We start from the raw sequence: 223,748 nt of genomic DNA on the forward strand, positions 1-223,748 counted from the left end.
CAGCATGGACAACCATGTAAAATAGACTGTAGCAGCCATTCATTAGTGGGGGGAGGGGGGAGCCACCCAGAGCAGTCAATGCTTGTCGCATCTTTTGGTGGAACCAAAGTTGGAGTCTTTGTGTTTTTTAAAGGACAAGTGAACCCAGAGCGTGGGAAGTGCTGTCAGCCAACCGGGGTGGGAATCCATGGATGGTCCCAGGTGGTGTCAGTGCCACACACATGGAGAAAGCAGCTTCATCAGCTGTCTTTCACTCTTGAAGAAGCAATTCTTGGTAGAAAGAAAACACAAGATCTGGCCTGCGCGTGGGGATCGTGTATGGACAGCTGGTGAGGCATCCTGTACAAACCGGCTTTTCATAGCAAGCTAGACAGACACATGTGGCCCCTTCCTCGCTGGTACTTTGCCTGCTGTATGAATGAAGATTGTATTCCTCTGGAAATATTTTACAGTTTAATATTGAGTATAATTAAGAATATAATCATGTTATCAAAAATGGTATTTAACGCTGTTGTAGTTTCTTTAACATTCATGTGGATAAAAAAGTCTATAATAAAAAAAACTATGAAGTAAGAATTGTGTTCATGTAGTTATGTGTGCATTTGCTTGGAGGCAGCTAATGAAAACTATAGTTTTGGAGAATATTTGGGGGTAAAACATTTGAATAAGTTTTGTGAAAACAAAATTCCTTCCCCCAAGAAATGGTTATTAAAGACCAGATCAGCTTTGGGCCATTGTCAGCACCTGGAGATCTCCTCTTGTTAAGGTTGCTGTCTGGATAAAGGAGTGCTCTGAATCTCGCTAGATCTCCTGACAGCGCTGGTGATGAAGTAAACAGTGTGCTTTCTTCCTCACTCTGGTGATTTCAATCCAAGTCCATGAGATATTTTTGTGCCCAAAATTCTGGTTTCCCAATGAAAACAGATAGAAGGGCCACCGTGGGGAGCCATTCACAGGCAGATTCTAATGTACTGCTGGGGTGCATAGAGGCCCACACGGATGGCATCCCAACCTAAGGTTGCCAAAGACCATCCTAACTGAAGAGCCATCTCCCCATGGACACCTGCCAACAGATTTCAAAGGGATCTAAATTATATCACTATGGTATTTAATAATCCTCCCTAGCCAGATCCATTGTCATGAAATATTTTTAAAAAATCTTCATAACTTTACTTTTGAGATGGATAAAAGTTTTGATCGTGGTCACCACAGTAAGAAGCCAAAGGAGGGGCAGTCCTTTGTGATTTCTCTCCTTAGCTGGGGAAGGATGAGAAGCTTTGTCTGAGAAGGGACAGACACCAAGTCTGGAGTCGGCCGACCGGCTCCCAGTGAGCACTGCACAAAACTGATAGGGAGATGCTGCCACGAAGCGTGTTCTCCTTGAGCTGTTTTTCCAGGAGGGCTCTGGGTCTGGGCATGGGACTCACACAGGCTTTGGGACTTGGAGCCCATTTGTGATGCTGGCACCTGACTCGGGAGTCATCTGAGCAGTCAGGTTGGTTGGTGGAGCATTTTCCCTGATAAGAGCATTAAATTGCACATCAGGGTGGAAGCCCAGCATCCCTCGCTTTGACTTCAAGTCAAAGATAGCCAAGGTGAGGGAAAATGACCAGGGAGGTCACATACCTGGCTTCGTGACCAGCCACAAAGAGCCTCAGAAGTCATTTTGTGTAGACTCAACTGCAAACCCTGGGACTCGACAGCCCAAGAACAGCAAGAACAGCAGCTGGGCCGGAGAGGTCAGAAGGAGATTTGTGGATGAATTTAAAATTTTGTCGTGCAGTTGCATCAGTGGCAGTGTACACCAGCCCCAAATGTAATTCATTTCTTTCTAATTGTCTCTTTAAGTATCTCACCATTATGAGTGCTAAAATAGCAGCAAACAATTTTGAAGCAAAAGGGAAATTAGAGTCAAATAACTTGATAGGTATGTCTGCATAGCCCTGGAATTATTAACCAGGGTATAGCTCTGAATTAAGTCAAGGGTCAAGTTCAGTGCAGAAGTCATTGGCCTCTCCTCCTTCGAAGGCACCACTGAGCCTCTATTCCATGCAAGCACTGGAGTCTAACAATGAAACCATAAACTCACATGCCCCAAACCAACAGTTGCAGAGGAACATAGGCAAGGAAACCCAATGCATCCTGTGGAAACGTGTCGTTTACCCCCTGGATGTTCTCATTAAGGACAGTGAACACCTCGTCCATCCTCTAGCAGTGTTTCAAGTTAGAACAAAAAAGAATTTCTCCCCAGACCTGGATAGGATCGAGTTCTCTGAGCTGCCCCATGGAAACAGACAAGACATCCATCTCCAGCACCGCATGAGGCCAAAAATAAAACCTGTCTTCGGAAGGATGCGTACGAATTCTTGGCTCCATCAAATGGCAGCAGAAAATCACTGTGCTCTTCTCTTTGGCTGTTTTTTTCATATCAAAATCCCAAGGTCAACCCAGATACAAGCTAGTGAAGAATACAGGCAATGCAAATAACACTCTCGATTTTGATTCCAACTTAAATTATAACCTCAGAAAGGACCATTGCAAATCAAGACAAAAAATCCTGGCCCAACCAATGAAGTGTTTCCTGTTGGTGCAAACCAGACATTTCAGACTGATGCTTTCCCTTCTCGGAATGCTTGAGCAATTGCTCATCTCTTGGCCACAGGCAAGGAGAGGGAGACATAGGCATCACATCCCAATTTCCTTAGACGGAGCCGTGAGTGTGGCTTCAGTGCTGTGGAAAATAGAGGGAGAAGTCTCTTCTGGCTACAGGGGATAGGATCAGACCTCTAAGATCTCTTTCATTTAAGAGTCAGAGTTGAGAGAGTCTTGGTCAGCAGCAAGGAAGGTCACCTTGTCAGCGTGGTGAGGATGTGTGACCCTGTCACTTAACTAGCCATTTGCAACAGCCTCCAGACCAGAGGCAGACTACAGTCCTCTGTAGAGGGCACAAACTGACAATTGCATGAGGCTCCCCCTAGGACCCCAAACCATGCTTGTAATTACAACTACTTTTGTAGGAGAGACGTACTCTGGACACTCTGAGTGAAGGGGTGTTCACATCAACTCACTATCATCTCCCAGCAATTAACACAGTCTGTTGCATGGAACAGCCGCACAAAACGTTTTTGCTAAGTGAGTGAAAGGACCGCATGTGTTTTCTTTGATTTCAAATGACCATATATGGCAAAGTGCTGACTGCCATCCATTAGAATCCGCTCTGGGGTGGCGATACATCTAGACAGAAGACTACCTTTCCCAGGCTTGTTTGGATTAGATGTGGCCATGGGACTGTGGATGCAGGTGCAAATGTGAAACTTCAAAGAAGGTTGCTTCAAAGGGTGTGACTTAGTTAAGAATTATTTCGTTTCCCCCTCTCATTCCCCTCTTGCCTGAGTCTGTATGGTAGATGGTGCCCCACTAGCCACTTTAGGCCATCAGGCGATTTTGAAGGTGGAGGATGGCACAGAAAGATAACAGAAGCCTGGGTCCTTGATAACTAGTGAGTCAGCCATTGCCAAATTTCCTTTGTATTGGAAAGAAACAAGTTTCTATCTTACGCTGTCATTTTAGATTTTATGTTAACTCTGATTACAAAACCCTTTAGTCTATCTGGGGGCTTAATCAACCTTTTATCTGCATGACAATTTTCAAATGCATGTGTATGCTGTCTATTCCATTTTATGATCACATTGGCCCTTTGCTTTTGCTAAGAAAGGTTATTGGATGCGAAGGCTCTTCATCACAGAGTCAGTTCCAAATCCTGTTCCTCCTACTGTCATGAGAAGCTTTCCTTGCCAATTTCTTGGTCTCATAGTGAGCCAATCTATAGCATCTTTGATACTGCACATTGCTATATGAATAGGTGAACAGAAGGGAAAGGGCCAGACCTGAATTTGATCTGCTCCCTGGGGTAAGACAGGAGCTGGGTGACAAAGAAATGCTGATCTAAGGCACCCATAGGTTCTTCTGTGATATATGCAAAACTGTACGAGGACTCCACAAGGAAATAGTGTTCAGAGGCACAGGAAGGCTCAGGAGCAGCTGTCAGTCATCAATTTTTATGCTCTGCTATTCACCTGTCACTCACGGGTAGTCACCAGGCACCTCTGAGATCAGTTAGGGTAGCATGAAGCAAGACAGAGCAGACTGAGATGTGGTGAGCAGAGAGCTCTTTGGCTCAGGAACCCGCGTGAGTATCGGCTCTCCTAGACAGAAGGGCAGCCAGGTAAGCTTGAGAACTCAGGTGATAGCCCCAGACTCCCACACCTGAGCCAGGAACCACGGCACAGAATTGAGGGGGAAAGCTGAGACTTTCTAAATACCACTTGACTTCAGGCCTCCTTTGGGCTCTCACACGGTGTTGCCATTTTAGGAGGCGGGATGGGAAGAGAGCTGCCCTTGACCGGAGAAAGGTGTTGGAACACACTGAAAGCCAAGTTGCCTTCCTGCAGATGGCTGCTTATTTATATGCCAAGAAGAAGCTCCACACAGTTTAAAAGTAATAACTTCAGGTTTCCTAAGGTAAATAATCATTCAGAAAAGCCACAACTCTGTATGGAATCAAAAACATCCCTGAAAGCACTGTCAACATCTGGAGTTTTCAAATAATAAAATTCATCCTTCTCATCCAAGTTTTACATCATCTCACTATTAGGGACAGTGGCTTCCTGGATGACTGTTAATGATGGTTGTCTTTATTATATTTTAGACCATTTAGCAAAGTTTATTGATTTATACTTCCTTGTAATTAGTTGTAGTGATTAAAATAGCTTTTATAGTCCTCTAGAGATTGACTTTTAAAAGAATCAACATTTCCCCCAAATTACGTGCTTTAAAACATGGTTAAATACTGTTTGCATTCAGCACTGAACCATCAGTGGTGAAACTGTGATTTTATATGTAGTTGCTTTCTCATCCCTCTACTTACATGGTGCCATCAGCCAATTACTTGGCAGCCAATAATAATAACAGCAGCCAACTTTCACTGAGTGTTTACAGGAAACTGAATGTTGTGCTAAATGTCTTACTGCATTATTTCATTTAATCCTCTCAACAATGCTAGGAAGTAGGGACTATTTAACTGAAAATTGCAGGAGTTAAGCTACTCAGCTGGTAAATGGCAAAGCAGAAATCTGAACCTAGGGCTGTTGTCACTTCAAATTTTCTGCTTTAACCACTCACATCCACTGCTGACTGCCCAGTTAACCAGGGAGAACCATTCTAAACTTAGATGAGTTGGAAGTCCCAAGCTGATTTGAAGGGTGCTAGACTAGCCTACAAAGAAAAATATCTTCCCAAACCAACCTCACTTGAAACTGAAATTCCACTATTAGCATAATTCTTTTTGTTAGGTAGGAAGTCAGATATGAGCTTATGTGTGTGTGACAAAGGCCTAAGGAGACATCTATGTCCAGCATATGTATCTCAAAGTCATCCGGATAACCTTTCAGGAGCAGCCCAGTATTTGCATCCTGCCCTGCCCCTTCTATCCAATAACCTGCCAAGTGGGGGTCCCTGCCCCTTCTGCCTGATAATCTTCCAGGTGCAGCTCAGTATCTGCATTTCAAATATCCTGCTCCGGATCCTGATCCTCCAGGGGGTCCTGCCCATCCTTCGTCTAACCGGGGCAACACCAACCAGGCTTCCCCCTGCCTGATAACTTCATGGGGGAAACTCAGATACGAATTTTTCTATTTACATCCAAGAAGTCCTTCATTCCAGGAAGAGCAGAGGTGGGGAGGCAAGGCCCATCCCCTTAAAAACCCCCCGGGCTCAACCAGACTGCGCGCTCAGCCCTCTGCCTCTTTGCCGAGCCGCCTGCCTGCCTGCCCAGGTGTACTCTCTCCACTCAACCATGTAACCCCGCTCTCCCCCAGTCTGAGCAACTGGGCTCCCTCTCTCAGGTTCTGTCTGGAGAGGTGCCCATCCATTCTTACAGATGTCCCTGCTCTAATAAACCTTGCTATTTGCTTTCCACTTATTCTCTGTCTCACACCTGAATTCTTTCTTGTGCGAAGACAAGGACCCTGCCATTCTCTGGTAACATTTTGACCAAGGTATTAGAAGTTTCTGGACAGGGCTACTCCAAGTGTGGGCCACCAAAGAGCTAACATTATAAAAAGCCTTAGAATAAAGCATACAGGTATGTCTTCATGACCTCGGCTCAGGCAATGATTCTTTACATACAACACCAAAAGGCACTACTGACAAAAACAAATCAATAACTTAAGTTTCCTCAAAATTACAAACTTTAGCACTGGAAATAATGTTATATTCAGAACAGCAAGTTACAGAAGACACCGAAGTCTCAGGGCTGAATTATGGAGTCTTTACTTCTGAGAGCTGGGGGCTGCACGGGGTCGTGTGCTCTCCAAATCACGCAGCCCTGATTGAGCTCCTGGGTAAGCTTATAAAGGCAAAAACCACATCTTGGTGGAAGTTCATTACAAAGCCAAGCATTTGTTACAGAAGCTAAAACAAGCAAGGTTACACTTACCATGGGGAGCATCAACACATTTCCCAGCACTTAATGTAAACAAACCTTACAGATAACATTCTTACAAGATTAACTTTTTAGTACATAGTAGTTTGTGACTGTTTAGAAAAAAGTAGAGGACACTCAGGGACAAAATGGAGTGACTCTGGTCTGGACACAGCTCACTGGCATCTCAATAATACCATCAAGAAAAACGAAAAGACAGCTCACAGAATCAGAGAAAATATTGCACGGAATGGTTTTGTGTGTGTGTGTGTTTTTTTTTTTTTTTTTTTTTTTTGGACAGGCAGAGTGGACAGTGAGAGAGAGAGACAGAGAGAGGAAGGTCTTCCTTTGCCGTTGGTTCACCCTCCAATGGCCGCTGTGGCCGGCACACCGCGCTGATCCGAAGCCAGGAGCCAGATGCTTCTCCTGGTCTCCCATGGGGTGCAGGGCCCAAGCACTTGGGCCATCCTCCACTGCACTCCCGGGCCATAGCAGAGAGCTGGCCTGGAAGAGGGGCAACCGGGACAGAATCCAGCGCCCCGACTGGGACTAGAACCCAGTGTGCCGGCGCCGCAAGGCGGAGGATTAGCCTGTTGAGCCGCGGTGCCGGCCTAATAGTTAACACTTTACTATAAACATGGCTTTGTGCTGCGTGATTTTGCTTAGCTGTGGGCTAGTGTAAGTGTTCTGAGCGTGTTTCGTGTGGGCTGGGCTAAGCTATGATGTTCACCAGGTTATGTGTATGAGATGCATTTTCCACTGAACAATATTTTTTAACACATCGACAAGTTTGCTGGGACATAACCTGACTTCTAAGTTGAGAAGCATCTGTGGAGACCGGCACTGTGGCGTAGTAGGCTAAGTCAGCTCTGGCATCCCGTATGGGCTCTGGTTTGTATCCTAGCTGCTCCTCTTCCAATCCAGCTCCCTGCTAACAGCCTGGGAAAGCAATGGAAGATGGTTCAAGTGCTTGGGCCCCTGTACCCACGTGGGACACCAGGAGGAAGCCCCTGGCTCCCGGCTTTGGATCAGCCCAGCTCCAGCCATTGCAGCCATTTAGGGAGTGAACCAGCAAATGGAAGACTTTTCTCTTTTTCTCTCCCTCTCTCTGTCTATAACTCTACCTCTCAAATAAATAAACAAAAATGTTTAAAAAAGAAGAAGAAGAAGAGGGGCTGGCGCTGTGGCATAGTAGGTAAAGCCATGCCTGCTGTGCTGGCATCCCACATGGGCGCCGGTTTGAGTCTCAGCTGTGCCACTTCTGATCAAGTTCTCTGCTATGGTTTGGGAAAGCAGTAGAAGATGGCCCAAGTCCTTGGGTCCCTGCATTGATGTGGGAGACCCAGAAGAAGCTCCTGGATCTTGGCTTCAGATTGGCTCAGCTCTGGCCATTGCGGCCATCTTGGTAGTGAACCAGTGGAGGGAAGACCTCTCTCTCTCTCTCTTTCTCTCTCTCTCTCTCTCTCCCTCTGCCTCTCTGTAACTCTGGTCTTCAATTAAGTAACTCTTTTTATAGAGAGAGAGAAAGAAGCATCTGTGTATTCTTCAGTCAACTCCCATTGCTTGAAATACCTTGAATAGTTCTCTACAAATAAATGCTTAATACAGCATTGTGGTACTTTAATTTAGTCTCAACCTTCCTTAGATCTATGTTTAAAGACCTCAGAGAAAATTTACTTCCTGTGTTCCCTGCTTGGGGGGGAAAGTTTGTTATAATAAAACCATGAGGGATGGTGGCATTGTGGTGCAGTGGGTTAAGCTGCTGCCTGTGATGCCAGCATCCCATGTGAGAGGGGCTCCGAGTCTCAGTTGCTCCACTTCTGATCCAGCTCCCTGCTAATGACCTTGGGAAAACAGTGGAAAATGACCCATGTGGTTGAGCCCCTGCACCCGTGTGGGAGACTCAAATGGAATTCCAGGCTCCTGGTAGGCCATTTTGACTATTTAGGGAATGAACCAGCAGATGGAAGATCTCTCCTATCTCCCTCTTTCTCTCTGTAACTCTGCCTTTCAAATAAAAATAAATATTTTATTAAAAAAATCACAAGATTACTCTATGACTTAAAAAAAGGAAAGCTATTCCATAATACCGCAAATTTTCACAGCACCAACGGTCTCCCATTCTAACATCTGCAAGCTGCCTTCCTAATGTACTAGGGTTTCTCCCCACCCCCACATCACGGCTGTGTACACATGATTGATTCAACAAAGATTAATAAGGTCATGTTTATATAATAAGCTACATAAATAACCACATGCATAAGAAAGCCCTTGGGAGGTACTCATTAATTCTCAGAACTCCTACGAGGTTTCCTTTCTTTAACATTAAGTAACGAGAAAGGAAGAATCTTGGCACCGACAGATGGGTGCTCCATCTTCTGAAACAGAACTTTTTATTCTTAACTCTCAGGAAGCCAAGGCTAGCTGACTCTTGTAGCTGCTCCAGAATCAAACTGAATTAGAGCAGTTTTCTCAGATAAGCAGAGGTTTAAAAACCATCCCAGAAGAAGAACTATGGTCTAATTTATTTTTTTAAAGATTTATTTATTTATTTGAAAGTCAGAGTTACACAGAGAAAGGAGAGGCAGAGAGAGAGAGAAAAAGAGAGAGAGAGAGAGAGAGTCTTCCATCTGCTGGTTCAGTCCCCAAATGGCTGCAACAGCTGGAGCTGCGCCAATCCAAAGCCAGGAGCCAAGAGCTTCTTCCCGTTCTCCCATGTGGGTGCAGGGCCCCAAAGACTTGGGCCATCTTCTACTGCTTTCCCAGGCCATAGCAGAGAGCTGGATTGGAAGTGGAGCAGACGGGACTCGAACCAGCGCCTATATGGGATGAGGGCACTACAAGTGGCAGCTTTACCCCGCTACGCTACAGCGCCGGACCCCCAACTTTATTTTGATGTTACCAACTATTACCAAAGTCTTAGCTGCCACTCAAGGGTCCATGCAGCTTAGACCCCATCTGAATAAACCACCTCACATCTGGACCCTTCCCTGTGCTGGCCCCACTCCTCACCCTCTTGCTTTTGCTGACTCCGTTTCTCCACTGAGAAGGCCCTCCTTCCTTCCTCTCTTCTCGCCCAAGCTCTGCCCCACCCATCAAGAGTCCTCTCAGGTCCATCCCAAACCCTCAGATTTCCCTCGTTCTCAAAGCTGCAAGGTTACTTGATTTTCTTTACCTGTTGTTTGGCCCTTGTGCCCTGCTGCTTTGGGGTTTATTGTGCTGTGTGTCCGATGTGTGCCTAGTGAGATGGTAGCTTCTTTAGCACAGGAACAAAGTCCTTGTCTTCCATTGCACTCCTCTTGACTCCACAAATGGAGCTGTTCCCTAAGTGGTTTTGTTTTTCCTTAAACTGGAGAGGTAAAGTTACAGACAGTGAGAGGGAGAGACAAAGAGAATGGTCTTCCATCTGCTGGTTCACTCCCCAAATGACAGCAATGGCCCGAGCTGGGCCAATCCAAAGCCAGGAGCCAGGAGCTTTCTCCCATGTGGGTGCAGGGGCCCAAGGACTCGGGCCATCCTCCACTGCTTTCTCAGGCCATATTTTTGTCAGTCTTCACATCAGAGAGCTGGATGGGAAGAGGAGCAGCTGGGACTCAAACCTGGGGGAGGCTTAGTCCACTGCGCCCGCCCTCCTTACGTGTTTTCTAAAGCAGATGACTTAGATGCCTCAGGGGAGACTCAACCTATAGAAATGTGGTCAACCAAGCTGTTCTTTTTTTTTTTTTTTTTTTTGACAGGCAGCTCCAATGGCCACCGCGGCCAGCGCACCGCACTGATCCGAAGGCAGGAGCCAGGTGCTTCTCCTGGTCTCCCATGGGGTGCAGGGCCCAAGCACTTGGGCCATCCTCCACTGCACTCCCAGGCCACAGCAGAGAACTGGCCTGGAAGAAGATGGTCCAAGTGCTTGGGCTCCTGCCATCCACGTGGGAGACCAGGATGAAGCTCAGTGATCCCTGGCTTCAGCCTGGCCCAGCGCTGCCTGCTGTGGTCATCTGGGGAGTGAATCAGTAGATGGAAGATCTCTCTGTGTGTGTCTCTCCCACTCTCTCTGTAACTCTTTCAAGTTAGAGTTACAAGTTACAAGTCAGAGTTACACAGAGAGAGGAGAGGCAGAGAGAGAGAGAGAGAGAGAGGTCTTGCATCCACTGGTTCACTCCCAGATGGCCGCAATGGCCAGAGCTGAGCTGGTCCGAAGCCAGGAGCCAGGAGCTTCTTTTGGGTCTCCCACGTGGGTGTAGGGGCCCAGCGACTTGCACCATCTTCTACTGCTATCCCAGGCCACAGTAGAGAGCTGGATTGGAACAGGAGCAGCGGGACTAGAACCAGTGCCCATATGGGATGCCGGTGCTTCAGGCCAGGGTGTTAACCCACTGCACCACAGTGCCGGCCCAATAAATAAATCTTCTTAAAAATGTTTTTAATTTATTTGAAAGGAGAATAAGAAGAGAGAGAGATCTTCCATCTCCTGGTTCACTCCCCAAATGCCCCAACAAGAGCCTGAAACTCAATCTGGGTCTTCCACACAGGTATCAGGGACTCAAGCACTTTTTTTTTTTCTGGTATGTTTCTTTTTTTTTTTTTTAACTTTTATTTAATGAATATAGATTTCCAAAATACAGCTTATGGATGACATTGGCTTCCCCCCCTCCCCAACGACTTCCCTCCCACCCACAACCCTCCCCTTTCCCGCTCTCTCTCCCCTTCCATTCTTATCAAGATTCATTTTCAATTTTCTTTATATACAGAAGATCAGTTTAGTATACATTAAGTAAAGATTTCAACAGTTTGCAACCACATAGAAACACAAAGTGAAAATACTGTTTGAGTACTTGTTATAGCATTAAATCTCAATGTACAGCACATTAAGGACAGAGATCCTACATGAGGAGTAAGTGCACAGTGACTCCTGCTGTTAGTCATGAGTTTCCAAGGCTATGGAAACCTTTTGAGTTCACTGACTCTTATCTTATTTAGACAAGGTCATAGTCAAAGTGGAAGTTCTCTCCTCCCTTCAGAGAAAGGTACCTCCTTCTTTGAAGACCTGTTCTTTCCACTGGGATCTCACTCACAGAGATCTTTCATTTAGGTTTTGTGGTTTTTTTTTTTTTTTTTTTTTTTTTTTTGCCAGAGTGTCTTGGCTTTCCATGCCTGAAATACTCTCATGGGCTTTTCAGCCGGAGCCGAATGCCTTTAGGGCTGATTCTGAGGCCAGAGTGCTGTTTAGGACATCCGCCATTCTATGAGTCTGCTGAGTATCTCGCTTCCCATGTTGGATCACTCTCCCCTTTATTTATTCTATCGGTTAGTATTAGCAGGCACTAGACTTGTTTACGTGATCCCTTTGACTCTTAGTCCTTTCATTATGATCAATTGTGAACAGAAATTGATCACTTGGACTAGTGAGATGGCATTGGTGCATGCCACCTTGATGGGATTGAATTGGAATCCCCTGGTATGTTTCTAACTCTACCATTTGGGGCAAGTCAGCTTGAGCATGAGGGACTCAAGCACTTGAGCCATCACCTGCTGCCTCTGAGCACACGTTAGCAGGAAGCTGGGTCAGAAGCAGCGCACAGACTCAAAGCCAGGGACTCCAGGATGTGACATGGGCATCTCAAGCGGCGATTTCACCGCTGTGCCAAATGCTTTCTCCAGATCCTCTCAGTTTCAACTCCTTCTCTTTTTATCTCTGGAAACTTTTATTTTATTGCTATTATTTCCTGTTCTGCATTCTTGTTTTTATGAAACTCCCGTTTCTCCTATTTTCTGTTTCCATATCTTCTGGCACTACACTTCTTTCTATATTCTGGGAGATCGCCTCAATTTCATCATCAATAAACCTTTCTAGAAGTTTATCAAGTTTTTCATTTTAAGAATTCCCTCTTTTTGTGTGATTTTTCATTTTGTGTAAAAATTTTGGGGGAAAAACCCCTTTGTCTAAATTCCTCTCAAATCACTTTTCTTCTCATGAATTAAACTTCTTTTCTGAATCACCTCTAACCTCTCCTAAGGTCAATTTTAACTGATTTCTCATCTCAGCCTTTCTTCTTTTTTCATGTTGCTGCTTTTCTTCTCTCTCTTTTTTTTTTAGATTTATTTTATTTATTTGAAAGCGTTACAGAGAGAGGTAGAGACAGAGAGAGAGGTCTTCGTCTGCTGTTTCACTCCCCAGATAGCTGCAATGGCTGGAGCTGTGCTGATCCAAAGTCAGGAGCCAGAAGCTTCCTCCAGGTCCCCCACATGGGTGCAGAGCCCCCAAGGACTTGGGCCATCCTCCACTGCTATCCCAGGCCATAGCAGAGAGCTGGATTGGAAAGAGGAACAGCCAGGACTAGAACTGGCGCCCATATAGGATGCCAGCATTTTAGGCCATGACGTTAACCCGCTGCTCCACAGCGCCGGCCCCCATGTTGCTGTTTTCATCACGTGTATTGGCTACCTATTCATGTTTAATAACAATGACCTTGAGTGGACGTTCAAATAATTGAAATGGAGAGAAACATCTAAGCATGAAGTCTGTGTATGCACTTGCAGAAGCCATGAAACCAGCAGTTTAGCTGTGGGTTGAACAAGCAAGGAACCAGCAGTCCAGCTAACAGCCTCCCCCAGGCAGGAGTAAGGGACAGCTCTGCTGTGCTAGAGAAGCACTCACATTACAAACACCAGCTCTTCAGATGGGTCCATATCCTAAGAAGAAAGTCCTTTCAGACTTGCCCAGGGCAAATGTCAGACAGTTTGGTGTCTTTTCTAAGCAGGTTGGGAGTGTATTTGGAAAGACTGATCACTGGATACACAGGTCACCGACTGATGCACCTGTATTCAGCCCTGCTCCTCCTTCTCCATCTCTTCTGCCCCTGATGACCCTGAATCAGGGGATTTCATGAGATTCCTGAGGACAACTGCCACCTCCACTGTAACCCCTTCCTGGCTCCTGCTGGGCCACAGTCTATCCACAATGTGTCATCCATCAGTGTGCTTCATGCCATTTTTTCCCCTACTAGCAATTGTTAAAATTGCTTAAGTTCAGCCGGCGCCGCGGCTCAATAGGCTAATCCTCTGCCTGCGGCACCAGCACCCCGGGTTCTAGTCCCAGTTGGGGCGCTGGATTCTGTCCTGGTTGCCCCTCTTCCAGGCCAGCTCTCTGCTGTGGCCCGGGAGTGCAGTGGAGGATGGCCCAAGTGCTTGGGCCCTGCACCCGCATGGGAGACCAGGAGAAGCACCTGGCTCCTGGCTTTGGATCAGCGTGGTGCGACGGCCGCAGTGCACCGGCCACAGCAGCCATTGGAGGGTGAACCAACGGCAAAGGAAGACCTTTCTCTCTGTCTCTCTCACTGTCCACTCTGCCTGTCAAAAACAAAAATTGCTTATGTTGTTCCATGTCTACACCATTACACATGTATTTCCCTTTTTAAATCCCTTTATAGTTTAATAGAATCTCAAGAAGTATGGAAGTGAAATATAAAAACATCTTGAACTGGGAGACAATCATGTACATTCAAAAGCCCCTGTTGATCCTGATGATCAGCCGGATTGGGGAGACATGGCCTTAAACTATCTTCTTTTCACGTTTCCTTGTTTGAGCACCAAGTATTTACTGCTTTATAATTCTTTGCATTCCATGACTCATTTTTCTAACTTTTTGGTACTTTTGATGAGAGCAAGTGTATGTCTGGTTACTGCTTGTAGATTTGAATTGTTTGTGCCTATCCTATGGGACCTCATTCAACTCCTAGAATGATGGAACGCACATCTTAGAATTCAACACATTTCATTGAATAAAAGAATAAACAAGTGAATGAGTGAGTGAAGGAAGGATATGCATTCAAGTTAAGCAGTTTCTCTAATTTTTTAAATTGTGATTTTATTTATTCAGGTGACAGTTGTTGAAATAAAGCTAGTCAGCACTATAGGATTAATCCCTTCTTAAAACACAATGACTCAATTTTATTTTTTAAAGAAACTTTCCATTTCCAAGAACCCTATTTCCAGAAACACTTCATAATGCACAAGCTTTCAGCTTGCAAATGGTTTCACTTGAGTCTCAGATCAGAAATAGCTTGTATGAGTCCAGAGACATGAATGAGGCTCTTCTTGTGGGGTTTTCCTATTTTGGTCTAATGCTTACCACCTGAGTGGATTCTGCTGCCATAAATGCATTTGGATGCAAGGTTGCTATTATAAATAACAAAATTAAAAGCAAACATACCTCAGTCATCATTGATTCATATATCAGACATAGACAGTAAAATAAATATCCCTATTAAAATAATTATCAGGATAAAATGCTAAAAAACCATAATCCATTTTTGTCAGTCTTCAAATTGAGTCTAAATTTTTAATAAATAACATGCATCCTCCTTATCTTGAGCTATTTTTTTAATGAATACAGAAATAACAGCGCTGAGATTTAAAAATAGCAAGAGGAAAAGAGCAAAAACCACAGACTTATTGAACTTTTTTAGGCTCCAACTTGTGATAACTTTTTTGTTGCCACATACCTGATATTTTTATTGCATGATGAAAGATTTTAGTGAGTTTGGATAGTTACTGATTCCTCAATCAGCAAGTGTTTTCATTATTTACAGATCATTTGGATATTGTGAATATCATTTCAGTTAGCCAGGACCCTGGGGTTATAATGAGAAAGAATTCAGACTATGTGAAGTTCTACACGACAAATGACCCAGTTCTTTCAGTGAACAGATGGCTTTCATTATTTAGTTTTAAAAGAGGTACTTGTTGGATGGGCATTTGGCCTGGTGGTTCAAACCCCCATGCCCTGCACTGGAATGCCTGGGTTTGAGTCCTGGCTATGACTTCCAATTCCAGCTTCCTGCTAATGTAGACTGGGGGAGGCAGCCGTGATGGCTCAGCTCAAGTAGTTGGGTCCCTATGATCCATTTGGAAGATCCAGACTGAGTCCCAGGCTCCCAGCTTCAAACTGGCACAGCCCTGGTCACTGGGGACATTTGGGAAGAGAAACAAGCAGATGGGCGCTCTCTCTGTGTCTGTGTCTTTCTGTCTGTCTGTCTCTCTGTTTCTGTGACTCTTCAATCAATACATAAAAACTTAAAGAAAACAATTAAAAAAGAGGTGGGTGCTGTGGCACAGTTGGTTAGGTTGCAGCTTGGGATGCCAGCAGCCCATAGTGGAATGCTTGTGATCAGGTCCTGCCTCTGCTTTCAATTCAGCTTCCTGCTAACGCAGGAAGGGAGGCAGCAGATGGCGACTCAAATGCTTGCTTCCTGAATAACAGGGCCTGATAGGGTGACTAACGTCAATGCATGAAACCATATCAAGTGGCCAGGAGTTCCGCTCCAAGCAGCAAGCTCCAATTTTAAATTATTTTTATTTATTTGAAAGGCAGAGAGACAGACACACAGAGAACTACCATCTGGTTCACTCCCTAAATGCCCACAGTGGTCAGTGCTGGACCAGGGCCAAAGCTGAGAGCTGGGAAAATAATCCCAGGTTCCCACAGAGATGGCGAGAATCAAACAACTTGATTTCCAGGCTCTGCACTGGCAAGAAGCTAGTCAGCAGCTGAAGCCAGGAAGGGGGCCCAGGCATTCCGATATGAGATGCAAGCCTCCCAACCACCAGGCTTAATGCATGTTCCAAGTTCTAATTTTAAACAGATCACAGCCAGCAAAACTTTTCCAAGCTGCTAAAATGCAGAATATGCATTTTACCCAGTTTTCTGTTTGTTTAGAAACTGTGGGGAGCAACTGGGAGCAACTCGGACTAGACTAAGTTACTGGAATTAAGACTTATTCTATGCATCTGCTCTCCCACAATATGGCGCTGGGAGAGGAGGAAACAGCTTCTACACAGCTGCCTCCAGTTCAGCCAATAAACTGTAGGACCTGCTCCTGATTGGAGGAGAGCAGCGTACTCGGCGTATGGGTAGCAGAGTTGGGATTGGTGGAAGAGGACTATAAAGGAGGAGAGAGACAACATGCACCAGGAACATCTAAGGGGAACATCTATCTGAAGGAACACCTGTGCAGCCCCCGAGAGAGCCGGCCGGCGGTGTGCCGCTCCCCCGCGGAAGTGGGGAAAGTGGCAGGGGGAACCGCCCTTCCACGGAGGTGGAAGGGACGGTAGCCAACCCGGGAAGAACCAGCAGCAAACCCGGGAAGGGCCGAGCAGACAAAAGAACAGCGCAGGGTCCTGTGTCGTTCCTCCACGAAGACGGGGAGCGACAGAAACTATTTGTTGTTTGTCACTGTAACAAATACATTATAACAACATCTCTAGGCCACTGGATTTCTTTGGAAGTAAAGACATCAGACATCAGAACAGCAATGTTTTTAAAACACATCATCTACTGTTATCAGCTTAGGTTACAAGCCTGAATTTTTGCAAAGCAATGAACCCAATATCGTGGTCCTAGTACTTGTACACTGTCATATTTTAAGCTGCTTTTGCTAGATGTAGAGATTTTTGGAGCTCCAGGGGCCTCAGAGGTGATAATCACCTAATTTTATAGGGGAAGTAAGAGAGGCGCAGAGAGGTTAACCTGATTCTTTTGACAATAAAATAATTGGATCATGTACATTGTAACCCAGTGGCAGCACGAGGGGGCACCTGTGGGTCCCCACCTCCACTCCCACTATGCCATAATCTCCGGTTGTCCCCCCTTAATTCTCCTCCCCCAGAAAGCAATCTGTAAAAACTGTGATTCAAAAAAACCCTTCCGGCCAAGTTCCCCTTGGTGCCTTCTTCCCACCCAGCCCGGCACACAAATCTCTCCATGTGCAGGATTAACCTTCCTCCACTCATGTTGACCGAATGCTTGTAGAATTCCATATTTCATCTGCTGAGGCCTTGCCCCCCTAATCAGGAGGCACAGTCTTTGGAAGACAGTTAGGATTAGATGGAAGTCTTGAGAGTGAAACCCTCATGAATAAAATTGGTGACCTTATAAGGGTCCCAAGAGAGTTTGCTTCCCCTCTCTCCACCTCGGGAGGATACCACGAGAAGTCGGCGATCCACAGCCTGGAAAACAGCCCTTGCCAGAGCAGACTCTCTGATCTCAGATTTTCCGGCTCCAGAATGTAAAAATGAAGCTTCTGCTGTTGGGTTTAGTGTTGTTATTATTATTATTGGAGAGACAGAGAGACACACACACACACATACACACACACACACACACAGAGAGAGAGAGAGAGAGAGAGAGAGAGATTGAACTTCCATCCTCTGGTTCATTTCCTAAATGTCCATAACAGCCTGGGTTCAGCTGGAACCAGAACTAGGAGCCAGGAACTCAATCCAGGTGCTTGGCAAATTATCTGCTGTTTTCCAGGGTCTGCACTGGCAGGAAGCTAGAATTGGGTGCCAAAGCTGGGAATAAAACCCAAGCTTGAATTTGTACAGAGGTGACTGAGCATTTTAAAGGGAGAATGGAGGAGTAGGGACAGGGAAGAGCAAGGGCTCCTTAGAGCCAGGGAAGTGAAAAATGACAAGTGTAATTGCAATGAGGCCTGTGTCTTCTGGCAAGAAATTATCAAAGTCAAGATTCTATCCTCTCAGAGACAGAGGCCCTGGTTCCCCGATGCTTTTAAAGGAATGGTTTTCAGGTCTCTGGGAAAGATACCTGTGAATTGTAGGAGACACATTTACACTCAAAGGGACAGAGGAAGGATTCCCAATAGTAAGTCCTTGTGTCACTGGGCTTCTCATTTCTACAACGATCTACCTAAGACGAGCTACGTAGGAAGGAAGGAGATTTATTTTGTCCATGGTTTGGGAGGTTCATACTCTTGAGGTCGGATGGCCCCATCGGTGTGATGAGGCTGGAGAATGACAATGGCAGAGTTTGTGCAGAGGAAGTCACATGGCGAGCTGGGAGCAGGGGAGAACTCGGGCTTATCTAACCAGCCCTCTTGAGGGCATGGCCCCTATGATCTAAGGACCTCCTGCTAGGCCCATCTCCCAAACACCTTGCCTGGATTCAATTTCCACCCTCTTAGTATCATTAACTGATGACTTTGGAGATTAAATGTGTTCAGGAGTTTGGGAGGCAAATCTTCAAACCATACCAGCCCTTTGTAGTAAGCGCTCTAAGAAAGGGAGATGAAGGTCTAGCTTCAGGTCTTGGTTAAAACAAACAAACATTTTATTTTACTTCCTTGTGTTCGTTCTAATTCTTGAAAATACGGGGTATATTCCGAAGCTGAGGTCCTCTCCATACCCACCAGCTACTTTACAAGGGCTGAACTGGTGCTGCGTTAAGAAGCCAGGTGGACACGCCCTGCAGACGCGAGCGTGGGCGGTCCTTAGTCAGAGTGGGTGGAGCTGCCCAGAGAACGCGTTTTGGGCCCCGCCGGCTCCCGTAGGAGAGCGCACCGCAGAGCGCCGCCACGTCCGCTGTGGCTTCGGTAGGGAGTTAGCTGTGGGCAGCTCTGGGCACAATGGCCTTCACTTTGTACTCCCTGATGCAGGCGGCCCTGCTGTGCGTAAATGCCATTGCCGTGCTACACGAGGAGCGCTTCCTCAAAAACAGTGAGTGAGGCCGGGACGGGCCGAGGGGCAGCGGCGGCGCCATGGGCGCGCGACCGGAGCCGGGCCGCGTCAGGAGGCGACCGGGGCCGGGACGAATGAGTGGCCGGGGGCTCAGCCCGGGTGAGGGGGCGGCTCGTTGCGGGGCGAGCCGCGTCGCTTTGATCTCTCCGAGGTTTGCGCTCCGTTGGGCGGTGCGGGGTCCTGTGGCCGGGGTCGGGGTACGGACCTGAGCCGGGGATGCCCTGGCTGCTGTCAGTTTAGGTCGGTAGTTCAGCCGCATCTCCTTGCGATGGCTTTTAGCCGGCGAAAAGTTGGGGTCCGAGGCTGGAGTTAGAGTTGGGGTTGAGGAGGGGGCGTGGCTCATCTTAGAGCAGAGGGAGTTACCAGACGGGAGGGCGGTGGGCTGCGGGGCTCGAGGGAGAAGAGGCAGGGCAACGTGGTGGAGTTATGAGGACCTAGAGCCCCATGTTCCAAGAAAAGTGTGTTCATTACGGCTCTTGAGCGCGCGCAGTGTGCTAAGGACTGTGCTAGGATCTAGGAATGCGAAGATGAAGATACAGGTATGGCTGCCGGGACCTCACAGGGCAGCGGTCTGCACGCCACCCTGGGCCGGCGGCCGCTCCTTGTGGGAGGCAGACGTGAGACAGGCTAGTGAGTGCGAGCGTGATGGAACTCATTTGTCTTAGGAGCTGCAGTCGCAGTGGCTACCCTGCCCTTCGGGTGGAATGCAGTCTAAGTAAAAGCTGACCAGGGAAAAGGTATGCGGATACCGCATGATGAGATCCCTTCTTGTGAACTTGGAAGAAGTGTGTCTAAGCTGGAATTTGATGCGAGTATACATTAGCTGGTTGCAGGCTTGGGAGCGTGAGGAGAGTGCGTGAACTCGGAGGCAGGCGAAGACAGCTTCAGCAGGGCTTGGGTTATTTGGAAGATCCTTCCAGCATTAGTACGGAGGCAGCCTGGGAGGGAGAGAAGTTCCAACTAAGGCCCTTAGAGGCTGGTGGGTGTGTTAGTAACTGATAGTTGTGTGGTGATTGTCAGGCGCAGGGTCTGCATCCAGTGCTTTGTGTGTATGGGCTTGTGTAACTTTCACAGCACACCCGTGAGACAGTTTGTGTTTTCATGCCCACTTTTCAGATGAGGACCCTGAAGCACAAAAATGTAGGTAAATGTTCTAGGCCCACACAGGTAGAAAGTGGTGGGACTGGCACACCCATTTCAGGAAAATTAGTCGTGAGTTCATTGCTTGTAGTTAAGAAAGTGTTCCTTTCTACCATTTATAAGTGAAAATTCAATTTGTGAACAGACTTCCAAAGTACTTTATCTGAGGTTAAAAAAAAAAAACAACATCTTGAACTGTGCTTCTGTTGTTTTTCTAATGTAACAAAATAGAGTATATTTGATGAGCATGAAAAATGTTCTGTAAAATTGAAAAATAAGTCATTTTAAGTTTTCATGATGCTCAATTAACGAATCTTACAAATAACAAAGCTGAAGTGGTGGAGCTAGGTTTCAGACGAAGGCAGTTTGATTCCAGAGTCAGCTCTGTGGCACTGTGCTAAAAGGAAAAGCAGAAGTGATCATGTTATGGGTTGAATTGTGCTCCCGAAAAAGGCACGTTGAAATCTTAACCCTTGGTATGTTGAATGAGACCTCATTTGGAAGCAACACCTTTGCAGTTGTAATCAAGTTGTGATGGTGGATTGGGCTGGGTGCTAGATCCAATGAATGGTGTCATTGTTAGGAGAGATAGATACTGGGAAGGAGAGAGAGATACTGGGAAGCGGACCCTGTGACAACAGAGGTAGTGATGGAACCATAAGCCAAGGAACACCAAGAATTTCCAGCAACCACCAGATGTTAGTAGAGAGGCGTAAATAAGAGTATTCTTCAGAGCCCCCACCCTACTGACAGCTTGATGTTTTGGATTTCCGACTTTCAAAACCATGAGAAAGGAGATTTCTGTTGTGTTTGTGGTGCTTTTTATGGCAGCCCCAGGAAACTAACGCAAATCAGAAGATTTTAAAGGTAAAAAAGGCAAGAACTGGGGCTGGCGCTGTGGTGTAGTGGGCTAAGCCTCTCCACCTGTGGTGCTGGAATCCCATTTGGGTGCTGGTTAAAGTCCCAGCTGCTCTCTGCTATGGCCTAAGAAAGCAGTAGAAGATGGTCCAAGTCCCTGGGCCCCTGCAACCCACATGGGAGACCTAGAAGAAGCTTCTTTCTCCTGGCTTTGAAGCAGCTCAGCTCCAGCCATTGTGGCCATCTGGGGGGGTGCACCAACAGATGGAAGACCTCTCTGTCTCTTCTCTCTCTGTTGGACATTGGGAATGAGAAGGAGAAGACAAAAATTGAAGATCTCTTTTCAGTTCTATGGCTTAAACTACTAAGTCCTTTGGCTGCTTTGGAGACTATTGGAGGAAAATTGGGGTGATGTTAGTGAATAATGAGGAGATAGTGAAATAAGTTTGGAATATGTTGAGGCTGAGATTTCTGTGAGACATGCAAATGAACATGTAGTCTGATCAGTTGAATCCAAGTCCATAGCCCACAAACCAGGGTGGAAACTGAACTTTGAGTTTGTCAAACTCTGATAATAAACGAAGCCATTTGAGCAAATCAAATTGCTCAAAGAATGTGCCATGGAATATCTGAGAATCTACTTCATTATTTAATGTTTAGGTCAAGGTTGAAGAGCTGACAAAATTGATAGAATGAGCAAAACAGAAAGCTAAGAAAACTTAAGAGGTTTTGTTACCGGAGAAGCTAGGGTTCTTGTCTTTGTGCAAGAAAGAATTCAGGTGTGAGACAGAGAGTAGTGGAAAGCAAAATAGCAAGGTTCATTAGGGTAGGGACATCCGTAAGAACGGATGGGCATCTCTCCAGACAGGACCTGAGAGAGAGAGAGAGCCCAGGCGCTCAGACTGGGGGAGAGCGAGGTTACATGGTTGAGTGGAGAGAGTACACCTGGGCAGGCCGGCGGGCGGCTCAGCAGAGAGGCAGAGGGATGAGCGCGCAGCCCGGTTGAGGCTGGGGTTTTTAAGGGAGTCTGTTTACCTACCTCCCCCTCTCATGCAGGACAAAGGATGGGGAGTCCTGGCAGAAGGGTTTGTTGGATGAAAATTAGCAGATTCCTCCCCAGATTTGCTGGTGCCCTGGCAGAGTAGGGGGGCTTCCCTTAGGGCATGTCTGAGACGGTTTTAATTCCCCATGTTATCAGGTAACCCCTTTGGTGCTGAGGAGAGAGAATTCTCCTGGGAGCTTTCTTTGGGGGAAGGGCTGGGACCTGATAACCTCTGGGAGGTTATCAGGGTCTGGGCAGGACTTTGAAGTGCAGGATGATGGGCTTCTAGGGCTTCCCCAGTGGGTGCTGGTCTTCAGGCCTTTCTCATACACACATAGGCTCAATTTCTGACTTCCTACCTAACAGTTTCACTCAGGTCAAAGAGTGAAGAAGGGATAGTATAACAATGAAAGGTTGCAGAGAAGCCGGGCAAGTTAAGAACTGTAAGAGGTCCTAAGGAATCGGGATAATTAGATTCTCGGTGGTTTTACAAGAGCAGTGGGTAAAACCCAGGTTAGAATAGGTTTGAGGCCGGCGCCGCGGCTCACTAGGCTAATCCTCCGCCTTGCAGCGCCAGCACACCGGGTTCTAGTCCCGGTTGGGGTGTTGGATTCTGTCCCGGTTGCTCCTCTTCCAGGCCAGCTCTCTGCTGTGGCCCAGGAGTGCAGTGGAGGATGGCCCAAGTGCTTGGGCCCTGCACCCCATGGGAGACCAGGAGAAGCTCCTGACTTTGGATCAGCGCAGTGCGCCGGCTGCAGTGGCCGTTGTGGGGGTGAACAAATGGAAAAAAAAAAAAAGAAGACCTTTCTCTCTGTCTCTCTCTCTCGTTGTCCACTCTGCCTGTCAAAAAAAAAAAAAAAAAAAAAAAAAAAGTTTGAGAAGACAAAGGAAAAGAAGTCTATGTCATCCCAATAATATTTCAGGGGCAGCCTGGTATTTGGGTATTTGCATCTTGCCCTGCCCCCTTCTACCTCATAACCTGCCTGGTGCCCCCCTCCCTTCTGCCTGACAAATCTTCCACAGTCTCCCAGATGCAGCCCAGGATCTGCAGTTCAAACACCCTGCTCCTGATCCCTGTTCTCCAGGGGGTCCTGCTCCCCTTTAAACCCAGGATGGCGCCAGCTAGGCTTCCACCTGTCTGATACCTTCAAGGGAAAACTCAGATAGGAGCTTCTTAAGACTTACATCTGTAAAATCTTTTGTTTCAGGAGGAAATGTGTGAAGACAGAGACCCATATCCTTAAAACCACCCCTACCCCCCCCTCCCCCCCCCGCCTCAGCTGGACTGCGCGCTCAGCCCTCTGCCTCTTTGTGGAGCCACCTGCCTGCCTGCCCACCCAGGTGTACTCTCCACTCAACCATGTAACCTCCCCCCCAAGTCCGAGCGACTGGGCTCTCTCTCAGTTCCTGTCTGGAGAGGTGCCCATCCATTCTTACGGATGTCCCTACCCTAATGAACTTTGCTACTTTTTACTTCCCACTACTCTGTCTCACGCCTGAATTCTTTCTTGCATGAAGACAAGAACCCTGCCATTCACCGATAACAAAAAGAGAAGGAGAAGGTACAGGGATGTGTTTAGTGGTGATGGTTTTGCTGTTAGATAGGAAAGGCTTGAGATGTCTCAATGACAGTGAAACTAGCCAGGTCTCTTCAGTAAGTCAGGGCCATGAAGTAGAGGGGTCTGGTGCTGTGGTGTAGCAGGTAAAGCTACCACCTGCAGTGCCAGCATCTCATTTGGGTGCCAGTTCAAGTCCCAGCTGCTCAACTTCTGATCTAGCTCTCTGCTATGCCTGGGAAAGCAGAAGATGGCCAAGTCCTTGGGGCCCTTTTCCGACTTGGGAAACCCAGAAGAAGCTCCTGGCTCCTGGCTTTGGATCAGCACAGCTCTGGCCATTGTGTCCATCTGGAGAGTGAAGCAGCAGATGGAAGACCTTCCTCTGCCTCTGCGTCACTGTAACTCTGTCTTTCAAATAAATAAATAAATACGAAAAAAAAAAAAAGGTGAGCAAGGGGTAACCAGTGAGGCAGGCATGCAAAATATAAGAATGAATGAGAAAGAGAGAGAGAGAGAAAGAGAAGTGTGAAAGATATTTATATGCAGTGTATGGATTTTGATTGAATCCTGGCTCAAAAATATCGACCATAAAAAGCATTTTGGAACATTTGATGAAAATTGAACACGGACTAGGTAACTAGATGATATCAAGGACTCACTGTAAAATTTTTTTATTGTTATAATGGTATTATAGAGGGAAATATACTTAGTTTTCAAAGATGCATACTGAAATACTTAGTAGTGGAAATCATAGCATCAGTTTTTTAAAAATATCTAAGTAGGGAGAGGCCCACGGTGGCACAGCAGGTTAAGTTGCCTAGCCGTAATGCCAGCCTCCCATATGGGTGCTGGTTCAAGCCCTGGTTCTTCCACTTCTGATCCAGCTCCCTGCTAATGAGCCTGGGAAAGCAGCTGAAGATGGCCCAAGTCCTTTGGCCCCTTCGTGCATGGGAGACCCAGAAGAAACTCCTGGCTCCTGGCTTCAGCCTGACCCAGCCCTAGCTGTTGTGGCCATCTGGGTCGTGCAGCAGCAGATGGAAAATTCTCTGTCTCCTCTCTCCCTCTGTAACTCTGCCTTTCAAATAAATAAATCTTAAAAAAAAAAAAAATCTGAGTGGAAGAAAGATGAACTATATGTGTATAACAAAAAGTTAATAAATTCAATGATAGCTGTGTTTTAAAGACTTCTTAAAGGTAAAAAATAATTGCTAATGGAAAGAATCTAGAAGTGAGAGAAATAAAAGAGGCGAGTGAGAGGACTGGTTGTTTAAGGATTCTGCGGTAGGAAGGGATGGATGAAATCTGAGGCACAGATGGAAGAGGTGGCCTTAACTAAAAAGTGGGATGTTTTCTTCATTAAAAAAGAAAGGCTAGCTGGCAGGGGAGGAAGGCTCCTAAGGTTGGGTGGCAGAAAGCTGTTCTTCAGTGCTTACAACAAATGAGCTGATCACTGTGAACCAGGGGAAGGATACAGGAGGAACAGAGCACAAGGTCTCTATTCTCAGATAGCTTAGCAGTCTAACAGAAGAACACACGTTTACAGTAATCATACACATTGCTCATTGAGTCTGAGAGAAATGTTTTAAAGGAAAAGAACAAGCCAGGAGGAAGTAACCTGGGGAATAAGGGCAGTGTGATCTCTTTAGGAATAGAAGCAGAGTGAGTCCTGAAATTTGAGTAGGAATTTAAGGCTTAAGGTACCTTGAACACTTCCAAGTGGAGCTTTCAGTTAGGCACTTGAATAGACAGGTGTGGTGTCAGAAGGATGTCTAGAAGACACTTACGTGTGAAGATTTTCAGTACTGAATGGTAATTTTTTAAAAAAGATTTATTTATTTATTGGAAAGTCAGAGTTACACAGAGAGGAGAGGCAGAGGGAGAGAGAGGTCTTCCATCCGCTGGATCACTCCCCAGTTGGCCACAACCAGCAGAGCTGCACTGATCCAAAACCAGGAGCCAGGAGCTTCTTCTAGTTCTCCCACATGGGTGCAGGGACCCAGGTACTTGGGCCATCTTCTGCTGCTTTCCCAGGCCATAGCAGAGAGCTGGATAAGAAGTGGAGCAGCCAGGATTCAAACAAGCACCCATATGGGATGCCGGAACTGTAGGCGGCGGCCTTACCCGCTATGCCACAGCTCTGGCCCCGTGGCTGGTAACTTTTTTTTTTAAGATTTTATTTATTTATTTATTTGAGAGGTAGAGTTACAGACAGTGATAGAGACAGAGAGAAAGGTCTTTCATCCATTGGTTCACTCCCCAGATGGCCGCAATGACTGGAGTTGCGCTGATCCGAAGCCAGGAGCCAGGTGCCTCTTCCCAGTCTCCCACGTGGGTGCAGGGGCCCAAGGACTTGGGCCATCTTCCACTGCTTTCCCAGGCCATAGCAGAGAGCTGGATTGGAAGTGGGGCAGACGGGACTCAAACCAGCGCCCATATGAGATGCTGGCACTATAGGCGGAGGATTAACCTACTGCGTCATGGCACCGGCCCCTGGCTGATAATTTTTTTTTTTTTTGACAGGCAGAGTGGACAGTGAGAGAGAGAGAGAGACAGAGAGAAAGGTCTTCCTTTTGCCGTTGGTTCACCCCCCCAATGGCCGCTGTGGCCGGCGGACCGCGCTGATCCGAAGCCAGGAGCCAGGTGCTTATCCTGGTCTCCCATGCGGGTGCAGGGCCCAAGCACCTGGGCCATCCTCCACTGCACTCCCAGGCCACAGCAGAGAGCTGGCCTGGAAGAGGAGCAACCAGGACAGAATCCAGCGCCCCAACCCGGACTAGAACCCCGGGTGCTGGCGCCGCAGGCAGAGGATTAGCCTATTGAACCACGGCACTGGCCGATAATTGTTTTTAAATTGGAATCAAGGCTATCTCATAGAGAAGTTCAAGGGTAGTCCTGAAATTACTCATCCCTGCTGAGGTTCTTGATTCCAAGAAACAAAAATTGATTCTGACTAAATAGAATTACTCAAAGATTTCCTATTTGTTTGATTTTTGCAAGTAAATAATGGAACAGACTAAAGAATCTATGGATGCTTAATTTATGCTAACAGTGACACAGCAGAGAAGGCTAGAAAGGATAACCCTTGCCTAGGTATCACACTAAACACAAAAGCTGGTCCAAGAGCATTGCAGATCTAAATAGGAAAGGCAAAATAAAGCTTTTAGAAGAAAACAAACCTTTCCTTAAGGGCTACCTTAGAAATATTTTAAGTTTTGGGGGCCAAGAGGCAAAACCAAGGCTGTTAGGTAGTTACTTACATAACCATTTAAATATGTGGCTAAAGCATTCTTAATGGAGAGCACTTACCTAATGGGAGCACAAGGATCTCCATAGATCCCCTTCCAGTGGACAACTCTAATTTGTGATTGTTATTAAAATGCAGCATTTAAAGCTTCTGAGAACTCTAGTAAAAGTATATACAAATGGTTCTCCAGGCTCTTGACTTTGGCCTGACCTCACCCTGGCTGTTGTGACCATTTTGAGAGTGAACCAGCAGAGGGAAGAACTCTCTTTGTCAAATCACCCTGCTTTTCAAATATTTTATAAAACATAGTTACTAAAGAAAGCAAAAAAGAAAAAAACTCATAGTTACTATACAACTCAATGATTCTACTCCTACCTGCACCAGGAGGGATGAAAATAGATGTTCTCACAAAAGAACATGTTTGTAGCAGCTTTATTCAGAATAGCCAAAAATGGAAACAACCCAGATGTCCAATAACTGATGCATGTAAAACTGAAGCATAGTACTGTGCAATACTATTTGGCAATTAAAAGTAAGTACTGATACATGCTGCAGCTAGATGCGCCTTGAAATCATGGCGCTCAATGAAAGAAGCTAGTCATGAAGGAGCACAAATCATATGCTATTGTTTCTGTGAAATGTCTACGGCAGGTGATTCTATAGAGACAGAAAGTTGGTTAGTGATTGTGTGGTGCTGAGGATCTGATGGGATACGAAGTGGTTGCTAATGCGTATGGGCTTTCTGTGAGGTGATAAAAATATTCTAAAATTGAGTGTGGTGATAGTCGTACAACTCTGTGAATACACTTAAAACCCCTGGAACTATGTACTTTAAATGTATGAGCTGAATGGTAGGTGAATTAAATCTGAATAAAGCTGGTTTTCTTTTAAAATCACATTCTTATGTCATAGACCATTAAAGTTTTTTAATGCTGCTTCTGGTTTGGGACTGTGAGTTTTCTCCAGGAGTAATCACTTTGTTCAGTTTAGTATTTCAGAAATGGACACTTCAGTTGCTCAGTAAGCTGGTTCATAGCTTTGTTTCACCCCGTTTCCTGAGTTGTCTTCTTAACTTTAATACACTTCCAATTTCCAAGAAGAAGTACTGCGAGTCTTGTAGTAGAACAGAATCACCTTAAAGAATAAGTAGAAAGGCATAGTATTTAGTATTGAGCAGAAAACATTTGTACATTCAGTTATTTGAGTGACCTCCCCTGCATATTTAGGTACTCCCAGAGTAATTGCATTTTATATAGTGCTGTGGCGGGTGAGGGACAGAGAGAGAGACACACACACCCTGGCCAGCCTTATCCTTTATATCATCCATGGCCTAATTAGAGGAGTCCTAAAGTTTTATTGTCTATTTTTTTTTTTAAGATTTATGTATTTATTTGAAAGTCAGAGTTACACAGAGAGAGAAGGAGAGGCAGAGAGAGAGGTCTTCCATCCACTGGATCACTCTCCAGTTGGCCACAATGGCCGGAGCTGTGCCAATCTGAAGCCAGGAGCCAGGAGCTTCCTCCAGGTCTTCCATGCGGATGTAGGTGCTCAAGGACTTGGGCCATCTTCTACTGCTTTCCCAGGCCACAGCAGAGAGCTGGATCAGAAATGGAGCAGCCAAGATTTGAACCGGACCCGTATGGGATGCTGGCACTGCAGGCAGTGACTACCTGCTACACCACAGTGCTGGCTCCTTTTTCTTTTTAAGATGTATTTATTTTCATTGAAAGTCAGAGTTACAAAGAGAGAGAGGAGCTCTTTCATTGCTGGTTCACTCCCCAGATGGCTGCACCAGCTAGGACTGGGCCAGGCCAAAGCCAGGAGTTTCTGGGTCTCCCATGTGAGTGGCAGGGCCCAAACCCTTGGGCCATCCTCTGCTGTGTTTTTCAGACCATTAGCAGGGAGCTGGATCTGAAGTGGAGCAGCAGAGACAGAAACTGGTGCCCTTATGGGATCCTTGTGTTGCAGGCATTGGCTTTATTGGCTATGCCACAATACTGGCTTCTTTTGCTCTCTCTTTCTCTCTCTCTCTACTAAACAGGGTTTTGCAGTTACTCTTTGATTTTTTTGTTTGTTTGTTTCCATTTTTATTTATTTGAGCAGCAGAGAGAAAGAGAGATGGGGAGACCTCACCATGGTAGACTTCCTCACTGGGGAGGCTTTGCTGATGCTGTCTCTCTGCTTCAGTGGCCTTGACTTACCCTCTTGCTGGGGCTGACTCAGCTCATCCTTTAGAGCTGCCTCTGACATTTCCCTCTCCCCCAGACGTATCCATCTTCAAGGGTCATAGCACCACTGACAGTTCCTTTCTGCCTCTTCTAGTAAACTGAGGAAGAGTAGGATGTTCCTATCTTTACAGTTCTAGCAATCAAAAAATGTGTCTAACTGAATAACTTTACCATCATCATAGTTCTGAAATTCTTGATTTGAGGGCTATGTGTCTAGCTAGATGTTGATTAAGCCTGGATGGACTTGCAATTTTGTGATTTTTTGTTGTTGTTGTTGTTTAGTTCTTTTGAAACCTGGGAGCAGAGCATGCTTGGTGTTTGCAATTAGTAACTTTTTCTATTTAACTTCATTACTGAAAAGCCACTGCTGGCTAGTCTGGTAATTTTTCTCTGGTAGGTACTATAGCTGTGAAAGTGACAAAAAAGCTGCAGAATCAAATCTTTCTCTTAAAAAAAAAAAAAAGAAAGAAAATCCCCTTAAAACTCTGGCATGTTCCTAAGAAAAACAATGGAGACTCCCTCTGCAGCAATTGAAGGGGAAATGATTAGTTATCATAAAAGATAATCCTTGGCACCTGGTCTTTTACTTCTCATGTTGTATTTATCTAGAATATCTAGACAAATGATTTACTCCCTTCACCCAAAATTCTGTTCTCTTTTTCATTCTGCTGGCATAAGAAGAGAGATAGGCAACAATTAACTGAGAAATTACCATTTGTTTTAATTATTTCAATGCTGATGCTTAAATTACAGTAATTTCAATATTACAAGAGTTTTATCCCATTTGGGTGAAGAGCAGTTTAATGTTAAAAATGTATTTTTTCTGGGAGTCAACTCCTTTCATCATGTCAAAATATAGTTTTAAACATATTTTTGGAACTGGTTGGACAGAAAAGTTACTGAAAATTATGGCTTCTATTAAAAAAAAGAGAGAATTATGGTTTCTATTAAAATTGAATGTATGATCCATGTAGTACTTAAAACAGATTCTTTTTACCATCTGAGAAATTGTGGCTGTGTGTGGAAAAGATCAATAATTTTAGTAATGATAAATTTTTAAAAAGCAGGTAAAGAAAATGAAAACACCACTACCATTTAATGGTTGTTCTGAAACACAGTTTTAAATATTCCACACAACTTGTGTCAGAAGTTCATGATTTTAGCAGATCTGCCCCAACCTTCGGGATTTCCTGGCTCTCTGCCTAGGCCTCCTTTCTCCAGCGGATAAGCTTCTGGGCAGCCTTTCTTTTTCATTTTCATTTGTATCAAAATAGTATGTGTGTGTGGTTTTCAAAGGCAGAAGGAAAGACGGAAGCCTCTTATCCCGTTTCGTCTAACCCTGAGCCCCACTTCTCATACACAGCTATTTTTAACTCTTCCAAGTCTCGAGTCTGACTTACCTACTCTTTTTTTTTTTTTTTTTTTTTCAATTTCTTTGAGAGGTAGAGTTAGAGACAGAGAGGTCTTCCATCCGCTGGTTCACTCCCCAAATGTCCTCAATAGCCAGGAGCCAGAAGCTTCCTCCGGATCTCTCACAGGTGCAGGGGCCCAAGCAGTTGGGCCATCTTCTGCTGCTTTCCATAGCAGAGAGCTGGATCAGAAGCGGAGCAGCTGGGGCTAGAACCGGCACCCATGAGGGATCCCGGCACTGCAGGCAGAGGCTTAGCCTACTACACCACAGCACCAGGCCCTGATTTAACTACTCTTGAAGGTATAATAGTCTATTTTTTATTTTATTTATTTTTTTTTTTTGTTACTCTAACACAATACCTGAGGCAGGCTGCTTTATAAAGAAAAGTTTATTTTTGCTCATGGTTCAGGAAGTACAAGTTTGTGGGGCTGCATCACCTGATGGCCTTTTTTTGGTAGATTTCCAAGGCAGCTCAGGTGTCACAAGAGAAGGGGGTACACACGTGTGTTTGTGTGATCTCTCTTTATTACAACCAGGATTCAGTTAGGGTGAGGGTTTTATCCTAATGACTTTATCGAATCCTAATCATTTTCCGAAGACTCCACTTCTAAACATCATAGTTAGATTTAAGTTTTCACCTTCTTGATACAGAAAGGATTATATTAAACACATGAAGCCTTGGGGGAACTCAAACCACAGCAGAAGGGTTTAGCACAATTATCCCCCCAGTAGCACTCTCATACTTGTGACGCTTGCATGACCACACGTACACATGTGCCCTTCCTGCCCCACCTTTCTTCAGCTGGTTGAGTGTATCCGTTTTCCCTGTTTGCAGTCACTGTGAATATCACTCACTGCTGAACCATAGAAAAATGATGACTTTTATTCTTCTAGTTGAATTGTGGTTTAGGCACGGAGTTCTAGATTGGAACTAATTTTTCTTCAGAGTTTTGAAGGCATCATTCCATTTTTCATCTCTGATATTGCTATTAAGACACCTAATGCCATTTTGTTTTCTGGTTCTTTGTAGGTAAGCTAACTTGTCTGAACCTTCAGGGTTGTTTTTTTTATCTTGAAAGTTTCTAAAATTTTACAATAAGGTACCCAAAAGGAGGATCTTTTTTTATTTGTTGGGCTGTGTTCTGATTGGATTCTTTGGGCAAAAGGCTCATGTCCTTCAGTTATGAAATGTTTTCCCTTAATGTTTATTTGATATTTTCTTCTGATTTTTTTTCTTCTCTCTTTTTGAAACTTTGGCTATTTTGATACATTGATGCTTTGATTTTCTTGCTTTTTTCTTTAATTTTGCTTTGTCTGCTAAGCTTCCTCAACACTTTCAACGCTTGATTTTTAAAAATGTTTTATCCTAATAATGAGCTCCATCTTGGTCCTTGTAGGTTCCTTTTCTTGGTATCCTATTTTTGTTTCATAGCTACAGTAGCTCTTCCTATGGATTTTTAAAAAATATTTTATTTATTTATTTATTTGAAAAGCAGAGTTACAGAGAGGCAGAGGCAGAGAGAGAAAGAGAGAGAGAATCTTCCATCTGCTGGTTCACTCCCCAGATGGCTGCAATGGCCAGAGCTGCGCTGATCCCAAGTCAGGAGCTTGGAGCCTCCTCTGAATCTCCCTCGTGGGTGGAGGGGCCCAAGCATTTGGGCCATCTTCTACTGCTTTTTAGGCCATAGCAGAGAGCTAGATCAGAAGTGCAGCAGCCAGGGCTTGAACCGGTGCCCATATGGGATGCCGGCCCTGCAGGCAGCGGCTTTACCTGCTATGCCACAGCGCCGGCCCCCTTCCTGTGTATTTTTTAAAGAAATGCTTTCTTCTTCCATTGTGTCTTTTTCCAAGTCTTTCTGTTTTTTGAACCTACATTCCTTGTAAAAAATTGTTCCCTCTGCACTGTCAATTCATAGCGAAGCATAAGGCACTGAAAGGCTCCTAGGAAGCTCTGTGTGTGTGTTTGGGGCTTGTTTACTGGTGGCACTTACTGGAAGGTGAATAAAGTTGGCTGTGTCATTGAGGTGGACTCCCAGGAAGCTGGCTAAGTTGCAGCATAAAACATGGTAACTTCTGATGGGGAGAAAGAGAACCATCTTCCCATCAGTGTAGTCCAGACAAGGGGGAAGCTTTTTTTTTTTTTTTTTTTTTTTTTTTGACAGGCAGAGTGGACAGAGAGAGCAAGGTCTTCCTTTTGCCGTTCGTTGGTTCACCCTCCAATGGCCTGCCTGGAGCACTGCAGACGGCACATCACGCTGATCCGAAGCCAGGAGCCAGGTGCTTCTCCTGGTCTCCCATGCGGGTGCAGGGCCCAAGCACTTGGGCCATCCTCCACTGCCTTCCCGGGCCACAGCAGAGAGCTGGCCTGGAAGCGGGGCAACCAGGACAGAATCCGGCGCCCCAACCGGGACTAGAACCTGGTGTGCCGGCGCCGCAAGGCGGAGGATTAGCCTATTAAGCTGTGGCGCCAGCCAGGGGACGCTCTTACACCGAGTCGAGTCGTAGTTAGTCCTGATTGCCATCCCCATGGCTCACACTGGCTTTTTGAGGTTTCTCTCACCTTTCCCAGGATTCTCAATGATTCGCCTCAGTTTTTTAATTTTGTGCTCTCTATTGGGTTCACATTTCAGCTTTCTCTGCTAAATCAATTACTCTTCCATTTTGTTGTTTACTGTGCATATTTTGATTGGCTTCTTTGCCTGAAGACTTCTCTTATTTTTCCTTTATTGTCATTTTTAGTAGGTTTCCTGAGAAAGCAAAGAGAAAAGTTATATCCTTCATGGTTAATCAGAACAAGGCTGCTTTCTTATTGTGCGTAGCAGTCATATTAAGTTTATGTAAGTGATACTATAAACTAGTTAGAAGATTATTCCACTTGTGCTTTGCCATATAAATTTTCCTGTAGCAGTTTGGATGACACAACTGATGGTGGTCATTTTGTATGTTGTGGCCAGAAACTAACATGAAATCATTTTAACAGTGCTGTAAGTACTGTATCTTTGAACTTAGATTACAAAGAGGACTGTCATACAGTGGGAAATACTGACTGAGCTGCCTGGAAGAGTGAGACAGATGTGTGAAGGAAGGAAGTTAGATGAAGACTTGCGATACAGTAAAAGCAAATGTTGGAGAAGCAACATAAGTGTGTTTGCTTGCCAGAGAGAGGGGCCAGGAGAGCAGTGGATCCGTAAGTAGGAGAGCACTGTCGCTGAGGCAAGATGCAGCATGTGCTGTGCCCTTGATTCCGTGGTGCACATTACTTCACGTCTTAACATTTCTGAAATTGTCCTTAGTGTGAGTAGACGTATATACTTAATATAATTCATATGTTTTAAAAATGAAGACATAGTTTTTGGAAGTCTTATCTGTGATCCTACAATGTACCTTAGCTTACCTTATCCTAGATTAACTCAGTCTACTGTAATTCATTTTAATTCCACAAATATTTGCTAAGCTCTTGCCGTGGGGTGGGGAGTAGGCAAGAGTAGAAAGGTGAAGAATGATGAAAAAATTGAAGTCCTTGTCCTCTGGGATCTTATGATATGATAGACACACTTGGAAATAACTGACCCAGGAGAACAAAGTCACCATAATCTGTGGATTTTTCGAGGAGCAAAGAGATTTCTGCAGGATTATTATGACATGTAGGAGAGAATTAGGAAAGGCCTGATGTTGAAGTCAGATCTAGATTAGAAGCTGCCTTTAGGGCCAGCGCTGTGGCGTGGCGGGTAAAGCCGCTGCCTGCAGTGCCAGCATCCCATATGGGTGCTGGTTTGAGTTACAGCTGCTTTACTTCCTATCCAGCTCTCTGCTATTACCTAGGAAAGCAGTGGAAGATGGCCCAAGTCCTTGGGCCCCTGCACCCACATGGGAGACCCAGAAGAAGCACCTGGCTCCTGGTTTTAGATCGGCCCAGCTCCAGCCACTTAGGGAGTAAGCCATTCGATGGAAGACCTCTTTTGCTCTCTTTGCCTCTGCCCCTCTGTAACTCCGCCTTTCAAAAAAATGAATAAATCTTTTTTAAAAAAGAAGAGTAAGACACAGCTGCCTTTAACATGCCCAGCTGTTAATGACTGAGCTGCCAGGAATGCCAGCGTAGTTGTCCGTCTTTGTTCATGGGGGCCTGGTTCTAGGACTCTTGCAGATATCAAAATCCGTGGATGTGCAAGTTTCATACATAAAGTGACATACTATTTTCATATAGCCTCCCATGTACTTTATATCATCTCTGACCTGTAAAACATAATGCATTGTATGTAAATTGTTGTTATACTGTATTGTTTAGGGAGTAATGACAGGAATGAAAATCTGTACATCTTTTTCCCCTAATAGTCTCCATTTGTGATTGGTTGAATCCATGGATGCTGAACCCATGGATGTAGAGAGCCAACTGTACTTGTGGTTGGATATAAGGCAGGAATGTAAGGAGTTTGGAGTTTACTGGGAAAATCTCCCCAAAGACAGTAAGGGCTGTGGGAGTAACAGGTGTGATGGTGGGTGTACATAAGCTTACAAAAGAGTGACACTTCTGTGGTCTGCAGGGCTCTCAGCAGAACCTGAGCCAGGCCTTGCAGGAGTCATAAAACATCAGCTCTGTTGTGAACTTGACTTTTAACTTAGTTGTATTCCACAGCATATGTAAGTGACACAGAAACAAGCACCAGTATTTAGCCTTTATGTCAACCAAATAAAAGTTGACTAAGCAAAGTGAAATCTTATTTCCTGATATTTGGTTCTTTCTTGTGTAAAACAAAGACTTGTTCTTTGTCTTCAGGGTTAGCATTTCAGGAGTTAATTCAGCCCGTAGTCATATGAGATAGTGACAAGTGGACCTGAAATGAGGACAAGAGAAGGATAGACTGCAGAAGTGAGGACATGTAAGTCTTTAGAAGAATGTATAAGGCAATTTAAAAACACATAAAGATAAATAATGATTAATGATATGATAGGAAAATAACCTGAAAGGTCAAAGACACATTTACAGGGAATAAGGGAGGTGGCGGGCTGAATTCCTCACCTCGATGCTGAGACGAGATCCTGGTGAATGGGCAAAGGGCTGTGTCCTGCTGGCGGCTGGCGTGTGTCCTGAAGCCCTACCAAGCTGTGTGCGAGAATTTCTCCAAGTCATGCGGACAGCGATTCACACCACGGTTTCATACGTTGGGTTTTATGAATTCTTCACTGAGCTAATTCATTATTCAGCTTGACAGTATGCTTTGGTTTCCAACTCTGACCTGAGAAATTCTGTATTTGGTGCTTTAGGAAAGGAGTAAAAGCCGAAAGGGTTATCATAGCAGTCATCCACACTGAATTAAATGTGATGGAATAATTCAGACTGTAGTGTTTTGTTTTTTTTTTTTTTTTTTTTTTTTTTTTGTTAAACATCAAGGTGTAAATGAAATGAAATTAAGTTGTTCCTGGTATCATGTAAAAAAAATTAAAATACTTAATATCATTGAATTTTTCCTACACATATGACTATATTTTATGTCGTAACACAGGCTCAGACTAATCTTTTAAAAGATGATTAAAGAGGGAGCAGGGCAAGTACATAATAAATTTTAACGCAGCTAATCATCTTCATATTATTCAGTTGGCTGGGGAACAGACCAGGGAATTGGCGGATTCGGAGAGGAGCCAGGAATTAAATCTCAGCTAATGAACCTTGTTCGATCTGTAAGAACCGTGATGAGAGGTAAGAAGAAAACCTTGTAGAGCCCTCTTAAGTTTTAATTTTGTGGTTCAATCTAAGTAGCAAAGCTTCTGAGTGTTAATACCATCAACTGCCCTTTTTGTAGTGGGAATTTTTTTCTCTTTAACTTGGCTTTACTGCTTGGATATTGGTTTATTTCTGTTTGCCTCTTGTTTCTTGCTAAGCCATTGATGCAGTGGAGTGCTCAGTGGGGTGATCTGTTTGTTACCTGTCACAGCTGAAAGAGAATAAGAAGCCTTTTGGAAACTTTGTTGCTTCCAAGGTGCAAAGTCATCTTTCAACATAAAATAAATGTCCCATAGCTGTCATTATATTGGAAAATATTTTCAAGCAATTCAAGAAAGAAGAGTCCAAGAACCTTTCATTTAAACATTAAAATCAGGGCCTCTTCTGTTAGCTACTTTAATGAGAATTTTGGATATAGTGTTAAATGAATTCATTTTGCACTGTATTTCTAATCTCATGTGTCACTGGCAGCCCTGTGGGTCTCCCTCTACCTTAGCCAGTGTGCTTCTGTGTTCCCAGAGTTGCACCAATGCTCTCCACAGAAGTTTGACCTGCATCTAGATGGGCCAACATGATCTTATTCCCAGTCACACAAGCCCCTTTCAAAAAAAAAAAAAAAAAAAGACTATTTGAAAGAGTTACAAAGTAGGGGTGGAGATCTTCCATTATAGGTTCACTTTCCAGATGGCCACAACCTCCAAGGCTGGGTGGGCAAGGCCGAAGCCAGGAGCCAGGAGCCAGGAGCCAGGAGCTTCATCTGGGTCTCCTACATGGGTAGCAGAGACCCAAGCACTTGGGCCATCTTTTGCTGCTTTCCCCAGATCATTGGCAGGGAGTTGGATCTGAAGTAGAGCAGCAGGGATATGAACTGGTATCCATATGGGGTGCCAGCCTCGCAGGCGGTGGCTTTACTCACTACGCCACAATGCTGACCCCCAGCCCCTTTTTTTTTTTTTTAAAGATTAATTTATTTGTTGGGGCTGGCGCCGCGGCTCACTAGGCTAATCCTCCGCCTTGCGGCGCCGGCACACCAGGTTCTAGTCCCAGTCGGGGCGCCGGGTTCTGTCCCGGTTGCCCCTCTTCCAGGCCAGCTCTCTGCTGTGGCCCGGGAGTGCAGTGGAGGATGGCCCAAGTACTTGGGCCCTGCACCCCATGGGAGACCAGGATAAGTACCTGGCTCCTGCCATTGGATCAGCGTGGTGCGCCGGCTGCAGCGCGCCGGCTATGGTGGCCATTGGAGGGTGAACCAACAGCAAAGGAAGACCTTTCTCTCTGTCTCTCTCTCTCACTGTCCACTCTGCCTGTCAAAAAAAAAAAATAATAATAAGATTAATTTATTTGTTGGAAAGGTAGAGTTACAGAGACAGGCAGAAATCTTCCACCTGCTGGTTCACTCCCCAAATGGGCGCAATGGCTGGATCTGGACTGATCCAAAGCCAGGAGCCAGGAACTTCATTCAGGTCTTGCACATGGATACAGGGACCCAAGCACTTGGGCCATCTTCCGCTGCTTTCCCAGGTACAGTAGCAGGGAGCTGGATTGGCATTGGGACTCAAACTGGTACCATATGGGATGGCAGTGCTGCAGACAGTGGCTTTACCTGCTATGCCACAGCACTGGCTCCCGGCCCCCTAGCCCTTTTTAAAACAAGCTTTGGGCTTTATGATCCAGAGCATCTTTGAATAGTCCTCTGTTATCACTATTTGCAACATGAGTATATTGTTCACTATTTTCATCCTTCCTGAATGATAGGAACTACTGCTTAATGTTTTTGTCCTTCCTCACCATCACCTTCCACCCCAGAATTTTTCTTTATAGTAACAAACTTTTTCTTTTCTTTGCAGTGCCATTAATAATAGTAAACTCAATTGCAATTGTATTACTTCTGTTATTCGGGTGAACATCAGTGGGAGAAATGGAGACTCAGAAGAAGAGATGCCAGCAGAAGTTACTACTTCAGTCATTGGAATATTCATAGCTCCGCAGGCCGACCTTGCACTTGACAAAAATGTAAAGCTGACAATAAAACCAGAGTTTTATTTATCTGATTTTTTTTAATGTTGCATTTGTAGTTTCATTATAAAAAGATCAGATCATCAGAGGCTGTAATTCTACAGAATTGGAATACATTTGATTGCTGACTATTAATAGTTCATGCCATGGCAAAGATTGTTAAAAGGGTACAGAACTATCGCTTCTGTTTTTTTTAAATACTTTTCTATCTCTCACTTCTCAGGGATGAATTTTTTTCCAAAGTTTTGATCCTTATGAGTTAGCTATGATGTGAGAGTGATTATCTCCCTAGATAAAATTTAAAGGATTTTCTAAAAACTATTACATATAAAGTGGTAAACAGGTGACTTGGATAACTTTAAACTGTTTGGTTAAGTACTTTATCTGTATATGTCTGTTGTGAATAGTTCAGACTTATAGGCACTATGAAGAGCAATGCTCTCTGATTGTGTAAAGTCAGTCACATGATGCTGGTATTGTTCTTTTCTTGCATTTGTTATTTTATTAATTGGTCTCCATGATGAGTCCAGACCAATATCTGGATATTTTCATTGGTAGAAAAATCTTCGTAGAAAAGTCTGTGCCCTTTTTGCAATGATGATGTGTTTTTTAAAATATGCATAAATATCAGCCCATAAGAGCAATCCTACATTCTCATAATTGGACTATACTGTATAAGATTGTATTGTGATCCATTTCTATTTATTGTGAACCATTTATCTCCCCAAAATTATCATGTTTCCATTTCTTAGTAAAGTAGCTCATTAAAGGGTGTCACTGTTGTTTTTTCAGTCTGTGAGAACTAGATAAGTTGTTTATTTTTTTGTGTTTTTAGAGGTTTGTTCACCCCATAAGACAGTTTTGTATGTGGAAAGGTTAAACTATGTAAATGGTTTTTGTGAAAATTACCAGTTAATATTTTAAATGACTGGAATGGCATCTTTGTTTATAGAACATTTGTAAATAAAGTTGAATTTCCATGGCAATCATTTGTTTTTTGTACCTTAGTGTAAACCTGTTGATATTAACTGCATTCATTTCCATTTTGTGTGTAACACTCTTACATATGCTCTGAATGTAAAATTGCCAAGTACAGATTTAATGAAAGTAAACATTCACATTTTTTTCTCCAGTGAATTAACTAAATTGGTGACATAAGTCAAAAGGAATCATGGGTAACTTTTAAAAAAAAAACTTGAGAGATAAAAAGAGAGATGGAGCTCTGGAGTTCCCAAACACTGGTTGACACCCTAAATGCCTGCAATGTCTAGGACTGGGCCAGCCCAAAGCTGGGAGCCAGGAACTCAATCCAGCTGTCTCCCACACAGGTGGCAGAAGTTCCATTATTTGAGTTGTCACTGCTGCCTCCCAGGGTCTGCATTAGCAGGAACCCCGTCAGGAGCTGGAGCTGAGTATTGAAGCCAGGTAACTGGTAGGTGCTGACACCAGCTCCAGGCAGTCCAGGGGCCCCAAGGTGTGAGAGGTGTCGGCGCTTGAAGAAATGAGAGACACACTCACAGCAAGGCTGATGGCAGGGCTCTGGGCATGGCTCTGGCTCTTGAGCACCAGACTTTATTTTTATATCATAAGTTAAATAATGATTCTTTTTTTCTCATAACAAGTCTGTTGCCCATTTTTTTAAATTATAATTTCTTTGATTTTCAAGGGCATATTCAGAGCATGGGTTACAATCATAGACAGGTGTGAGATAATGGGCTGCCCACACAAGCCAAGGCCTGGAGTGCTGCTGAACTATGTAGAAACTGGCTACACAAGCTAGAATAGTACCTTCCTAATCTAATCTTTACTGGAAGCCCCACCAAGATCAAAGCAGACCCTTTTTAAAATGTATCCCCTCTTTGCAGTTCTTTCTGTAACTCTAATTTCTTTATTGTACTTATTTAAATGTTCATTAGATCTGTTCCAGTTTTGACATCCTAACCATTGTAGTATTTGTAGCATACATTGAATTAAAGCTTTAATAACATTTATCTTTATTCTAGTGGGAAGTATATAACAGGGAGCCTGTTACCTTTTAATTCTTTTCCACAAACAGCTCAACCTTGTATAAAGCATTAAACCCCTTCTCCTACACTAACATTCTGCTTGATTAAAATTTTACAAAGCGATGGACATTTTGGGGATAGTGAGACTAAGTGTTCTTCCCTAAAATTAGGAAGCCAGCAATCATTAGCAGGACCACCAGGAAGCTCCGGCTTTCTTATGCAGAGTGTAGTTCCCAACAAACCTAAAACCACCAAGAGGACCGCAGCTGTCCTTCTCATGCCTTGCTGAGACAGACCTTCTGCTGTGACCTTGTCAGCCAGCTGAAGTTGCCTTGGCCTCGTCAGGTAGGCCAAATAATGTATCCCATAAATAACTTTTAGTCCATACTTGTTATTTCTAAAACTGTGGAGCAGGTATTGAATACCTGTTGGCTGTGCCTGAGTTGCAGGTGGAAGATATTTGGACTGTGGGCTTGCAGGTGGACCAAGGAGATGCACTGTGAATTCTTAGTTGATTACTTGGCTCATTTGAATAACTGACACAGTTGGTACTTGGAAGCAGTGTTCTTTTGGTCTTTCGAGCAGTTGATGAATGATTCTGATTTTGAGCCACTGAACAGATTCAAAGTAGTTTAATTGAGGGCATTCCCATTTCTCCACATGCCATAAGTCTAATATAGAATTTTTAAAACAAAAGAGACCTGGGTCTGATGCTCTTTTTCATATAAGACATAACATACAGCTTCATGTTATTTAGTGTGGGATATGCCCAAGCCCTCACTCCACTGGGGAGCAGGCACTGGAGGGCAGGATCAGAGTATTCTGTAGCAAAGCAGTTGTGAGTAAACTGAAGCCCTGAACATCAGACTTCAATCTCTGGAGGCTACAATTCCAGTTTTAATGTGGGTAAAGCTAAGTCTTAAGCTTGCATGTGAATCCAAGTTTCTCCAGAACAGTTATGATTCATTAACTATAGTATCTCATTTTTAAAATTTTTATTTGAAAGGCAGTGAGATAGATCTCCCATCTGCTGGTTCATTCTCCAAATGTCTCCAATAGCTGAGGCTGGGCCAGGCCAAAGTCAGGAGCCTGGAACTCAATCTAGGTCTCTCACATGGGTGATAAAGACCCAACTACTTGAGCCATCACTGCTGTCTCCCAGAGTGCACATGAGCCAGAAACTAGAATTGGGAGTGGAACCCAGCACTCTGATATGGCATGCAGGCATCCCCAGTGGCATCTTAATTGCTGTACCAAGTGCCTACCCCAACAGTATCTTATTTGAGTAGACAGTAATTTTAAGTGCCTACTTGCCTGCCCACACCCTCTGTCATCCATCCTCAGGATTAACTGTAATCATTCGGGGCTACAATTATCCAAGATGTTTATATGGTCCCATGTATTTGGTCTTTCTGTATGCCTCTGAAATGCCATGAAGTTTTGAGTCTAGTTTGGATCCAACCAAATCCATACCCTAATCCTTAACCAAATATAGTGGTTTTCAAACTTTGTTGATAGAAGATCCAGATTTGCAAAGGAATTCCAGCAGAACTGAAATGCTCCAATGTATAAAATAGATGAGAACAGGTCTATTACTTATATTTTTAGTTGAAGCAGAGCTGAGGCCCAAAAGCCCACTCTTTAGCCTCCATCCCACTCTGGTCAAGCTTTCCAAGGCATTTCCACAAACCCCTAACTTTTCAAAAACATGACTAGAAGTCTTTTTTTCTGAAATCTCTGATTTAGATACAGTAAGAGTAGGCAGTGCTGTGCTGTGCTAAGCTGTGTTCAGGTACATGTAGTCACTTGTGTTGGTATGAAATGACTTGAAAGAAAACAATATAGTAAGAGTAGGAGGCAGGATATTTCTAATATACCAAGCAAAACCTTTACCATGTGATTTAGGGCAAATAAATTTCAGTGGTTTTTGGTTGCCTCATCTGTAAAGTTGGTCAATAACTTTCAAAGCAGGAAGTCTGGTCCAGATGGTTTTTATGTATGTGTATCTTTTTCAGATAACTAATCTTTGATTCTAGATGTAAGAGAAGTTTAGTACAATAAAACGTTTCTGAAATAAATCCCTTTCTCATTGACTTACTTCAAAGTTACTACCAAAAATTTTGGATACTAAGTAAAATGGAATTCTTTTTTCCCTAAAATTTTCCTTGGTCCCTGATTGGTCATTAGATGTCAGATATTGCGAAAAAACTTTGTGCAATGACCTAGCACACAGTGAGCCATGGCCAAGAGTATTAATGATCAAGATAAGTTTTGGAATCCTACTGGTTTTGTTTTAGTCCTGTTTCACCTCCAATTCTCCTTAAGGTTATTTTTTTACCCCATTTTTTTTTTTTTTTTCTGAATTCTGCCTTCCCTTTTGATGTCCCATCCCCCACCCCCCCAGGCAGAGTTACACAGTGTGAGAGAGAGAGAGAGAGAGAGAAAGGTCTTCCTTTTTCCATTGATTTACCCCCCAAGTGGTTGCTATGGCCAGCGCTGCGGCAATCCGAAGCCAGGAGCCAGGTGCTTCCTCCTGGTCTCCCATGCGGGTGCAGGGCCCAAGGACCTGGCCCATCCTCCACTGCACTCCCAGGCCACAGCAGAGAGCTGGGGTGTCCCATCCCTTCTAAACTCATCTTGCCCTGTGGCAAGCAGAGCCACTGGGCGAGTCTCTGGGTGAGGAAGAAGCCATTGGTGCTATACCATTGCACAACAGTGAATGACACCACCAGTTACCTCAATTGCCCAAGCCTGGAACCTACTAATTTAGTTATCTTTTTAAGAGGCCTTCCTCTCCCTTAATTTAATCTATTGCCAGTTTCTGACCACCTCCCAAAGGTCTCTTGAATGTGTCTTCTTTGCTTCTTTGGCACACATTTTAGCTAAAGCTTCTCTCCTAACCCTGCAATATCCTCTTTTCTGTTCTCATCCATTCTGGCCCCTCTTCTATCCATTTGCCATATTGCAGGTAGGGTAAGCATTTAGAAAACCACATATTACCCACTTGCTTAAAATCCTTTGGTGGGCCTTAATCTCAAAGATTCAAGTGGTTCAGAAAGAGGTTTTTTTCCTTCAACCAACTAGGCACCCACACAAAACATTTCCACTTAAATAGGAGTAGGACAAAAACCATCTCCTGACCCAGCGGTGAAGAAAAGCAAAGGCCTCTAGTGCGGCGGACAGAAGGGGTTCAGCTCCCAAACGGTGGACTGCAGCACTCAGCTTTCCCCAAGCATGGTTGACAGTGGCTCTGCATGACTTCCACCTCATTATAAGGTCATTATAAGATTATCATGGCTGACACTCCTACTCCCATCATGCACCACCTGATGCCATGACACTACCGAAGTTTCCAAAAAAGGGCAAGGAAACGGGCCATACTCCCACCCCAGCCCAAACCTACTCCCGTGAATATTCGATTAAATCTTGCCCCCGACATCACACTGCCTACAGATCATATAAAAGGATGCCCCCAAACCTGGAGCGTAGCTCTCTTGTCTATGCCTGAATCTCAGTCCTCAGCTAACTTCCACATCTCATCGAGAAATTCTTGCTCCTGCGGGAGACAAGAACTGCTCCAGAAAAGCTGTTCACATCGTCATCTTCATAGTGCATAAGGGTGATCAAGTCATGTACTTGGATCAAGAGGAGAGACGGAGGGACTCTGAACGTGCGGGGCCCCAGATCCCGCTCCCTAGCGCAGGTGGGCAAGGCCTGTGGTAGTTCTGGGGGGCGGGCTGGGAAGCGCCACACCCCAAGGTTTTGCAAAAGCCGAGGCGGGAAACCAGGGATGCCGCTCTAAGTGCCAGATGCCATTCCAGAAGCTGTGGAAGATTAAGGAGGCTGGGAGACTTCAAGGAGATGACCTCCGAGTTACCTCTCGAAAATGGACGAGAGGCAGAGAAAGTTAATGCTTGGTTCCCCAAGGGCACCGTGGGAGGGAAGACAGCGGCTCCGCAGAGGCTAACGCCTGTCCTCCCCGCACCTCGCGGGGCTCAGGCCACCGCTCCTCCCGCTTCTCAGCGGCCGCGCAGGCCGAGGACCAGCGCGCGGCGGGGCGGGACTTCCGGCGCGCCGGGGCGTCCGGCCGACAGCGGCTTGGCGGCTGCGCGGGCTCTTCCTGAGGACGGCGTGCGGCTTGGGGTGAGGAGCCGCTCTAGGACGGAAGAGGAGGCAGCGGGAGAGGCGGCGGGTGGTCGCACGCCCATTCAGGGGCTGCATTGCTTATGAGAGGGCTCAGGGAGCCTGCGGCGGCGCCCCTAGGCCGCCCCGCGCTGTGTCCCGGACGCGCCGCGCCGCCCTGACCTCCTCGTCCGCGGCCTACCGCGCGTGCGCAGAGCGGGGAGCCGGGCGCTGCGGCCGAGCGGCGCGGACCTAGGGGTGGGGCTCCCGGGCAGGCTGCGCCTCCAGCCCGGGGGTCGTCCCTGGAAATGTGTCCCTTCGGGTCCGCCTGGCGTGTGCCGCATAGAGACCTTCGGCCGCTCGGCTCCAGAGGCCAGGACTCGGGAGCTTGGGTCACGGACAGACCTTATTGAGCTCCCCCGCTTTGTGCCTGGCGCTCCGCGGTGAGGGGTCCGGAGCCATAAGTGTAAGGGGCGCGCGAGGCCGCAGGCCCAGCCCGGGGCGAGGCGGCCTGGAGCCGGGGAGGCCGCGCAGGGCTGGACGAACCTTATCTGAGGCCAGGCTTGGGAGGAGGATGGGGGCCACGTAGGCACTGACGGTGGGTTTCTGACGAGGGCGGGAGGTGAGGCCGTGAGACTTGTAAGCCCAGAGTGCAAACCAAGGGGTTGCAGAGGTCAGGCAGGGGTCTGTCCATCGTGGCGCTCTCCGGAGGACTGTGGAGAGTGACAGTGATATCATCTATTGAATACATTTAAGACTTCCAGAAAAGCCTGGAACCACGTAGGGAAGCATCTCTGGAGAGAACTATTCCTCGTTGGGCCTGGCCGGGCATGCTCTGAAGAGCCCCAACTTCCCAAGCAAAAATCTTTATTGAACTCTCTTGTTTTAAGTGTTTTTGTAATTTTGAATTATATTCCACAATATGTGTTTATTTTTATATGTTTTTCTCAAATCCCCAAGTTACACTGTTTTAGGACTTTGTGTCATATATATATATATATTTTTTTTTTTTTTTTGACAGGCAGAGTGGACAGTGAGAGAGAGAGACAGAGAGAAAGGTCTTCCTTTGCCGTTGGTTCACCCTCCAATGGCCGCCGCGGACGGCAGCCGGCGCACTGCACTGATCCGAAGGCAGGAGCCAGGTGCTTCTCCTGGTCTCCCATGGGGTGCAGGGCCCAAGCACTTGGGCCATCCTCCACTGCACTCCCTGGCCACAGCAGAGAGCTGGCCTGGAAGAGGGGCAACCAGGACAGAATCCGGCACCCTGACTGGGACTAGAACCCGGTGTGCCGGCGCCGCTAGGTGGAGGATTAGCCTGTTGAGCCGCGGAGCCGGCCTGTGTCATATATATATTTTTAAAGATTTTTTTTTTTTGAAAGGCAGACAGAGCGGGAGAAACAAGAGAGAAAGATCTTCCATCTGCTGGTTTACTTCCTAGATGACCTCAGTAGCCAGGGCTGGGCAAGGCAAGGTGGAAGCCAGGAGCTAGGAACTCCATCTGGGTCTCCCATGTGGGTAGCAGGAGCCCAATAGCTTGGGCCATTTGCTGCTGCTTTCCTAGGCCCATTGCAGGGAACTGGAGCCCTGGGACTCAAGAACCCGTGCTCACTTAGGATGCTGGCATCACAGGGAGCTCCAGGTTTATTTTCTTTAATCTTCCTGTCATCCATTAACAGTGTGTTATTCTTTCTGCTTTAGCAATGGAGAAACTGAGGATGAGCAGTTAGGACACTTGTGCAGTTTCACACAGCTTGTGAGGGCTGCAGGCCTACCCCAGGCACCTGCAGCTCCTTTGGTCTTGTTGGTGCATTCAGGACATAGATTTTGGGGTGGAAGTAAGATGCAAAGCAGAGAGGACATGTAGGAAGTGGTTCAGGCAGGCCAGATGAGGGATGATGGCTTCACAGCTGAGTTTTAGTAACAAAATGAGTGGATTGGCGACTGAAGAGGTGGAACTGACATGCTGTGGCATCTGGGTTGTTGCTGCTGCCCTTGGCTCATAAGGACCGCAGGGAAAAGAGTGGTTTTGAAGGTGAAGAGACTTGCCAGGTTGAGACTCCCTTCCATAATCAGGGGCGGATGTCCTCTGAAGTATTTGGAAGAGTTCTTCTTGGAATGAGAGAGAATCTGGTTTTCTTTGCATTGAATATGTACCACCGTCTATGGTTCTTTTCAAGGGATGTCCCATCTAATTCACTCAAGTTATGGGGCGTGGTGAGATGTGGACCCAAGAGAAACAGAGAACATGGGCCACCTTGGTAGCCTTTCTGATTCTTTTGAGGTTGACAGTGGTATTTTTTTTTTTTAAGATTCATTTTATTTATTTGAAAGAGTTACAGAGAGAGGTAGAGACAGAGAGAGAGGTCTTCCATCCGCTGGTTCACTCCCCAGATGGCTGCAACGGCCGGAGCTGTGCCAATCTGAAGCCAGGAACCAAGAGCTTCTTCCGGGTCTCCCATGTGGGTGCAGGGGCCGCAGGACTTGGGCTATCTTCTGCTGCTTTCCCAGGCCACACCAGAGAGCTGGATTGGAAGAGGAGCAGCCAGGACTAGAACTGGCGCCCATATGGAATGCTGGCGCTTCATGCCAGGAGTGGTATTTTATTTTTACAGTTGGCCTCCATGTCTGCTTGTGGTTCTGTATCCACAGAGCCAATGACTCTTTTAGTCATTCCCTCCACAATATAGAACAACTGTGCATATAGCATTAAGTTGTATTAGGTATTATAAGTAATCTAGATATGATTTAAAGTATATGGGAGGATGTATATAAATTGTATGATTGTATGCAAATAGTGCAACACTTTATATAGAGGACTTGGGAATTTGTGGGTGTCTGTCTGTGGAGTAGGGTACCATATCCTCTAGGGGTACCAAGGGGTAACTACATTTATCAAATAATAATTTGTGGTCCAGGTAACCTACATAATCGTAGATTCAGACAAGAGCAGAGATCATGGCAGAAGCGTTCAGAATAGACCCATGGAGGAAGTATGTTTTGAAGTTTGAGTGGGATACTTTAGCTTTGTTCTGGTTTGTTCAGTTTTTGTTTTAGGTGTTCCAGAAGGACACATTGAAATTAAAAGGTATGTCCTGTGGAGCTGATGGGAGCAAAGGATACAGGCTTTTTATCTGTTCTGGTAACATTAAGCCTTTGTGGATACTTCAGTGAGGATTCAGATTATCAGTATGCATATGAGAGTTCCCTGGTTCTACTTGGATGTTTGGTTTCAAACCATGCAGTTCTTACTGTTGTCATTTTTCTAGCCTTGTGTTAATTTTGTTGTTTAATCACCTTCAGAGGTAACATTTTTTATTGCATATTAAGTGTGTCTCCTCAGAGTTGGACTTTGAGAGAAGTAGTTTTAGGTTCCTCTGCATATAAAAACAAAATGCTTTGTCTCCATTTTGCCTGTCTTGTCTTGTGGTGCAATGAGTGTATCTTGAATTAAAGAATTTTTAAACTGCCACACATCGAATGGAGGCCCGAGGAACAGTCTGACTTCCCCGCCAGGCAGGAGATAGTTGATGTCTCTGCTGACAGCACTGTCAGTGGTGGTAACTGGATCGCTTGGTTAAGGTGGCTCACAGGTTTCTCCACTGTAAAGGAATCTTTTCTCCTTTGTAACGAGTGGTCATAATCTGGGTGATTCTTTGAGCCTGGTGAATATACTATTTCCCAGTAAATTTTCACTCATTGTTGAGCATTCAAGGATGATTGCTGCCTGACTCAGTTGTTAGTGTGGTGGTCATAAAATGTTGATTTTCCAGTTCTAGCGTTCCTCCTGCATTGACATTCTTCTATTAATGACTTGCCCCTTTCATCCTTTAAAATATTTTCAGTGTTAGCATGGAGTCATGGATTTTTTTTTTTTTAGCTTAGTGTGTTATTCATTCCTGCCATGTTTCATTTTGATGTGCAGATTGCCTCATATTTGGCCAGTGGCAGCCCCTTCGGATTGTCCCGTGTGTCTCCGTCTGTGGGCAGAACAGTGTGTACTTTCCCTGCCTGTGCCCTGGTTCTGTGTAGTGGGCTTTAGTGTGCTCAGAGCTCTTGGAGAGTTTTTACTTCTTGGTCCTTTTTGTGGTCAGAGCCACAGTGCCAGGTTCTTCTCTCTTATTCAATGTTTACACCTCTGTTCTCCCACTTGGGAACCCTGATTTATTTCCCCAACCCTACAATATACACAGAATCATTTCAGAATGAAACCACTACCATTACCAACAAAAGCCTACAAATTAAGCCCAAGGTTTCCTTGCAGGTCTTGCTGTTTGAATGTGACCTCTTGAAGGAACAAGAATCAGAACGCTGTGTGCAGAAGTTTTCTTGGCTAGGTTAATTTCTGCTTTTCTTCCATTTGGGGGCTGATTTCATTTAAATTGGAATATATAACAAGAGAACGTGCCTCGGAGTCAAAGTTGGTAACTTACCAGTGCTCTACTCCTCCTCTGGGATAGTGGAGTGTGGGGAGCAACTCGGACTAGACTGTTACTGGAATTAAGACTTATTCTATGCATCTGCTCTCCCACAATATGGCGCTGGGAGAGGAGGAAACAGCTTCTACACAGCTGCCTCCAGTTCAACCAATAAACTGTAGGACCTGCTCCTGATTGGAGGAGAGCAGCGTACTCGGCGTGTGGGTAGCAGAGTTGGGATTGGTGGAAGAGGACTATAAAGGAGGAGAGAGACAACATGCACCAGGAACATCTATCTGAAGGAACACCTGAGCAGCCCCCGAGAGAGCCGGCCGGCGGTGTGCCGCTCCCCCGCGGAAGTGGGGAAAGTGGCAGGGGGAACCGCCCTTCCACGGAGGTGGAAGGGTCGGTAGCCAACCCGGGAAGAACCAGTAGCAAACCCGGGGAGGGCCGAGCAGACAAAAGAACAGCGCAGGGTCTTGTGTTGTTCCTCCACGAAGAGGGGGAGCGACAGTGGAGAAGTTTAAATGAAGGGATCAAGGTAGTAGAGCATTTCACAGTGAAGAACACGCATGGCATCCAATAAATAAATGTTAGCTATTTCTGCTTCTTTCTCCACGGATTCCTCCCAGGTGCTTTTCTAGCAGCTGACTTGTCCTGGTCCGTGTCCCCTGGCCATCTGTGGTGGGAGGAGGGTACCTGTTGCACAGCAGTGAGTGGGAGGAGGAAGAAAGCTCCTATCTTTCAGGTTCCTACTGTATGCTTTTGACTGCTAGGCGTTCTTGTAACCCAGTGAACCCTCAACCCTGTTGGTATTTACTCTTACTCATCCCCTTTAACTGGTGAGGAAAATGAGCCTTAGGGTGATGAACACACTTGGCCAGGGTCACTTAGCTGACCCTGAGCCCTGGACCTGTCCAACCCTCACCACCTGGCACCACTTCCCCCACATCTGCATCACCCTTGCTTGGGCTTCTGGTTCCAGCTTGCTGAGGGGAATCCTCTGCTTAGATTTGGGGAGCATGTACAGGGAAAGGAGGCCTGGGGACCTTCTCGCTGCTGGGGTTCTTGGATCCAGCTGGAGTACAGCCCCACCCATACCACTATGCAGAAATGCAGTTCTCCAGAATGCCCAGGACATGTGGCATGTACTGGCCACTTGCAGATTCTGAAGCACTTGCTTCAGTTCCAGGCCTTGCTGTGGTTCCATTTATGTTTTGTATATATACCCTGTGTATGGAGGTGGCTGACTTGCAATGAGAGCAGGTTCTGGGGAAGACACTCAGCAGAAATGGTAGGAGAGATGGAGGTAAAAACCAGAAGCTGACAGAGAATTCAGGTGTCATCTTCACCATCCCTCTGCTGCCTGATAGGACCACACCTAAGGGAGAGTAACATTTGCAAGTATAACACTGGGCAGTCTAGAGGATTCCTGGCAGCTGTGGGAGATAGGCCTAGTGGGCATTAGCAAGTCCAGGTTGATAAGGAGAAGTTCAAGGCTCTGGAGGCTAATCTACCACAATGATTCTTGAAGCCTGGACTTCCTGACTGTAGGCAATAAGGATAGAGCCTCCATCTTGCCTCCTTGCTTCACATATTGAGGGCAAACATGGGCCCCAAAGTATACTTGGCTGCAGTCTCACAATGAACTTGAGGCAGCACCAGGACCAACTCCTGCACCTGTCTTGATCTATCTAAGTCACATCTCAGAACTAAGCAGGAAGGAGAGACCTGTTTCCTACTCACCATCTGTCCAAAAGTAAGATCTGTTGCCGCCCTGGAAGGTCCGCCCACAGTTCTCCGCAGGTGGTGGGAATGGCCTGTTTCTGTCTCCCAGGCTCCTCCCAGGGGCTTTGACCCTTTTCCCTCTGCCATTTCCTCAGGGCCTGGCACATAGTAAGTGCTCACTAAACATTGCCTGGGGGGGCGGGGTTACAAATGGATGGGGCAACTTAACAGTATCCTGCAAGGATGAGAGATGCGTACACCTGCACAGACCCTGCGAGACCCCAGAGAGAGGCTCTCACCCCTGCCCTGACGTGTACAAGGATGTTTCAGAAGCACTCTGTTACCATGGACTATGTAAAGCTACCTGAATGTTCATGATTAGGAGAACAGATAAATTCTTATGTATTTATGTACCAGAATACCATACAGGAATGCAAAAGTAAACACAACTGCCTGATTTAACATAGATTCATGTCACACATATCGTGTGCAGTAATAGAACAAGTTGACCCATGTACACAGTCCCATCGATATAACACTTAATATGTCAAAAGGAGAAGGGGGACAGGTATTTGACCTAGCAGTTAAGCTGCTGGTTTAGATGCCCACCTCCTGCATCAGTGTCTGAGTTCGATCCTGGCTTTGGCTCTCAATTCCAGCTTCCTGCTAATGTAGGCTATGAGAGGCAGCAGGTGTTGGCTCAAGTAATTGAATCCTTGCCACCCACACTGGATACCTGCATTGTGTTCCCGGCTGCTGGTCTTGGGCCTTTGGCCACTGCAGTCATTTGGGGAATGAACCAGTGGATAGGAGTGTGCTTGACCCACATTCTGTTCACTGTTCTCCTCTCTCTCTCTCTCTCAAATTGGGGAGAAGGAGAATTGGATAAGGGTGTACAGAGGGCTCTAACTGTATCTCTGATGTTTTATTTCTGAAGGTGAATGATGAGTAAAAGGGTTGTATTATCCTTGATACCTTTTTTATATGTCTGATATTATAAAAACAACTGATAGAAGAAATGACTGAATAAATGATTGATTTTCAAAAACAAAAATGAAGTCCCATGCCCATCTCCAGCTTCCCTACCATTCTTACCCATCCCCCTTACTATCTTGATCTTACACTCTTATATATGTTATAACTCATAATAGAAATTACTTAAAGGGAAATATGCAAAGGGAAAGTTGAACATTGTAAGGTAAGGTAAGCAGTCTCCTTCCTTGATTATTGTATAATTTGACGTCTCCTGCATGACCTCTCAGTACTGGTGGCTTCTTGACCACTTCAGGATGTACAGGCATTTAGAACATTTTCATTGTACAGAAGCAAAGATAAGAAGACTTTGCTCCATCCACACACTCTTCCTATTTAGAAATAAAACAGGTGGGCGTTTGGTGCAGAGATTAAGATGCTCCTTGGGACACCCTCCTCTACATTCAGAGTGCCTGGGTTTGAGTCTTGGTTCCGCTCCCGGTTCTACCTTCCTGATAATGTACACCTTGGGAAGCAGCAGGTGATGGCCCAGGTTCCAGATTAGAGACCCAAGTTGAGTTCAAGGCTCCTGAGTTTAACAGGTTCTGGCCCTGCCTCTTGAGGGCATGTGGAGAGTGAAACAGCAGGTGGAAGATCTCTTTCTGTATGTCTCTGCCTTTCAAATGTATAAATCAGTGAAATTTAAAGTAAGTGAATCGTTCACCAAAGAGTTATTTTAAGAAATCTGAAAATAAATAGTAACATCCCTTTTAGCATTTTTCTTACTACAATTTTAATTCAAGATTAAAAGAAAAACATTAAGTGTCATAAGTTTTATGCATCAAAATTTGGATTTTGGATTTTTAAAATACTTTTTTTTTTTCCAAAAGAGAAGCAGCTTAACACCAAGCAGTATCTTTCTGGATATGAATGATATTTTTGAAGGCTTACCAGTTTTTAATTGTCCATTGTTTCCTAAACTGTATTTTTAATTTCATTTGCTCTCTCCTAGGGAATGAAGGATGGCAGCACGCCGTGCATTAAAAGCTGTTTTGGTAGATCTCAGTGGCACACTTCACATTGAAGATGCAGCTGTGCCAGGCGCCCAGGAAGCTCTTAAAAGGCAAGCTATCCTCCAGGTTCAGCTGACAAATATGTTTGTAAGTGCCATTTGCCAAGGCAGATGATTAGCTTAGTGGATGGCCCTGAGATGGCATTTCACCAGCCTACCATATACACAGGAGCTGCCTTGGGTTTAGCTTGAAGATGTATGCATTGTAATATCTGCCAAACACTGTTCGCTAAGCCTTTATTAGGTTTGGCCTTTTCCTCTGTAGTCTTTTTGTTCTTTCTCTCTCTGTGTCTCTGTCTCTTTCTCTGTTTGTCTTTTTCTAAGTAATGTAAATTCGGAAATGAAAACTCAAGATTCTAAAATAAGAAATAAATAGCATTGGAAAAACCATAAAGGAATCCTAAAATCACATAATACACAAACAGGCCTAGTCCTGCCCCTCCTACTTCACCTAAGATCTAATATTGAGTGTGCAACTGCTCAACTGAAGTTTAATTAAAGGACTTAAAATTCTAAAATTGTTTCCATGAACTAAATGCTTCAGAGTTAGAGATTTACCTTCTGTTTCTGATGTACCAAACATGTGTCTGGGTACAAATTGGGGATACACAGCAAAAGCATGTAAAAATGAACTGAATGTGAATGCTTGCTATGAGTGTCTTGATAAAAATCAATAGCCAGGGGCTGGCGCTGTGGCATAGCAGGTTAAGCCTCTGCCTGCAGTGCTGGCATCCCATATGGGCACCTGTTTGGATCCTGGCTACTCTATTTCCAGTCCAGATCCCTGCTAATGTACCTGGGAAAGCAGCGGAAGATGGCCCCAGTTCCTGGCCCCTGACTCACGTGGGAGACCCTGACACATCCCTGGCCATTGCAGCCATTTGGGAGGTGAACCAGAGGATGGAAGATCTCTGTCTCTCCTTCTCTGTCTCTAAATCTGCCTTTCAAATAAATATTTTTTTTTTCAAAAAAGGAAACAATAGCCAGTATTAAGCATCATCATCCTAAAGTAATTTAGAGACGATTCCAAAATCAGCAGTTTTTAGCCTGGTGGGACTTAACCATTTTCCAACCTTAAAATGTTCATTATATGCTGTTACTCAGGAAATCTCACAACTAGTTAAGTATCAAAGTGCCTGGTTTTAGGACAAAAGAGAGGGAGAAACTTCACACTCTGTCAAGTAGTTTACTGCCCATTGGGGGAATCAAGAAGTGAAAACAGACTTGCAGATCCCATGGGTGTCGGTGGAAACCGAGAAATGGTGGACAGTGTATAATTGGTTGTGCAGCTGGACTTTGCTCTTAAGTCCTTGACGTGTCTGTCTCCGAATCAGGATTTCTAGGGACAGGGTGGATATCTATTGATCAGTTTGCTCCTGAGGACAGAGCTTCTTTCTGCACTAAAGCCAAGCTTTGTATGCTGCACTGTAGGAAAAATCTTTTCCTTTCTGATGAACAATGACATCTGTAACTAGCTGTGTGAACCACCAGCCTGCCATTCCACAAGGGCAGCAGCCTCTACGTTGTCTGTTCCTGCCTCTGGCAGCTCCATCCCAGGGAAATCTCTACGCTGGCACTGCCCATGTGGGTTTCTATAGAAACAAATAGACTATGGGAAGATGAGGGACTAGTAAAATAAACCTCATTAAAAATGATGTGGTTATTTCATACTTACACTTACTCAGTTTTAGGATGATGGTTATGTTGAAGTAATACCCCCTCACCTTTTTTTGAGAGCTGAACCACCAAATTCAATGTGTTTTGCAGAAAAGCTTCTACACAGATGTTACAGAGGTGGTCATGAATACAGTGAACTACTTAATCATACAAATTAACATGCTTTAGATGAATACTTAAAATCTCTTCTGTTTTATTTGCTTATTTGTTTTGAATTGTGGCTACTGCTTTATGCCTTGTGGCCTTTGGGGGCAAGCATAGAATTAAAAGCAACAGTTATTAATACAGAATTCTAAATTACATTAAATTAAGCTTATTTTTAGATCTTGTAAAATACTGTGGGATCAAGACAACTTTTTTTTTTTTTTTTTTTTAAAAAGGATTTATTTATTTGAAAGGCAGAGTTAGCGAAAGATCTTCCATCTACTGGTTCACTGCCTAAGTGGCTGTAACAGTCAGGGCTGTGCCAGGCTGAAGCCCGGAACCCAGATCAGAGCCCCGTTTGGCAGGGGCCCACCTCCATGGGCCATCTTCTGCTTTCCCAGGTCTGTTAGCAGGGAGCTCAGTCAGAAGCGGATCACAGAGATTTGGGAAGCTAGCGTCACAGGCAGCAGCTTAACCTGCCACTGTACAACGCTGGCCCCAACTTTGATTTTTAAGAAGGCTACACCATCCTGTATTCTTTTTCTGATACATTATTGTCAGCTTAGGTTTCAAAAGCAGATCAAGGAATCAAATCAAACTTGCATGTAAGTAGTTGAAGGGAAAAGCAAAGTTGGAATGTTTCTTTAAGCTCTCCCTCTAGTTTCCATTTACAAACATTAACACATTAGGGCTTGCCAGTTTCTAATGACATCCTGAGGTATCCTGTGTTCTCCTAGTACAGGAGATCAGTGTCCAGGACACAGGTGGTTGGCATTCCCATCTCAGCCCCACCGCTGCCTCCTGTGTCAATCTGGGCAAGTCCCCGAACTGCAGGCCTCAGTTGTCTCAGCTTTAGGAAGGGAGGTTGCGCCAGTGGACACTGACAGCCTGCACCTCACATATTCTGTGAACACAGTGCTTACTGAGGTTTGTTTCTCCCTCTTCAGTGAACTGTGCCACAATGCAGTTGAAGTGTAGAAGGCCTTCACAAAAGGGCAGATGTAGGTATTTTTCAGTTCAACTTTGCAACTTTTAGAGGTGAAACAGCCCAGATGGTAGACAATTTCCAAGCAGTTCTGGGTAGATTTTAAAAAGCTTTTTGACCATAAAAACACTTGGTGGCTTATCCTTCATTTTCTACCCTTTGGCACAGTGTTCCCAGATTAGGAGATCTTCATGGGGCTAGAATGTAGGACCCACCTGTTGACTTCTGGATTTTACTCTGCAGGTTACGTGGTACTTCTGTCATGGTTAGGTTTGTGACCAATACGACCAAAGAGAGCAAGCAAGACCTGTTGGAAAGGTTGAGAAAATTGGAGTTTGAAATCTCTGAAGATGAAATATTCACATCTCTGACGGCAGCCAGGAGTTTGGTAGAGCAGAAGCAAGTCCGGCCCATGCTGCTAGTTGATGACCGGGCACTACCTGATTTCAAAGGTGGGGGCGACGTGGCGAGATTTAAAAATTGTTTCTTTATATCTGCTTAGAAATCACTCATAAAACTGCATGTTTAGACGTGTTGTTTATTCTGATTTCCATGTTACTATTGAGATGGTCAACAGTATTGAAATAGTTTGAAACTAAGTTGTATGTTTCTCAAGCCTTTTTTGACTACAATCCACGGTAAGTGAAACACATTACATAGTAACTCAGTATATCTGTATATGTGTTTATGTTAAATGATACTTAATTGTACTGTAGAGATACGTTGTATTTTCTATTTAGATTACTTCTTTTTTTTTTCTTTGATTTTGAAGCTGGTTAGAATCCGCTCCATTAGTTTTTTTTTGTTTGTTTGTTTGTTTGTTTTTAAGATTTATTTATTTACTTGAAAGTCAGAGTTACACAGAGAGAGAAGGAGAGGCAGAGAGAGAGGTCTTCCCTCCGCTGGTTCACTCCCCAATTGGCCGCAACAGCTGGAGCTGCGCCAATCAGAATCCAGGAGCCAGGAGCTTCTTCCGAGTCTCCCACGTGGGTGCAGGGGCCCACAAACTTGGGCCATCTTCTTTTACTTTCCTAAGCCATAGCAGAGAGCTGGATCAGAAGTAGAACAGCCGGGACACGAACCGGTGCCAATATGGGATGCTGGCACTGCAGGCAGCGGCTTTACCCGCTATGCCACAGCGCTGGCCCCTCTGTTAGTTTTACAATCTAATGCATTGTTACCGTTGGCTTAAGAAAGCACAGGTCAGAATTACCTGGAGGTATAAGCCTCCCGTCCAGGAGCCACCACATTAACTTGATTAAATGAAATAACCAAGATTTCCTTGTATAAAAATACATGTCATTCTGGGTAGTATGAAGGTATTATAATGAAAGGGAAATTTTTTCAATCAAGAGAAAATAAAATTGTTTTTTGTTTTGGAAAGTTAATAGATTCTGGAAAAATATTGTTTTGTAAAGCTTTGTCACATTGCTTCTTTTTGTAAACAGTCAAGTGAAATGATACAATATAGAAAAATGCATGTAAGTATGTTTATTATAAAATCATGTGATGGCTTTTCAAATCATAATAGGGAATTTCAGCACAGGCATACACTGGGCAGGACCTCAGAACTTATACTAATAAACCAGTGGATCAGAGTCACTACTTGTAAGAAACAGAAACCGACTTTGACCGAACTAAATCAATTTAATTTAATTAATTTAAATAGATTACTGAAAATAAATTTATTAAAGGACTTGATTGCTGTTGGGAATATAAAATGACACAACACCTTTGGAGCAGAATTTGGCCATAGCTAACCAAATTACATTTGAAGCAGCACTTGCAGGAATCTGTCACTAAAATATAGTTAGAAAAATACACAACGATATATGAACTAGGTTATTCGCTTATGGGTGATAACAAATATTACCTTATGGGTAATAACAAAAGGTTGGAAACAACCTACATTTTCATCAGAGGTCTCTGAGTAAACTGCTATATCCACAAAATGGAGTGCTTTGTATTTGAAAATAAGTGATGATGGGCCGGCGCCGTGGCTCACTAGGCTAATCCTCCGCCTAGCGGCGCCGGCACACTGGGTCCTAGTCCCGGTTGGGGCGCCGGATTCTGTCCCGGTTGCCTCTCTTCCAGGCCAGCTCTCTGCTGTGGCCAGGGAGTGCAGTGGAGGATGGCCCAGGTGCTTGGGCCCTGCACCCCATGGGAGACCAGGAAAAGCACCTGGCTCCTGGCTCCTGCCATCGGATCAGCGCGGTGCGCCGGCCGCGGCGGCCATTGGAGGGTGAACCAATGGCAAAGGAAGACCTTTCTCTCTGTCTCTCTCTCTCACCACTGTCCACTCTGCCTGTCAAAAAAAAAAAAAAAAAAAAAAGAAAATAAGTGATGATGAAGAGTTCTACCTCCTGATAACACATGATCTTCAAAGGCTGTAGTCAGTGAGAAAAGCAAGGTAGAAAAAGCCTTATATGTTTTCTATGTAGGAAAAAATGAGAGGGAAATACATTTATATATGTATTTGTCTTATGTTTGTGAAAGGAATCCAAAAAAAGATAAATGAAAAACTAACAGAAATGGTTACCCAAAGGAGAGAGAATGGAGGGATTAGCAGAGGCGATTTTACATAGTTTTGACTTCAGAACCATGTAAATATTTGACATAATTGAAGACAATTAAAAGGTAACCACACTAGTCCATTAAAGCAAATACACTATATCATGTAGTGATATAACCACTTAGATAAAAGAATTATAAAGTCAAGTGACTGAAATATCAGGGCATTTCAAGAAGTTCATGGAAGCTTCATGAAAAAAGTGTAAAATTTTAAATGTTTTATACTGTCCAAAGCAATCTACAAAATGAATGCAATCCCTATCAAAATACCAATGATGGCCAGCACCATGGTTCACTTGGTTAATCCTCTGCCTGTGGTGCTGGCATCCCATATGGGCTCCAGGTTCTAGTCCCGGTTGCTCCTCTTCCAGTCCAGCTTTCTGCTGTGGCCCGGGAGGGCAGTGGAGGATGGCCCAAGTCCTTGGGCCCTGCACCCGCATGGGAGACCAGGAGGAAGCACCTGGCTGCTGGCTTCGGATCAGTGCAGCGTGCCGGCCGTAGCAGCCTTTGGGGAGGTGAACCAGCGGAAGGAAGATCTTTCTCTGTGTCTCTCTCTCTCACTGTCTATAACTCTACCTGTCAAATAAAAAAAAAAAAACAAAAAACCAATGACATTCTTTACAGAATTAGAAGAAGCAATCCTAAAATATGGAATCACCAAAGGCCCAGGAACCCAGGATAGCCAAAGTGATCCTGAACAAGAAAAATGAAGCTGGAGGCATCACAATACATGACTTCAAAGCATACTACAAAGCTATAGTAATTAAAACAGCATGGTACTGGCATAAAAACTAATATATAGAATGGAACATAATAGAGCACCCAGAAATTAATCTACATACATATAGCCAACGGATTTTTGATAGAAGTGCTCAGACCTTACAGTGAAGTAATTTACTCAATACTAGTCCTGCTAGGAAATTGGAAAGCTTGGGTATCTACAGGCAGTAAGAGAAGCAAATAGGAATTTGCATAGGGATAATCTACAGAATTTTCATTAGACTTTGAAAAACTGATGGTGAGTGTACTTGTTTGGATGTCATACCCGAAGTCCTGTTACCAGATACCAAAGACCTTAAAACATACTTTAATTATAAAATGTTTATCAAGGGGCCGGCACTGTGGCACAGTAGATTAAGCCTCCACCTGTGCTGCCGGCATCCCATATGGGTGCCAGTTCATGTTCCGGCTGCTCCTCTTCCGATCCAGCTCTCTGCTCTGGTCTAGGAGGGCAGTGGAAGGTGGCCCACATGGGAGATCCAGAAAACTCCTGGCTTGGATCGGCTTAGCTCCAGCCATTGCAGCCATTTGGGGAGTGAATCAGCAAATGGAAGACCTTCCTGTCTGTCTGTCCCTCTCTCTGTAACTCTACCTCTCAAATAAATAAATAAAAATTTTGAAAGACTCTGCTTATCATGACATGAGGTGCTGTACTCCAAGTCATTGAAATAAAGCTGAAAAAAAAGTTTATGAAACTAGACGTAGATGTGGTATTATGTAGAAAATGACACAGTCTGCAGGGCTTTCCACATTTATCCTGAGTCAGAAAGTCTCATTTCCCCTGCCTCTTAGATTCACGGTGCCTCATCAGTTGCTATTGATCTTCTTGCTCGTGGGGAATTCGTGGCTGTTCTTGTTGATTGTAATCAGTGAAGCATTTTGGAGTTAGAAGTTGTAACTTGTTTGAGAACATCAGATTACAATCTTCAATTCAGATCTAGTTACTAAGTAGTTGTAAAACCATGTACAAGGAATATGGAAAAACAGAAAGAGTCCCTCTTTGTCTTGTACTTCCAAAGTACATTGAGCAGGTAATCTCTTAAACTTCAAATTATGACTAGAGCAAAAATGTGCACTTGACTAAACCTGCTCTCTTATACAATGTAATATTGTTTTTAATTTCACTTTTCAACTATTATGTATGTTTCCATTCCCAGGAATACAAACAAATGATCCTAATGCTGTTGTCATAGGATTGGCACCAGAACATTTTCATTATCAAGTTCTGAATCAAGCATTCCGGTAAGTCTGGCCATTTGTCCTTCCTCTGATGTGTTCTCCCCTCTGCCCTTCTTCAGTCTTTGTCCTGAGGTTTTATGTGTCTACCTCTGGCCTCCTAGAATTTACATCAGGGCAGACATCAACAAAATCACCAAATACTTATTATTAATTTGACTTGTTTTTGGAGTTTTTTTGTTTTGTTCTGTTTGGTAGTGATCACATGTTGAAATATGGTACTTGAAGTTTTTCTGGTTTAGAGAATCAACATTCTCGAGTAGTAATTCATAATAAAATTGCAATTTTTAAAGTTAACAGGTTTTAATTAATTTTTTTATTTGAAAAACAGGTTTCTCATTTACCAGTTCACTCCCCAAATGCTCACAACAGCCAGGGCTGGACTAGGCTGAAGCCAGGAGCCAGGAACTCCATTAGGTGTCCACATGACTGGCAGGAACCCAATTCCTTGAGCTATCAACTGCTGCCTCCCAGGGTGTGCATTAGCACAAAGCTGCAATCAGGAGCAGAGCCAAGACTTGATCCTGGCACTCTGATACGGGTGAGATGCGGGTGTCCAAAGTGGTGTCTTCACTGCTATACCAAGCACCTGCCCTGATGCCAGCGGTTTTATCTTCTATTATGACTGCTGTGGTTCTTCACTGACCATGCTAGTCTCCCAGGGAGAAGAGCATCCAGGCTAATCCACCAAAACATAAACGTTATTCTCCCTCCAGTGAGAATCCGAGCTGTGGAAAAGAGTTGATGCATCTGCTCACACTTTCAAATTATTTGATGAATGATAATGATAGTCTGAACTAGAATAGAGGCAGTAGCAGTGAAGAGAAATAGATGCAGGTGGCATCAGTGTGACTTGATGGATGATTGGGTTTGAGGCATGGTGAAGAAGAGTGAGTCAGGAGAACATCGAGATTTCTAATCTAAGAAGTGCAGTAGAAAGTCTTGGGGTTCACAGGGACAAATACCAGATGTTCTCTCTGATCTATGACAACTACCAGAGCACCTTAAAGGAAACCTGTAGAAGTGAAGTTGACCCCATGAGAAACAATGACTTGAAAGCCCTTGTCTTGACTGTTGAGGAACAGTTTATTATCTTATTTTTTTATTATTTTCTTTTTCTACTTAATACCATTGGCTGAACTCTTTAACATAGAATTATTCATAGGTGTATAAATCCAATTGAAAATAGATCCCAGTAAAAACTAAGAGTGGGAATAAGAGAGGGAGGAGCTGTACAGTTTGACACACGTTCCCACGGACTTACCTCTAATAGCAAAGCTAAAAACTTGCCATGGGACTCCAAATCCCATTAAGCTGGGTGGTACTAATGCCATCTCTTTTTTTATTTTATTTTTTATTTATTTTTATTTTTTTGACAGGCAGAGTGGACAGTGAGAGAGAGAGAGAGAGAAAGGTCTTCCTTTGCCGTTGGTTCACCCTCCAATGGCCGCCGCGGCCGGCGCACCGCGCTGATCCGATGGCAGGAGCCAGGTACTTATCCTGGTCTCCCATGGGGTGCAGGGCCCAAGGACTTGGGCCATTCTCCACTGCACTCCCTGGCCACAGCAGAGAGCTGGCCTGGAAGAGGGGCAACCGGGACAGAATCCGGCACCCCGACCAGGACTAGAACCTGGTGTGCCGGCGCCTCAAGGCGGAGGATTAACCTAGTGAGCCGCGGCGCTGGCCCTAATGCCATCTTACGTGTTAAAGTGATCATATTAAGTGTGTAATTGATCATGTAGATAGGATTAAGTGTCAAAGGGATCACATAAATAAGACCAAGTGTCTGGTAATAACAGTAGATAGAATTAAAAAGGAGAGAATGTTCCAACATGGGAAGCAGTTCACACAGCAGACTTACAGAATGACAAATGCCCTAAAGAGCACTCTGACCTCAGAATCATCCCTTAAGGCATCAGATCTGGCTGAGAAGCCCAAGAGAGCATTTAAAACATGGAAAGCCAAGACACTGTGGCAAAAAATGATCTTCATGAGGAATCCCTGTGATTGTGACTCCAGTGGAAAGAAGGGGCCATCAAAGAAGGATGCACTTTTCTCTGAAGGGAGGAGAGAACTTCCACTTTGCTTATGGTGCTGTCTAAATACTGATGGAGTTTGTGGACTCAAAAGGCTTCCATAGCCTTGGTAGCTCATGTCAAGAGCCTTGGGTGATCACTGACATCATAAGTAAGAGTGTCAATTGTTAAATCAACAACAGGAGTCACTGTGCACTTACTCCCCATGTAGGACCTCTGTCCTTAATGAGTTGTTCTATGAGAATTAACTGTAAAACTTGTTTTCAAACAGTATTTTATACTGTGTGTGTCTGTGTGGGTGCAAATTATGGAAATCTTTGGAAATCTTTACTTAGTATAGAGTTGGTCTTCTGTATATAAAGTTAATTGTAAACGAATCTTAATGAAGACTGGGATGGGAGAGGGAGTAGGAGGTGGGACAGTAGTGGGGGTGGGAGGATGGGTATGGGGGGAAGAATCGCTATATTCCTAAAGCTGTCCTGTGAAATTTGTATTCATTAAATAAAAGCTTTCTTAAAAAAGAAAAGAAAGTCTTTGGGGTTTGGGAAGTGATGAGTTGGGGGGTTGCTATTTGACCTGTCCAAATAAGAGATGTTCCAATGGCTGTTGGTAGAAACACACAATATGTAAATTTTCATATTTGTGTCTATATATGCAATTCACATATATGAACTCTTTCCTGCTGCTTCTAAAAGAGACTACATACTTGTTCTCCTGCTTCCTAAAATAAATTGGTCAGAATCTATCTGCAAATCTCTAGAGTCAGATTATGCCTTTTTCCATTTCATTTTTCATTTTTTATAACTTTGATTTCTTGTCAAATCACTAAACAGTATCATTTACCTTTGAATTTATGACAGTTCAAAATGTTACATAGGAATGTAGTGAAATATCTTTTTTAAAAAAAGAAAAATTGCTTTTTCTCAATGACCTGGTAAATTCTTTGAATTTAACTACAAGAATAATATTAAAAATTTTTTCTTATCAATACAAGGGTCTAAAAGAATCTTTCTGACTTAGGCTTTAGGACAGCTAATTTCTTGATGCAGATATCCTGGAATCAGAATGTTTCTAGGAACCTTTTTTTTTTTTAAAGATTGATTTATTTATTTGAAAGAATTACACGAAGAGAAGGAGAGGGAGAGAGAGAGAGAAAGGGGGGGGGGTCTCCATCCACTGGTTCATTCCCCAATTGGCCACAATGGCCAGATCTGAAGCTGGGAGCCAGGAGCTTCCTCCGGGTCTCCCACATGGGTGCAGGGGCCCAAGCACTTGGCCATCTTCTACTGCTTTCCCAGACCATAGCAGAGAGCTGGATCAGAAGTAGAGCAGCCAGGACTAGAACCGGTGCCCATGTGGGATGCCAGCACTGCAAGTGGCAGCTTTACCTTCTATGCCACAGCGCTGGCCCCTGTAGGGACCTTTAAAACTCATTATCAGGTTCATATATCATGGCTTATTGTTTACTGTGGCTCTTGAAAATGGATGTCCTCATGTAAAATCTGTGTGGCCAGAAACAGCACTTAGAGAGGAACCACCTCTTTTCCTATGTGCCCCTTAATTTTAGATCCTGGGTTAGTGCAAACCCTGCTGACTTAATGCACTTAAACCTGTGGCTCGTAGCCGCTGTGATTCTCAAGTCTTTGTTCGAAAGGAGCAAACTGACTTGTGATAGTTGTTTAGTATCTGTTTACTGTAGTTATTTCCTGGACATCTGCTCTCCCAGACTGCTTGAAAAGATACATTATCGGGTATATGGCATTAAAATTTCTTTTGCTTCACCTACTTCAATTATCCTACTGTCACTTCTTGGGGAAGAGTATCCTGTCTTAGGTAAGGTCTGCAACTAAACCAAAGTCAGTTTTTATTTGAAATCTAGAAGCCGCTGTTATTTCTTACTTCTGGATATACTCTTACTGCCTTTAATTCATTTCTCTAACCACAGAATTCAAGCAGAAGATATTGATTAATTTTATCTGGTCATTTGAGAAGGACATATTTAATAGGAAGTTGGGAGGCCCCTGTCTTAGATGAATATTAGACTCAGGGTAATAAAAATTTATGTTGACATGATACTGACTTTGTAATTGCTCGGATGCTGTCTAATTAGTACACTTTCCTAACCATATTGATTTTTTTAAACACTACACTTTGAAGCATTATAGTGCATTTATAGGTCAGCTCTGATTTCACAAATGCACTTAACAGCTGAGTAGAGAGTTGACAGGAAGATTTTAGCCCTTGCCCTTCTTTGCATTTTTTTAAATTTATTTTTTATTTGAAAGGCAGAGTTACAGAGAGTGGAAGAGAGACAGAGATCTTCTGTCTACTGGTTCACTCCCCAAGTTGCCACAGTGGCTGGGACTGGGTCAGGCCGAAGCCAGGAGCCTGGAGCTTCCTTTGGTTTTCAGAGGACCAAGCACTTGGGCCGTCTTTTGCTGCTTTTCCCAGGCACGTTATCAGGGAGCTAGATCAGAAGGGGAGCAGCCAGGACTTGAACCATCACCCATGTGAGATGCTGGCTTTCCAGGCTTAACCCACTACAATCCGGCCCCGCTGGATTTTAAAGCCCATCGCATAGCCGCCTTCAGTAGCAGGTTGCATCAAGGCAGACAAATCAAACTTGACATTGCACTGACTCTTAGTTATTATGTTTTTAATAGGTGACCTCTCCCAAAATGCATAGTTCTGTTTGTCTGCTAACATATCATAAATGCCTGAGTGGAATTGAGAATGGATTTTTTAAAATATTTATTTATTTATTTATTAGAAAGGCAGAGGTAAGAGAGGCAGAGGCAGAGAGAGAGAAGTCTTCCATCTGTTGGTTCACTTTTCAAATGGCTGCAATGGCCGGAGCTGGACCCATCTGAAGCCAGGATCCTGGAGTTTCTTCCAGGTCTGCCACATGGATGCAGGGGCCCAAGGATTTGAGCCATCCTCTGCTGCGTTTCCAGGCCATAGCAGAGAGCTGGATTGGAAGAGAAGCAGCCAGGACTCAAACCAGTGCCCATATGGGATGCTGGTACTGCAGGCGGTGGCTTTACCTGCTGTGCCATAGTGCTGGCCTCTTGAGAATGGGTTTTAAAGAATTAATTTTGGGGAAGGATATGAACCAGTTAGAGGGAGTGAATATGATTCTGTAAAACTTTAAAATTCTAAGAGCCATTGGTAGCTATTTCCTTGTTTACCTAATGCTAAGATCTATAAAGTATGATATAATAAACATGCATGTGCCTAAGAATCATTTTAAGAAATAGAAACTCTCGGGGCCAGTGCCCTGGCTCACTTGGTTAATCCTCCGCCTGCGGTGCCAGCATCCCATGTGGGTGCCGGGTTCTAGTCCCAGTTGCTCCTCTTTCACTCCAGCTCTCTGCTGTGGCCCAGGTGGGCAGAGGAGGATGGCCCAAGTGCTTGGGCCCCTGCACCCACATGGGAGACCAGGAAGAAGCACCTGGATCCTGGCTTTGGATCGGCGTAGTTCTGGCCATAGCGGCCATTTGGGGAGTGAACCAACAGAAGGAAGACCTTTCTCTCTCTCTCTCTCTCTCTGTCTCTCTCTCACTATCTAACTCTATCTGTCAAATAATAATAATAATAATAAAAGAAACTCTCAACACATTTGATATCCCCTACATGTCCCTTTCCTATTTTATCACCCAGGACCCATAGGTAATCAGGATTATGAACTGAGTGCTTCTCATTTTCGTGAACTTCTTTATAATAGCCACAGATGTGTGGGTATTCCTCCTGCCTGTTTACCCGTGTGTGCACGTCAGTTAATGTCTTCCCCACTAATGCCACGTGACTTATCACTGAGCACCCTCAGCTTTGGTGCACTGGCTTTCATTGCTGTCTCACTAGCACACATGTCACTTTTCGTCTTCTCACCCAAATTAGAAAGCCACAGTTTGAGCTTTTAAGTTGGGGTGGAGAACGTTGAGCCTATGGGCCATACAAAGCATGCAAAATTATTTGATCAGGGCTAGTCAATGCTGCAGGCAGAACTCAAAATTCAATAGATCTGTACCAAGCTAATTTTTAAGTTGGCAATTTTGTATGGCCCCTTCATGATGTTATAAATATCTACATGGCCCCTGGCAGAAACCTTTTTCCCCACCCCTGATACTATAAAATTTGGTAATCACTATTAGGAGGAAGACCTACTAGGCAAACAGATCTCTGAATAATCTAACCTGAACCTAGTACAGTCAGCCCTCAGTTTCCCTAGGGGTTCGGTTCCCAGACCCTCTGCAATACCAAAATCCACAGATACTCAAGTCCCTTACATAAGGTGATGTAATCTTTGCATCTAATCTATACATATTCTCCCGTATCCTTTACATGGTCTCTGAACTGCTTGCAATAGCTAATGCAATGTCCATGCTCTATTAAATAGTTGTTTTACCCTATTAATTAGAAAATAATGACCAAAAAAATTATACATGTCCAGGAATTAAAACTTATTTTTTTCTCTCTGGTTGGTTGAATCCCATATGTGGAAGCTGTGGGTACAGAGACTCTATCAGCACAACTGAAAAAAATCTAAGCACACAATTCACATGTGTTCTTTCTGGGAAAATTTAAATATTCAAAAACGAATAAACTAAAAATCAAATGTTTTTCTGCTGCCTAAAGAGAATCAGTTACATATTATATAATATATAAATTATATAAATTAGCACACAGCTAATTTGTTTCTGTGCACATACAGGGGTTCTTCAAAAAGTTCATGGAAAATGGAACTAAAAGATGTTTATTTTCACGCAGAAAAATTTGAAATCCATACCTAGTTTTTTCATGATTAGACATTTTGCATGAACCTTTTTTTTTTTAAAAAAAATATTTACTTACTTATTTGAGAGATAGAGTTAGAGACAGAAAGGTCTTCCATCCACTGGTTTACTCCCCAGATGGCCATAAAGGCTGGAGCTGAGCCGATCTGAAGCCAGGAGCTTCTTCCGGGTCTCCCATATGTGGTGCAGGGGCCCAAGCACTTGGGCCATCCTTGTTGCTTTTCCAGGCACATTAGCAGGGAGCTGGATTAGAAATGGAGCAGCAGGACTCAAACTGGCACCCAAATGGGATGGCGGCTCTGCAGGCCAGGGATTTAATCCGCTGCACCAGTGCCGGCCCCTCCATGAACCTTGTGAAGATCTGTTTGTATGCATGGATTTCAACAAACTTACCTTTTTATTCCATTTTTCCAAGAATTTTTTGAAGTGTCTTAATACAAGTTTATACAAAAGTGAGAATGTACATATAAAGTGTATTTTGGGCATTTTTGTTTTTTGGTATTCTTAAATGTATATTAAAACATGTTTGGTTCCTGCAGAACACCACATTTTTAAGAAGCACAATGAATTGTTTGATCATGAGTTTGTTACTGTTGCTTGGTTTTAGAAGTCTTTTTTTTTTTTTTTTTTTTTAAACTTGTGAGAACCTGTTTGTTGAGCAGTATTTATATTGTTTTCCTTATGGTTGTCTCTTTCCGAAGTATAGGTGCTGGCTCAAAGGAATTTTTGGGAAAACCTGCAAGGAATTGCTTAACCAAGGAAGGGTTTTAGGGCTTCTAAATTAAGAGCAATTTCTCTCCAGCTGCTAGAGGAGCTTATTAAGATGTCATTGTACCTGAAGATCAGTGGGAGCACAACTTTCACATTTGAGTGTATAGATGAAGGCTGTTAAAGAATAATGCTTTTCTGTTTGTTTTGTTTTTATTCATTTGAGACATAAAGCATGACAAAGAGGGAGGGGGAAGGAGAAAGCATGAGCAGGTGCCAGCTCCCATGCCCTGGTTCCTTCTCCAGATGCTCTAGACAGTGGGAGCAGGGGCAAAACTGGGAGCCTGGGACTTAATCCAGGACTCCCACAGCGGAGCAGGAACCCAGTCAATTGAGCCGCCACCTGCTGCCTCCCAGGACCTGCACTAGCAGCAAGAAGCTGGATACAGGTGACAGACCCCCTTACTTGATGTGGCTCATGAGTGTCCTAGCCAGTGGCCTAACTGCTGGACCAAACGCCCATCCTCAAGAATAACCTGTTGAAACTTAGTTAATGATGTCTGTCTTAAGATTGTTAGAGGTATTGGGATTCCTTCAAAAGTCTTACAGATGTGGGTTAGTTTGTTTTTTGGAAGGAGATTCTTATTATCATAATTGGCTTCTGTTGACTTGGATTGCTTGTGTTCCCTCACCTCCTCAAAGAAAAAAAGAAAGGTTATTACTCCAGTTTATTCAGTTCCTTAATAAAGGGAAATGAAAGAGAGGAAAAGATCCATATTGATGGCCTCAGTTATTACTGCATTTGTACAGGAACTCATGAATCTTTCCTGAGTGCTTAGAGCCCTAGGCATGAGGAATTCCAGAACAGTGTGGCAGCAGGGCTCAAATTAGAAATATATTTCTGGGGACCTGCGTTGTGGTACAGAAGATTAAGCTGCCACCTGCGACGCCAACGTCCCATATGGGCACTGGTTAAAGTCTCAGCTTCTCCACTTCTAATCCAGCTCCCTGCTAATGCACACCCTGGAAGGCAGCAGAAGATGACCCAAGTGCTTGAGTCCCTGCCTCCCGCACAGGAGACCCAGATTGAGTTTCCAGCTCCTGGCTTTGGCCTGGCCCAGCACCAGCTGTTGCAGGATATTGAGTGAGTGAACTAGCAGATGGATGATCTCTTTCTCTGTCTCTCCCCTTCTCCCTCCAGTCCAAATAAAATGAAAATAAACAGTGAAATTTTAAAGTTCATGGAAATTGTATATTACAGAAAAACTATGCATGAATTTCAAAATTTTTTGCACTAAAATAAATTTGTTTTAAATCCATTTTCCCATGAAGTCTTTGAAATATCTTCGTATGCACTCTAAATATCTTATCCTTGTCTGTTACTTTCTTTTTACTGTTAGTAATATGAGAACATTTTAATTTTGATCAAATCTAGTTTGTCAGCATTTTCTTCTTTTCTGCTTAAGAAATCTTTTCCTATCCCCAAATCGTGAAGGTATTCTGTATTTTTCCTGCACATTTTTCCTTTGACAATTAACTGAGATCTATTTTGTTTTTCCTTTGACACTGAAATCTAAGATCTATTTTGAACTAATTTTTGTGAATTATGTGAAGTAAGAGTTAATTTTTTCTATAGTTATTCAGTTGTTCTAGGAACTTTCATTGTGAAGACCCATTCTTTTCCCCAACTGAATTGCAATTGTGTGTGTATGTGTTTAAGATTTATTTATGTATTTGGGAGGTAGAGAGATTCCATCTGCTGGTTCAGTCCCCAAATGGCTACAACAGCCAGGACTGGTCCAGGCCAAAACCAGGAGCCAGGAACTCCATCGTGGTGTCCCATGTGGTGGTAGGAACCCAGGTTCTTGGGCCGTCTTCTGCTGCTTTCCCAGGCCATTAGCAGGGAGTTGGATTGGAAGTGGAGCAGCTGCTCTTCATGCGTCTTTTCCTTGCTTCTTGGCACCCCAACAGACTTACAGTTAGAAAACTTTAAACTTTCCTGCTGATGTCTTGTTGTGGTAACAAAAACAGCCAACCCTTTGTTCTCCTGTATTTTAGGTGTCTATTTTTGATATTTTAAGACAAATTTATCAATAGTTCTCTTGGTCTGTGTTCTAGAAAACGTTGGCCCGTCAGCCCATCTTCACTGCACCTTGGCTCTTCCACGAGTCAGTTAAGATTTTGCTGTGAGAATCGTGGATGAGATGTGTGTCTCGTGCAGCCAGGTGTAGAGCCTGGTGCCATTTAGCAAAGTGGAGAGGAACCCACGGTTTCAGCTCTTCCAGGGAAGGCACTAAAACACTGCCTGGGAATTCAGTACACACATCCATCATGCTGCTGAGTCTTACCTCCAGTTACTATATAATAAAATATTAACAGAGCCAAATCAAATGAGTTTTTAGGTTTGCTATGTAAGTGGAAAGCAATTTTGAGGTCTGTTGCATAAAGAATTCCAGTTCCGTGGTAGAGTAGCAAATGAATGGGGGGGGGGCAGGCAGAGAGATAGATAAATCACCCGTTGTTATCTCACTGCAATCAGCTGAGTTCTTGAAGGCCACCGGGTGACTTTGCTAGGTTTCCTAACAGTTGGGTTTCAAAATCTGCTTTCAGAAATGAATTTGTGTTCATATTAGTGAGTAGATTTGAAGGATCTGTCCTGTGCTGTGAGCAATTTGTAGTAACTAACAGTAGGGCCCTGTAATCGTCCCGTATTGGTTTTTACTTAATAAAATATTTAATCATAAATGTCTGGATTCTGTGTCTCCCACAGGAAGGCATTTCCATGCCCACTGACAAGAATAATTTAGCAGCTTCATAGTTGAGCACTTAATTACTCATAATTGTGAAGGCTAAGATGTGATGAATTCTTCCTCGATGGACATACTAAATATTTTAACTAAGGAGATGACTTAACGTAAATTAAGCTAGTGAGATCATTTATTACACTGGTTAGAAGCAGTTCAGGAGATACGTCATGTCCCGGATGCCGGCAGGGGAGAGGACGGGCAGCACTGCTGCTGGGTGACTGGAGGCTGCCCGGTCTGGATGGCGGGCAGTCTGGGGGAGACGGGGCTGAGGAGGTGGGCGTCAGGCTTGTGCGGATTCCCCCTTTGTTGGCACGGATGAGGATCCTTAGCTGCATGTGTGGAGCTGGGTTACCGCAGCCCTGGGGAAACTATCTGCCTTTTGCTTTGGGGCCTTGTTTGTCCTGGGGCAGGACTTGCCAGTGGAAGGCTCACCAGAGCCTGCGGGCTTGTGCCGTGGAAGGTGGGCTGGCTTGTCACACGGGAGGAGAAAGAAGTAAGTGTACAAGCAGAAACTCTGTGTAAAGCAGAAACGCTCGCTGAAGTTCTGAATTAAAACGAAACTCACCTTTTAGAGTAGCGGAAACAGGAATTCAGGTATTTCAGGAATCAGCTGAACCTGTCACAGCAGCAGCCGTGTGGAACGTGGTGCACGGCGTGGGAGCCTCCTCCTTACCATTAGGGAAGGGGAACAGCTCGTCTCATTAAGTTAAGCTTCTTCCCTCGAGTGTCTTATTTAGCTTTAGTTCTCTTAATTCTCTTTCCCTGGTGATTTGAGTAAAGTGTTTGAAACCACTAAAGGTAAAAGGTTGACACAATCCCAAATTTAATAATCTATCACCTTTCTTTAGTGTATCTTAGTGTAATTCCCAGCAGTTCTCTGTGAATTCATTAGAAGACAGCAAGTCATTAAAAGTTAATAGGAAACTGTTTGTTTCTGTGTGTGTGAATAAAGCCACTTTGTAAGGCTGACTTTCTTTCCCAGTCATAAAAGCTTTGCTTGTAGCCAGTTTCCATTTTCTCCACCTTTCCAGGTTACTTCTGGACGGGGCACCGCTGATCGCCATCCACAAAGCCAGATATTACAAGAGGAAGGATGGTCTCGCCCTGGGGCCTGGACCATTTGTGACTGCTCTAGAGTATGCCACAGACACCCCAGCCACGGTCGTGGGGAAACCGGAGACGACGTTCTTTTTGGAAGCATTGCGAGGCACCGGCTGCTCACCTGAGGAGGCCGTCATGATAGGAGACGTAAGTAGAAGGGCCTGGCAGCTGCCCGAGCTCACCTGTCCTGCGGGAGAGCCAGTGCTGAGGCAGTGCTTCGTGGGAGCAGACTTCCTGTTCCTGATGACAGAGGTGATAGTAAGTGGCTGTGCCACACACAGGCTCTCCCCTGGATGCTTAGTGGTCTTTTTCTAAAGAACTGAAATTTTGATTATTTCTGACAGTTCATCAAAATGCGATGGGACACATACAACTTAAAAAAAATTTGTGTTGCAAGTCAGTTAAGTGCTTTATATGCCTTTGTGAAGAAGACTCGTACACAAATCTAAGTGTTTACAAACATTACTTGTGCAGAAAATAACCTGACCTAAAGAATCGTACCATTATTGTTTTTTATTTATTTATTTTTTGACAGGCAGAGTTAGACAGAGAGAGAGAGAGAGACAGAGAGAAAGGTCTTCCTTCCGTTGGTTCACCCCCAAAATGGCCACTACGGCCAGCGCACTGCACTGATCCGAAGCCTGGAGGCAGGTGCTTCCTCCTGGTCTCCCATGTGGGTACAGGGCCCAAGCACTTGGGCCATCCTCCACTGCCTTCCCGGGCCACAGCAGAGAGCTGGACTGGAAGAGGAGCAACCGGGACAGAACTGGAGCCCCAACTGGGACTAGAATCTGGGGTGCCGGCGCTGCAGGTGGAGGATTAACCTAGTGAGCCGCAGCACCAGCCTTCATTATTGATTTTTATTCTTAGTATATGCTTTATGGAAGAACGTCCTGATCAGTGTGCCACAAATAGCTAAAGATATTGATCACATCAGCCCTCTGAGGCAAGGATGAGCCTGGGACCATTAGAGGGTCTGCTGATCCCTCAGGGCTGAGCACCTTGGCAGCTCACCCAGCGTCTGGGGAGCACACTGCCTTGTGCTAAGTAGGTAGCAAGGATAATGTTTCAGTTTTTGAACAACATGTCAGGCTGGAAGGGATCATCAAGTTGTCTGGTCCAAACCTCTCATTTTACACACCGGGAATCCGAAGCCCACAGAGAATCTCCATGCCTGAATTCCCATTGTTAACTAGCAACGCAGCTCCAAATAAGACTCAGAGCTCTGACTCCTTTCCTAGCTTCCTTGTGACGTGGGAATGTGTCACAGCCCGCATAACATCATCTACGCCTGTGATCAGTCACCTAAACTCCAACAGGCTAAGCACTGAACCGGCAGCATTCTGAGGAGCCCTCTCAGCCATCATTCTCTTCTGGGCGAGCCTTTCACTGACTTGCCTGGACAAAGACTGGTTCATTGATTGATTTGAAAGTAAGGGTTAGGCTGGCGCCGCGGCTCACTAGGCTAATCCTCTGCCTTATGGCGCCGGCACACTGGGTTCTAGTCCTGGTCAGGGCGCCGGATTCTGTCCCGGTTGCCCCTCTTCCAGGCCAGCTCTCTGCTGTGGCCAGGGAGTGCAGTGGAGGATGGCCCAAGTCCTTGGGCCCTGCACCCCATGGGAGACCAGGATAAGTACTTGGCTCCTGCTATTGGATCAGCATGGTGCGCCGGCCACAGCGTGCCAGTCGTGGCGGCCGTTGGAGGGTGAATCAATGGCAAAGGAAGACCTTTCTCTCTGTCTCTCTCTCTCACTGTCCACTCTGCCTGTCAAAAAATTAAAAAAAAAAAAAAAAAAAAGTAAGGGTTAGACAGAAAGAAGGAGAGATAAAGAGATCTTTTGTTCACTGGTTCACTCCCCAAATGAGCACAACAGCCAGGGCAGGGCCAGGAACCAGGAGCTTCCTCCAGGTCTCCCACATGAGTAAGCAGGGGACCAAGAATTTAGGTCATCTTCCACTGCCTTCCCAGGAGCATTAGCCAGGAGCTAGATTGGCAGTGGAGCAGCCAGGATACAAACTGGCATGCGTATGGGATGCCTGCCCTCAGGCAGCAACTTCACCTGCTGCGCCACCATGCCAGCCACCTTATTTTTATTTTTTAAGGAATTTATTAATACATTAGATTCTCAGATCACAGCAAATGTATAATTACTACAATACAATTCTCCTCAATTCTCATATTAATGTGATATTAATACCAAAGAGAACAGATTCTGCTAGTTCATAGATACAATAGAAACAATTCTTACTTTATTTATTTATTTATTTATTTATTTGACAGGCAGAGTGGACAGTGAGAGAGACAGAGAGAAAGGTCTTCCTTTGCCATTGGTTCACTCTCCAATGGCTGCTACAGCCGGCGCACTGCGGCCGGCCACCGCGCTGATCTAAAGCCAGGAGTCAGGTGCTTCTCCTGGTCTCCCATGGGGTGCAGGGCCCAAGCACTTGGGCCATCCTCCACTGCACTCCCTGGCCACAGCAGAGTGCTGGCCTGGAAGAGGAGCAACTGGGACAGAATCCGGCGCCCCGACTGGGACTAGAACCCGGTGTGCCGGCGCCGCAGGCGGAGGATTAGCCTAGTGAGCCGCAGCGCCAGCCCAATAGAAACAATTCTAAGAATTGTTTGGACCCGTCCTCTCTTTCCCGCCTTCTCCCTCTCTTCCTTCCTTTCTTAATTTTTGAGGTAACATTTTAAATTTACATTATAATCAAAGGCTTAGTGGGGCCTGGCTGTGGTGCAGTGGGGTTAAGCCGTGCCTGTAGCACTGGCATACCATGTGGGCATTGGCTGGTTTGAGTCCCAGCTGCTCCACTCCCCATCCAGCTCTCTGCTAATGCACCTGGGAAAGCAGCGGAAGATGACCCAAGTGCTTGGGCCCCTGCACCCATGTGGGAAACATGGATTAAGCTCCTGACTGCAGCCTGACCCAGTCCTGACTGTTGGAGCCATTTAGGGACGTGAACCAGCAGATAGAAGATATTATCTCTCTCTCTACTCTGCTTTTCAAATAAATAAATCTTTAAAAAAAGTAAAGATCATAGTGCAGTGGAGATATAGGCAAGGGCTATAAGCAGTAATGAGAGCTGCCCATTTCACTCATATGCAGTGCATTTTTTTAAAGATTTATTTATTTATTTGAAAGTTGGAGTTACACAGAGAGAGAAGGAGAGGCAGAGAGAGAGAGAGAGGTCTTCCATCCACTGGTTCACTCCCCAATTGGCTGCAATGGCCAGAGCTGCGCCTGTTCGAAGCCAGGAGCTTCTTCCGGGTCTCACGGGGCTGGTGCTGTGGCGTAGTGGGTAAAAGCCAACACCTGCAGTGTCAGCATCTCAGGTGGGCACTGGTTTGAGTCCCGGCTGCTCCACTTCCCATCCTGCTCTCTGCTATGGCCTGGGAAAGCAGTAGAAGATGGCCCAAGCCCTTGGGCCCCTGCACCTGTGTGGGAGACCTAGAAGAAGCTCCTGGCTCCTGGCTTCAGATCAATGCAGCTCTGGCCATTGCGGCCAATTGGGGAGTGAACCAGCAGATGGAAGACTCTCCCTCTCTCTTTCTCTCTCTCTCTCTCTCTCTCTCTCTCTGCCTTTCCTTCTTTCTTTGTGTAACTCTGACTTTCAAGTAAAATAAATAAATCTTTAAAAATAAATAAATAAAATAAAATAAAATAATCACAGATCGAGGCCTGTGCTGTGGCAAAGCAGGTTCAAGTCTTGGCCTGTAGTGCTGGCTTCCCATATGGGTGCCGGTTTGGCTCCCAGATGCTCCACTTACAATCCAGCTCCCTGCTAATATGCCTGGGAAAGCAGTGGAGTCCCTGGGCCTCTGTACCCACGTGGGAGACCTGGAAGAAGCTCCTGGCTTCAAATTGGCTCCACTCCAGCCTTTGCAGTTATTTGGGGAGTGAACCAATGGATGGAAGACCTCTCTGTCTTTCTCTGTAACTCTTTCAAATAAATTTAAAAAATGATAAATCTTAAAACAGTTAATCAGAGATCATTATAACTGTACTGGTAGTATATCATGCTTAACCATTGGCTTGCCAAAGTATAAATCAAAGTTTGATAGAACAGTATCTGCAGCAATACTGACACACACAGGCCTTTCATTTGTTGTTTCTCTGTTTTTTGTTTTTCTTTTTCATCTCCCACATATAAGGGAGAACATGCAGTATTTGTCTTTCTGTGTCTGGTTTATTTCACCCAACATGATACCTTCCAGTTGCATGCATTTGCATACAAATGGTAGAATTTCATTTCTTTTTACAGCTGAATAATATTCCATGGTGAACGGTATTAATGGCGTGGTCTGAATGAATGCTGCTCAGGGACATGAGGTGGCAGGTTTAATTTTCTTGATGTTTTCTCCAGCTCTTGGGTTTTTAATTACCTTGCATTCATCATCACAAGCAACCAACTCTATTTATCCTTGTTTTCAGAAGAATTGGAACGAGGAGCAGCTTTTTCAGAATGATCTGTCATCCTGACATCACACAGTCACAGTCTGTTTAAGTACACTGATTTTCAGAAATTTGTTTTATTTGAAAGAAAGACTGAGCTCCTACCTGCTGATTCACTCCCCAAATGCCTTTGGTGGTCCCTGCCTTGGGGCCAAAGCCTCGGGCAAGGAACTCATCCAGGTCTCTTAGGAGGATGGCCGGGACCTGACTACTGAGCCACCACCTGCTCTCCTAGGGGCCACATTAGCAGGAAGCTAGAAAATGGAGTGGAGCCAGGACTCAAACCCAAGCACTCTAAGGGGGGTTGCTGGCATCCCAGTGGTCTGTTAACCGCTCGGCCAAACGCACGTGCCAGTTACATTGATTTGACTTGATTCTACTTTTGTAGACCACTGAGTGGAAAGTAAGGATAATATATTATGCAGGCTTCAGAAAAGCTGTCTTCTGACGCTGGTTCACTCCGTGTCTGCACCTGAAAGTTTCCAGATGGATCAAACGCTGCCTTCTATGATCTGTCTGTCTATCTATATTTTTGGAGGTTTGCCATCTGCTGGTTCACTCCCCAGATGGCCACAAGGCCTAGAGTTGGGCTGATCCAAAGCCAGGAGCTTCTTCCGAGTGTCCCACATGGGTGCAGGGGCCCAAGTGCTTGGGTCATCTTCCACTGCTTTCCCAGGCCATAAGCAGAGAGCTGGATTGGAAAAGGAGCAGCCGAGACATGAACTGGCACCCACGTGGGATGCCGGTGCTGCAGGCGCAGGCTTAGCCTGCTGCGCCACAGCACCAGCCCCTCTCCATGATCTTCCTTGGAAGGAGCGAGTGGTCCCTTTGGCAAAGTGTGGAGACTTGTAACTCTCCGGTCACCAGGATTCCTGCTCTGTTGTACTCCTTCCTGCTCTGTCTCATTTCAAAGAGAGGGATGCAGAGTGTGGTATTAGGGTTGGCCATCCTGGTCTGATTTATTACATCAGCTGGTGGGGGCTGTTGGGAAGCCAGCTGGAGACACTGGACTGACTGCCTTCTTTGCGCTTTCTAGGACTGCAGGGATGACGTTGGTGGGGCCCAGAGTGCCGGCATGCTGGGCATCCTGGTGAAGACTGGTATGTGTCTCCTCTAACCTATTCTGAGTCAGGGTGGCGGAGTGCACAGTCGCGTACAGAACAGTCTGTGTGAACAGCAGAACCCTGGGTACTTTCATTCTCGTTCTGGCACAAAGCAAAAGTGAAATAAGGAAGAAGACAGTGGGGGGGGCCCTTGCTGTGCCGGGCCTGGGAAGGTCAGGATGGCAGAGGGGTCTCGTAGTTCCCTGGAGGTCCACACACATGGACTGGGGGCGTCTGCAGGGTCTGGATACTCGGTCTGCAGCAGGAACAGAGCCGAGGGCCAGGTGCTGTGCTGTGTGTAATGAACTCTCAGAGGCTGAAGTTGATCTCTTTAGGAACTGACCAGCGAAATGATCTGACCCTGTGTGTTAATTCCTATGGTATTTTAAAAAATACAACACCTGTGGGGAGCAATCCGGACTAGACTAAGTTACTCGAATTAAGACTTATTCTGTGCATCTGCTCTCCCACAATATGGCGCTGGGAGAGGAGAAAACAGCTTCTACGCAGCTGCCTCCAGTTCAACCAATAAACTGTAGGACCTACTCCTGATTGGAGGAGAGCAGCGTACTCGGCGTGTGGGCAGCCGAGTTGGGATTGGCGGAGGAGGACTATAAAGGAGGAGAGAGACGGCATGCACGAGGAACATCTATGGGAACATCTAAGGGAACCCGTGCAGCCCCCGAGAGAGCCGGCCGGCGGTGTGCCGCTCCCCTGCGGAAGTGGGGAATGCGGCCAGGGGGAACTGCCCTTCCACGGAGGTGGAAGGGATAGTAGCCAACCCGGGAAGAACCAGCAGCAAACCCGGGGAGGGCCTAGCAGACGAAAGAACAGCGCAGGGTTCAGTGTCGTTCCTCCATGAAGAGGGGGAGCGACAAACACCCTCCCCTTTTCTTAGGTTTATTTGAAAGGTAGAAAGAGAGAGAGAGAGAGAGATCTTCCATCCTTTGCTATACTCCCCAAATTCCCGTAACAGCCAGGGCTGGATCAGGCCAAGCCAGAGCCCAGAACTCCATTTTGGTCTTCAGGTGGATGGCAGTGACCCAAGTACTTGAGCTACTATCTGCTGCCTTCCTAGGTGCGTTAGTAAGAAGCCAAGCAGCCAGCGCTTGAACCAGCGTTCCCAGGCAGCAGCTCGACCTACTGCACCATAATACCTGCCCCATAAAAGTTTTTTTAAATTTTTTTTTATTTTCTATGATCTCCCAAGTAAATTCAGAGAAAAGGGAAACCTTACTGAGGAGGACTCAGCTCGCCCATCAGTGTCAGGACTGCCGTGGACTGACTGGTGCAGCGTCCTGGGTGCCAGTAGTATGCGAGAGTCTGGTCAAGGTTCTGCCCCTCGTCGGGCCCTGTAGGAATGACTGGGCTAGATGTTCCTGCTGCTTCTCTTATGGCTGGTGAAGTCGCTTCAAGGAGAAGAAAGAGCAGGCGTAAGAGCTCTGGGTGGGATCGGACAGCATTGGGGACCTAATGAGCCAGATGTAGTGTAAAGGCCTCCCTGACGCCGAGTGGCACCTGCTGAATGTGGAACGACTACCACAACCACACAGCTTCCGAAATCGGTGCAGAGCTGTGAGCAGGCCGTTATAAATGACACGGAAGATGAATGCTTCCAGAGAGGTCTCAGAGTTCATTTTCGTACGGTGGTGATGAAATTAATAGGCTATCCTCAAAAGGAGAAAGTTTAAATGTAAAGTCACTGAAGAGTTACCACAGGGAAAGGTTTTAGAAAAAAATGACTGTGATGTTGACTCAAAAAAATGTGGCTTCATAAAAGCTGTTTTCAGTGTAAAAATAGAAAACAGGAGAATGTAGATGGAGCTGGGGTTTTAAGTATCGGCAAGGCCCTGTGCAATCAAAGAGTGAAGGAACTGTCTGTGTGCTCGTTCCCGGGGTCTTTAAGGAAGCATGGAAGCCGTCCAGATAGTGACAGCAGTCACCCAAGAACTCACCCGGTGCAGGTTTCAGTCTCTCCAGCAAAACGATCAGCCCCTTCCCAGGAACATTGCGGCCCTGGGATGTTAGCAGAAACTGAGGCAGCATGAAATGAAGTCAAGAGAAACAGCCTCACTCAGCACTCTGCCCCATCTTGTGTTCACATTCCTGCCTTTTCAATTTTCTTTTCTTACTGAGGAAGTCCTCAGGTAGCTGGTTCCTCTTGTGTATTACCCTGTAAACTCTCCACTTTCGCTTGCTCACATGATTATGCATTTGCCCTGTCCACACAGGACCCATGCAGTGGTTGGCTGGCCCAGCTCCATGCTCCAGTGGCCCTCCCCACCCCCCACCCCCAGCCCTGGGCTAGTCTCTGTTGGCTCTGCAATTTTTTTTTTTTTAGGATTGGTTGATTTATTAGAAACACACACACACACACACACAGAGAGAGAGAGAGAGAGAGAGAGAGATCTTCCTTCTGCTGGTTCACTCTTCAAATGGCTGTAACAGCCAGGACTGGACCAGGCCAAAGCCAGGAGCCAGGAACTCTATCCAGGTCTCCCACATGGGTGACAGAAGCCCAAACACTGGGCCATCTTTGCTGCTTCTCCAGATACATTAGCAGGGAGCTGGATCAGAAGTAGAGCAGCTGGCACTCGCACCGGTGCTCATTTGGGATGTCGGCGTAGCAGGCAGCAGCTTAACCTGCCGTGCCACGGTGCCTGCCCCATTCTGTCTTTTCTGCCTGGCAGTGCTGTGGGCAGCCTGTCACAGAGGCATCGAGTCATTCTGAGTGTAGCCAGCAGCAGTACACGGACGACACTAAATGTGGACTCCGTAGGCAGGGAAATCCAGCTCACGGAATCAGGCCTGTTTGTCTCACTGATTGCTGGTTAGAAAAACCCCGAGTGAGCCCGCTGTCTGAAAGCAAGCGGAGCAGCCAGGCCCACTGGTAAACTTCCAGTGCAGCACTGAAGATGGCTGCGTGTTTCATTCATGCCAGTGATGAGCTCTCCGTGGACAGCCCCGCACCATGTTACTTTCAGTGGGTCGCACGAGGCCGATGCCCAGTAGGCGTGCGTGTACTCAGTTATTTGTTAATGAAAATTTTTCACTTGGTGTGAAACGATCGTCTGGAAAGCAGTGAGGTCGCGCGCTCTCAGCATCAGCCCAGCTCCCTGTGTTCTCCCTCCACTCGTCATTCATGAGCTCTGGAGCGCACAGGCTGGAGTGGGCGGGAGGCAGGCGTGAGTGACGCAGGCTGCTTCCTTCACCCGGTGAACGTCATCGAGCACCTGCCGAGTGCCGGCCGCAGGGCTGGGTGCCAGAACGAGATCACCTCCCTGAGCTGGTGTCAGCATGCGCCTCAGGAGCCTCACTGGCGGAGCCAGACGAGGCAGCAGCGTCCTAGAAGCGCTCAGCTGCCTGGCTAAGAAACGTCCTTCTTTACCCCTTCCACCACTGAGCCGAGAACGTAGGTTTTATAGCAGTAATTTGTCATTAACTTACCTATGAAAGCAAGTAGAGGCAGCCGGCGCCGCGGCTCACTAGGCTAATCCTCTGCGGCACCGGCATCCCAGGTTCTAGTCCCCGTCAGGGCGCTGGATTCTGTCCCGGTTGCCCTTCTTCCAGGCCAGCTCTCTGCTGTGGCCTGGGAGTGCAGCGGAGGATGGCCCAAGTACTTGGGCCCCGCACCCCATGGGAGACCAGGAGAAGCACCTGGCTCCTGCCTTTGGATTGGCGCAGTGCGCCGGCCATAGCAGCCATTTTGGGGGTGAACCAATGGAAGGAAGACCTTTCTCTCTGTCTCTCTCACTGTCTAACTCTGCCTGTCAATAAATAAATAAATAAATAAATAAATAAATAAAATGAATAGAAAGCAAGTAGAGACCCCTTGAGGAGTTTACATTGAGTGGGATTTCTGCTTAGAAGAAGCTGGCGGTACAGTCTGCTGTGTGGCCTATACTGCGGACGGTGCCTTGAGGAGGCCGGGCTGAGTGAGGTCCGGGTTCATCACGCTGTAGCAGCTTTGCCGCTGGTTTCTTGAGCAAACTCAGGGTCTGTGAGGGAAGCCGGAAGCCTGTTTTCCACCGGGTGCACGGATGTGTGAAAGGCGGGTCTCAGGCTTTGTGTCAGCAGGGCCAAGCCCCCAACCCCCCTTTTTTTAAGATTTTATTTATTTGAGAGGCAGAGTTACAGACAGAGAGGTCGGTCTTCCATCCACCAGTTCACCCCCCAGATGGCAGCAATGGCCAGAGCTGAGCTGATCTGAAGCCAGGAGTCTCTCCCATGCAGGTGCAGGGGCCCAAGCATTTAGGCTTTCTTCCACTGTTTTCCAGCCCATAGCAGAGACAGATCGGAGAGCAGGATTCAATGGGATATGGGATTCCGGTGCCCAGGCAGAGGCTTAGCCCACTATGCCACAGCGCCGGCCCAGAACCAAGCCACCAAGAGGTGGCTGTAGAACATGGTGGAATTGTTGTGGGGGCAGCTGGATTGAGGGGACAAGAGGGCAGGAGAGGGCTGGAGTTAGAGGCAGCCCTGGGGCAGCCCTGCCATCCCTCCTCCCCGCTCTCCTTTCCATCCGTGCACTCACACAGAATTTACGGGGTGCTCAGCGAGTGCTAGGAGTACACTGGAGCGTGTAACAGGCGCAGCCCCTGCTCTCAGAGAACCATCTCCGATGCCAGACACACTGACCAAGGGCCGCCAACATGCAGGCCCGGAGCAGGTGGTTTGCATGGGGGGGCGGGGTCTGGCCTGAGCTGTGAAGGGGGTTGTCAGAGGAAGGCTCTGGTGGGATGAGGGTCCTCAGAAGAGCCAGGTCCACTCTAGGTTAGCGCCGGGGAGGCGGGAGGGTGCGGTGCCTGACAGAGGTAGCAGATTCTCCCTGCAAGGACCCATCAACGGTGCTGAAGTCAGGACCCACATCCAGTGTGGAATGGCACCTCTGCGATGTTGTGCTGTGAGATTGTGTGCCAGGCCCAGCGGGCTGCCCAGAATGCCAGGGAGAGGAGAACTAGGCAGTTGTCCCGCCTGGCCTCAGGCCTGTGAGCATCTGTCACCTTTCCCTCCTCACCTCAGGCGCCACCATTTTCCAGGCTGCCGAGGTCCCTGCTCAGCGACAGCCATGCTGCTTCCAGTCACCGCCCTGAGCTGATGAGGCCGCTGCCCTCTGGGATCCTGAGCTCCTGTCCGCACTGATCGAATCCCAGTGCCTGTCTAGGGCTGGGGGTGAGGGGAGGGAAGGAGTCACCCACGGGAGTGACCCAGTACGTGTGCCTGCCCACTGCAGAAGGCCTGGGAGAGAGGTGCTCCCCAGTGCAAGGTGGAGCCCTGATTCTCTCCAGATCGCAAGGGCAGTCGGGGAGGGCCCGGGTGCTCACGGGCGTGAGTGACTGAGCACTCTGGCTGTAGCCTCTGTTCACTGGCATGCCTTTCGTTCCAGGGAAATACCGAGCGGCAGACGAGGAGAAAATCAGCCCTCCTCCCTACCTCACTTGCGAGAGCTTCCCGCAGGCCGTGGATCACATCCTGCAGCACCTGCTGTGAGCCACTGTGGCAACGGAACCGGGAGCAACTGGAGACGCGGTCTGGATGGGTTCCTCACCGGTCAGCGCCAGGATCACTCAGGGCTGATCGGGTCTTACCCCTCTTTTCTTGTGCATTAATTAGAAAGAAAGGTATTGAATTGCAGCCAGCCACTAAGCCTCGCTAATCTCTTTTGTTTTATTTTGTAAAAGAAGATGAGACACAAAGAAAGGGAAAGCTGAGATTTTGTGCCATTCCTTTTAAAATATTCATCAGGGTGGGAGGGCCAGGAGGGGAGCCACTGTGAGGACTGGTGGGCTGCTGTCTCCTTGCTGGTGGATCAGGACGGGCTGACTGTGAATAAAGCTGAATGGTGGTTTGTAAATTATGAAGTGATGCGTTGAAAGGTGCATTGTGCTGTAGTTTGGATATTGAATTCCACTGTGAAATCCGTCTGCAGGGCCAACCGGAGGACAGGGCAGGCGCAGCAAGAGGAATTGTCCGTAGCCCACGTGACCCAGCGTCTCTGCTTTTCACAGATGTTGAAAACTAGATTTTCTACTGTATTCCCAGCACGAGTGACTTCTTTTTCTCTTCATTAGCTAGAGATGACTAATTTAAATTTAGAGCCTGATTTTAATTTAAAATAATATTTCCATTAATAACCTATTCATTGCAGATACCTATTATACTGTGTAACAGTTGTTTTGGAAATTTTATGTAAAATTAAAACTATCAGTATTTTACAGATGTTTTAATTAGACATTGTTATTAACAGGAACAGTGCAGAAACTAAAATCAAGCCTTTAATGTCTTACAGACCATGCATTTTTGAAGTTAGTGTCCACCAGGGTCCTATTAACTGTACATTTGCAAGATTTCATTATTTTTGCCTTTGACACTAGGGGAAAAATATTTTAGAAGCTATTGGGACAGATTCGCGCTTTTATGGACTTGGTTACCACAGCTGTAAAATGAAATCTCGTCTTGTAGCGCGGATTATTCTTCGCGTGTTCAACCCGGCAGAATGGAGGGCACTCAGTAAGTAATGATCTTCCTAGAACATTTGCATACTGTGATAATCCTGGGCCTTCGCAGTGTTGACGGGGCTCTTGGGCACTGAATTATTAGAACGTAATTGTGCATCATTGTAGCGTTCACCTTATTGAAGCTCACGCTGCTGGTAATGAGCTTTGGGTTCTGACGCTTGTTTAGAGATCAGCGTGGACGCGCGTAGAAGGGAGCAAAGCTAATAAATGGTAGTTCGGTGAGCATGAGCACCCCGTTCTCATTGTGGTAACTGCCCTGACGTCATTCCTAACCGCCCTGGAATGCAGAGGGCGATGTGAGAAGTCCACCCCCGCAGTCAGAAGGATCTGTGAAGTGGCTGAGGACAGGGATCCTGGAGACCTGCAGCTCTGAGCTGGCTCTCTGACCTGGGTGAGTCCGTTTGCCCGCCACCTCTGCCTTCCGTGTCTGGACACTGGAGATAGTGGCAGTGCCCACCACCCCGTGCCGACGGTGCCGCCCACATTCGGCAGGGCGGGTAGAGCTGGTTTCCCCGAGACTGCACTCCAGCAAGGCTCCGGGGCCAGAGCACGTGTTGCCCGGGGCAGGAAGCCCGGCAGGCAGGGGGAGAGCACTGGCGGGTGCCGGGCGCCCGTGCATGGCCGCGTTCAGCTCCGTCAGTGGTTTCTCGGCCCTGGGCGTTACCGAGGCTGGCCGGCTGCAGCACGCTGAGAGCCGTGCTAGCCCTGATGGTGGTGGGAAATACGCACGTGAGAAGAGTTTTGCCCTGCGAGCCTTTCCCACTGGGGAGCTGAGGAGAGCTCGTAAGATGCTTCTCAGGAGCTGAGATGACTCAGGCTGCCCCACCCCTTGGTGTCCTCGTGCAGCAGGAGCCGGCGCTAGGTTGTGCCCGGCCCACACGCCTCTCCGCCCCCGTCAGAGGACTCTGTCTCATTCTTTTTATTTCTACTGCATCACAGATAGCTCTTACTGGAATTTAATGCTGGAGGGGCTAGCTGTGGGGAGGGCAGGGAAAATACTTAATTTTCGGATAGCTGACTTCAAGATGCCGACAGGGAAGCCCCTGTAGGCCCTGGGCATAGAGGCTCTGCTGCTTTAAACCCAAGCAGACAAGTGCCCAGCACTGGAGGGTCCAGCAGTGGGCGAGGCCTGAGCAGGCGCACTCAGCCAGGAGGACCTGACTTCTCTCCTTTGTCCCCGTGGCCGTGCAGATCTTGGTTGGAGATGTTTATCAAACAAGCTGCCACGCTGGTGCTGAGCTGCCCTCAGAGCTGCCTGTGACTGACTTATTTCAGGTCAAGACCGCTGGAAACACTGCAGGACCTGTTAGCTGGTGAGCCTGCCCTGGGCCTCACGGGGGACACTGGTCACCGAGGTATCTAAAGGGCTTCCCTGGGGCCGGTGTCACTGTGCTGGCCCAGATGAGTGCTGTTCAGATCCCGGCTGCTCCACTTCCCATCCAGCTCCCTGCGAATGCACCTGCGAAAGCAGCGGAAGATGGCCCAGGTGCTGAGCCCCTGTATGCACCCCGGGGGACCCGGAAGAAGCTCCTGGCTCCTAGCTTCTGTCGCCCAGTCCCAGTGATTGCGGCCCCTTGGCGAGTGAACCAGTCAGCAGATGGAAGATCTGTCTCTGTTCCACCTCCTCTAAGTCTGCCTTTCAAGTAAATAAATCTTTTTTAAAAAGGGCTTTGTTCTCCAGCCGCAGCATTTCAGTCAGTCTGCTGCGGTAGTGATGTCGGAGCCAGCGTTTGCTGTGAGCGGGGCGCCTGCATAGCGTGGAGGAGCACAAAGCTCCACGCCCACGGAGGGTGGAGGATGGGCGGTGGATCAGCCCCCACTGCCCCCACCGCCCCACCTCAGTCAGCCACACACTTGCTGCCACTCTGCCCACCTGGCGTTCCGGCCTGTCCGAGCTGATCATGCTCACTGGGAAAGGAAGTGGGGCTGGGAACACCTGACTTCACCCAGGATGAGCGATTCCCTCAGAGTGACAGAGCCTTCATTCACCTTTAGCCCCACACTGCAAAACCACAGTAGCATGTTGGACAGGGACATTAACAACACCTGGTGTCGATTGCATTCTGTGGCCTGCTTGTGCAGGATGAACGCCCAGGATAAAGAATTGTATAACCCCACTAATGATCCTAGCAGAACACTCTACGGAAGGAGCAGTTGTCGGTGGAGTTGTGTGTGTAGGGCTGTGTTTGCATCATCACCTTTCTTGAACATAAGTCACGACAGCCGCGTGGGGAGTAAGTGCACGAGGGCTTAGCGCTCCCAGCCGCAGGCCTGCTATCCCAGAGCACACTGCTGGCTTCAAGGAGCAGTGTTGCCGCCCCGCAGCGCTGGGAGTCACTTAGCACAAAACCAGCTGCGTCTCTCCACGTAAAACAGGCCTGAGGACCTCCTTCTCAGCGCTTGTCTTCACGTCCTGTCCATCTGCGCTTCTGTGTGCGTCCCTGGCTGATGCGCCTGAGACAATCAGGTCTGAAGTGTTCGCACTGCGTAAAGCAATAAGGAAGCCGACAGGATGCGGCTCTGGCTGCTGAGGTGCGGATCTTCCAGTTGGGAAGCAGAAGCACACGGAAGTGCGTCTGATGTTACAGAAGGCTCTGCTAGGCCCAGACGGGCTGTGTGAGTTCCCCAGAGAAGCGGTGTGCAGTGGGCCGCGTGCTGCGAAAGGCAGGCGCAGCCTCGTGAGGCCGACAGTGCTCAGAGCGCCTCTGGCCTGCGCCACGTGAGAGAACGTCCCACTCACTCCACAGCAGCTTGACCACAGAGCTTCCAGTAGAGGAGGTCTACAGACGCAGCACATACGACCTCACGCAGTGGGAGATGGCACGGGAGGCAGAGGAAGAAGCCCGAGGTGAGTAGGTGGGCAGGGAGGGCTTCTGGTGCCCGGTGATTTCTTTCTTTCCTTCTTTTTTAAAGATTATTTATTTGAAAGGCAGAGAGAAAGAGCTTCCATGTGCTGGTTCACTCCCCACATGGCCACAACAGCCAGGGCTGGGCCAGGCTGAAGCCAGGAGCCAGGAGCTCCTTCCAGGCCTCCCACATGGGTGCAGGGGCCCAAGGACTTGCGCCGACTTCCACTGCTTCCCCAGGCCACAGCTGAGAGCTGGCGCTGAAGAGCTGCTGGGACAGCGGTGCCCATATGGGATGCCGGCACTGCAGGCTGCAGCTTGGCCTACTGCGCCACAGCGCCGGGCCCAAGTCATGATTCTTACAGCAGAGGGTTAACCTCGCTTGGCAACATTTTAAAATGAGAAGATTCAAATGCAAATCAGTTACTATTTTGTTGTTTGTTTATAGGTAGACTGGAAGATCCGACCTGTTGGGTCTGATTTCCACATTCAGTTGGGGCTGAGTCCCCGCTGTGTCCTGTGGCTGGGCTTCTCCTGGTCTCCGTGTCCTTACCTCTGCTGTGTCTTACCCCTGCTCACCTGAAGGATACGAAGTTCCTTGTTCTCACAGTTAGATTAAGTTAGGTTTGCCTGCACCAACAGGCCAACCTCCTGTATGAATTTAAATAGACTTTGGATCTACAGTTTTAGAAACTCAAAATATAGATTAATTCTCTTTTTCTCAACGTCCCACTAAACTAAGAGAAAAGGAAGAAAGAAGTTACAAGTCTGCAAGGACATCCACACAATGGTAGAGGAGACCCCAGGGGACAAGAAGATGGAATAATTTGTAAGACGGAAGGTGTACAGAATGTTAGATAACAAAATCGGCACCAAGAAAATGCAGCCAAAACGCATCCTGTGGAACAGGCGAAGACGGGGGCAGGGGCGGGCACTCGGTGCCATCGCTGAGATGCCCCTTGGGGCCACCGCGTCCGTTATCTGAATCCTGGCTTTGCTTCTGATTCCAGCCCCGTGCTACAGTGCACCCCGAGAGACAGCAGGCGATCACTCAAGCAGTTGGATAATTCCTGGCTCCTGGCTTCAGTGGACCAGCAGATGGAAGTTCTTTGTCTCTCTGTCTCTCCAATAAAGTGAGAAATCAATAGTTTTTTTTTTTGTTTGTTTGTTTTTTTTTTTTAAATAGACTCAAGGCTTTGAGGCAGGGTTGATCAGATAGGAGGTCACTAGAAGTCGGTCAACAGATGGCTGGCGCCCTAGCACACTTTCCCCTGAGTGGCTGACAACCAACACCAGCTGCAACGTGGAGATTTCCCAGTATTCTCAGAGAAGATGCAGCCATGGAAAGCTGGCCTGGGGACACTGGCCTTGGCGGCGGGCTAAGGGGAGGGGCAGAGCTGAAAACATGGATGAGGTGCAGATTTGCTTATGACGGATCCCTGGGTCCCTGTCCCTTAAGGTGCCGGGACCAGAGGCTGGGTGGGAACTCAAGAGTTGGTCTGGCAACGTTTGGCCACTGAGGAGAGTCCTGTTGGGTGTCTGTCACATCTGAGGATGGACTGCAAAAGTAAAGAACTGTTCCCAAGAACTTCCCCCGAAACAAACGAAGATGGCCGGCTCGCAAGGAAAGAATACTCCAGGGAACTTCATCAGAACTTTATGGGGCCCAAGGGTGAGAAAATCTCCACAGTGTGCCTGAGGGCAAGAGTACATAAAACTGAAATTTAAGTGTTTTGTTGACAGCATGAAAGATTAATGAAAATATCTCCGATTTCCAAAACAAGACATGGTCCAAACGAATCCATTCTTCCAGAGGAACTGAGGCCAGGTCAGGGGCAACGTGGTTTTAAACAGACTCGAACTCTCTCTGCCAGGCTGAGTACCTGTGAGTCAGGTTCTTTGCAGATGGCTTCGTGTGCGCTAGGACGTCCAGAAAGTCAGCTGTGGTCACTGTGTCCAGCTGGATCCCAGCTAAATTGTTGTTCTCTACAGAAAAACAACAAGGCAACACCATGGAATGCTCATAGACCGACACCGCGTAATCGTTCACACAGCAGGAGGCAAGACTGAAGGGGGCTGGGAAAAATTTAATGTGCAACTGAGTCGGCCTCTGAAGCCCAGACGAAAAATGTGACTGCTGTACCGTTATCACAGTATTATATAATATTTATATAGTGCCTCTAATGGATCCAGCTCATCAGAGCGCGCCAGATAGATAAAAGGCTGAGCCCCAAGGAGGGTCTCATTTCTGGGCCAAGTGAGCAAGGAGTGGAGTGCATGAGGGAGGGGTGATTTGACCAAAGAACCTGTTGCAAGTGCAAAGGGCCAGCAAACACAGGCGCCAGGCTCCACCTGCTGGTGAGAGTCGGATTTGTAAACGGATTTCTCTCCCTGAGCACCCACACGGTGCTCTCAACCATACCTGACTGGTGATTTTCCAGGGCACTGAAGATCTTCCGCACAGGCCGCATGGCCGCCTCCCTGCACACCAGCTTGATGTCAGAGCCGGAGTAGCCCTCAGTCTCCTGAAACAGCCACAGCCCAGCCACCGCTCAGCACGCAGGATGCTGGAGGCCCTCACACCCTCGTAGGCAGCACGCGGGCTTAGATCCTGTGCCTGTCACCCATGAACACTACAAGGGTTCCCAGACAAACAGTGCTTAAGGAGGTGATCCTGCTAACATATCCAGGGCACCTCAGTAACTGGATGACAAGCAGCTGCCTGCCACCATCCAACTCGTAAGACACTGGTGCCCAGCTCCGAGGATGATCAGACTGGAGGGGCGTCCCTGTCGTACATACGGTGGCCATGCCTGCCTTTGGGAACCTGAGGCTGAAAGAGGAGCTGCCCAGGGCGTTTGTGTGTGTAAAAGACTGACTTGATCGCAGTGATCCTTTGTGGCTTATCACTACCCATTTTACGCACGGAGAAGCTGAGGTTCTGAGAGTCAGTGACTTCCCTGAGGTCACACAGCCAGTGTGTGTCAGGGCTGCAACGTGGCCATTGGTTCTCTGCTTCCAAACCCCACGCTGTTTCCATTAGCTCAGGTGTTTGCTGGCACGCGCTCTTCCATGAAGAAGAGGTTCACTGTGTTGCTGGGGGACTTGGGTGTCTACGGGTCTCAAGGAAGCAGCCCCTGCACGCGCTGTCAGGACCCTGGGCTCACACACGCCTCCCCCCGGGGCAGCTTGCCTGGCCCAGCACGCTGTACTCCAGCTCTGCGCGCAGCTCCAGGGCTCTGTTCTTGCTCACAGGGGGCAGCCAGTGGCGGATCATGGCGTGCCTGGCCTCCAGGCTGGGGAGATCAACCAGAATCCTCTTCTCCAGGCGGCGCAGCATCGCACAGTCCAGCTCCCTGCAGTCACATCCACAAACCAGAGAGCTGGGCGGGGCCGCGCACGCACTGCGGAAGCAGCCACGATGCTGGAAGAAGCATTTAGCGTGGCAGGAAGAGTCGTGCACCTAACTGTCACTCTACGGCCCTGTCTAAGCGCATAGGACGATGACGTCATATTATTAGAAGAAAGAACTAGAGGGAAGGAGGGATGGAGGAGATACATGGAGAAAAACACAACTCACAACCAAACGTCAGAGCTTCCTTCCTGCCTCATCACGGGGCAGCTTCCTACCTCTGAATTTCCGTACCTATCGCCAGTGGGTCGTCCTGAGTGTGCTCCTTAGAGCTCTGTAAGTGTTCGAGTTTCAAGCTCTCAGAGGGGCTAGAGTAGAAATTAGGAGACGCCTGTGGGTTGATGCAGTTCTCACAGAGACGGAGAACACCCGAGGTGTCTACTCAGCCTCATTTTGGCCACATTTCCCTTGACACTAAAAAGGTGGAAACATACTTCCAGGAAACAGCTGAATCCTACATCCAAGTGAGCAGATTTCTTCAAAGACTGTCTTTTCTTCACCTACTATTCCTCTTGTGGTTATAAATCCATCGTCCAGAGATGCCAAACCACAAAAACAGTTACTTTTTTTTTTTTTTTTTTTTTTGCATTTGCTTTGTTCTTTACCGCTCTCACCTTGTTGAGATGCATCTCACACCCCAGGTTCAGCCGTCTCTCCCTGTGCACAACTATGACCCCTTTCAAGGCCATGATTTATATTCCAGGCGCGGGGTCAAGGACAAGAAACAAAGTGCACTCCGCAGCAGCACTTTCCGTGGTTCTCCAGTCCACGTGGGCTCATCTGTGCTTAAGTGGCTTCCCCCTCGCTCACATACAGTGCTGAGACGATGCCATCTCAGTCGTTCAGTATTTGGAAAGTCACCCCCTGCACATAGCTGACAAGGAAGCCTTGCCTTTCACATCCAGGGATGTTCTGATACTTGTGTTTCTAAGGATGAAATGAAAGACCCTTTATCATTTAGAGTTGGGGGATGAATAGTCACCTCTGCTTACTCCCAAAACCCTTCCACAAAAGCCAGGGCATCAGCAGAAGTCGGCTTATGAAGAGCCCTGGCAGCTCTGCCAGCCGAGAGTTGGGTCACTGGAAATGGAACTGCCCTGGAGCCGAAGGACGCCCAGGTCAGAGCCACAGATCTTGTTGGCTCCAAGCTGAAGAGTCCTTTACTCAGCCCAACTTCCAAGGTGACCACTGCTGCTGAGGGGACAGCCAAGTAGAGTCAGTAACATTACAGGCAGAACTGTAAACTCCCTGCTAGAGATGCCACTTGCCTTTACCTGGCCAGCTCTCCTCCCAGGCCAGCTGGGTAATGGAAGTCAACAGGGTGCCTTCCCCACAGAAGTTCACACCTCCCTTAGGATGTGAAGAGATAGATAGGTCTGGGGCTCATAATTGACAAGGCCTTAAAGCCCACCTGATTATTATCAGGCCCCTTCTCTCAGGTTCTATTTGCCTCTCACTTGGAGAACTTAGTTGTGTTTAGACAGCAGCTCTGTTAGGTTCTCCAGTCATTACTCTGTCCTTTGTTCTAGATTCTATCCACTTGGGGCCTCATTCCTTTATAATCACAGCCTCTACTCTTAGATCAGTGGCTCTACTCCTGACCTGTGTGTATTGATGGTCCTCTCCCCCACTTAATGTTGTATGATTGTTCAGGATTTTCTCCACAAACCCCTCTACCCACGAAAGATGAGTGGCCTTTCTCCCAGTCTTGGTTGGGGTCAGATTTAAACCACATCCATCAAACAGTCCTCACAAGGGTCCAGAGACCCCCTCATTTCCTCTCTATGAAATCCTCTCACTACTTGGTTAATGCCTCTCTTAGGATCAATGGTTGCTATTCTCACCATTTGATACTACAGTGTCTGTTTAAGTGTTTACAGCAGGTGATAATGGAACAAACCAAAGTCTTCACCAGCTAGGAAGTCCACCAAATGCTGCCACAGGGATATGCCTGGCTCCCCACCCAGGAGATCGTGGCTTGAGACGTCGCCCCACGCCAGCAGAGAGTGCCTTGTCGCCCCATGTCAGCAGGAAGTAGCTCTAAAGACAGACCATCGTTCCTCTGCGCCTCTTGGAGTTTTGGGGCTGATGTTATCCCATACAACTCCTGCTTTATAAAAAACAAAAAGGGGGGGACCCTTCCACAATGGCACTACTGGGTGCTTTTTTTATGACATGAGTAGAAGAATTGATAACAACAGAAGTGTAAAAGCTAGACAGCATGGTGAAGACTAAAAACTGACACAGTAGAACCAAGAAGCTGCTTTCTAAGTCCACAGTAAAGAAACCATGATTTGACTTGCGGAACTCCCAAGACTCTGAGTTGTAGCTCATCTCTCCACAGGTGAGGGTGAGGCCGGGTTGAAGAGAAGGAGAGGCTGAAGCTGGCAGAAGAAGCCACAGACTGGGGCTAGCATTGTGGCACAGCAGGTTATGCTTCTGCCTGTGAGGTCAGCATTCTATATGGGCACTGACTGGTTCAAGACCCGGCCACTCCACTTCCGATCCAGCTCTCTGTTATGGCCTGGGAAAGCAGCAGAAGATGGCCCACATCCTTGGGCCCTTGCACCCACGCAAGAGACCTGGAAGAAGCTTCTGGCTCCTGGCTTTGTCCTGGCCCAGCCCCGGTTGTTGCAGCCATTTGGGGAGTGAACGAGTGGGTGGAAGACTTCCGTGTGTGTCTCTCCTCCTTGCTCCATAACTCCGCCTTTCAAATAAAAATTTTAACAAAAAGAAACAACACAATTCTTTCCCACCTCTAGGGGCCAGGGCACCGCCTCTCCCATGCCCTGGCCGAGGGCAAAACCAAAGGGCTCTGATCCGGAAACAGGCGCGTTGCAAGCGGCGTGATGATGTGCAAGGTCTATTTCACCGAATGGCGACACACCCGTTCTCTGCCCCTAGAAAACTGGCAGTGTGCTCTTGCCCTGCAGGCGAAGACCTGACCCAACAAAGACAGCCCCGAAGACATTGCCGCTGGGGTTGCCCAACACAGGGGTCCGCACGCGTGGAGCCCACCGTCAACAAGCTGTCCCCACGCACACGGAGCCTCCCACGAGGTCTGGAGTATGCCTCTCATAAACCTGAGCAGGCAGCCGAGGAAACCTACTTCCGTGGAAAGATGATGACAGAGCCCGAAACAAGCAAATGGAAGGGAAAATCTTGATGGGAACAGAATTCTGCAGTGAAATGAGACTTGAAGATGAGTATTCCCAGAGATGTACGAGAAAATACTACATTCACGCAACAAGAACAAGATGCCATTTAAAAAGAGCAGTCACAGAAAAACAGACTACAAGGACTTCAGAAAAAAATGAATGAAGAAATTAAAAACAATGGAAAGTTCAGAAGATAAAACGGGAAATCTCCCAGAGAACAGGATAAGAAACAGTACATCTTTTCTCTGAAGGGAGGAGAGAACTTCCACTTTGCTTTTGGCCCTAAATACTGATGGAGTTTGTGGACTCAGAAGGCTTCCATAGCCTTGGCAGCTCATGTCAAGAGCCTTGGGTGCTCACTGACGTCATACATAAGAGTGTCAATTCTTTTTTTTTTTTTTTTTTTTTTTTTCTGACAGGCAGAGTGGACAGTGAGAGAGAGAGACAGAGAGAGAAAGGTCTTCCTTTTGCCGTTGGTTCACCCTCCAATGGCCGCCGCTGCAGCCGGCGCACCGCGCTGATCCTGGCAGGAGCCAGGAGCCAGGTGCTTTTTCCTGGTCTCCCATGGGGTGCAGGGCCCAAGCACCTGGGCCATCCTCCACTGCACTCCCTGGCCATAGCAGAGAGCTGGCCTGGAAGAGGGGCAACCGGGACAGAATCCGGCGCCCCAACCGGGACTAGAACCCGGTGTGCCGGCGCCGCAAGGTGGAGGATTAGCCTATTGAGCCACGGCGCCGGCTAAGAGTGTCAATTCTTAAATCAACAACAGGAGTCACTAACTCCCATGCAGGATCTCTGTCCTCAATGAGTTGTACTCTGAGAGTTAACAGTAAAACTTGTTCTCAAAGATTTATTTCGTGTTAGTGTATGATGTGGAGCATATTCTTGTCTCATAAGATTTAGTTATGCCAAAGTGTCCAACTTCATTGCTTGTTTTCTTAGGTTGCTTCCTTAATTAATGATAAAACTCGTTCTCAAGGACTTATTTTCTTTTAATGTATTAAGTGGAGGATATTCTTATGTGTCACAAGTTATAGTTATGTCTAAGTGCTTGCAAAAGATGTATAATTCTTGGGTGCTTTATTTATTTATTTTGACAGGCAGAGTGGACAGTGAGTGAGAGAGATACAGAGAGAAAGGTCTTCTTTTGCCGTTGGTTCACCCTCCAATGGCTGCCACGGCTGGCATGCTGCGGCCGGCACACCGCGTTGATCCAAAGCCAGGAGCCAGGTGCTTCTCCTGGTCTCCCACGGGGTACAGGGCCCAAGCACTTGGGCCATCCTCCACTGCACTCCCAGGCCATAGCAGAGAGCTGGCCTGGAAGAGGGGCAACTGTGACAGAATCCGGTGCCCCGACTGGGACTAGAACCCGGTGTGCCGGTGCCGCAAGGCGGAGGATTAGCCTAGTGAGCCGCAGTGCCGGCCTTGGGTGCTTCTTTATAGTTAATTAAGTTTCTAAAAAAAAAAAAGAAGTGAAATTAACTTGGAGATGCAATGACTTTGAACAGCCCTTGTCTTGACTGTTGAACAGTTTTTTTTTTTTATACAAATTGTTGGACTCTTTACTTAGTATGGAGTTTGTTTTCTGTGTATAAAGTTAATTGAAAATGGCTCTTAGTGGAGAATGGGACTGGGAATGGGAGAGGGAGGAGGAGGCATGGGAGTGTGGGTAGGCGGGTGGGTACAGTGGGAAGAATCACTAAATTCCTAAAGTTGTACTTATGAAATGCATGAAGTTTGTATTCCTTAAATAAAAGACTTCTAAAAAAATAAGGAAAGGAGAAAAAGGTTTTTGAAAACTGATAACATGATTCCAGGAGAACCAACAAACAATAGGAGCTCCAAAAGAAAAGAACAAGGAAACAGATGAAATCAATGAAATAATTCAAGGGAGCTTTCCAGAATTACAGGAAACAATTTTCTGCATTTGAAATATTAATAAAAATAAATTCTTAAGTATCACTAAGTGTCAGGCAGGAACTCTATCAAGCATTTTTTTAAAGAGTTATTTGTTTATTTGAAAGGCAGAGTTACAAAGAGAGAAGGAGAGACAGAGAAAGAGCTTCCATCCACTGGTTCACTCCCCAAATGGCCACAACGACTGGAGCTGGGCTGATCCAAAGCCAGGAGCTTCCTCAGGGTCTCCCAGGTGGGTGCAGGGGCCTGAGCACTTGGGCTATGTTTTGCTGCTTTCCCAGGAGCATTAGCAGGGGCCTGGATCAGAGGTGGAGTAGCCAGGACTCAAACCAGCACCCATATGGGATGCTGGTGCCGCAGGCAGCAGCTTAACCCATCACACCAGAGTGCCAGCCCTCATTTCAAACATTTCATTTAACTCTCAGAACAATCCTATGAGACAGCTACTATTATTAACTTTTTTTTTTTATTTGACAGATAGAGTTAGAGAGAGAGAGAGAGAGAGAGAGAGAGAGAGAGAAAGGTCTTCCTTCCATTGGTTCACCCCCAAAATGGCCACTACGGCCGGAGCTAAGCCAATCGGAAGCCAGGAGCCAGGTGTTTCTTCTTGGTCTCCCATGAGGGTGCAGGGCCCAAGCACTTGGGCCATCCTCCACTGCCTTCCCAGGCCACAGCAGAGAGCTGGACTGGAAGAGGAGAAACCAGGACTAGAACCCGGTGCCCATATAGGATGCAGGTGCCACAGGCGGAGGACCAACCAAGTGAGCCACGGTGCCAGCCTCTGTTGTTAACTTTTGAAAATCAGGAAACTGAGGCACAGAGGGGTTCAATTAATTCCTGAGATCCAAAAGCAGTGAATGGTGGAGCAGGATCCGAACTCAAACACGAGGCTCTGGAGCTGTGCCGCAGGCACCACGCTCACGTCAGCCCAGGGACAGCAGAGTGGACTCGCACGCCACGTCACGGTGAAATTCCAGAACTCTGAGAAGGAAGGCAGGGTCGTAAAGCTTCCAGAAAGGAAGAAAGCAGGTGATACACAACACAGCAAGGCTGAGGATTCTCAACGATGATGTCAAACAGAGCAGCGTCTTCAAAGTCTTGAGGAAACATGATTCCCAGAGGAGAACTTTGTCCAACAAACGAAAGGCTCTGAGGGACCCAGGACACACGGTCTGCCAGCGAGGGAGACGGAAATCCCCAGGACGGACAGATGAGATCCCAGGGTCTCCTCCTCAGGCCCGGCGCAGGGGACAAGCAGCTCAGCAGGGAGCTGGTAAGAAGGTTCTAGAACACACAGCTCCAGGAGGTGGGAGTCAGCATGGTGTGTCGGCATGCATTGAGCACCGACTAGGCAATCTTCAGAGATAGTGGGAGGAGAATGAGAGACGGAGGGGAGAAGAAAAGGAGAGGGGAGAGGGAGCTCTTTCAGCAAACACGTGAACCTTTACCCGCACCTTTCAGGAATGCAGTCCAGTTCCTGGTGTTTGCCAACCGCTACTGTGGCTATCGTCGCTGTTAACCCTCAGTGCACAGGAGTGAGGGAGGCAAGCTCCCTCTTAAGTAACGAAGGCAGGGACCAGGGACGGGGAAGCTGGGGCCTGAGGCTGGATGCAGGATGCAGGAATGCTGATCCTGTAAACGTCAAAGGCAAGGCGAGGCCGGAGCCCAAGCCTGGAGCCCAGGAGGGGAGGGAACAGGACGCATGGGAACAGCAGGGCTGGAAGAGCAGCTTCCGCAGGCAGTTCCTCGGCCCCGCCCCCTCCTGGGAAGGCAGGGTTCCTCTGTAGGGGTGCCTTCTGGTCGTTGCCATCCCATGGAGAGTGACTTGTTTCTGAGAAGCAGCCCGAGCGGCCCAGGAAGCGGAGCCAGGAGCCCAGCCCTCGCTGCACACGTCGCTATTGATCAGCTAATGCCCTACAGCAAGAGATTCACCTGCAAACTGCTTGTGGGCGCAGAGTAAGTGCAGCTCCGACAGCCGGACCTGATGAATGCCCTTTTAATGACATCAATAATAATAGAAACATACAAGGGAGGAAACAGGGGACAAATGGGATGTGCCCAAGAATCACTCTTTATGTCAATATATGCATATAAAAAAATTAACCTGTGGCACCCAGAGAAGATGCCCCTAGCTCCCGCACTTTGATCTTAAACCCAGTTATTCTGTCCTCAGGTTGCCTTTCCTCTGGTTATTTGGTGCCTTCCATCACTCCAGAGGCCGGAACAGCCTGCGCGTGCGAGACAACATGTGAAACGCAGAGAAAGCCCCCGGACCTCAGAGCTCGGCCCACTGCACCGGCGCCCACTGCTGGATGAAAGGCGCAGCGCCCACTGCTGGATGAAAGGCGCAGCGCCCACTGCTGGATGAAAGGCGCAGCGCCCACTGCTGGATGAAAGGCGCAGCGCTCGTTGGCCACCAGCACAGCTTACACGGGCTCCAAGGTCTTGCACCTGCATGCCTCAGCCTTCAGCTACCTTCCCAAGCGCCTGGCCAGTCTTTCCTTTTAGACCCTGTGGTCCCTGGGGCAGAGACCGCTCCAAATTTCACAGTATTTTGGAAAGCAAATGTAACTAAACTTTGTTCCTTCAATAGTTATACTAAATTATGCTGACTATCTCGGGGTAGTGAGAAGAAAGCACACTTTAGTTTCGCAAGCAAAGTCATTGTAGTCCATCCATCAGCAGTGTAGAGTAAGTGGGCAGGGCCACGTGGGGCAGACAAGGGGGCGCCTATGGCTAACACACGGAAGGTTCCATTGTCTTCTGCAGTGAGCCCGCCTCAGCAGACCCCTACCTACACAGTCCCACTTGGGACAAATCAGTCTCTTGCCATTCCCCGAATCTGCTGCTGCCATCCTCATTCTGAGTTTCCACTCAGGCCATTTCTTTATAGGGAATGTCTACGTTGCCTGTCAAAATCAAGCCACTTCCACAGGCCCACAGCAAATACCCCATAAAGGCCTTGTCTTTGTCTCTTCATATCTGTTGTCAGAAATCATCTCTCCTCTCTCTAGGAGGCTCCTTCCAAACACTCGTGGAAATTGTAAATTTAGAGAGGTTTATTGTGGTTCAAGAAAATTTTAGAGCCAGCCTAGTTTTTTATCCCATGCACTTTCCATGAAGTAATTCTGTCCTCTTATCACTGAACAGCTAGGGTCAGGCAGGCTGAAGCCAAGAGCCTGGAATCCAATCCAGGTAATGGCAGGGACCCAAGTACTTGGGCCATCGCCTGCTGCCTCCCAGGCTGCACATTAGCAGGAAACTGGATCAGAACTGGAGCGGCCACTCAGATGCAGGCACTGGAATGTGAGATGTGTGCGTCTGAACAGCGGAGCCAAATGCCTGCCCCTGCCCTATTTGCTGTCCATCCCACTCACCAGGCACTGGTCATCTCCTCATAGCTATCTGTATTTCTCACCCTCTGTCCCGTCAGATTGCCAGTTCCAGAGGCCAAGAATCACAGATCTTACACTCTCCCTTTCCATAAAGCAAAACAGGTGCTCAAGCAATGCTGCTCGGGTGGATGAAGGCACCTCAGGTGGGGAGCTCCTGGCTCCACGTAAAATGGCCTTTTCTTAAGCCAGGAGTTACTGGCAGGGTTTGGCTCTGGCTAAGCCGCTGCTCGGGACTCCCACAACCCATAGTGAAGCGCCCGGTTCAAGCTCTGACTTGGCTCCCAGCTCCAGCTTCCTGCTGCTGCACACCCTGGAGGCGGCAGGTGGTGGCCTGAGTACCTAGGTCCCTGCCATCCTGAGGGAGACCTGGATGGAGTTCTTGGCTCCCTGCTTCAGCCTAGCCCAGGCCTGGCTGCTGTTGAAAATCAGCATTTTATAATCATCACTAATTCTAATTAACTAATCAACATCACTAATTCAACATCAACTTGTGCAATGGGAATAAAACACTGTATTTTGGGGGCTGGTGCTGTGGTGTAGCTGGAAAAGCTGCCTGGCTACAGTGCCAGCATCCCATATGGACACTGGTTCGAGTCCCAGCTGCTCTATTTCCAATCCCAGCTCCCTGCTAATGCGTCTGGGAAAGCGGTGGAAGATGGCCCCAATAAAACTGACTCCTGGCCCAGCCATTTGGGAAGTGAACCAGTGAATGGAGGATCTCAATCTCTCTCTCTCTCTCTCTCTCTCTCTCTGCCTATCCCTCTCTGTAAGTCTGATTTTCAAATAAAATAATTCATTTAAAAAATCTTTAAAAAAAAAACTGTTTTTTTCCCCTTGATGGAAACAAGGAGTTGCAGTGATGTCACCCAACCCACCTTGCTGGCAGTGCCTCTGAAGGTGACTTGGAAAATGCAGCCGCAGGGCGTGCACCTCCCATTCTGAGGCGTGGGCTCACAGGCACGAGAGCAGGAAGCCAGCAGGAGAGTCTGGGGCAGTCAGTGCACTCTGTGTCCTACTGATGCCTGTGGTAAGAGTATCATTTTTTTTTTTTTTTTGACAGGCAGAGTGGACAATGAGAGAGAGAGACAGAGAGAAAGGTCTTCTTTTGCCGTTGGTTCACCCCTCAATGGCTACTGCGGCCGGCGCACCACGCTGATCCGAAGGCAGGAGCCAGGTGCTTCTCCTGGTCTCCCATGGGGTGCAGGGCCCAAGCACTTGGGCCATCCTCCACTGCCCTCCCGGGCCACAGCAGAGAGCTGGACTGGAAGGGGAGCGACCGGGACGGAATCCGGCGCCCCGACCGGGACTAGAACCCGGTGTGCCGGCGCTGCTGGCGGAGGATTAACCTATTGAACTACGGCGGCGCTGGCCAAGAGTATCATTTTTTTTTTTAATTTGGGAAAGGATTATTAGCATAACCATTTTTAAAATTTATTTATTTGAGAGACAGAGTTATAGATAGGGGGAGAGACAAAGATCTCTCTTTGTCTGCTGGTTCACTCCCCAAATGGCTGCAATGGCTGGAGCTGGGCTCGTCTGAGGCCAGGAACCAGGAGCTTTTTCCTGGTCTCCCGCATGGGTACAGGGGGCCAAGCACTTGGGCCACCTTCTGTTGCTCTCCCAGGCCATAGCAGAGAGCTGGATTGGAAGTAGAGCAGCTGGGACTTGCACCAGTGCCCATATGGGATGCCGGCACTGCAGGTAGAGGCTTAACCTACTAGGCCACAGTGCCGGCCCCGCAACTATCATTTCTTTTAATGAAGAATGAAAACTTCTAATTACTACAAAGAGGATATTTTCTCTAACATTTTCCCATGAAGTGGATCACCAATAATTGAGAAAAAAATAAATAGTAGGAGGGGCCAGTGCTCTGGCACAGTGGGTTAAGCCTTATCCCATATGGATGCCAGTTCCAGCCCTGGCTGCTCCATTTCCGATCCAGTTCCCTGTTCATGGCCTGGGAAAGCAGCAGAAGGTGCACCCATGTGGGAGACCTGGAGGAAGATCCTGGCTCCTGGCTTCGGCTTGGCCCAGCCCTGGCTGTTGTGGCCATTTGGGGAGTGAACAAGCGGATGGAAGAATCAACCTCTTTCTGTGTCTCCCTTTGTCTCTCTCTGCTTCTTCCTCTCTGTAACTCTTTGAAATAAATTAATTTTAAAAAAATAAATAAAAGGAAAAAACTGTTTCTATTAAAAAGAGTAACTGGCTACCCAGAACTCTCTTGTTAGAAAGCTTCGTTTTTTTTTTTCCTTTTTCAAATTAGAGTTACAGGGTGGGTGTGGAGGGAGGAGAGACACAGAGAGAGGCCTTCCCTCTGCTGGTTCACTCCCCAAATGGCCTCAGCGGTGGAGCTGGGTGGATCTGAAGCCAGGAGCCAGAAAGTCCTGCCTGGTCTCCCATGTGGGTGCAGGGGCCCAAGCACTCGGGCCGTCTTCTGCTGCTTGGAAAACCTCTTTAAAAGCTTGATGGAGGGGCCCATGTTGTGGTGCAGCAGGTTAAGCCATTTGAGTCCCAGTTGCTCTGCCTCAGATCCAGCTCCCTGCTAACGCGCCTGGGAAGGCAGGGAAAGACGGATCAGTGCTTGGGCCCCTGCGCCCACTGGGAGACTCAGATGGACCTCCTGCCTCCTGGTTTCAGCCTGGCCCGGACCTGGTCGTTGCAGCCGTCTGGAGAGTGAACTAGAGGCCAGAAGATCTCTCTTGCTGCCCACATCTCTCCCTCTCTGTTACTCTTTCAAATAAATATTTTATTTATAAAGAAAAGAAAGCTCAATCTATGACAGCAATGTCCAAACAAGTCTGCAAGGAGACACAGCCAAAGATGAAAAAGAAAGTGAGTGTCAGGACCAAGCAGTTGAAGTTGAAGCTACGGCTGATGTGGGGGTGTCTGCCTCTTGGTTAAAAAAAGGGTCAGGTTTTAAAGGCTTGGGGCCGGCGCAGTGGTGCAGTGGGTTAACGCCCTGGTCTGAAGCACTGGCATCCCATGTGGGCACTGGTTCTAGTCCCAGCTGCTCCTCTTCCAATCCAGCTCTCTGCTGTGACCTGGGAAAGCAGTAGAAGATGGCCCAGGTCCTTGGGCCCCTGCACCATGTAGGAGACCCAGAAGAAGCTCCTGGCTCCTGGCTTCGGATCGGTGCAGCTCCAGACGTTGCGGCCAATTGGGGAGTGAACCAGTGGATGGAAGACACCTACCTCTCTCTCTCTCTTTCTGCCTCTCCTCTCTCTGTGTAACTCTGACTTTCAAATAAAAATAAATAAATCTTACAAAATACAAAGGCTATGGGTGGGATCGTGCAGAAGGCCTTGGGTCCATTCGAGATGAGAGGTGGAGTCAAGGCCCATCAGGCAAAGCAGAAAGCCCTGCATTGTTGAGGGTCACCTGCCCGCCGCGCAAGAGTCGGTTAGCAAATCTGTCTGGTGGCAATGGAAGCCATCCAGAAAAATCTGTCTCCCGCTTGGCTTGGGGGCGGTTGTTTTTGATAACTCAGAACCTTGGGCTGACTCTCATTGGCATGGCACAAGAAATCCAAAGCTGAAAATTTAGCCTGATGTGGTCCAGATCGTGACACAGTGAAGCTTCTGTGTTCTCCGGAGGAACTCACGCGAGACTCCCCCACACACAGTGCGCTTCACGACCGTAAGTTCACCCCCTAAAATTCCAGACCACAGCCGACAGAAATAGACTCCACTGACATGGCGCAAAATAGATTATGTTTTAAAAGCATGAGGAAATAAAAGAGAGGTTGGTGTTGTGGCATAGCAGGTGCTGGTTCAAGTCCCAGCTGCTCCTCCTCCAATCCAGCTCCCTGCTATTGGCCTAGGAAAAGCAGCAGAGGATAGCCCAAGTGCTTGGGCCCCTGTACTCATGTGGGAGACCCAGACGAAGCTCATGGCTTCAGCCTGGTCCAGCCCTGGGTGTTGTGGTCATTTGGGGAGTGAGCCAGTGGATGGAAGAGCCCTCTCTGTCTTTCTCTCTCTATGTAACTCTTTCAAATAAATAAACCTTTTTTAAAAATAAAGAAAGAAAAGAGGGAATCAAAAAATACAAACAGGCTGGCGCTGTGGCATACAGGTAAAGCTGCCGCCTGAAGTGCCGGCACCCTATATGGGCACTAGTTTGAATCCTGGCTGCTCCACTTCCCATCCAGCTCTCTGCTAAGACCTGGGAAAGAAGCAGAAGGTGCCCCAAGTCCTTCTCCCGTGTAGGAGACCTGGAAGAAGCTCCTGGCTCCTGGCTTCAGATCGGCTCAGCTCTGTCTGCTGCAGCCATTTGGGGAGTGAACCAGCAGACAGAAAACCTCTCTCTCTCTGCCTTTCAAATATATATATATATATATATACACACACATACATATATATACATATATATATATGAACAAGACAGTTTCACTTCTGGCAAAGAAACAGTAGCCCGTTCCTCTCTAGTTCATACTCTCACAACTAAAGTCCCCTGGATATAGTACAACAGGTAAACCTAGGGCGACACTGAAGGGCAGACTGGCCGGCGACCTCAGGCCTGGAGGAGTGACACGGCCGGGAGCCCTCAGGCTTTTTTTGTGCCTCCTGTCCAGCTCCACAGGGTGCTGGAGAAGCCTGCAACTTGCAGCTGCTAACAGTGCCGACTCCACCCAGTGGACGGGCAAAGGGAATCTATCAGAGTGAAAAGGATCTTTGGTAACACCAGCTACTGCAGCCAAACACCAAAGGATGAACCACCTCGCTGCCCAGAGTATCCAGGGGGCCACGCTAGGAGCCAAATCCTGGCAGTGGGAAGAGGTGGGTTCCACAGCTGGCACCACAGCAACAACCCTCTGGAAAAAGGAAAGTTAACTAAGGTACGGCACACTCACACAATGGGATTCAGCGCGCAACTGCGGGTAGATTTTCAAAGTCGTCCACCATATAGTAAGCCAAGAATTAAAAACAGGCCAGAGAACATAGCCACAGGACACCTTTTTTTCGCTGTGTCACACCCCACACGCAAAAGAGATTTCCATGATTTTTCAGAGTGCACTTACAGGGTTCTATTCACTTTCCAACAACAGTAAAGCCTAAGAAATACGATTTTCAGAGTGAACACGTATGACTTCGCCAAAGAGCCAGACAGTAAAATATTTTCCCTCTTGCAGAAAAATATCACCGGGGAAGAATTCACAGGCAGCAAATAACAAATAATCAAACCATCTTCCTCGGAAGGGTAGATCCAAGGAGAATACTTGTGTCACAGAACTGGAATTATGCATATTTTTCTAGCTCTCACATTTTTCTATAAAAGATATAATAACTTTGTAATTTAAAAAATTTTTGTTCCAAGTTTATGATTCGTGTATCAACCTGTACCTTGTTAAGAAGAAAAAGCAATGCCAAAGTGGGCCAGGTTGGAAGCCATTTATGTCTGATGGAATCAAACAGACTGAGTGAGGTGTGAATGACCCCAGGACAAGGTGACGACTTAGCAACCTCCTGTCGCCAGCACACGACTGCCCCACAGGACCTACCCGATCCTGCGGAACACATTTCCTTGCTGGTGTAAACCGCATGTGGAGGTCATGGCTTGACATCGTTGTATGGGGTGGTGAGGCTCTGTGCAGAAAGCATCAATTTCAAGCAAAACGATTTGACCACCAGTAGGCACAAAAATACTTAGAAAGATAAAAAGCCTGCAAATATGACTGAATGTAATTGCAGCGAAAGATGCATTTATCAGACTGGAGTGAGTTAATGTAAGCCGATGTCTCCCGCAGGGTTTTCAGATCAAACATTGGTTTTGTGAGATTCTCCTTGAGTCAATGACTCTGGGATCTGGTGAGTGCGGAAAGCCATGCTTCATCTTTTTGATGTTTTAAGAGTCGCGATGCACAATAGTGTCTTAGATAGTGAGAAGCCCTGCAGGGGGGCAAACCAGCTGAACTGTCTTTAACTTAGTCTCTCTTGAACCTATGAGACCAGGAGGTACCGTTTTTGCACAAGGCTTACTGACCCGTGGCGGGTCGCTTTTGGAGAAATGCCGATCCAGTCAAGGCCAAAGGCTCAAAGAAAGGACCTGAGAGAGCACAGCTCCTCCCCGGAGCCCGGAAATGCTTGCAGTCACTGTGGCAAACCTCGGGTGATGCCTGCTGATCTCCACCATCTCAGGCACACATTTCTACAGGAATATCACCCAGAGGGGAGGGAGATCATATGGGAAGAAGTCGGTTTATATGGGGGATAGAACGACAGGTGAGTTAGCGTGTGCCCCGGAGCGTGGCAAATTTGGCTCTGATTTCTTGTTTCCCGCTTGCCCTCTGGGAGATGCACCAGGGCAGGTGCTCTTGGGAGGAGAGTGCTGACTGCATGGCAGCTACGTGCCACCCCACTGCTGCATGGGGAGAGTGACTGCCCCCTTGCGGCAGAATGCAGGGCCCTCGGGAAACTGCTGGGTTCAGAAACAGTCAAGGATCCTCCCCAGCTATCAGCTCTGATGCTATCAGCGAGCCTACACTAACCACAGTTTCTTTGCACATAGGTTGGCATGGTTTCGTCCCTTCCGCCAGCAGGACAGACTACTTGAATCAGGTAAGTCTACTCCCCTCTTCTAAAGACTCAGAAGCCAAGGAAAAGGTCTGTCCAAATACTCTTGATAAAAACACAGGGCTCTCCTCACAGGGCTTGGCAGTGTGCACCAGGGGCACTTGAAAAGCCATTCAACCCTTTGAGATGGTAATCTGACATCCAGGAATCTGTCCTTAGGAAATAACTGGAATTGTAGTCAAAGATTTTTGTGCAATGAAGTTCATTTCTATTTTATTTAAAATAGAGGAAGTTTGGGAGCATTGTATACGCCCAGCAGAAAGGGAGTGATTAATTATGGCCTATTCACGTGTGACAGTTGTGGCCAGCCATTACAAAGTCCAGTTCTCAAGGATTACTGAGTGTTCGTACTGTAATGCTAAGTCAGGGACGGCGGACACCAATGGCAATACGAAACGGTAGGTCCTTTATGGAGGGAAATTTGTCAGCCTCCACCACAAGGTCATGCACATGGACCCTCTGACGCACCAGCTCTGCTCTGGGAACCTGCTCCTACGAGCCCTTCTAAATGCCCAGGTACCACACGCACACTGTTACTCGCTGCAGCGCTATTCGTAATAGCGAGAGTCTAGGTGACTGGTGGGGTGATGATCATAGACTCCACATGGAGCACTAGGCAGCTCTAAAGGGAGGAAGGTAGAGCTTCATGGACTCACTTGGAAAGAGCTCAAGGACATTTTGCTAACAGGAAAAAAAATCAAGATAGGGAACGATTTATGTAATTTGTCAACTTTATGTAATTGTGTTAGAAACCAAATTTAGTTTTTCTATGAGCAGCAGAACACGTGACAGCTTCTCTCTCTATAATGGCTGTCAATCCGTTCCATGAGTCCAGGGACCAATCAGTTATTCACCAATCATCTAGTGATGGGCATTTGGGTTATTACTACTCTTTTGCTATTAAAAACAGTGTAACAGAGTGCGTCACTTTGTGTGCTTGCTGGTGTATCTTTGGGGCTAAGTTCTTCAAAGTAGACTACCTGGGCCAGAGGCCTGATGTGCACACAGTTGTGGTAGAGGCTGCCAAGTTTTACACCCAAGGCCATCTGTCAACAGCTGGAGAGAGATTTTGGTTGTCACCACCTGGCAAGCGATGCCTCTTGCATCTAATGAGTCCTGGCCGAGGATCCTGATGAACGTCCTACAAGGCACAGCCCAGACCCCATAACACAGAACTGTCAGGTCCAACATGTCAGCAGTCCTGAGGCTGAGAAACCTTAGATAGCCCTTTCTTCTAAGTTAGACTAAGGCGGGACCATTTGCCTCATCAGAATATTACTGTCACGATAGTATTTGCATTAATACTGAGAACCTCTTTATAAACACAAATATAAAATATATGTGCAGTGGCAAAAATGAGTATTAGTTAATGTTAAGAACTAAGATTTTCCCATTGAAGGATATACATGTAAGATCAAATGACTTAAATAAAACCCATAATCTTAAATTTGAATTGGAAATACTACCATGAACTCATTATTTGCCCGTTTTTAAAACTATGTATTTGCTGCCTCTGTCCAATCAAAAGACCAAGGAGCAACGTGCAAGATGCACCCTTGGTCATGGAACTGTGATCTCTAAATATCGTTAAGTATCCATTAAAGGGGACCAAGGTCCTGGGAATAAGGGGCTACTTCCAGGTCTATAGCAGAATGTGCAGTTGAACGTGGATCACCTTGCACAAATAACAAGGAAGTTTGGCCCAGGAAATAGAACGCCACATTGGGCTTATAGTATTACATTAGAAGAGTAAAATGACTACTGAGAGGATGGTGAATTTATGCCCTAACAAGCTGGACTCTGGATCTGTACTGTCCAGTACAGTAGCCACTGACCACATGTGACTACTGGGCACTTGACATGTAGTTAACCTGAACTGAAATGTGCTGTAAAGGAAAAATCCACACTGGGTTTCATTTCTAGTATGAAAAATAGAAAGTAAAATATGGGGTGGTTTCTATGATGATTATGTACTGAAAGGACTATCTGGCTCTCCTAGGTTAAATAAAATAAATGATTAAAATTACTTTCCCCTGTTTCTTTTTGCCTTTTCCTGATTCAGTGCTAGAAAATGTGACAGTTTATGTGTGTTTTGCGTTATGTTTCTATTAAATAATGCTTGGGGTCCGGCACCGTGGCTCACTTGGCTAATCCTCTGCCTGCGGCGCTGGCATCCCATATGGGCGGTGGGTTCCAGTCCCGGTTGCTCCTCTTCCAGTCCGGCTCTCTGCTGTGGCCTGGGAGGGCAGTGGAGGATGGCCCAAGTGCTTGGGTCCCTGCGCCCATGTGGGAGACCAGGAAGAAGCATCTGGCTCCTGGCTTTGGATTGGTGCAGCGCGCCAGCCGCAACGGCCATTTGGGGGGTGAACCAACGGAAGGAAGACCTTTCTCTCTGTCTCTCTCTCTCTCTCACTGTCTAACTCTATCTGTTAAATAAATAAATAAAAAAGAAAAAAATAATGCTGCCACTGAAGAACAAGTACGTGGTCTTCTGAAAGGCTTTGGACTTGGAGAGTGAGACGAGCAAAGAAGTTTAGAGGGAAAGAAGAACGAAAAAGAAAGAAATGGAGGGAGAGTAGGAGATAGGGAGGAAAAGAGAAGAGAAAGAATAAGAAGGCAGGAGGCAGAGAGGGAGGGAGAAAATTGCCCAAACCGAAATGAAGTCACTTGTGTCAAGTCCTAAGCAAAATCAGAATAAAATAGCTGAGAGGTTACAAACAAAAGGAATCACATACATATGTGCCTGCTAACACAAACTATTCACAGGGGGCTGGCGCTGTGGTGTGGTAGGTTAAGCCTACACCTGCAGCGCCAGCATTCCATATATGTGCCGGTTCGAGACCCGGCTGCTCCACTTCCGATCCAGCTCTCTGCTATGGCCTGGGAAAGCAGCAGAGGATGGCCTGAGTGCTTGGGCCCCTGCACCTGCAAGGGAGACCCAGAGAGAGCTCCTGGCTTCAGATCAGTGCAGCTCAGGTTGTTGCGGCCATTTGAAGAGTGAACCAGCAACTGGAAGACCTCTCTCTGTAATCATGCCTCTCAAATAAATAAATAAATCTTAAAAAAAAAACCCATTCACAAAAGACCACAATCTTACACAAAAGCTACCACAAGCTCACCCAAGAGCCGCCCAGATAAGGAAGTCTGCCCAGCAACACGCCGTGTGACCTTACGCAGATGCCGCCCTTGCGGTTGGTCTTTGTGGCTAAGGATTATTATATAAAAGTAACGTTCATAATCTTCCTCATTCTGCCTTTAAAATTTTCCCCTTGCCTCAACCCCTTTGAACATGCACAGCTGACTAAGGCACACGTCCTCTTGGTGCAGTGCTGTTTATCTAATAAGCATTCATTTCTGAGGAATCTTTCGCGATATGTTATTTAGGTTGACAGAAGGAACTAGTGGCCACAGAGTGTGAAAAAATGTTTATAAATACTAAATCTGGTAGAAGGCTTATATCCAGAATATATTTTAAACTTCTGTAATTCAATACCATGAAGAACTTTTTAAATGGGCAAGGATTTGAAAAGACATTTCTCCCGAGAATATATGCAATTAGCCAACAACTATAGGAAAAGATGCTCAATGTCTTTAGTTACCATAGAAATAGTGCAAATTAAAATCACAGGACACCACTTCTCAATCCACTTGGATAACTAGGCCATAATAAAAAAGATATATAATACCAGGTGCTGGCAAGACTGTGGAGAAACTGGAGCGCTCATCCTTTGCTGGTGGGAACGGAAAATGGTACAGCCACTTTGGAAAACAGCCCAGCAGTTCCTCAAATAACGAAACACAGAGTTGCTTCGTGGCCCAGTCATTCCACTCACGGGTAGAAGAAGCGACAAATCGAGAGAGACAGAAGACGGATTCGGGTTGCCAAGCGCTGGAGCTAGATGGAGCAGAGGGGCGATTGCTAATGGGTAGAGTTTCATTTGAGGGTAAAGAGAAATGGTTCCAAAATTGATTGTGCTCATGGCTGTAAAGCCCTGTACACATGGTACAGTTGCACATGGGGACACTCTGTCAGCCATACACTGCCTGTGTCACGGGGTCCTGTAAGCTCATACTGCAGCTGAAAAGGTGCCATCGCCCAGGACGTGCGGCCACCACAACTTGCTTACACCGTGCCTTCCTCCCACGTTGCCGGTGACGCCAGTGTAAACAAGCCTGCCAGGCTGCCAGCTGTGTCAAGGTATAGCGCGTACAATTGTGCCCAGTTCCAGATTACTGATGCCATAGACAGGAGTGTCAATTGGTAAAGTCAACAACAGGAGTCACTGTGCACTTACTCCTCATGTAGGATCTTTGTGCTTAGTGTGCTGTACATTGTGATTTAATGCTATAATGAGTACTCAAACAGTATATTTCACCTTGTGTTTCTATGGGGGTGCAGACTGTTGAAATCTTTACTTAATGCATACTAAACTGATCTTCTGTAAAAAAAAAAAAAAAAAAAGAAATTATCAATTCCCAACTTGACTCTCACTGGGATTAAACATGACAATAGGTCTGATCTGATTTCATCATCATTTAAAAAAATCATCTATTATTTTTCACTTTATGTTTCTGTGTGGGAGCAAACTATTGAAATCCTTACTTAATGTGTGCTAGGCTGATCTTCTGTATGTTAAGATAATTGAAAATGGATCTTGATGTGAATAGAAGGGGAGAGGGAGTGGGAGGTGGGAGGGTTGTGGGTGGGAGGGACGGTATGGGGGGGAAGCCATTGTAATCCATAAGTCGTACTTTGGAAATTCATATTCATTAAATAAAAGTTAAAAAAAAAAACAATTGTGCCCAGTTCCTAGCACTTGATAATGAGAATAAATGACTGTTACTTAAGTATTTACTCTATTTAAGTGTTAGCCAATACTTCACACATGCTCACACCGTGATGTGTAAGGGCACCCTACGATGTGTGCACACCATGATCAAATTTCCTAACGATGTGTCTCTCAGAGCGTATCCCCAACATTAAGCAATGCCCGACTACTTAAAACCATCAACTTGCACACTTTAAATGGGTGAATTGTGAGTTTTTTCTCGACAAAGCATTAAACGTTTCTTAAAACGAATAGGGCTGCACCAAACAAGCCATGAAATCATATTGATGCTGGTGATGGAGACGAGGCTGGTGACTGCTCACAGGATACCGCCTAGCACTAGAAATCAAGGACAAAGAATCTGCTCTGCCAGTATGAACTGTATGTCAAGATAATCAATAAAGCCTATTGGATGAAGGAAAGTTCCTATTGTAGAATAATTCTAGCTGTCAGAAGAAACGATAGAATCACACCCACGGTGAATAACTACTCGGGTAAAGAATATCAATGGATGGGAAAACCATTGACAGGAACCAGACAGTGGAGGAACCAGACTGACACTCCTGAACCCACCAATCAACCTTGGCAGCACAAAAATGGGACAACTGGACATTCTGTATACCTCTGCCAATGATGCAGTGGGATGCACACAGCATCCCGTATGCAGTACATTTGCTGAGAGAGTTCTATTGGTCTGAACCTAATCAATATAACTCCTACAGAGCAATTTAGGGGTAAGAAGGACAAGGTAGCTACTACCGCGAGGATGCACTGAGTCAAATCCAGAAAGGTTGAACATTTTGCAGGGCAATTTCCCTGGCAATCAGCAGGTCAAGGAACTTGGGGCTACCACTGTGGCCTAGCGGGTTAACCTGTGCTGGCTTCCATACTGGGTGCCAGTTCCAGACCCGGCTGCTTCACTTCCAATCCAGCCCCCTGCTGATGTACCTGGGAAAGCAGTGGAAGATGGCTCAAGTCCTTGGACCCTGGCACCCACGTGGGAGACCCAGAAGAAGCTCCTGGCTCCTGGCTTCGGATTGGCACAGTTCCAGCCATTGCAGCCATTTGGTGAGTGAACCAGCGGATGGAAGATCGATCTCTCTGTTTTTTGTTTGTTTGTTTAAAGATTTATTTTATTTATTTGAAAGACAGAGTTGCAGAGAGAGGTAGATACAGAGAGAGAGAGGTGTAAGCCTTGTCTGGATATCGGCTTAGAGTAAATCAACTGTAAAAAAGACATTTTTGAAACACTATGGGAAATCTGAATATAAACTGCATAGTAGATGATATTAAGGAATCACTGTTGACTTTGTTGGGAGTGATAATGGCACGTGGTAATGTAAGAAAATGTCTTTTTTAGATGTGTGCTGAAATATACATTTTAGAAATTACACGATACTTGGATATGATTTAAGATATCACAGCCAAAAAGGTGATTGGGATAGACTAAAGAATCAGGCAAAATGCTGTTAGTCATTGAAACTGGAAGATGGCCGGTTCACTGTGCCTATTTCTTTCTTAACTGTTTGAAATTTTTCATAATAAAAAGGCTTTTTTAATATCAGAAATACTCAACAATATGTGTTAGAACACACTGACTTCAAGGCACATTGAAACTGTGCCGTCCCTGATATAAGGACGTCAGCTCAAAAGCACAGGGGTATGTGCTGATCAACACGTTGAGAAGCAATTTTCTGGGAAAACCTTTCTAGACTTAATTGTTTGCTTTTTTAAAATGGGTTTTTGCTATTTTTCCTCTATAGCCCAGTTTTTAGAGGGGTAGTGGAAATGAGCCAGCACAATTCCTTCCTCCACAAATCCCCAGGCACGGTAACCTTCCCTGTCACCTGAGGACGCCTTTCAAATGTTTCATGGATGCCTGAAACAGAGGATAACGCCAAAGCCTACAAATACTACTTTTTCCTACAGATACAAACCTATGATAAAGTTTAATTTATAAATTAGGCAAAGTAAGAGATAAACAGTAATCATAAAATAGAACAATGATAATGATATACTATACTAAAAGTTATTTGAAACTTATGAACTGTTTATTTTTGGAATTTTTTTGTTTAATATTTTCAGACCACGGTTGACTCTGGGTAACTAAAACCTGAAAAGGGAAACAGCAGATAGGGAGAAAGCACTACATTCACTGGGAGTGGAGAGCCATTTAGTCTGGTAGCAAATGTGAAGGTGTCCCCAGGGCACCCATCTTCCCACACTCATGCCTAAAGCTCGGCCGCCTCGTCTCCACCCCTGCTGACTCCCTGTTACCCTGGGCTGTAAGGAGAGTGTCTCCCATCAATCCTGTTTCTAACAGATGAAGGGAAGGAGATGCCTACCTTAAAGGATTTGACAATCACATTTGTCAAAAGACAAAACTACAGCGCATTTAGTTTAAAGATCTAATTGACTTCACTTTCAATTCTCGAATCAAACGACATTCAATCTATAGAATCGCGGGAGTGTTCTGATGAGCCGAGCAGAAGAGGTTGGTTTCAGGGACAGAGGGGGCCTGAAGAAAGCGGGAACAAAGGGTAGATCGGTCACATCCAGGTGGCTTTCCTAGGAGGACAGGGACCAGCAGCCAGAACAATGGAAAAATAACCCATTGGCTACCAACAGGTTACTGGGTTTTGTTGTTATTTTGTAAGGAATAAAGCAGAGGGAACTCCGTTATCATGCCAATCAAAAGCGGCCTATTTGAGAACTCTGGCTGTTACCTCTCTCTCCTGACTTTTTAGAAGGTCAGATAACAACTCAGTTTGAGTCTGGTGACAAGGAACTTTAGCTTTGATTTTTAGCCTGGTCTGGTGGGGCCCAGTGCAGAAGCCTAAGTCCAAGACAATGGCCTCCTGTAATATTTAACACATTTAAGTGCTTCTCTCTTTGGATTGCACTATAATACTGTATATAAACACCTACATTTGAAAAATGTAAAATGCTGATCACCCGAGCACAGTGGGACACAGCCTGGTAAATTCCAGGCTAAGCGGAGCCGCGTTGAGGTTAGGAATCCATGTGAAACAACAGATGCACGTGAGCGTCACGGTTTCGTTTCAGGGACTTCTGTGTGGGACCCAGCTGTGCAGGGCGCACTCTAAGGGAGCTTTCGCCTTCAAGGGTGGAAGAAGAAATGGGAAGTGGAGAAAGATGTCGCGATCCCAGCTGCTAGAACACTGCTGCTGGCTTGGGAAGACGGACCGCTCTCGCCCTTGCTCCCTGTCTGAGAGTGAGAAGAGCAGTGTGTCTTACTGTCGCTCCCCGTCTTCGTGGAGGAACGACACAGGACCCTGCACTGTTCTTTTGTCTGCTCGGCCCTCCCCGGGTTTGCTGCTGGTTCTTCCCGGGTTGGCTACCGACCCTTCCACCTCCGTGGAAGGGCGGTTCCCCCTGCCACTTTCCCCACTTCCGAGGGGGAGCGGCACACCGCCGGCCGGCTCTCTCGGGGGCTGCACAGGTGTTCCTTCAGATAGATGTTCCTGGTGCATGTTGTCGCTCTCCTCCTTTATATCCTCTTCCACCAATCCCAACTCTGCTACCCACACGCCGAGTACGCTGCTCTCCTCCAATCAGGAGCAGGTCCTGCTGTTTATCGGTTGAACTGGAGGCAGCTGTGTAGAAGCTGTTTCCTCCTCTCCCAGCGCCATATTGTGGGAGAGCAGATGCATAGAATAAGTCTTAATTCCAGTAACTTAGTCTAGTCCCAGTTGCTCCCCACATCTTACTTTGTCTTTAGCTGCTACTGCCTCACCTGTAGCTTCAAAGAAATAATGTGTGTGAGCCTATTCTTAGAACTATCATGAGGTTATAATTACTTTTTAAGGTATCTTCTCCAAGTAGATATTGCTTTTCCCTGGTCAATATCTCTTATTTCCCAATTCACTTCTAGAATTGTCTGTGAACTGCTCTGGGACTGTTTGAATACAACACTCTGGGAGTAGATTATATTTTCAAGTAGAGACTATTTAGCTCCATATTTGCTGTGCAACATTAAAAATTTTGTTCCCTCCTAACTTAAAAAAGTTTAATTTTAAGACTGACAAAATCCAAACATATTATTTCTGGAATATTTTTTGTATTCCAGATAGGTTACAGCATTTCATAGTTCTATACCAAAGCCCTACTTAATTCACACATAGCATATGTGTCCCTCTGCATCCTTAGTAGACTGGGTTCATGAGCCCTGAGGATCCTGAAATTTGAGGATGCACAAATCCCTTATATAAAAAATGGTGTAACATTTGCAGATAACCTAAATATCCCCTCCCACACATTTTAAATCATCTCTATAACTTATAAAACCCTATACAATATAAGTACTATTTAGGGAGCTGTTACATTTTTGGGGGAAGAATAAGAAAAAAAAAAAAGCCTGTCCATGTCCAGTACAGATACAATTCTTTTTCTCAATGTTTTTGAAACAAGGTTGGTTGAATCTGCAGGTGCAGAACCAGCGGATACAGAGAACAAACTACATATAATTTGGCCTTAAATTCAAAATATCTACTTTAAGTATTGTCAGTGGGGGCCGCGGGCTGTTCTGTCTACTAGGGCAGGTCCTTTCACGGTATAAAGAACAAGAATCGGGCCCCTGAAGAGTAAAGCCTCCCAGTGTGTCCCACGGGGCTGAGGCCACACAACGAGGCCATGCCCCAGGTGCTGAATCTAAAACCTGTACCTGCTCTTAGTGGCTCACAGGAATGCATCCAAAACGTACTCTCTTGGTCTCTTACCATGGCAGGTTAGAAGCTGCTAAGACAAACACAAGATCCTCCGAGCGCGCCAGCCCATCCATCTGCACCAGTAACTCTGTCTTCATCCGAAGGCTTCCCTCGTGTTCTCCCCTGCACAGAGACAAGGAGGCGTTGTCCTGCCACGGGGCAGAGCCGTCACCCTCACAACAGCAGTGGCACGCACGGTCACCACCAAGGGACTGCACAGCGGCTTCTGCTCAGATAGCCAGCGGAGCCTCTCACACCACAGTTAGAGAAAATGAGCCATCTGGGCGCAGCAAACGACTAGAATCATGGCATTGAAAAGAAAGCCCAAGGTTGGCAGTGAACTAGAAAATAAGCTGAAGGGTAAGCACTAGCATCCCACCCGTGGCTGCCGGAAGCATTATTTACCCTCTTAAAAAATGGCATGATCGCACTAATCCCTTTCATTCCACAGCATACATGACTGGACTCTCACACACAGTACTGCATTTAGAATAATTTATAGATGTAAATTGTTCAAGAGAAACGAACCACTACGCTGAATCTATCTCGCGCTCTTCTGATGCAGGACGGGATCATGGCACGGAAACTGTGCCCTCTGCACGGCGGATGAAGGCAGCTTTCGCAGTCACCTCTCCCCCACACCCTCCGGGAGAAAGTGTCTCCCTCCAACCTGCGGCCCTCCTACGACCCTAAGGCAGATCACAGAAGGTCTTCTATCCCCCAGCCCCAGACCCCTGCCTTAGCCAGCCATAAGGAAACGCTCAGACCTACCCGTGTCGTAAGAGCCCCCTCACTGCAGAGGCATCCTGCCCCTACCTGGGCAGAAGGAACACTGGGCAAACAGATGGGCCTGGCTGGGCTGCCCCATGCAGTCTGTCACATCTCAGCATGGCTGTCCATGCTTCAACCATGCCAGTGCAGCAAGGCCTCCATAAAAATGCCAAAGGTACAAGAGTGGGATGTGACACTGTGTCTAGACAGAGAGTCGGAGCACATGGAATGAGAGGGCTGCCAGCTGGCGTCCGCCACAGTCTCCGGCTGGCCAGTGGGGGAGAGCCCTGCTCACCAGTGTCATCCTTGTTGGGAGAGCCCAGGTGAAGCCAAGGCTGAGTTTGTGGCTCCCCCTTCTTCCCTGACTCCCTCTTCCTAATGGAGAAATTGAACATCAGTCCATGGCTATGATTTTTTTTTAAGATTTTTATTTATTTTTAAAATTTTTATTTATTTGAAAGGCAAAATTACAGAGAGGCAGAGAGAGAGAGAGAGAGAGAGAGAGGGAGAGGGAGAGGGAGAGGGAGAGGGAGAGGGAGAGGGAGAGGGAGAGGGAGAGGGAGAGGGAGAGGGAGAGGGAGAGGGAGAGGAAGAGGGAGAGAGGTCTTCCATCTGCTGGTTCATACCCCAGATGGCCACAATGGCCACAGCTGCGCCAATTGGAAGCCAGGAGCCAGGAGCCTCCTCCAGGCCCTCCATTGCCCTCCACTGCCCTCTACTGCCCTCCCAGGCCACAGCAGAGAGCTGGATCGGAAGTGCAGCAGCCAGGACTCAAACCCATAGCCCATATGGGATGGGCTCAAACTCAAACTCAAAGCCCATATGGGATGCCAGCACTGCAGGCGGCAGCTTTACCTGCTATGCCACAGCGCCAGCCCCATGGCTATGATTCTTTTAACATAAACACAATCTAAGAAGTGTCCAGCACACCTGCTCTTATCCCCAGACCCTGAAAGACTAGTCAGAGAGTATTCAAGCTCCAGACAAGAAAACTGAAATTCAAGGCAAAACCTGGAGCACACTCAAGGATAACAGATGGAGAGTTTTGCAAATTCACCCAACCAAGGCTGTAGGGAACCCCGGGGATGGGGATGAACAAAGCAAATGTGACAACCAGCGCACAGGTGGTAGGGCAAGGCCGGCGGGGGTGCTGTCTTTGCCAAGGGCACGGCTGTGAGGGTGGGCAGGGCTGGTCCCAGCTGGGTCATCTGCTCACAGAGGCTCCAGCCTGCAGCTGGGAAAACACCAACAAAGCCACGGCAAGTGTCCCACTGCAAGCATTGCCGGAAAGCCCTGGGACTCAGGTGAACCTCCATGCTTGCCCTTCCCTCCTGGGAAAAGGTTCCCAAACAGTAAAATTTCCTAATGACACTCTAGTGACACAGCACTTCCAACAATTTTGCTTTTTATAGCTATTAGTTCTGCCTGGAGGAGAGGCCATTAAAGGTCATTAATAAACATGGCTGTGCTGAGATTGCCCTCTGAGCTGTTTTTTTTTTTTTTCAAGCCAGCAGCACCAGCTTTAGAGACAAATTTCAAAGAAAAATACCTTGGATCAAGATAGGAAGCTGGGGGCTGGTGAAGTGGTGCAGCGGGTTAAGCCGCTGCTTGCAGTGCTGGCATCCCATATGGGCACTAGTTCGAGTCCCGGCTGCTCCTCTTCTGATCCAGCTCTCTGCTATGGCCTGGGAAAGCAGTTGAAGATGGCCCAAGTCCTTGGGCCCCTGAACCCGCATGGGAGACCAGGAAGAAGCGCCTGGCTCCTGGCTTCGGATCAGTACAGCTCCGGCTGTTGCGGCCATTTGGGGAGTGAACCAGCAGAGGGAAGACCTCTCTCTCTGTCTCTGCCTCTCCTTCTCTCTCTGTGTAACTCTGACTTTCAAATAAATAAATAAATAAATCTTAAAAAAAAAAGACAGCCATTTAAAAAAAAAACAATAAAAACAACACGAGTCCAACCATCGTGGTCATCTAGGGAGTGAACCAGTGGATGGAAGCTCTCTCTCTCTCTCTCACTCTGTATCTCTGCCTTTTAAATAAATAAATAAATCTTTTTTTTAAATCAACACAACAGGGCCAGCATTGTGTCACAGCAGACCAGGGAACACTGATTCTGACCCAGCTCCCTGCAAATAGCTTTGGAAAAGCGGCAGAAGATAGCCTAAGAGTTTGGTCCTCTGTCACCCACACGAGATGAAGTTCCTGGCTTCAGCCTGGCCCAGCGCTCTCTCTGTCTCTGTCTCTCAAATAAACAAATCTTAAACACACACACACACACACACACACACACGTGCGCGTGCGCTTCAGCCTTTCCCAAGCCCAAACAGAAGCTCATCACAGTCTGAGAAGTGTTCCTTCCGGCTGGGGACATCAGTGCACACTTAATCTTTAGAGATCACACAGGTGACATATTTAAGATCAGGCACGCTGTGCCGCAACCTGATGTCACTGAGAAGTGGTAGCTTCCAGGGCAAGGTTGGCCTTGGGGGAGTGGAACGTGGGCGTGATCTTTGCCCTGCCTAAGTGGGCAATCCCCACGGCCCAGGGCAGCCCCTCTGGCTCCAGGGCAGGTGGTCATGGATGGCTATTTTGAGCCAGCAGGATGGGTAAGGCAGCCTGGGACCCTGGGGCTGGGTGATTTTCGGACCTGAAAACCACTCTGTGGGGAAGGGGGGAAGGAGGATGACACATCCTCCGGTTATAAAAAGTACTTCAATCAGCTCTTCAGTTAACAGGATCTGATTTAAAGACCTTTCCACATGTCTGCAGAAAATCTGTGGGCTTATTAATCGGCTCATTCTGCTGGTAAACGTCAATGAGCTTCCGACCATCAAACACACGCAGAAGTGGGGAGAAATGACGACCAAACCCCCCCTGGCCATTACCCGGGAGCCATGCCTCTCTGGCTCATCACCGACTCCAGCTCGTCCAGGAAGATCGTGGAGGGGGCGTGATAGCGGGCAAGTTCAAACAGCACCTGGGTGAAGAAAAAGCAAGTGCAGGTTCAATTTCATACACTCAAAGTCCTCAGATGCCCTCAGAGATTAAAAGCTTAGAATGAGTGTAATAATAAGCATTTATGCTACAATCGGTTTTTTACAATAACTTTATAATCCTTACCATTATTTCTCCCTGCCACCACCCCACGAAGTTGGATGGTCCAATTACTTCCATTTATCACTTGATAAAAATCACACTGAGAGAACAGGTGCTTAGTTCAAAGCTACTAATCAGGCATGGGAGAGCTTAAGATACAACTCAGTTCCCAAACTTAGCCCCTGGGATACCCTGCCAATCACATGTTCCACGTGGACACAAAGGCCTGGGAATAGCTTTCATCCCTTGATGATTTCCCCCTTAACATCTGGAACGATGGCAGGGTTATTCTCAGAAGGAAGAACTACAAGAAAGGCGGGGCTCCAGGCAGGGGGAACAAGACTGAAGCCTGAAGCCTGAAGAAATTTGCCAATTTCTGCTTCCCAAACTGCTTTCTGGAGACCCTGTGCCACCTCAATACTGCTGTGCACTTAGCTCAGGTACTTGAAGGCAATTCTTGATTGAGTAAGATGTTCTATTCCAGAATAAAATATTATAGACTGAGCAAGAACAGGAAAGTAACCAGCAAAAGAACAGACATATAAAAGCAAAATAAAGAACCCTGAAGGGAGATGTGGTGGTGATGAAAAGAATATAAAAACCGAAACCTTTTTTTTTTTTAACCTTCAAACTGATCTCTTGAGCATCATATACAACTCTTCATGGCTTGAGCAGAGAAAGTGGCTGCGATGCAGAAAAGAAACAAGGTTCTTTAATAGGTGCGGGGGATTTACTCTCCATGTTACTCGGCACTAGCAAAGTATTACCAAGAGGGGAAGGCTCAGACAAAAAAGCCAGATTGTGGCTGTCACTCGTAGTGGCAGGTTATACCTTGCAGGTGTCTCTGTCACCAAAATGGGAAATTCCTCATGCATGCAAGCTCCCGTGCCAGCTTGCTCTTTTCACAGAATCCTGCTTCATTGGAATAATGGACTGGGTCTAACGAACTGAGGGAACAATGACAGTGCACAGTGCACGGACACTCATCACAAACGCCTTTTAAATTCAACGGAGAGCAACTATTTAGAAGCAAGTAACGTTTCTTCCTTGTCACAAAAAGAAAAGCCCAAACATCTGCCATACTAATGGTGATTACAACAGCAGCCATCTACCCAACAAAAAATAGAGCGCTAGAGCTCTCTCGCAGAGCCACACTCATTGTTTAGGTGCTCACTTGGCAGCAGAGAGACCAAGAGCCTCTACTAGACCAAAGATTCAGTTGGAAGGCAGACCGTATTTGGAGCCTAGGTCTCCCACGCCACTGCTCTCTCCATTCTTAGACAATAAATAGAACCCCGGGTAAGTGCTTCTGGAAGCATTAGACTAAAATTTTCAGAGGTACATGGAGGACGGTAAATCATACAGTTGGGGGGCGTTCAGAAATGTAAGGATCAACAGGTGTATGCATTTGCTAAAAAGACCACTCAACTGTTCAAGAGCGCTCAACTCCTAAGAGACACGAACATTAGGAGGGGAGGCAGGAACATAAGCCAAAGTTTCCCTATAAATAACTCTCTAATTGGAACGGAAAGAGAAACAAATGGTAGAAAAAGCTTCTCTGAGTCACGGGATGGCCCTGAAGGGCTTTCTTCCTCTGGAAGCTTCTTGGGGAGGAGCCCGACATCACGCGTAAGATTTTCCAGGTAGCGACCTTTCCAAGAGCTCAGAAAATATGGAGAAAATAATTTCTGAAGGGAAATGGGACAAGATCCTTCAAAGTTAGCAGAGGTTGGGTGTTTTCCTTGAATGATTTTTCTAAATCTCCATTCCTAAAAATGCATTTCACAGGAAAAAAGAAACACGCATATCTCCTAAGGGTATAAAAACAAGCTCAAGTTCATTCCGAATCAAAGAAATGTACACGCAACCACCGAAATTTGCTTTTCACCAGTAGACTGGCAAAGATTTTTTTTTAAGTTTTGGTTACTACACAGGCAGAGTTAGACAGTGAGAGAGAGAGAAAGGTCTTCCTTTTTCCGTTGGTTCACCCCCCAAATGGCCGCTACGGCCGGCGCTCTGTGCCTATCCAAAGCCAGGAGCCAGTTGCTTCCTCCTGGTCTCCCATGCGGGTGCAGGGCCCAAGCACCTGGGCCATCCTCCACTGCCTTCCCAGGCCACAGCAGAGAGCTGGACTGGAAGAGGAGCAACCGGGACAGAATCCAGCACCCCGACTGGCACTAGATCCTGGGGTGCCGGTGCCGCAGGCGGAGGATTAGCCAAGTGAGCCATGGTGCTGGCCAGCTTTGAGTTTTTTTTTTTAAAGAATTCTTGTTGGCTGACATTTAGTTCATTGAAATCCAGCTAACTAGAATCACATGGAAACCACAAATGTAGCAGCAGCTAAATTCATGCCTCACTTTTGGACCTGGCACTGAGTCAGACCAAAGACAAAGAACAAAAACATAGATGGCATCAATGAATACTCCCACAAGTTAGAAGCTTGAAGAGGTGATAAGAGTCTATAAAAAAATATGTGCTTGAAACAATTTGAGAAAAATATCAAAGTAATAAATGACTGGTTAGGTGAACCAATTCTTTAAAAATATTCTATTACAACTTCCAAATAGGCCATAATCATTAGGAAATGAGTCATCCAAAGGAATGTAACTTCAGGATAATATTGTAATTTATTTTAAAAATAGATAGTATTTTATATTTACTTAGTATTACTTATCATGCTACAGACTGATGACGGCATTTCTCACAAGGATCCATTTCATTGTGAGTCATAAATCATACACGGGTGTTCTCTTAACTATATAGTGAAATTTTATAATGTGGATTATACCATGAAGACTATGAATAAGTTACTGTGAAGACAGAAACAAGTTCGTAAGGAAGGCAGGGCATGGGTGCTGTGGAGGAAAAGTTGCTCAGAGGATCAGAAAGAATAATTAAGTTTTAAGTTTCCTTATTCTTCCTTAGAGTAGCTGGTAGAGGGAGGTGCACAGAGTAATCGCCTTTCAATAAATGTTAACTGGATAGACTGCACATGCTGACTAATGAGCGCTTCTTCAATGATGAAAAACAATAGGTTACTTCAGAGACAGACTTTTCCCAGTTTCTATTCCTAAGCTACACGAATCGAAAATGGGCTGTTGGTCTAATTCCCAAAGGAAGGGAGAAGTATGTCTTGCTGATGGAGGCATCATTAATACCCACAAGTTATAGTTAATCCCTTTGCCAAGCTTTTGGGAATCAAGATCATATGTTTTTAAGCCAATTGGAAGAAGATCCCAGTTAAAAATAAGAGGGGGAATAAGAGAGGAGGAGGTAGTCTATAACTGTAAGGCAGTATAGTTCTGCATACAGTCCTACAGACTTACTTATAGGGTACAGCCTAAGAACTTGTCAAGGGACTCCAAACCCATAAAAATTGGTGGTAAAAATGCCAACTGTTAAAATGGTCATATTAAATGTTAAAGTCAACATATAGATAGGTTTAAGTATAAAAGTGATCATATAAATAACATCAAGTGCCTGGTAATAATAACAGAATTAAAAAGGAAGGAAAGTCCAATATGGGAAACAGTCCACACAGCAGACTCCTAGAATGATATTTGCTGTAAATAACACTCTGACCTCAGAATCAATCCTTAAGGCTTCCTGGTCTGGCTGAAAGGCCTGTGAGAGCATTTCAGGCATGGAAATCCAGGACCCTTGGCAAAAAAAAAAAAAAAAAAAAAAAAAAAAAAAAAAAAAATCCTACACAGAGGATCTCTGTGAGACCTCAGTGGAAAGAAAGGGCCATCAGAGAAGGATGCACTCTTCTCTGAAGGGAGGCGAGAACATCCACTTTGCTTATGGCCATGTCCAAATACTGATGGAGTCTATGGTTACACAAGGCTTCCATAGCCTTGACAGCCCATGGAAAGAGCCTTGGGTGATCACTGACATCATAAATAAGAGTGTTAATTGTTAAAGGAACAACAGAAACCACTGCACACTTACTCCTCATGTAGGACCTCTGTCCCTAATGAGTTGTACTATGAGAATCAACTGCAAATTTTGTTCCCAAAATGTACTCTATATGTTGTGTGTGTGCATGGGTGCAAGCTGTTAAAGTCTATGCTTAACACAGACACAAAGTCAAACTAAAAATGAACCATAATGAAGAAGGGGATGGGAGAGGAAGATGGAGAGGAAGGTGTGATGGGAGTTTGGGGGAGAGGAGGATGGGTATGGGGGAAAGAACCACTGTATCCCTAAAGTTGTATATATGAAAAAATGCATTCATTAAATAAAAACTTTAAAAAAATCCAGAATACAATCTAACACAAACATCACTTAAAAGCAAATCAGCTCCGGTGTCATTTGTAGCCCCGTTCTCTGCTAGACCTCATTTTTAAAAACACCGAAATTAAGAATTCCTACCCGAACGAGTTTTTCTGAATCCCCTCTCCACTTGCTGACGATGGTAGACGCGGAGATGTTAAAGAAGGTGGTTTTGCATTCAGTGGCCACGGCTTTGGCCAGCAGAGTCTTCCCTGTACCTGGAGATACACGTGGATAAGACATCGGCCTTCCGCTCAAAGCCGGAAGTCGCCTCACACTGCGGACGGAAGTGGTCCTCCACTCTCATTTGCCCCAGGCCTTAAATGGACCATGCGCTTGATCGTGTTTACCTGGCGGGCCGTAAAGCAGTAGTCCTTTCCAGGGAGAAAGAATCCCGGTAAACAGCTGTGGATACTGTGGGAACAAGGAACCACGATGAGGCTGGACACGGTATGTCAGCTGTGCACCCTTAGCGAAAGCAACAACACTAGAGTGAAAAGGGCACCCCTCTAAGATTCAAGGCTGCGTCTGTGTATGTCTCATGGCTCCCAATTTGATTTTCACACTTGGTGAAAATGCCTGGCAATTTTTGTAACTTCCTAAAAGAATAATTTTCTTAAAAGTGTAGGCACTTTTCCTGTCCATTACAATGGTTATTTCTGACACGCATCATTTCCCCCCAGAGTCCTGCATATGGAACATCTGGCAATCTTTTGAATGATGTAAAGCAGGTAAAAACTTTAAGATAAGCACTGCAGGGGCAGGTGTTTGGTGCCAGTGGTTGAGTCAGCACTTGGAACACCTGTATTTCACATCTGGGTGCCTGTTCGAGTCCCAGCTCTGCTTGCTATTCCAGCTCCCTGCTAGTGCACCCTGGGAGGCAGCAGGTGGAGGCTCAAGTACTTGAGACCTTGCTACTCAAATGGGAACCTCAGATTGGGTTCTGGCCTCCTGGCTTTGGCCTGGCCCATCCCTGGCTGTGTTGAGGGCATTGGGGGAGTGAACAAGCAAATGAAAGGTCTCTCTCTCTCTCTCTCTCTCTCTTTCCCCCTCTCTCCCTCTCCCTCTCCCTCTCCCTCTCCCTCCTTCTCTCCCCCTTTAGAATAATAAAAAACTTTTGAAATTTTTAGAAGAGAAATATTGGAACCAACAAATAAGTGTATGTAAGCAGAGTACAAAGCTATGCTGAAGCCTGTCTCAGAAGCCGGGAACATGCAGTGGCAAATGCATGAGACGCTAGACTCCAAAGAACATGCCCACACTTTGGTGAGTCTCTCAAAGTCGTTCGAATTCAAACAAGCTAGTGGGGTGGGCAGGGTTGGTGGAGAGAAGAGGGGCAGAATAATTCATAGTAAAATCATAACTAGCTATTGCTTTCTTGCTGATGCCAATCAAGTACACCATCATCTATAGAGTATGTAATACTACAGCGACAACACATCCAGAGTTGTACTATCCATTCAGAGAGTTTGCTGCTGTAGTTCTGCTTATAGAAAAAGGTGAGTCATGGCCGGCGCCGTGGCTCAATAGACTAATCCTCCAGTTGGGGCACCAGATTCTGTCCTGGTTGCCCCTCTTCCAGTCCAGCTCTCTGCTGTGGCCCGGGAGTGCAGTGGAGGATGGCCCAAGTCCTTGGGCCCTGCACCCACATGGGAGACCAGGAGAAGCACCTGGCTCCTGGCTTCAGATCAGCACAGTGCGCCGGCCCCAGCGCGCCTGCCGCAGCAGCCATTGGAGGATGAACCAACGGTAAAGGAAGACCTTTCTCCCTGTCTCTCTCTGTGTCCACTCTGCCTGTCTAAAAAAAATTTTTTTAAAAAAGAAAAAGGTGAGTCAGTAAGCGTCTATTCATTCTTAACACCAATAATTTCTTATCTCCATGTCTGAACACAGGAAGCCAGAGGTGGGAAATATGATCAAAATCTAGTGATATTTGCATCCTTAGAACAAAATTGTCCCCAAATCAGGGGCTGCATGGGCTCAGTGATGAGAATAAATACTTTATTCAATAAAATAAACTTGTAATTCTGGCTGCAGGAGATTATGTAAAATGGCCACAAGTTGCTAATAGCTCCTTCTTTTAAGAGGTAGAGTCTCTGGGCCCACTTGAATCTGGGCCCAGCTTTACAGCTTCAGCCAATTCTGGCAAATATAAGGAGCAATTTGAAAATATAAGTCTGGCAAGTACAAGAACTATAAGAAAGGCACATGCAAAATGTTCGTGACTTCGGACTTTCTTGTCCCTGAGAACCCTCTGTGATCAGACTGGGCATGTCTGCTAAAGGATGAGAGGCCACATGGAGGAAGATCTCAGCTGCCCTGGGTCTTTCAACTTTTCCAGCCACTCTGGCTGATGCTCCAGATGTGAGATTGAGTCTGGCTAATAACATCATTTGGAAAAGAGATGAACCAGCCCAGCTGAGCTCAGCCCAAAGTGTCTACCCACAGAATTATAGAAGAATAGATGGTTGTTGCTCTAAGGCACTAAGTTGTAGGGTGGTGTGTTACACTGCAAAAGCTAACTGATACACTAACCTTCTTATTACCACAGTTACAAGCCAAACATGGAGCATAGTGTTTTCTATTTTTCTACCCATTTTGTGAACCACACAGAGACTTGTCAAGAATAAGTCATGAGCATAACAGGCTGGCTGGGCTTCTCCCTGCCCTGGAAGGAGCTGTCTGATCTTCACAACCAGCCAAAAGAAAAGCCCCCCATAACACTGGGGGTGGGGGTGAGGGAAGGATATATGAAAACAAAGTAAAATGGCTCTGTCCAAGGGGAAGTATTTCTACTATAATAAGTATGTTTGTAGGGAGGCAGGCTAATTGAGGCAATCTATAGCAGCTGACAATTCATATATACAACAGACTTTTAGATCTTAAATTATCACTTAGAGCAAACACCTGCCTTGAACTAATATGTAATCCAATTTTAAATCGACTATCTGGATGCTCCAGTGTTCACAATGTGTTGTGACACAGGCAACAAGTTGATTTGTAGACAGAAATTCATCCTGCCCTTCCCTTCCTGCTGGGTGCGTGACATACAGCTTGTCCAATGGATAATGAACAGAAACAACCCCCAAGAGGCTGCCCATCCTCACCCGTATAGGATATACAACAGCTTCTTTGACTAACTGCTTCGCTGCATCCAGTCCAATAATGTCATTCCACTTTATGTTTGGATTATGGAGATAAATGTCCTGCAATGCACATTTGATCATTTTGTTAAAACTAATGTTTCCCTCTGTAGCTGTAATAATAAACACAGGAGCAAAGAATGCTTGACTTACAATAGAACATAAAGTGATGGTGAGAAAAAATTTTTCATATTAGACATATGTATGTATGTATATAGTGTATACAGGTGTATATGTATTTTATAATTTGTATATATATATATAGTAATTTAGGGTTAGTTCACCAAAGGGATTGCATGAAAATATTCAGTGATTTTCCCTGAAGAAGATATTGATGATATGATATGGTGCTTTTAGAGGGGGAAAATCTGCTAACAATGGACTCTACCTGTCTTCATTCAATAGCCAACCATGCTGATTTATGGCCATAATCACAGAAGCTACCGAATATGCCTTCAAATTACACTAGCTTTGACTGGGAAGCACAGTTGCTAGCAGGCCCAGGCCTCTCTCCTGCTCCTTGATCTTGCAAACACTTTCTTAATTTGTTGCATACAGGAAATACTGCTCCTCTGAAACCAATTTCTCTTTGTTCCCTAATGATCGCTCCCCACCTTCAGCAAGAGCAATTTCTCCAACAGAATTCAAGGCAGGGGACGGCCAAGCCCAAGCGCCTTTTTATCCTCATAGAGGAGAGCCCTGTAGCAACCATCTAGGGTAATCAATTAAGGTAGCTTTTACTGATAACTAATTTACAGATTCCAAACTTCAATTTCACCAGACAGCTCAGATCTCTCACTCAGGGGCCTTTCTCCGCAGGAGCTATTTTGGGCAAACAATATCTGGAATGTTACATCAAAAAAAAAAAAAAAATGCTCTTTCCAAAGTCATTCTGGATGACTACAGAGCAAAGCTGGAAACTACTCTTGTATTTATTTAATTATTTTAATGAGTAGCATATACACATGACTCAAAAATATAAAAGTACATTTTTAAAATGCTGGTGAAAGGTTGGCTCCCCCTCCTGTCCTCCATCTACCCAGTTCCCTCCCCAACAGGAGTTCCAATTCGATTACTGACACTATTTATACAAGTGATTTGAGTTGTGCGAAATACAGATTCCACTCTTGCATGGGATGACAGAGAATTCGGTCTTTCAGAAGTCTTGGGAGAATCCATAGGGTCTTAGAACCTGGGTCTGGGGCCAGCACCATGCCATAGTGGGTAAAGCCACTGCCTGCAGTTCTGGCATCCCATATGGGCATCAGTTTGAGACCTGGCTGCTCCACTTCTGACCCAGCTCTCTACCATGGCCTGGGAAAGCAGTAGAATATGGCCTAAGTCCTTGGACCCCTGCACCTGTGTGGGAGACCTGGAAGAAGCTCCTGGCTCCTGGCTTTGGATTGGCGCAGCTCTGGCCATTGTGGCCATCTGGGGAGTGAACCATCGGATGGAAGACCTCTCTCTCTCTCTCTCTGCCTCTCCTTCTCTCTGTGTAACTCTGATTTCAAATAAATAAATAAATATTTTTTAAAAAAGAACCTGGGTCTACACAGGCCCACCACTTATTCACTTTCTTTTGTTTATTTTGTTTTATTTTGTTTATTTATTCTGAGAGAGAGAGAGAGCAAAAGAGCCCAATCCATGGGCTTACTCCCCAAATTCCTGCAATGGCCAGCCCTGGGAATGCAATCCAGGTCTCCCACATATATGGCAGGAACCCATTACTCCTTATAACAACCCAGAGTTATCAAACAAGACTGCCAGAGCAGGTGGTGAGCTGTCTGTCACTGTAGGCATTCTAGCAGGGGCTGAATGGTTGTCTCCCGAGATACTACAGAATGGATTCCAGATGCAATCATTTCAGACCACGTCCACTCGACGGTTCTGTCCTCGCTAATCATGTGGTCCTTTGGTAAACAAGGCAAGGAGAAAACAGATTTTGTGGAGTCGAAAAAATATTTTGCTCTGCTCTCTTACGCATCCTCATCCCCTCAGCTCCGCTCAGTCCCTCACGGCCTCTCACTGGTCCAAACCCCACACCTGGTGTCTCCATGTTCTCTGCAAGGCTCCCCATCTCCTGCAGGCCACCGTCAGCCCTGGGGTCTGCTCGCAGAGCCTCTCTTAGGACCCTGCCTCTCTCTGCTACTCTCTTTCCCACCACTCTGCTTCTTGCTCGGCTCACCAGAAACGCACACAGGCTGCCTTTTCACATAGGTGCGCCTCTGCCCGGAGGCCTCTCACTCTCCCTTTCTACTTTTTGCCTCTTTCCTGTGTGTCATCTTCCTCCTCCCTGCTTTTAAAGTCACTCTGGTCATGAGACAAGGAACTTGCATGCAAGGGCCGAGTCTCCTTCATGTTCCCGGACCCCAGCGTGCACCTGATCTCAACTGATCTGAGGCAGCCGAGGGGCCCTGAGTTAAGTGGGGCAGCTGTGCATTCTGGGGATCATTCTAAACCTTTCTCTGAGCCTGCCTGAGTTTCAGACTTTAATTAAATACGAGATCATTAGATTAGAAAAGTGCCCTGTAACTCGGGAATCTATTCCATGCCCAAGGAACGTACCCACAGCCACACAGCTAGAAAGAGAAGGATCTGATTCCAGCCCCAGAATCAATACACTTCATCTCCTTTAGATTCTGAGTGCCAGCCTGACAAATCAGTAGTCGGGATGGTAAAATCGTTCCTATGAGTCTTGTTTTTCAAGCAAATGTTCACGTATGAGAGCATCAGACTCCGGATCTATTTGTAGACTTTGTTTTCTTTAAACAAAATAGGCAGTTACACTCCTTCTCTAAGAGGTTTTCTTTCCTTAACTCTTGACTCTGCTAGAAAATGTTTCACCTGTCCCTTCCCTTCTAAGCCTTTTTCTGTTTGGGTTTTCTTGGCCTCTGTAGTGAGATGGTGAGCTTTTTATATTGTGATTTTATGATTCCATAATTTATTTATCATGCATTATTGTGCCTCTGAACAATATGAGTGCCTTTGCAAGTGGGGGCACTTTATAAATAAATGATCATATTTATTGGTATTAATAAAAGAAGCAGCCCACAATGCTCCAGGAGCCCCCATTCGCCTCCGTAAATTTGTGAATTGAGTAGCGGATCTTACCCGGCTCACCACGGCTGCCAGTTCTCGCATCTCGCTGTTCATGCCAATAAATGCGCTGAGAGGCTTCAGCAGCCGTTCCTGAGGGCAAGGGAAAGGCTCACGTTACAACGTGCCTTCCTGGCTCAGGAAGGAAAACGGGGCCTGGACTTCCGGGAGACCCACGGTGGCAGCCTGGTAGGGCCCTTGACTTGAACACAAGGTTTCCCTGGGCTCACAACTGTATTCCTCAAGTCCACCTGGCTGTTGACAGTTCGAGAGATGAGTATTGCCTCTTAGCCACTCACAGAGGGGTCTGGGTTACAGTCGAAGGTGTTCAAGCCATATTCACTGGTGGCTCCTTGGATGGCATCTGAGAGCAGCCCCCGGAAGTCAATGATCTGGCCCTGGAAGGGAGTGATGGTTATTTATGCCCTTGAAACCGGAGAGACACCCTTAGCAGCTCAGCCTCACTCACTCAGGACACACTCAGATACTCTGGTAGGCAGGCAGACTTACAGTTAGGCTTTCTTTTTCATTTTTCTAAAGATTTATTATTTTAAAGGCAGGGTTACAGAGAGAATGGAGAGAAGGAGAGACACAGTGATATCTTCCATCTGCCGGTTCACCCCCCAGATGGCCGCAATGACTGGGAGGGGGCCAGGCTGAAGCCAGGAGCGTCTTCCGGGTCTCCAATGAGGATGCAGGGGCCCAAGGACTTGGGCCATCTTCCAGTGCTCTCTCAGGTCACTAGCAGGGAGCTGGATAGGAAGTGGCACAGCCGGGACTTGGACCAGTGCCCATAAACCCATATGGGATGACGGCACTGTAGACCATGGCTTAACCCACTGCACCGCAGTGCTGGCCCCATAGTTAGGCTTTCAAAAGAACCTGTGCTAACACTGGACAAGGTGATTTACTCTAAAATCTAGAACAAAAAAATTGTAAATAAATCCTTTAAAATGAAATTAATTTGAATAAAATTCTTGAACAGCTTTCCATTTCTAACACATACCATTTGCTTCTTGTTTGACTACTTCCCCTGCATGGTCTCATTCTTTTATTTTTTAAATGTTTATTTATTCTCATGCTTGAAAAGGTAGACACACACACTCACACACACACAAATTTTCCATTTGCTGGTTCACTCCCCAAATGTTTAAAAAAAAAAAAAGCCAGGAATGGGCAGAGGGAAGCCAGGAACCCAGAATCCCACCTGGGCTCACCACGTGGGTGGCAGGGGTCCTAGCACTGGAGCCATCATGTGCTGCCTCCCAGCATGCATTAGCAGGAAGCTGGATCGGAAGTAGAGGAGCTGGGAGACTCAATTGGGCACTCCAGCATGGGACGAGTGTGTCCCAAGAGGCAGCTCAGCTGCTGCACCAAACGCCCGCCCACTGCTCATAACCAGCCTTTGATCATTCCAGGTTCACTTCCTGGCTTGACAAAAGCAATGCTTTCCATTTTCATTTATGAAAAGAAAAGGAACTCCCCCTTTAGAGTTGGCTTCCTGGGTTCCACTTACTCTTCGTGGGTGGGCGTTGTCCTCTCCACTGTCTTTGTTGATCCTTGATATTTTTAAGCCAAAGTCAGCATTCTGCAAACGAGCGCTATGGACGCCTTCCTGAAGAAAGGGAAAAACAGTAAGTCGGAGGTGGCAGGTGGAAAGCAATGGAGAGAGATGCTGGGTGCTACTGCCTAGTCCCTCGGGCAAAGTCACATGGGAGGTATCCATCCAGCAAGTGAGAAGTCCCACATCCGTGCAGACTCAACAGGTGCAGTCCCTGGGAGACAGAGAAGACACCAGGCCACAGGCTCTGAGCAGATTTTCCAATGGCGGTTCTGTAGTGCCTGAACCCATGCCCACTCGCTGACTTCTCTTTTCCCCTGTGACCAGCAGTGTGGGTGGCCTGGGTGGCTGAGTATGGAGATGCAGTAAGTCAACCAGCCCCCTGTGGCACTCATCTGCCCCACCGTCGCCTGCTTCCCACCTGAGGCAGGCTGCAATGGCCAGAACCACAGGCCCTCATGGAGAGCGAGGGATTCCTTGTTGACCTGTTGAGTTTCATGATCATTCCTGGGTACCCCCCAGGAGGCTTTGACAACTGTTCTTTCCGTTCCACTTCTAGGTTTCCATTGGTCCTCTTGTCTTTGAAGCCAGGAAGGTTCTGGACGTAGAATGCCCAAGTCCAGAGCTTGCATTTCACCTACCTGAAGGGCTCTCTCCACTCGCCGCTCCCTGTCTTCTCCATGACAGTGGGACGTGGAGGTCTTGGGGGAGCACCAGCCATGTGTGTTTTGCAGCAGCCCAACAGGAGAGTCTGAGATCCAGTCACACTGGAGACCATCCCTGGCCAACACTTGGGAACCCGGTCAAGCTTACCTGGACCCTGCAGTTACCTCTGATGGGAGGACAGAGTCCTGCCCAAACCAGGCTCTGCTGCTCTAAGAGAGCTCCAGGCTTGCCCACCTGGTCTGGGCCCCTCACCCAGTTCCCAGACGCAGGGGAGTCTGAGGGGCAGGAAAGCCTTTTGCTCAAACTGAGAAACGAAACATTAAGAGATCTAGATGATTGTCCGTGGTTTTGGTGCAGCACACTGGGAGAAAATCTGCAATTCAACTAGACTACATGGCAGTTTACAAACACAGATCCTTGCAAAATAAATCAAGGTGGCCTTTATCCTTGAGGTTCTTTCCCAGCCACGAGCTACAGTACGAGCATAGAGCAAAGACCTCCTGACCTGTCTCGGACGCTCCTTTGCGAGAGATTTGGCGTCCCCTGCCTTGCTCGCAGAGGTCTTGGATCGTGGCCTCTGCTGATTGATCTTGGGAAGGTTTTGACAGCTGTCACTCAGCATCCTAAGGGAGGGAACAAAGACCTTACAGGAAATTATTCCAACCACTAAATCTGGAGCAAACTACTAGTGTAGTACACTTTACAACTTCTCAAAAGAAAGGAGATGGGCCACACTGGGACCCTTCCATCTGCCCTCCACCCCTGCACCCTGCCCTTCCCTGTCCTGCCTCCCCCAGGCTGCTCACTGGGTTCCTCCAAATTGGAGCGAGGGGCCCCGGATGCACCCTCTTCATTTCTCTTCCCGTCACATGGCTTCAGTCTTTCTGCAGATGGCTTTAGTCCCAAGCACATTCTCCAAGTGTCCATCCCTGTGTCTTCCCACCCTCTAACTGGAGCATCAGACTAGGGGAAAGGCGTGGGGGAGGAATGAGCATCCCACTCAAATTAAGGAACATTAGGAAAATCTAGGCATTTGTCTATGGTTTTAATGCAGCCTCCTGAACGTCCCCAGCTTTAAAGGGTTTCTCAGCACATTGTGTGAACCTCAGGAGGGACTTGTGGGAGGAAGGCAGCCCTGCCCTATCTCTGTTGTCACCAACCTTGCATAATTTTGCAGAATACATTTTCATCAAACATTATTCACTTGGGGCAAAACCAACTGATGGGGCTGAAAGTCCGAATAGAGGCTCACTCCTGTGGAGGTGATGACTGCTGATGCACTGGGGGGCACTGGGGGCCTGCTGCAGGACTGCACGTGGTGGTGGTTACACACATGCATGCGTTTCACTAAAGGGGAAATAAACGTGTTTCCATGTTGCAGTGGGAGATGCCATCCAGAGAAACAGGACGTGCTTGGGGGCAGAGTGTGTAAGCTGTTAGTTCTCCCAGTTCTCTGGTCCCTTCACGAGGGTGCATCTGTGGGAGGTTCACTGGGAGTTTTCCTTCCTTTGTGCTAGGTCTAGGTCCCTGGCCATCTATCTCTGGGCCTCAGAGAGCTGCTGTCTCAACTGCATTTTTTTTTTCTTTAGATTTATTTATTTGAAAGGCAGGGTTACAGAGAGAGAAGGAGAAACAGAGAGAGAGAGAGAGGTCTTCCATCTGCTGGTTCACTCCCCAAATGGCCAAAATGGCCCAGGCTGAGCCAGACCAAAGCCAGGAGCCAGGAGCTCCTTCCAGGTTTCCCACATGGGTGCAGGGGCCCAGCGGCTTGGACCATGTTCCACTGCTTTCCCAGGCCATCAGCAGGAAGCTGGATTGGAAGTAGAGCAGCCGGGACACGAATTGGTGCCCATGTGGGATGACGGTGATGCAGATGGTGACTTTACCTGCTATACCACAATGACAGCCCCAGATTTCATATTTTTTGCACCAAAATAAATTTATCTTCTAATTCTATTTTCCATAAACGATTGAAGTATTCTCATGTATGTATGTATGCGTAAAATATGTTTTCTATGCATCACTGTAATATAATACACAAATATCTTTGGTAAAATTTACTGCATCATCCTTGAGGGGCTGGCGGGAAACTGAGACTCTGTTTTCCAATGTTGATTTCCCACTGGATACACTGATCCACAAGATCTGCTTCAACTTGGCCAACGACAAGAACATTAACATGCAAAGCAATGCAATTGGCTTTGAAATAGTGCTAACAGGGGCTGGTGCTGTGACGTATTGGGTTAAGCCACCACCTGCAACACTGGCATCACATATGGGCGTCAGTTCAAGTCCCAGCTGCTCTACTTCTGATCCAGCTCCCCGCTAATGGTGTGGGAATGCAGTCAAAGATGGCCCAATCCTTGGGCCCCTGCACCCATGTGGGAGACTCGGAGGAAGCTCCTGGCTCCTGCCTCCTGGCTCTGGATCAGCCCAGCTCTGGTCCTTGAAGCCATTTGGGGAGTGAACCAGCAGATGGAAGACCTCTCTCTCTCTTTCTCCCCTGCCCCTGCTTCTGCAACTCTGCCTTTCAAATAAATATTAAAAAATAGCTCTAACTTTTTAAAAAGATTTATTTATTTATATGAAAGAGTTACACAGAAAGAGGAGAGAGAGAGAGAGAGAGAGAGAGAGAGAGAGAGGCAAGAGAACTGGGAGAACTAACAGCTTACACATTCTGCCCCCAAGCACGTCCTGTTTCTCTAGATTGCGTCTCCCACTGCAACATGGGAACACGTTTATTTCCCCTTTAGTGAAGCGCATGCATGCGTGTAGCCACCACCACTTACAGTCCCGCAGCAGGCCTCCAGTACCCTTCACAATCAACAATTGTTCCCTCCACCAGAGTTAGCTTCTTTTTTTTTTTTTTTTTTTTTTTTTTTTTTTTTTTTTTTTTTGGCAAGCAGAGTGGACAATGAGAGAGAGAGACAGAGAGAAAGGTCTTCGTTTTTCTGTTGGTTCACCCTTCAATGGCCACCGGGGCCGGCGTGCCGCGGCCGGCGCACTGCGCTGATCCGATGGCAGGAGCCAGGTACTTATCCTGGTCTCCCATGGGGTGCAGGGCCCAAGCACTTGGGCCATCCTCCACTGCACTCCCAGGCCATAGCAGAGAGCTGGCCTGGAAGAGGGGCAACTGGGACAGAATCCGGCGTCCCGACCGGGACTAGAACCCGGTGTGCCGGTGCCGCAAGGCGGAGGATTAGCCTAGTGAGCCGCGGCGCCGGCCCAGAGTCAGCTTCTATTCGGACTTTCAGTCCCATCAGTTGGTTTTGCCCTAAGTGAATAATGTTTGATGAAAATGTATTTTTCAGAATTATGCATCCACATAATTGGCCCCAATGGCTAGAGCTGCGCCGAGCAGAAGCCAGGAGCCAGGAGCTTCTTCCAGGTCTCCCACATGAGTGCAGGGGCCCAAGGACTTGGGCCATCTTCCACTGCTTCCCCAGGCCATAGCAGAGAGCTGGATTGGAAGTGGAGCAGCCGGGACTTGAACCGGCACCCATAAGGAATGCTGGTGCTTCAGGCCAGGGCATTAACCCGCTGCACCACAGTGCTGGCCCCGTAGATCTTAATTTGTAAAATTCTTCTAAATAAGGAATGAAACCCTGGGTCCCCAGCAGAATTCTGCAGAAAGGGTCCAATTCCCCTTTTGAGGGCAAAGACCCCAAGCTTCTGTCCAAACTGAACATCTCCAGTGGCTCCATTAATTCCTTTTTTTTAATTCTTTTTTTTTTTTTTAGATTTACTTTATTTGAAAGGCAGAATTACAGAGAGAGGTAGAGACACAGAGAGAGATTTCCCATCTGATGGTTCACTCCCCCAATTGGCCTCGATGGCTGGAGCTGAGTCAATCCGAAGCCATGAGCCAGGAGTTTCTTCCGGGTCCCCCACATGGGTGCAGGAGCCCAAGCACTTAGGCCATCTTCTACTGGTTTCCCAGGCCATAGCAGAGAGATGGATCAGGAGTGGAGCAGCCGGGACTCGAACCAGCGCCCATATGGGATGCCGGTGCTGCAGGCCAGGGCTTTAACCCGCTGTGCCACAACCATTCATTCCTAAAGTTGCCTGGCTCCCAGAGCCTTCCTCCTCTTGGTTCCTTCTCTCTGTTCACGTATTCTTACCAGAACAGAATGACCTCCTGCTTTTTGGATCTCTATTGATGAAGCCTAAGACCACATCAGCAGTTATAGCACACTGCTGACTCAGCTGTCCTCACCTGTCCTTATCTCAGATTTCTAGGTCTCTTACTTTGTAATGGGGGAGTGATTTGCTGTGAATCTTTTATTGGAATTTTAACCTGGGGTGAGGGGGCCAGCGCTGTGGCATAGCCAGTAAAGCCATCGCCTGCAGTGCTGGCATCCCACGTGGGTGCTAGTTCGAGTCCTGGCTGCTCCACTTCCAATCCAGCTCTCTGCTATGGCCTATGAAAGCAGTAGAAGATGACCTAAGTCCTTGGGCTCTTGCACCAACGTGGGAGTCCCAGAAGAAGCTCCTGGCTCCTGGCTTCGGATTGGTGCAGCTCTGGCCATTCCAGCCATCTTGGGGAGTGAACCAGTGGATGGAAGATCTCTCTCTCTGCCTCTCTGTGACTCTGCCTTTCAAGTAAATAAGTAAATCTTTAAAAAATAATCTTAATAATTTAAACACTGAGGCCAGTGCACCAGCAGATGGAAGATATCTCAGTCTCTGTCTCTCTCTCTGTCTCTGTAACTCTGCCTTTTGAATAAAATAAATAAATGCTTATAAAAAAAAGAATTTAAAACCTCTACTTTCATCTTATGTTGGCCTTATCTTCCACGCTGTCAGGGCCTTTTGGGATCCTATTTCTGTCATCCGTCACACTAGATAGCTTTTCCTCCCTTGGGTCATGAGCAAATCTGTAAACAGGGAGCATGCTCACTGGCGTGAGACACAAGATGCAGAAAAGACATGCGGAATGGTCACGGCCAGTCCCGTGGCACAGCCTCTCACTTCAATGCCTACCCTTGCACAAAACACCATTTATCACTTCCCTCCTCTTCCTCCCTCATGCCAGCCGTTCGCTACTCAACCTTTACGCTTGCCAGGTACAAACAGCTTCAGAGGAGAGCTGGAGATCTCTTAAGCTGTCAAGTGCGCCGGCACACAGCACCCCTAGAGGGAAACCAAGCACCTCTCCACTGTTTGCTTACAAAGCGCCTGCGAGGTAAAGAACGCGGAGGGTGTTCCAGGAGAGAGTGCTCCAAGGCTGGCCTCTTAAAATGCTCCTCACTGTCTGTGTTCACGAGCTGTTATCATTTACTACTAGAGTCTGCCTAGCTTTATGGGAACTATAAATAAAGGAATAACACTTTTGTCAAAACCATAAAAGTGTTCCTGAAGAACACAAAGCAGTGGTTGCCTTAGGCGGGCATTACCATGAGCGTTATCCTGAAGAATGCCCCGGCTCCACGAGCAGTTTTGTAAGCAATGCCAAACAGCCCTGTGAGGCACCCTGGCCTTGCCTTCTTAGGCTGGACTCGCACGAGCGGGGAACTTACTGGGGGCACACAGAATTCTCGCTTTTGAGGGCCTAGTTAAGTTGTGCGTGAGCTCGATCTTTTTTTAGATCACATCCTAGGGTCTTTTACACTTTTATCCACTGCCTCAATGGCTGTGCGGCCTCTCCAGGAACCCACTTTTACCTTCTCCTGAAGTTCAGGATTTATTGCAAGAGCAGAACTTCGCAGGCCCTGCCGCCCCACAGCCGGCCATCCCTTGACACTACTGGGTGCTTCAGGTCAGGCCATGACAACGGGGCTGTGGGCTGGGAGTGGGAGGAGCAGGACAGGGCGTTCCGGAGCCAGGAGGGGAGAATGTGTAACCTCAGGATACTCAAGACACACAGTGGCTCCCATTGGATGCTGAAAGTCCCAAATGAGATTTAGATTGGAGAAAGCAGAGAAAGGAGTGGAAGATGAACAAGAGGAAAGGAAGGAAAAACCAGAGAAGACCAGGTCTATGAAGGCCAGCACTGGGTGGGGTATGCAGAACGGGGGCTCCCCCGCTCCGCCGGCTCACCGTCGTCAGGCTGATCAGGCCGTGGCATCAGGGTGTGCGCAAAGAAATCACAGACTATTAAAAAGGGAGGATGCCATGTCTTGGATGCTCACTACGTGCCAGGGACTCACTATGTGTTTAAAATTTGCTCAGTGCTTCTAAATAGCAGAGCCAAGAATTGAATTTGGGTCTTTGAATTTCTTTCTTTCTTTCTTTCTTTCTTTCTTTCTTTCTTTCTTTCTTTCTCTCTCTCTCTCTCTCTCTCTTTCGCTCTTTCGCTCTTTCGCTCTTTCGCTCTTTCTCTCTTTCTCTCTCTTTCTCTCTCTCTTTCTCTTTCTTTCCTTCTTTCTCTCTCTCTCCCTTCCTTCCTTCCTTTTTTTTTTATTTGAAAGGCAGACTTACAGATGCGGGGTGGGGGGAGGGGGAGAGAGAGAGAGGTCTTCTGTCCACTGGTTTATTCCCAAAATGGTCACAGCAGCCAGAGCTGCACCAACCCAAAGCCAGGACCTTCCTCTGGGTCTCCCATGCAGGTGCAGGGGCCCAAAGACTTGGGCCATCTTCTACTGCTTTTGCAGGCCGCAGCAGAGAGCTAGATCAGAAGTGGAGCAGCCGGGACTCTAACCAGTGTCCATGTGGGATGCCTGCACTGCAGGTGGCAGCTTTACCCACTACGCCAAAGCACTGGCCCGGGGTCTTTGAATTTCCGAGGTCCGTACTTTTCATAGCACAAGGACTGGAAAGAGAGAGCATTTTGCATGCACTAATTTGTAGTAAAACTGGAACAAAGTGGGAGGCATTTGGTGCAGCAGTTAAGATGCCATTTGGGACACCTGCGACCCATATCAGATGCCTGGGTTTGAGCCACCTCCACTTCCAATTCCAGCTTCTTGCTAATGCCTCCCTGGGAGGCAGCGAGTGACGGTCCAGATACTTGGGCCCTTGCCACCCACATGGGAGACCCAGATCGAGGTCTTGGCTCCTGATCTAAGCCTGGCCCAGCCCTGTTGTAAGCATCTGAGAAGTGAACAAGACAAATGGAAGATCTCTGTCTCTGTCCCTGTTTCTCTCTCTCTCTCTCTTTCTTCCTCGCTCCCTCCCTCCCTCCCCCTCTCTCTCTCCCTTTCAAATAAGATATTTTTTAAAAAATAAAAAATAAAAACAAGACAGATGTGGGCTGAACCCCTGGACAGCTATCGTTGGAGGGCAGCCCAGGGCCACATGTCCAGTCAGGGATCACTGGGAGAAACAGTCAGGGAGCTGCACTGGAGAGACTTCTGGAAAGGGCTCCCACAAACTCCTGGAGCTGAGCAGAGCGAGAGGAATGGCCATTCACTTTACCTTCTGGTTTTCCCGCCACTTCTTGGTGGTAAATTATTTTCTGCTGTGGCAAAACAAAATTGGAAGGAAGAAAAAAAGAATTTAAGAGAGAGAAGGTGATTTTTTTTTTTTTTTGTACATTCTTCTTAAAGTTTGTCCTGCAGCCTTTTGGAATCCTGAGGCTGTCAGCTATTCTCATCTAGAGAGAAGAGCAGTCACTGAAGAAGAGAAAGGGCTGAGCTTCCTAAATGTCTCCACAGGGAGAGAGACCCCTGGAGGCCTCCGATCCTCCACGTGGTGACCCCGCTGGCCACTCCAATACGGGCCAGCTTTGCAGGTTTTGTTTCCTCACACCTTCATGAACTTGACACCATCTCGCCACAGGATGTGGGTCACCAGGGTGATTGCACGAGTCTAGCAGAGAACACTTGGCAGTTAGACTCTGCCGGTTTACCTTCAAGTGGAGACAGTGGGCCCAGGATCACAGGAGCACGCGGGCGCCAATCTAGATGTGAGGGCGCCTTCCGGAAATCAGACCGTGTCAATAACAGTGCTGGTAGCTCTGTGGTTAGGAGTCGATGTCTTCTCTCAAGACTCGGATGCAGCAACAGCCAGGCAAGGGAGCCTCGTTCTCACCCCACATTGGGAAGGAACCCAGCTAAAGCCCCTCTCAGACCCCATTGGCTCTGGCCATTTTTAACTGATGCTCCTCTTGGTTTCCTGGTCCCTCTATGAAATGTTAAAGTCCTGTGGCTTAACAAGTGCCTTGTAAATAGGACAATGATCTTCCTTGGTTTATAATTACTTCCCCCACTTACAGATTTCTAAGCCAACGTTAGGGCAAAACATCGGCCCTCCCTTTAGATCTCTCCTCCTGCCAGCTTCCTTGACTGCTAACCTACAGTGAGTCTTTGCATTGTATTGATCCTTATCTGGATTGATGGCTTTCAAAAGCATTTCATTATCTATACATGAGCTATTAGCTCCACCAATACTCATTTTCATGTTAGTTTCAAGATAGATAAGAGGTCTTCCCAACAAGAAAATCTTCTGTCTCTTATCCCCTGCCAACGGCTCCCTCCATCTCTGCAGAAATTAATGTTGTTGGTCTTCTAAAAAGTAACTGTGTTATGCTGGAGTTTCGCTTCATTGCCCTCAAAGATATATTCCTTAAACAAATACCAGCCCGACTAAAGGGGCATGGATATGTAGACGATCACGTATAAATGGCCGCACTCTGGATCTCAGAGAGGTGACACGATCTTTCTGGCCTACTCTCAGTGTAGGGAGGAGGTCACCATCTGTCTGGGGTCAAGACGAGGAAGACTCTACTGTCAAGGATGAGATGCGGCATGCTTCCTGGAAAAGCCACCTACCTGTGTCTGAAGCTTTTTTCACGATTTTGGGGTATTTCTGAAATTTTACAAAATAGTAGCTCTCATATTCCATCAAGATAGTTTCAAGGTCAATGTTGTCACACACTTCAAAGCGTCGTAACCCCAGTTTAGTTTCTTGCTCCAAAGCGTTGGCTGCCTCAATATAACTGCCAGTTTCAGAGAAGAAAAGAAAGATTAATTCCAGATAAGAAAATAAAGCCCGACGAATATTACAAGTCCCAAAAGACACAATGCAAAGAGTATGCCCATGTGAAAGTACTCTAGATAAAAACTGGTATGTACAAGGGCTGCCTACAGAAGCAGGAACCTCATCTACGTTGACTATATCCAAATATTGCCTTTCAAAACTGTTGTCGTCGGCTGGTGCTGTGGCATAGTGGGTAAAGCTGCTGCCTCTGATGCTGGCATCCCATATGGGAGCCAGTTCTAGATTTCTCTCTCTCTGTCTCTCCCTCTCTTTCTCTGTAATCTCTGCCTTTCAAATAAATAAAATGAATGTTTAAGACAAAACAAAATTTAAAAATAGTTGTCTGTGAAAGCTACATAGTCATTCTAATGATGTCGCCATCGTTCAAAAACATCGTTGGCCTTGCTTTGCATCAAATAAATAAATCAACTAAAAAAATTCTCATGATTTATTTTTACTAATTTTAGCCAAAAATGGTTTATTTGTCTAATTTAATTATCTCTTAATTCACTAGCATTCATTTTGGATAACACTTGGCAATTAATGCGATGCAAATTCAACCCCAAAGAGTAAGAATTGCCATCACTGAGGCAATTCCAAAGAATGTGTAATGAGCTCAGAAGGAAATTCCAAAGCCGTGTTGAGAGGCAGGCATTTGAAACAACTGTTAAGACATCACTTGGTGCCGGTTCAAGACCTGGCTGCTCCACTTCCAATCTAGCTCCCTGCTAATGCACCTGGGAAAGCAGCTGCTCCACTTCGAATCCAGCTCCCTGCTAATGCACCTGGGAAAGCAGCAGAAGATGGCCCAAATCCTTGGGCCCCTGCACCCACATGGGAGACCCGGAAGAAGCTCCTGGCTTCCGATTGGTGCACCTCTGGCCGTTGCGGCCATCTGGGGAGTGAACCAGCAGATGGAAGACCTCTCTCTCTGTCTCTACCTCTCTCTGTAACTCTGACTTCCAAATAAATAAAATAAATCTTAAAAAAAAAAAAAAAAAAAAAAAAAGACATCACTTGGGATGCCTGCGTCTCTGACAGGGGTGGCTGGGTGGGAGTCCTGGTCCTCTCCCTGACTCCAGCTTCCTTCCACTGTGCATCCAAGCAGACAGCAGCTGCTGGTTCAGAGTTGAGTCCCTGCCACCCACACTCAGGATACCCAGACAGAGTTCTTGGCTCCTGACTGCCAGATCCCAGCTCTTGCAGACATCTGGGGAGTAAACCAGTGGGTGGAAGATTTCTGTCTGTCACTGTCTCTTGCCTTTCAAAGAAATAAATTTTAAAAAATGACAAAACTGTGTTGCACAAAATCACTAAGGAAATTGAGTGTGAGAAGATGGTGCCCACTGAGCTGTAGTATTTTTTGGTAAGTTGTTAGTCATTCACACATGATACTGCAAGGTTCTTGTGTCTGTAAGTAGCATCTTCACCATCAGTTCTTCACTGTCATTTTTAAAAGATTTTACCTTTATTTATTTGAAAGGCAGAATGACAGAGAGAAGAAGAGAGATCTTCCATTTGTTGGTTCTTCCCCAAAATGGTCCCAATAGCCAGGGTTGAGTCAGGCCAAAGCCAGGAGCCTGGAACTCCACCCAGATCTCCCACGTGGGTGCAGGGACGCAAGGATTTGGGCCATCTTCTGCTGCTTTCCCAGGCACATTAGCAGGGAGCTGGACCAGAAGAAGAGCAGCCGGGACTGTGCTTATATGGGACGCTGGCAGCACAGGCGGCAGCTTAACCTGCTGTGCCACAACGCCTGCCCCTTCACTGTCATTTTGTCAATAGTAAGCCTGCTCAGTTTAACTGGTTTTCGTGCTGGAAATAAGGGCTTTGTCTCAAAATCTCCTGAAGGTAGAGACTCCCTAGGTCTTAATTTTCAGTTGTTAACTTCTTGTTAAAACCAATAGCTCTCTCCTAAAAGGTGTGCACATGTGCAAATATGCACAAATTAGCATACAATTGCTGGGGTTTGTCCAAGGACCTCAGATTAAGGATTCTTGTTTGACTCAAACCTGGGAAAATATTTTAATAATATTTTAAATTAAATTAATTTAATTTATTAAATTAATATTTATATATTAATATATAAATATTATATAAATATGTGTGCAGCAGTGGGCAAGAGTGAACAGTAAAGAACAGGAAGCTGTTAACAGCGCTGAGGTCCCCCAAGATCGTCCTGTGGGACCAGAAGGGCCGGCATCCAGGACCTTCCGCTGTCTGCTCACCAGTTCTCTCTCAGACATTTGAATTCTGGTCTTGCTGTTTACTTCCTAGTCCTGCTTGCCATGCCCCTTCCTCCTCTGCATGTCTGGACGGAACGTTCCACACATCTTTCAAGCCCAGCTCACGTCATCTTCTCTACAAAGCGTTCTCTGCTTCTCATTCTGACCCACAAGCATGTATCCTCTCGGCTGAATTCTTCACACTTCATTAAAGGCAGGTCTCTTGTTTGATATATGACCTTTAAAATACCTACAGTGGGGTAGGCGTTGTGGAACAGTGGGTTAGACCAAGTCCCACCCCCACTTTGATCCAGCTTACAGCTAAGGCACCTGGGAGGCAGCAGAGGATCACTCAAGTATGTGGGTTCTTGCCACTCATGTGGGAAACCCAGCTGCTGTCCCTGGCTCCCATCTTTGGCCTGGCCCAGCCCCTGCTGTTGCAGGCAATTGGGGAGTGAGCCACTGGATAGAAAACCTTTGTCTGTTTCTCAGTCACTCTGCCTTTCAAATAAATAAATAGAGCCGGAGCCGCGGCTCACTAGGCTAATCCTCCACCTTGCAGTGCCAGCACACCGGGTTCTAGTCCCGGTCGGGGTGCCGGATTCTGTCCTGGTTGCTCCTCTTCCAGGCCAGCTCTCTGCTGTGGCCCAGGAGTGCAGTGGAGGATGGCCCAAGTGCTTGGGCCCTGCACCCCATGGGAGACCAGAAGTACCTGGCTCCTGCCTTCGGATCAGCGCGGTGTGGCGGCCATTGGAGGGTGAACCAACGACAGAAGGAAGACCTGTCTCTCTCTCACTGTCCACTCTGTCTGTCAAAAAATAAAATAAAATAAAAATAAATAAATATATAAACTTTAAAAAATAAAGTAGATGTGGTTCACTATTCATCTGGATACTCCACTCATATCTGCCTGTCCCAGCAGGTTGCGGGAAAATGATCAACTATAGTGGAATTTGCATTGACTCAAGATGCAAAGGGACATCTTGTGGCAGAAAGGGGAAATGCATGCTTCAAAAGTAGCAATACAGTAACCTCTTGGCCACAGAACAAGTGATTAACAAGGATTAACAATGATGCTTTTATTTGTTTCTCTTTTTGTTCTCCTTTCTGACACAATTTCTGTAAGAAAAAATACACTGCAATAAAAATCAGGGGTCATCTGTGTAAATGGCTTTGTCTTGCTTTCTGATCACCCTACCCTCTACATTCTAGTAAGTTCCTCAATGGCTATTCAGATACCATTTATTGGGTATCTATCTCTACCATGCACACAATGCTGGGACATTAGGTCAAATAATCCATGAAGGCATCAGTCAAAAAGCATCCCACGGAAAACCAGTCAGAAAAAAAGGCATTCCTTGGCCAAACTAGCTTGCAAAACCCGGATACTGTGACTTTAACACAGCTTCGCTCACTGCAGAAGCAAATTAGTTGGTCTGAAAGGTCCTGAAATAAGGTACCCTGCTTACCGCAGTCTAGCCTAATGTTTGCCAAGCTGATCTAACCACAAAACTCTTCAAGCAGCACCTGTTAACATTCTGCAAAGTGTTTGTTCCAAAAACTCAGAAAACTGCCTGGAGGTAGTTTCACACGATCACAGGATGAAGTAAAATGGGCCAGACTCACATTCCAGTCCTATATGTCCTTTGCTGAGCCAGGTCGGGTGGTACACGAATAAAACTGAATCTTATAACATTACTTGGTGTCAGGTAATATTCCTTAAAAATCTTTACCTATTTATTTATATTTGAGAGGGAGTGAGAAACAGTGAGAGATAGACATTGAAATCTTCCTTCTGTGGGTTCATTCCCAAAATGCTTGCAACATGCAGGGCTGTCCCAGTCAGGAACCTGGAACACAATACCAGTATCCCAGGTGGGTGGCAAGGACCCACGTATTTGAGTGCACCATAGCAGGAAGCTGGACTCGGAAGTGGAGCTGAGACTTGAACACAGGCATCCCAAGTGGCCCAATAATCACTGCTCTGTCAGGCACTATTCTAAGCAGGTCACACATGTAATCCTCAGAATAACGGTGTCTACTCAGCACTTAGCTATCCTCCATGACCTACTTTACAGATAAGGGAATTGAATCACAAAGAGAACAAGTAACATGTCCAAGGTCACAGGTTAGCAAAGAATAGAGTGGGTACTTAAAAGAGAACAGTCTGGCTTCCAAGTCTGTCTGCTTATCTGGGGAAGCCCTTCTTCCTACAGCAAACCTCGCAGCTCTGCCTAGGAGTAGACACTCAGCTCCTGCTCGCATGCTGCCTGGGGGTTCCTTGCCTTAGTGGCTGGTGGATAGTGCAGAGCAACCCACTGCCCACAAGCAGACTGCCTGACATGTCAACACAAGGACACCTTCCCATTGCAGGTGGGGAAACAGAGCAGAGAGAGGACCAAAGTCAGCCCTGCTCCACGCTGGCTCTTGCTTCCGCTCCTACTGCTATGAGTGGCTACAGAGAGTTAGCGTTTGGGCATCAACTGATGGCCTTGCCCACTAACCACATCAGCTGGCATTGTGGGAAGAATGAACCATTCTCTATAAAATGCAAATCCCTCAACATCAAAAAGAGAGGCGTGCTATAAAGTCATGTGTTTTGTAAGTGGAGTGGGGGAATGTTTTATGTTAATGATGTTACCATGGGAAAAAAGTCATTCCCAAAATTCTGATATTAAGGTGATAGATACGAGAAGTGCCAATTTTAGAATTTTTTTTGAAAGACACAGAGAGACAGCAGACAGAAAAAGCTTCTGTCCACTGGTTCCCTTCCAAATGCCTGCAACAGCCAGTGCTGGGCAGGGCTGAAGCCGAGGTGAGGATTGCAATCTAGGTCTCTCACCTGGGTGGGAGGAGCCCACTTAGTAGTACCATCACTTCTTTTTAAAAAAAATTTTATTTTATTTATTTGAAAGGCAGAGTTACAGAGAGGCAGAGGCACAGATTATATATATATATATATATATATATATATGCATATATATATATATATATAGAGAGAGAGAGAGAGAGAGAGAGAAAGGGAGAGAGAGGTCTTCCATCCACTGGTTCACTCCCCAGATGGCTGCAATGACTCGATCTACACCGATCCACCAAAGCCAGGAGCCAGGAGATTCTTCCAGGTCTCCCACATGAGTGCAGGGGCCCAAGGACTTAGGTCACCTTCCACTGCTGTCGCTCCCCCTCTTTGTGGAGGAACGACACTAAGCCCTGCCTAGGCTTCATATCCGAGTCACGGCACCATTATGTCGCTCCCCCTCTTCGTGGAGGAGCAACACAGGACCCTGCGCTGTTCTTTCTGTCTGCTCGGCCCTCCCCGGGTTTGCTGCTGGTTCTTCCCGGGTTGGCTACTATCCCTTCCACCTCCGTGGAAGGGCAGTTCCCCCTGGCCACATTCCCCACTTCCGCAGGGGAGCGGCACTCCGCCGGCTGGTTCTCTCGGGGGCTGCACGGGTTCCCTTAGATGTTCCCCATAGATGTTCCTGGTGCATGCCGTTTCTCTCCTCCTTTATGGTCCTCCTCCGCCAATCCCAACTCGGCCGCCCACACGCCGAGTACGCTGCTCTCCAATCAGGAGCAAGTCCTACAGTCCATCAGTTGAACTGGAGGCAGCTGTGCGGAAGCTGTTTACTTCTCTCCCAGCGCCATATTGTGGGAGAGCAGATGCATAGAATAAGTCCTAATTCGAGTAACTTAGTCTAGTCCGGATTGCTCCCCACAGATCCCCCTTTCTTTTTATTTTTTAGCGTTGATACGCGCCTGTCTTCGGTGTCCCGCGGTACACACTCTGCTGTACTTGCTAGAGTTGCCACAGGCTCTTACAAGTCCTATCAATCAGGAAAACCGAATCCGGGTCCTCTCTTCGCCATTGTGAGGAGGTTTTTAGGCGCTGATGCGTGCCTGTGTTCGGTGCCCTGCAGCGCATGCTCTGCTCTGCTAGAACTGCCTGCAGGTGTTTACAAAACCTATCAGGCAAACCGAATCCAAGCCTTCTCATTGCCGTATTGTGGGGGAGACTTATTAGTGTTGGTTTGTGCCTATCTTCGGTGACCTGCAGCTTGCCGCCCAGGTGCTCATCGCCTCACTAATCGGGCAGACCGAATCCAAGCCTTCTAATTGGCATGTTGAGGGGAGGCCTTATTTCTCTCTATTTCTCTATCTCCGGGCATTCCTATCTCTCCCATTTTACTTCTGTCTGCCAACATTCCTATTTCTCTTTTACTTCTAAACTTCTGTTTCTCTTATCCCCGCAGCTTTCCGGCACCTCGCCCCGCCGGCGGGTTCCCGGCTCTGCGCCGCTTCAGCCCGCGCGCCTCTCTCATCTGCGCAGCTTCCCGGCTTTGCGCGGCTTCCCGGCTTCGCGCGCTCCGCGGTCTCCACGCTTAACCCTTTCGCGTCTGAACCACGGCCTACGCCAGCGTTCCCTATCTATTCACGCCCCGTGCTCTCTCTGCACGCGGCGGCTTCCGCGAGTAACACAGCGTAGCTTGCGTCTCCGCCACTAGGATTCAATCTAAGTTCCCCGGGCTAGCCTGGCGAATTCAACCCAGCGTACGTCTCCGCCCCACGATTTGGCTTCCCGTCCTTTGCTCCCCGGGCTAATCAGACGGATCCCAATCTGGCTTGCGTCTCAGCTTCTGGTTTCAACTTTTCGCCCCCTATTCCCGGGCTAACTTGAGAACCCCAAAGTGGCTTTCGTTTCCGCCTCGGCCTGCCCCCCGCGGCTTCAATTTCCCTAACATTTTTCTCTACCCGGTATGTTTCCCAAGCTTTCCTCCAACAATACTCCTCCCTCATTTCTCCTGGCCTCTCCCCACAGTCCGCGTCCGAGTCTGTTTGTTCTAGCTTTCACTTTCGCTTTCGACCTTAGAGATTCCTCCCAGCTTCCCCCCGTAGTCCGTATCCGAGTCTATGCCTAGGCTTTCAATAGCTTCTTCCGGCACCTTTTTCGTCCGGCTTTTCCCTAGGCTGTTTGCTAGTCTCTCTCTCCGGTATTTTCCCTAGGCTGTTTGCTAGTCTCTCTCTCCGATATTTTCACAGTTCTTCCCGTTTCTTCCCCCCTAAGTTTGCTATCCGTCCTGTTTCCTATCCGTCCTAGGTTTTCTATCCGAGTCAGGTTTCCTATCCGAGTCACGGCACCATTATGTCGCTCCCCCTCTTTGTGGAGGAACGACACTAAGCCCTGCCTAGGCTTCATATCCGAGTCACGGCACCATTATGTCGCTCCCCCTCTTCGTGGAGGAGCAACACAGGACCCTGCGCTGTTCTTTCTGTCTGCTCGGCCCTCCCCGGGTTTGCTGCTGGTTCTTCCCGGGTTGGCTACTATCCCTTCCACCTCCGTGGAAGGGCAGTTCCCCCTGGCCACATTCCCCACTTCCGCAGGGGAGCGGCACTCCGCCGGCTGGTTCTCTCGGGGGCTGCACGGGTTCCCTTAGATGTTCCCCATAGATGTTCCTGGTGCATGCCGTTTCTCTCCTCCTTTATGGTCCTCCTCCGCCAATCCCAACTCGGCCGCCCACACGCCGAGTACGCTGCTCTCCAATCAGGAGCAAGTCCTACAGTCCATCAGTTGAACTGGAGGCAGCTGTGCGGAAGCTGTTTACTTCTCTCCCAGCGCCATATTGTGGGAGAGCAGATGCATAGAATAAGTCCTAATTCGAGTAACTTAGTCTAGTCCGGATTGCTCCCCACACACTGCTTTCCCAGGCCATAGCAGAGAGCAGCCGGGACTTGAACTGGTACCCACATGGGATGCTGGCACAGCTGGTGGCAACTTTACCTGCTACACCATAGCACTGACCCCGAACCATCACTTCTAACTCTGAGAGTCTGCGCTGGTAGGTAGATGAAGTCAGGAACCAGAACGGAGAGTAGTCAAACTTTCAGCCACAAATCTCAGAATTAAGGCTACTAAAAATAGCCACAATGCTAGCACAGCATTTAAACTTAGCCATTTTCTTCCCCAAGAGGAAATTCTCTAGATTCATTATTCAAACCTAGTTACACCTTTGCCTAGAATCAAACCCAGGCACTCTGATACGAGATGTGAGCATCTTAATAGGCTAAGTTCCCTCTCAAGAAAGACCAATGTTTTGAAGATATGAACACTGAGAAGAGAATTATCTTAGTGTGGCCGCAGTGGGTCTCTAGGAAATCTCATTTCCTTGCTATCTTCAAGCCTGAAGGCACCAGAGAAAGTATTTTATGCACTGGGTAGGTCTGTTCAAGTTTTCCAGGGTATGATGTGCAAAGCATTTAGATAAATGAGGGGACCAAAGAGTGGCCCCCAGAGGGTTTTGGGGAGCACGCAGCAGTTCTGTGTGACACTGCAATGGTGCACACACATCATCACGCACCTGTCACACTCACAGAGCTGTGACAGGCATCTGGCCTGGTGGTTAAGACACTGACTGGGACTCTCAAGTGCCACATCCAAGTGCGTGAGTCAGTTCCCAGCTCTGGCTCTTGACTGCGGCTTCCCACTGATGGGGCCCCTGGGAGGCAGCCGTGCTTGGCTCCAGGTGGAAGACCTGGATTGGGTTCCTGGCTCCCAGTTTTGGGTTGGCCCAGCCCCAGCCATTGCAGATGGGAGCCCTCTCTGTCTGTTTCTCTCTCTCTGCCTCTTCCCCAGCCCGCCACCCCCACCCCACCCCTGCCACAATGTCTTTAAACAAAATTCACAGAACTGTACAAAAGAGTGAATCTAACGTCAACTAGACTTTTGTTGATAATAGTGTGTCAATATTGGCTCATCAATTTTTTTTAAGATTTATTTATTTATTTATTATGTGAAAGAGTTACACAGAGAGAAGGAGAGACAGAGAGAGAGAGAGAGAGAGAGAGAGAGAGATCTTCCATCTGCTGGTTCACTCCCCAATTGGCCGCAATGGCCGAAGCTGCACTTCCAGTCTGAAGCCAGGAGCCAGCAGCTTCTTCCAGGCTTCCCACGTGGTGCAGGGGCCCAGGACTTGGGCCATCTTCTACTGCTTTCCCAGGCCATAGCAGAGAGCTGGATCAGAAGTGAAACAGCCGGGATTTGAACCAGCACCCATATGGGATGCCCACACTGCAGGTGGTGGCTTTACCAGCTATGTCATAGCACCAGCTCCAGTATTGGCTGATTAATTACCACAAATGACTGCAAGAGTGCAAGATGTTAAGAATGGGGCAGGGGGTGGAGGGGAGGAGGGCCAGTGCTGTGGTGTAGCAGGTAAAGCTATCTCCTGTAGTGCCAATATCCCATATGGGTGCTGGTTTGAGTCCTGGCTGCTCCACTTCTGATCTCACTCTCTGCTATGGCCTGGGAAAGCAGTAGAAGATGGCCCAAATCCTTGCCCCTGCACCTGTGTGGGCAACCTGGAAGAAGCGCCTCACTTCAGATGGGCACAGCTCCGGCCATTGCGGCCATCTGGGGAGTGAACCAGCAGATGGAAGACCTCTCTCTCTCTCTCTGCCTCTGCCTCTCTGTAACTCTGCCTTCCAAATAAATAAATAAATAAATCTTTAAAAAAAAAAAGAATAGGGAAAACTGTACTAAGTGGAAATTCTCTACATTCTGCTCAATTTTTTGTAAATGTAACATTGCTCCAAAAATTGAAATTTATTCATTGTTCTTGAAAGGATGTGTCTGGAAAAGTGGAGAGCAGAGAAAGAGGAATAGCTTCTGTGAAGAACTTCGCGGAACATACCCTTCTTGTGTTAAATAATGCAAAATCAAGATGAGAAGGTTTTTGCGGCGTGCTTCCATCCTCATCTCGCACTGTGAACAGAAAGAAAACTTTAATTGGGACAAGCAGATACAGCACCGGGCTTTTACAAGGTGAACTCTGGGCAGGCGATTGGAAGTCTCTGAGGGTACATGAAGCTGTTTTCCATTGTTATTTTCTTCTTAAAGCTACCTTCACCACTGTAAATTTAAGGGATAACTATTTGAATCAAGATCGCGCTTTTTTATTGGACTTCTTACCACCAAATTCCCTGGGCTTTTCTTCTTTAGAAGCGTGAAGCAACAAATAGTCATACTGCAGTATCTGGACCAGGTTAAGGAGAGTGATTACAAAAAAAAACTCACAGGGCCTGGTGCCGTGGCTCACTTGGCTAATCCTCCGCCTGCTGCGCCAGCATCCCATACGAGTACTGGGTTCTAGTCCCGGTCGGGGCGCCGGATTCTGTCCCAGTTGCCCCTCTTCCAGTCCAGCTCTCTGCTGTGGCCTGGGAAGGCAGTGGAGGATGGCCCAGGTGCTTGGGCCCTGCACCCGCATGGGAGACCAGGAGAAGCACCTGGCTCCTGGCTTCAGATCGGCGCAGCGCGCCGGCCGTAACAGCCATTTGGGGAGTGAACCAACGGAAGGAAGACCTTTTTCTCTCTCTCACTGTCTGTAACTCTACCTGTCAAATAAATAAGTAAATAAACTCACGAGTCAGAGACCAGCTGTGACTGCACAGGCACTTACCTGCTCCTCTGTCTTAAATTCATGCTGAGTCACACCCAGCCCCTGCACAAAATCAGAGATGAGCGCCAATAAACCACCCACAGTCAGGCACTCAGACCAGCACTGTGGATAAAGAGGTCTTAAAGGAAAATTTTGCCATAATAAGACCCGTACTCAAACTGGATCAATGTGTACCTTTATTCCCAGTGTTAATGTGCTACGTTTAATGGGCTGGGATCTCAAATTCCCCTGAAATGGATGGACTGCTTCCAAAAGTTCGTGGAAAATAGAATTAAAAAGTAAGTTTATTTTGGTGCAAAAAAATTTTGAAATCCATGCATAGTTTTTTTTTTTAAAGATTTATTTATGTATTTGAAAGGCAGAGTTACATAGAGGCAAATGGAGAGAGAGAGATAGAGAGAGAGGGAGAGAGGTCTTCCATCCACTGGCTCACTCCCCAGATGACCACAACGACCAGAGCTGTACCTGTCCGAAGCCAGGAGCCAGGAGCTTCTCCCAGATCCCCCACGTGGGTGCAGGGGCCCAAGGACTGTTACCCTGCTACTCAGCTTCCAACCCAGCTTCCTGTTACTTCATCCTGAGAAGCAGTGAATGATGGTTCAAGTGCTTGGGCCCCTGCCAACCACATGGGAGACCAGCATGGACTTCTGGGCTGCTTCAGCTTGGCCCAGCTGTGATTGTTTGGGGGAGTGAACCAGCAGATGGAAGCATCTCTCTCTCTCTCTCTCTCTCTCTCTCTCTCTCTCTCTCTGTCACACTGCCTTTCAAGTAGATGAAAATATAAATAAATAACCACCAGGTCAGAAAACATGTCACTATGTTTTAAAAAGTCCTTTTTGAGACTGAAAATAACATACGACTAGAACATTTAGAAGAAACACAATAGTTACCTACTCCATTTCACTACCCCATGCCTCAGTCTCACTCGCTAGAGGAGCCAACCTCAATTATTGTACCCGTTTATTCAGATATTTCCTTCCAGGTTTCTAAATTACATAACCCAGTTTCATGATGTAGGGATGTAAGCATTCACATCCGCTCAGGTGGAGAAGAATTAAACCGACTTACACTCTTCTTTCCCTATCCTTCCTTTACGTTGGATCAATATTCGGTGATTATATATTATTAGGCCCATCAAATATTGCTCATTGCAGAAACAAAATCTCCAGTGGTTACTTTTCCACTCTGTACAACCTTATTTTTCTTGGAATGAATACTTAGCTCCTTTTCTCAGGTTACATTGCTAGTCATGACCCTGGTACATGTCAAACCACTTTCCGTACCACGAAGCACATCAGAGAAGCTGCTCGTGACACCTTTGTGCTCCAGGGGGGTCTTCCTGGAGCCGCCGCCCCCTGCTCCGCGATGGACAGCTGACTCTTACACCTGCCAGATGTGCCGACACCTTTCTGCATCAGATCCCCCGGGAACTCCCTTGTTTTACTAGCAAATGTTCTCTTGAGTAAAAATTCATGAGAAATAGGATGGAAGACCTCTCTCTCTCTCTCCCTCTCTCCCTCCCTACCTCTGTAACTCTGCCTTTCAAATAAATAAATAAATAAACAAACATTTTAAAACAAAAAAGGTAGTTGCTGCTCTGAATTCAGTCTAAAATAAATAAAAGTCAGGGTTCTCAAAAGCACAGAAGAAAAACAAATGAAAGGGATATTACAACCCTTGATTTTATGGCACAGATCACACAAACAGTAGTGACTGAGACTGGGGAAAGAATATTTGCAAAAGTCAAATCTAATAAAAGACTGTTATTCAAAATATACAGAACTTTTAAAATTTAACAATAAAAAACAAGTTTAAAAAGGCAAATAACATCAACTCACACTTCACAAGAGATGATATACAAATTGAAAATAAGCAAATGAAATTAAGGAATGGCAAATTAAAACTTTAACAATGAAATACCACTACATACATATTGGGATAGTGAAAACCCAAAACACGGACCAAACCAAATTGTGGCTAAGATGTCGAGCAAGATAAACTCTCATTCACTCCTAGTGGAAATGTAAGCCAGTACACCACTTTGGACAAATGGTTTGGAAGTTTCTTGGAACACTAAGTATATTCTTACTTTTTGATGCAGCCAATTTACCCAAATGAATTTATGTCCACAAAAACCAGCACTATTTATTTTATTAGTAATTTCCAAAGCTTGGAAGAAATAACATGTCGTTCAGTAGGGGAATGGACAAGTAAATGTGGTATCTGATTCTGACCATGACCATGGAATATTACTCAGCACTAAAAGAACCCAGCTATCAGGACATAAAAAAGCATGTACGAAATTTAGGTGCATTTTACCAAGTGACAGAATCCAATCAGAAACGGCTACCCATAGTAGGATTCCAACTCTAAGACACTCTTCAAAAGGCCAAACTCTTGAGACAAGTGAAGGAGCAAGGGTTGCCCGGGCTGTGGGGGAGGGAGGGAGGGAGGGATGAATAGGCAGACTGCTAGAATTTTCAGGCAGTGAAAGTATTCTACATGATACTGTAATGACGAATACACATGCCATTAAGCAATTTCGCCGAGTATGCAATGCCAAGAGTAACCCTATTGTAAAATGGACTTTGGATGATAATGCTGTGTCAGTGTAGCTTCATTGATTTAACCAATGTACCGCTCTAGTGTGGGATGTCGACAGTGGGAGAAAGTGCGCCTGCGTCAGGGCAGAGGTACGTGTGGGGTCTCTATTCTCCTCCTCAATTTGGCTGTAAGCATAAAAGTTCCCTAAAGTCTAGTTTTTAAAAGCAATGACTGGCTCTTAAACAAATATGTAGGTCTAATAGCGTCCTCCCTTAGCATCCTTGGTGACCCCTCAGATACCAAAATTCACAGATGCCAAGTCCCGTATATACTAAACGGTGTAGTACCTGCATATAACCTACACAATCCTCATGTTCATGCTAAACCATCTCTAGATTATCATAATACCTAATGCAGTGTAAATGTTACCATACAGAGGTGTTCTGGGTTGTTTATGGAACAGTGAAGGGAAAAATCTACACACACAGCCTAGATGAAGGTTTTTTCTGCATATTTTTATCTGAAGATACAAGATCTTCCACAGATGCAGAATCTATGGAAACGGAAGGCTTACTCTATATTTAAGTGGATGTTTACCCCTTCAAAGTAGTCCCCAGGCAGGTAATGTTCTTATTCCATTGCTCAAAATACTTCTCAAAGGTCTATTTTAAAATTGTCTGCAATGTAGATTAATGAACACAGTCTTCCCGCAGCCTATGTTTACAAAAATAATATGTGGCCAGTGTAAAAAATTGGGACAATGCATACAGGCAAAAGGAAAAGGAAAACATTTTGGTCACCCTCTTTAGATCTTCCCCCAAAGATTTAATGCAGAGTGGGTTGAAAAACCTAGATTCTTTTCTTTCCTTTTTTTAAAAGATTTATTTATTTATTTGAAAGGCAGAGTTACAGAGAAGCAGAGTGGGGAGGAGGGGTCTTCCATTTGCTGGTTCACTTCCCAGATGGCTGCAATGGCCGGAACTGTGCCTATCTGAAACCAGGAGCCAGGAGCTTCTTCCAGGTCTTCCACACGGGTGCAGGGACCCAAGGACTTGGACTATATTCTACTGCTTTCTCAGGCCATAGCAAGAGCTGGATTGGAAGTGGAGCAGCTGGAACTTGAACTGGCACCCATATGTGATGCTGTAATTTTAAGTGGTGGCTTTACCCACTACACCACAGTACCGGCCCCAGTCTTTTTTTTTTAAACATTTATTTTATTTATTTTAAAGGCAGGGGTGGGGTGGGGAGAATCTTCTAGCTGCTGGTTCATTCCCCAAATGGCCACAATGGACAGGGCTGGGCCAGATCAAAACCAAGAACCAGAAATTCCATCCAGGTCTCCCACATGAGTGGCAGGGACCCACCCTCTGCTGCCTTCCCAGGCTCATTAGCAGGAAGCTGGCTTGGAAGCTGAGCATACAGTTCTCAAATCAGAGTTCCAATATAGGATACCTGCATTTTAGGCAGTGGCTTGACTTAGTGCCCCACAACACCAGCCCCAGTCCTGTTACTTAAAGGTATATTGATCAAATTGTTACTACTTTTTTTTATTATTATTTAACAGGTAGAATTATAGACAGTGAGAGAGAGAGACAGAGAGAAAGGTCTTCCTTCCATTGGTTCACTCCCCAAATGGCCACTATGGCCAACATTGTGCTGTGCCGATCCGAAGCCAGGAGCCAGGTGCTTCCTCCTGGTCTCCCATGCAGGTTCAGGGGCCCAAGCACCTGGGCCATCCTCCACTGCCCTCCCAGGCCACAGCAGAGAGCTGGACTGGAAGAGGAACAACTGGGACTAGAACCCGGCGCCCATATGGGATGCTGGCGGCGTAGGTGGAGGATTAACCTAATGAGCCACAGCACTGGCCCCAAATTTGTACTACTTTAAAATATCTAAGAGAAACTGCTTATGAAATAACAAGGGATTTTTTGGATCCCAGTTTTGGAGTTTCACAGTCCTCTGATGGGGGGACGGTATGTGTGCAGAGGAAGGATCACATGGTGAAGAAGGAAGATAGCGAGACAGGCAGCACGCCCTTCCCCCTTATAAAAAAGCACTGTGATTCCATCCTGTGCTCCACCCTCACAATGTAATCAAATCCAATCTCTTCCCCAGGGCCCCCATCTTCAAACACCACACCTGGATCAAGTCTATCCTTAATCCATTAACCTAAGACTCAGCGGAACAAGCCCATAACACAAGGATCTCTGGGGAACACCCAAACTATGATTTAAAAAAATAATAACAGTATCCTTCTTCCAATTTCTCAGCACAAATTTTGTAACAGATTTGACTACTTCTAGAATTCCAGTTCATCCTCAACAACTGAACTGATAACAGGAAAGAGATTGCTAAAAGTGTGTAAGGGCCATTGCACTACCACTGGGCACATCCCTACCTGTGCTCTGGGAGACTCTTTAAGTCAGGGAGGGCTAACAAATCCCAAATTACAAATATGAAGAATCAAGTTGGCGGTGGCATTGTGCTACAGCGGGTTAAGCCGCAATGCCAGAATCCCATGTGAGTCCTGGTTCAAGTCCCAGCTGCTCTACTTCCAATATGGAATATGCACTTACTTATTTTTGTGATTACGTTTATCTGATATGTTTTGTCCAAAGTACATTTTGTCCAAATGTAATTTTCCTAGTGAAAGTTCATATCAAAGTAAAGGCTTAGATATTCCATAAAAAAAATCACTTAAGGGGCCGGCGCTGTGGCACAGAGGGTTAACGCCCTGGCCTAAAGCGTCGGCATCCCCTATGGGCATCAGTTCGAGTCCTGGCTGCTCCACTTCCAATCAAGCTCTCTGCTATGGCCTGGGAAAGCAGTAAAAAGATGGCCCAAGTCCTTGGGCCCCTGCACCCATGTGGGAGACCCAGAAGAAGCTCCTGGCTCCTGGCTTCGGATTGGCGCAGCTTCGGCTGTTGCGGCCATTTGGGGAGTGAACCAGCAGATGGAAGACTTCTCTTTCTAACTCTCTGCTTCTCCTCTCTCTGTGTAACTCTGACTTTCAAATAAATAAATCTTTTTTAAAATCATTTAAATGACCTGCTTCCATGCTTTTCTGGTATTTGGGCACAATTTCACAGCATTTTGTTGAATTGCTCTCTCATATTTCTCTAAGTAGTTCTCCTTCCCAGAAAACAAATACATTAAATACGTCTCTCTCTCTCTCTCTGTCTTCCTCTCTCTCTGTGACTATGAATTTCAAATAAATAAATAAGTCTTAAAAGGGGGGGAGTTATTGAATGAACCTGTCAAGAAGTATCAATAAGCATATTTTCTAATTTGTCCATTAAATCTCAATAAAGCTTGGGCAGAGGGAGGATTGAACAAAAAGGGAAATTGAGTAATCATCTGGCTGAGAAAAATGAAAATAATTAGTTTCTAATTAGCAACTAATTATTTTCAAGACATGTGAGATTTAAAGACAGAGAGAGAGAGAGAGAGAGAGAGAGAGAGAGAGAGATCGATCTTCCATTTGTTGGTTCACTTCCTAGATGGCTGCTTTGGCCAGGGCTGGGCCAGGCCAATGCCAGAAGCCAGGAGCTTCATCCATGTCTCCCACATGGGTGGCAGAAGCCCAGGGGCCTGAACATCTGCATCAACTTTCACAGACCATTAGCAAGAAGCTGGATGGGAAGAGGAGCAGCCAGGACTTGAACCAGCACCCATATGGGATGCCAGCATCCTGGGAAGGTGGCTTTACCCACTACACCACAATGCTGATCCAAGTTTTTTATTATATTTTTTTCCAAACTACAGGTCTTGAAATCCAATTAATTGGTTACAAGCAGCATAGTTTGGTGAACTGCAATTATCACAGAATACATAACAGGTAGGAAGACTCTATTGCTTCAGGAAACTTTTGTGCATTTAAGTGTGTGTATGTGCCATGGGTGGGTGTTTGTGTACCAAATCCTAGTTTAAGTTTATAACTGGCCACTGTAAAACAAAGTTTGAAAGCAAATATCCAAACTGATATTAAGATATTCATCACTGGCCATTTTCACTCATCATTCTGAAGATATCGACAAAGCAACTCTTGGTGACAATGGAATATTTTCTAATTTGCCAAAACTAGCACTGACTAGTAGTCTTTCCCTCCTTTTATTTATTTTTTTAATTTTTAATTTGATTTGCCTCACTTACAGTGCCATCTAGTGTATTACGAGGGGAAGCACTTCATGGAATTTAGGCAGTCCCGAAGTTACTTTCTCATAGCCAAGATGACACTCGTTATAGAATTCAGTCCAAACCAAATTTGCAAAATATAAATATTAAACAGGCATGGGCCATGTTTCTAAAGTATGAATTCTCAGGCTGGCGTTGTGGCATAGCAGGTTAGGCTACCAGCTGCGACAACACTATCCTTTGGGGTAATTTGAGGAGTGAACCAGCAGATGGAAGGTCTCAATATCTCTCCTCAACCCCTCACTCGCCCTCTCCCCCTCCCCTTCCCTCTCCATTATTCTTTCAAATAAATAGTTTTTAAATAAAAAAGAAAATAAATATAATAAATATACAAATTCCGAAGCTCTTGCTTGGGGTTTAGGTTCAGAATTTTAGACGTCAAGAAGCTGCCTGGAGAGCCTGGGTCTCCGGACCCTCAGGATCCGAAGAGCTAAGGGATCTGCTCCAAAGCCTGCAAGTATCTGGGAACAGAACCCTGGCTCCTGGGCCAACTCTTCAGTCTCCTTCAACAACTCCCTCTCTTCATTCTCCACTCCCACCCTTCCACATTCACTCTAGATCAGAGAGAAGTCACTATTTTAATTTGCCAAAAACTGTGTGCCACATTAGCCAAAAACATATTAGTGTGGTTACTGCCAATCTTCATTAGCTGACCTGACATAGTAACAAATGATATCTCTCAAAATTTCTCAGGTCTAATATCTCACCGTATTAGTGACCATTTGGAAGCAATTATCAGCTAATTTCCTGCTGCACCGAGTAGTGTATATCATAGGAGATTCTGCATGTTAATTGCTGAATAGTCACAAAACTGCAGAAAATAAACCTAACCCAGCCCACATGCATGAAAGCTCTTTGAAAAAACAAGGGTTGGAATGCACCTTAAGGGTTTTAGAAACTATCTACATTTTAAGAGACTACCCTTGACACTGACTTTCCCCATTTCTAATGATTTCCATATCTCTCCATAGTTAGAGGATCTAATTGCAGTGTCTCGTAATCACATGGGTCAAAGCAATGGAAGAGAGAAAGAGAGACAGCAAGAGTGAGAGCAAATATTTGTCCTCTATGTCTATGGTCTCTCCTTATAAAACCATCATGGGATTCATCATAGAAGCCCCACCCTACCAACTTAATCCATTCTCAACCACCCCACCCTTAATTGGAATAGGTTACGACACTGAATCCATGCCTTTAAGACTTTGGAGATAAATGATTCAACACAACCACCTTTATAGGAAACCCAAACCTGTATCCAAACCATAGTAAAACTCAAAGGAGTTCCAGCCAGGTCTTCAATGTGGATGGCAGGGGCAAGGTACATGGGCCATCTTCGGCTGCTTTCCAAGGCACATTAACAGACAGCTAGATTGGAAGAGGAATAGCTGGGAAAAAACAGATGCTCCCATATGGGATGCTGGCATCACATGCAATAGTTAACCCAGGAGCCACAACATCAGCCCTGCAAATTCTTTTTAGAATCCTTGTAGTTGTTTAAATAATGAACCATTAACCCAGTGAGCACAAGTGATCAGGATGGGGAGGGATGGGAAACTCCAGTGTGGGGGGTGGAGGGACATCCGGATGCTAAATAAATTCGAGAAGTGTTGTCTGTATTCTTCAAAAATACAAGCAGCTTAACAAAGAGGCTTGTGCAGTTTTGAGAACATTCCTGGAGAAGGACAGCTGTTCCCACTCCAATCAAAAGTCTGTTCATGGCCTTCATGAGTAGAATCACATAGTTTGCCAAAGAGCACTGATCTCTAAGACAGATGAGATTAAAGGATGGTTCAGTCCGTTAGGATTCTGTTTGGTGATCAGACCACTTCAAAACTGGTTTTCTACCATGCCAGTCATGAGGCTGCTGGCACTTGGGGTCACCAGACCTTGGAAAAATAGTGTCCCTTTTACTTTAAGACAAGTTTGGTGGAAATGTAGAATTTAGTGAGAGTAGAAAAGAGATAGAGATAAGAAGCTACTACTCAAACACATAGGTGAAAAATATGTGAGATGGGCTTCAGATACCTGAAACACAGAATGTGGTCTTAAAAACTTGTTAATTAAAGGAGTAAAGTTCGCCAGATATACAACATCTTTCTGCCCATGTAATTCAAATTAGCATTGAAAATGATCTTCTGAATTAAAAAACTATGAATGAGACACCCACAAATGGTCAATTTCAACTGTAAGAAAACCGGTGCCCCTACAATGGACACAATTAGATGCTCAATTAATTTCTGTCTACCAAAGAAAGGAGGCTCCGAAGTGAACATCTAACCGAGGGGTCTCATTTGCCTGTTTCAATAATCGGGCTGTTTTCTTCTTACTTCATTTCCTTGGTGGGCTATTGTGCCACAAGAATGCTTCCATTATCAGATTCAAAATTGAATCCTATGATACTGTAGCCTGAGGAAAAGGAAGCATTGAATATCATTCCCAGTTTTAGGCCCAGAAGATACTTAGGAAATGTCACTGTATATACACCACATGCAACATTAGTGCTTTTAATTTCCTTTTTACGGGTGCAATGGAGATTAATTTGCATGCGCTCGTTTCAATTTCTGTAATAAGATCTGATTTTTGCATTAAGCTTTCCATCTCAAAAACAAACAGTTAAAAAGGACACATCTCTTCTTTCAAATGTTTTTATTATAGTTCTATTTTACAGTCCCTGCATCTAATATTCACTTAAAACCTTCAAAATATACATATATACCCGTAGGTTCTAATTTGTTATTTTGTTTGTTGCCTGATTCTCTATGGATTCTCCCAAAAAACTTCTTGAATTTCAAATGCTACACAACCTGACAAAAAATGAGAACTATCAAAAAACAGTGACTACATATCCAGGAAGAATACTTATCATATTAAAAAGAGGGGTCAAAATTTGTCAACTATGCTCAGGAACACAGGGACAAGTGCTAGACACAAAGGGGTGTTAGTTTTAAATAATAAATAGAATTCGCAAGATATATTTCGATTTCAGACCAGGCTGTACAGCGCGATAAACACAGTACACATGAACAAACAGTTATTAAAGCACTGAAAAAGCTTAGAATAGGAATCTTTGTCTTTATGTTACCAAAACTCATGCTTGCACACTATGAACCCTGGCAAAACAACTCCACAATGAAGGGTGGCAGAGGAGTCGGTCTGGTACCCATGGCATCCTCCCAGTTGAAAGCAGAGGGCTAAACCCCGTTTCAAACAGGAGCAGGGGAATGATGGGGTCTGGCTCAGGCTCTAGGACTAACGTTCAGGTCATCTGAGAGACAAGAAGAATGGCTCCGTGGCCCACTGTCTCCCACGATGGGATGGGATAGGGCAGGTCGGGGCAGGGCGGGGCGGGGCGGGGCGGGGCAGGGCAGCGGACACCGGCCACGGGGCCGACTTGTGCCCTCAGGCGCTGATCCGGTGCACGGCACACCACACCACGGAGGCCCCTCCACGGAGGGGAGGCCCCAATGCCTTGGCTTCTATCCAAGGCTGCGACTCCAGGGGGGCCTGGGCTGTTGAGTTTCGGGGCGGGTTCCCGTCACGGAGCCTCTCACTCTTCGGGGACTTGGCGCGCGTTTCCCCGACCACCCAGAGCCCCTTGCCGCATCTCCAAGGGGGAACCACAGAACTGCTGGAGCAGGACCCTGGGCAGGCTCGGCCTTCACGGTGGTCCCGACTTGGACTTGGAGGCCAATGGATCAATCAGGAGCGAGGAGGGCCTGGGGCAGTGGGCGGGGCAGCGCAGGGCCGGATGCCCTGGGCGTCAATCAGGGCGTGGCCCACCGGCGCCCGCAGGGGGTGGAGCCTAGGGCTAGTTAAGGCCAGGGTCTGCAGCCAGAGCGCTGGAGCCAGCAGGCACAGCGCACCACCTGCACCCGCGGCCCTGCCACCCGAGGGCCCAGGAGCAGGCCAGCCCAGCGGCGCTCAGCAAGACCCCGGCGCCCCGCAGCCAGCCAGCCAGCCGCTGCCCCGAGCCGGGCCACCCACAGCCATGGAGGCAGAATGGCCGCTGCAAGAGGTCAGGCGGCTGCACGCACGCCTGGCCGCCAGCACCAAGCCCCGGAAGCTCCACAAGTATCTCAGGAGACTCTCGGCCCTGCCCATGACCGCCGACCTGCTGGCGCAGACCCGCGTGCGCAAGACCGCGAAGATACGAGATGGTGGGCAGCGTGGCCAGGGACCTGGCGGCCCAGTGGAAGAAGCTGGCTCGCGCGCAGCCAAGCCCTGGGCGGGCCCAGCAAGACTCGCCACCCGGCCACTCGCGCAAGCGGCCCTGGGCTGCTCTTGACGACGAGGACGACGACGACGAGAACGACGAGGTCGAGGACGACGAGGAGGACGAGGACGAGGACGACGACGAGGAGGAGGAGGAGGAGGAGGAGGAGCAAGCAGACCGAGGCGCCCCAGAACCCGGCACGGCCGTCGGCAGCCAGCCCGCCAAGCCTGCCCACGCACACAAAAGGCCCAGGAGGCTCTCCGAGCTCGAGCCGCGGACACTCGCGTCTCCTTGGCGCCCGCGCCAAGCCTTGCCGCGCTCTGGCCGCCCAGCCCAGGAGTCGGCGGACACTTCCACTTGGCACGAGGAGGACCCGGACCCTGCCCCTGCCGCGGGCCTCCGCCAGCCTGCAGAGGGACCCGCGAGGGCCCCGCACCGCGGCGCCAGCCCCCTGCCGGAAGAACACTGGGAAGAAGCCCAGGGCAAAGCGGCGCGGAGCCAAGGCCAGACCCACATGTCCACCCCCAGGGAGAACGGCCCGCTGAGGGCCAAGGCAGGGGAGGCGCCTCCCGCCTCCCTCGGCCAGCTCTCCTCCCGCGAGGAACACGGCGCCAAGGGGAACCCCCCAGCCTCGGGGGGCCCGGCGGAGCAGGCCACAGGGCGGCCCCGCACTCCACTTTGGTCCCTCCCGCAGCTGGCTGCAGACGAGCTCGGCAAGGCCAAGCGCAAAGACCCGCGGGCAAGCCGGGCAGAAAAGACCCGGCAGCACCCCCAGAGCTGCCAGCTCCGAAGCGGGCCAGAAGACCCGCGGCCCGGGCTCCAAGACAACTCCAGCCACGTCGAGGCCGCACACGCCCACCTGGCAGCTCCTGCTTTGGCCAGCGCGTCCGGAGGCCTCCTCCCGCAGGCTGAGGCGCAACCCAGCGGCGGCGGCGGGCAGGAGCCACCGCACCAGCCCACCATGTCCTTTGAAGCATACATGACCTACGACCAACTGGAGAAGCAACAGAGCAAGGCGGGGAGACCTGGGGCCGCCGCCCTCCGAGGGAAAGGACCTCAGCGAGCAGAGCCCCCAAGCCGCGGTGCAGGAGCCGACTGGCTGCAGAAATGCCCTGAGGTGACCCACAGCCAGCAAGGGAAGCTGCAGCCGGCTGGGGCCCATGCGGCCGAGCTGCAAGACTCGGCCCTGCCGCCGCGCCCAGCACCCACGCCAGGGATGGTCCCTCTCACCCACTGCCTTCCTGCCCACCCAGGACAAAAGCGCCCTCTGCCGCCCAGCAGGAGGAAGACGCTGCATTTTCGGGTCCCAGATTCCAGACCAAGATGCGAGTCTATGCAGGTGCCAGGCACGCAACCCGAGGGATGACGGAGAGCCCAATGTGCCTCGCGGGACTGGAACCCATCGCGTCCCCCTCTGCTGGCAGAGGAGTCCCTCCTCACAGCCTCCCGGGACCTCTGCTGGAGCAGCACACGCCTGAAGAGCTGCAGCGTGTAGAGAGAGACAACCCCGAACTCCTGCAAGAAACAGATCCCTTATGAAAAGGCACTGTCAGCGAGACTTCAAGGGGGAGAAACCGGCGGGGCAGGAGTCGTGGCGGCAGATGTACCTGCGCCTTCAGAGCGCCCGAGAGCGGCGCCTGCAAGCGCTCACGGCCGCCATCCGATCTACACACGCCAGCAAGCCCAAAGGCCGGCAGGCCAAGATGATCCGTTTCCACGGGATGCCTGGGCCTGCTGGGGATGCTCCCGGGAGGCAGGACGCGCTGCACACAGCAGGAGCCAGTGCCCCGCGTGCCCCGGGCCCCGCAGGAAGCGACCGGGCTCCTTCCTGCAGCACCCAGCACAGCGACAGCAGCCTCTCTCCCCCTCCAGCGGACAGGCCAGCCCAGCCAGGCCCAAGCAAGAGACTTGCTCCCTGGGCGCCTGGGGGCACCACCAGAAAGCAGGCACCGCCTGGGGGCAGCACCAGAAAGCAGGCGCCCAAGAAAATCGCCCCTCTCCTGGCTAAAAGCATCCGAGACTACAAGGCACTCTCCCGCAGGTGAACCCAGGACTCAGCGTGGACACAGAGTACGGCGAGTGGCGGAAGTCAAGGCAGTGTGCGTGGGGCCAGGAAACTCCCAAGAGAAACCACTTTCCGTCCGTCCGTCAGTCAGTCAGTCAGTCGCTCTGGGGGAACAGTGGGTGGGCTCGGAATCCTGCCAAGTTCAAAGCCTCTCCTGGGATCCTGCCTGCCTGCGGGACACTTGGATTCGGAGGGTGGCATGCCTTAGATTCCCCGAGGTGATTGGGATCAACTGGCCTCGAGTTATTCACTGGTTGCTTTGTACAGCATGCAATGGTTGGAGTGAATGCGTATTCCTGGATTGGACATGGATGGACTAATAAAGACGTAAAGCACTCAACCTGGACCTCTGTGTGTGTTTCTGTGTGTGCGTTTCTGTGTATCTCACTCTGTGTGTGTGTGTGTGTGTGTGTGTCTGTGTGTGTGTGTGATTTCTCCTGAGAGTAGATTTGTCCTTCTCCTTCTTGGAAACAACCCCGGTCTCTCGAGTCCTGGCTGCTCCACTTTCGATGTGGATCCCTGCTAAAGACCTGGAAAAAGCTGCGGAGGGTGGCCAAGGGTTTGGGTCCCTGCGGCCACATGGCACATCTGGAGGAAGTGCCCGGCTCCAGGCTTCAGCCTGCTCCAGGGCTAGCCACTGCAGCCAACGGGGGAGTGAACGACCAGAAGGAAGACCACTGGGTCTCTCCCCCTACCTGAACTCGGACGTCCAAACAAATAAGGAAATTCTGAAGAAAGAAAGAAAGAAAGAAAGAAAGAAAGAAAGAAAGAAAGAAAGAAAGAAAGAAAGAAAGAAAGAAAGAAATTAAAGAGAGAGAGAGAGAGAGAGGTGGAGGGGGAGTGGGGGGAAGGGAAGGAGAAGGCAGGAAGGCAGGAAGAAAAGAAAAAGTGTCCTGTATCTCTCTCCAGGGCAAGTGGCATTTTTCTGGTTCTGTCTCCTGATGACCCCTCCTGTTCCTCTTCTCTTGGTGCACCTGTGCTCCTGGAGCTCCTGAGGCATCTTTAGGCTCGCCTCTTGTCAAGGTCTTGTCTCCTACTCTCATCTTCTCGGGCATTTCCGGATCGCTGGATTTCCACTGTCCCAGTGTGGTGGGTCACCTGCTCCTGTTTCTTAGCACTTTCTCATCAGAGGCCAAGCTTGGCAAGAGCTGCATTAGACTGTTTTCTGGGATGGGTGTCGTGTTTTCGGGACACACATTCTGGCACAGGGGGTTAAGCTGCCGCTCGAGAGGCTGGGATCCCATCTCCAAGCCCCTGTCCAATCCCCGTTGCTCTGCTTGCGACCCAGCTTCCTACAGTGACGCCCGGGAAAGCGGCAGGACGTGGCCCAAGTCTTTGGCTTCCTGCCGCGCAGGGCGAGAGACTCCCAGGGAGTTTCTGGCTCCCGGCTGCCGTCCGCACCTGCCCTGGCCATTCTGGTTGCTCGCTGGGACCAGCCGGTGGAAGACCTCTGTCTTCTCTGTCACCGTCTGTCTGAGAAAGACAAGAAGCCTTGCCCAGAAGAACGAGGTGGGTGGTTTGCTGAAGCTGAGGGTTGGCTTCGCTCCACGTCAGCTGCACCCACTCCCAGCTTCTTCTCAGCTCCGGGAGAGAAGGGGGCATGGCGAGCGCCTTTCTTCTCGGGCGCGCTTTGCATGCCCTGAAGGCGCAGCCTTGCCGAGATCTCTGCTGAGGGCTCTGCTCTTCCATCCGCTTCCTCCACTCAGCCGGGCCCGAAGGAACCGGCCCCCCACGCCACGTGAGCGGAACACGGGCGGCTGTGCCGCTCGCGAGCTCGGGGCTCCCAGGTACCGGGTCGTGCTCGGCTTTGCGCCGGCACTTGACGCGCCTGCGCTTAGGATCAGCAACCCCCACGGAGGAATCCTAGAGCTCTTGCCTCCCACAGCCCCTTCCGCTTGTCTGCTCTGCCTTCTCCGTCCCTTGGGAAGGGCTTGGACCATCTCTGGGTTCCAATGGGATGCCAATGCCTCGGGCAGCAGCTGAACTCGCCGCCCCAGTTCTCTGGCCCTTCCTTGCCCAGCTTCACCACCTGAATCTCCCCCACCCCACCCCGGTTCCCAACTCTGTCATCATCATCAGCAGCAGCAGCAGCAACATCGTAGGCTCCTCTCAGGTTCAGCCCCGTCCGTGTCCCACCCCCCAGTGGAGCGCCTTCTCTCATGATGACAAGTTCCAAGTCTATCCATCAGCCCGTAGGGGAAAACAGTGGATCCCGACATGTAGTGCCGTGTTCTGCTTCGCCCAGCGGGGGAGCCGGTCTGGTACCCATGGCATCCTCCCAGCTGAAAGCAGAGGGCTAAACCCCCTTTCAAACAGGAGCAGGGGAATGATGGGGTCTGGCTCAGGCTCTAGGACTAACGTTCAGGTCATCTGAGAGACAAGAAGAATGGCTCCGTGGCCCACTGTCTCCCACAATGGGATGGGATGGGATAGGGCAGGTCGGGGCAGGGCGGGGCGGGGCGGGGCGGGGCGGCGGACACCGGCCACGGGGCCGACTTGTGCCCTCAGGCGCTGAGCCGGTGCACGGCACACCACACCACGGAGGCCCCTCCACGGAGGGGAGGCCCCAATGCCTTGGCTTCTATCCAAGGCTGCGACTCCAGGGGGGCCTGGGCTGTTGAGTTTCGGGGCGGGTTCCCGTCACGGAGCCTCTCACTCTTCGGGGACTTGGCGCGCGTTTCCCCGACCACCCAGAGCCCCTTGCCGCATCTCCAAGGGGGAACCACAGAACTGCTGGAGCAGGACCCTGGGCAGGCTCGGCCTTCACGGTGGTCCCGACTTGGACTTGGAGGCCAATGGATCAATCAGGAGCGAGGAGGGCCTGGGGCAGTGGGCGGGGCAGCGCAGGGCCGGATGCCCTGGGCGTCAATCAGGGCGTGGCCCACCGGCGCCCGCAGGGGGTGGAGCCTAGGGCTAGTTAAGGCCAGGGTCTGCAGCCAGAGCGCTGGAGCCAGCAGGCACAGCGCACCACCTGCACCCGCGGCCCTGCCACCCGAGGGCCCAGGAGCAGGCCAGCCCAGCGGCGCTCAGCAAGACCCCGGCGCCCCGCAGCCAGCCAGCCAGCCGCTGCCCCGAGCCGGGCCACCCACAGCCATGGAGGCAGAATGGCCGCTGCAAGAGGTCAGGCGGCTGCACACACGCCTGGCCGCCAGCACCAAGCCCCGGAAGCTCCACAAGTATCTCAGGAGACTCTCGGCCCTGCCCATGACCGCCGACCTGCTGGCGCAGACCCGCGTGCGCAAGACCGTGAAGGCCTTGCGAAGATACGAGATGGTGGGCAGCGTGGCCAGGGACCTGGCGGCCCAGTGGAAGAAGCTGGCTCGCGCGCAGCCAAGCCCTGGGCGGGCCCAGCAAGACTCGCCACCCGGCCACTCGCGCAAGCGGCCCTGGGCTGCTCTTGACGACGAGGACGACGACGACGAGAACGACGAGGTCGAGGACGACGAGGAGGACGAGGACGAGGACGACGACGAGGAGGAGGAGGAGGAGGAGGAGGAGCAAGCAGACCGAGGCGCCCCAGAACCCGGCACGGCCGTCGGCAGCCAGCCCGCCAAGCCTGCCCACGCACACAAAAGGCCCAGGAGGCTCTCCGAGCTCGAGCCGCGGACACTCGCGTCTCCTTGGCGCCCGCGCCAAGCCTTGCCGCGCTCTGGCCGCCCAGCCCAGGAGTCGGCGGACACTTCCACTTGGCACGAGGAGGACCCGGACCCTGCCCCTGCCGCGGGCCTCCGCCAGCCTGCAGAGGGACCCGCGAGGGCCCCGCACCGCGGCGCCAGCCCCCTGCCGCAAGAACACTGGGAAGAAGCCCAGGGCAAAGCGGCGCGGAGCCAAGGCCAGACCCACAAGTCGACCCCCAGGGAGAACGGCCCGCTGAGGGCCAAGGCAGGGGAGGCGCCTCCCGCCTCCCTCGGCCAGCTCTCCTCCCGCGAGGAACACGGCGCCAAGGGGAACCCCCCAGCCTCGGGGGGCCCGGCGGAGCAGGCCACAGGGCGGCCCCGCACTCCACTTTGGTCCCTCCCGCAGCTGGCTGCAGACGAGCTCGGCAAGGCCAAGCGCAAAGACCCGCGGGCAAGCCGGGCAGAAAAGACCCGGCAGCACCCCCAGAGCTGCCAGCTCCGAAGCAGGCCAGAAGACCCGCGGCCCGGGCTCCAAGACAACTCCAGCCACGTCGAGGCCGCACACGCCCACCTGGCAGCTCCTGCTTTGGCCAGCGCGGCCGGAGGCCTCCTCCCGCAGGCTGAGGCGCAACCCAGCGGCGGCGGCGGGCAGGAGCCACCGCACCAGCCCACCATGTCCTTTGAAGCATACATGACCTACGACCAACTGGAGAAGCAACAGAGCAAGGCGGGGAGACCTGGGGCCGCCGCCCTCCGAGGGAAAGGACCTCAGCGAGCAGAGCCCCCAAGCCGCGGTGCAGGTGCCGACTGGCTGCAGAAATGCCCTGAGGTGACCCACAGCCAGCAAGGGAAGCTGCAGCCGGCTGGGGCCCATGCGGCCGAGCTGCAAGACTCGGCCCCTGCCGCCGCGCCCAGCACCCACGCCAGGGATGGTCCCTCTCACCCACTGCCTTCCTGCCCACCCAGGACAAAAGCGCCCTCTGCCGCCCAGCAGGAGGAAGACGCTGCATTTTCGGGTCCCAGATTCCAGACCAAGATGCGAGTCTATGCAGGTGCCAGGCACGCAACCCGAGGGATGACGGAGAGCCCAATGTGCATCGCGGGACTGGAACCCATCGCGTCCCCCTCTGCTGGCAGAGGAGTCCCTCCTCACAGCCTCCCGGGACCTCTGCTGGAGCAGCACACGCCTGAAGAGCTGCAGCGTGTAGAGAGAGACAACCCCGAACTCCTGCAAGAAACGGATCCCTTATGGAAAAGGCACTGTCAGCGAGACTTCAAGGGGGAGAAACCGGCGGGGCAGGAGTCGTGGCGGCAGATGTACCTGCGCCTTCAGAGCGCCCGAGAGCGGCGCCTGCAAGCGCTCACGGCCGCCATCCGATCTACACACGCCAGCAAGCCCAAAGGCCGGCAGGCCAAGATGATCCGTTTCCACGGGATGCCCGGGCCTGCTGGGGATGCTCCCGGGAGGCAGGACGCGCTGCACACAGCAGGAGCCAGTGCCCCGCGTGCCCCGGGCCCCGCAGGAAGCGACCGGGCTCCTTCCTGCAGCAGCACCCAGCACAGCGACAGCAGCCTCTCTCCCCCTCCAGCGGACAGGCCAGCCCAGCCGGGCCCAAGCAAGAGACTTGCTCCCTGGGCGCCTGGGGGCACCACCAGAAAGCAGGCACCGCCTGGGGGCAGCACCAGAAAGCAGGCGCCCAAGAAAATCGCCCCTCTCATGGCTAAAAGCATCCGAGACTACAAGGCACTCTCCCGCAGGTGAACCCAGGACTCAGCGTGGACACAGAGTACGGCGAGTGGCGGAAGTCAAGGCAGTGTGCGTGGGGCCAGGAAACTCCCAAGAGAAACCACTTTCCGTCAGTCAGTCAGTCAGTCAGTCAGTCGCTCTGGGGGAACAGTGGGTGGGCTCGGAATCCTGCCAAGTTCAAAGCCTCTCCTGGGATCCTGCCTGCCTGCGGGACACTTGGATTCGGAGGGTGGTATGCCTTAGATTCCCCAAGGTGATTGGGATCAACTGGCCTCGAGTTATTCACTGGTTGCTTTGTACAGCATGCAATGGTTGGAGTGAATGCGTATTCCTGGATTGGACATGGATGGACTAATAAAGACGTAAAGCACTCAACCTGGACCTCTGTGTGTGTTTCTGTGTGTGCGTTTCTGTGTATCTCACTCTGTGTGTGTGTGTGTGTGTGTCTGTGTGTGTGTGTGTGATTTCTCCTGAGAGTAGATTTGTCCTTCTCCTTCTTGGAAACAACCCCGGTCTCTCGAGCCCTGGCTGCTCCACTTTCGATGTGGATCCCTGCTAAAGACCTGGAAAAAGCTGCGGAGGGTGGCCCAAGGGTTTGGGTCCCTGCAGCGACATGGCACATCTGGAGGAAGTGCCCGGCTCCAGGCTTCAGCCTGCTCCAGGGCTAGCCACTGCAGCCAACGGGGGAGTGAACGACCAGAAGGAAGACCACTGGGTCTCTCCCCCTACCTGAACTCAGACGTCCAAACAAATAAGGAAATTCGGAAGGAAGGAAGGAAGGAAGGAAGGATGGAAGGAAGGAAGGAAGGAAGGAGAAAGAAAGAAAGAAAAGAGAGAAAGAGAGTGAGAGAGAGAGAGAGAGAGGTGGAGGGGGAGTGGGGGGAAGGGAAGGAGAAGGCAGGAAGGCAGGAAGAAAAGAAAAAGTGTCCTGTATCTCTCTGCAGGGCAAGTTGCATTTTTCTGGTTCTGTCTCCTGATGACCCCTCCTGTTCCTCTTCTCTTGGTGCACCTGTGCTCCTGGAGCTCCTGAGGCATCTTTAGGCTCGCCTCTTGTCAAGGTCTTGTCTCCTACTCTCATCTTCTCGGGCATTTCCGGATCGATGGATTTCCACTGTCCCAGTGTGGTGGGTCACCTGCTCCTGTTTCTTAGCACTTTCTCATCGGAGGCCAAGCTTGGCAAGAGCTGCATTAGACTGTTTTCTGGGATGGGTGTCGTGTTTTCGGGACACACATTCTGGCACAGGGGGTTAAGCTGCCGCTCGAGAGGCTGGGATCCCATCTCCAAGCCCCTGTCCAATCCCCGTTGCTCTGCTTGCGACCCAGCTTCCTACAGTGACGCCCGGGAAAGCGGCAGGACGTGGCCCAAGTCTTTGGCTTCCTGCCGCGCAGGGCGAGAGACTCCCAGGGAGTTTCTGGCTCCCGGCTGCCGTCCGCACCTGCCCTGGCCATTCTGGTTGCTCGCTGGGACCAGCCGGTGGAAGACCTCTGTCTTCTCTGTCACCGTCTGTCTGAGAAAGACAAGAAGCCTTGCCCAGAAGAACGAGGTGGTTTGTTTGCTGAAGCTGAGGGTTGGCTTCGCTCCACGTCAGCTGCACCCACTCCCAGCTTCTTCTCAGCTCCGGGAGAGAAGGGGGCATGGCGAGCGCCTTTCTTCTCGGGCTCGCTTTGCATGCCCTGAAGGCGCAGCCTTGCCGAGATCTCTGCTGAGGGCTCTGCTCTTCCATCCGCTTCCTCCACTCAGCCGGGCCCGAAGGAACCGGCCCCCCACGCCACGTGAGCGGAACACGGGCGGCGGTGCCGCTCGCGAGCTCGGGGCTCCCAGGTACCGGGTCGTGCTCGGCTTTGCGCCGGCACTTGACGCGCCTGCGCTTAGGATCAGCAACCCCCACGGAGGAATCCTAGAGCTCTTGCCTCCCACAGCCCCTTCCGCTTGTCTGCTCTGCCTTCTCCGTCCCTTGGGAAGGGCTTGGACCATCTCTGGGTTCCAGTGGGATGCCAATGCCTCAGGCAGCAGCTGAACTCGCCGCCCCAGTTCTCTGGCCCTTCCTTGCCCAACTTCACCACCTGAATCTCCCCCACCCCCACCCCGGTTCCCAACTCTGTCATCATCAGCAGCAGCAGCAGCAGCAGCAGCAGCAGCAGCATCGTAGGCTCCTCTCAGGTTCAGCCCCGTCCGTGTCCCACCCCCCAGTGGAGCGCCTTCTCTCATGATGACAAGTTCCAAGTCTATCCATCAGCCCGTAGGGGAAAACAGTGGATCCCGACATGTAGTGCCGTGTTCTGCTTCGCCCAGCGGGGGAGCCGGTCTGGTACCCATGGCATCCTCCCAGTTGAAAGCAGAGGGCTAAACCCCGTTTCAAACAGGAGCAGGGGAATGATGGGGTCTGGCTCAGGCTCTAGGACTAACGTTCAGGTCATCTGAGAGAAGAGAAGGAGCATCCCTTCCGTCAAGAAGAATGGCTCCGTGGCCCACTGTCTCCCACGATGGGATGGGATGGGATAGGGCAGGTCGGGGCAGGGCAGGGCGTGGCGGGGCGGGGCGGCGGACACCGGCCACGGGGCCGACTTGTGCCCTCAGGCGCTGATCCGGTGCACGGCACACCACACCACGGAGGCCCCTCCACGGAGGGGAGGCCCCAATGCCTTGGCTTCTATCCAAGGCTGCGACTCCAGGGGGGCCTGGGCTGTTGAGTTTCGGGGCGGGTTCCTGTCAGGGAGCCTCTCACTCTTCGGGGACTTGGCGCGCGTTTCCCCGACCACCCAGAGCCCCTTGCCGCATCTCCAAGGGGGAACCACAGAACTGCTGGAGCAGGACCCTGGGCAGGCTCGGCCTTCACGGTGGTCCCGACTTGGACTTGGAGGCCAATGGATCAATCAGGAGCGAGGAGGGCCTGGGGCAGTGGGCGGGGCAGCGCAGGGCCAGATGCCCTGGGCGTCAATCAGGGCGTGGCCCACCGGCGCCCGCAGGGGGTGGAGCCTAGGGCTAGTTAAGGCCAGGGTCTGCAGCCAGAGCGCTGGAGCCAGCAGGCACAGCGCACCACCTGCACCCGCGGCCCTGCCACCCGAGGGCCCAGGAGCAGGCCAGCCCAGTGGCGCTCAGCAAGACCCCGGCGCCCCGCAGCCAGCCAGCCGCTGCCCCGAGCCGGGCCACCCACAGCCATGGAGGCAGAATGGCCGCTGCAAGAGGTCAGGCGGCTGCACGCACGCCTGGCCGCCAGCACCAAGCCCCGGAAGCTCCACAAGTATCTCAGGAGACTCTCGGCCCTGCCCATGACCGCCGACCTGCTGGCGCAGACCCGCGTGCGCAAGACCGTGAAGGCCTTGCGAAGATACGAGATGGTGGGCAGCGTGGCCAGGGACCTGGCAGCCCAGTGGAAGCAGCTGGCTCGTGCTCGCGCGCAGCCAAGCCCTGGGCGGGCCCAGCAAGACTCGCCACCCAGCCACTCGCGCAAGCGGCCCTGGGCTGCTCTTGACGACGACGACGAGGACGACGAGGTCGAGGACGACGAGGACGACGAGGACGAGGACAACGAGGAGGAGGAGGACGAGGAGGAGGAGGAGGAGGACGACGAGGAGGAGAACGAGGAGGAGGAGGAGGAGGACGACGACGACGAGGAGGAGGAGGAGGAGGAGCACGAGGAGGAGGAGGAGGGGCAAGCAGACCGAGGCGCCCCAGAACCCGGCACGGCCGTCGGCAGCCAGCCCGCCAAGCCTGCCCACGCACACAAAAGGCCCAGGAGGCTCTCCGAGCTCGAGCCGCGCACACGCGCGTCTCCTTGGCGCCCGCGCCAAGCCTTGCCGCGCTCTGGCCGCCCAGCCCAGGAGTCGGCGGACACTTCCACTTGGCACGAGGAGGACCCGGACCCTGCCCCTGCCGCGGGCCTCCGCCAGCCTGCAGAGGGACCCGCGAGGGCCCCGCACCACGGCGCCAGCCCCCTGCCGCAAGAACACTGGGAAGAAGCCCAGGGCAAAGCGGCGCGGAGCCAAGGCCAGACCCACAAGTCGACCCCCAGGGAGAACGGCCCGCTGAGGGCCAAGGCAGGGGAGGCGCCTCCCGCCTCCCTCGGCCAGCTCTCCTCCCGGGAGGAACACGGCGCCAAGGGAAACCCCCCAGCCTCGGGGGGCCCGGCGGAGCAGGCCACAGGGCGGCCCCGCACTCCACTTTGGTCCCTCCCGCAGCTGGCTGCAGACGAGCTCGGCAAGGCCAAGCGCAAAGACCCGCGGGCAAGCCGGGCAGAAAAGACCCGGCAGCACCCCCAGAGCTGCCAGCTCCGAAGCGGGCCAGAAGACCCGCGGCCCGGGCTCCAAGACAACTCCAGCCACGTCGAGGCCGCACACGCCCACCTGGCAGCTCCTGCTTTGGCCAGCGCGGCCGGAGGCCTCCTCCCGCAGGCTGAGGCGCAACCCAGCGGCGGCGGCGGGCAGGAGCCACCGCACCAGCCCACCATGTCCTTTGAAGCATACATGACCTACGACCAACTGGAGAAGCAACAGAGCAAGGCGGGGAGACCTTGGGCCGCCGCCCTCCGAGGGAAAGGACCTCAGCGAGCAGAGCCCCCAAGCCGCGGTGCAGGTGCCGACTGGCTGCAGAAATGCCCTGAGGTGACCCACAGCCAGCAAGGGAAGCTGCAGCCGGCTGGGGCCCATGCGGCCGAGCTGCAAGACTCGGCCCCTGCCGCCGCGCCCAGCACCCACGCCAGGGATGGTCCCTCTCACCCACTGCCTTCCTGCCCACCCAGGACAAAAGCGCCCTCTGCCGCCCAGCAGGAGGAAGACGCTGCATTTTCGGGTCCCAGATTCCAGACCAAGATGCAAGTCTATGCAGGTGCCAGGCACGCAACCCGAGGGATGACGGAGAGCCCAATGTGCATCGCGGGACTGGAACCCATCGCGTCCCCCTCTGCTGGCAGAGGAGTCCCTCCTCACAGCCTCCCGGGACCTCTGCTGGAGCAGCACACGCCTGAAGAGCTGCAGCGTGTAGAGAGAGACAACCCCGAACTCCTGCAAGAAACGGATCCCTTATGGAAAAGGCACTGTCAGCGAGACTTCAAGGGGGAGAAACCGGCGGGGCAGGAGTCGTGGCGGCAGATGTACCTGCGCCTTCAGAGCGCCCGAGAGCGGCGCCTGCAAGCGCTCACGGCCGCCATCCGATCTACACACGCCAGCAAGCCCAAAGGCCGGCAGGCCAAGATGATCCGTTTCCACGGGATGCCCGGGCCTGCTGGGGATGCTCCCGGGAGGCAGGACGCGCTGCACACAGCAGGAGCCAGTGCCCCGCGTGCCCCGGGCCCCGCAGGAAGCGACCGGGCTCCTTCCTGCAGCAGCACCCAGCACAGCGACAGCAGCCTCTCTCCCCCTCCAGCGGACAGGCCAGCCCAGCCGGGCCCAAGCAAGAGACTTGCTCCCTGGGCGCCTGGGGGCACCACCAGAAAGCAGGCACCGCCTGGGGGCAGCACCAGAAAGCAGGCGCCCAAGAAAATCGCCCCTCTCATGGCTAAAAGCATCCGAGACTACAAGGCACTCTCCCGCAGGTGAACCCAGGACTCAGCGTGGACACAGAGTACGGCGAGTGGCGGAAGTCAAGGCAGTGTGCGTGGGGCCAGGAAACTCCCAAGAGAAACCACTTTCCATCAGTCAGTCAGTCAGTCGCTCTGGGGGAACAGTGGGTGGGCTCGGAATCCTGCCAAGTTCAAAGCCTCTCCTGGGATCCTGCCTGCCTGCGGGACACTTGGATTTGGAGGGTGGTATGCCTTAGATTCCCCAAGGTGATTGGGATCAACTGGCCTCGAGTTATTCACTGGTTGCTTTGTACAGCATGCAATGGTTGGAGTGAATGCGTATTCCTGGATTGGACATGGATGGACTAATAAAGACGTAAAGCACTCAACCTGGACCTCTGTGTGTGTTTCTGTGTGTGCGTTTCTGTGTATCTCACTCTGTGTGTGTGTGTGTGTGTGTGTGTGTGTCTGTGTGTCTGTGTGTGTGTGTGTGATTTCTCCTGAGAGTAGATTTGTCCTTCTCCTTCTTGGAAACAACCCCGGTCTCTCGAGCCCTGGCTGCTCCACTTTCGATGTGGATCCCTGCTAAAGACCTGGAAAAAGCTGCGGAGGGTGGCCCAAGGGTTTGGGTCCCTGCAGCGACATGGCACATCTGGAGGAAGTGCCCGGCTCCAGGCTTCAGCCTGCTCCAGGGCTAGCCACTGCAGCCAACGGGGGAGTGAACGACCAGAAGGAAGACCACTGGGTCTCTCCCCCTACCTGAACTCGGACGGCCAAATAAGGAAATTCTGAAGAAAGAAAGAAAGAAAGAAAGAAAGAAAGAAAGAAAGAAAGAAAGAAAGAAAGAAAGAAAGAAAGAAAGAAATTAAATAGAGAGAGAGAGAGAGAGGTGGAGGGGGAGTGGGGGGAAGGGAAGGAGAAGGCAGGAAGAAAAGAAAAAGTGTCCTGTATCTCTCTGCAGGGCAAGTTGCATTTTTCTGGTTCTGTCTCCTGATGACCCCTCCTGTTCCTCTTCTCTTGGTGCACCTGTGCTCCTGGAGCTCCTGAGGCATCTTTAGGCTCGCCTCTTGTCAAGGTCTTGTCTCCTACTCTCATCTTCTCGGGCATTTCCGGATCGCTGGATTTCCACTGTCCCAGTGTGGTGGGTCACCTGCTCCTGTTTCTTAGCACTTTCTCATCGGAGGCCAAGCTTGGCAAGAGCTGCATTAGACTGTTTTCTGGGATGGGTGTCGTGTTTTCGGGACACACATTCTGGCACAGGGGGTTAAGCTGCCGCTCGAGAGGCTGGGATCCCATCTCCAAGCCCCTGTCCAATCCCCGTTGCTCTGCTTGCGACCCAGCTTCCTACAGTGACGCCCGGGAAAGCGGCAGGACGTGGCCCAAGTCTTTGGCTTCCTGCCGCGCAGGGCGAGAGACTGCCAGGGAGTTTCTGGCTCCCGGCTGCCGTCCGCACCTGCCCTGGCCATTCTGGTTGCTCGCTGGGACCAGCCGGTGGAAGACCTCTGTCTTCTCTGTCACCGTCTGTCTGAGAAAGACAAGAAGCCTTGCCCAGAAGAACGAGGTGGGTGGTTTGCTGAAGCTGAGGGTTGGCTTCGCTCCACGTCAGCTGCACCCACTCCCAGCTTCTTCTCAGCTCCGGGAGAGAAGGGGGCATGGCGAGCGCCTTTCTTCTCGGGCGCGCTTTGCATGCCCTGAAGGCGCAGCCTTGCCGAGATCTCTGCTGAGGGCTCTGCTCTTCCATCCGCTTCCTCCACTCAGCCGGGCCCGAAGGAACCGGCCCCCCACGCCACGTGAGCGGAACACGGGCGGCTGTGCCGCTCGCGAGCTCGGGGCTCCCAGGTACCGGGTCCTGCTCGGCTTTGCGCCGGCACTAGACGCGCCTGCGCTTAGGATCAGCAACCCCCACGGAGGAATCCTAGAGCTCTTGCCTCCCACAGCCCCTTCCGCTTGTCTGCTCTGCCTTCTCCGTCCCTTGGGAAGGGCTTGGACCATCTCTGGGTTCCAATGGGATGCCAATGCCTCGGGCAGCAGCTGAACTCGCCGCCCCAGTTCTCTGGCCCTTCCTTGCCCAGCTTCACCACCTGAATCTCCCCCACCCCCACCCCGGTTCCCAACTCTGTCATCATCAGCAGCAGCAGCAGCAGCAGCAACATCGTAGGCTCCTCTCAGGTTCAGCCCCGTCCGTGTCCCACCCCCCAGTGGAGCGCCTTCTCTCATGATGACAAGTTCCAAGTCTATCCATCAGCCCGTAGGGGAAAACAGTGGATCCCGACATGTAGTGCCGTGTTCTGCTTCGCCCAGCGGGGGAGCCGGTCTGGTACCCATGGCATCCTCCCAGTTGAAAGCAGAGGGCTAAACCCCGTTTCAAACAGGAGCAGGGGAATGATGGGGTCTGGCTCAGGCTCTAGGACTAACGTTCAGGTCATCTGAGAGAAGAGAAGGAGCATCCCTTCCGTCAAGAAGAATGGCTCCGTGGCCCACTGTCTCCCACGATGGGATGGGATGGGATAGGGCAGGTCGGGGCAGGGCAGGGCGTGGCGGGGCGGGGCGGCGGACACCGGCCACGGGGCCGACTTGTGCCCTCAGGCGCTGATCCGGTGCACGGCACACCACACCACGGAGGCCCCTCCACGGAGGGGAGGCCCCAATGCCTTGGCTTCTATCCAAGGCTGCGACTCCAGGGGGGCCTGGGCTGTTGAGTTGCGGGGCGGGTTCCTGTCAGGGAGCCTCTCACTCTTCGGGGACTTGGCGCGCGTTTCCCCGACCACCCAGAGCCCCTTGCCGCATCTCCAAGGGGGAACCACAGAACTGCTGGAGCAGGACCCTGGGCAGGCTCGGCCTTCACGGTGGTCCCGACTTCGACTTGGAGGCCAATGGATCAATCAGGAGCGAGGAGGGCCTGGGGCAGTGGGCGGGGCAGCGCAGGGCCGGATGCCCTGGGCGTCAATCAGGGCGTGGCCCACCGGCGCCCGCAGGGGGTGGAGCCTAGGGCTAGTTCAGGCCAGGGTCTGCAGCCAGAGCGCTGGAGCCAGCAGGCACAGCGCACCACCTGCACCCGCGGCCCTGCCACCCGAGGGCCCAGGAGCAGGCCAGCCCAGCGGCGCTCAGCAAGACCCCGGCGCCCCGCAGCCAGCCAGCCAGCCGCTGCCCCGAGCCGGGCCACCCACAGCCATGGAGGCAGAATGGCCGCTGCAAGAGGTCAGGCGGCTGCACGCGCGCCTGGCCGCCAGCACCAAGCCCCGGAAGCTCCACAAGTATCTCAGGAGACTCTCGGCCCTGCCCATGACCGCCGACCTGCTGGCGCAGACCCGCGTGCGCAAGACCGTGAAGGCCTTGCGAAGATACGAGATGGTGGGCAGCGTGGCCAGGGACCTGGCGGCCCAGTGGAAGAAGCTGGCTCGCGCGCAGCCAAGCCCTGGGCGGGCCCAGCAAGACTCGCCACCCAGCCACTCGCGCAAGCGGCCCTGGGCTGCTCTTGACGACGACGACGACGACGAGGACGAGGTCGAGGACGACGAGGAGGACGAGGACGAGGACAACAACGAGGAGGAGGAGGAGGAGGAGGAGGACGACGACGACGACGAGGAGGAGAACGAGGAGGAGGAGGAGGACGACGACGAGGAGGAGGAGGAGGAGGAGCACGAGGAGGAGGAGGAGGAGCAAGCAGACCGAGGCGCCCCAGAACCCGGCACGGCCGTCGGCAGCCAGCCCGCCAAGCCTGCCCACGCACACAAAAGGCCCAGGAGGCTCTCCGAGCTCGAGCCGCGGACACTCGCGTCTCCTTGGCGCCCGCGCCAAGCCTTGCCGCGCTCTGGCCGCCCAGCCCAGGAGTCGGCGGACACTTCCACTTGGCACGAGGAGGACCCGGACCCTGCCCCTGCCCCTGCCGCGGGCCTCCGCCAGCCTGCAGAGGGACCCGCGAGGGCCCCGCACCGCGGCGCCAGCCCCCTGCCGCAAGAACACTGGGAAGAAGCCCAGGGCAAAGCGGCGCGGAGCCAAGGCCAGACCCACAAGTCGACCCCCAGGGAGAACGGCCCGCTGAGGGCCAAGGCAGGGGAGGCGCCTCCCGCCTCCCTCGGCCAGCTCTCCTCCCGCGAGGAACACGGCGCCAAGGGGAACCCCCCAGCCTCGGGGGGCCCGGCGGAGCAGGCCACAGGGCGCCCCCGCACTCCACTTTGGTCCCTCCCGCAGCTGGCTGCAGACGAGCTCGGCAAGGCCAAGCGCAAAGACCCGCGGGCAAGCCGGGCAGAAAAGACCCGGCAGCACCCCCAGAGCTGCCAGCTCCGAAGCGGGCCAGAAGACCCGCGGCCCGGGCTCCAAGACAACTCCAGCCACGTCGAGGCCGCACACGCCCACCTGGCAGCTCCTGCTTTGGCCAGCGCGTCCGCAGGCCTCCTCCCGCAGGCTGAGGCGCAACCCAGCGGCGGCGGCGGGCAGGAGCCACCGCACCAGCCCACCATGTCCTTTGAAGCATACATGACCTACGACCAACTGGAGAAGCAACAGAGCAAGGCGGGGAGACCTTGGGCCGCCGCCCTCCGAGGGAAAGGACCTCAGCGAGCAGAGCCCCCAAGCCGCGGTGCAGGTGCCGACTGGCTGCAGAAATGCCCTGAGGTGACCCACAGCCAGCAAGGGAAGCTGCAGCCGGCTGGGGCCCATGCGGCCGAGCTGCAAGACTCGGCCCCTGCCGCCGCGCCCAGCACCCACGCCAGGGATGGTCCCTCTCACCCACTGCCTTCCTGCCCACCCAGGACAAAAGCGCCCTCTGCCGCCCAGCAGGAGGAAGACGCTGCATTTTCGGGTCCCAGATTCCAGACCAAGATGCAAGTCGATGCAGGTGCCAGGCACGCAACCCGAGGGATGACGGAGAGCCCAATGTGCATCGCGGGACTGGAACCCATCGCGTCCCCCTCTGCTGGCAGAGGAGTCCCTCCTCACAGCCTCCCGGGACCTCTGCTGGAGCAGCACACGCCTGAAGAGCTGCAGCGTGTAGAGAGAGACAACCCCGAACTCCTGCAAGAAACGGATCCCTTATGGAAAAGGCACTGTCAGCGAGACTTCAAGGGGGAGAAACCGGCGGGGCAGGAGTCGTGGCGGCAGATGTACCTGCGCCTTCAGAGCGCCCGAGAGCGGCGCCTGCAAGCGCTCACGGCCGCCATCCGATCTACACACGCCAGCAAGCCCAAAGGCCGGCAGGCCAAGATGATCCGTTTCCACGGGATGCCCGGGCCTGCTGGGGATGCTCCCGGGAGGCAGGACGCGCTGCACACAGCAGGAGCCAGTGCCCCGCGTGCCCCGGGCCCCGCAGGAAGCGACCGGGCTCCTTCCTGCAGCAGCACCCAGCACAGCGACAGCAGCCTCTCTCCCCCTCCAGCGGACAGGCCAGCCCAGCCGGGCCCAAGCAAGAGACTTGCTCCCTGGGCGCCTGGGGGCACCACCAGAAAGCAGGCACCGCCTGGGGGCAGCACCAGAAAGCAGGCGCCCAAGAAAATCGCCCCTCTCATGGCTAAAAGCATCCGAGACTACAAGGCACTCTCCCGCAGGTGAACCCAGGACTCAGCGTGGACACAGAGTACGGCGAGTGGGGGAAGTCAAGGCAGTGTGCGTGGGGCCAGGAAACTCCCAAGAGAAACCACTTTCCGTCAGTCAGTCAGTCAGTCAGTCAGTCGCTCTGGGGGAACAGTGGGTGGGCTCGGAATCCTGCCAAGTTCCAAGCCTCTCCTGGGATCCTGCCTGCCTGCGGGACACTTGGATTCGGAGGGTGGCATGCCTTAGATTCCCCGAGGTGATTGGGATCAACTGGCCTCGAGTTATTCACTGGGTGCTTTGTACAGCATGCAATGGTTGGAGTGAATGGGTATTCCTGGATTGGACATGGATGGACTAATAAAGACGTAAAGCACTCAATCTGGACCTCTGTGTGTGTTTCTGTGTGTGCGTTTCTGTGTATCTCACTCTGTGTGTGTGTGTGTGTGTGTCTGTGTGTGTGTGTGTGTGTGATTTCTCCTGAGAGTAGATTTGTCCTTCTCCTTCTTGGAAACAACCCCGGTCTCTCGAGTCCTGGCTGCTCCACTTTCGATGTGGATCCCTGCTAAAGACCTGGAAAAAGCTGCGGAGGGTGGCCCAAGGGTTTGGGTCCCTGCAGCCACATGGCACATCTGGAGGAAGTGCCCGGCTCCAGGCTTCAGCCTGCTCCAGGGCTAGCCACTGCAGCCAACGGGGGAGTGAACGACCAGAAGGAAGACCACTGGGTCTCTCCCCCTACCTGAACTCGGACGTCCAAACAAATAAGGAAATTCGGAAGGAAGGAAGGAAGGAAGGAAGGAAGGAAGGAAGGAAGGAAGGAAGGAAGGAGAAAGAAAGAAAGAAAGAAAGAAAAGAGAGAGAGAGAGAGAGTGAGAGAGAGAGAGAGAGAGAGAGAGAGAGAGGTGGAGTGGAGGGAAGGGAAGGAGAAGGCAGGAAGGCAGGAAGAAAAGAAAAAGTGTCCTGTATCTCTCTCCAGGGCAAGTGGCATTTTTCTGGTTCTGTCTCCTGATGACCCCTCCTGTTCCTCTTCTCTTGGTGCACCTGTGCTCCTGGAGCTCCTGAGGCATCTTTAGGCTCGCCTCTTGTCAAGGTCTTGTCTCCTACTCTCATCTTCTCGGGCATTTCCGGATCGCTGGATTTCCACTGTCCCAGTGTGGTGGGTCACCTGCTCCTGTTTCTTAGCACTTTCTCATCGGAGGCCAAGCTTGGCAAGAGCTGGATTAGACTGTTTTCTGGGATGGGTGTCGTGTTTTCGGGACACACATTCTGGCACAGGGGGTTAAGCTGCCGCTCGAGAGGCTGGGATCCCATCTCCAAGCCCCTGTCCAATCCCCGTTGCTCTGCTTGCGACCCAGCTTCCTACAGTGACGCCCGGGAAAGCGGCAGGACGTGGCCCAAGTCTTTGGCTTCCTGCCGCGCAGGGCGAGAGACTCCCAGGGAGTTTCTGGCTCCCGGCTGCCGTCCGCACCTGCCCTGGCCATTCTGGTTGCTCGCTGGGACCAGCCGGTGGAAGACCTCTGTCTTCTCTGTCACCGTCTGTCTGAGAAAGACAAGAAGCCTTGCCCAGAAGAACGAGGTGGTTTGTTTGCTGAAGCTGAGGGTTGGCTTCGCTCCACGTCAGCTGCACCCACTCCCAGCTTCTTCTCAGCTCCGGGAGAGAAGGGGGCATGGCGAGCGCCTTTCTTCTCGGGCGCGCTTTGCATGCCCTGAAGGCGCAGCCTTGCCGAGATCTCTGCTGAGGGCTCTGCTCTTCCATCCGCTTCCTCCACTCAGCCGGGCCCGAAGGAACCGGCCCCCCACGCCACGTGAGCGGAACACGGGCGGCTGTGCCGCTCGCGAGCTCGGGGCTCCCAGGTACCGGGTCGTGCTCGGCGTTGCGCCGGCACTAGACGCGCCTGCGCTTAGGATCAGCAACCCCCACGGAGGAATCCTAGAGCTCTTGCCTCCCACAGCCCCTTCCGCTTGTCTGCTCTGCCTTCTCCGTCCCTTGGGAAGGGCTTGGACCATCTCTGGGTTCCAGTGGGATGCCAATGCCTCGGGCAGCAGCTGAACTCGCCGCCCCAGTTCTCTGGCCCTTCCTTGCCCAACTTCACCACCTGAATCTCCCCCACCCCCACCCCGGTTCCCAACTCTGTCATCAGCAGCAGCAGCAGCAGCAGCAACATCGTAGGCTCCTCTCAGGTTCAGCCCCGTCCGTGTCCCACCCCCCAGTGGAGCGCCTTCTCTCATGATGACAAGTTCCAAGTCTATCCATCAGCCCGTAGGGGAAAACAGTGGATCCCGACATGTAGTGCCGTGTTCTGCTTCGCCCAGCGGGGGAGCCGGTCTGGTACCCATGGCATCCTCCCAGTTGAAAGCAGAGGGCTAAACCCCCTTTCAAACAGGAGCAGGGGAATGATGGGGTCTGGCTCAGGCTCTAGGACTAACGTTCAGGTCATCTGAGAGAAGAGAAGGAGCATCCCTTCCGTCAAGAAGAATGGCTCCGTGGCCCACTGTCTCCCACGATGGGATGGGATGGGATAGGGCAGGTCGGGGCAGGGCGGGGCGGGGCGGCGGACACCGGCCACGGGGCCGACTTGTGCCCTCAGGCGCTGATCCGGTGCACGGCACACCACACCACGGAGGCCCCTCCACGGAGGGGAGGCCCCAATGCCTTGGCTTCTGTCCAAGGCTGCGACTCCAGGGGGGCCTGGGCTGTTGAGTTGCGGGGCGGGTTCCCGTCACGAAGCCTCTCACTCTTCGGGGACTTGGCGCGCGTTTCCCCGACCACCCAGAGCCCCTTGCCGCATCTCCAAGGGGGAACCACAGAGCTGCTGGAGCAGGACCCTGGGCAGGCTCGGCCTTCACGGTGGTCCCGACTTCGACTTGGAGGCCAATGGATCAATCAGGAGCGAGGAGGGCCTGGGGCAGTGGGCGGGGCAGCGCAGGGCCAGATGCCCTGGGCGTCAATCAGGGCGTGGCCCACCGGCGCCCGCAGGGGGTGGAGCCTAGGGCTAGTTAAGGCCAGGGTCTGCAGCCAGAGCGCTGGAGCCAGCAGGCACAGCGCACCACCTGCACCCGCGGCCCTGCCACCCGAGGGCCCAGGAGCAGGCCAGCCCAGCGGCGCTCAGCAAGACCCCGGCGCCCCGCAGCCAGCCAGCCAGCCGCTGCCCCGAGCCGGGCCACCCACAGCCATGGAGGCAGAATGGCCGCTGCAAGAGGTCAGGCGGCTGCACGCACGCCTGGCCGCCAGCACCAAGCCCCGGAAGCTCCACAAGTATCTCAGGAGACTCTCGGCCCTACCCATGACCGCCGACCTGCTGGCGCAGACCCGCGTGCGCAAGACCGTGAAGGCCTTGCGAAGATACGAGATGGTGGGCAGCGTGGCCAGGGACCTGGCGGCCCAGTGGAAGCAGCTGGCTCGTGCTCGCGCGCAGCCAAGCCCTGGGCGGGCCCAGCAAGACTCGCCACCCAGCCACTCGCGCAAGCGGCCCTGGGCTGCTCTTGACGACGACGACGACGACGACGACGACGACGAGGTCGAGGACGACGAGGAGGACGAGGACGAGGACAACGAGGAGGAGGAGGAGGAGGACGAGGAGGAGGAGGAGGAGGACGACGACGACGAGGAGGAGGAGGAGCACGAGGAGGAGGAGGAGGAGCAAGCAGACCGAGGCGCCCCAGAACCCGGCACGGCCGTCGGCAGCCAGCCCGCCAAGCCTGCCCACGCACACAAAAGGCCCAGGAGGCTCTCCGAGCTCGAGCCGCGGACACTCGCGTCTCCTTGGCGCCCGCGCCAAGCCTTGCCGCGCTCTGGCCGCCCAGCCCAGGAGTCGGCGGACACTTCCACTTGGCACGAGGAGGACCCGGACCCTGCCCCTGCAGCGGGCTTCCGCCAGCCTGCAGAGGGACCCGCGAGGGCCCCGCACTGCGGCGCCGGTCCCCTGCCGCAAGAACACTGGGAAGAAGCCCAGGGCAAAGCGGCGCGGAGCCAAGGCCAGACCCACAAGTCGACCCCCAGGGAGAACGGCCCGCTGAGGGCCAAGGCAGGGGAGGCGCCTCCCGCCTCCCTCGGCCAGCTCTCCTCCCGCGAGGAACACGGCGCCAAGGGGAACCCCCCAGCCTCGGGGGGCCCGGCGGAGCAGGCCACAGGGCGGCCCCGCACTCCACTTTGGTCCCTCCCGCAGCTGGCTGCAGACGAGCTCGGCAAGGCCAAGCGCAAAGACCCGCGGGCAAGCCGGGCAGAAAAGACCCGGCAGCACCCCCAGAGCAGCCAGCTCCGAAGCGGGCCAGAAGACCCGCGGCCCGGGCTCCAAGACAACTCCAGCCACGTCGAGGCCGCACACGCCCACCTGGCAGCTCCTGCTTTGGCCAGCGCGTCCGCAGGCCTCCTCCCGCAGGCTGAGGCGCAACCCAGCGGCGGCGGCGGGCAGGAGCCACCACACCAGCCCACCATGTCCTTTGAAGCATACATGACCTACGACCAACTGGAGAAGCAACAGAGCAAGGCGGGGAGACCTGGGGCCGCCGCCCTCCGAGGGAAAGGACCTCAGCGAGCAGAGCCCCCAAGCCGCGGTGCAGGAGCCGACTGGCTGCAGAAATGCCCTGAGGTGACCCACAGCCAGCAAGGGAAGCTGCAGCCGGCTGGGGCCCATCAGCCGAGCTGCAAGACTCGGCCCCTGCCGCCGCGCCCAGCACCCACGCCAGGGATGGTCCCTCTCACCCACTGCCTTCCTGCCCACCCAGGACAAAAGCGCCCTCTGCCGCCCAGCAGGAGGAAGACGCTGCATTTTCGGGTCCCAGATTCCAGACCAAGATGCGAGTCTATGCAGGTGCCAGGCACGCAACCCGAGGGATGACGGAGAGCCCAATGTGCATCGCGGGACTGGAACCCATCGCGTCCCCCTCTGCTGGCAGAGGAGTCCCTCCTCACAGCCTCCCGGGACCTCTGCTGGAGCAGCACACGCCTGAAGGGCTGCAGCGTGTAGAGAGAGACAACCCCGAACTCCTGCAAGAAACAGATCCCTTATGGAAAAGGCACTGTCAGCGAGACTTCAAGGGGGAGAAACCGGCGGGGTTGCAGATGTACCTGCGCCTTCAGAGCGCCCGAGAGCGGCGCCTGCAAGCGCTCACGGCCGCCATCCGATCTACACACGCCAGCAAGCCCAAAGGCCGGCAGGCCAAGATGATCCGTTTCCACGGGATGCCCGGGCCTGCTGGGGATGCTCCCGGGAGGCAGGACGCGCTGCACACAGCAGGAGCCAGTGCCCCGCGTGCCCCGGGCCCCGCAGGAAGCGACCGGGCTCCTTCCTGCAGCAGCACCCAGCACAGCGACAGCAGCCTCTCTCCCCCTCCAGCGGACAGGCCAGCCCAGCCGGGCCCAAGCAAGAGACTTGCTCCCTGGGCGCCTGGGGGCACCACCAGAAAGCAGGCACCGCCTGGGGGCAGCACCAGAAAGCAGGCGCCCAAGAAAATCGCCCCTCTCATGGCTAAAAGCATCCGAGACTACAAGGCACTCTCCCGCAGGTGAACCCAGGACTCAGCATGGACACAGAGTACCGCGAGTGGGGGAAGTCAAGGCAGTGTGCGTGGGGCCAGGAAACTCCCAAGAGAAACCACTTTCCGTCAGGCAGTCAGTCAGTCAGTCAGTCGCTCTGGGGGAACAGTGGGTGGGCTCGGAATCCTGCCAAGTTCAAAGCCTCTCCTGGGATCCTGCCTGCCTGCAGGACACTTGGATTCGGAGGGTGGCATGCCTTAGATTCCCCGAGGTGATTGGGATCAACTGGCCTCGAGTTATTCACTGGTTGCTTTGTACAGCATGCAATGGTTGGAGTGAATGCGTATTCCTGGATTGGACATGGATGGACTAATAAAGACGTAAAGCACTCAACCTGGACCTCTGTGTGTGTTTCTGTGTGTGCGTTTCTGTGTATCTCACTCTGTGTGTGTGTGTGTGTGTGTGTGTCTGTGTGTGTGTGTGTGATTTCTCCTGAGAGTAGATTTGTCCTTCTCCTTCTTGGAAACAACCCCGGTCTCTCGAGTCCTGGCTGCTCCACTTTCGATGTGGATCCCTGCTAAAGACCTGGAAAAAGCTGCGGAGGGTGGCCCAAGGGTTTGGGTCCCTGCAGCCACATGGCACATCTGGAGGAAGTGCCCGGCTCCAGGCTTCAGCCTGCTCCAGGGCTAGCCACTGCAGCCAACGGGGGAGTGAACGACCAGAAGGAAGACCACTGGGTCTCTCCCCCTACCTGAACTCGGACGGCCAAACAAATAAGGAAATTCTGAAGGAAGGAAGGAAGGAAGGATGGAAGGAAGGAAGGAAGGAAGGAGAAAGAAAGAAAGAAAAGAGAGAAAGAGAGTGAGAGAGAGAGAGAGAGAGAGAGAGGTGGAGGGGGAGTGGGGGGAAGGGAAGGAGAAGGCAGGAAGGCAGGAAGGCAGGAAGAAAAGAAAAAGTGTCCTGTATCTCTCTGCAGGGCAAGTTGCATTTTTCTGGTTCTGTGTCCTGATGACCCCTCCTGTTCCTCTTCTCTTGGTGCACCTGTGCTCCTGGAGCTCCTGAGGCATCTTTAGGCTCGCCTCTTGTCAAGGTCTTGTCTCCTACTCTCATCTTCTCGGGCATTTCCGGATCGATGGATTTCCACTGTCCCAGTGTGGTGGGTCACCTGCTCCTGTTTCTTAGCACTTTCTCATCGGAGGCCAAGCTTGGCAAGAGCTGCATTAGACTGTTTTCTGGGATGGGTGTCGTGTTTTCGGGACACACATTCTGGCACAGGGGGTTAAGCTGCCGCTCGAGAGGCTGGGATCCCATCTCCAAGCCCCTGTCCAATCCCCGTTGCTCTGCTTGCGACCCAGCTTCCTACAGTGAGGCCAGGGAAAGCGGCAGGATGTGGCCCAAGTCTTTGGCTTCCTGCCGCGCAGGGCGAGAGACTCCCAGGGAGTTTCTGGCTCCCGGCTGCCGTCCGCACCTGCCCTGGCCATTCTGGTTGCTCGCTGGGACCAGCCGGTGGAAGACCTCTGTCTTCTCTGTCACCGTCTGTCTGAGAAAGACAAGAAGCCTTGCCAAGAAGAACGAGGTGGTTTGTTTGCTGAAGCTGAGGGTTGGCTTCGCTCCACGTCAGCTGCACCCACTCCCAGCTTCTTCTCAGCTCCGGGAGAGAAGGGGGCATGGGGAGCGGCCTTTCTTCTCGGGCTCGCTTTGCATGCTCTGAAGGCGCAGCCTTGCCGAGATCTCTGCTGAGGGCTCTGCTCTTCCATCCGCTTCCTCCACTCAGCCGGGTCCGAAGGAACCGGCCCCCCACGCCACGTGAGCGGAACACGGGCGGCTGTGCCGCTCGCGAGCTCGGGGCTCCCAGGTACCGGGTCGTGCTCGGCTTTGCGCCGGCACTTGACGCGCCTGCGCTTAGGATCAGCAACCCCCACGGAGGAATCCTAGAGCTCTTGCCTCCCACAGCCCCTTCCGCTTGTCTGCTCTGCCTTCTCCGTCCCTTGGGAAGGGCTTGGACCATCTCTGGGTTCCAGTGGGATGCCAATGCCTCAGGCAGCAGCTGAACTCGCCGCCCCAGTTCTCTGGCCCTTCCTTGCCCAACTTCACCACCTGAATCTCCCCCACCCCCACCCCGGTTCCCAACTCTGTCATCATCATCAGCAGCAGCAGCAGCAGCAGCAGCAGCAGCATCGTAGGCTCCTCTCAGGTTCAGCCCCGTCCGTGTCCCACCCCCCAGTGGAGCGCCTTCTCTCATGATGACAAGTTCCAAGTCTATCCATCAGCCCGTAGGGGAAAACAGTGGATCCCGACATGTAGTGCCGTGTTCTGCTTCGCCCAGCGGGGGAGCCGGTCTGGTACCCATGGCATCCTCCCAGTTGAAAGCAGAGGGCTAAACCCCCTTTCAAACAGGAGCAGGGGAATGATGGGGTCTGGCTCAGGCTCTAGGACTAACGTTCAGGTCATCTGAGAGAAGAGAAGGAGCATCCCTTCCGTCAAGAAGAATGGCTCCGTGGCCCACTGTCTCCCACGATGGGATGGGATGGGATAGGGCAGGTCGGGGCAGGGCAGGGCGTGGCGGGGCGGGGCGGCGGACACCGGCCACGGGGCCGACTTGTGCCCTCAGGCGCTGATCCGGTGCACGGCACACCACACCACGGAGGCCCCTCCACGGAGGGGAGGCCCCAATGCCTTGGCTTCTATCCAAGGCTGCGACTCCAGGGGGGCCTGGGCTGTTGAGTTTCGGGGCGGGTTCCTGTCAGGGAGCCTCTCACTCTTCGGGGACTTGGCGCGCGTTTCCCCGACCACCCAGAGCCCCTTGCCGCATCTCCAAGGGGGAACCACAGAACTGCTGGAGCAGGACCCTGGGCAGGCTCGGCCTTCACGGTGGTCCCGACTTGGACTTGGAGGCCAATGGATCAATCAGGAGCGAGGAGGGCCTGGGGCAGTGGGCGGGGCAGCGCAGGGCCAGATGCCCTGGGCGTCAATCAGGGCGTGGCCCACCGGCGCCCGCAGGGGGTGGAGCCTAGGGCTAGTTAAGGCCAGGGTCTGCAGCCAGAGCGCTGGAGCCAGCAGGCACAGCGCACCACCTGCACCCGCGGCCCTGCCACCCGAGGGCCCAGGAGCAGGCCAGCCCAGTGGCGCTCAGCAAGACCCCGGCGCCCCGCAGCCAGCCAGCCGCTGCCCCGAGCCGGGCCACCCACAGCCATGGAGGCAGAATGGCCGCTGCAAGAGGTCAGGCGGCTGCACGCACGCCTGGCCGCCAGCACCAAGCCCCGGAAGCTCCACAAGTATCTCAGGAGACTCTCGGCCCTGCCCATGACCGCCGACCTGCTGGCGCAGACCCGCGTGCGCAAGACCGTGAAGGCCTTGCGAAGATACGAGATGGTGGGCAGCGTGGCCAGGGACCTGGCAGCCCAGTGGAAGCAGCTGGCTCGTGCTCGCGCGCAGCCAAGCCCTGGGCGGGCCCAGCAAGACTCGCCACCCAGCCACTCGCGCAAGCGGCCCTGGGCTGCTCTTGACGACGACGACGAGGACGACGAGGTCGAGGACGACGAGGACGACGAGGACGAGGACAACGAGGAGGAGGAGGACGAGGAGGAGGAGGAGGAGGACGACGAGGAGGAGAACGAGGAGGAGGAGGAGGAGGACGACGACGACGAGGAGGAGGAGGAGGAGGAGCACGAGGAGGAGGAGGAGGGGCAAGCAGACCGAGGCGCCCCAGAACCCGGCACGGCCGTCGGCAGCCAGCCCGCCAAGCCTGCCCACGCACACAAAAGGCCCAGGAGGCTCTCCGAGCTCGAGCCGCGCACACGCGCGTCTCCTTGGCGCCCGCGCCAAGCCTTGCCGCGCTCTGGCCGCCCAGCCCAGGAGTCGGCGGACACTTCCACTTGGCACGAGGAGGACCCGGACCCTGCCCCTGCCGCGGGCCTCCGCCAGCCTGCAGAGGGACCCGCGAGGGCCCCGCACCACGGCGCCAGCCCCCTGCCGGAAGAACACTGGGAAGAAGCCCAGGGCAAAGCGGCGCGGAGCCAAGGCCAGACCCACAAGTCGACCCCCAGGGAGAACGGCCCGCTGAGGGCCAAGGCAGGGGAGGCGCCTCCCGCCTCCCTCGGCCAGCTCTCCTCCCGGGAGGAACACGGCGCCAAGGGAAACCCCCCAGCCTCGGGGGGCCCGGCGGAGCAGGCCACAGGGCGGCCCCGCACTCCACTTTGGTCCCTCCCGCAGCTGGCTGCAGACGAGCTCGGCAAGGCCAAGCGCAAAGACCCGCGGGCAAGCCGGGCAGAAAAGACCCGGCAGCACCCCCAGAGCTGCCAGCTCCGAAGCGGGCCAGAAGACCCGCGGCCCGGGCTCCAAGACAACTCCAGCCACGTCGAGGCCGCACACGCCCACCTGGCAGCTCCTGCTTTGGCCAGCGCGGCCGGAGGCCTCCTCCCGCAGGCTGAGGCGCAACCCAGCGGCGGCGGCGGGCAGGAGCCACCGCACCAGCCCACCATGTCCTTTGAAGCATACATGACCTACGACCAACTGGAGAAGCAACAGAGCAAGGCGGGGAGACCTTGGGCCGCCGCCCTCCGAGGGAAAGGACCTCAGCGAGCAGAGCCCCCAAGCCGCGGTGCAGGTGCCGACTGGCTGCAGAAATGCCCTGAGGTGACCCACAGCCAGCAAGGGAAGCTGCAGCCGGCTGGGGCCCATGCGGCCGAGCTGCAAGACTCGGCCCCTGCCGCCGCGCCCAGCACCCACGCCAGGGATGGTCCCTCTCACCCACTGCCTTCCTGCCCACCCAGGACAAAAGCGCCCTCTGCCGCCCAGCAGGAGGAAGACGCTGCATTTTCGGGTCCCAGATTCCAGACCAAGAAGCAAGTCTATGCAGGTGCCAGGCACGCAACCCGAGGGATGACGGAGAGCCCAATGTGCATCGCGGGACTGGAACCCATCGCGTCCCCCTCTGCTGGCAGAGGAGTCCCTCCTCACAGCCTCCCGGGACCTCTGCTGGAGCAGCACACGCCTGAAGAGCTGCAGCGTGTAGAGAGAGACAACCCCGAACTCCTGCAAGAAACGGATCCCTTATGGAAAAGGCACTGTCAGCGAGACTTCAAGGGGGAGAAACCGGCGGGGCAGGAGTCGTGGCGGCAGATGTACCTGCGCCTTCAGAGCGCCCGAGAGCGGCGCCTGCAAGCGCTCACGGCCGCCATCCGATCTACACACGCCAGCAAGCCCAAAGGCCGGCAGGCCAAGATGATCCGTTTCCACGGGATGCCCGGGCCTGCTGGGGATGCTCCCGGGAGGCAGGACGCGCTGCACACAGCAGGAGCCAGTGCCCCGCGTGCCCCGGGCCCCGCAGGAAGCGACCGGGCTCCTTCCTGCAGCAGCACCCAGCACAGCGACAGCAGCCTCTCTCCCCCTCCAGCGGACAGGCCAGCCCAGCCGGGCCCAAGCAAGAGACTTGCTCCCTGGGCGCCTGGGGGCACCACCAGAAAGCAGGCACCGCCTGGGGGCAGCACCAGAAAGCAGGCGCCCAAGAAAATCGCCCCTCTCATGGCTAAAAGCATCCGAGACTACAAGGCACTCTCCCGCAGGTGAACCCAGGACTCAGCGTGGACACAGAGTACGGCGAGTGGCGGAAGTCAAGGCAGTGTGCGTGGGGCCAGGAAACTCCCAAGAGAAACCACTTTCCATCAGTCAGTCAGTCAGTCGCTCTGGGGGAACAGTGGGTGGGCTCGGAATCCTGCCAAGTTCAAAGCCTCTCCTGGGATCCTGCCTGCCTGCGGGACACTTGGATTTGGAGGGTGGTATGCCTTAGATTCCCCAAGGTGATTGGGATCAACTGGCCTCGAGTTATTCACTGGTTGCTTTGTACAGCATGCAATGGTTGGAGTGAATGCGTATTCCTGGATTGGACATGGATGGACTAATAAAGACGTAAAGCACTCAACCTGGACCTCTGTGTGTGTTTCTGTGTGTGCGTTTCTGTGTATCTCACTCTGTGTGTGTGTGTGTGTGTGTGTGTGTGTCTGTGTGTCTGTGTGTGTGTGTGTGATTTCTCCTGAGAGTAGATTTGTCCTTCTCCTTCTTGGAAACAACCCCGGTCTCTCGAGCCCTGGCTGCTCCACTTTCGATGTGGATCCCTGCTAAAGACCTGGAAAAAGCTGCGGAGGGTGGCCCAAGGGTTTGGGTCCCTGCAGCGACATGGCACATCTGGAGGAAGTGCCCGGCTCCAGGCTTCAGCCTGCTCCAGGGCTAGCCACTGCAGCCAACGGGGGAGTGAACGACCAGAAGGAAGACCACTGGGTCTCTCCCCCTACCTGAACTCGGACGGCCAAATAAGGAAATTCTGAAGAAAGAAAGAAAGAAAGAAAGAAAGAAAGAAAGAAAGAAAGAAAGAAAGAAAGAAAGAAATTAAATAGAGAGAGAGAGAGAGAGGTGGAGGGGGAGTGGGGGGAAGGGAAGGAGAAGGCAGGAAGAAAAGAAAAAGTGTCCTGTATCTCTCTGCAGGGCAAGTTGCATTTTTCTGGTTCTGTCTCCTGATGACCCCTCCTGTTCCTCTTCTCTTGGTGCACCTGTGCTCCTGGAGCTCCTGAGGCATCTTTAGGCTCGCCTCTTGTCAAGGTCTTGTCTCCTACTCTCATCTTCTCGGGCATTTCCGGATCGCTGGATTTCCACTGTCCCAGTGTGGTGGGTCACCTGCTCCTGTTTCTTAGCACTTTCTCATCGGAGGCCAAGCTTGGCAAGAGCTGCATTAGACTGTTTTCTGGGATGGGTGTCGTGTTTTCGGGACACACATTCTGGCACAGGGGGTTAAGCTGCCGCTCGAGAGGCTGGGATCCCATCTCCAAGCCCCTGTCCAATCCCCGTTGCTCTGCTTGCGACCCAGCTTCCTACAGTGACGCCCGGGAAAGCGGCAGGACGTGGCCCAAGTCTTTGGCTTCCTGCCGCGCAGGGCGAGAGACTCCCAGGGAGTTTCTGGCTCCCGGCTGCCGTCCGCACCTGCCCTGGCCATTCTGGTTGCTCGCTGGGACCAGCCGGTGGAAGACCTCTGTCTTCTCTGTCACCGTCTGTCTGAGAAAGACAAGAAGCCTTGCCCAGAAGAACGAGGTGGTTTGTTTGCTGAAGCTGAGGGTTGGCTTCGCTCCACGTCAGCTGCACCCACTCCCAGCTTCTTCTCAGCTCCGGGAGAGAAGGGGGCATGGCGAGCGCCTTTCTTCTCGGGCGCGCTTTGCATGCCCTGAAGGCGCAGCCTTGCCGAGATCTCTGCTGAGGGCTCTGCTCTTCCATCCGCTTCCTCCACTCAGCCGGGTCCGAAGGAACCGGCCCCCCACGCCACGTGAGCGGAACACGGGCGGCTGTGCCGCTCGCGAGCTCGGGGCTCCCAGGTACCGGGTCGTGCTCGGCGTTGCGCCGGCACTAGACGCGCCTGCGCTTAGGATCAGCAACCCCCACGCAGGAATCCTAGAGCTCTTGCCTCCCACAGCCCCTTCCGCTTGTCTGCTCTGCCTTCTCCGTCCCTTGGGAAGGGCTTGGACCATCTCTGGGTTCCAATGGGATGCCAATGCCTCGGGCAGCAGCTGAACTCGCCGCCCCAGTTCTCTGGCCCTTCCTTGCCCAACTTCACCACCTGAATCTCCCCCACCCCCACCCCGGTTCCCAACTCTGTCATCATCATCAGCAGCAGCAGCAGCAGCAACATCGTAGGCTCCTCTCAGGTTCAGCCCCGTCCGTGTCCCACCCCCCAGTGGAGCGCCTTCTCTCATGATGACAAGTTCCAAGTCTATCCATCAGCCCGTAGGGGAAAACAGTGGATCCCGACATGTAGTGCCGTGTTCTGCTTCGCCCAGCGGGGGAGCCGGTCTGGTACCCATGGCATCCTCCCAGTTGAAAGCAGAGGGCTAAACCCCCTTTCAAACAGGAGCAGGGGAATGATGGGGTCTGGCTCCGGTTCTAGGACTAACGTTCAGGTCATCTGAGAGAAGAGAAGGAGCATCCCTTCCATCAAGAAGAATGGCTCCGTGGCCCACTGTCTCCCACGATGGGATGGGATAGGGCAGGTCGGGGCAGGGCGGGGCGGGGCGGCGGACACCGGCCACGGGGCCGACTTGTGCCCTCAGGCGCTGATCCGGTGCACGGCACACCACACCACGGAGGCCCCTCCACGGAGGGGAGGCCCCAATGCCTTGGCTTCTATCCAAGGCTGCGACTCCAGGGGGGCCTGGGCTGTTGAGTTTCGGGGCGGGTTCCTGTCAGGGAGCCTCTCACTCTTCGGGGACTTGGCGCGCGTTTCCCCGACCACCCAGAGCCCCTTGCCGCATCTCCAAGGGGGAACCACAGAACTGCTGGAGCAGGACCCTGGGCAGGCTCGGCCTTCACGGTGGTCCCGACTTCGACTTGGAGGCCAATGGATCAATCAGGAGCGAGGAGGGCCTGGGGCAGTGGGCGGGGCAGCGCAGGGCGGATGCCCTGGGCGTCAATCAGGGCGTGGCCCACCGGCGCCCGCAGGGGGTGGAGCCTAGGGCTAGTTCAGGCCAGGGTCTGCAGCCAGAGCGCTGGAGCCAGCAGGCACAGCGCACCACCTGCACCCGCGGCCCTGCCACCCGAGGGCCCAGGAGCAGGCCAGCCCAGCGGCGCTCAGCAAGACCCCGGCGCCCCGCAGCCAGCCAGCCAGCCGCTGCCCCGAGCCGGGCCACCCACAGCCATGGAGGCAGAATGGCCGCTGCAAGAGGTCAGGCGGCTGCACGCACGCCTGGCCGCCAGCACCAAGCCCCGGAAGCTCCACAAGTATCTCAGGAGACTCTCGGCCCTGCCCATGACCGCCGACCTGCTGGCGCAGACCCGCGTGCGCAAGACCGTGAAGGCCTTGCGAAGATACGAGATGGTGGGCAGCGTGGCCAGGGACCTGGCGGCCCAGTGGAAGAAGCTGGCTCGCGCGCAGCCAAGCCCTGGGCGGGCCCAGCAAGACTCGCCACCCAGCCACTCGCGCAAGCGGCCCTGGGCTGCTCTTGACGACGACGACGAGGACGACGAGGTCGAGGACGACGAGGAGGACGAGGACGAGGACAACAACGAGGAGGAGAAGGAGGAGGACGAGGACGACGAGGAGGAGAACGAGGAGGAGGAGGACGACGACGAGGAGGAGGAGGAGGAGGAGCACGAGGAGGAGGAGGAGGAGCAAGCAGACCGAGGCGCCCCAGAACCCGGCACGGCCGTCGGCAGCCAGCCCGCCAAGCCTGTCCACGCACACAAAAGGCCCAGGAGGCTCTCCGAGCTCGAGCCGCGGACACTCGCGTCTCCTTGGCGCCCGCGCCAAGCCTTGCCGCGCTCTGGCCGCCCAGCCCAGGAGTTGGCGGACACTTCCACTTGGCACGAGGAGGACCCGGACCCTGCCCCTGCCGCGGGCCTCCGCCAGCCTGCGGAGGGACCCAATATCTTCGCTCTGTCCAAGTGTGTGACCCCACGGGGGAGTGGGCTGTTCAGTTTTGAAGGTGGTTCCTGTCACCTGTTATTCTTAGGGTTTTGGCAGTCTTTTGTTGTATGTCAATCTAGATACTTTCTAGGGGGATTTTTTCTATTCATTCATGTCATCATATGCAATGACTTAACTACTTTCTATGTTTATCCAGTGTGTTTTTCAAGTAAAAGCCTGCACCTGGTGCCAGCCTTTGGTACCCTGGGTAAAGCTACTTCCTTATTTGCTGGCTTTCCATATATTCACCAGTTCAAACCTAAACCACCCTGAAAAAGCATGGTTAGAAATATATCAGGGTGATGAGATTTACAGTTTTGGTATTTAAATGAAGAACTAACAAAATTTATTTTTTAGAAAAGAAATGCCATAAGGATATTGTAATAAATCCCTGTTACTCGCATGGATGGAGACATGAGAGGTGGGGAATGGTATGGCTGAGTAAGGCTGGGGAGCGGAGGGGTATGAGGAGGGGTCTCTGTGAGTACCAATGTGGCATTAGCGTAGTGTTCCAGTTTACTGCTGAGTCTCCCTCTCTTCCCTGTCTTCATTCTTCCAGGCTGGGGAAGAATGTGGTTCAACAAACAGCCACAGCATTTTAAAAGACAGACATAAGGCTGCAGCAGCGGTCAGTAGTGAAATGGTTAATCTGCCTTGTGTAAGAGCCAAGCACTTAAAACATAATAGTTACTTAAAATTCAGCTTAGCTTTATGGTGATTTAGAGTTTGTTTAATTAGTATTTAGAACAGCACATTGTGTATAGCTATTGGTATTTCAATAGATGCTTAAATGTTTTTAACATTTAAAGTTTAATAAGCTTCAGTTCTTTGAAGAAAAACACTGATGTAATTAAATTTTCAATTACTCTAGTTTTTTTTAGGGGCCCAAACAATTAATAAAAGCTAAGGCATTTAGCTATGCTCATTTTAAAAACTAGTCAACCGCCTCATTATTTGGCTAACCCTTACACTAGGTATCATTTAATATAAAATGATCACCTGGGCAGAGTAGCAACTTTTCTGAAGTCCATATAATGACTTGGAGAATAAATAAAAGTAACTTTGTTTTATGATGATTTTGTGTGTACACATGAAGGTGTGGATAAAGTAAGGCTTTCTAAAAAACACCCCTATGCATTGATACTAAATATTATTTGGTTTTGATTGTGTGATCAAATTAGAACACTGAAGTCAGGGCTGGCACTGTGGCAGATTGGGTAAAGCCACCGCCTGCAGTGCTGGCATCCCATATGGGCACCAGTTCGAGTCTGAGCTGCTCCACTTCTCATCCAGCTCTCTGCTATGGCCTGGGAAAGCAGTAGAAGATGGCCTAAGTCCTTGGGCCCCTGCACCTGCATAGGAAACCAGGAAGAAGTTCCTGGCTCCTGGCTTCGGATCGGTGCAGCTCCAGCCATTATGGCCAATTGGGGAGTGAACCAGTGGATGAAAGACTCTGTCTCTGTCTCTGTCTCTCTGCCTCTCCTTCTCTCTGTAACTCTGCCTTTCAAATAAATAAATAAATCTAAAAAAAAAAAACAAAAACAAACAAACAAAAAAAAAACAAACAAACAAAAAAAACACTGAGACCATTGCTCCTCATAGCTTGCTTAGCTTTAGGGCATTTTAGAGGATTCTGGCATTCAGGTTGAAAAAAGGAAATAGCAGAGGTAAACAGATTAGATAGTCTCACCTTAATAAAACACTAAATTATAAGTAGAATAAGTAAAAATTCTCCATTCTTACAACTTTGCTACTCAAAGATCAGCATCGGCATCAATATTTTCCTGGAGCTTGTGACACAGCTTTGTTTATTGGGATTCTCCAGAGAGGCAAAACATAAAATACATAAAAATACCTGAAGAGAAAGAGAGAGAGAGTGTGTGTGTGTGTATCATACCTCAGTGTCTGTGGCAGATTGGTTTCAGAAACCCCTATGGGTACCAAAATCCTTGGATGCTCAAGTCTCTCATATAAAATGGCGTAGTATTTGCATATAATCTACTCATACGTCCTGTATAGTTTAAATCATCTCCAGATTAATTATAACAACTAATATAATGTAAGTGCTACATAAAAAGTTGTTATAATGTATTGTTTAGGGAATAATGACAAGGAAAAAAGTCTGTACATGTTTAGCACAGACACTTTTTTTCCCAAACATATTTTTAACCTAAGTTGGGTTGAATCTGAGCATTTGGAACTTTTAGACCCAGAGTGCCAACTATACTTATATACACCCATACATACTTGTACATACATAGTTGTGTATATATATGTACGAATGTGGATTTACACAAGGGTACCTCAGAAATGTTCATAGAAAATGGTATGAAAAGTGTATTTTGATGCAAAGAACATTTTGGAATCCAAGTATCATTTTTTCATCATATGCATTTCAATGAACTTTCTCAAGACCTTCCTCACATGTGGAGAGAGATCTATTATAAGGAATTCACTCAAGAAATTATGAAGAAGGCGAACTGCAGACTCAGTCACTGGGGAGTCTGAAGTGCTGAGTCAGGAGAGCCGATGGGGCAGGTGGTGTTCTAAGGCTAACAGGCTCAAGACTTGGGAAAAGTCAGTATTTCAGATGGAGTTCAAAGGCAGGGGGTAATCCAAGTTCCGGCTCGAAGGCAATAAGATAGGAGGGATTCGCTCTTACTTGTAGGAGGCTCATCCATTTGGTTCTATTCAGGCTCCCCCTGTAGGAAGGGCCATCTGCTTTTGTGAGTCTATTGATTTAAATGCTGATCTCACCCAGAAACACTCTCAGACAATCTCACAGACAATTGTGTTAATCAAATTTCTGGGCACCCTTTGCCCAGTTGAGTTGAGCCGTAAAATTAACAATCACAATTAGTACCATTCCTCTAAACTACTAGGTCAGAATCTGAGTTTTCTAACATTTCACATGTTTAGTGTGCACAGTAAAAACATGATCAATTTATCAGTCAGGAGCTAGGTTGCAGTCTGCTCTAGTGTGGGGGAAGAACCAGCAAGTAAATATTCAATTACAATCTCCTGGGATAAAGGGTGGTGTGTGATGTTTACTCACTGCTCTAAGAAGGGACTCTATCACACTGGTAAGGGGGCTGGCAAAGAAAGACAAACTTAGATCCTAAAAAACTGGCAAGAATTAAAGTGTTAGGGAAAGAAAAGCCCATCAAGGAGACCAGGAAGAAAAGTAGAAAAGCCAGGGGACTGTAGTATCCTGCAAAGAAGAGAAGAGGGGGGCCCAGTGCGTGGTGTAGGGAGTAAAGTTACCTCCTGCAGTGTCTGCATCCCACATGGGAGCTGGTTCCAGTCCTAGCTGCTCCACTTACAATCCACCTCCCTGCTAATGCGTCTGGGAAAGCAGTGGACGATGGCCCTGGGACTTGGGTCCCTGCCACTTATGTGGGAGGCCCGGAAGAAGCTCCTGGCCCCTGGCTTCAGCCTGCTCCAGCCCTGGTTGTTGTGGCCATTTGGGGAGTAAACCATCAGATGGATGATCTCCCTCCTCTCTGTAACTCTGCTTTTTCAAATAAATAAATAAATCCTTAAAAAGAGAGAGTGAGAGAGAAGAGGGATTTCCTAAGAATAATCAACAGTTTCAGTGCTTCTACTTACAGATATCTCAATATACTGGCACCATGTTTTATAGATTGGGGGACTAAATATTGTTTAAAATGAGTCAATGAATAAATGCATATTTACCTAAGTGCTAATCAAGTGAAAACCAGGATATCAATAAAAAGCATTTAACACTCATCCTCAGGTTCAGTTATCATATCAAAGAAACATCCATATTTGAAACTAAATTTGGGGGCCAGCGCTGTGGTACAGTGGGTTAAAGCCCTGGCCTGAGGCGCCAGCATCCCATATGGGTGCTGGTTCTGGTCCTGGCTGCTCCTCTTCAGATCCAACTCTCTGCTGTGGCCTGGGAGGGCAGTGGAGGATGGCCCAAGTCCTTGGGCCCCTGCATCCATGTGGGAGACCAAAAAGAAGCTCCTGGCTCATGGCTTCCAATCGGCACAGCTCCGGCTGTTGTGGCCATCTGGGGAGTGAACCGTTGGATGGAAGACCTTTCTCTCTCTCTCTCTCTGCCTCTCCTCTCTCTGTGTAACTCTGACTTTCAAATAAATAAAATAAATATTTTAAAAAATAAATTTGAACATATAAACATATGTATGATGAATGTCTAACTCAAAATCAACAAAAAAATAAAGTTAACTTTTAGATATGAATCATATATCAGTCTGTATTTTAGTATTCACTTTTCTGAAACTACCCCCATATCTGCAACTGGTATGAGTCATTGTACCCAGAAGATACACAAAATATAAATAAACAAAAAGTGTTCCAGAGGCCAGCCATTGGTCTCTGCTCCCTCCCCAAACCGTATTAATAGGATGGCAAAAATAATAAAAATCTTCAGCCTGTCAAGGATAAAGAATCCAGAAGGGGAGATGATGATGGACAGATAATGCCAATAGAATTGACAGATGGAAAGCTTAACAGATAATAGGCAGCTGACTTAGGAAACCAAAGGTAGAAGCCAAAAATAAATAAAATAAAAATAATGAAAACTAACAGCTACAGAGGAAGAAGCCAACAAGAAGCAAACAGACATCAATGACAGAACCCTAGAAACTTGTAGCAAAGGAGAGCACCAGGGCCCTCAGGAGTCACCAGCACCACCAAAGGCAGCAAGAAAACCTGAGGGACAAGATGGACATAGCCTGACAGACTTCCTCCCCAAACCCAATCATGTGCCAATCCCCCCCAACCCCAGCCAGAAGACTGGGAGCTGACTCTCGGAGGAAACTCAGGCAGAGAGACTTTGCAGGCAACGCTACCTTTAGGAAGGAGTAACTGGAAGTCATCAAATACACTGAACAGGGAGCCAAAGCCCCGCATCCCAGTGCTCATTCCACCTGTTCAGCTTCACAGCTGTCTTGCCCAGCTCAGCTCCAACAACACTGCAACCAAACTTACTCTGCTCTTGTGCCCTAAAATAGAATGTAGAGGATCTCTCCCAGGGCATGTGGAAGACAGAGAAAAGACCTACAGATGCAGATTGCTGGTAATCCTCCAGTGAAGAGGCCCCAGGCTACAGAGAAACCCACCTTTATTAAACACGATTATAAGTCACTTTCAAGGGCCTCATTCTTAAAACCAAACAGCCAAGGATCACGTACTTTTGAGGAGAATCTCCCACATGAAAAACAAATTCACAGGCAAAAAATGCAAAGAGGAACTTGGGGGGTAATAGACAAAAGGCTGGGAATGAAAGAAGTCTAAAAATAAGAGAATGAGAGAAGGAAAGAAAAGGAAGAAGGGAGGGAAGGAGAAGGAAAGGAGGGAGGGAGGGAGGAAGGCTCCTCTGCAAAACAAAAGGAACCATGGCCTCTTGCAAGAACAGGATATTGTAAAAAAGAAGAAGAAGAAGAAGAAGAAGAAGAAGAAGAAGAAGAAGAAGAAGAAGAAGAAGAAGGAGAGGGAGAGGGAGAGGGAGAGGGAGAGGGAGAGGGAGAGGGAGAGGGAGAGGGAGAGGGAGAGGGAGAGGGAGAGGGAGAGGGAGAGGGAGAGGGAGAGGGAGAGGGAGAGGGAGAGGGAGAGGGAGAGGGAGAGGGAGAGGGAGAGGGAGAGGGAGAGGGAGAGGGAGAGGGAGAGGGAGAAGAAAAGAAAAGAAAAGAAAAGAAAAGAAAAGAAAGGAAAAAAGAAAAGAAAAGAAAAATGACACACTCAGACAACGAATAAGAAAGCACCTGGAAATAAAATCATCACATCAGAAATTAAAAATTCAATAAATATGGAGCCAATGTTGTGGCATAAAGGATTGAGCTTCTGCCTGCAACCACAGCATCCCATATGGGCACCAGCTTGAGTCCTGGATGCTCCACTCCCTGCTAATGCACCTGGGAAAGCAGTGGAGGATGGCTCAAGTGCTTGGTCTCCTGCACCCATGTGGGAGACCTGGATGAAGCTCCTGGCTCCAGGTTTTAGCCCAGCCCAGCCCTGGCTATTGTGGCCATTTGGGGAGTGAACCAGTGGATGGAAGTACCCTCTCTCTCTCTCTGCAACTCTACCTTTCAAAAAAAAATTCAGGGGCCAGTACTGTGGTGCAGTGGATTAACGCCCTGGCCTGAAGAGCCAGCATCTCATATGTGCACCGGTTCAAGACCCAGCTGCTCCTCTTCTGATCCAGCTCTCTGCTATGGCCTGTGAGAGCAGAAGATGGCCCAAGTCCTTGGGCCCCTGCATCCACATGGGAGACCTGGAAGAAGTTCCTGGTTCCTGGCTTCGGATCAGTGCAGCTCCGGCCATTGTGGCCATCTAGGAAGTGAACCATTGGATGGAAGACCTTTGTCTCTCTCTCTCTCTCTCTCTCTCTCCCTCTCCCTCTCCCTCTTTCTCTGCCTCTCCTCTCTCTGTGTAACTCTGACTTTCAAATAAATAAATAATTCTTTTTAAAAATTCAATAAATAGAATGACATAAAAAGTTGAGACGATCTCTTGACAAGTAAACTAAGAGAAAATTGAGGTATGTAAAACACACACACACACACACACACACAACCAGAAGCTCAATTTTGAAGTCAAATATTCAATGAATAGGACTTCATAGAGAGAGAAAGAGGAGAATTGTCTACAGAAATAATGCAAGACTCTTTTCCAGAATTGAGGGCATGACTTCCCTGATGTAAATGTCCCATAACACCATACCAGCAATGGAAAATGATTCTCAACAAGCCATAGCTCATGGAAATTCAGAACCTAGGAATGTTAAAGAGATGATTTTAAAAGCTTTCAGAGAAAGAATAGAATCAGATTTCTCACAGTTATGGGAAGCTAAAAGGTAATGGAGCAACATATTCTCAATTGAGAGGAAATCGATTCCACTCTAGAATATTAATCTTGGATAAGCTATCAATCAAGATGAAAGGAGAATAAAGCTTCATATATACCCTGTTTCAAAAACTTTACCTGACATCCATGTACCTTTTCTCAAGAAATGGTTGGCTGGTGTGTTTCACTACAATATGGATGCATCACAGGTTATACTTTGTTTTTTATTTAACTTTTGGAATAAGACAATCATATCTTATCAGATGCCTTATTTTTTGGCTTATTCTCAATGTATTTTTTAATATTTATTTTATTTTCTGAAAGGCAGAGTTGCAGAGAGAAAGGGAGAGACAGGAAGAGAGAGACAGAGACAGACAGAGATCTTCTATCCTCTGGTTCACTCCCCAGATGGCCACAATGGCTACGGCAAATGCCCACAATGGTTGATGCTGAGCCAGGCCAAAGCCAAGAGCTTCATCCATGTCTCCCTCATGGGTACAGGTGCCCAAGCATTTGGGCCATCTCCACTGTTTTTACAGGCCATTAGCAGGAAGCTAGATCAGAAGTGGAGTAGCTGGGACACAACTTGGTGCCCATATGGGATATCAGCATTGCAGGTAGAGGCTTAACCCACTATGCCACAACACCAGCTCCAGGAAATAGCATTTCTGACATGGGCAAGAGAGACTGGGATTTCTCAAAAGAAAACTGTGTGGCAAACCCAGAGAGTAACCGGGTCACACAGCAGAGTAGGTGGGAAGTGTGGAAAAGATGCCACCAAGAAATAAACAAACATGGGCTCAGAAATTACCAGGTGAATGTCACCATATTTAGAAGAATTTTACAGTTCTGGCAGAAAGTTTTGAAAGGAAGTGGTGTTGGGGCCGGCATTGTGGTGTGGCAAGTAAAGCCCCTGCCTGCAATGCCGGCATCCCTCACATCCCGGCTGCTCCACTTCCCATCCAGCTCCCTGCTAAGTGCCTGGAAAAGCAGTAGATGATGGCCCAAATGCCTGGGTCCCTGCCACAAAAATGGAGGCCTGAGAAGCTGCTGGCTCCTGTCTCCTGCCCTGCCCCAGCACTGGACACTGCGGCCATCAGAGAAATGAACCAGCAGATGGAATATCTCCCTTTCTCTCTGTGTCTCCCTCTTTCTGTAACTCCGACTTTCAAGATAAATAAAACTAAAAAAAAAAAAAAAAGGTGATGTAAATACATTGAGAATAAGCCAAAAAATAAGGCATCTGTTAAGATATGACTGTCTTATTCCAAAAGTTAAATAAAAAACAAAGCATAACCTCAGTATATTGTAGTGCTTGGTTGTAACTAGTATTCCTCTGAACACTGAAAAGTGACTCAATGAAAACTGTGATGGGATTTCTCTCCATTTTGAAATATGGGAAGAAACGAATGTGCTGATGGTGGTGGTGGGGAGTGGAGGGGTTGGGTGACGTAGAAGACAGCCAAACGCTCATTTTCCCTAAAAGTGAGTACATCACATCTGAGGATGAAAAACCAAGCTGCAGGAGTGTGACTGTGTTATCCAAGGAAGCTGCTGGAAGGGGTGAAGGACTTGCTTCTGCTGGGAGCAATGATTAAGGGCAGAGGAAGTGAAGCAGGAGCCTAAGTTCTTTTTTTTTTTTTTAAATATTTTATTTATTTATTCCAAAGTCAGAGAGTTACACAGAGAGAAGAGAGGCAAAGAGAGAGAAAGTGAGGTCTTCTATCCAATGGTTCACTCCCCAGATGGCCGCAATGGCTGGAGCTGCACCAATCCAAAGCCAGGAGCCAGGAGCTTCTTCCAGGTCTCCCACATGGGTACAGGGGTCCAAGGACTTGGGCCATCTTCTACTGCTTTCCCAGGCCATAGCAGAGAGCTGGATCAGAAGAGGAGCAGCTGGGACTAGAATCTGCACCCATATGAGATGCTGGCGCTTCAGGCCAGAGCGTTAACCCACGGTGCCACAGCGCCCGCCCCAGTTCTTTTGAATGATTCAAAATTATAAGCTATGCTCACATTATTTTGCTAAAAAAATAAAAATCTAATTGAAAATATGTGTATATATACACAATTTGAGACAATAAAAATCAAAAACAGGAAAAGGAAATATTCTGGAAGTCCTAATGCAGTAGCTGATGTAGATGATCCAAATTCCTGTGGACCTGCAATTCTCTTTAACCAATTCACCAGATCACCTTCCTGACCTCCAGCTTAACCCCTTCCCCAGACCCCTAATCAGCACAATTCCTTGCACAGAGAAGATGAAGCCATCAGTGTGCACACCTAAATATTGCCCTAGCGCCATCTAGGGACTAAAACAAGAAATAAAACTTGGGTCTCTACCTAGAAGTGAACAAGAAATCTGTTAGGAGGCTATGCAATATGTAGGCAACAGATTTAATATAAATCAATCACAAGTAAGTATTCAATTGCATAGTACAGACTAGAGGGAGCTCAGAATTGTCAGATCAGCAAGAATGAGGCTGGGGCGAGTGTTGTGGTGAAGGGAAGTAAGCCACCACTTGCGATACTGGCATCCCCTATCAGAACACCATTTCCAATAGATGCTCCATTTCCAATCCAGCTTCCTGTTAATGCATCCTGGGAGGCAGTAAACGATGGCTCAAGTGATTGGGCCCCTGCCACCCAGGTGAGAGACCTGAATGGAGATGTGGGCTCCTGGCTTCAGCCTGGCCCAGCCATCACTGTTGTGGGTATTTGGAGAGTGAACCAGTGGATTGATCTCTCTCTATCTCCTTTTGTCACCCTGCCTTTTAAATAAATAAACCATTTGAGAGAGAGAGAAGGAATGTGGCTGGAGCAGCAAGAGGCAAAGCAGAAGGTGGTGAGGGAGATCCTGGAGCAGAATTTGGGCTGTACCACTGCAGTACTTTATAGGTATGGTCAAGCTTCTTTTCTTCTCCAAGTGTAGTGGAAAGCCACTAAAAGGGTCCCAATGAGAGAGTGACACAATTTTTTAAAAAAATATTTATTTATTTATTTATTGGAAAAACAAAATTACAGAGGAGGGGGGGGATAGGGATCTTCTATCTGCTGTTCACTCTCCAAATGGATGCAACAGTCAGGGCTGGGCCAGGCCACAGCTAGGAGCTGTGTGTGTCTTCCGAGTCTTCCACGTGAGTGCAGAGGCCCAAGCACTTGGGCCATCTTCAGCTACCTTCCTGGTTGCATCAGCAGAGAGCTGGATCGGGAGTGGAACAGTCAGGACCCAAACCGGCACCCATATGGAATGCAGTGCTGTAGGCAGCGGCTTAATCCATTGCACTGCAGCACAGGACCCAAGAGTGACACAATTTTAAGGTCACTCTGATTATTCGAAGAATAGACTGAAGAGAAGCAAAAGAATAACAGGGGAACAGCTCCGGGGCTATTGAAGTGGTTCAGGTGAGATTACAGTGGCTTTGATCAAGATGGAGATAAGTATTATTAAAGACACACTATAGAAGCAGAATCAAGATCTGTAATGTCTTCCTTACACAGAGGACAAGGGGGAGACACTGGGAGGAAGAAAGAGCTAAGTACTACTTTCAGAATTTTGATTTGAGCAGTTGGGTGGATGATGGTTTCACATTCCTGATAGCGAGTAAAGTAGTTTTGTTTTGTTTTGCAAAGGAAGGTGGAAAGTAAGGTATTAAACAAGTTAACCATACAGATCCTTCAGATACCTCACTGGATATGCCAAGCAATCTGCTGTTTTATGGTCCTCCCCAAATTCCATCTTCTGGGACTCCACAAACAAGTCTGGTATTATAGATGGTATTACAGAAGTCTGGTATTATAAATGGTATTATAGATGGTACTGAAGCCATGAAAACTTTAGACCATTTAGGGCTGCAGTTTTCAAACATGGAGTGCAGGCTTACAATGTAAAGAGTTTTTGGCTCGGTAAATCTTAGGGAGACCCAGGTATCTGCTTGGTGATGAGACTCCTGAAAAGATTCTGATGCAGATAACTCAAGCTCAGATGGAATGGACTTAACTAGAATTCAGAGGTGAGGTAGCAGCCACAGTAGGTATAGCCACCCTTTTATAAAAGCTGAGATATATAGAGACGTTAGTAGGTAGAGAGGAATTAGATAATAAATACAGGGTTATCTTTTTGTATGATTACTTTTACAAAGGTGGGGGACATTTGGAGCAGTGGCTCATAACCTTGGCTTCACATCGTAATCCCCTGTTAAGCTTATAAAAATTACTAATGCACAGGGTCCATTACAAACCAATAAGTCTGAATCTCTAGGACTGAGTCCCAGATATCAGTATTTTTTATATGTTAATTCTATGTATCCCTCCCTACAGCATTCTTTTTAGAAAAGAACTATTTATTTATCATTTGAAAGGCAGAGTGACAGAGAGAGAGAGGAAGGGAGAGATGAGATGAGATGAGATGAGATATGAGATGAGATATCTGCCCTCTGCTGGTTCATTTCTTAAATGGCTGCAATGGCCAGGATTGGGCCAGGTGGAAACCAGGAGCCAGGAACTCCATCCTGATCTCCCACATGGATGTCAGAGTCCCTAGTACTGGGGCCATCATCTGCTGCTTTTCCGGCCCATTAGCAAGCAGCAGAATCAGAAGCAGAGTAGCCAGAACTTGAATCAGCACTCCAAGATGGGATACTGGGTTCACAAGCCTTGGCTTAACCCACGGTACCACAGGGCTGGTACCGTGTGTTTAAATTCTTTTTAAATTTCCCAGCATATAGCATGTTCATGTTTGTTGTTGTGGGAAGTATTGCTGGCCAGTAGCAGATGACACAGACAGCAGGAAACTAATGAACTAGCGAGTATACTGTAAAGTTCATATAATCTTCATCTGAAAGGCATGGAGGGGGGGCTGAGAAACAGGAGGGGAATTAAATGCCTAAGGTCTCTCGCCTTGGTAGTGGTGAAGCAGGAGACTCTATCCTAACTCAGCTCAGTGCTTTCCTGCCTTTTTTCCCCCCTCTATTCTTTTATTTCACTTCATTATTTTGAAGGCAAAGGGACACACACTCGGAGGCGGGTGACAGGTGGAATGTCCTATCTTCTGGCTTACTCTCCAAATGCCCACAACCGTCGCAGCTGGAAAGGGCCGCCAGGAGCCCAGAACCCAATCAACATCTCCCCACGTGGGTGGCAGGGCTCCCGGGGCGCACATGACCAGGTAGGTGGGATCGGGAGCGATGCTGGGACTCAACCCAGGCACTCGGATTTGGGTCGCGGGCGTCTGAACCGCTGCCTTCAACAAGCCCGTGGTGACCACTCCTCAAACCCACTTAGCCACCAAAATCCAGCCTGATTACGCCTTCCCTTCCATCGCAAACCGGCCGAGTCTTCCCTCTCACCAAACCCGCCTCTGTCCCAGATTTATCCTCCGGTCACTTCGGCCTCAAGCCCAGCACAAGCGGGACCTAGGGCCTCTTCACTGCGCCTGCGCCATTCGGGCGGCCGACTGCGTCGCCATAGCAACCGAGGACATGCGACTAGGCCGGCGGCTACTGAGGGAGGAGTTCCTACTGTCCTTACCGCTTCCCGCGCCTGGTGCGTGAATTTCAGGGCCTGGTAAGAAAGCTCCATCGGACACTGTGTTAGGGCTCAAGAGGAGGTAGAAAGGGAGCCAGTTCTTGACCAGTATGTCTGAAGAAAGCGGCTCCGGGAAACCCGACGCTCAACCAGCCCGCCCCTTTCAGGATTGGCTAGAGCCTAGACAGATCAGCCAATCACCGGGCACAGATGGATTCTTCACCCTGCCAATCAATGTAAAACTAAACTTGTTGGGCCCAGAGCGTTTGCCGGACACTGGCCAATCAGAAGACCGAGAGGGGATGATTGGTAGAGCGTGGGGGCGGGGTTTGCGATTTTTGTTTTGGTTCTCTTAATTCTGTCAGTTGACCCAAGCTTAAGTACCATAGTGCTTGTTCTTGATTTCGGTGCTGTTCAGGTCATTGTGACCCAGTGCCTGTGTTCCCAAGACTGTGTTGTTACGTCTCATCCCCCCCGTCCCTCCATTAGGGTTAGGACTTGGAAGTTCCCGCCTGCCTTTGTCTCCGCGTGTTTCAAACTGGAAGAATCTGCTGCGGACATTCCGACTTTCAGGGGCTTGCTGGGATGCAAAGCATGATCACGCTTTCCCTCGTCCTCCAAGAGCCTTCACGCTACACCTGCTCTCACGAGAAGTGGACAAACATGGACCTCAGGTTTTCCTCTGCTCTGTTTTCCTCGAGTCTTAACCAATCTATGCCTTCAGCGACTTTCCCTCCCGTCCCTCTAGCTGTGTGAATCCTATTCCAGACCACCCCCTCATCATCATCTTGCCTTCTCATTCTCCCCACTGGGATACAAAAATATGGAAGACTCTGCAATCTAAACAAAAAGGTTCTCCCGATTGTCTGGAGTGAACCACCCCTCTCCCGTTCACTGCAGGCTTTCTGAAAGGACCAGCTATCCTCTTCACTTCCCACCCCCTTGAAACGGTTCTTGCCACAGTTGTCAATAACTTCCTATTTAGGAAATCCAACAATAGATTACTTTCCACTCCTCTTTTTTTTTTTTTAAGATTTATTTATTGAAAGGTAGAGTTACAGAGAGACCTAGGCAGAGAGAGAGAGACAGAGAGGTCTTCCATCTGCTGGTTCACTCCCCAGATGGCTGCAATGGCCAAAGCTGTGCCAATCCAAAGCCAAGAGCCAGGAGCTTCTTCTGGTCTCCCACATGGGTGCAGAGATCCAAGGACTTGGGCCATCTTCTGCTACTTTCCCAGATCATAACAGAGAGCTGGATGGGAAGTGGAGCAGGGAGGACTCGAACCAGTACCCATATGGGATACCGGCACTGGCACTGCAGGCAGCAACTTTACCTGCTATGCCACAGCACCAGCCCCTCCACTCTATCTTTTACAAATTTAGCATTATTTGGAATTATTTACCGCTTTCATTCATAATAATAGCTGTAGCTTATTAAATATCTAAGCACTAGAGAATGGACTATGTGATTTACAAGCATGTGAAATGACATTAAGCTTCACTTAGCTGTACGTTACAGACAAAGTTTTTTACAAATTGAAGGTTTGCAGCAGCCTTGTGTCCACTTAGTCTACTAGCACCATTTTCCCAACAACTTGTGTTCAGTTCAGTTCTCTGGGTCACATGTTGGCAATACTCTCACTGCTATTTCATTGTTATCAAAATTATTGTAATTACTATGATCACTGATCTTCAGTGTTACCATTGTAATTGTTTGGGACACCTTGAGCTACACCCATATAAGATGGTGAATTTAATTTTTAAATGTGTGTGTTGTAACTGCTCCACTGATAGGTCATATCCTGTCTCTCTCCCTGTTCTCAGGCTTCCCTAGTCCCTGAGACACAAAAATATCGAAATTATTACAATTGACAGCCGCTAAGTGTCCAAGTGAAAGAGTCCCATGCCTCTCACTTTAAATCAAAATCTAGAAATGATTCATGTTGGTGAGGAAGGCATGTCAAAAGGCAAGACAGGCCAGACACTTGGCCTCTTGCGCCAGTTGGCCAAGTTGTACATGGAAAGGAAAAGTTCCTGAAGGGAATTAAAGTGCTATTCCTGGGAACATACAAATGTTAAGAACATGAAACAGCATTATTTCTGATACAGAGAAAGCTTTATTAGTCTGAGCTACCATATTGCCGTAAGCCAAAACCTAATACAGAGCAAAGCCCTAACCCTCTTCAATTCTATGTGAAGGAGAGAGAGGTGAGGAAGCTGGAAAAGAGAAATTCGAGCCAGTAGAGGCTGCTGTGGAGGTTTGCGGAAAGGAGCTGTCTCTAACATAACATCAAGTGTGAGGTGAAGTGCTGATGTAGACGCTGCAGCGTTACTCAGAAGATGTAGCTAAGATAATTGAGGAAGGTGGCTCCTGGCTCCGCTAAACAACAGATTGTCAGTGTAGACAAAGCCGCCCTACCTTGGAAGAGGATGCCATCGTGGCCTTTCATACCGAGAGTGGGGAAGTCAACTTCTGGCCTCAAAGCCAGAGAGGCCAGGCTGATCGTTTCGTTAGGGGTTAAAGCACAGGTGACTCTGAGTTGAAGCCAATGCTCCTCTACCCCTGTCAAAACCCTGGGGGCCACATCTACTCTGCCTGTGTTCTGTAAGTGGAACAACACAGCTCGGATGGCACATCTGCTTGCAACATGGTTTCCTGAATATTCCAAGCACACCGTGGGGACCCACTGCTCAGAAAAAGATTCCTTTCAAAATATTACTGCTCACTGACAGTGCATCTGGTCACCCAAGAGATGTACAAGCTTAATGCTGTTTTCCTGCCTGCAAACATACGATCTGTGCAGAGACCCGGGTCGAGGAATAATTTCAGTCTTGTTACTTAAAAGATCTGTTTCAGGGGCTGACACTGTGGCGAAGTAGGTTAAACCTCCACCTGTGGCACTGGCATCCCATATGGGCTCCAATTCGTGTCTTGGCTGCTCCTTTTTGTTACAGCTCTTTGTTAATGGCCTGGGAAAGCAGTGGAAGATGGCCTGAGTGCTTGGGCCCCTGCACCCACATGGGAGACCTGGAAAAAGCTCCTGGCTCCTGGTTCTGGCTTCAAATCTGCCTGGTACTGGCTGTTGTGGACATTTGGGGAGTGAAGCAGTAGATGGAAGACCCTTCTCTCTGTCTCTCCCCCTCTCTGTAACTCTGCCTCTCAGATAAATAAATAAATAAATGTTAAAAATTAAGAAAAAACAAATCTATTTCCTAAGCTATAGTTTCCATAGATAATAATTTCTCTGATGGTTCTGGGCAAAGTAAATTGAAAACCTTCCTGGGGCCAGCACTGTGGTGCAGCAGGTTAATGCCCTGGCCTGAAGTGCCAGCCTTCCCTATGGGCACCAGTTTGAGACCCGGCTGCTCCACTTCTGAACCAGCTCTCTGCTATGGCCTGGGAAAGCAGTACAAGATGACATAAGTCCTTGGGCCTCTGCACCTGGAAGAAGCTCCTGGCTCCTGGCTTCGGATCGGTGCAGTTCCAGCCATTACAGCCAGTTGGGGAGTGAGTCATCAGATGGAAGACCCCTCTCGCTCTGCCTCACCTCTCTCTGTGTAACTCTGGCTTTCAAATAAATAAATAATAAATTTATATATAAAAAAGGAAATCTTCTGGAAAGGAATCACCATTCTAGGTGCCAGTAAATGTATTTGTGATTCTTAGCGGGGAGATCAAATTACCAACAGGAAGAGGTATTTGGTAGAAGTTGACTACAACCCTCATGGATGACTTTGAGGGGCTCAGGACCTCAGTGGAGGAGTGACTGCACATGTTGTGGAAGTAGCAAGAGAAACAGAAGTGGAGCCTGAAGATGTGACCGAATTGCTGCAACCCCATGAGAAACTTTAATGGATGAGCAGTTGCTACTTATGGATGAGTAAAGTGGTTTCTCAAGATGGAATCTACTCCTGGTGAAGATGCTGCAAATGTTGAAGTGACAACAAAGGATTCTGTTACATGGGTCCAATGGATAAGAATCAGCGGGGCTGAGAGGATCGACTCCACTTTTGAAAGAAGTTCTTTGACAAACAACATCACCTGCTACAGAGAAATCTTTCATGAAAGGAAGATTCACTCCATGTGACAAGCTTCACTGTCATCTTCTTTTAAGAATTGTCCCAGCCACGTGAACCTTCCACCAGCAAACAGATTACAGCTCACCAAAGGCTCAGATGATCATTAGCATTTATAGCAATAAAGCATATTAAACTTAGAATTTAGGAGCCAGCTCTTTGAGCTGTCATCTGCAATGCTGGTATTCCATGTTGGAGTACCAGTTCAAGTCTTGGCTGTTCTGCTTCCAGTCCAGCTCCCTGTTGATGTGCCTGGGAGGGCAGCAGAGTGTTGAATCCCTGCCTGCCATTCACATGGGAGATATAGATAGAGTTCCTGGCTCCTGGCTTTAGCCTGACCTAGCTCTGGTCATTGAAGCCATTTGGGAAGTGAACTAGCAAATGGAAGATTCGTTCTCCTTCTCTTTCTATGTCACTCTACCTTTCAAATGAATAAGTAAAAAAAAAATTTTTTTAAATGTTATATAAGACTGGTTTCTTAGACATAATGCCATTGTACACTCAATACAGTAGTATTAATCTAGCCTATTAAAGCATAAGGAACAGGCATCTGGCCTAGCATTTAAGCTACTGGTTGGGAAGCTGTTGCCTCCCATGTCAGACTATTGACTCAAGTCCTGGCTCTGGTCCAGATTCCAGCTTCCTGCCAAGGTGCACCCTGGAAGGTAGTAGGTGACTTAAGTAGTTGGATCCTTGTCACCCACACAAGAGACATGGATTGTACTGCTGGTTCCAGGCTTTGGCCTGGCCCAGCCCTGGCCAATGCGGGCATTTGGGAGTGAACCAGCAGATGGGAGCTTTTGTCGTCTGTTTCTTTCTGTGTCTCTCTGCCTCTCAAAAAGAAACAAAAGGTTAACATAACCTTTATAGGCATTAGGAAACCTCCCCAAAAATGCATGTGAATAGCATTATTACAGTATTATTCTTATTACTCTGTTTTGGAATTGAATTTGCAGTATCTCAGATTTGCCTGGGCATCTTTAAAGTGCTGAAAGAAAAAAATATCAAGTTAGAATTCTACATCCAGTGAAAATACACATAAAGAATTAAGGGGATTTTGAGAGGATGATTGCTGGAAGCTGATGTCAGAAGGAGACCCTGGAAGAAGTTCTATCCCAAAGGGAGGGACTCTCAGAAGCCCTCACTTGGTCCTGGAGTTGCTCCCAGAATTCCTCTCCTTGGAGTAGAGATCAGAGCACACGGCCACCTACAAAATCCTTCTGTGGAGTCCCAGAGACCCCAAACCCCTCATCGAAACGTGCAAGTCCCTTCTCACCCTTGCATGGCCCTGACTTTAGAGAAAGCAAAAGCAGATGCGTGCTTTCTTTGTTGAAAGAAAGCAACTCGGTTTTCTCACTGAATATCGGTTAGGCTAGGAGAGGGTTTTTTAGCTTCGTGACTTGTCATTTGGGTTCAGATAATTCTGTTGTGTATCTGCAGGGCTGCCCTGTGCATTACAGGATGTTTCCCTGGCTAGAAGCCAGTAGCAACCCCAAACTGTAACAACCAAAAATATCTCCAGGCATTGCCAAATACCTAGGGCACTAACTTGCCCCTACATTAGAACCTTAGATGTTGGGGGGTCTAAAATAATGTTTTGTTGTTGTTGTTGCTGTTTTTTTTTTTTTTTTTTGGACAGGCAGAGTTAGAGAGAGAGAGAGAGAGAGAGAGAGAGAGAGAACAGAGAGAAAGGTCTTCCTTTTCTGTTGGGTCATCTCTCAAATGGCCGCCATGGCCAGCGTGCTATGGCTGGCACTGCACCAATCTGAAGCCAGGAGCCAGTTGCCTCCTCTTGGTCTCCCATGCAGGTGCAGGGCCCAAGCACTTGGGCCATCCTCCACTGCCTTCCTGGGCGACAGCAGAGAGCTGGACTGGAAGAGGAGCAACCGGGCCAGAATCCGGTGCCCCAACCGGGACTAGAACCCAGGGTGCCGGCACCACAGACAGAGGATTAGCCAAATGAGCCGTGGCGCCGGCCTAAAATAATGGTTTTAATATATCAGTGTGTTGCTTTTAAACTATTAATATCAAAAGGGAAAATAAGAATTCCCTGCTTTCTTTTCTCCCCTTTTATAAAACACTCATTAAAATCTCTTTTTTAAATCTAAATAATAACCAAAGTAACAAAACTAGGTCTGATGAGCACATTGATGTTATGTGCACATTGTTATTTTTTTTAAGTATTGAAAAACACAGTCGAACTTCAGTTAGAGAAAATGAGTTCTGCACTTGCCCTCTCAGGTATCACAAGGATATTTTACAAGGTGAATTCTGAGGATTTTTGAATCATAGCTTTTTGTTTTACTGATTGTCCTCCTATGTTTCTCTGCTCTATTGCCTCCCCCAGGAAGCCACCTTGAAATTCCAAATTCAAAACCTCATTTATGTGCAACTACCTTCAGCAGAGCTTGTCTAGGCATGGGAGAATGAGAGGGTGTTTTCAGGAATGACAAACTTTGTGACACTCAACTTTAGGCCATCTCTGAATATATGTTATTAAAGCTTCTTCTTCTTCTTCTTCTTTTTTTTTTTTTTTTTTTTTTTTTTTTTTTGACAGACAGAGTGGACAGTGAGAGAGAGAGAGAGAGAGAGACAGAGAGAAAGGTCTTCCTTTGCCGTTGGTTCACCCTCCAATGGCCGCCACGGCCGGCGCACCGCGCTGATCCGAAGGCAGGAGCCAGGTGCTTCTCCTGGTCTCCCATGGGGTGCTGGGCCCAAGCACCTGGGCCATCCTCCACTGCACTCCCAGGCCACAGCAGAGAGCTGGCCTGGAAGAGGGGCAACCGGGACAGAATCCGGCACCCTGACCGGAACTAGAACCCGGTGTGCCGGCGCCGCTAGGTGGAGGATTAGCCTGTTGAGCCGTGGTGCCGGCCTTAAAGCTTCATTTTTAAAAAGTGTGGGCCGGCGCTGTGGTGCAGTGGGTTAATGCCCTAGCCTGAAGCGCCGGCATCCCATATGGGCACCAGTTCAAGACCCAGCTGCTCCACTTCCCATCCAGTTCTCGGATATGGCCTGGGAAAGCAGTGGAAGATGACCCAAGTCCTTGGGCCCCTGTACCCTCATGGGCGACCCAGAGGAAGCTCTTGGCTCCTGGCTTCGGATTGGCACATCTCCAGCCATTGCGGCCATCTGGAGAGTGAACCATCAGATGAGGACCTTTCTCTCTCTCTGCCTCTCCTCTATCTGTGTAACTCTGACTTTCAAATAAATAAATAAATAAATATTTAAAATTAATTAATTAAAAGTGCTTAAAAATTTAGCCTGTTCTTTACAAACTGCCAACTGTTTCAATGGGAGGAGAGAATATTTTAATCATACTGACATTCTGTGTTTGGTCAATCTTTCTGCCACTAATTGTTGAAATGTAAAAATAAAATGTTTCTCTGGATCTTATCCACAGATCGAAATCTGGATTTTTTTTTTCTTCTCATCACCATCACATCACTCTCTTTTTTCATTGTGCTTTTTTTTTTTTTTTGAGGGTTTATTTTATTTATTTGAAAGGCAGTTACAGGGGAGTGGGGAAAGGTCTTCCATTCGCGGCTTCACTCCCCATATTGCCACAACGGCAAGGACTGGGCCAGGCTGAAGCCGCGAATCAGGAGCTGCTTCTGTGTCTCCCATGTAAGTGCAGGGGCCCCAGGACTGAGCCATCTTCCACTCACTGCTTTCCTGCATGCATTCGCAGGAAGCTGGATCAGAAGCAAGCAGAGCAGCCAGCATCCAGGACTCCAACCTGTGTCCATATGGGATGCCGGCTCTGCAGGCAGTGGCTGTACTCACTATGCCACAAACCCAGCCCCCGCTGTGCCATTTTCTAATTTACCCTGTCTTCCCAATTTCCTCCCCCCCCTAGTCCCCATGTTGCCCTTTCAGCAGCCACATGGAGTGATCCAAGCTGCCCTCGAGAATCACACAGGCCAGGGTTGAAAACTTGCCCCATCACTTACTGTTCTGTGATTCTAGGAGAGGAGGTGTTGTACCTGTCCAAGCCTTGTTTCTTCATCTGTGAAATGGGAGCAGTAAAGCCCTCCCATCGTGTCGCAAGGATGACGTGAGACAGGGAGTGGGAGGGATGCCTTAGTCAGGTGCCCTTGATTAAGATAATGCTTGCATTTTGTTTCTAGAATGAACTTTAAAAAAAAAAAAAAAAAAAACAAAAAAGAAACCCAACTATATTAATTTTAAAACTGAAGGGGATATAATTTGCTGGAAGAATAGTGTGGTATCTGCTGTCAGTAAGCCTAGGAAACAGCAACAAGATTCAGAAAGGGCAGTGAGCAGAGCAGCCTCAGGGACCTCAGCAGCTGCTCCTGTCACTCAGAAGTGCCGTACTATTAGCATGACTCATCTTCGAACTTCTTTAGCTTGCGCATCACTGGGCTCAAACTTGCTGAAAAAGAATGTTTGCTCCCGCTGGCTAACAGATGGATTTTTCTGTCCGTGTTGTTTCCAAATGGCCTCAGCTGGGGATAGGGTGTAAGATCTCGTGATACAAACAGTTCTGCAGGGCCTCTGAGGAGAGCCAGGCTGGCCTGAACCCTAGAGTGGATATAGTTGTAACACTTGCATATGCCTGGCACGCAGTTAGTCACTGCTGTAGACAGAGGACCCTGTTAATTTTCAGCCTTCACATTTGGTTACACTGCCTTTAGCACTGGAATGGCACCTCCCCTTTTTGGAATCAGAATAAAGGCTTCATCTATTCATTAATTTAGAACATATTTATTTCATCCTTGATATGAGTCAAAGTTCTTGGTGGTGGAAACGCAGTAGATAACAAAGTCCTTGCCCTTGTGGAATGAATATTCTAGTGAGGTCTGCAGATAGTAGGAATCACTGGACTCATAATCTGTGAATTAATATCATTTGAGGTTGTGAGAAGTTCCATAAAGAAAATAAAACAGGGCCTGGCAATGTGGCATATGGGTAAAGCCGCTGCCTGCAGTGCCAGCATCCCATATGGGCACTGGTTCAAGTCCCAGCTGCCCCACTTCCAATCCAGCTCTCTGCTACTGCTTGGGAAAGATGGCCCAAGTCCTTGGGCCCCTGCACCCATGTGGAACACCCTGAAGAAGCTCCTGGCTCCTGGCTTTGGATCAGCTCAGCTCCAGCCGCTGTGGCCCTTTGAGCAATGAACCAGCAAATGGAAGACCTTTCTCTCTGTCTCTCCCTCTCTCTGTCTGTGGCTCTACCTCTGAAATAAATAAATAACATCTTCTAAAAAATAAAACAGTTTGAGACTGTAAATAGTGATCGCGAAGGAAGAAGGATGGTGAAACTAAGTGAACAATAGCTAAAGGCAGGAGATAAAACCAGGTCCCGTGAACTGCGATAAGGATCTTGATAATTATTTTTAGAGTGATGTAAACCCACGGAAAGGTTGTGAGTCAGGGGACAGTGAGATCTGCTCTATATTAACAAAGGATAATGCTGGCTGCTATACTGAGAACGATTGTAGTGGAACAAGATGGAAAGGAAGGAGATTAAGGTGGTCCTACAGGGTCAAAGATGGCAGTAGCATGAAAATACTGAATAATGATGAGATTTAGGATATATATTATGAAATGTTTTAAGCATAGAAGTGCAAAGAATGTCAAATCCAAATATTTGTTCATATTTGCTTTAGTTTTTTTTTAAGAAAGACAACTTTTAAAAAAAGATTTATTTATTTATTGAAAGGCAGAGTTACAGAGAGGCAGAGGCAGAGAGAGAAAGGGGGGTCTTCTATCTATAGGTTTACTCCCCAGATGGCCACAATGGCCAGAAGTGGGCCGATCCGAAGCTAGGAGCCAGGAGCTTCTTCTGGGTCTCCCACGCAGAGGTAGGGGCCCAAGGACCTGGGCCATCTTATACTGCTTTCCCAGGCCACAGCAGAGAGCTGGATTGGAAGTGGAGCCTACAGGACTCGAACCGGTGCCCATATGGGATGCTGGCACTGCAGGCGGCGGCTTTGCTGGTTTTGCCACAGCACCAGTCCTGAAAGACAACTTTTTAAAATATAGTGGAAGGCCCCAGACTAGCCCTTACAGATCCTATTCTCTGCCCCTCAGATGTACCTGTGGTCCTGGTTTTGATATTCATTCATTCACTTGAATTTAAAAATATATCTAATTATTTATTAACTTGAGAGGCAGAGTTACAGAGAGAAGAAAAGAGAAAGAGAAAGAGAGGTCTTCCATCCAGATGTTCACTCCCAAATGACGGCAATGGCCAGAGCTGGGTCAATCTGAAGCCAGGAGCCAGGAGCTTCTGGGTCTTTTATGTGGGTACAGGGGCCCAAGGAGTTGTGCTATTTTCTACTGCTTCCACAGCTATAGTATAGCAGAGTTGGATCGGAAGAGGAGCACCCGGGACTAGAACTGGTGCCCATATGGAATGCTGGTGCTGCAGGAGGAGGATTAACCTACTGCACCACAGCGCCAGCCCCCCATTTCCATTATTTTTGAGATTGTCTTTTTATTACATGTAGCTTCAGCTTATTCACTTTTTTCTGATTCTGTTTAGCTCGTGGCCCAGCCCGGGCAGTTGCAGCCATCTGGAGACTGAACCAGCAGAAGGAAGCTCTCTCTCTGTAACTCTGCCTTTCTGATAAATAAATAATAAATAAATCATTAAAAAAAGTTTCTCTGGGTTAGTACTTCCTAACCTTTTTCATAACATACATACAGATAAATAAAATCTCTGTGGCACACTGGTAAATTGGAGGGAATTTAGGAACATCTACATGAGGATTAGTGAAAAAAAGATAGTTACTCTTCCCTTAACATAATTATGATAAGAAAAATGAAATACTAAAGTATTGAGGAAAATATAAAATAACAAATTTGCATAAAAATGCCAAACAAAACAAGTCAGAAATTGTAATGAAAAGCTTGAGTTGTTCCATGAATAGATTTAACACTTGAAATGTCAGTGCTTCCTGATCGAGTCATTTTAATGGTAGTGTTTTCAAATTCTTGACAGAAATAATTGACAAAAAATTTTGTTTCAACCAATATTTAAAAAAATACTTATAAAACCATTTTTTATAACTGTTCAATAGTTGAAATTATATTTAAACAATCTAACATTCCTTTTCAATCATTGGCAAACATAACTCTGAAATTTCTTTTTTTATTAAAGATTTATTTATTTATTTGAAAAAGTTAAACAGAGAGAGAAGGAAAGGCAGAGAGAGAGAGAGAGAGAGAGAGAGAGAGAGATCTTCATCCTCTGCCTGTTCACTCCCCAATTGGCTGCAGTAGCCAGAGCTGCGCTGATCTGAAGCCAGGAGCCAGGAGCTTCCTCCAGGTCTTCCACGTGGGTGCAGGGGCCCAAGGACTTGGGCCATCTTTTACTGCTTTCCCAGGCCATCAGCAGGGAGCTGGATTGGAAGAGGAGCAGCCAGGACAGGCCACCCGTAAGGGATGCTGGCACTGCAGGCAGAAGCTTAACCTTCTATGCCACAGTGCCGGCCCCTATAATATTCTATTAAAAAAAAAAAAAGATTTACCTGGAAGATAGAGTGACAGAGAGGTAGACAGAAAAAAGAGTGATCTTCCATCCACAGTTGATTCCCCAAATGCCTGCTCCACACTGAAGCCAGGCTGCCAGGAACTCCATCTGGATCTCTATGTGGGTGGCAAGAACTCAAGTGCTTGGGCCATCACCCACTGCTTTGTGAGGGCATTTGCAGGAAGCTATGAATTCTAGAGTATTCTTGTATTCTTTTTTTTTTTTTTTTTTTTTTTTTGGCAAACTTCTGTGTGTGAGCATGCTTTCAATGGCAGGTTTTTTTTTTTTTTTTCTGATTGTTCTGGTCTATTTCTATTATTTCTCAATCATAGTGTTTATTGTCATGTTTGATCTGGTAATTTTTGACTATGTACTGGTCATTAGTTGAAAACAGTATTTCTAGGATATTTTGAGATTTTGGCTGGTATCTTCCCCTGGAGAGGATTTTTGCTTGTTTCTGCATGGTGCTTATGGAATGTCATTCTAAGACCAGTTTATTCAACAGTCAAGGTCTGAGATATGCTTACTGTAAAACTAGATTGCAATTTGTGGAAGTGCAATTTGTAGAAGTGAGACCTTATGAGGTCTCATATTAAATATATTGTGGTTTTGTTAGACCTTCAACTTCTGTAGGCTCTAAATGTAGACTTCTTTTTGTCTTACTGTGTAGTCTTCCAAAATTCACAGTCAACTTTTTATTTTGCTTTTGCATTGCAAACTCTCTCAGGAAAAATGCTGGCTTACTTCCCTAGAATATTGTTATTTAGGTTTGGCTGGATAATTCCTTACATTAGGTACTGCTTCTGTTTAAAAAAAAAAAAAAGTTTTGAGTTGTCCTCCTGTGGTGAGCAGAATCAAATTGCTATATTGTAAAATATATATGCTACTATGAAATCTCCCTTGTATTTTTGGGGTTAAATTTTGTTTTATAAGTGAGGTAAGAAAATGGAACTTTGTCTGGCTTTGGCATCAAGGCTACCATAGCATTGCAAAATAACTGGAGAATGCTCGGCTTTTCCACGTTCCCTTCAGAGATGTTGTTTCTATTTCTTGTACGTCCTCATATTTGTTAGAGTGAAACTATTTATTCTTTTACTACAAAATTTCCCCAGTAGCTATATAATTTTGACTGTCTCCTAAATGTTTTTATTTTGCTTTTTTCCTTGAAAAATCTTGCTACAGATGTATTCAGTTTTTTCTAAGGGAAATATTTTAACTTTGTTAGTATCTATTGTATTGATTTTCCATTTTATTATTTCCCTTTTGCTATCTTTTTTTTTCATTCTGTTTTTCTGTGTGTTTTTCTTATTCACTGGAATGTATTTCCCTCTAAAAGTAGATTTACATTCATCCTATCAAAGTAGTTTATGAAAACTGAAACTATGTCCTAAATGGATCCTGAAAATTTCTAGGTTCCAGAATCTAAGTCATTAACTCAGAGTAAATCAATACGTTTTAGCACTGGTAAGTTAAATTATGGGAATGGAAGAGATTTGCAAATGGCCGCTTTAGAGATTTTTTTTTTTTTTAAGATTTATCTACTCATTTGAAAGGCAAAGTTAGAGAGAGGCAGAGGTAGAGAGAGAGAGGGGTCTTTTATCTGCTGGTTCATTCCCCAAAAGGCCACAACAGCCAGACTGGGCAGATCTGAAGCTAGGAGCCTGGAGCTTCCTCGGGATCCCCCACCTGGGTGCAGGAGCCCAAGTACTTGGGTTTTCTTCTGCTGCTTTCCCAGGCACATTAGCAGGGAGCGTGATCGGAAGTGGAGTGGCTGGGACTTGAACTAGTGCACACATGGGATGCTGGCAGGCACTGCAGTGGTGACTCCACCTGTTATGCCAAGCACTGACCCCCTAGAGGTTTGTCAGGCTGGGTCTTTGGGAACATTTGGGGAGTGAATCAGAGGATGGAAGATATATGTCTCTCCTCACTTCTCTGTGTGACTCTGACTTTAAAATAAATAAATACATTTAAGGAAGGAAGGAGGGAATGAAGGAAGGAAGTTATAAACCACATTGCTGGTCAGAGTCTGGTAAGTTGGGTGACAATTCAGTGGTTTTGTGAAAAGTTAAACACATTATTAGGGCCAGTGCTGTGGCATAGCAGGTAAAGTGGCCACTTGCAGTGCTGGCATCCCATATGGGCACTGGTTTGACTCCTGGATGCTCCACTTCTGATCCAGCTCTCTGCTATGGCCTGGGAAAGCAGAAGATGGCCCGAGTCCTTGGACCCCTGCATCCATGTGGGAGAGCCGGAAGAAGCTCCTGGCTCCTGGCTCCCGATCGGCTTAGCTCAGGCCAATGCAGCCAACTGGGGAGTGAACCAGCAGACATTAGACCTCTATCTCTGTGTGTAACTCTTGACTTTCAAGTAAATAAATAAATCTTAAAAAAAAAAGAAATAAAATCATATGCCTATCAAATGCCTTATACAAACATTTTTACAGTAACTTTATTTACAATAATCAAAATCTGGAAACAATTCAGTTGTCACTCAACAAAAGGATAAATTGGGTGTCTATTCATACAATGGAATATTTCCCATCAATAAAAAGGAATGAACTGATACTTGCAACATGTCAACCACAAATCTATTATGTTGAATGAAAAAAAATCAATGCACACTGTATGCTCCCACTTACCTGAAATATTTAAATATGAAAAACTAACCTGTAGTATTAGAGATCATACCAAAGGTTATTGGTGGTGGAGGTTACAGGGAAGGGGAACAGGGATTTTTCTGAAGGTAATGAAAATGTTCTATATTTCGACAAGCATTTTTCTTTTCTTTTTCTTTCTTTCTTTCTTTTTTTTTTTTTTTTTTGACAGGCAGAGTAGACAGTGAGAGAGAGAGCCAGAGAGAAAGGTCTTCCTTTACCATTGGTCCACCTTCCAATGGCCACCGCGGCCGGCGTGCTGTGGCCGGCGCACCGCGCTGATCCGATGGCAGGAACCAGGTACTTATCCTGGTCTCCCATGGGGTGCAGGGCCCAAACCCCTGGGGTCAGTCTCCACTGCACTCCCTGGCCACAGCAGAGAGCTGGCCTGGAAGAGGGGCAAGCGGGACAGAATCCGGCACCCCGACTGGGACTAGAACCGGGTGTGCCAGCGCCGCAAGGCGGAGGATTAGCCTAGTGAGCCGCGGTGCCGGCCGACAAGCATTTTTCTAAATGGATTGAAGAGTTTCCTTAAGATATGAGGACTTCAGTTTATGTAAATTTTACCTTAAAACATATGGCTTGGGGCCAGCGCCGAGGCTCACTTGGTTAATCCTCTGCCTGAGGCGCCGGCATCCCATATGGGCATCGGGTTCTCATCCCGGCTGCTCCTCTTCCAGTCCAGCTCTCTGCTGTGGCCCGGGAGTGCAGTGGAGGATGGCCCAAGTGCTTGGGTCCTGCACCCACATGGGAGACCAGGAGGAAGCACCTGGCTCCTGATTGGCATAGCTCTGGACGTAGCGGCCATTTGGGGGGTGAACCAATGGAAGGAAGACCTTTCTGTCTCTCTCACTGTCTATATGTCAAATAAATAAATAAAATAAAAAACATATGGCTCAGGAGCTGGTACGTTGATGTAGCAGGTTAAGCCACCGCCTGCAGCGCTGAGTATCCCACATGGGCACCGGTTCAGGTCCTGGCTGCTCTACTTCAAATCCAGCTCCCTACAAATGAGCCTGGGAAAGCAGCAGCAGAGGGCCCAAAGTGCTTGGGTCCCTGCACCCGCATGGGAGACCCGGAAGAAGCTCCTGGTTCCTGGCTTTGGATGCGACCAGCTCCAGCTGATTTGGCCATTTGGGGAGTGAACCAGTGGATGGACGACCTCTCTCTGTAACTCATCTTTCAAATAAATAAATATTTTTTAAAAAGAAAAATATCTGGGAAGTTTGCGCTTGGTAATAGGAAGAGAAGTAGGCAGTGGAAAGGAAAAGAAAGACGTTAAAAATAACATTAAGGTTTGATAGACTCAGGATGGGAACTATTAAGACAGATGATTATAATTAAACTCAATATTCAATGCACAGTTCATCTAAGTTGAATATTCCTTTCTAAAGTTTCTAGGATATTTCAAATGGTTCTTACTAGTTTTTTTTTTTTTAATATTTTATTTATTTAAAAGGCAGAGTTACAGAGAGGCAGAGAGAGGTCTTCCATCTGCTGATTCATTCCCCAGATGGCCACAATGGCCACAGCTGGGCCCCTCCGAAGCCAGGAACCTCTTCCAGGTCTCCTATGTGGGTGCAGGGGCCCAAGGACTTGGGCCATCTTCTGCTGCTTTCCTAGGCCATAAAAGAAAGCTGGATCAGAGGTGGAGCAGCTGGGACTTGAACCGGCAGCTGGATGGGATGCCAGCACTACAGGTGGAGGCTTTACCCACTATGCCACAGTGCCGACCCCCTTACTACTTCTTAAATGAATGCTTGTTAGTATTATTTTTTAGTATATGTTCATCAGCTCTTTAGGCACAAAGAGTTTACAATCTTTCACTCTGTAAGTGCATAAAGTACACCCATATATCTCATTTCCTTTGATCCTCAACACCCTGAGAGTAGGTATAATCATTTGTCTTACAGGTTAGAAAAACTAGATTGTGGCATAGCAGGTTAAGCTGCCATTTGTTTCCAGCATCCCATGTGGGCACTGGCTGGTGTCCTGGTAGTTCCATTTCTGATCCAGCTCCTTGCTAATGCTCCTGGGAAAGCAGTGGAAGATGGCTTAAGTCCTTGGACCCCTGAACTCACGTGGGAGACCCCAGAAGAGGCTCCAGGATCCTGACTGGCCCAGCTCCAGCCATTGCGGCCATTTGATGAGAGAACCAGTGGAGGAAGATTTCTCTCTCTGCCTCTGCCTCTCTGTAATGCAGAGAAAGGCAGTTACAGAAAGAGGTAGAAACAGAGAGGTCTTCCATCTACTGGTTCACTCCCCAGATGGCCGCAACGGCTGGAGTTGCACCAATCCAAAGCCAGGAGCCAGGATCTTCTTCTGGGT

At 48.9% G+C, this 223,748-nt stretch overlaps 6 protein-coding genes and 1 long non-coding RNA gene across 24 annotated transcripts in view; 6 read left to right on the plus strand and 1 right to left on the minus strand.

Annotated features, from left to right (window-relative positions):
- The window catches only part of SKOR2 (SKI family transcriptional corepressor 2), a 43,692-nt gene extending 43,136 nt beyond the window's left edge, over nucleotides 1-556 (plus strand). Inside the window, exon 9 of the mRNA XM_051851956.2 lies at nucleotides 1-556. This exon is cut by the window's left edge and continues 147 nt beyond it. The gene's annotated coding sequence lies outside the window, so the exon portion shown is untranslated.
- Nucleotides 557-18,764: 18,208 nt separating this feature from the next.
- IER3IP1 (immediate early response 3 interacting protein 1) lies at nucleotides 18,765-39,206 on the plus strand. Its single transcript, XM_002713519.3, has 3 exons — nucleotides 18,765-18,988; nucleotides 36,082-36,183; nucleotides 38,052-39,206. The coding sequence occupies exons 1-3, from the start codon at nucleotides 18,898-18,900 to the stop codon at nucleotides 38,105-38,107; spliced, it is 249 nt and encodes an 82-aa protein (XP_002713565.1). The 5' UTR covers nucleotides 18,765-18,897; the 3' UTR covers nucleotides 38,108-39,206.
- A 5,074-nt stretch (nucleotides 39,207-44,280) lies between these two features.
- On the plus strand, nucleotides 44,281-82,787 carry HDHD2 (haloacid dehalogenase like hydrolase domain containing 2). 10 transcript variants are annotated; one of them, XM_070050239.1, is made up of 7 exons: nucleotides 44,281-44,369; nucleotides 52,476-52,586; nucleotides 55,585-55,793; nucleotides 59,850-59,934; nucleotides 71,304-71,520; nucleotides 76,864-76,927; nucleotides 82,317-82,787. In XM_070050239.1, the coding sequence occupies exons 2-7, from the start codon at nucleotides 52,486-52,488 to the stop codon at nucleotides 82,418-82,420; spliced, it is 780 nt and encodes a 259-aa protein (XP_069906340.1). In that variant the 5' UTR covers nucleotides 44,281-44,369; nucleotides 52,476-52,485; the 3' UTR covers nucleotides 82,421-82,787. The 10 variants fall into 10 exon arrangements, with proteins under 10 accessions (XP_069906340.1, XP_008259497.2, XP_069906342.1 ...); XM_008261275.4 differs by having other exon boundaries at nucleotides 44,283-44,369; nucleotides 52,476-52,623; XM_070050241.1 differs by lacking the exon at nucleotides 44,281-44,369 and adding an exon at nucleotides 44,562-44,814.
- Nucleotides 82,788-83,703: 916 nt separating this feature from the next.
- On the plus strand, nucleotides 83,704-87,444 carry LOC138844025 (uncharacterized). Its single transcript, XR_011379345.1, has 4 exons — nucleotides 83,704-83,839; nucleotides 84,724-84,803; nucleotides 84,892-86,296; nucleotides 87,039-87,444. It is a non-coding gene; the product is annotated as an uncharacterized lncRNA (long non-coding RNA).
- Nucleotides 87,445-87,934: 490 nt separating this feature from the next.
- Nucleotides 87,935-215,570, minus strand: KATNAL2 (katanin catalytic subunit A1 like 2). Of its 9 annotated transcripts, none has more exons than XM_070050236.1 (16): nucleotides 215,218-215,570; nucleotides 149,742-149,812; nucleotides 139,621-139,787; nucleotides 138,266-138,305; nucleotides 131,415-131,532; nucleotides 130,199-130,297; nucleotides 128,982-129,080; nucleotides 128,698-128,775; nucleotides 125,551-125,649; nucleotides 122,794-122,857; nucleotides 122,543-122,661; nucleotides 117,958-118,049; nucleotides 114,314-114,424; nucleotides 89,488-89,650; nucleotides 88,717-88,819; nucleotides 87,935-88,280 (listed from the first exon to the last, which is right to left on the minus strand). In XM_070050236.1, exons 2-16 carry the CDS (start codon nucleotides 149,804-149,806, stop codon nucleotides 88,141-88,143), a joined length of 1,557 nt encoding a protein of 518 aa, XP_069906337.1. In that variant the 5' UTR covers nucleotides 149,807-149,812; nucleotides 215,218-215,570; the 3' UTR covers nucleotides 87,935-88,140. The 9 variants fall into 9 exon arrangements, with proteins under 9 accessions (XP_069906337.1, XP_051707928.2, XP_017199649.3 ...); XM_051851968.2 differs by having other exon boundaries at nucleotides 138,266-138,308; nucleotides 215,218-215,569; XM_017344160.3 differs by lacking the exon at nucleotides 215,218-215,570 and adding an exon at nucleotides 207,192-207,361.
- On the plus strand, nucleotides 166,619-169,118 carry LOC138843997 (elongin-A-like). The gene has a single exon (XM_070050028.1). It carries the CDS (start codon nucleotides 166,619-166,621, stop codon nucleotides 168,902-168,904), a length of 2,286 nt encoding a protein of 761 aa, XP_069906129.1. The 3' UTR covers nucleotides 168,905-169,118.
- On the plus strand, nucleotides 194,054-194,922 carry ELOA2 (elongin A2). The gene is made up of 2 exons (XM_070050029.1): nucleotides 194,054-194,811; nucleotides 194,912-194,922. Exons 1-2 carry the CDS (start codon nucleotides 194,064-194,066, stop codon nucleotides 194,920-194,922), a joined length of 759 nt encoding a protein of 252 aa, XP_069906130.1. The 5' UTR covers nucleotides 194,054-194,063.
- Nucleotides 215,571-223,748: the final 8,178 nt, after the last annotated feature.

The sequence above is a fragment of the Oryctolagus cuniculus genome, chromosome 10, assembly GCF_964237555.1.
Source record: "Oryctolagus cuniculus chromosome 10, mOryCun1.1, whole genome shotgun sequence".
Classification (NCBI taxonomy): Eukaryota; Metazoa; Chordata; class Mammalia; order Lagomorpha; family Leporidae; genus Oryctolagus; species Oryctolagus cuniculus.

Excerpts from the sequence above, each read along its gene's own strand:
- IER3IP1 (XM_002713519.3), top strand. The coding sequence starts at position 18,898 with ATGGCCTTCACTTTGTACTCCCTGATGCAGGCGGCCCTGCTGTGCGTA. Across the intron at positions 18,989-36,081 it reads GGAGCGCTTCCTCAAAAACA|TTGGCTGGGGAACAGACCAG; the intron begins GTGAGTGAGGCC and ends CATATTATTCAG. Across the intron at positions 36,184-38,051 it reads TGTAAGAACCGTGATGAGAG|TGCCATTAATAATAGTAAAC; the intron begins GTAAGAAGAAAA and ends TTTTCTTTGCAG.
- HDHD2 (XM_070050239.1), top strand. The coding sequence starts at position 52,486 with ATGGCAGCACGCCGTGCATTAAAAGCTGTTTTGGTAGATCTCAGTGGC. Across the intron at positions 59,935-71,303 it reads GTTCTGAATCAAGCATTCCG|GTTACTTCTGGACGGGGCAC; the intron begins GTAAGTCTGGCC and ends CCACCTTTCCAG. Across the intron at positions 71,521-76,863 it reads AGGCCGTCATGATAGGAGAC|GACTGCAGGGATGACGTTGG; the intron begins GTAAGTAGAAGG and ends TGCGCTTTCTAG.
- LOC138843997 (XM_070050028.1), top strand. The coding sequence starts at position 166,619 with ATGGAGGCAGAATGGCCGCTGCAAGAGGTCAGGCGGCTGCACACACGC.
- ELOA2 (XM_070050029.1), top strand. The coding sequence starts at position 194,064 with ATGGAGGCAGAATGGCCGCTGCAAGAGGTCAGGCGGCTGCACGCACGC.
- KATNAL2 (XM_008261266.4), bottom strand. The coding sequence starts at position 207,242 with ATGGAGCTTTCTTACCAGGCCCTGAAATTCACGCACCAGGCGCGGGAA. Across the intron at positions 114,425-117,957 it reads CAGAGAGGCATGGCTCCCGG|GGGAGAACACGAGGGAAGCC; the intron begins GTAATGGCCAGG and ends GTCTCTGTGCAG. Across the intron at positions 88,820-89,487 it reads AGTACAGCGTGCTGGGCCAG|GAGACTGAGGGCTACTCCGG; the intron begins GCAAGCTGCCCC and ends TGGCTGTTTCAG.